Source organism: Nerophis ophidion, linkage group LG06, assembly GCF_033978795.1.
Source record: "Nerophis ophidion isolate RoL-2023_Sa linkage group LG06, RoL_Noph_v1.0, whole genome shotgun sequence".
NCBI lineage: Eukaryota > Metazoa > Chordata > Actinopteri > Syngnathiformes > Syngnathidae > Nerophis > Nerophis ophidion.
Window position 1 is genome coordinate 49,234,937 of NC_084616.1, and position 288,358 is coordinate 49,523,294.

Here is a 288,358-nt window from a genome sequence, read left to right on the forward strand (position 1 = left end):
TTTTTGTTAACGCGTTTTTTGGGGTTTTTTTTCTAGTCCGTCGCTATCATTATCTTCAAACACAAATCTTTCATCCTCGCTCAAATTAATGGGGAAATTGTCATTTTCTTGGTCTGAATAGCACTTTTTGTTGGAGGCTCCCATTAAAAACAATGTGAATATGTGAGGAGCTCTCAACATGTGACATCATCGTCTACGACTTCCGGTAAAGGCAGGGCTTTTCTCTTGGCACCGACAGTTGCAAACTTTATCACGGATGTTCTCTACTAAATCCTTTCAGCAAAAATATGGCAATATCGCGAAATGATCAGGTATGACACATAGAATGGACCTGCTATCCCCGTTTAAACAAGAAAATCTCATTTCAGTAGGCCTTTAATACATTAGTGTGCTCACACTCAGATTAGAGTTTCGTGTAAAAAATACGTAGTATTTGGTTTGAAATATTCTTATTTTAAAGTACCAGTAGAGTGGAAAAACAAGTTGCCTCAATATTGCAGCTATTATCATATATATCTGATAGATCCAATCCACTTTATTTATATAGCACATTTAAACAACAAAATGCTTCCAAAGTGCTGCACAACAATATTAAGAACAATATTCAAATATTATTCTGAGCTCCACCAATGTCTGAATAAAAACAAAAAGAAAAAAAAAACAATACATATAAAACCAATATAAAAACAATATAAAATAAATATGATTACAAACGATTTTAAAGGGTAAAATCAATTAAAACAGTAAATAGAAATAAAAATGTTAAAAACACAGAGGACAACAGAGGACCACACAACTCACGTAGTGTTAAAAGCCAGAGATATATGGCACCTAAAGGCCTCCAAAGTTTGCAACTAAATAGATATGATCAAAATAGTATAAATTTCACAGAGACTACCGAGCCATTTTGAGCGATAATGAGGAAGCCAGTCATATGATCGTGTGACGCAGAGGTAGGAACTGCAAATCATGCAGACTTTGTGAAAGCCAACAATTTTGATCCACAACCTTATATTATTGATCCTTAATATACGGAGTATGAGCTACAAGTTTCAGAAGTTTTGATAAACAGATCCAGATTAGTGAAACACTAAGCATCACATAGCGCTAAGGCTAAGTGCTTAACAAGAAATACAAACTACAAACATAATAAAATGATAACTTACTGTACAATTTCTGCTCTCACTGTGATGACGATTGATAGGATGTCCATATCTTCCTGTTTAGTTGAATAATTAATCATGATTACTGTTAATATGGAAAAGTCTTCCTGCAGACACTGTCTACAGTTGTGTGTGTTTGTCTTCATCTTCGGGTATGAATTTAATGTCATACTTTGGGAGCAGTGCGCAATTGCGAAAGCGTTCACCTAAGAGGGAACATTGGTGAGGAGTCTATGGATCAAGTCATTTTTAAGAAGGGGCCACCGCGGTTATTGAAATTATTAAAATGAGGATATTGTATGACTTGTGACTTTGTCTTAATTCAGATTCATTTTTATAAATACATGTTAGTTTAGAATAGAATAGAATAGAATAGAATAAAACAGAATGTACTTTATTGGTCCCTGGGGGAAATTCAGCACCACAGTTCGCTCACAATAAACAATGATAATAATAAATAATATAATATATATAATATACTATGTATATAATATATAATATATGAATAATATAAATATATTCTACATATATTCTACATTTAAGTGCAGTCAAGAAGGAACATATGCATTATACTATATATATACGTATATACATATTTAGTGTATGCATACTCATTTTGTCAGAGAGGCTACTGGGGTCTGTATGTGGGTCCTAGCAGTCAGTATTGCGCATGTGTCAACTGTTTAATCATATGTTTGTTCTGTGTCAATGAAGCAGGAACAACCATCCATCCATACACTCATCCATTCATCTTCGTTCGCTTGTCCGAGGTCAGGTTGCGGGGGCAGCAACCTAAGTAGAGAAGCGCAGCCACTTTGTCCAGCTTTTCCCGGGGGATCCCAAAGTGTTTCCAGGCCAGCTGGTAGACAGTGTCTCCCCGACCTGTCCTGGGTATTCCCTGTGGCCTCCTTCCGGTCAGACGTGCCCTAAACACCTCCCCATGTGCTGATTCTCAGAAAAAACATGCAAAAAAACAGCTCAAACAGCATAACCCTGTTTTAAATGGTACTTCACAGACTGTGAAAATAACTCATAACTCAAGGTAGGGCTAGTAGACATCATTAATAGTACGATCACCCCGTCCTTGGCCAAGTGGTTTCTTCTGAAACCCGATCCGTTATAAGTCCTCGGCACAAGCAAGATGCTTTCAGATCAGGTCATGTATGCACTGATATCTGCCACACTGCATAGGTGTGTTTTGAGGGCGCAGTGACCAGCTCCTCCTGTTGCTGGTATGTTAGGAACTAATAACAAACCCTCGAAATGGAAAAACCACCCAATGCTGACCTTTGCGCAGACCTTGACTATGACTAAGCAAAAATAAACTGGAAATTTTTGAAGTGACCATCTGAGGATTATGCTCCAATATTGGGGACCTCTCCAACCTCTGCTCAGAGAAGAAGCCATTGATTGTCATCTTGGTAGAGACATTCGTGGACTCCACCATTCCAGACGGGCCAGATGAGATACAGATGCCTGGCTACTCACTCAGTAGTCGCAGAGATCGCACAGGGTCGGCCGCAGGCGGTATAGCAGTTTACTGTCTAGAAGTTGTATCCATCTACCACAATCCATCCAAAGACCCTAAAGACTTCGAGCTTATGTAGTTCACTGTTGCTCTTAAGAGCAGAATGCTGCATATAAGTGCGGATTAGCGGCCCCCGAGCACCTCCATTGAAGTTTTGGACTGCCTCGACAGAAACACCTTCTCTTTGACGAACAGGTTCCTAGCCCAATTATTGGCGACTTCAATGTGTACCACAAAGAGTGGCTGGGGAGTAATGTCACGGATGCTGCTGGACAACGTGCCCTACAGTTTGCCAACTGCCTGAGACTGGAGCACATTGTCACCAAACCAACTAGACACAACAACATCCTAGATTTGGTTCTATCAGAAACTCCAGCAACTAAAAAGACCCTGGCAAATGTCAGCCCATCGAACCATAACCCTGTACATATACAGCTAAAACTACCAGTCTTCAGAGATAAGCCATACAAGTGCAAAGCCTCAAGATTTGACAAAGCTCAGTTCTGGGAAATGGTAGGGTACCTAACTTCAATATACTGGTCCCGCGTCTTCAAGGAAGAAGATCTTGAAACAATGTGCACAACTTTGTGCACGTCACTTGTACACACGTGACGACTGAAGTCAACTTCTCCATTGCCGAGAGCAGAAATTGGCGTTTTATCCAATTTTAGGTCGCAAATATATCAGACTATATTTAGGATACCTACAGTATGCTGGATACTTTTATGGACACTTTATGGAAAATTCTAAAGTGATCAAGGTGTCCTTGTTTGTTTAAAAAGACATATCACTGACCACTCGCAGGTGACTAGCTAGTCAGTCGCTTCTGCTAACCTCCAGCTCGCCTTGAACTTTAAACTTTGCTATATTCGGCACACTTTTATCAGCTCAATTAATTGCTTTTGACGTCGGTGAGTGAACAACTGTTGTTTTGTCGAAGCTTGGTATTTTAACAAAAGCATGTTTGAATACCGAGTTTTGGACAGTCACAGTTGCGATGACTAACAAAAAGAGTGACAAGAAGGAGGTGTCGGGTGGGGCTGTGTGTAAAGTCAAACAACCAGCAAGGAGACACCGATCCCAGCGAGGCTCGACCGATAGCGGAGGTGAGCCGGGCTGTAGCATGAAGGTGGACGCATCGGTATTGGAATCAATCAACGCGAGACTGAACAAGCCTGATATTCTGGATGCTCTAAAGCAGGACAGCCTGGAATTCAGTCAGAAGGATATCGAGGATATAAGAAAGCTTAATGCCTTTCTAAGAGGCGCGATGATTGACATGCAGAGATCTACGGACTTTGTCACCCCAGACAATAGGCACATTAAAGACACGCTGTTGGATATACAGTGCAGGGACATGAGAGGCAATCTCAACTTCCCGGGGATCCGAGAAGGCAACGCCGATCCGGAAAAAACTGTAAGAGAGTTCATGTCGGATAAGCTCAAACTCTCCCGTTAGGTGGCAAGAGACATAACTTTCTCCAGAGTGCACAGAATGGGCAGACCTGTGGACAATAAAGTTCGTCCCATAATAGCTCGTTTTGAGCATTCTAAGCACAAAGACTTGGTGAAAACCAGAGGAAAGGAGCTGAGAGGGAACTCTCTCTGGTTAAATGACCACTTTCCGGTAGAGATCAACAATAGGAGAAACTGTCACCGATCATGAGAGAGAACCGGGCCCAGAACAAGAGAGTGGCACTAACAGTCAATAGGCTGTACATAAATGGACAGCTGTATCGGGATCCAAAGGTTGCCCCCTGGCTCTTTTAGAATGGGAAAACGTGGGTGTTTTTAGCATCAGGTTTTGGCCTGTGTAATGACTACTTCCAGCACTGTTATGTCCTGCATTAAGCTGGGCCTTCATAGGGGCCAGGTGTTAGCCCACGTGAATGTATGCAGCCTGTATCAGGAAGTAGAGTGTATTATCAGAGATAATTTTATCATGTTTGTATAAACAGATAAATAAATTGACGTAGGTATTCGAAGCGCTTTATCATTATTGTCCCATGTATCCTCATTCCTCTGTATCTTGCTTAAATTCTCTACAATGCATTAAAGGTTGCGTTATAAAGGCTTTTAGATAATGTCTGTTGTGTAATAAAATTGACTCAATTAAACTTTGACAGACATGCAGGTCACAAGGTTGACTGAGGCTAAAACTCACAATCCTCAGATTGGGAGCAAGTCACTGTGCAGCCTGAGACAAAACAGTAGAGTTAAAAGTGCAGCATTACTAGCAGAACAAGTATGTCAGCAGCAGCCATGAATGTCCTGGTTTCACATCCGCTCTGAGTCTTAAATAAAACATAACAGAAACCATGAGATGCTGATGCGCCAAGTAAATTTATGTTTTCTAAATGATTTTATGTCTGAAGATGCATACCCAGAAATGAATGCCCAAATTTCTTGAAAGTTCGGTTGTTTATAAAAATAAAGCACAGTAGTTTATTTGGGTTTCATGAATATAAAATCCACACACGTATGTAATTTAAATGTACTTACTTATGCTGGGATACGAGTAGTCCATGCACATGACTAGAATTTATTTAGAAGCTACAGTGTGTGGAGCTCCTCTTTAACTTGCAGCTGAGGCACACTGGCCTAATCTGACCTCCCATAGATGAAAGAATCAAGGGAATTAATTGCTTTTGCGGGAGGGAACAGCCTCAAATGATAACAGACATACATTTAAGATTCAGCACAGAGAAGCTGCCTAGTACCTTCTGTTTTAATCTTTAATACAAATGTATTTTAATTGGTAGTTTTTGCTGTTGCTAAGGAAGGATTCAGGAATTCCCACCCCCGGTAACGTTTTAGAGCATCACTGTATAGCCTGCATGAGGCAGACAATGGATTTGAACATGCATCCATCCCATGGGGGCGTAGTTAAGAGGGGAGGAGTATATTTACAGCTAGAGTTCACCAAGTCAAGTATTTCATATATATATATATATATATATATATATATATATATATATATATATATGTGTGTATATATATATATATATTATATATATATATATATATATATATATATATGTATATATGTATATATATATATATATATACACACACACACACATATACATATATATATAAATAAATGATAAATGGGTTGTACTTGTATAGCGCTTTTCTACCTTCAAGGTACTCAAAGCGCTTTGACACTACTTCCACATTTACCCATTCACACACACATTCACACACTGATGGAGGGAGCTGCCATGCAAGGCGCCAACCAGAACCCATCAGGAGCAAGGGTGAAGTGTCTTGCTCAGGACACAACGGACGTGACGAGGTTGGTTCTAGGTGGGATTTGAACCAGTGACCCTCGGGTTGCGCACGGCCACTCTCCCACTGCGCCACGCCGTCCCTATATATATATATACATATATATATATATACATATATCCATCCATTTTCTACTGCTTATTCCCTTTAGGGTCGCGGGGGGTGCTGGTGCCTGTCTCAGTTACAATCGGGCGGAAGGCGGTGTACACCCTGGACAAGTCGCCACCTCATCGCAGGGTCAACACAGATAGATAGACAACATTCACACTCACATTCACACACTAGTGCCAATTTAGTGTTGCCATTCAACCTATCCCCAGAGGGAACCCACGCATTCACAGGGAGAACATGCAAACTCCACATAGAAAGATCCCGAGCCCGGGATTGAATCCCAGACTACTCAGGACCTTCGTATTGTGAGGCAGACGCACTAACCTCTCTGCCACCGTGAAGCCTGAAAATAAATATCTAGGTACAATGATTGATGATAAAATTAACTGGAAATCGCATTTTAAAAAAAATACATTATAAGGTGGCAAGAAACACGTCAATAATGAATAAAGCTAAACATGCATCGGACCAAAAATCACTCCATATTCTTTACTGCTCGCTAGTGTTACCATATCTGAGTTATTGGGCAGAAATATACAAAAGTACACTTCATTCATTAACGGTGTTGCAAAAAAGACCAGTTAGAATAATACATAATGTTGGATATAAAAAACATTCAAACTATTTATTCATTGAATCGAAAATACTGAACTTCCACAACATAGGGAATTTGCAAAAAGCTGAAATTATGCACAAAGCAAACTAATCTGCTACCCAAAAACATACAACAATTTTCCTCAATAAAAGAGGTAAAATATAATCAAATACAATGTAAAACATTTGTATGCACAACACTTAAGACCTTCAGTATATCAGTATGTGAAATTAAATTATTGAATCGATTAAGCAAAGAAATCAAACAATCTAATAATATGATCAAATTAAAAAAACTGTTCAAACTTAAAGTGTTTACAAAGTAGAAAGAAGAAGAACCATAATGAACAACCTGAATTTATTCCATCCATCTATTTTGTAGATAATGTTATTTATTTTTCCCCATATGAAATATTATTTACTTAACTAATTTTTATTTATTTAGTTTTTAATGTTATTACTTATGGAGTATATTGTGAATAAATTGAACTGGAAGTGAACAAAAGTGTTAGCAATTGCAATGTAAAGGAAAATGGGTAGGATTCAATAAGCTCTGCTTCTTCCTTCCCCTTTTTGAACATGTTGAATCGAGAAACTGGAAATTGTGATGTCTCATGTTGTATGAATGCATGTTAAAAAAACTCAAACTCAAACTCAAACTGTATTAGAATTACCCAACAAACACTGGAGAAATCCTAATGGTTGAAACTGGCCCCAGAAGAAAACTTTAGTCATCTTTGGTAAGCATGAGATGCTCCAAACACTTGAGAACAGTGTTGTTGCATGGAAAAGCTAACAGGCAAGTTGCAAACAGGGACACATTGTACAGATGGCAGCAGTGTAAATGAACTTGCAAAGCACTACAGAGTTGACATCAAAACAGAGGAGATTCCGGTGGAAAGAAACGTGTGGAACGGATTGGATTGGATAATAAAGACTGACAAAGGGTCTCCACCTTACATTGTGAACTGACGGGAAAACAAATGATTTATGATCATTTTTAATAGTGACTGTTTATATAACTTTTTATTTATATTACTGCATATTTATATTGACATTTTGTGCGTTTTTCTGTAAAAAAAATAAATAAAAAATGATCACGCCAAAATATTTAAGGTGGTTTCAGAGGGCAGAGGAAACATATTACCTGCAGATACCACAGGGGGACAGTGCTGCTTTGTCAGCTGTCAATGCTCAATATATTGTCAAAAGTCTTGAGACACACGAGCTAAATAAATATATTTTTAAAACGTTGATGTACTTCCAAATTCATCAGATACGTTTAGGGAAGGCCTTTACAGCATGACATGTGCACAAGGTCCATAAAGGGAGTGAATAAGGTCTGGTGAGGACAGAGCCGGCCCAAGGCATAAGCGAACTAAGCACTTGCTTAGGGCCCCGCGGCCACCAGGGGGCCCCCAGAAGCTCTGCGGATAGCCTGCCCTCTTCCTGTGACTTTTGCATCTGCAGAGCGGAGCTTTTCCAAGCTCAAATTAATAAAAAACTACTTGAGATCTTCCATGGCTCAAGAAAGACTGAGTGGACCGGTAGTGATTAGTATTAATAACAAAGTCTGCCATTAGATTTCTTACAATGATGTCATAAATGACTTTGCCTCCAGAAAAGCCAGGAAGCATACAGGTTTTAAGGAGTGGGTGGAGTGGTGTGGGTGGTGAAGAACAGAGGAACAAAACTGTGATGTGATGGTCAAATGTGTGAATTAAGGTAGTTTATTTAGAGTTCCCCCCCCCCCCCCCCCCCCAAATTTTTGCACATTTTTATGTACATTTACATAGTTTTCATATGTAGTAACTTTATATTTGTTTATAAACCGTTATGTTACCTTGTTTCTGGTAACTGTTCATTAATATTATTTAAGTATTTGCTTGATATTTATTTTAATTATGTTGGTTTTTGTACATTTGAATTATATTTAAGTGATTTTATTTTAGCATTTTATTGCTTTACTTGCACTACGAATTATTTTTGCACATTGCTGTTTCAGGTTTTTGTTACCAAAAATAATAAAGTGAATCAGAATCAGCTTTATTGTCCAGTTATGTTTAACACACATGGAATTTAACTTCAGTAGACTGCGCTCTCTTTGTACAAAGTAAACATTAAATATGAACAATTAACTAAAAAATATAAACTAGTAATTAAAGACTAATATATACAAGATTGATGAGACAAGATGACACTTTTACTGTAAATACAAAGCTTTATCACTTGGGCTGTTCAACATCAGGCCACTCTTGTAGCTGAATGTTTTCTACATTTTAAGACTAGGAACCATATGTGGCACTCTGGACATCATTCGTTCATTCATTGGTATTATTTATGTTCTTAGCTGGGCCAGCCCCATATCTTTATAAATGACATGTCATTTGTGAAGACATGCCAGGCTGACAATCGGATAATGTAAAAAACACTGCCAGAGCCGCAATGATTTTATAGTAAGTGTGTGAATGATCAACAATCGATATTATTGGCAGAAATAGAGGTACCCAAAATCAAATTTTGCTTTGGCCCCATGGAGGCTTGGTTCGGCGCTGGGTGAGGAAGAAAAAAACAAATATCTTGTGGAAAGGGGTCCATGAAATGGAAGCATATACAGCATAAACTCAAAAAGGACCAACAACTCCAAATTATCCATTTACCTGTGTCCTATTTATGTTATGTCCTTTTAATGTGCCTTGAATGTGAAGTTTAAGATTCATTTCAGTCAAATACATTTTATCTTTTAGAAATAAGAAAGCTGATGTATTTCTGAAACTACAGATGTCTGAATTACTACATAACGATGTTTGGAAAAAAAGAGATGTTGGTACAAAAGCTTTACAATAGTTGAGCAAAAGTATTTCTAAAGCGACCACAGTCATTGTGCAGATGCGGTTGTGTGTACGCGTGGGTTTGCCCAGATGTGTACACATGCCTTGAGCCTGACGACAGCAAACAAACTAACCCTCTTGGCTAATGTGTGAAGTGTGCCTTGACCTCTGTCTCACCAGGTGGCTTCCAAAAGGAGGTTTATTCAGGACAATATTTATCTGACCAAATTGAAAAGTTTAAATCTTTTATTCTTCCAAAATTGATGCCTATAAATGAGCATCAAGAGAGCATGAACACTATATACATTTACATGGAGTTCAACAAAAAACACCATTCTTGGAGGTCTGGCACAGGAAACCAAATCCAGATTTGTGAAGTGTTAAAACCAATTACCGTCGTTTGTTCTTTTACATGGCTGTGAACAGACAAGGGCGGATTTAGGCTACTGAAAACAAACAGTGTCAGAGGGTCAACAAGTACTTTCTAAAGTTACAAATTCGCAAGATAAGCACAGTATACACAGAAGGGGTGCCAGGTTTGAATCACGATTCTTATTTATTTTTTACGATTCTAAATTGATTTGAAAAAAATATTTTTTAGGCCATATAGGGTCTTACTCGCTGTGCGTATATGTCATACATTAGCGGCAAAGAGGAGCTTTTGTAACCTGTAACAAGTTTTGAAATGTTGAATGCATTCTACTATTTTGCCGCCACATAATGGAATGCACTAACAGACCTTAAAATTCGAACTTCCCAACTAAATTTTAAAACTGCCATAAAATCATGGCTCAGCTCAACTTCTACCTGACCTGAACCAAAATTGATACCCAGCAACTCTTCGAAGCATCAAACAGTTGTATATGTGGTTATAGTGTTTATATAATTTCTCATTCTGTTTTACACACTCTTGGAGTCAACATGTGCATAGTCATGTACATAGCGTCATGTACATAGTGTAGATACCCCCCACCCCCTTTTTAATATTGTTTTTCAAATCACCTGACATGTATACTGTGTACACGTACATCATTTTTAAACACATTTTTTTATATACATGTTACAGGATATGTATATTTTATTATTGAATGTATGAAATGTGATGAATATTTAATGGACCAGAATTAAAACAAGTCTTTTGTGCCATCCATTTGCCTTTTTAAAGCATTACATGGATTCAATTCTTTAAGATGTGAATAAACTTCTCAATCAATCAATCAATCAATCAATCAATCAATCAATCAATCAATCAAATGAAAATATTTAATTAAAATGCCATCCATCCATTCATTTACCACCGCTTGTTCCTAACGGGGTCGCGGCGGGTGCTGGAGATATACACCAAATAGTATACTGCGAGAATTGGTTTAAATCGAGAATCATGTTGAATCAAGATTCTAATTGAATCATGAGTTGTATGATTTACATCCCTAATGGATGGAGTTGAGTTTACTGTCGCCATAATTTATTTTTGCATCTAGTCGTAAAATGTGACCTTGCGTGATAGCTCAAATAAAATTTAATTATGCCAGGTTACTTCATATGGTGCCGTAAAAGTGATAGAATAGCACTCTGTAGCAATCCTGCTTTGAATGTGCACCAAATTGTGCAGATTTGTAGATACACCACCTGAATGCAGCCTATCTCAGCCGCATTCAGGTAGAAGGCGGCGTACACCCTGGACAAGTCGCCATCTCATTGCAGGAGAAACCAGAACACTCATGTCTTATTATTTTTTAGGATTTTAAAAATTATCTTAAAAAAACACTTGCAAGGTGTGGCTAATGGAAGTCACCATTGTAGCCTTCAAAACCTCTAAAACAACTTCAAAACCCACAATCAAAGTTTTGTATACAAGCTGCAAGTTTATATGTAATGTATTAACAGACACAATCCTAACAATATTTATAATATTTATCGTATTTAGGTCATTTTATACTCTGCGGAAACTAATTATTTGGCCCATTTGTTTTCGTTTCGTTTCAAAGTTTCGCACTTCCGACTTCCTAAAACAAATATGTTCCTAATTCCGAATACAAAACGCGAGTGTTTTTTCTAATCATGGCAGACTTGGAAAAGACAACAAAGACAATTATTTTTAGACAAATAAGGATTCACAACCTTATCTTTTTGAAACAAAATATACGATAGATGAACTGGTGTTTATAGAAGCAAGCACGAGGAAGAGTCTGAAACGTTGGAGCAGACGGAAGCAGAGACAGTGCGATATGGTCACGCTGCAAATTTGGAACTCTGAGCCAAGCTATGCCAAATTAATGGATTGCTTACGCAAATCAACTATAAACATCCCCGGCCAGCTGGCCCAAACAGACAACTGTCCATCGAGGGAGTCACTATACCATTGATTACGATACATGCAGCACATCCTCGTACACTACAGTGCATAAGAGGATGAAAACAAACAGAATCGCGATTCTTATTTATGGCTGTGTACAGACAAAACATGAAATGTGGGCTAATACTTTACAGATACTGCAATATGATTGTTCATGTTTTTCAATCAGTACAGATTGGTGTTCTATCGCCGTGTTGTGCATTACAAACTTAAACGCGTTTCACGCTGACGTAGAAGCTAGCTTATCTCTTTCCGTAGTTAGCTTTTACAGCTATTTCTGTGGCACGCCGATGTGTTACTACGTTACAAAAAGAGTTCCGCTTTGGTATTCCTTTTTTTTTTTTTAATTACATTTATTTTATTTTTTTTAATTATCTTTCTACCTATCATTATGTATACATATTGTTTCATTTGAACAACTGCATTGTTGATAATACAGGTAAACTTGTGGTTTTGTTCATGATCAATAGTGCTTTTTCTATTGGAATTTGTATTGCTCCAGTTTTAGTGTAAAAATGCTCATTGTCATTACTATATTATTATTTATTTCGCTAAGTGCTTATTTGCTATCACTTTTACGATCATATTTGTATATATTGTATGTGCTGGTATTGTTCTATTGTTGTTGTTGTTATTGTTGTATTTGCTGTTGTTGTTTTTGTCTCTCTGTCTAATCCCTCTCTTATCCCCACAATTTCCCCCTCTGTCTTCCTTTTTTTTCTCTTTCTATCCCCTCCTGCTCTGGCCCGGCTACACCAAATGATAATATAAATACATTTAATAAAGTCAAATTCAAATAAGGCAACGAGAGAAGTATCCTACACTTCTCTTTTGTAAAGTAAATCTGAACAGCCGATATGGGCATCTACATCAACTATATGATTTGCCTGAGAAGCTGGACAGGACAAAAAAAAAAAAAAAAAAGAGTTCCGCTGTAATCGCTCTTACAATAACAATGTTGTTACAGCTTGGTTATTATACAGGTTATGGAACAGAAATGAAGTATTGTTGATGGTTTTTGAATACATATTTAAAGTAATTTAGAGGTAAAATTGATTGCTTCCATTAACTGCATTGTACCATCTTAAAAGTCATTTATGTACGCTATAGCCTATAAATAGACCCCCTTTTAGATGAGTTGATCTGCCGTCTCTTTTCTGCTCTGCCCCCTCTCTTGTGTGGAGAGGTTATTAGGTGACCACAGATGAGGTGCTAGCCACCCACACTGGTTAAAATGTAGCTTACTTGTAGATAATGGGAGTCGCTATTTAAAGCGCTTTGATTCTCAAGAGAAAAAGCGCTATTTAAATATAATTTAATTCACAATTAATATCATCCGCTTCTTTTTTTTAGAACTGTCTTTCACCCTCACTTTCTTCCTTCTAACATTGGAAAACAAAGTTGTGTCCATCTTGAGCTATAAGCTAATGCTAGCAAGTAAGACCAGATGTTTAGGGTGACTTTTATGGGGTTCACTGTGACAATTGCTATGCCAACTAATGGCTGGGATGCTTGTAACTCAATTTTTTGCATGCAACTTAAAGCATAGCAATAAGCCAAGAGACAGCTCTTATCTCAAAACACTCTTATGTTGGAGGTACCAATGTAAAAGTAAAGGGCGAAGTCCGGCCCTTCGGTCCTTAACTTTCTGGAATTATGGCCCCCAGAACAATTTAGTTGAATAGTCCTGTATCAAATCATTCTTTTGTCTGTTAGACCTAAAATAAAAGGGCACAAGTATTATTTAAAAAAAAAACTAAAAACATTATCATTTCACATTTAAAAGGCTAACAAGTAAGATAAGTCATTTGTATGGATCATGCTCTACTGCCATCTACCTAATTTGCTATATCACCCAAGTTAAAAATATATGCACTGACACACATTGCGAGAACAAACCTCCTTGGGTTAAAAATAAAGTGATTTACAGACTGGCTCAGAACGTGAGCCATTAGTGTTACACTTAAATAGGCACAGAGAAAATCAGCCCATGTCGATACTTTTATATACTCAATGATTTTATTTAGCATGAACATTTGGTTGATTGTGTGTCCAGCACAAAGTCAGAGAAAAACGGAATCTCTGGATTCTCTCCCTTTTCGAGGTTGACCCAATGTGGCCTCATCCTGTTCACAATGTGACAGGGTCAACAGCAGCCTTTGTCTGACGCAAGAGGTTAAAGAGACATGTGGGCAAAAGGAGCTGGAAATGTGTGTTGCCATTCAGAGAGAACTCAGGGTGGGGTCAGGTAGAATAAAGTGGCACTTGTTTCACCCCACCGGAGCATCAGAACGTGGATGCTGAATCAATGCTGTATGTTTTGTATCACACACCGAGGGCTTGTTCACAAATGGAGAAGAAAAGGTGTGTCCTGGGAAAAAAGTAGTACCGGTACATACTAAAAATAGCCCCACACACTCTCGAGTATCTACAGAGAAGAGGGTGTTACCATGGTAAAAGGTAGGCCGTGACACAAACAGGATACAGGAAATTGGCTCAAAGTCATCAGTAAAAAATGACTGCACTTTTAGGTCCCATTTGAAGGCAAGAAGGCAAATAGTCTTACTAACAAAGTCTCTACATATTGCTATAAAAATGATAGAGTATTACAAGGACAAAGTTTATCTATAAAGCAAATTTTGAAGAAGCTGTACAAGTTAAGTAAAATTACAATGATCAAACAATAAATTGATTAAGAAGATAAAATAGATAAAAACATTTGACATGCCTAAAACAAATAAATAGTATAGATTAAGGGTGTCAAACTCGTTTTCATTGAGGGCTACATCGCAGTTGGGGTTGCTCTCAAAGGGCCGCTTTTAACAATGACTAATTGTTTCCATCCATATTGTTTTTACTTAGCACAAGAAAAAAAATGATTGTGTGTTTGATTCATTCTGAACACAAACATGCATATATAATACATTAATAATATTTTTTTTTTCATAAGCTGCAAAAAAATATTTAAATTTTACTTTAAAAATTGGCAGTTCAGTCACCAGAATTTTACAGTAAAAGCAGTGGGTTTTTTTACAGCATATAAAAAATTGAATAAATGGAATGGAATGGAAAAACAATACCACTGTTTTTAGCGGTAACATTCAAGCAACAGAGTTGCCTGTTTTTTTGCTGTAAAATTTTGTATTTTTTTGTTGTTGTTAGTTTTTAAATGTTTTAGTGTCTTACTGCATATGGGAAAAAAACAGTATCAAACTTGATTTTACAGTTAAAAAACAAACCCAGTCAGCGAAATTTAACAGTAAAATTTATTGTCAATTTTACAGTCTACAATTCAATTGATAATTTGTTTTGAAATCATAGGTCAAGCAAATATTTAAGTACAGTATTTATTTTTATTTTAACAAAAAACATTTTCAGGATACATAATATAATTTTCAGATTTTGATCATATTTATGTTTTATACAAAACTAAAAGCAAATGAAATTGAATAAAATATTTAAAATAGTATTACAAAAGTCTACCTTTGTTTGATTAAAAGCCAATGCACAAACATATGTTTTAGTTAAGACTGCAAAGATGTTATATCAGTTTTAATATGCAGAAGAAGAGAGGTCAATAGTTTCGGGCCCGCAACTGCAAATGCTCTTTCTCCTCTAGTTACTTTCCTAGTCCTAGAATAATACATGAGAGACTAGTTACATGATGTTATTGCTCTCCCAGAAGAGGACAAAGACGGTAATTCTGATAAATATGGGGAAGGCAGCCCATTGTAACATTTAAAACAAGCAATAAAAATCTTAAAATGGATACTAAAAGCATCCTGTAGACAGTGGAGTGAAGCAAGCACAGGGGTCATGTGATTGTAGCGCTTGTTGTCTGTGAACAAATAAGCATCTGCTTTTTGGACCAGTTGTAGATAGTGGACTGGTCCCTGCCAAAAATAAAGGGAATTGTACTTGTCTAATGAAAGGTGCAGGACACTTTGAAACTGGTTTCCGGAAAGATATGGCTAAATGTAGGCAATAATCCTAGGCTGGAAATAGCTTAATTTTGTCAATGAGCTCATTTGTTTATCAGATTTTAACAGACTATCAATAAAATTATCAAGGTTTTTAACATAAGGGAGGCAATAAGCTGATAGAGGGCCTGCAGCACTATTGACACCAGCGAGGTCCACTGTATGTCACAATCTATTATTATTATTATTTTTAATAAACAAAATTGATGCTCGTCCAGGGTGTACACGCCTTCCACCCGATTGTAGCTGAGATGGGCACCAGCGCCCCCCGTGACCCCAAAGGGAATAAGCAGTAGAAAACAGACGGACGGATAGCTCGTCCATTTATTACATCTTGGAGATAGTTTTACAGAGCTTTAAATTGATTTGGACGTCATCTGCAAAACAATTAAAATAAATATTGTACTTTCTAAATATGGACATACAGTACAAGGTATTCAAGACAGAACCAAAAATTTAACCTTTGGAAGACAACCAAGGAGGACTTGTATGGATGCAAATGGCCCAAGTTTGATAGAAAAAGACCGCTCTGTTAAGAGCGACTACAACCAATATTGAACAGCGCCTTCAAGCTCTACACTTGTCTACGGGATGGACACAAGTATTGTAGATGTGGTCCACAGTATCAGAAGCTGCATGCCATCAAATCTAAAAGCATAAGCATGGCAGAGCAACCAGTCTTCTATTTAGAGCAAATAATTTCTAAAAGTGTGGTTTCTGTCCTATGACAGTGTTCGAAACCAGTCTGGATTTATTCAGGAATATTGCTTGAGTTAAAATTTGATTTCAGTTGGGCATAAACCACATTTTCTAGGGACCTCAGAAAACAGTGGATGTTTTGAAATAGGCCTCGAGTTTGACAGGACAGAAGGGTCTCGGTTGTGTTATTTTAGGAAAAGCTGCAGAACAACATGTTTAATTGTACCTGGAACACAACCAGAAAAACAGACATTGATCCTTTTTTAATCTAAAGGCCTAGCGGTGTCAGACACATCTTGAAGGTGTCTTGCTGGAAGGTTTTTAACTAGTCAGTCAGTGGATTTTAAGCTTTGAGCCACCTTAGATCACCCAAAAAGCAATACCTCTTTAAAAGGGGACCTATTATGCAAGCCAAATTTTCTTACATATTAATACCCATTTTTTGTGTATATGGGATCTGCATAAGTCCCAAAAATTTGAAATCAGACCATGGAGGTATGGCGGAGATAATTATAAAAACAATCTTGCCTTGCTTCAAACTTGCTCCAAACGAGCCATTCGGAATTTGCCCAATTTGTGATGTTTTTCCCAGATGTGATGTCAGCGAATATGTCCATAAATGGTAGCGGTTTATCCGAGCAGCTTTGCACAAGTCGGCCATTGTAGTCCGACACTGTAGTCAATAAGGCAAGACTGGTTGGAACATGCACATGCATTCTCCGCTTTTGCCACTTCTAATACAAAGTTGCTTATAGTCCTAACTTATATCTGTCAGTGAACTCAATATGAAAGCGCTAAAAACTACAACATGGCTGACGCGGAGAAGACCCAGTACATGTTAGTAAGACCGCCCACAAAACGTCGCATCTTGGAGAGACAGTCAAAAAGCGTTATGAAGATGGTATGTAATTTATGCACAATTTTTACTAAATAGTTCCCTTTCAATTTTTCTCATTGTTCCCATTAGGTTGAGTTTTCTCTTGCCCTGATGTGGGATCAGAGCCGAGGATGTCATTGTGGTTTGTGCAGCCCCTTGAGGGATTTGTGAGTAAGGGTTATCTAAGTAAAGTTTGACTGATTGATTGAAAATGTGTTTAGATGGAGGTATACAAAAGTAATTATTTTATTTTGACACAAAATTTGAGTTGTGAATAGCAACATGTTGATGTTTTGACAAGAAAGCTATTTCGGTTTGTCTGAATTGAAATAAGCTATACAAATAAATGTTTCCAAAATGAGTAGCTCTCTGCCTTTTTAATTTTGTCTGTATGAACTATATGGTGATTACCAATGCCTTACACGATACTCCTTGACAGTTCAGAGATGATTTAAAAAGAGATGATAGCTCTCCATCTTTGCCCAAAATTTGGGATTGAGAAGTTTAGAAAGAGCAAAATAGTCACAAGCTTGGAGCCACGTCTCAGTTAAAAATATTAAATCCAAATCCTGGGACATAATTTAAAAAGGAAAACTAATTTGGCAACTTAGATCTCAAACTGCCGCATTTACAATATGTGGCGCAATGAGATGAAGTGGTGAGGGAACACTGTAAAAGAATACACAGTTAAAGTATAAACTTAAACACATTTAATTAGATTTTTTCTAAATTCAAACAATTACTCCCCTAAAGTTCAAACAACCATTGTGACTGTTTAAATAGATATTTGAGATTTAAGTACTTCAAACTAACCACATCAAATTGCTAGTCCGAAACTTTAAATTGGAAAATGTCATTGCTGGTTATCTTTCAATGTAGAGACTAGTGAAGTTATTTGACCGCACAAAGACTTGCCTTGTGTTGTGAAAGTGGCCTGGCACTCACAAGTGTGAATGTGCACTGAAGTGTTTGCAATTATTTGTTCTAGATTCTGGAGGTTTACTGTTAGGTTGAGGTTCGGACCCAGTCAATGTACTTGTGTCAAAGATTTCAAGATGTTCCGCGGCCTTGGAGAGCCAGTCTGGGGGTATTGAAACCTGCATTGGGACATTGAGACTTGTGGTAGAAGAAAAAACCCACTTAGTGCAATGTGTTGTGATGTGTACGTCATGCCATGAGACTTTACACCTCATCTATATTCGTGTGGCATACAAAACATTTTTTAAATACTAGGTGCATGTGTGCAAGGTAACGTTTTAACGGATTTGGCATTTTCACACTTGTTGAATTCAGGCTCGGTATCTTTCTGTGTGGAGTTTGCATGTTCTCCCCGTGAATGCGTGGGTTCCCTCCGGGTACTCCGGCTTCCTCCCACTTCCAAAGACATGCACCTGGGGATAGGTTGATTGGCAACACTAAATTGGCCCTAGTGTGTGAATGTGAGTGTGAATGTTGTCTGTCTATCTGTGTTGGCCCTGCGATGAGGTGGCGACTTGTCCAGGGTGTACCCCGCCTTACGCCCGATTGTAGCTGAGATAGGCGCCAGCGCCCCCCGCGACCCCAAAAGGGAATAAGCGGTAGAAAATGGATGGATGGATGGACACTTGTTGAAATTATCTACAGTATTTGTTTTTGTGGTTATAATACATATACAACAATAGATGTATCGAATCCCCCTCCTTCCAATTTTACAGTAGGTGTGCAAGAACATATTTAGAGGTTTCCATGAAAACTTTCTTTTCATTTTGGACTATTACTTACTCTGACAGACAACACCGGGATTTGTAAGGTCTGAAGATGCCTCTTTCCCTGCTCTCTGCTTTGTAATGATGCCAGCATTGAAATATATCAACATTAACGGTTACTTAACCATTCAACACAAATAAGACAAAAAAAAATCAGTTTGTAAAGTGACAGTTCACTCCTCTTCTTCAGCAGCACAATGGTGTCACATTGAGGAGGGTGTGGGGGAGGAGACATGTAAATAAGGCCTTTTAGGGACCTATTAGTGGCTCTCAAACTCACAGTGCACCGTTGTCCCTTTGACGGAGTCCAACACAGTCATTCCCTCAAACAAGGTTAGCACTCTGCTGAATAGCAAAGAGGGAGCTTTTGTAAGAGTATATTTTGTTACATTACAGTAAACGGAGGGTTGTTTTCTTTTTATAGAATGTTTTTGTATTGACTTGAAACACAGGTTTATTAATAGTTTATAATGGCAGCAAGTCTATTTGTAGCAATGATGCTCTATTTGTCAATGGGAGAGACAAAACCGTACAGATCAATCCATTATAGTGACTACACACCTGAAATGATTCAGCACCACGAGCATGGAAAACCGACCAGCAGGCACAAGTAAGCTTTGGTTCTCTCATCTCTCAAACTTGCATTGCTTCATTTCAATACAATAACTTTTTTTTGGCTTGACAAATTCTCCTCTTTGACAGGAATCACTGTGCGTATGTGATTGAAAGGACAGTGTCCTTCACTGTTCAAGACGGTGCAGCCCCATACGTTAAAGCTGAGTACAAGAAGTGTTCCTGGCATAAAAAATGTCCAACACTTTTGTGAGTGAAGTTACTTTAGTCTCATATTTATTGTCTATTTCTTATATGTATATATATATATATATATATATATATATATATATATATATATATAAAATGTCCAACTCTTTTGTGAGTGAAGTTACTTTAGTCTCGTGTCTATTGTCTATTTCTTATATATGTATATATATATATATATATATATATATATATATATATATATATATATATATATATATATATATAAAATACAAGAATATAAGAAAATACCCTAATATTTACATACAAATGCAATTTGGTGGTCAAAATGTCACACAAACGTTATTTCCAAAGTTTTACTGTACTGCAATTAACTAATTCATATATATTTATATAAATTTGTATATTTATAATTTATATTTTGAATGTTTCTGCAATAATATAGCAAACGAGGTACAGATGTACAGTATATTAATAGACAATGTAATGAAGACATCCATACACAACTTCACATAGTGCACCATTTACATCTGCATTTAGTCTTCCTTAGGTAAACCAGTTATTTAATCAAATGTAAGCATTTTTTTAATTTTGTTGGCGATGTTGGACCGGCTCTGACATGTTGCGCTATTATTGTAAAGCCCGAAGTGTGTGTGTGTGTGTGTGTGTGTGTGTGTGAATGTGTGTGAGAGAGAGAGAGAGAGAGAGAGAGAGAGAGAGAGAGAGAGAGAGAGAGAGAGAGAGAGAGAGAGAGAGAGAGAGAGAGAGAGAGAGATGTGCCTTGACGGGAAGCCGGTGTGTTGACAAGAGATGTGATCAGGGTTGTTTAAACAATGTGCCTCTCGAATCCCTGTCGTTTTTGCTGGCGTAATATTTTTTCAGATGACAGCACTGATCTCCCTTTTGTACAAACTACCTTTATTGTATGACGTTAGTTGGCGACATGAATGACATCTTGCAGCACTCGGTCTTTACAGTATTTAATGTCCTATGTGTGGGGGCTGTCCATTTTGAAAATGCGTTGTTAAATGTATCTGTGCTAAACGCAGATAAACTCAGCCAGCATAGTTTGCTATCCTCTGTTTGCTGTTCATAACTCATTACGTTAGCCATCTACACATTCATTTTCATTTTAAGATGTTATTTTAAACTCAATGTGCACCGATGATAAAAATGTTTGTCGCTGAAATGCTAACTAATTACCACAGTTTCATCTGAGTTTGGGCGCAGATTATGCCACACAAGCGTGTGACATAATCACTGCCCGTGCAATGCGTGCTGCCTTCCGCCGGTCAAAAATCACACATACTGTGATGTGATTAGTCTTCATTTAGAGTAACGCAATATTTTTTTTAATTAATCACGTTATTAACACTGACAGCTCTAATATATATATACATCAAGTATATACTGTATATATATATATATATATATATATATAAACACACACACCTATATATACACACACACATTTATATATATAAACATCTATATACAGCATATACACACATATATATATATATATATATATATATATATATATATATATATATATATATATATATATATATATATATATACAACGTATATACACACAGTGCACAGTCCGATATTAACAAAGTAACTTTGCGCACATTGTTTGTTCTTCTCAGGTATCGTCTGATCTACAAGCCAATCTATAAGGTGGCACATAAAACTGTCACAGAGCTTGAGTGGCGTTGTTGTCCTGGGTACTCTGGCTACAGCTGCATGGAGGGGCCCCCAGCTTACCAATATCCAATGAAAAGCATGCCCCCATTTAAAGGTCCACCATTCCAATACAAAGGTCCCATGTTCAAGGCTCCACCCATTAACCATCTTGTCAAAGCCAACCCATGGAATCAACCAAAAGGACCACCTACCAATGGTTATAACTCTTACTCAGTGCATCACTTTGGACCACCAAGGTCTTCCAACTATCGAGATACCTCTTTTCAGCCTTATCCAGATGCACCCGAACCAATGCCGGACCACAAAGAGGAACATCTTATAGAGCATGAACAAGAACATGAGATAAAACAGAGACCAGAGGAGAATATTACAACTCCAACTGATGACCAACCAGCTGAAGGTTACTCTTGAATCTAAAACCACTGATTCATTAATTCACTATGCATTTATGCTGGTTGCTATTTTATGTTGTGGATGACACTGTTATAATACTAAATATCTTCTTAAATTCTTTTAGGCCAGGCTCTAGACGGTGAGACGGAGGAACGCATATATCGAATGGAGGAAGATGTACGACGTCTAAACCAGGGTTTGGAAACTGTGAGGGGAACTGTGAATGGCCTGGAAGAGAGCCTTCGAGCCTCGCTGAGAGAGGATGCCAACATGATGCTGTCAGCTCTGCTGTCTGCTGCCCCTAGTACTCTCTCTGCCCCCCGTGAAGATTCTAGCCCCTCCACAATAGGCTTTGTAGAGATTCCTGGAGGGGATCCTGAGGCAGAAGGCTTTGATGGCAGACATGTTATTCCAGATATTACCAAACTAAATGAAAGAATAGAAGAACTCCGGACAGAGCTACAAGCAAAGACAGCTTTGCTTCAGGAGCTGAAAGCCACAGTATTGACACATGATGGGGTACTGAAAAAGATGTCAATCGGGGTGGTATCAGATTCTGCCCGTCTTGAGGGACAACACCAAAAATCTACAGAGCAGCTGCTGGATTCCAAATTGAGTGCTGCCAGGACAGACATTTTTGATGGGTTTGAAAAGCGTGTGGAGAGTGCAGAGGATCGATGTGAGGAGAAATCAGAAGATGTGTATCGTCAGTGTCAAAAGGAACAAGGTGAGAGGCAGGAAAAAATGGAAGATACCCTTGCAAAAAGTACAATTGATTTGAGTTTAGAGTTCAGAAAGCTCCAGGCACAGGTTCAACATTTAAACACAAAAGAAAGCTGCTGTGTTACGGTGAGGGAACTCAGTGCAAGGGTGTATTTAGTAGAAACATCAGTGAGAGGCCTCAATCAGTCCCAGAATCACCTAAGAGTGGAGTTAGGAGGCCATAAAGACCACATAGAGGGCATGCTGGAGGGGCGTCTAAAATATGTCGAGACTAAGCTCAACATGACTGGGAAACTTAAAAGTGCAGAGCCTGGAAAGAATAGAAGCATCTCAGACAAGGCTGAAACAGGACAATGCCTCGAGGCTATAATGCACGACAAGTTACAAGAACTGGAGGGACGTCTACTGATGGCTTTGGAGGAACTAGGTAATGCTACTGCCCCTGCACTGCTGGAGGGACATGCTGTTCCAACCCTGGAGACAGAGTTGGAGTCCCTCCGGGGAAGAGTAGAAATGGATGTGGACAGAGTGCAAAAACATCTGAGCAGCCTTGAAATGTTATGCTCTACCTCATGTTCCTTACCTAGAAAACCCACAGCCATCCAAGGGGACTCTGATTTTGTCACAGCAGAGGATCAGAATGCTGTGGGGTTACTAGAAAGACATGGTGAACATTTGAACATTCTCAACAGCACATTGCAAAACATCCTGAAGCGTCTAACTGACAAAGATCACCAAGAAAAAGACAAGGGTGAGCTCACAATCCTAAAGTTTACTGTTCACTCAGTCAATAGCACACTGAAAGGCTTTCAAGACTCTCTGGAAACTGTAGGCAACCAGGTGGGGAAAGTAAATAGCTCTTGGCATGAGAGAGAATCACGCCTGGCCCAACAGATAAAGGGTGTGGTACAATTGGTTGGACATCAGGCTTCAATGCTTGGTGCTGTGGAACGCAAACTCACACGGCTTAAGGGTGAGATGCAAGAGATGAAGAGGCGACTCGCTGAGGAGGTCCAAGAATGTCGGAGCACAGCCATGGTGGTGCAAAAAGAAGTACATGAGGTTTGCGGACGTGTGACTAATGTTGAGGACCAATGTAAAGGCCTTAATTATTTAGCAGAAAATCTGGACAACATCAGGGAAGAGTTCAAAAGACAATCAAGTGGGTTTCTCCTGAAATTCAATGGGACCCTCTCAAATCATTCCCATGAGTTGTCTGAGCTCAGAGACGAAATCAAAAACTGCACCACAGAGGTAGAGTCAGCACAACAGAGTTTAGAGTTTGAGTCCGAATCACAACGGGGGGACACTTTCACTTTAAAGTAGATCTGTTCACAAGTTGTTAAATTATGAGAGAGTGAGTAATCTGCTGGTGTAGTCAAATTCTATTTGTAGCCATTTTCTGTTTCCAAAAACAAAGGTGTTATACCTGCACTGACATTCAGTATTTATTACTGCATACTATTTAATACAGCAAACCCTGAATGCACTCTCACTATTGTGATACAACTTTACTTGACTCGTGGCGTTGCTAAGAACTGTCTGTTGTATTGTTGGCTACCATCTTTTTGAGCAACTAGTGACTGTGGTTGACATAAACCACAGCTAAGTGCATCTGTGTTACTGTGTTTGCATGGTCTGTATTGAAATGTTATTTAAAATGTTTACATGTGTCATAATGTTTTAATTTTGTACCTTATCTTCTTACCTACAAAAATATGTGATTATAATTTTTTTTTTTACTGGATGTATAACGTCCCTCAGTCTTTTTTCTTGTTCCCCTGTGTAATTGTACCTTAGGGTTGCTCAACATTAAAATAAATGTATTTTACTGTTTAACCTTTCTTTTATTTTTCTTTTCTTTTCTTTTCGTTTATTTCGAACATGACATACCTAAATTATTATACATCAGGCAATTTCATAATTTCACAATACACAATACATCATGTCCGAAAAGGAGTAGGAAGAAGCAAAGCTTATTTAATCCTACCTCTTTCCCATGCCAGAGCGCCCACAAATATATACAGTACATTCATTCACTGACCTTCTTTACAGCAAAATATCAAAATAGCAAAATGACATCCGTGAATGAGTAACACAACAGTTTTGTAATATGTACTTAATTACTTCAGTCATTATTAACATACTGAGATGAAGAATATCTTATTTTCAATAAGGTTGAAAGTGTTTTTCATAATTCTTCTTCTTTGCAGTTTGTAAGCACTATTAATTTAAACAGCCTCTTAAACTGGATCATATCAGTACAATGTTTAACTTCTTTACTTAATCCATTCCATAATTTAATTCCACATACTGATATGCTAAAGGTTTTAAGTGGTGTACGTGCATACACATGTTTTAAATTAGATTTTCCTCTAAGGTTATATTTCTCCTCTTCAGTTGAGAATAATTGTTGTACATTCTTTGGTAGTAGGTTATAATTTGCCTTGTACATCAATTTAGCTGTTTGCAATTTTACCAAATCACCGAACTTTAATATTTTTGACTTAATAAATAAAGGGTTTGTATGTTCTCTATATCCAACATTATGTATTATTCTAATTGATCTTTTTTGTTACACAGTTAACAAATGTAGCGCACATTTGTAGTTGTTTACCCATATTTCTGCACAGTAACTCAGATATGGTAACACTCGCGAGCAGTAGAGAATATAAAGTGATTTTTGGCCCAGGACGTATTTTGCTTTATTCATTATTGAAATGTTTTTGCCACCTTATGTTGTATGTTTTGTATATGAGATTTCCAGTTCATTTTATCATCTATTAATACTCCAAAAAACTTAGTTTCTTTTACCCTTTCAATATCTACTCCGTCTATTTGTATTCGTGTCTGATGCTCTTTTCTACTGTTACCAAATAGCAATTTTTTAGTTTTACTGAGATTCAAAGAGTCTGTTTTTATCAAACCGTTTTTTTAATTTGTTCATTTCTTCCGTTATTATTTGTATTATCTTCTGTGTGTTCTCTCCTGAACAGAAAGCAGTTGTGTCGTCTGCAACTTCAAGTCCTTTGTAACTTTACAAATGTCGTTTGTATAAAGATTGAACAATCTTGGTCCCAGTACTGATCCCTGGGGTACACCACAAGATATATCCAACCGTGTTGACATATTTTCACCCATCTTCACATATTGCTTCCTGTTGGTTAAATAGCTTTTTACCTCGTTCAATACCAAACCTCTGATGCCATATCGTTCTAGTTTTTGTATTAAAATATAATGATTCATTGTGTAAATGCTTTTGTTAAATTCATGAATACTGCGGCTGCACATTCTTTACCGTCTATTGCATTGGTAATTTCCTCTGTTATTTTGATTAATGCTATTAATGTTGAGATATTTGCTCTAAATCCGAATTGATTCTCCATGAGCGTTTTTCCATGATTTTGGAGAATTGTGGAAGTAATGAAACTGGTCTGTAGTTAGTGAACTGGTGTGTGTCTCCATTCTTATGAATAGGTACAACTTTTGCAATTTTAATTTTGTTAGGGAATTTGCCAGTTAGAAATGATACGTTACTGGTATATGTAAGAGATTCTGAAATGGTCTTCTGTAAACTTTTTTATCGTTACCATATCTATTCCATGACAGTCAGTTGAGGTCTTAGATTTACAATTTTTTACACCTTTGATTACTTCTTCTTTTGTTTCCTTCTTAAGAAACATGAAATTGGGATTTCTGTCTATGAGCTCACTCAAGTTCTCAACTGACCCGTCATCTGCATTTGGAATTCTTTGTTCCAGATTTTTTCCGATATTAACAAAGTAATCATTAAACCGTTCAACTATTTGGTTCATATTGTCATTTTTTGTATTACCGTCTAGAAAGTAATTGGGGTAATCTTTCGTAGCACCATTTTTGATGATGCTACACGTATTTAGGATGCCCCATTTTGCTCTCATGTTTTTTCTGTTCTTGTTTAATAATTGACTGTAGTATTACCTCTTAGATGTTCGTAGTATACCAGTTAGCTTGTTTTTATATTTCCTATACTTATTTTCTGCCTCTATAGATCTCTGTGTTATAAATATTCAATATAATGTGTGTTTTTTTTTTGTGACAAGCATTTCTCAGTCCTTTTATCATCCATGGCTGGTTGTTTTTCTTTTGCTTCTTACTAAGTTCTTTCCAAGGACAACGTTTATCAGAGTGTTAGAAAGGTGTTGAAAAAGTTCCCATATGCATCATCTACATCATCTTCATTGCATACATTGTCCCAAATGTGTTTCCTCAGATCCTCCTTGAAGGAAATTATTCTTTCCTTTGTGCATAGTCTTTGAAATGTCTTTTTGTCAATGTTCTTCTTCTTGTAATTCCCATCATGAATAATAAAAACTGGCATATGGTCGCTGATGTCGGTTGTTAACAGTCCACTTGTTGTATTATTATCAAAGACATTAGTGAATATATTATCAATAAGTGTAGCACTGTGACTTGCAATTTTGGTTGGCCTTGTAATTTGGGGATACAAACTCATACTATACATTGCATCTATGAAATCATTAATAGACGTTTGCTTATTGGGGTTCAAGAGATCTATATTGAAGTCTCCACATAAAAAAAGTACTTTATGACGGATTCCATTGAAGGTTCCCTTAATCCAGTCTTCAAATCCTTCAATACTTGAGTTGGGTGTTCTATATATACAACTGATCAATTCATTTCTACTTCTTTCATGACATATCTCAATAGTTATACACTCTAAAACATTGTCAATAGCTAGTGACATGTTTTTTACCACTCTGTAATGGAAGTCCTTCATCACATACACAGCAACTCCGCCTCTATTCTTATTTAATCTATTAATATAATTGAGTTCATATCCTTATAGTCCAAAGTCCATTCCTTTTTTGTATCCATCCATGTCTCTGATACAGCAATAATTTTGAAAGGTTCTTTAAATTGTTGCAAAAATGATTTCATATTGTTAAAATTGGCATACAAGCTTCTGCAGTTAATATGAATAATTGACAATTTGTTTTTGGAATTAATGTTGGTGTTGAGTTGTACTTCTGTATAATATAAACAATTATTGTCCATGTGAGAAAAAAAATGTGTATCTGGATCTATAGCACTGTCCAGTTCCGTCCCGTTATGATCAATGCTGGAAAAGGTTATAAATTCTCTTTCTGATTGATTATTGTTTGTTTGTGTCATGGTTGTGTTTAATTTATTTATCGTTATTGATATTTATCCAGCGCTGCTATTTTCCTTGTGAAAATTACTCTTGTTTCCTCTGGTGTACCATTTATTTTAATAAATATCTTGCAGTTTGCTGTCCATGTTTGTTGTATTTTGCCTTGTTTTCTTAGACTACGTGCTTTTCTGGCTATGTCTGCGTTTTTCTTTGTTAAATGTACATTTATGTACACATCTGTTCCTTTTAACTTCCTCCCTTGTTTTAGTAATGCAGTTTTATATTTCCTGTTGGCGAACCTCATTATTATTGCTGGTGCTGATCCATCCTTCTTCTTATGGAGTGGGTGGCAAGCTTCTACATTTGCAATGTCCATTAGTATACCCTTGGACTCCATGAACGTTGCTACCTGACTCTCTGTGGATATGTCCAAAATCCCGGGCTCCTCTCCACCATTGGCGGTCAACGCCCAAGCATATGAACGGGGCTTTATATTCAGCCCAGTCAGACTAACGTCGTTCATTCTTGTATATTGTTCTAGCTCGTCCACTCAGTCCGTTAATTGTTCTATTCGTAAATCTTTAGCGTCATTCTCGACGCGTAGAGTTTTTACCTCCTCCACCAGCTGCATTATTGTCTGTTGGTATTGCTTGAGAGCTGATACCTCTGCTGTCAAAAATTCAAGCTATCTCCTTATCTCCTCACCTTCATCAGGAGAGAGCACCTTCTTTGGTCCCATGTTGATTTTGGCCGCTGCCCGGTCCGGGTGGATGTCGTCTGGCGCCGCTGCTGGCCGCTAGCCGGGCCTCGCCGTCCCGATGGGGTCACTCTCCTCCGCGAGAAAGCTGTCGGTCCCGCCGCCGTGAGGTGGCGAGGTGGTGGTGGCGCCGCTGTTAGCTGCTAGCCGGGCCTCTCCCTTGCAGTCCCGCTGGCGTCACCCGGAGATAAGAGGGTGCACGGGAACAGTGGGCGTCTTCGGTAGCTCCTGGTGGTCGTCAAAGCCGGGTCCTCGTCCGCTTACAGGCGCCAATGCCGGAGACTCTCCCGCTTTCCGTGGCTCCTTCCCCAGTGTGTGCTGCAGGGGGACACGTTAGAAGCACTGGCTAACTAGCATCGCTCCGTGTGTCGGCTAGCATTAGCCGCTCCGGTCCAAGCAGTCCGTTACACCGCCGGATAACACGCCGTCACTCCAAACTCAAAGTCCTTTGGAGTTTCCGTCAATTCCTTTAAGCTCAAATTTAAAGGAATTGACGGAAGGGCACCACCAGGAGTGGAGCCGGCGGCTTAATTTGACTCAACACGGGGAACCTTACCTGGCCCGGACACGGAAAGGATTGACAGATTGATGGCTTTTTCTCTTTCTTTTTGAACGGATCTTTTACAAAAGATATAGAGCATGACACAATAAATGAATAATTGTTAAATAATCTAATTCCAATTAAAATAATAATCATTAAAAAGCTAAGAATGTGCTGCTAGATGTAAGGTAAACATTCCACAAGTCGGCGTCAAAGAGAAATTGATATAAATACTTATTTGGGGATCAAGGCAAAAGACAATCAAAAACATGGCTTCCAAAAATGATGTTAAGAAACCCTGTGTACCCCAATCAAATTTCAGGCTACTCTTATTATCAAGGGCATAACCAAGGAGAAATTTAGTACAATAACCATGTGTCCAGGATACGAATCCAGTATCCAGTGTCTAGAATGCACATCCAGTATGCAGTGTCCACAACACTGCATTACATTCAGCATTCCAAGAAGGAGTGTATGGTGACCTTGCCAAGGGTGGTTCCTTTCTTTTTCTTTCCTTGGCAGGCAAACAATGATCAAAATGACTGCTGCATAGGAGATGAGCTCACTCACTGCACTCATAATTATTCACATTGTAGCTTGAAAAAATTGAATGCCTCTGTGAAAATGAGAACAGAAAGAAAAACAGTCAAGCATATTCTTGCAAGAAGAGCTGAGTGACTGAAAGGAACTGAAATTAACAAAAATAAACGTTTTGCAATGATGCAGGTTGTCACATGCATTTGCACAAAATCACACTCGGGCATGCATGGAACATGAGATTACACGTTTTTTCACATATAAAGTGTTTTTTTCTTTCTCCATCTTCTTCCGCTTATCCGAGGTCGGGTCGCGGGGGAAACAGCCTAAGCAGGGAAACCCAGACTTTCCTTTCCCCAGCCACTTCGTCTAGCTCTTCCCAGGGGATCCCGAGGCGTTCCCAGGCCAGCCGAGAGACATAGTCTTCCCAACGTGTCCTGGGTCTTCCCCTTGGCCTCCTACCGGTTGGACGTGCCCTAAACACCTCCCTAGGGAGGCGTTCGGGTGGCATCCTGATCAGATGCCCGAACCACCTCATCTGGCCCCCATTCGATGTGGAGGAGCAGCGGCTTTACTTTGAGCTCCTCCCGGATGGCAGAGCTTCTCACCCTATCTCTAAGGGAGAGCCCCGCCACACGGCGGAGGAAACTCATTTCGGCCGCTTGTACCCGTGATCTTATCCTTTCGGTCATGACCAAAAGCTCATGACCATAGGTGAGGATGGGAACGTAGATCGACCGGTAAATTGAGAGCTTTGCCTTCCGGCTCAGCTCCTTCTTCACCACAACGGATCGGTACAACGTCCGCATTACTGAAGACGCCGCACCGATCCGCCTGTGGATCTCACGATCCACTCTTCCCCCAATCGTGAACAAAACTCCTAGGTACTTGAACTCCTCCACTTGGGGCAGGGGCTCCTCCTCAACCCGGAGATGGCACTCCACCCTTTTCCGGGCGAGAGCCATGGACTCGGACTTGGAGGTGCTGATTCTCATTCCGGTCGCTTCACACTCGGCTGCAAACCGAACCAGTGAGAGTTGAAGATCCCGGTCAGATGAAGCCATCAGGACCACATCATCTGCAAAATCAGAGACCTAATCCTGCGGTCACCAAACCGGAACCCCTCACCGCTTGACTGCGCCTAGAAATTCTGTCCATAAAAGTTATGAACAGAATCGGTGACAAAGGACAGCCTTGGCAAAGTCCAACCCTCACTGGAAATGTGTTCGACTTACTGCCGGCAATGCGGACCAAGCTCTGGCACTGATTGTACAGGGAGCGGACCGCCACAATAAGACAGTCCGATACCCCATACTCTCTGAGCACTCCCCACAGGACTTCCCGAGGGACACGGTCGAATGCCTTCTCCAAGTCCACGAAGCACATGTAGACTGGTTGGGCAAACTCCCATGCACCCTCAAGAACCCTGCCGAGAGTATAGAGCTGGTCCACAGTTCCACGACCAGGACGAAAACCACACTGTTCCTCCTGAATCCGCGGTTCGACCATCCGGCGTAGCCTCCTCTCCAGTACACCTGAATAAACCTTACCGGGAAGGCTGAGGAGTGTGATCCCACGATAGTTGGAACACACCCTCCGGTCCCCCTTCTTAAAGAGAGGAACCACCACCCCGGTCTGCCAATCCAGAGGTACCGCCCCCGATGTCCACACAATGCTGCAGAGTCTTATCAACCAAGACAGCCCCACAGCATCCAGAGCCTTAAGGAACTCCGGGCGGATCTCGTCCACCCCCGGGGCCTTGCCATCGAGGAGCTTTTTAACTATCTCAGCGACCTCAGCCCCAGAAATAGGAGAGTCCACCACAGATTCGCCAGGCACTGATTCCTCATAGGAAGACGTGTTGGTGGGATTGAGGAGGTCTACGAAGTATTCCTTCCACCTATCCACAACATCCGCAGTTGAGGTCAGCAGAACACCATCCGCACCATACACGGTGTTGATAGTGCACTGCTTCCCCTTCCTGAGGCGGCGGACGGTGGTCCAGAATCGCTTCGAAGCCGTCCGGAAGTCGTTTTCCATGGCTTCCCCGAAGTCCTCCCATGTCCGAGTTTTTGCCTCAGCGACCGCTGAAGCCGCACACCGCTTGGCCTGTTGGTACCTGTCCACTGCCTCCGGAGTCCTATGAGCCAAAAGGACCCGATAGGACTCCTTCTTCAGCTTGACGGCATCCCTCACCGCTGGTGTCCACCAAGGGGTTTTAGGATTGCCGCCCCGACAGGCACCAACTACCTTGTGACATGTTCGAAGTTCTTCCAGAGGTGGGAATTGAAACTTTCTCTGACAGGAGACTCTGCCAGACGTTCCCAATAGACCCTCACAATGCGTTTGGGCCTGCCAGGTCGGTCCGGCATCCTCCCCCACCATCGCAGCCAACTCACCACCAGGTGGTGATCGGTAGAAAGCTCCGCCCCTCTCCTCACTCGAGTGTCCAAAACATAAGGCCGCAAATCCGATGACACAACTACAAAGTCGATCATTGAACTGCGGCCTAGGGTGTCCTGGTGGCAAGTGCACATATGGACACCCTTATGTTTGAACATGGTGTTTGTAATGGACAAATTGTGACGAGCACAAAAGTCCAATAACAAAACACCACTCGGGTTCAGATCCGAGCGGCCATTCTTCCCAATCACGCCTCTCCAGGTTTCACTGGCGTTGCCAACATGAGCGTTGAAGTCCCCCAGTAGGACAAGGGAATCACCCGGGGGAGCACTTTCCAGTACTCCCTCGAGTGTACCCAAAAAGGGTGGGTACTCTGAACTGCTTTGGTGCATAAGCACAAACAACAGTCAGGACCCGTCCCCCACCTGAAGGCGGAGGGAGGCTACCTTTTCGTCCACTGGGTTGAACTCCAACGTGCAGGCTTTAAGCCGGGGGGCAACCAGAATTTCCACCCCAGCCCGTCGCCTCTCACTGTCGGCAACGCCAGAGTGGAAGAGGGTCCAGTCCCTCTCGAGAGAAGTGGTTCCAGAGCCCTTGCTGTGCGTCGAAGTAAGTCCGACTATATCCAGCCGGAACTTCTCCACTTCGCGCACTAGCTCAGGCTCTTTCCCCCCCAGTGAGGTGACGTTCCATGTCCCAAGAGCTAGCTTCTGTAGCCGAGGATCGGACCGCCTAGTGCCCTGCCTTCGGCTGCCACCCAGCTCTATGGCCCCCTGCTATGGGTGGTGAACCCATTGGGGTTTTTTTTTTTCTTTCTTTCTTTCATTTTTAAACCATCACGTAGACTGTCCAGTGTAACAGCAAGACAAATTAAAGACTAATCATTATGAGGGTTTTTCATTTGTCCCTATGCATTTATTCTACGGTTTCTTAAAGGTCTCACAGCACAAACCCAGACTACAACATAATAATCTTGTTTTCTAGGCACTCGGAAAGAGAGGACTGTCGGGGCTGGGGGAATTTGTCTTATCTGACTCAAAGTTTTCCATTGCTCACTCATGGATACAATTTTTTATACTCAGAGGCTGAGCACAACTGTCCCCGATGGAGCAGGGCATGTATACAGATTTGCAAACACAAACACAGACGTGGCAAAAAAGGACAGATAACATCCCAGCAAGCAGAGCCATTAAATTAGAGGTCACCAACGTGGTGCCCGCGGGCACCAGGTAGCCCGTAAGGACCAGATGAGTAGCCCGCTGGCCTGTTCTAAAAATAGCTCAAATAGCAGCACTTACCAGTGAGCTGCCTCTATCTTTTAAATTTTATTTATTTACTAGCAAACTGGTCTCGCTTTGCTCGACATTTTTAATTCTAAGAGAGCCAAAACTCAAATAGAATTTGAAAATCCAAGAAAATATTTTAAAGACTTGGTCTTCACTTTCTTAAATAAATTCATTAGTTTTTTTACTTTGCTTCTTATAGCTTTCAGAAAGACAATTTTAGAGAAAAAAAATACAACCTTAATAATGATTTTAGGATTTTTAAACACATATACCTTTTTACCTTTTCAATTCCTTCCTCTTCTTTCCTGATATTATAAATCAATGTTCAAGTAAAACATTTTTAATTGTAAAGAATAATGAATACATTTTAATTAAATTTTTCATTTTAGCTTCTGTTTTTTTCGACAAAGAATATTTGTGAAATATTTCATATTGTGATTAAAATAAAATAAAAATATTCTGGCAAATCTAGAAAATCTGTAGAATCAAATTTAAATCTTATTTCGAATAATTTTGAATTTCTTTTACATTTTTTGTTCTGGAAAATCTAGAAGAAATAATGATTTGTCTTTGTTAGAAATATAGCTTGGTCCAATTTGTTATATATTCTAACAAAGTGCAGATTGGATTTTAACCAATTAAAAACATGTAATCAAAATTCTAAAATCAACCTTAATCAGGAAAAATTACTAATGATGTTCCATAAATTATTTTTCTTAATTTTTTCAAAAAGATTTGAATTAGCTAGTTTTTCTCTTCATTTTTTTCGGTTGAATTTTGAATTTTAAAGAGTCGAAATTGAAGATAAACTATGTTTCAAAATGTATTTTAAATTGTTTTTTAAGTTTTCTCCTCTTTTAAACCGTTCAATTAAGTGTTTTTTTCATCATTTATTCTCCACAAAAAACCCTCCGTAAAAGGAAAAAAAATGTACGACGGAATGACGGACAGAAATACCCATTTGCATATATATATATATATATATATATATATATATATATATATATATATATATATATATATATATATATATATATATATATATATATATATATATATTAAAGTTAAATTGAGCAAATTGGCTATTTCTGGCAATTTATTTAAGTGTGTATCAAACTGGTAGCCGTTCGCATTAATCAGTACCCAAGAAGTAGATCTTGGTTTCTAAAAGGTTGGTGACCCCTGCATTAATTGTTTTCAAAAGGTGATTCATGTCGGGGAGATGAATCCAAAGTGTAACACGGGCCATTTCCTCTGTTTTATAGTAGCCATAAGCATAGGGTGAAGATAAAATGAATTCATTTTCATAAGATACCATATATTATAAATATAAATCCCAATCCCAATGCCCCAATGCAAGACAAGAACACATGTTTGACTTTTGTTATGTATTCTAATTTGTAATATACGGTAAGTCTGAGGTGGCTAACAATGCAGCTAATGGGAGTACTCTATTATTATAAAGCCCTTTAGAGAAACATTAAAAAAACCTGCCAAATATAGGGCTTGAAAGTCTGACGTGGAAACACATTGTGCTGTAGGTTTTGCTGGACTCTGATTAGCTTATTTACATGGCTGAATAAAATAAATTTTCTTTAACGAACTCAACAGATGGGCAGCACGGTGGACCAAGGGTTAGTGTGTGTGTGCCTCACAATAAGAAGGTCCTGGGCTCGATCCACAGACTCGAGGTCTTTCTGTGTGGAGTTTGCATGTTCTCCCTGTGACTGCGTAGGTTCCCTCCGGGTACTCCGGCTTCCTTCCACCACCAAAGACATGCACCTGGGTATAGGTTGATTGGCAACATTAAATTGGCCATAGGTGTGAATGTGAGTGTGAATGTTGTCTGAGTATCTGTGTTGGCCTTGTAATGAGGTGGCGACTTGAACCCCGCCTTCCGCCCGAATGCAAGTGATATAGGCTTTAACACCCCCTGCTAACCTGACAGGGCCAAGTGGTAGAAAATGTATCGATGGATGTCTCAAACCACTTATAGCCACCCTTAAGTACTTGTGAATTCGAGAGGGACCATAGCATCATTCGCTGCTCATTGAAAAGAGCGATATGTGCTTTTATGTGAGAGTCTCAAAGCCTCTTTACTAGATTTGTTGTTGGTCATTTTTTGATTAAAAAGAGGGGAATGACTGCTCAGCACAACAGATCACTTCTGATCCATTTTCTTATGCTGTGGCAGACCCGTGTGTATTAAATGTGTTAAGAAGTGGATTTTAGACGAACCGACTGCACATAGTTTTATAAACCAGCCATATATTCACAGACAGTCCCATTATTATGTGTTTAGGAGTGAGGACGGACACAGTGCTGTGTAAAATGCCATGGACAAATAAGTATGTATTTAGTAGACATCAGAGAAGGCAGGAGGGAATGAAATGAAACGAAAAGGAGTGACACAGGACACTGCAAGCAGGGATGGCGCTACATCGGGCTAAGGGGGTATTTTTGCCCTGTCAGAAATCGGTTCAGTCCCAGTTGGGGAAGTTGGGAGAACGTTTTTTGCGGACAAGGAATCTACATATATGAATATCAAATCTGTCAGGTATAGTGCATCCAAAATGTATTCCGTTTGAAGAGACAAAGATTGAACTATTTGGTGTGAATGCTAGGCATCATGTTTGGAGGAAACCAGGCACCACTCAATACCATCCCTACAGTGAAGAATAGTACAAACCCCGTTTCTATATGAGTTATCAAATTGTGTTAGATGTAAATATAAACGGAATACAATGATTTTCAAATCATTTTCAACCCATATTCAGTTGAATATGCTACAAAGACAACATACAATATTCGATGTTCAAACTGATAAACATTTGTTTTTTTTTTAAGTAATCAGTAACTTTAGAATTTGATGCCAGCAACACGTGACAAAGAAGTTGGGAAAGGTGGCAATAAATACTGATATAGTTGAGGAATGCTCATCAAACCCTTATTTGGAACATTACACAGGTGTACAGGCTAATTGGGAACAGGTGGGTGCCATGATTGGGTATAAAAACAGCTTCCCAAAAAATGCTCAGTCTTTCACAAGAAAAGATGGGGCGAGGTACACCCCTTTGTCCACAACTGCGTGAGCAAATAGTCAAACAGTTTAAGAACAACGTTTCTCAAAGTGCAATTGCAAACATTTTGGGAATTCAGCATTTAAGCTCCATAATATCGGCACTGTATCAAAAACCGACATCAATCTCTAAAGGATATCATCACCACATGGGCTTAGGAACACTTCAGAAAACCATTGTCACTAAATATAGTTTGTCGCTACATCTGTAAGTGCAAGTTAAAGCTCTACTATGCAAAGCGAAAGCCATTTATCAACAACATCCAGAAGCGCCGCCGGCTTCTCTGGCCCCGAGATCATCTAAGATGGACTGACGCCAAGTGGAAAAGTGTTCTGTGGTCTGACGAGTTCACATTTCAAATTTTTTGGGAAAATACTCGACATCGTGTCATCCGGACACAAGGGGAAGCAAACCATCCAGACAGTTTTCGACGCAAAGTTCAAAAGCCAGCATCTAGGATGGTATGGGGGTGCATTAGTGCCCAAGGCATGGGTAACTTACACACCTGTGAAGGCACCAGTAATGATGAAAGGTACATACAGGTTTTGGAACAACATATGCTGCCATATAAGCGCCATCTTTCTCATGGACTCCCCTGCTTATTTCAGCAAGATAATCCAAAGCCACGCTCAGCACGTGTTACAACAGCGTGGCTTCATAAAAAAAGAGTGCAGATACTTTCTTGGCCCGCCTGCAGTCCAGACCTGTCTCTCATTGAAAATGTGTGGCGCATTATGAAGCGTAAAATACGACTGTTGAACGACTGAAGCTCAACATAAAACAAGAATGGGAAATAATTCCACTTTCAAAGCTTCAACAATTAGTTTCCTCAGTTCCCAAACGTTTATTGAGTGTTGTTAAAAGAAAAGGTGATGTAACACAGTGGTGAACATGCCCTTTCCCAACTACTTTGGCATGTGTTGCAGCCATGAAATTCTAAGTTAATTATTATTTGCAAAATAAAATAAAGTTTATGAGTTTGAACATCAAATATCTTGTCTTTGTGGTGGATTCAACTGAATATGAGTTGAAAATGATTTGCAAATCATTGTATTCCGTTTATATTTACATCTAACACAATTTCCCAACTCATATGGAAACGGGGTTTGTAGTTGTGTATCGAAGTTGTTAAACATTGGGTTTTCATTCGTATGATAGTGAAATTAAACTTTGTGATAGTGACACCAAAGGGGTTTCCAACAGGTAATTGGTGATACAGTAGCTCCCCAAAGGCTCAAATAATATTTGCTCTAACTCTTACTATTTTATAAGTGTTCAGTTCAGACATTATGCTTTTATTTATTGACAAATTAGCACAATATAGCATAAATACAAGGACCCCACCATTTGAGTGGAAATATTTGCTTATTAAATAAAACATAATTGAAATATTGCCAATCATATTAATAAAATACATTTTATCTAACCTCTCCTTTTTTATGTCAAAGTAGTTCATGTACTGAAGAAAGTTGGAGACCATAAAGCTGGACACTGAATGTATACTGTTTCAAGCAAGACAGACCTCTGTAACAGAAATATGTTTACTCTGTTAATTTTGCACAAAAAATATTATTGAACAATGTGTTTCCTATGCATTCCCGTCACTGAAAGCCTGTGCATCTAATTAAATTCTGCTTAAGTCAAATCGTATACAAATATGTGTGTAGATTGTCATATAATACTCGAATGGATGCAACTCTAAAACACCTTTAATAAAGAAAAAGCGTATAGTTGCCTCCATTCAACTTTCATGGACAGTGAAAACTTATATCCTGACGTTACACTGTAACAAATGCAAAGCAGGACACGGCATGTATTTTTGTTCTTCGTAGAGATATAATCCCAAAGATTGTGATGAGCCAGTTCCTTTTAGACTCTTAAAGCGTTTTGCCTAATTGGCACGAATTTTGCACTTCTCACTGTGGTTTTTGTATATCATTAATTACATTTTTTCCGCACTGGGGTTGGAGCTTGTGCAAATTGCTTGTGTCACATCCTTGAGATATACTGTGGGAGCCAAGGTGATTGTTGTTTGAAATTATGCTCTCCAGATTTCGTAATTGGTCTTTTGTATCTGAGCTGTTATTGTGGTGACATGTGAGCGAGTGTGAGGGAGGCGTTCATGGTATAAGTACATATATATAGGTCTTTCTAATTAAAATTACTCTATTGTGAAGTTGCTTTTGGTTAATTAGAACTTTTTACAGTACAACTGAGATGGTTGCAAATAATGTACCGTATTTTTCGGAGTATAAATCGCACCCGCTGAAAATGCATAATAAAGAAGGAAAAAACATATATAAGTTACACTGGAGTACAAGTCGCATTTTTTGGGGAAATTTATTTGATAAAACCCAACACCAATAATAGACATTTGAAAGGCAATTTACAATGAATAAAGAATAGTGAACAACAGGCTGAATAAGTGTACGTTATATGACGCATAAATAACCAACGGAGAAGGTGCCTGGTATGTTAACGTAACATATTATGGTAAGAGTCATTCAAATAACTATAACATGTAGAACAGTGGTTCTCAAATGGGGGTACGTGTACCCCTGGGCATACTTGAAGGTATGCCAAGGGGTACGTGAGATTTTAAAAAATATTCTAAAAATAGCAACAATTCAAAATCCTTTAGGAATATATTTATTGAATAATACTTCAACAAGATATGAATGTAAGTTCATAAACTGTGAAAAAAATGCAACTCTGAAATGTTCAGTGTTGACAGCTAGATTTGTTGTGGACATGTTCCATAAATATTGATGTTAAAGATTTCTTTTTTTGTGAAGAAATGTTTAGAATTAAGTTTATGAATCCAGATGGATTTCTATTACAATCCCCAAAGAGGGCACTTTAAGTTGATGATTACTCTATGTGTAGAAATATTTATTTATGATTGAATTACTTGTTTATTTTTCAACAAGTTTTTAGTTATTTTTATATATTTTTTTCCAAATAGTTCAAGAAAGACCACAACAAATGAGCATTATTTTGCACTGCCATGCAATTTAATAAATCAGAAACTGATGACATAGTGCTGTATTTTACTTCTTTATCTCTTTTTTTCAACCAAAAATGCTTTGCTCTGATTAGAGGGTACTTGAATTAAAAACATTTTCAGGGGGGGTACATCACTGAAAAAAGGTTGAGAACCACTGATATAGAACATGCTATACGTTTACCAAACAATCCGTCACTCCTAATTGCTAAATCCCATGAAATCTTATACATCTAGTCTCTTACGTGAATGAGCTAAATAATATTATTTGATATTTTACGGTAATGTGTTAATAATTCCACACATAAGTCGCTCCTGAGTATAAGTCGACCCCCCGGCCAAACTATGAAAAAAAATGCGACTTATAGTCCGAAAAATACGGTAGTTGAAATTGTAACGATTGGGTCACATGGTGTTGCGGAGTCGTTTTCCCAATGATGCAGTCGGGCTTCGAACACAGCTTGAAGTAAGAAACAAATGATTTACTAAAAATAATTCATCCATCCATCCATCCATTTTCTACCGCTTATTCCCTTTCGGGGTCACGGGGGGCGCTGGCGCCTATCTCAGCTACAATCGGGCGGAAGGCGGGGTACACCCTGGACAAGTCGCCACCTCATCGCAGGGCCAACACAGATAGACAGACAACACTCACACTCACATTCACACACTAGGGCCAATTTTTTTAGTGTTGCCAATCAACCTATCCCCAGGTGCATGTTTTTGGAGGTGGGAGGAAGCCGGAGTACCCGGAGGGAACCCACGCATTCACGGGGAGAACATGCAAACTCCACACAGAAAGATCCCGAGCCTGGATTTGAACCCAGGACTGCAGGACCTTCGTATTGTGAGGCAGACGCACTAACCCCTCTGCCACCGTGAAGCCGTTATTACATCCAAATGTCAAAATATCATAAACAATTTTATAGGTTTTACTGGATGCACATAATTTATTTGAGCAAAACTTGCTAACAGTTTTATCTCAAATACTATCTGAGTTTAATTTGAAAGGGGAAATTAGCCAGCAAGCACACCAGTCGGAATCTCCCCGTTCATCTTTGCTCAATTCGAAGTTCCTGCAGTCCTGGGTTCAAATCCAGGCTCGGGATCTTTCTGTGTGGAGTTTGCATGTTCTCCCCGTGAATGCGTGGGTTCCCTCCGGGTACTCCGGCTTCCTCCCACTTCCAAAGACATGCACCTGGGGATAGGTTGATTGGCAACACTAAAAATTGGGCCTAGTGTGTGAATGTGAGTGTGAATGTTGTCTGTCTATCTGTGTTGGCCCTGCGATGAGGTGGCGACTTGTCCAGGGTGTAACCCGCCTTCCGCCCGATTGTAGCTGAGATAGGCGCCAGCGCTCCCCGCCACCCCAAAAAAGGGAATAAGCGGTAGAAAATGGATGGATGGATGGATGGATTGCATTTGTGTCCAAATATTATTTTGAATTATACTATTCTTTAAGTTAGTTAAATTATGCAAGTAAGCAGAGGTGGGTAGAGAAGCCAGAAATTGTACTCAAGTAAGAGTACTGTTACTTTAGAGATTTATTACTCAAGTAAAAGTAAGGAGTAGTCACCCAAATATTTACTTGAGTAAAAGTAAAAAGTATTTTGTGAAAAAACTACTCAAGTACTGCGTAACTGATGAGTAACCTGATTACGGCAACAAATAATGCACAAAAACATAAAAATAGCGATAAGCAAATTCAGAGCCAGGAATATCTCTTAAGCAACTAAAACAATAATATATATTAAATAATAGTACATTAAAATGAAATAAACAAAAGGCACATTGAGCCACAATAACTTAACAGCACCATAGCCTCAGTAGGCATTCATTGATTTGATTGATTGATTGATTAAAACTTGTATTAGTAGATTGTACAGTACAGTACATATTCCGTACAATTGACCACTAAATGGTAACACCCCAATAAGTTTTTCAACGTTTATCAATTACTTAGTAAATGACCAAGTCGAGGTGATCTACCTCATGTATACATATACATACACACACACACACACATATCATTTATACACACACATATCCACTTACACACACAAATCATATATATATATATATATATATATATATATATATATATATATATATATATATATATATATATATATATATATACAGAGGTGGGTAGTAAAGCGCTACATTTACTCCGTTACATTTACTTGAGTAACTTTTGGAATAAATTGTACTTCTACGAGTACTTTTTATGCAACATGCTGTTACTTTTACTTGAGTATATTTATAGAGAAGAAACGCTACTTTTACTCCGTTCCATTTATCTACATTCAGCTCGCTACTCGCTACTTTTTTTTTATCGATCTGTTAATGTTTGTTTTGGTTTATGACAGAGCTTCAAAGTAGAATCTACGCATGCCTGCGTTTCACCAATCAAATGCAGTCACTGGTGACGTTGGACCAATCAAACAGAGCCAGGCGGTCACATGACCCGACTTAAACAAGTTGAAAAACGTATTGGGGTGTTACCATTTAGTGGTCAATTGTACGGAATATGTACTGTACTGTGCATCTAATAATAAAAGTTTCAATCAATCAATCAAAAGTGTTAAGGAAAAAAGACACTTTTTATTTCAACCGTACTTCCCGTCAAAAGCCTAAAGACTGATCGCACAGTTCCTGTTTTCACAATAAAAGTGCCGCTACATCGCGCCCGCACTAACAAAATAAGAGTCCCCAAAAGCCCCGAAAGTTTTTTTCACAGTTTATGAACTTACATTCATATTTTGTGGAAGTATTATTCAATAAATATATATAAAGGATTTTTAAATTGTTTCCATTTTTAGAATATTTTTGAAAAATCTCACATACCCCTTGGCATACCTTCAAGTACCCCCAGGGGTATGCGTACCCCCATTTGAGAACCACTTGTCTAACAGAAAGCATTTGTTGGGAAACTGTCTATATGTGTCACAATTACAAAATTTTTGTAATACATTTTTTATCATGATTGGTGTTTACAGTGGTCACTCACCCGGTATTGTCAATATGCACGCTCAGGGAGCGCGTATATAACATACTAAAGTAGTCCAAGAGGACTAACGAACAAATTGCGGTCATGTTGTTGTTATGATAAAATATACATTCAATGACAGCTAACGCTAGCTATCCAAATTGCTATTACTAGCTAACAATAGTTTAAGCCAATGCGTGTTATGTACGTACGTAATTATGTCATAACGTACGACAAGCCATGAGAGGGCCTGATATCCTGTGTATACTAGATTGGGAAGTTGGAATGTTGCAAACAGCCCCTCTAATTATGATTATTCCAAATTCAAAAGGGTGATTGATCTGATTAGAAAAAATTATAATTTGACGGCACTATTTTGATCAATTTATTATTATTTATATTTTATTATCAAAACACACATGCATAATATCTATTTTTCACAGCAGCTCATATTTAGAAAACCATCTTTTATTCTAGCTTGTAATTAATTAAAGACATAATCTGAAAAAAATATGCAAAACATGTTTGCTTCATACAGTAGGAAGGGGATTCATATAAAGTTAAAGTTAAAGTACCAATGATTGTCACACACACACACTAGGTGTGGTGAAATTTGTCCTCTGCATTTGACCCATCCCCTTGATCACCCCCTGGGAAGTGAGGGGAGCAGTGGGCAGCAGCGGTGCCGCGCCCGGGAATTATTTATGGTGATTTAACCCCAATTCCAACCCTTGATGCTGAGTGCCAAGCAGGTAGGCAATGGGTCCCATTTTTTATAGTCTTTGGTATGACTCGGCCGGGGTTTGAACTCCCAACCTATCGATCTCAGGGCGTACACTCTATGCCACTGAGTAGGGCCTCCTTTTGTCGCGGTTTACCTGACACATGAAACGTGACAAACTGGGGGCGTGCGCTATCCACTTTAGCCGCCAGATGGCAGTAGAGTGTTGAATACAATGTGTTTTGTGGCAATTACAACTTTAACCATAGTGTCAGTTGCTATGTTAAGTGACGCTTTCCACCATTTTTAGCAGACTGCATTGCAAAATGACCCCCCCCCCTCCCCACCTTCCTCTTACGCGAGATCCACCGAGGAAGGGGGTCATATGAATCCCTTCTCTAGTGTAATATCACTCTTAAAACAATTAATATTCAAAGACATTTTTTAAATGACACCAATAAATACAATTGATACAAGTTCTGAAAGCAACAGACACAACTGGATAAAAGAATGCACACACCGTACAAACATACAACCAGCCCTGAAAGGGGAGTACACCCTTGGGCGGTATAGCTCGGTTGGTGGAGTGGCCGTGCCAGCAACTTGAGGGTTCCAGGTTCGATTCACGCTTCCGCTATCCTAGTCAGTGCTGTTGTGTCCTTGGGCAAGACACTTTACCCACCTGCTCCCATTCCCACCCACACTGGTTTAAATGTAACTTGGATATTGGGTTTCACTATGTAAAGCGCTTTGAGTCACTAGAGAAAAGCGCTATATAAATATAATTCACTTCACTTCACTTCACTTGATGTATCTCATATGATTCAGGCATCTTATAAGGGAAGAAACACAGTAGGTTGTGAGTATGCATGTAAGACATCACCTTGGTATGGATAAAATAAATCAGATGATGAATGGTACTTTGAGTCATCATCCCACACAACAATGATGTTGACAATGTGTTGTATGACAGCATCCACCTGGCTGGATGTGTGTGCGAGTGTGTGTCAGTGAAGAGGAAGAGAAGCATACCTTAACTGGACTCTTTTCTCCCTCTCCTCCTTTCCCACACTCTCTCCCTCTCTCTGTTATGCTCAGTCCTCCTCTCCATCTCCTCACTGGCTGTCCGAGCTCCTTTCAATTCATCCTAGCCACCAGGGCTCCATGCGTTTACCAGAAGATAAGCCATTCTTCCCTGGAAGGTAAGCATCAATGCCGAACACTTAGTTCGCTCTATAGCCTGCAGATCACAGTAGGAAATACATGTGTGTCTCTATACATTTTAATAACATTGTTTAAAAATATTTTATGGTTTCATTTTTCATCAAATCTACTGCAGCATTTATATATTGACTTGGGATTGATGTACAAATGCCAAGAGCAGATTCAGACGAGGAGATGTATATTTTTAGTCTCTCCGTACAAAAGGTCCACATAATCAGAAAGTAGCAAACATAGGTTGTGATGGCTATTATGTTGATGAGATGGATGCACAGACATCACAATGGCTGGATGAGCGATGAGATGACTGATCCTGCTTCTGTGCACCAATCAAGAGAAAACACCCTTTTATTTTTAGTTCAAAGTTATTATCCTTGTTTTATTGCCACCTTTGGGACAGGTTACTGCCATGATCTCACTATTTTTAGCGCGCACTGTCTAAATGCACGCGCCAGCTTTTGTTGTCGAGGTTCTGTGAGATGCGAGACGTGACTTGTATGCGGTAGCCTCACAACAAGAGAAGTAGGAAATCTAAATTGTGCGTGCCTTGAATAAAAAACTGCTTATGTGTATATATGGTAACACATTAGTATGAGGAACACAAAATTAATAAAACCATTAATTAGTTGCTTATTAACATGTACATTAGTAGCATATTGACTCTTAATTAGTCTTTATTAAGTACTTATTAATGCCTTATTTTGCATGGCTTTATCATACAACTAGTAAGCCATTAAGAGTCTCTCCTCAATAACCTCAGAATTATTGCTTATTAGTAACCCTAATCCTAACCCTTATATGTTCCCCTAGTGTCCAAATAACTCTAAATTAAGTATTTGTTACTTTAATAAGCAACTGATTAATGGTAAATATGTTTCCCATACTAAAGTGTTACCATATATATATATATACACACTGTATTTTTATACATAAATGTATACCGTATTTCCTTGAATTGCCGCCGGGGCGCTAATTAATTTAAAACCTCTTCTCACTACTGCCCTTACCAAAGGCATGCGGTAAAAGTAAGCATGCGCTAATTATTTTAAAACCTCTTCTTACTACGGCACTTACCAAAGGCATGCAGTAAAAATTTGAGTGTTATGTAAGCTTGGACCTTAAATCCTACTGAATAGCTCTTAATTTTCTTCCCTTTATGCGATTTCAAATTACTGGTATTGAAATCAGCCTCCTCCATTTTGAAAATGATGACAGGGGAAGTGTCACTCCTGACGTCACGAGTTTGACCAGGCGGTAATACTAAGCATGTGCTAATTATTTTGCGAAGCGAGTTTGACCCGGCAGTAATTCAAGGCAGGCGCATACTATATGCCCTGCGGCAATTCAAAGAAATACGGTATACGGTATATAAAAACATTGTTGTTTATTTTTCCTATTGTTGATCATGTTGGGTTTATGTAATTTGTTTGTGTGATGAAGTGGAGGTAGCTGTTGCAAGATGCTGATGGCATGCTAGTTTTTCAAAATGTCATTATTTGTTGCCTTTACCCTGTGGCATGAAGATTAGACATATTGGGAAAATCTGAATTTTGAAGTGCACTTAACAGTTTAGCTTAGACATTGAGAAGATTAAATAAGTTTAGATTAGATTAGATTAGATAGTACTTTATTTATTCCGTCAGGAGAGTTCCTTCAGGAAAATTAAAATTTTCAGCACAATCCCATTCAAGTTTAGACAAACATTACAGGGAGACAGAACAGGATCGCTAACGGGTCTGCCGGCTTCCAGCGCCCCTTACAAAAAAGATGAGATAAAGGTAAACAAAGGGGGGGAGAAAAAAATAGAAGATTAAAATAAAATTTAAAAAATCGGTCTTTGCCTGGGCCCTGGAGAGGAGGTGCAGACGGTATAGCTCGGTTGGTAGAGCGGCTGGGCCAGCAACTTGAGGGTTGCAGGTTCGATACCCGCTTCAGCCATCCTAGTCATTGCCGTTGTGTCCTTGGGCAAGACACTTTACCCACCTGCTCCCAGTGCCACCCACACTGGTTTAAATGTAAACATTAAATATTGGGTTTCACTATGTAAAGCGCTTTGAGTCACTAGAGAAAAAAGCGCTATATAAAATATAATTAAATTCAATTCAGTCTGAGGCCAAGGGAAAAAAAATAAAAATAAAAAATAAATACAAATAAATAAATAAATAAAAAAACAACTCATAACCATGGTACACATCCCTCTTCCATGTGTGTAAGAGGGAAACATCAAACATCAAAGAACACAGAGGACATTAAAGACATTAAAGCAGCAGATACAACCAGACACTTCTACATACAGCTATGAATAAAAAGTAAAAGAAACATCCACTGTGGTGGCCTCTGCGGTGTTCCACGCCATCGTCTGCTGGGGAGGAGGGAGCATGGTCAGAGACAGAAGCAGACCCAACAAAGCAACCAAGACAGCCGACTCCACTCTCGGCCAGTGTCCAGTCCGAATGGATGAGCGAGGATACGTCCAAGGTGACTGAGGTGTCCGACACCTGCTCACCCAGTCAAGACACCGCGAAGCCTCTCCGTCCCAGCGCTCAGTGCTAGCTCCGCAGCCCTGTCCCTTCATCCGCATCTCCTCCAGTACATCCAAACCGACTCCGATGTGGCAGACACCCAGCAGCTGGTCTCCATGGCCAAAAGGCTCCCGGGAGGCAGATCCAGAGGTCCACAAAAAAAGCACCGCAGAGGTCACGAAAGTGCCACCCCTTGTCACACAGTCCCAAAGGGTCCCGGACCAAAAGGCAAAAAAATATAATAAGACATGAAAACAAGAGGGAAACACAAAAGGATGACACAAGAGCACAGAGCTCCTGCCTACAGCAGCCACTACAGCAGCGCCATCTTGGAAAAAAAAAAAAAGTGAAGTGAAGTGAATTATATTTATATAGCGCTTTTTCCTCAAGTGACTCAAAGCGCTTTACATAGTGAAACCCAATATCTAAGTTACAGTTAAACCAGTGTGGGTGGCACCGGGAGCAGGTGGGTAAAGTGTCTTGCCCAAGGACACAACGGCATTGACCTAGATGGCGGAAGCGGGGATCAAACCTGCAACCCTCAAGTTGCTGGCACGGCCGCTCTACCAACTGAGCTGACAATCACACAACAATATTTTCAGCCCTTTGAGACACTTGTGATTTAGGTCCATATACATACAAATTGATTGATTGATTGATTGATTGATTGATTGATTGATTTTACTTCCATCATAGGGTTTAAAGAGACATTTTTTTTAAAACATTGATAAATACATTAGTAATATCTGTATTTTTCAAATGTATATGTCAGGAACTAAAGTAACTCCGGTCAGAGAAATAATGATGGTAAATGGGTTTTACTTGTATAGCGCTTTTCTACCTCTAAAGTACTCACAGCGCTTTGACACTATTTCCACATTCACCCATTCACACACACGATCACACACTGCTGGCGGGAGTTGCAATGCAAGGCGCTAACCACGACCCATCAGGAGCAAGGGTGAAGTGTCTTGCCAAAGGACACAATGGATGTGACTAGGTTGGTAGAAGGTGGGGATCGAACCAGGAACCCTTAGGTTGCTGGCACGGTCACTCTTCTAACCGCGCCACGCCATCCCCCGAAAACGCCTCAATAGGTCCAAACAAACAGGTAAATTACATGTGTAGTACCGCTAATGATCTGCATTGTATCCAGAGTCATTATATAAGATGTTTTACAACATTGTTTGAAAGAAAAGCCTCCAGCCACTTTGTGAAGCTGTGGTGTAAATACTCTACTATAGTGGCATTTGTTTGTTACTGTCAGTCACTTTGAGTAGAAGAGGCAGTTACAGACAGAGCAAGGGTGAAAACGGTGCATTAAATTGCACAAGGTCCTTGGATACGTGTTGCACTGCTCAGCGCTAAGGGAGTGAAATACAGCCCAACTGTGAGTGACCCAAATATCACACCTAAACTGGCCAAATGTTGAGTTAAAGTACATTTTTATTTGGAGAATATAGGTGGCTGGAGATGACGAGACTGTCGTTAGAGAAAAAGGGAGATAAAACATAATTCCATTTCAAAAATTTCTCTTTATTAAATTTCAATGGAAGCATGTTAAATGTTTTATATCTTAATGTGACGCTCGGGTCCCATGATGGCGATTCTGGTGTGTTCTTAGGATGCAGAAGACCGAGGAAGCAAAGTGCAGGTAAACGACAATTTAATGTAATGACAAAGACAAACTAAAGACGAGTACCGCTTAGAAGGGCACCGATGTATAGGGAAGGCTATACAAAAACAAAACTAAAACTGACAGGCTGCAAAACAACAAAACAGAATGCTGAAACACATCAAAAAAATCACGGTAGGAGGAAAGCGCGTCCACCGTAATGTCTATTTATTCTAACCAAACTCCCGACCAAGAAGGGTGGCTCAGAATTGACTTAGACCCAATTGCTAATAGAAAGCAGGTGTGGGTCAGTGCTCAGAGAAAGATGTAAAACGCTTACGGAAAAACACCAACACAACAGGAAGTGGTACCAAAATAATAGCGCAGGACAGGAACTAAAACACTAAACACAGGAGAACTAAAAATAAGGCATGGCCTGGTGTAACCAGCTGTGGCAGAATACCCCCCCCCCAACAAAATGTTATAGAATAAACATAAAAAGTTAAAAAGTCCAAAGTCACAGGAGGGAGGAAGGAGAACAAGGCGTGGGTCGCCAAGCTGTGTGTGTTCTCGCAACAATCAAAGTCAGATGGCGGGGACGAGTTGACCACCACTACAGCTCTCGGGGAGGGCGACCACGGAACGGCCACATTCTTGGCCGCTTGTGCGGCAGGGATGCTGGAGGTTGCAGAGGCGAAGCTGGAGGTGACTCCAGGACAGGAGGTTACGGCGGCGACGCTGGATGTGAGTGCAGGACAGGAAGTTACGGCGGCGGCGCTGAATGTGAATGTAGGACAGGTTGCGACGGCGATGTCGTAGCTGACGCCAGGACAGGACGCGGCGGCGATGCTGGAGCTGAATAACGCTTCAATGTGGCCATCAGTACCAAAATATTTTCAAGCTGGTGGGTCATATAAATCTATGCGGGGTCACTCACTCGTTGGATCTTTTCTGTCATTGGACCAGTCCCTAGCAGCATAGCCCATGCAGAAGGAAGCACCGGAAGTGGCAGCCTCGGTGGACGAAGCTGTGCCTCCCCAGCCTGGCATAGCCAAAAACTGTTGCGCCTCCACTCAGCAACACCTGAGCAAGATTCCAGCTCCTCCCTAAGTAGACTGGCACTTGGCCTTGAGCCAACCCATTTAGTGACGTCATGAATTTATACGGACAGAAAGAGTACAGTATTTGGCTCTAACAAGTAGATTGCACGTCAGTACATATTCCGTACAATTGACCACTAAATGGTAACACCCGAATAAGTTTTTCAACTGGTTTAAGTCGGGGTCCACGTTAATCAATTCATGGTGACTATGCTCGAGAGAGTTCCTCAGTGTTCGCTCTTACAATAACAATGTCGCTACAGTTTGGTTATTATTCAAGTTACAGAACTTTAATCAAATATTGGTGACGGTTTTTGAAGGCATTTTTAAAGTGATTTAGAGGTAGAATTGATTGTTCCCATGAGGTGCATTACTAACTACTTAACACGAGCCGATTTTTATGTTAGACTGCAAAAAAAAAAAGAAAACTTTTGTCTGCTTGTGTCTCGTAATGATTGTGAATGATAGGTAAGATTACAAAAAAAGTGCAGTTCCTTTTTAAGATATTTAACTGTGAATGCAGAATATGGTTATCTTAAAGAAAATGCAGCTGTCCAAAAATTGTATGGTAGATTTTTGATAACGATAAATATCAGAATGCAAAAAGTTCTCCACAAATACAAAACTAAGCTTGAGAAGCGAATTAAGTGGCCTTGCCAGATATGTTAATAAAAATCCACAACTTGACTTCCCACAACATCATCCAGAAGTTAGTGTCCCTTGTTCAAAAAGTGCAGTTAATCATGGCTGAATAAAAGAGTTATTATGCCTGGTTGACTTGCTAACAGCAGTATCACAGCTCAGCTCCTCAGTGTTAACATGAGTGGACCGCAGGCACATCTGTCTGCCTTTACGCCGGAGGTATTTTTCCCCATCACTTCTAAAGACATCAAGATGCATCATAGATTTCCTGTCATACATATAATTTAGATCATCTCTACATTTCTGGATCATGATGATGCACTTACTGAATGAATCTAAAATGCTGTCATGATAACCCATGCCCTTAAAACAGTTTAAATGAAAAAAAAATCATTTAAATGCTTATCAATACTGATATATTGGGGAAAAATGTAAAATCAATGTGATGATAAAAGATCTGACTCATAGTAGCACTCATTATGACATGACCGTGCACTGAACAGGTATAAAAACAAGCATTGACCTTTTTCACTCTTTTTTTGCCACTTGGACCCGTGTTCATGAACAATGAACCTTTCCTCTTTATCTCTTGTGATTGCCTAAGTCCTTGAGAGACAATGGTGCATCGGAATCATCTCTAATAGTACTCCAATTATTGCTACACGTGTCTCCTGCACCATCGTTTCCTCTGTGATTTCCAATTTATTGTCCATCCATTTATCATGCAGAGCGATATGATCAATACTGTTGCAATTGTCTCCTTTTTTGAGAACCGGCAATAGAAGACATTGATTACCTAGAATAAATGTCTGACTCAAAACAAGACAAACGTCATTGCTCGAATTGTTATAACAACCTATTAGGGATTATTTATTAACGCTGAAGCATGCTCTGGATTCTTGAGCATGCATTTATTCTGCATGCCATATGTTAATATTGCAGTGTCTGGTGCAATCATGTATGACTGCAAAGATGCATGTTTTCATAACTATGCTTCTTTGTTATGTTATGTCCTTTTCCCTCTGGGGGACAGATTTTATGAGACACCCTCTGAATAGAATCACTATTGAGTACTTGATAATATGTATTTATTTATCCGTACAACACCCTGCGTTAGTTACATTTTTTAATCATCTCATTATTAAAGTACAACAATCAAATTAGATGAGATAAAATCTGCAACAACTGAAAAAGATTTCCATGCTAAGGTTATTACCTGACAGTCTGTGATTCCTAATACAGTCGTCCTTTGCCCCATCGCACTTCAAATATTGTGGCGTTATAAAATAAAACAAAAGGTATTTACCAAACAGGGTTTTCATTTCTGGGTTAACGATGAACACTGCTGCTAACAACAACACGGCTAACAACAACACGGCAGCTATTCTTGGTGCTAATTTCATTGTGACAATCAAAGTGACCAAGTTTTGACGAAACAATGCTTTTATGCACTTCATTTTCAACTATTGCATTATCAATAGTGAAGTGGAGTGAATTAAATGTATATAGCACGTTTTTTTCTCTCGAGACTAAAAGCGCTTTACACAGTGACACCCATTATCTGCCTCTATAAGCTACATTTAAAACAGTGTGGGTCTCACTAGGAGCAGGTGGGCAAAGTGTTTTGCAGTGACGAAGATGGCGATAGTGGGAATTGAACTTGGAACCCTCTAATCTACCAACCAAGGCACGCCGCCCCAATTTCTTTTTCTCTTTGTGGCTGTACTGATTCGAGCGGCGAATATTCAAACTAAACTCTTTTGGATCTGCAGTTACATGAAAACATGAAAATTGGGTTGCAGTTCCTGAGTATCGAAATATAATCTTGCGGTTTATGTGATACGATGCTCGGGGGAGCAAACAAAAGGTACACAAAATGGCGGATCACAGTGGATGGAGTCAACACATCCTTGTAAGCAGTATTCACTGAGGTCAGTTGGTTTTATTCGCTTTTCAAATGTATGGCTGACCTAAAAAGGGACCTTAACGGGTCCTCACTTGATCTTTTTCTCGTCGCCATTGGCAGCCATGGATGCCCAGTAAGAGATGGCATGCAGGCCCCAGCAGCTCCAGCCCGCCGACCAGTTTCTGTTAGGCGACAAACACCCGCACCATGACCGCCAAATAGAGACTGAAGGCAGCCCATAGCCACAGATCAATTAAACACAGCACAATGAGAGCACTCCAGGACAGCAAGGAGCAGCTCCGACTTGTACGGCGGCACACAACGCTCTCACACTTGAAGCCCCGTGGTTGGCCGAAGTAAAAGTCTCACAGACGGACCTCCTGCTCCTTACACAAAGACTCAAAGTGTGCGTGGGAGGCAGGCAGTTCCGCCACAGGATAGCGGCGCGTGTAGAAGTGGATTTCGCGGGGGGAAAAGCCCAGTATGAGGTGATGTTTTGTCTGCGGGACGTTCTTGGGGTATGCCCCAGTGATGCTGTGGACGGTGTCCGGGTTGTTTCTTTTTCGTAGCTGCTCCATAATTAAAGTGAAACCGGTAGTGCGCGGATGCAGCACGTATTTCGTATTTCGGGAGGTTGTTCTGGAAGGTGTAATTATGGTTCCTCACTCTCGTATTTTCGGTGAGGCCGGTGCCCTTGGGAAAGAGAGGCAGTTGCACGGGCTCTTTCATGTCACAGAAATGGTTGAGCAGGTTCTCCATGTGCTCCTTGTCCTTCTCCAAACACTGATGGATGAAGACAAAGCAGGCCGCCTGTACAGCCCAGCCAAAGCCGGGCACAGCCTTGAGTGCCGTCTTGAGGCAGACACCACCAAAGAAATATCCAGTCCAGGCATGTGCAGTGGTTCCTCATAATGACGCTACACATCTCCTATCCTGGTCCTCAGACTGAGATTCAAGCTGGGAGAAACAGTCTAGTGAGAAAATAACAATTGGACCAAGTACTTGTTGGCCTCCTGGGTGGGAATCTAGCTTGTTTTGATGGAAACTGAAGGTTACCGCGCTGCTAGCATGACCTGCCAACTTGTTACATTACAGCTGACATTGCAGCCGGCTGTAAAAGTATAATAATAATAATAACAAATCTCAACATTGGTGAAAATTTGGGCTAAGACTTGTCAAAAACAAGATGTAGGACATACAAAGACTTGATGGGATTTTGCGCACCACTTGCTACCAATGCTAATAAGACTACTATCGACTACTGTATCAGCAGCTGCCAGAGCAATACTAAGTGGTAATGAACTCTGTTGATGCACTTCATCTTTGACATCATCAGCTGCACATGACATTGGTGAGCCTTTGGCATAAGTGATGTGGAATGACAACATGGGATACGTAAAACTAACAACACGGCTAATTATTGTAGCTGGGAATGTCAAGTTCACCAATTTACAGCACATGAAAGCCCAGTTTTAACTTGGAGGATTTACCCAGGATATCACAATGTATTTATTCCACATAGTGGTCATATTGCATTGATGCTTGGAGGGTCCTCTGTGTTACTGGTGAGTAATGCAATTTACAGTAGAACACACTTAAAGCTACTTTATTGGGTGAACCAAGTGTAAAGGTGACTACAGGTTTTATTTCATATTGAGAGGACTCTAATGAACAGTTGGTATGCTCTAACTATGAAAATATTTAACAGATAAAAAAAAAAATTCTAATTTGCGTAAATTGATTAACACTATTACAATGTTTACAGTTGTCAATTACTGTAATTTTAATGAGAGGGAGTAAGTAATGATAACATTGATTTCATTTGGTTAAAATTTAAGTTTACCACGATCAGGCTTGGATGTAATAAGCTGTGGTATATGCATACTTGCCAACCCTCCCAGATTTTCCTGGAGACTCCCGAAATTCAGCGCCTCTCCCGAAAACCTCCCGGGACAAATGTTCTCCCGAAAATCTCCCGAAATTCGGGCGGAGCTGGAGGCCACACCCCTTCCAACTCCATGCGGACCTGACTCAGCAATGTTGTGACCCTCTTAAACAGGAAAATACTGCCATCTACTGTACATAGAATATAATAGAATGTACTTTATTGATCCCTGGGGGAAATTCAGCACCACAGTTTGCTCACAATAAACAATGATAATTATAAATAATATAATGTAATATATATCCATCTTCTTCCGCTTATCCGAGGTCGGGTGGCGGGGGAAACAGCCTATGCAAGGAAACCCAGACTTCCCTTTCCCCTGCCACTTCGTCTAGCTCTTCCCAGGGGATCCCGAGGCGTTCCCAGGCCAGCCGGGAGACATAGTCTTCCCAACGTGTCCTGGGTCTTCCCCGTGGCCTCCTACCGGTTGGACGTGCCCTAAACACCTCCCTAAGGAGGCGTTCGGGTGGCATCCTGACCAGATGCCCGAACCACCTCATCTGGCTCCTCTCGATGTGAAGGAGCAGCGACTTTACTTTGAGTTCCTCCCGGATGGCAGAGCTTCTCACCCTATCTCTAAGGGAGAGCCCCGCCACACGGCGGAGAAAACTCATTTCGGCCGCTTGTACCCGTGATCTTATCTTTTCGGTCACGACCCAAAGCTCATGACCATAGGTGAGGATGGGAACGTAGATCGACTGGTAAAATCAGAGCTTTGCCTTCCGGCTCAGCTCCTTCTTCATCACAGCGGATCGGTAAAACGTCCGCATTACTGAAGACGCCGCACCGATCCGCCTGTCGAGCTCACGATCCACTCTTCCCTCACTCGTGAACAAGACTCCTAGGTACTTGAACTCCTCCACTTGGGCTAGGGTCCCCTCTCCAACCCTGAGATGGCATTCCACCCTTTTCCGGACGAGAACCATGGACTCGGACTTGGAGGTGCTGATTCTCATTCCGGTCGCATCACACTCGGCTGCAAACCGATCCAGTGAGAGCTGAAGATCCCGGTCAGATGAAGCCATCAGGACCACATCATCTGCAAAAAGCAGAGACCTAATCCTGCGGTCACCAAACCGGAACCCCTCAACGCCTTGACTGCGCCTAGAATTTATGTCCATAAAAGTTATGAACAGAATCTGTGACAAAGGACAGCCTTGGCGGAGAACAACCTTCACTGGAAATGTGTTCGACTTACTGCCGGCAATGCGGACCAAGCTCTGGTACTGATCGTACAGGGAGCGGACCGCCACAATAAGACAGTCCGAAACCTCATACTCTCTGAGCACTCCCCACAGGACTTCCCGAGGGACACGGTCGAATGCCTTTTTCAAGTCCACAAAGCACATGTAGACTGGTTGGGCAAACTCCAATGCACCCTCAAGAACCCTGCCGAGAGTATAGAGCTGGTCCACAGTTCCACGACCAGGACGAAAACCACACTGTTCCTCCTGAATCCGAGGTTCGACTATTCGGCGTAGCCTCCTCTCCAGTACACCTGAATAAACCTTACCGGGAAGGCTGAGGAGTGTGATCCCACGATAGTTGGAACACACCCTCCGGTCCCTCTTCTTAAAGAGGGGAACCACCACCCCGGTCTGCCAATCCATGCAGCAGAGTCTTGTCAACCAAGACAGCCCCACAGCATCCAGAGCCTTAAGGAACTCCGGGCGGGTCTCGTCCACCCCCGGGGCCTTGCCACAGAGGAGCTTTTTAACTACCTCAGCAACCTCAGCCCCAGAAATAGGAGAGTCCACCACAGATTCCCCAGGCACTGCTTCCTCATAGGAAGACGTGTTGGTGGGATTGAGGAGGTCTTCGAAGCATTCCTTCCACCTATCCACAACATCTGCAGTTGAGGTCAGCAGAACACCATCCGCACCATACACGGTGTTGATAGTGCACTGCTTCCCCTTCCTGAAGCGGCGGACGGTGGTCCAGAATCGCTTCTAAGCCGTCCGGAAGTCGTTTTCCATGGCTTCCCCGAACTCCTCCCATGTCCGAGTTTTTGCCTCAGCGACCGCTGAAGCCGCACACCGCTTGGCCTGTCGGTACCTGTCCACTGCCTCCGGAGTCCTATGAGCCAAAAGGACCCAATAGGACTCCTTCTTCAGCTTGACGGCATCCCTCACTCTGGTGTCCACCAAGGGGTTTTAGGATTGCCGCCCCGACAGGCACCAACTACCTTGCGGCCACAGCTCCGATCAGCCGCCTCGACAATAGAGGTGGGGAACATGGTCCACTCGGACTCAATGTCCAGCACCTCCCTCATGACATGTTCAAAGTTCTTCCGGAGGTGGGAATTGAAACTTTCTCTGACAGGAGACTCTGCCAGACGTTCCCAGCAGACCCTCACAATGCGTTTGGGCCTGCCAGGTCGGTCCGGCATCCTCCCCCACCATCGCAGCCAACTCACCACCAGGTGGTGATCGGTAGAAAGCTCCGCCCCTCTCTTCACCCGAGTGTCCAAAACATAAGGCCGCAAATCCTATGACACAACTACAAAGTCGATCATGGAACTGCGGCCTAGGGTCTCCTGGTGCCAAGTGCACATATGGACACCCTTATGTTTGAACATGGTGTTTGTAATGGACAAATTGTGACGAGCACAAAAGTCCAATAACAAAACACCACTCGGGTTCAGATCCGAGCGGCCATTCTTCCCAATCACGCCTCTCCAGGTTTCACTGTCGTTGCCAACATGAGCGTTGAAGTCCCCCAGTAGGACAAGGGAATCACCCGAGGGAGCACTTTCCAGTACTCCCTCGAGTGTACCCAAACAAGGGTGGGTACTCCGAACTGCTGTTTGGTGCATAAGCACAAACAACAGTCAGGACCCGTCGCCCCACCCGAAGGCGGATGGAGGCTACCCTTTCGTCCACTGGGTTGAACTCCAACGTGCAAGCTTTAAGCCGGGGGGCAACCAGAATTGCCACCCCAGCCCGTCGCCTCTCACTGTCGGCAACGCCAGAGTGGAAGAGGGTCCAGTCCCTCTCGAGAGAAGTGGTTCCAGAGCCCTTGCTGTGCGTCGAAGTGAGTCCGACTATATCCAGCCGGAACTTCTCCACTTCGTGCACTAGCTCAGGCTCTTTCCCCCCCAGTGAGGTGACGTTCCACGTCCCAAGAGCTAGCTTCTGTAGCCGAGGATTGGACCGCCAAGTGCCCTGCCTTCGGCTGCCGCCCAGATCACATTGCACCCGACCTCTATGGACCCTGCTATGGGTGGTGAGCCCATTGGAGGGGTGACCCACGTTGCCTCTTCGGGGTGTGCCCGGCCGGGCCCCATGGGAACAGGCCCGGCCACCAGGCGCTCGCCATCGTGCTCCACCTCCGGGCCTGGCTCCATAAGGGGGGCCCCGGTGACCCGCGTCCGGGCGAGGGAAATCTGGGTCCATGTTCTGTCTTCTTCATAGAGGTCTTCGAGCTGCTCTTTGTCTGATCCCTCACCTAGAACCTGTTTGCCTTGGGAGACCCTACCAGGGGGAGCCCCCGGACAACATAGCTCCTAGGATCATTGGGACACAAAAACTTCTCTACCACGATAAGGTGGCAGCTCAGAGAGGAGTATAATATATATAATATATCATATATATAATATATTATATATATTATATATATAATATATATAATATATTATATATATAATATATAATATATGAATAATATAAATATATTCTACATATATTCTACATTTAAGTGCAGTCAAGGAACATATGCATTAGGGAGTCTGTTCTGAAGCCCACAGTAAAGAGACGTAACTGCATTACGTCGCCTGGTTATTGACGCAAACCCAATATATTACACCGTCGACGAGCAAAATGAAGAAATACGCTTGCAAATTCCAAAACGAATGGAAACAAGAATTTCAGTTTATCCAGGAGAGTTTGAAGGGGAAGCGGTATGTTGCCTGTAAATTTTGTAGAACAGACTTCTCCATTGAACACGGAGGCCGAACGGATATACTCAGTCATGAACGGTCAGCGAAGCACAAAGCGTCCACAGCACAACCCAGTATTATGGGCCACCTCGCAAAATGGAGACCCGATCGTGTAACTTATGCTGAGAAAAAGATGGCTATGCTGATAGCTGGAAGCAACATCCCGTTCTCATTTGCGGATGTCTACAACAAATCTATGAAGGATATGTTCCCGGATTCGGAGATCGCTCGCCAGTACGCAAATGGCAGAACAAAGGTTACTCAAATAGTGAAAGGTAAGCGTTGTAGTTTTTTTTTTGTAACCAGCAAGCACAGTCCAGTTAGTAGAACAACTGTTTTTATTACTGTGTATTTGATAGGTGCCGTCGGAAGTTCAACTATTTATTTTATGTATATATATAATAAAATAAATATATATAACTAGAATTCACTGAAAGTCAAGTATTTCACATATATATATATATATATATATATATATATATATATATATATATATATATATATATATATATGAAATACTCGAGTTGGTGAATTATACTCCTCCCCTCTTAACCACGCCCCCCCCGCCCCAACCACACCCCCAACCCCACCTCTGCCCCACCCCCGACCACGACATCCACCTCCCGAAATCAGACGTCTCAAGGTTGGCAAGTATGGGTAAATGAGAAATGACCATACACATAAAAAGAGTACAAATGATTCACAGCATTTTCATGAACTTGAAACAATAACATTGAAAATGTTTTAAAACTATAACTATTGGTCACTTGTCAGCTGTATCATCATATTCCTTTTCAAAAAGAGCTATGTTTTTTTTTGCTTTGTTTATTTTGTGCAAAATTGTAAACAATATTGTAGCCTATCAGAAGGGATGGAAGTATATATTTGCATTTACTTTCCCTGAACATAAAGTCTATCCAGAAGACAATAAAAAACACTTTGAACCCAAACCCCCACATTTCATATGGTTTATTGTACATTCACTTGAGTATATTTTTAATGAAAAACGTAATATTGCTACTTTAAACTATTGCTCAATATTAAGATGGGATCTGTACTTTGTTATTACTGCAGCAACAGTAGAAAAACCCATCTCACAGAGATAGGATGTTGCAAAGAGGAGTAATATGGCATAAAACACACACCGTCTTTACGGTGTGTGTTTAAAAGCTATGTATGCTTTGTGGTACTTCAGGGTCTTATATTTCTGATTATCTAAAGTTGTTTGCCTTGTTGCTGACGAATCCTCATTTTTTATTTTCATTCCTGTCATAAACTTCTTATCTATCCACCCCAAGAGGTCTGTACACATGTGTTACGTACTACTTTTAGTGTGTAGAACAGGGAGACTGTTAATCAAATTAAGCACTGCTGCCACCAGGCTTCAGGCTGGTGCATTGTTCCAACATGAACACTATAGTGTAGATACGAATAATGAAAATCTTGATTGCAACACGTTACCCGCCAATGGGGCCTGACCCACTAAAATAGTTTTGCACTTTAGTACACAATCTTTTGTATCATATTCCTGGTGTAAATCCAAAGTGTTTTTTTTTCTTTTGTTCTATTATGCAATGTGGTGCACTCTTCATTATATTAGAGTATTAAGAATTGTCCTCATTTTCAAAAAAAGTTTCCAACTTTTTTGCATTCGATCAGACAAAACCCTTATACAGTTTACAGTGCAGAGCTTAAACATGAAGATGTATTTTTATACAGAGACCATACATAGTGACGAAATATTGCTACACGGTGTGCATGTGTTGTTTGAAATATTTTTTCTTCAAGCATATTCCAAAGGTATAAGTGAGCCAATGTCCACAACCTTCTAGATGGGAAATGCATCAAAAACAACTGCTGTGTTTGCCTCCACTATCTCCAAGGAGCATGATGTCATCATGGGCTCAATCTACATCTTATTTAGTGAGTTCACTCAAAAAGTAATGCCTGCTACCTTAATCTTTTGCTTAGGGTGAAAAATCCGAACGGGTGCCCATCTCTTTTTTTCTCCAGGTGTGCTGTCCCTTGTGGGCAATTGTATTTTGCTACTTGTTGCACATCACAAGCGCTCGACCTTGAAACCAGCAGAGTTCTTCATCATCAATCTCTCTATCAGTGACCTTGGGATGACACTCTCTTTATTCCCCTTGGCAATACCGTCAGCTTTTTCACACAGGTATCTCCTATCTCTTCCACTTACTGACTGACGCTTAAAAATGCTGAAATCCAAACTACATTCATCCTCCATGAAATCTGTATACAGGTGGCTGTTTGGAGAGATCGCCTGTCAGCTCTATGCGATGTGCGGAGTATTGTTTGGTCTCTGCAGTCTGACAAATCTGACTGCCCTTTCCTTTGTGTGCTGCCTTAAAGTTTGCTTTCCAAATCATGGTGAGTAGAAATAGTAGCATAGATGCTAACTCTGCTTAACAGCAAAACTCCTCACTGTGTCGCTTGTCTTTTTAGGCAACAAAATCTCTTCGTCACATGCTCGCCTCCTAGTGGCTGGAGTTTGGGGTTATGCATCAGTGTTTGCTGTAGGGCCCTTGGCACAGTGGGGTCGATACAGTTCTGAACCCTATGGCACAGCCTGTTGCATTGACTGGCACGCACCCAACTACGAGCTTTCAGCTTTGTCATACATTGTCTGCCTTTTTGTCTTTTGCTACGCCTTGCCTTGCACCATCATCTTTCTTTCCTACACATTCATCCTGCTGACAGTCCGTGCGTCCCGACAAGCTGTTCAGCAACATGTTTCACCACAAACCAAGACGACCAGTGCACACTCTCTTATTGTCAAGGTCAGTGCGAATGGCTAATTTTACATTACCAAGGACTCATGATTTGAGCAACTTATTTTTTACGCATCCAAAGTATGTTTGTCACTCTTGTTATGTTTTCTCCTGCATTTGATTGTGTTACCGGGAGGCCTGGGCCGATATTCAGTTAGTCCATTAACAGACGATAAATGAAAATTAAGTTGGTAAGTCCTCCAGTAGGGCTGCTACTAACAATTATTTTTGGTATATGATTAGTCAACTAATCGGATAATAAAGTGTACACATAGTCAGAGGTGGGTAGTAACGCGCTACATTTACTCCGTTACATCTACTTGAGTAACTTTTGGGATAAATTGTACTTCTAAGAGTAGTTTTTATGCAACATACTTTTACTTGAGTATATTTATAGAGAAGAAACGCTACTTTTACTCCGCTCCATTTATCTGCAATCAGGTCGCTACTCGCTATTTTTTTTTATCGATCTGTTAATGCACGCTTTGTTTGTTTTGATTTTGTCAGACACGCGTTCAAAGTAGGAACTACGCATGCCTGCGTTTCACCAATCACATGCAGTCACTAGTGACGTTGGACCAATCAAACAGAGCCGGTGGTCACGCGACCGTCAAACGTAAAACCCGGCAGGTTGAAAAACTTATTGGGGTGTTACTATTTAGTGGTCAACTGTACGGAATATGTAATGTACTGTGCAATCTACTAATAAAAGTTTCGCTCCATCAATGAATCAATCAAAAGTGTAAACGAAAAAAGACACTTTTTATTTCAACCGTACTTCCAACCCTAAGCCAAAAACTGATCGCACAGTTCCTGTCTTCGCAATAAAAGTGCCGCTCCATCGCGCCTGCGCTAACAAAATAAGAGTCTCCGAAAGCCATAGCAAACAAGATAGCAAACTACGGAGTTTGCCGCCAATGTATTTCTTGTAAAGTGTATAAAAACGAATATGGAAGCTGGACAAATAAGATTCCAAAAACCAACGACTTTCATGATGTATTAGACAGGAAGGAGGAACTCTTTTTCTCCTCCATTTGAAAACCGGGACGTTATCAGCACTACTGTCAGGTAATACACCAACTTATATTTTTGTCTTCATTAAAGATAGGAATCTATATGTTAAACATGCATGAATATTCATTAAAAAAACTTTAACATGTGAACAAAAACGGCAAAATAAATAAATATAAATTATATACTGTATATATAAAGGTATGTATATATATATGATATGTGTGTATGTATATGTATATATGAGGTAGATCACCTCGACTTGGTCATTTATTAAGTAATTGATAAACGTTGAAACTCTTATTGGGGTGTTACCATTTAGTGGTCAATTGTACGGAATATGTACTGTACTGCAATCTACTAATACAAGTTTCAATCAATCAATCAATGCCTACTGAGCCTATGGTGCTGTTAAGTTATTGTGGCTCAATTTGCCTTAATTTTTATTTTATTTTAATGTATTATTATTTAATATATAATATTGTTTTAGTTGCTCAAGAGATATTCCTGGCTGTGAATTTGCTCATTGCTATTTTTATGTTTTTGTGCATTATTTGTTGCCGTAATCATTAAACATACAGGTAACTCATCAGTTACTCAGTACTTGAGTAGTTTTTTCCCAACATACTTTTTACTTTTACTCAAGTAAATATTTGGGTGACTACTTCTTACTTTTACTTGAGTAATACATCTCTAAAGTAACAGTACTCTTACTTGAGTACAATTTCTGGCTACTCTACCCACCTCTGCACATAGTTAATCGCTCTAATTTTTGCATCAACTTTTAAATGCAGCTTGAGTTATTTTAGGTATGTGCTTGCGAATAAGAAAGATGACTAATTAATTAATACATATTTATTTATACTGTAACTGTGCTGATCATTTACCTGTTACAAAAATGTATATGACTATTAAAATGTTGTCGATTTATAAGAAAGGAAAGGCAAAGTGCTAAAAATGGACACAAATATCACAAAACTAAATGACACCGCACCAGTGTAAGAATATTTCAGTTCAAACCTCTGGAACAAGATGAGCTTATTAATCCATTTACTGTATACTGAATAACATACTGTATAAAAATAGACTTTGATTCAAAATTTTGCAAGGGTCTAAATAATTTGGGGCAGTATACACAAAAACAGGGGGGAAAAAACCTCCACCACTGATTAAAGTTAAGAGAACAGTGTTGGGTCTCCATAGTGTAGGGCCTGATTTACTAAAGGGTTGCGTATCCTAAAACACTTGTAAACCTGATAGCACACGCAAATTTGATTTACTAAAATAGTGACTTGCATCGGGTAAAGGGGAATTGCACTTTTTTTGTAATTTTGCCTATCGTTCACAATCATGAGAGACAAGAAGACCATTTTTTTTCAGTCTAACATGTAAAAATTGGCTCGTCTAGGTAGCGAGCAATGCAGCTAATAGGATCAATCAATTCGACCTCCAAATCCCTTTAAAAATGCATTTCAAAAACAGTTACCAATACTTAATTTACGTTCCGTAACCTGTATAATAACAAAACTGTAGCGACATTGTTATTGTAAAAGTGAACACTGAGGAAATCTTTTTCTAGGGTGGTAACACATCGGCATACTTCGGAATTAGCCATAAAAGCTAACTACTACGAGATATAAACTAGCTTCTACGACAAAACGAAACACTTTTGAGATTGTGATGCAAATGTGCAACACAATGCAATAAGACACCAATCTGTACTGACTGAAAAACATGAATAATCATATTACAATATCTGTTAAGTCTTAGCCCATAATTCATGTTCTGTTTGTAAACAGCGAGCCAAACAGCGTATGATATCTGTCAAGATACACTCATGACATGCTGCATGTATCATCAGAATCAGAAATATTTTCATAATCCCCGAAGGGAAATTAAAATGTTCAGCAAAATCCCATTCAAGATCAGACAAACATCACAGGGAGACAAAACAGGATCGCTGACGGGTCTGCCAACTTCCGGCGCCCCTGACAAAAAAAGTGAGAAACAGGTAAATGCTGGGAACAGGGGTGTTGAAAAAAAAAATTCTATCTAAACCTGGGCCCTTGGAGAGGGGGTCCAAATTGAGGCCAAGGAAGAAAAAAACTCACAGCCATAGCACACATAAACATGTGTGTAAGAGGGAAACATCAAAGAACATAAAGGGCATTAAATACATTAAAACCAACCAGCCACTTCTACACACAAAAGTAAAACAAACAAAAAATATATAAATATATACACTGTGATGGCCTCCGTGTGTTCCACAACAAAGACGACTATTTTTGGAAAAATGAGGATTCACAACCTTATATTTTCTTAAACTAAGGATGATAAATTGCAGTAAGAAGAGCCTGGAACTTTGGACCAGATGGAAGCCGAGAGAGTACGACATGGTCACGCTGCAAATCTGGAACTTTTGAGCCGAGCTATGTTGAATTAATGGATTTTCCAAATCAACTGGAAACATCCCCAGCCAGCTTGACCAAACGGATAACTGTCCATCGAAATAGTCACTATACTATTGATCATGATACATGCAGCACATCACCGTACACTACAATGTCGAGCTTGTTATGTACAAACAAAACGTGAATTGTGGGCTAAGATTTCACAGGTACTGTAATATGATTGTTCATGTTTTTTAGTCAGTACAGATTAGTGTCTTATTCTTTACAAACTCAAACACATTACGTGCTGGTGTAGAAGCTTAGCTTATCTCTCCCGTAGTTGGCTTTTACGGCTAATACGGTAAGTAGCACGCCGATGTGTTAGTACGCTACAAAAAGAGTTTAAAAAAAAAAAGAGTTCACTCTTACAATAACAATGTTGCTCGAGTTCGGTTTTTATGCAGGTTACAGAATGTAAATTAAGTATTGTTGACGGTTTTTGAATGCCTTTTTAAAGTGATTTAGATATAGAATTGAGGGACAAGAGGTAGAAAATGGATGGATGGATGGGTGGATGAATGGACGAATGGACGGATGGATTGATGGACGGATGGATGGACGGATGGATGGATGGATGGATGATGGATGGATGGATGGATGGTCCCATTAGCTGCATTGCTAGCGACCAAGAACGAGACAATCTTTATATTTTAGAATTAAAAAAACAAACAAACAAAAACTTTTGTCGTCTTGTCTCTTATAATGATTGTGAATAAATGCCAAAATTACAAAAAAGTGCAGTTACCTTTCAAGAGGTAAACTCAATTTATGTTTTTTAAACATTTTTGTATTGACGTTCGCTTTTTTCATATGGAAAATATATTGTTAAAATATTTATTTTTCGAAAAAAACTAAATGATGCATTTTTTTTGAGTCTTGAGCGGGGTAAATGCAGCCTCCCTCCAATGAGCGCACCTTTGACGGTAAAAAACAAAACAAAAAAAAAACAAGTCATTTCATTGAAGATGCACTTTGAAATGTGTCTTAAATGCCCATAAAAAGTGGTACGTGTCTCATGCATTTTTGAAAACATGGCAAATCGCCACAGTTCAAAGCATGATAACATGAATATGCAGTAAATGAGAGGTGTCTCTGTGGTGAAAGCCCTATATAGTACATACAACAACTTTAAATAATAGTAATTTATATAAGGCAGTCTGCACCACTTTACAATTGCACATGCAGTGTTAGTAAATCACACGCAACATGCCCACTAACAGTACACGCTATTTTATGAATTGCGCAAGCTGTTTTTACTGCATGGTATTTGGATCTTAGTAAATCAGGCCCTAAGTGTTAATGTAAAAAACTATATCACTGCATAAAGATATGATTTTGCATATTTGCATGGTATCATCTGCTTGTTTATATTCTTTTTCACAGCTGTCGGTAGCAGTGTGTATAGGCTTCCTTGGCGCTTGGACTCCCTATGCTGGTGTGGCCATGTGGTCATCTTTCAGTGATGCCACACAAGTCCCTTCTTCTGCATTTGCCATTGCCGCTGTATTTGCAAAATCCTCTACTGTCTACAACCCAATGGTCTACCTGTTGTGTAAACCCAACTTTCGCGAGTGTCTTTACAGAGACACTTCCATGTTGCGACAGAGGATCTACCTGTGTCGGTCAAGTACACAGTTGGATCAGAAGGATCGATTGGGTTCCACACCGCAACGCAAAAAAGACACCAGCATGTCCACACGCCTCTCAAACGGGCAACTTGAGATTGATGAGGCGTGTCTGAACTATAATGACAATCTAGCCAAGTGTCATGTGACGACACCCCAAAAAACCGCTTGCATACTGACTGGATCTGCTCACAGAGAGGTGACACTTAGACAGCTCTCGGCCAAACCTCAGGCTGACTTCCTTTAGTGGTGCTGCGTCTTCCTTTTATGACACAAACAAAACAGGACAGGCGCTCAGAATCACACTATGAGATCTCTAGGAATGGACAACACGGAGGAGGGTTTTGTGTACATTATGATGGAATGATGGGAATCATTCTACAATAAACAATCCCTTGATTGTGAAATGCCAGAAATTCTAAAGAGCTGATTAATTCATCTATTCAACCAAAATAATCGTAAGATTTTGATTACTGCTTGCTTCTACATTGTTTCAATAAACAGTAAATCAACTTGAGCGTTTAATTAAAAAGAAGGAACACTACTGGTTTCCACTTTAATAGGAATGACCCCAATGTGAGGTTAACAGAAAATGGTGGAATCATTGTTTTGTAACTAATGAAGGACAATAGTAAATTAAGTATGGAAAATGGTTTAATATGACCTCAGATAATACCTACGGTACCAGTTTGGCATACAATGTTATTTGGGTTTTTTTCTCTTAGGGAATATGTAAAAAATTGTACGTGTGTCTACATGCCTGGTAAATTGATACTGTATGCAAAATGATTAAATATTCTCATTCTGTAGGCTTAATGGTTTCTGCGGACATTCTGTCCTTGGAATTACATAGCCTAAATCCATTGCTCGACATTAAACCGAACTGACAGCTACTGGTCTTGTTACAGACAAAATCTAGCAACTCCTGACATTTGATGCAGAAAAGACACATTTAGGTGTTGCACTCTCATTAAGAGACGCCTAAACAGTGTTCTACTTCACAGCAATTACTAATGTGATGATTGTTTTATGCTACAAGGGCAACAGTATTGCAAACCCAGGAAACCTTTACGTTGTTTCTTGAAAACTGAAGGGTTTTTTGGTAGGGTGGTTTAATTTAGTTAATTATTTTAACTTAATTAATTTTTATACACCAGATGCCCTTCCTGACAAAATCCACCCATTTATCCAGGTTTGGGAATGGCATCTCGACATATCCAATGGCTGGTTGTTGGGGCCCTGCCTAGGATTCATGATCAGACTTTGTGCACAAAAGGCAACACCGTGCACTATTATACCACCAGATTGTCATCAAAACGGACAAAAACAGTGGAACAGAGTATCGGGGGAGTCATATTGAGAGGCATTTGGAATTTCTATTTATGATCATAGATTTTCTTTTGTATGATTATTTAAATTGTTGTGGGGCTCTCATTAACAATCTGTTCTGACCTTTCTTTTCAGTTTGTATATGGTGTATACAAGCTGATTTCACTTTGTGAAGAAAGCAAATACCTTAGTAAGATGAACGACATTCAGTGAAGTGCAGACACATGATGAAGCTTTCCTCAATCAGTTGTGCCGAACAAAAAAGCAGTCCAAGCTGCCACAATGGGTATTTTGTTTTATGTTTGCTACTGAGGCTTTCAGTCAACACAATTTGGCAATATGTGTTTCTCTTATTCTTAATCTCATGTCATTTTAGGCATCTGAAAAAAACGACATTAGTTCACAACCATCTCAATTTATGTGCTTATGTGGCAAAATACTACCTTTAATGTGAAACCGTGATATGCATTGTTGTATGCATAAGAAAATATTAATAAAACTTCATGAAAAATAAGTTGAGGCTCATGCCTTATAATGTGTGCAGTGTTCATTATCAAGGGGATGGAGGGTGGACATTGCATTACTGCCACAAAATCTTAAAAGTCATATTTTTTATGTACTAATATTAATCTCATCTACAAATGACAAAGATCCAAGATGGCAGCATGTCCTCTGTCTGCTCAGTGTCTCTCTACTGACTGATTCATTTTCATTTTAATGGTGTTTAGTTCTTTTGAAAAAAATGTATCGGTTCAAAAGTTGCAATTCAATGTTTTTATTGAAATTTCCCTCACAAGCTCCTGACCATTGTGGACTTTTAATGAGTTTAACTACGCTCGGAGCCTGGGCTAACAGACCGAACGAAGCCTGGCACATCCACTTCCACCTGGAGCTTGGGCTAAGAAGAGGCCAGAGCTTGGAAAATATTTGAGGCTGTGCAACTCAGAAACTATAGCATAACGCTTTCCGCTGATGTTTTTCAATATAAAGATGATGTCATTTTTTAAAGCTTTACAATGGACTAGCTCATAGACAAGCTAGCTCCAATTAGCATGGCCAATCGCAAGGCACAGGTAGACAATTTTTCACACTAATGTTCATATCTATGGACAATTTGCAGTCTGTAATGAAGCTAACATGTATATTTTTGAAATTTAGCAGGAAACTTTAGTGCCTGGAGAAAACCACGCATGGGGACAAATGCACACTCCACACAGAGACTTCGAAACGGAGGATCGAAGACACGTGTGGCGTAAAGTTAGACGTTATTGTCAGGAGTAATGTCAAAAGACTTAGGGTAGAAATGCAATAATTAGTTTAAAATACCTTTGTCTTCAACTTTCTCTCCTTACTATTGCCAGGTGTAAACTCGTTTAGGTGCGTGATGAGCTTACGTGGGCTTCAGATAGGCGATTTCGATGCAGGTTGTTTTTTTTGTTTTTATAAATAAAGCAACGTGGAACGTTATTTATGATATTTGAGCTGCTTTTCAAACTTATTATAGTCAATGGTACATAAATATAAGACTATATATGGTATATCCGTTCATACAATATATCACCTAAATATGTTTTAATGTTAAAAAAAAAAGTGTTTTCGTGTAAAAAACAAACAAACAAAAAAAATACTCATTTTGAAGGTGTGACGGAAGTAATCTTGGTGTGTTTTTGAGCCACAATCTTTTGCATGTTGTTGAAATCCTATAATGTGTGCAGCTTATAGGCGTGGTCAGAATTCAGGTGAAATCAACAGATGCAGATATTATCATAATTTCTGACACATGGCTATGAAAATCTAGTTCTAATGATGACATCAACATACTCGGATACAATGTTCATCATACGGACATGCCCAAGAAAAGTGGTGGCGTAGCTATTCATGTAAAATAAAAAGTATTTGTTGCAGTAATTGTTTTATCTGAATCGATTTGTAAGTAAAACTTTTTTGGGGGTTTGAATGTGGAAATAGTTAAGTCCCTCTCTGTAACTGTTGTGGGGTGCTACAGGTCTCCAGCTTCCCCCTTGGAAGCATTATTGTCTTTAGAGCATCTTTTATTCAAATTAAATGATAATCAACTTTTATTGGCTCGGGAATTAAACTGGGACTGGCTGAATGCAGTTTCTGGTGAATTTATATCTTTCTCTGAATGTAATCATCTTGCCAGTTGGTCAACCTACATACAAGGCCAAATGTAAAGAATCCTGATAAGTCTACTTTGATTGACTTAATCCTAACTAACATCCCTCATGAATTCTCATCAAGGGGTGTGTTCTGCAATTATTTAAACAATCATTGTGTTGTTGCTACCTGCAGGAACACTAAAATCCCTAAATGCAATCTGTATTATTTCTAAGAATTACATTTTAATGAACAAACTTATCATTATGATTTGTCTTTTGTTAATTGGAGGCAATAGAGTCTGTTGCCAGATGTCGAGATGGCTTGGACATATTTCAAAGAAAATTATATTAACATTGTAAATACACATGCTCCTAGCAGGCAGTTACGGGACAAGAGAACCCTTGGTTTTGTTTACAATTGTCAGAGTCCATCCATCACCGCAACGTGGCATGGGCCAAAGCCAGGAAAGACGATACTCCTTCTGATTGGTCTAATTTTAGACATTTAAGACATAAATGTACTTCTTTTATCAAGAAAGCTAGCTACATCAGAATATTACTTATCCTTACAGAAACCGTCAACGATCCACAGAAATTTTGAAAAGTGTATAGTCTCTATCTGTAAATAGAAGACTCAGGCTCTTCCAAAATATGTCTTGAAATATTATGTCCTGTCTATGATAGGACCGAGGTCCAAAATAGCTTTAACAAGTATTTTGTAGTTTCTGGCGCTTTGTTTGACTTCATACGAGCAGCCACTGTGACTCCCTGCACCGAACCTCCAATGTTTTCTGGAGAGCTTGTTAATAACTGTGTTACTTTTCCTGTGCAGGAAGTGCATAAATCCCAGAAAACATTAGATCACAGGAAACCCCCTGGACCTGACTTGATACAGCCCTACTTCTACCATGAATTGAATAATGTGGACACTCGGGTGAAGAGAGGGGCGGAGCTTTCTACCGATCACCACCTGGTGGTGAGTTGGCTGCGATGGTGGGGGAGGATGCCGGACAGACCTGGCAGGCCCAAACGCATTGTGAGGGTCTGCTGGGAACGTCTGGCAGAGTCTCCTGTCAGAAAAAGTTTCAATTCCCACCTCCGGAAGAACTTTGAACATGTCACGAGGGAGGTGCTGGACATTGAGTCCGAGTGGACCATGTTCCGCACCTCTATTGTCGAGGCGGCTGATCGGAGCTGTGGCCGCAAGGTAGTTGGTGCTTGTCGGGGCGGCAATCCTAAAACCCCTTGGTGGACACCAGCGGTGAGGGATGCCGTCAAGCTGAAGAAGGAGTCCTATCGGGTCCTTTTGGCTCATAGGACTCCGGAGGCAGTGGGCAGGTACCGACAGGCCAAGTGGTGTGCAGCTTCAGAGGTCGCTGAGGCAAAAACTCGGACATGGGAGGAGTTCGGGGAAGCCATGGAAAACGACTTCCGGACGGCTTCGAAGCGATTCTGGACCACCGTCCGCCGCCTCAGGAAGGGGAAGCAGTGCACTATCAACACCGTGTATGGTGCGGATGGTGTTCTGCTGACCTCGACTGCAGATGTTGTGGATAGGTGGAAGGATACTTCGAAGACCTCCTCAATCCCACCAACACGTCTTCCTATGAGGAAGCAGTGCCTGGGGAATCTGTGGTGGACTCTCCTATTTCTGGGGCTGAGGTCGCTGAGGTAGTTAAAAAGCTCCTCGGTGGCAAGGCCCCAGGGGTGGATGAGGTCCGCCTTAAGGCTCTGGATGCTGTGGGGCTGTCTTGGTTGACAAGACTCTGCAGCATCGCGTGGACATCGGGGGCAGTACCTCTGGATTGGCAGACCGGGGTGGTGGTTCCTCTCTTTAAGAAGAGGGACCGGAGGGTGTGTTCCAACTATCGTGGGATCACACTCCTCAGCCTTCCCGGTAAGGTTTATTCATGTGTACTGGAGAGGAGGCTACGCCGGATAGTCGAACCTCGGATTCAGGAGGAACAGTGTGGTTTTCGTCCTGGTCGTGGAACTGTGGACCAGCTCTATACTCTCCGCAGGGTTCTTGAGGGTGCATGGGAGTTTGCCCAACCAGTCTACATGTGCTTCGTGGACTTGGAGAAGGCATTCGACCGTGTCCCTCGGGAAGTCCTGTGGGGAGTGCTCAGAGAGTATGGGGTATCGGACTGTCTTATTGTGGCGGTCCGCTCCCTGTATGATCAGTGCCAGAGCTTGGTCCGCATTGCCGGCAGTAAGTCGAACACATTTCCAGTGAGGGTTGGACTCCGCCAAGCCTGCCCTTTGTCACCGATTCTGTTCATAACTTTTATGGACAGAATTTCTAGGCGCAGTCAGGGCGTTGAAGGGTTCCGGTTTGGTGACCGCAGGATTAGGTCTCTGCTTTTTGCAGATGATGTGGTCCTGATGGCTTCATCTGACCGGGATCTTCAGCTCTCACTGGATCGGTTGGCAGCCGAGTGTGAAGCGACCGGAATGAGAATCAGCACCTCCAAGTCCAAGTCCATGGTTCTCGCCCGGAAAAGGGTGGAATGCCTTGGGGAGGAGACCCTGCCCCAAGTGGAGGAGTTCAAGTACCTAGGAGTCTTGTTCACGAGTGGGGGAAGAGTGGATCGTGAGATCGACAGGCGGATCGGTGCGGCATCTTCAGTAATGCGGACGTTGTACCGATCCGTTGTGGTGAAGAAGGAGCTGAGCCGGAAGGCAAAGCTCTTAATTTACCGGTCGATCTACATTCCCATCCTCACCTATGGTCATGAGCTTTGGGTCATGACCGAAAAGATAAGATTACGGGTACAAAGGGTTTTTGTTCTTTTACATGGAACATGCTGCAAAAAGACTGGAAATTAACACTTTTGATTAAAAACACTTGAGATAATGTTTTTTGTTTTAATTGTAGCTGTTTTTCTTAATGTGTATAACATGTATTTTTATGTAAATATATTTTGCTGCCTCTTGGCCAGGACTCCCTTGAAAAATGTTTTTGAATCTCAATGGGACTTTTATGGTTAAATAAATAAAATAAAATGTAAAAGCCACCCTGAAAATTTCGGGCGTGACAGTTCTGAATTAAAATTCCCTGTTAATAGAATTTCTATGAAAAAGTGTGTGATTCCGTCCATGACGAGCACATGTTAATGTCGCTTTGACAGAGAAAATGATGCATCAAGTGTGCCATATGTCACATCGAAACAAGGCATCTTGTCATCTAGTCAAAAATGGGTAACATCAAACGCTGACATAACGAATTCACAGCTCAGCACATGTCATACATGTATTGCGTTGTGTGCCATTAAGTGACACTAACGCATTACACGTGTATTTTTGCAGTTGTAATTCCCAGTCTGATTTTCAGGGTATTTTCTTATGCTTATGAGAGAAGGAAACAGAAAGGATTATAAATAAAACGTGGGTTAATGGATCTCCTTTCTGCAGTGAAAATGATCCCCCTTTTCATCGTACATCATCTGGATTATTAGACATGCAATAGTTATTAGTGTGCATTTAAACAACTCTGTAACATGATGAGACAACTTTACCTTTTAATTGGAAATTATTCAAAACCACATCATCTTCCATCACAGGCCAGTGTCCTAATAATGTGGAAGAAAAGTCAAACAAATTATTATTTTGCATCATTGACCATGTAATCATATAAAGTAATTGCATCACTGTTTTTCCAGGATGCATCGAACTATGCATGGAAAACATGCATTGCCTACATACTTTGCATTGAGACAAACATTACAATTTGCCAACATGTCTTTAAGAATTTTCCAAATTAACATAATTGTGTTTTAACATAGGTTCCAGCCAGCCCCTGCTACCCAGGGACAAGAGGTGCAAGCGGTAGGAAATGGATGGATGCGCTTTTAACTGACATGTGGGAAAATACCAATATGACAGCTTGTGACATGGCGCTCTCTACTGTACAAAACGGGAAATAATGTGGCTGTATCATGAGTTGTACGATAGACAGATATACCGTAGTTGAGGTTTCATTGGTGCATCGCGGATGTACGCTTAAAAAATAAAAATATCATGACCAAACATATTGAGTTACAACAATTTGTTGATATCATCGAGCATATTTAAGTTCCTTTCGTCGCTGTAATTGACAGCCCTGTGTAAGAGGCAAAACAAAATGTCATGAGCCTGCAGTTGGAATTCCTGCGTATAATGTTCTAACTAGCTATCCGTTTGGGATATATAGATGTTGAGTGATTGCCTCATATAATTGTCGCTTACCTAAAAGTGTGACACCCATTGACATCTTAACCCAGTCCGACATCTTGTTGACCCGAAGTCACGTGTTCTTGTGTTGCTAAGTTACGGTCACGCGCTGTATGTCGAGAAGCGGGATTTACGAAAATCAAGTCAGCTGTTAGCTTGTTTGGTAAGCGGCGTAATTAACTACTCCCGATGTTGCCTACCTGTCTCTTTGAAGTGTGAGTGTATTCAATTCAAAACTTTCCTCCACTTTGACTCAACGCAGACTAAAACTTATTTAAACCACAAGCTATATGTTTGAAAAGACCATGCTAACGATGCTAGCTTGCATAAGTACTAGCGTTGACGTGACGTATGCTGTCACATCCGCATTTTGCGATTTTATACAGTAAAGAAATTAGTGTACATATAATTGTTGGTTATTTTACAGGTGACAACATTATATCAGGAGGATGTTCAACTTTTACTCGCACGCCCTAACGCCCATGCAGGGTTCTCTTACCAAAATCTGGTTAGCAGCACACTGGAAGCAGAAGATCACCAAGGACCATGTTTTTGAATGCAATTTAGAAAAAACAATTGGAGATATCATTTCTCCACAGGTGAATAATTGTCAAAAAGCACCAAACATTACCCATATACGTATTCAGAGTACATTATGTGATATATTTACAGATGCAAATTGGTTTGCGGACATCTGGATATTTGCTTCTTGGTGTGGTTCGGATCTTCTCCAGAAAAACTAAGTATCTTCTCGCAGACTGCACCCTTGCCCTGGTTAAAATTAAAGTGTCATTTCGACCAGGTAACATTTGTCACATATTGCAATAATTGTTTTTTTCAACTCCATTATTATTATTATTGTATTTAATCATCAGAATGAAATGAGTATTCAGAGCATGATGAATATACTGTAGTATCAATTTGCTGCGGGGTCTTGGTGTATTCATTATTGGGGCACACAGCGGTTTAATAAATGTGCAGTGAAACGATACCATAAAAATATGCTTGCTTCTCAAATATGTTTGACAATTTGCTTGATTGATTGTATAATTGTTCTGTAATTCTTAATCCCTGCAGATGAAACACAATTACCTGTTGAAGAGCTTCAGGCAACAGTCCAAAAAATCACCTTGACGGAAGATTTTACTTCCTTTAATGATCAGCTTCTTCACCCAAAGTAGCTTTGACTTTTTTACCACCTGCCTTCAATAAGATAAACACTCATACTAGTAAAATATAAATTACACATTTAATCATACACATAATTACCATAGTTTTTGAGTTGTAAAGACAGGTTCAACATTGAGTTCTTATGTGAATACAATATATTCTACCTACAGTAGTCTTCATTAGTTTTGTGTTTTGCCTTCTAGTGATGTTAATTTGGATTTGAATTACTTCTCACTTCACCAAAGTCGACCAGAGGAAATTACTCTCAAAGAGGATTTTGGAAATTCCTTTCTGAGCTTGGCAGACGTTGGTAAGAAACCATTTTCAGACTTAGAAACCTTTATTTAGAAACAGAATATTTAATTTCTGTAAAACCACATTTTTTTATAATACGGTGGTTTAGTTTAGACAGTTTGTTTTTATTTCAAAGGGTACCCATAATGCAAAACCAACTTTTCTTACCTCTTGGTACCTGTTGTTGTGTGTTTGGGATCTGCACAAGTCCCAAAACTTTGAAATCAAACCGTGGAGGCATTGCAGAGATATTTATAAGTCAATCTTCCCTCAGATACTTTCGCTCAACGATCCCTGAGGAATTTTCCCAATTGGTGACAGCAGATTTTCATGTCTGGTAAAGTTTTACCCGAAGAGCTTTGTACGTGTGCAGTATGACACTTCACCTGTAGCTCCTTCTTTTTCGCTAACATTTTGATGTGGGGAAGACGGGCTCGTACATGCAAATGCATCCTTTGCTGTTGCCATTTCTAATAGAAATTAGCTTATAATTTGAACTTTATAAGTAGACTCGCTTCGGAAGCCCTAAAAACTACAACCATGATGGTGGAGAGAAAACGCTGTCAAAGTGGAGTCACGCAAATAAGACCCCCACAAAACGGCGCATCCTGAAGAGACAGTGAGAAAGCAGCTTCAAGGGGTTTGTAAGACATCTCTGCAACATTTTGGCCAAACAACCACCATTACATGTTTATGTAGGCCAAAAGGAAGTGTTGTAATTTCGAGGGACAAAATAATAATATAATCCCTTTTAAAGTGTTCACTCGGTTCTCTTTAAAATACCACTAATGCCATTTTAAAGACCCACCAGTCTCACTTCATCTTAAAGTAGTCCCCGGGACGTCACATAATTAATTGTGTAACAACTACAACTAAAGTCCAAAACTCTAACTATCAAGTTCAAAGATGCAATATGTTACTTGTTTCGTATGTTTAGTAGTAGTAATAGTCATATGTTGTTCCTTGATGGGGATTACTGACAAGGAAAAGCTTTCTTTCTTTCTTTGTGATGGGCAGAAGATGAGTCCAAGTGTCGCCAGTATAGTCAAATTGATATCAGCTTCCAGAGTCTGGCTCAAAATAACGACTCATTTGGGGATGAGGGTACTGGAAGGGATTTACTCGGTAGGTATTGAACATTTGTAAGTATGTGCTTGTACAACCCCTGGAAAAAATTATGGAATTACTGCTCTTGGAGGATGTTTAATTTTTGGGAAAAATGCAGACAACAGACTTGACACAATAATATAGTTTTTTCAAATGCCAACTTTCTGGCTTTAAAAGACACTCAAACAAATCAAAAATATATATTGTGGTGGCCAGTTAAAGTTACATTTTTAGATAATGTAAAATGAAAAATATATGGAATCATGCAAAACAACACAACGGTAGTTCTTCTTTGCACCACCTATGGCTTTTTTAACAGCTTGCAGTCTCTGAGTCATGAACTTAACAAGTGACAAACATTATTCTTCATCAATCTTGTATCAACTCTCTAATTGTTATTGTCAGATCAGCTTTGCAGGTTGGAGTTTTGTCATGGACCATTTTCTTCAATTTACACCACATATTTTTAGTTTGATATCTGGACTATTTGCAGGCCACGTAGCATTGACCATCTTGAAAAATTATGTCATCATCCCCAAACATCCGTTTGATTAATGGAATAAGAAAAGTGTCCAAAATGTCAATGTAAACTTGTTCATTTATTGATGACAGCCATCTTCATTATGCTATTACCTGACATGCAGCCCTATATCATCAATGACTGTGGACGTCTGTTGCACGTTTTCTTCAGGCAGTCGTCTTCATGAATATCATTAGAACGTCACAAAACAAAAGTTTCAGCATCATCACTTTACTCCATGCATAGTTGCGATTCATCACTGAATATGACTTTCATCCGCTCATCCATAGTCTATGATTGCTTTTCCTTATTCCATTATAACTTTGTTTTTCTGTTTAGGTTTTAATGGCAGCTTTCATTTGGCTTTTTGTATTTAAATACAATTTCCTTTAGGCAGTGTTTTATCGTTGGAATACAAAAGGTGATACCAGTTGCCACCCATTTGTTCTTCATTTGTTTTGATGTAAATTTTCTGTTTTTAAGACATTTAGCGTGACATGTTCTGTTTTGATGGTTTCATGTTTTCCTTGGTCTACCAGTAAGTATGCTTTCCTTTTAAAACTTTCCCATGTTGTTTTTGATCCAGATTTTGGTCACAGCTGACCATTAACAATCAACATATTTTGCAACATAACTTCTACAAGAAGTTTGATAATCCGCTCCTTTGTTTCAATTGACATCTCTTGTGTTGGAGCCATGATTCATGTCAATCCACCTGGTGCAACAACTCTTCAAAGTGTGAAACTCCTTTGTAACTGCAGACTAATGAACATATTTAATCTGAAGCAGGTGTTAGCTTTGGAAATGAAAAAGTACATAGTGATTACATAATGTTTTCTCAGAATTGAGTGATTCCATAATTTGTTAACTAAGCTTGATCTAAAAAAATAAACGGTTACTGACTACAACAGTTTGTATTCTTGATATATTTAATTTTTTCTTAAAACCAGAATGTTGCTATTTGAAATGACTATAGTTTTGTGTCATGTCTGTTAGCAGCTTTTTTGTTTCCACATAATTAAACTGAATTACCGTCCTCCAAGTCCAGTGATTCCATATTTTTTGTGAGGGGTTGTATTAGATCATTTTGACAAATTCAACTTGATCTGTTACATTTATCATTTGTGTTTTATGTTCTTTAATTCCGCAGACTTTCTGACATGTGACAGTGATTATGGTCTGTTTACTGTCGTTAGCCCACAAGAGCTTTTTTTAAACAACAATTCAAACAACACTTTACTCAACAACCAGCATGGTAAAAACAGCATTCTGTATTGAGTGTTCAGTTGCACTGAAAACACTTTAAAAATATAAAGCTTCTTCATCAAGACAGTTTGTTTACATTTAACTTTAGGTGCATGCAGAGTCGATCCTGCAGAAGAAGAGTCCCTTAACCAGCTGAACAATGAGCAACTGACGTTTGCCCTTACGCCTGTGCTTGCCACTTGTAAGCACATTGTCGAACAATTTTAAGCCTCTCATTTTACTTGTATATAAATGTGTTGCTGTGTTTTTTGTCTTCAGCAAGCCCAAAGAAGAAGAGAAGGAGAAAGTGCAGGCTAATTGTGGACCAAATTACAATGCTAACCAATATAGCGATGCAGGAACAGCTCAGTGACTTCTCAGATCTGATTTCCCCCATTGACATGGCTCCTCCCACCAGAAATATCATGCTGTGGAAAGAAAGCGGTGCTGCAGACCAACTGCTGGCTCAGCCGTGCACCAATATTATAGCGCCACAGATTAAAAAGGTAGAACAAATGGTTATTTGGGTTATAAAGATACTTGACCTGAATTCTTCATTGTTTTCTATTTACTCTACAGAATTTTAAAAACATTGTTTACCTGTCTTTGCATGACAATGCATCACATGAGGTCATGCGGCTGGATGACGGTAGGAAGCTTTATTTAGGCACTCAATACATTTTGTAGTATTCTATATTCTTGCAAGCTCTACCTTCTGCGTCAGTTCACAGAAACACATTTAACACTGAAAGGCTTGTGGATTTATCCAGAGATCACAAAAAGCTCAAAGACGCCCTTTGTACGACCGACAACCAAGCGGATGTAGAGCTCACACAAGTAAACCAAGCTACTTCCGTCAAATAGAAACATGTAATTCTCATCCGCATTTATCATCTGTTCTGTGTGCCTGTCAGGATGAACACATATCAGACCTCCATTATGCAGAAATTCCGTCAGAAGACTCCCTGTTTGTCCATCCATCTCATGTGGAGCAGTACAGTCAGGCGCGATCCACAAACTCACATGCACAGGTGGCTTCAAATGTTGTCTGGTTTCATCATGTTTTGCCTGCTTTATTTTTAACTTTACAGCTAGCAAATTTTTACTGTAGCACAACAATCCTAATGTATAAAGTGCATCCGTAAAATAATCACAGTGCTTCATTTTTTTTCATGTTGTTGTCTTACAGCATTGTTCCAAAATGTAATAACTTCATTTTTGTCCTCAAAATTCTACATACAATGACCTATGACTGTAAAAAAAACTTTTTTAGAAATTGTTGCAAATGTATTAAAAACAAAAAAATAAGAAATCACATGTTCAGTACATACTGCAAGTATTCAAAGTCTTTGCCATTAAGCTCAAAGGTGAGATAAAAGCATCCTTTTTCAAGTGATCACCATTGAGATGTTCCTACATCTTAATTGTGTGGTAAACCTGCTAATTTACCACACCTGTGGTAAATTACGCTTGTTGGACGTGATATGGAAAGGCACACCCGTTTATATATAGTATAAGGCTGTAAATGCCAGGTGTCCAGTTTGGAGGAAACCAGGCACTGCTCATCACCAGGCCAATGCCATCCCCACAGTGAAGCATGGAGGTGGCAGCATCATGCTGTGGGGATGTTTTCAGTGGCAGGAACTAGGAGACTAGTCAGGATAGAGGAAAAGATGAATAGAGCAATGCACAGACACATCCTGGATGAAAACCTGCTCTAGAGTGCTCTTTAACTCAGACTGGGGTGATGGTTTATCTTTCAGCAGGACAATGACCCTAATCACAAAGCCAGGATAATGGCTTCAGGACAACTGTGTAAATGTCCTTGAGTGGTCCAGCCAGAGCGAAGACTTAAATCCGACCGAACATCTCTGGAAAGATCGGAACATGGCTGTGTACCGACCCTTCCCATCCAACCTGATAAAGCTTGAGTGGTGCCACAAAAACGAATGGGCGAAACTGCTGAAAGATAGGTGTGCCAAGCTTGTGGCATTGTTTTAAAAAAATAGTTGAGGATATAATTGCTGCCAAGGTGCATCAACAAGGTATTGAGCAAATGCTGTTTAATTAATTTGCACAAATTTTGATTAAAAAACACATAAAAAAAAACGTTTTTACATTGTCATTATGGGGCATTGTGTGTTGAACTTTGAGGACAAAAATTACTTATTCCATTTTGGAATAAGGCTGTAACATAAAAACATTTGGAAAAAGTGAAGCGCTGTAAATACTTTTCGAATGCACTGTAGATGTAATAGGCTCCACATCCTTAGACGAGGAAGCATTTTTGGCAAATATGAAAAGGTAAGAACTTGCTTTCAACAGGTAGAGTGCAGCTATCTCCCTTGACAGGTTGGGTCGGAAGAGAAATAAACAGAGGGCAGAGGGAAGTGTGGGTGGTATTAAAGAACAATCAACCTGTACATATTATAGCAGGGACTTATTAGTAGTAGCACATATGGATGGTGTTGGACCACTACTTCCATTTTTGTCAGTAAGAATGATTTTAAACTATATAATTTACAGGAAACATCTGCCGAGAAGGTGGTATAGTACAGGTGAAATCTGATTTGAGGTATTAATAATGGCTGGTTAACTGTAAGGATTGCTGAAACAGATGGTTTCAGTTGGCCTGTCACAGCGAGTGGAGGTTTAGCTGGCACTGACTGACGTGGTTCCTTTGTAATTTGCAGTCTTTGCTGGGCAGCCAAGACTTTGAGGCACAGAGGCTCAACAGACAAGCACAGACGCTTCTAAAATCATTACAGGTAATGATCTAAAAATAAAATACTTTATATAATGATAATTTAATTCAGCACAGAATTTGTACTTTACTCGTCCTTGATACTGTAGTTCCTCAAATAGTCAGCGCTCGAAGAGAGGAGGTCCTCTTGAAGCAATGCGCCACTTCTTTTTCCTCTCAAGAAAACATTAGCAGATGGCTGTACTTATCGTTGTTATCTCATAGAACACAACTGCACAACAGACATGGCATCTGCTAAAGCTAATGTTGAGTGGACTTAATAAGAATGTTCTGAATGTGAATTGCTAAACATTCCAACTTTGAGGCACAAAGAATTTGGGATTTTGGAAGGATGAATGTTCGGGGCAAAATGTTTTGGCAAGTACATAGCTATATATGTATTATGATTATGGCTGTCAAACGGTTATGTCTCATTTTCATAATTTTATATTACTTAAAGGGTCTGTTTTCAACTTGCTTACAGATACAATTTTGCAGAGCAAAAACTATAACAAGAGCATCTTATGTTACCATTAGTGGTTTAACAGTACTTATTTGTTTTAAAATTGTCTGTTTTTCACAATTACAAAGTTTATGTAATAAAATGTTTTGCCGGCTCAAAAAAAATTATTGGTGTTTAAGGCAATCACTCACCCTGTCCTGTCAACACAGGGTTTGCATGCACACAAACAAAAGTAGTCCAAGAGATGCAACAAATAATTTGCAATCATGTTGTTGTTATGATAGAATACTTTCAATGACAGCTAACTCGAACTATCTTAATTGCTAATATTTGCTAACAACACCCAAAGCTAATGCCTGTGTATATGTTGCGTACGTTTGTACTACAGTACATCATTACGTCCTACAAGCCATAAGAATGCGGGATATATTGTGTAAAATATTGGTAAGTCTGACACCCCTGGTCTAAATGATGCAAACAACCCCTTTAAAAAAGACTGTCAAACAGGAACATTTTAAAATTATTTACTTGAGTTTATTCATTTATTGATTCAAAACTGTAACAGCTTTATCCAAAGTCCAGTCAGGATGTATTTTAAAGTGAAATTTGCCAGCGAACACATCATTTTGAGTCTCTTGACTCATTTTTGCACTGCCTGATCACTGACTATTTAACAAGGTATCCATCTACAGTTATGGTAAAGGAGCATGTATGGTCAAAATAAATTGCATGATTAATCTACATAGATATGTTTAATGTGATATTTTCTTGTGATTAATCAAATGATTCAACTTGTCATTTTTGACAGCCCTAATTATAATACATATGCTTTTACCTAAACTTAAGAGTGAACAAACATAAATGTTTTGAGACAAGAGTTGTCTCTCTGCTAATTGTTATGCTTTAAGGCTCAATTCGGATTCTCCCCTCTCCCCTGTTTTACTTGACCCGCCTCCTTGGCTCGAGCATCTAGTGCCATGGCAAAGTATTACAAACACGGCCCTATGCATACAGACATCGCTCGAGTCTTGCTATGTCATTAATCCTCGCCGTTTGCCAGGAGTGACGTACAAGGGAGATGCAACAAACGTTTGTTTACTTTTAAGATGCCTTTGCATGTGATGTTCGGCTTGGCTTGTGCACTTCTAATTTTCATTTGCCTGTTTTATTAAGAAGAAGACCATTTGGAAGATAACATTTTGGCAAAAAAGGCAAGTGCTGGCCCATCAGCTTGCAGTATATAAAGTGTGTTTCAGTGTGTATTTGTGTTTGAAGCCAAAATTTACATGCAGTAGCAAAGGTTTGAAGTCTGACTAAAACGACAAGTGTCAAGTTTATGAAAATCATTAATTACGCTGATTACTTATTTGTACGCATCTCTGGGTTTCTGGTCTGCCATATTTCTCTTTGCACTCGGTAGTGTATCGAGGTCTGCGAGCTCACTTCGCTTCGAGGGAGATACCTGCCCTTCCCTCCTACCTAACAGATCATTCGAACGCCTCTTGATGTATGTGAACACGCAAAACCAAGGGGGAGAGCAAAAACAAGGGCGAAGAAGGGGTATTCGAATAGAGTCTATGTTGCAAGCAAACATTTCAGATACAAGCATCCCCACCATTCGTTTGCATAGCAATGCCCACAAAATCAGTCATAAACATCAGGTGTTAGTCACTAGCAATAGCTCACAGCTAGAGATTGACATAACTTGGTTTTCCAAACATTATTGGAACAAAGAAAGTGCATGTGAAGGACCGAATACTGAGAAAAAGAAGTGATGTTGATTTCAGATACCAGTGTTTTGAGTTATAAGCTCAGTCACAGAAGCAATTAAGATTGTTAATTCAGGTACTACTGTACTATATTATAAAAATATATTTTAGGCATTGTACTATTGAATATTATTATGAAAAATATATATTTTTGCAACTGAGCCTTAAGTCCTAACAAATGCATCAACTCTAATTGACTTCTACTCTTCAGGTGAGTAAACAATTCTGGCAAGGATATGAGGAAGTACAGTATATGACAGTTTGCAGTTTTTACAGTTACAATTTAGAGCAATTCATGACCATGAGATCCAGAAGAGATTAGGGATGTGTGTGTCTGTGTGGCAGCGCACCAGTGAAACTCAGTTCAGCCTGAAGGCCCTCTGTGCAGGAAGCAGCCGCTCCCAGGCAACCGCTACCTTCTATTCTCTGCTGGTCCTGCAGAAACAACAGTCTTTGAACCTGCAGCAGAGCGCACCTTACGAGGACATTCTAGTTACGCTGGAATCTGCATTTCTTTCTTAGGTGAAGGTGAAGGAAAAGTCAACTTATTCTTAAATGGGTTTTATTGGGTACAAGTAAGACCAGCAAGTTTGTGTTGCTGCACTTGTAGGGGAAATATTGTTTGTTAATTACATTTGCATGTTGTTTACTTTGATTTAAATCTACTGCCACAAAATAATTTGTTTTTATTGTTAAATTATACTGGAAAAATATCACCGAGATGTTAATTGTTCTGTTAGATTGTTGCAAATGTCGCTTTAAATAAGTGTGGCGTAAAAGCCGATTGATTTGTACAAATAATTAAGTTATTAGTCGTTAGAAGCCAAGGTGTTAAAATGTTTAAACCTGTAATGGTTCTGGCTGGATGTAAAAATCCCTTCATGTGTACTAAATATTAACCTTATTGATATAATGTTATTAAAAGAAATGGGGGAAAATGAAGACGCTTTTATGTAGGTTTTTGATGTTTGTGGGTCTTGCTTATACAATCTGTTGATGGTATTTAGGTCAGGGCACTCAAGATCTTCAACACCCAACTCACTTAAGCATATATTTTAATAATATGACAAATAATATTTGACTTACTTTTAAGACTTTAATCACTGAAACCCTTTCAGGTCCTCGGACATATAACGTTCAAAACATTGAAGGTCTCCCCAAGGGTTAAGGGGAACAATGCCTGATAATTATAAGTCTGTCAGTCTTTTGCAGCCTTTATGTAGGAGGGACTGAATGCCGTTCTTGCTTCATTCATCATCAGCAGAGAAAGCCGTGAAAAGTCAGTCAATGTGCGCGATTGTCCGGCGTCATTCCCTGCTGTCACTTTAAGAGGCATCGACGTCGCAGTTGGCTCACTTCATCTGTGCGCTTCATGGCTGCAGTGTGCACTCGGATCTGCATCAGCAACATATTCCCGTCCTGCTGCCAGCGACGCCAAAGCGGCAGCCATGGCAGCGACACTGAGCATCGTCCATGTAAACTGCATGCTTTTGTTTAAGGCTTCTGGCGGTCTAGAGAAGATTCCTGGAAGGCTCACAGTATGTATGTAGGACACATAACGTGACTTATTGTCATTGTTTTGTCCCTCACTTGTTTCCTTATGTGCGATGTACGTACATGCTGCTCTTTCTATAAATGATGTTGGATGTGAATATGTTGCTTAACCGTTGCTTTCGGGGGACTTTTGTGCCAGAAGCCCGCCTCCGCAGTACTCACGCGGACTTACGTAATATGATTACGTATTTCTCGCCAATAATGCTCTAGCCACCTGTTGGTGCTGATCATACAGGAGAAAAGAGGGGATATAATTTAATAATCGGAAACCGCGCGCGCGTGTGTGTGTGTGGGCCATGTTTATCCAAAATTAGTATGTGTTTCAAAAACCTCATCTAGAACAGGGGGTTTCAAAGTGTGAGGTGCAGGCGTGCAGCAGCTTAACACAAATAATGAAAAACACATTATGTATTCTAAGCTACTCTGTGACGAAACTAAATGTATTGTAGCCGACAGTGGCAAAACACTCTGAACACAGAAATGATCGATCCAAATACCAAAAAAGACAGAAACACATTAAAACAAAGGTAAAGAGGGAAATGCTGCAATCATGTAAATGTTGCTTGATCAAAGAACACTGGTGTCAAACTCAAAGCCCAGGGGCCAAATCCATATTACTATATGTATTTTTTCTTTTAATGTTGACAGAAAAAACTGTACTGGATGAAATTGCATATTTATAATTGAATGTAATGTAAGATATTCCAACCAAAATCTCTAAATATCTGCTTGTCAATTTGAGTTAGGATTTCAAAGTAAATTATCCATTAATTTGTTATTTAAAAATGCATAGGCTATTGTGTATCATTGTTTATCATGAAGCGATTATATCTACTGTTACAAGAGCAGCCATAACTGCGATGTGGCCCTCAATGAAAACAAATTTGTCACCCCGATTCAAACATTAACATCAGCAACGTGAACGCTTGCTCTGTATGATGTTTTTAAACTTGCAGTGTTCATGGGTTGCAGCATTTTTAGCTGTTTGCATTTGTTTTGTGGTGTTTTAGGATCTTATTTTTTTGTTTCCATAAAAATTATCATTAAGTAATAGAAAGCAATATGGTGTGAGCAGAAAAGGGCACATATGATCTGAGGCAGTGGTTCTCAAATGGGGGTACGCGTACCCCTGGGGGTACTTGAAGGTATGCCAAGGGGTACGTGAGATTTTTCAAAAATATTCTAAAAATAGTAACAATTCAAAAATCCTTTTTAAATATATTTATTGAATAATACTTCAACAAAATATGAATGTAAGTTCATAAACTGTGAAATTAAATGCAATATTCAGTGTTGACAGCTAGATTTGTTGTGGACATGTTCCATAAATATTGACGAGAAATATTTCTTTTTTTGTGAAGAAATGTTTGGAATTAAGTTCATGAATCCAGATGGATCTCTATTACAATCCCCAAAGAGGGCACTTGAAGTTGATGATTACTTCTATGTGTAGAAATTTTTATTTATAAACCCTGTTTCCATATGAGTTGGGAAATTGTGTTAGACGTAAATATAAACGTAATACAATGATTTGCAAATCGTTTTCAACACATATTCAGTTGAATATTGTACTAAGACAACATATTTGATGTTCAAACTGATAAACTTTTTTTTTGCAAATAATCATTAACTTTAGAATTTGATGCAAAAAAGTTGGGAAATGTGGCAATAAATACTGATAAAGTTGAGGAATGTTCATCAAACCCTTATATGGAACATCCCACAGGTGTGCAGGCTAATTGGGAACAGGTGGGTGCCATGAATGGGTATAAAAGCAGCTTCCATGAAATGCTAAGTAATTCACAAACAAGAATGGGGCAAGGGTCACCACTTTTAAAGCAAATTGTCGAACAGTTTTAGAACAACATTTTTTAACTAGCTCATGCAAGGAATTTAGGGATTTTACCATCTACGGTCTGTAAAATCATCAAAAGGTTCGGAGAATCTGTAAAAATCACTGCACGTATGCGATGATATAACGGACCTTTGATCCGTCAGGCGGTACTGCATCAAAAACCGACATCAGTGTGTAAAGGATATCACCACATGGGCTCAGGAACACCTCATAAAACCACTGTCAGTAACTACAGTTGGTCGCTACATCTGTAAGTGCAAGTTAAATCTCTACTATGCAAAGCCAAACCCATTTATCAACAACACCCTGAAATGCCGCCGGCTTCGCTGGGTCCGAGCTCATCTAAAATGGACTGATGCAAAGTGGAAAAGTGTTCTGTGGTCTGACGATTCCACATTTCAAATTTAATTTGGAAACAGAGGACGTGGTGTCCTCCAGAACAAAGAGGAAAATAACCATTCGGATTGTTCTCAGCACAAAGTTCAAAATCCAGCATCTGTGATTGTATGGGGGTGTATTAGTGCCCAAGGCATGGGTAACTTACACATCTGTGAAAGCACCATTAATGCTGAAAGGTCCATACAGGTTTTGGAACAACATATGTTGTCATCCAAGCAACGTTATCATGGACGCCCCTGCTTATTTCAGCAGGACAATGTCAAGGCACGTGTTACAACAGCGTGGCTTCATAGTAAAAGAGTGTGGGTACTTTCCTGGCCCGCCTGCAGTCCAGACTTGTCTCCCATCGAAAATGTGTGGCACATTATGAAGTGTAAAATACATTAGCGGAGACCCCGGACTGTTGAATGACTGAAGCTCTACATAAAACAAGAATGTGAAAGAATTCCACCTTCAAAGCTTCAACAATTAGTTTCCTCAGTTCCCAAACGTTTATTGAGTGTTGTTAAAAGAAAAGGTGATGTAACAGTGGTGAACATGCCCTTTCACAACTACTTTGGCATGTGTTGCAGCCATTATATTCAAAGTTATTTATTATTTGCAAAAAAAAAAATAAAGTTTGAGTTTGAACATCAAATATCTTTCCTTTGTAGTGCATTCAATTGAATATGGGTTGAAAAGGATTCGCAAATCATTGTATTCCGTTTATATTTACATCTAACACAATTTCCCAACTCATATGGAAACGGGATTTTTATAATTGAATCACTTGTTTATTTTTCAACAAGTTTTTAGTTATTTTTATATCTTTTTTCCAGATAGTTCAAGAAAGACCACTACAAATGAGCAATATTTTGCACTGTTATACAATTGAATAAATCAGAAACTGATGACATAGTGTTGTATTTTACTTCTTTGTCTCTTTTTTTCAACCAAAAATGCTTTGCTCTGATTAGGAAGTACTTGAATTAAAAAGGTGGAGAACCACTGATCTGAGGGATTGGGCCACAATTTAATAAGCTTTTACAGTGTTGTTCGCACTCATGACTTGTTGCTACAACTTGACTTATGATGCAACAAATGTCCCAGTTGCTGTTTGACCTTTGACCTGGGTAAAATGTCATGTTTATCTGCACACACAAACAGCTGGTGCACGGGCCTTCAATAGACTCTTTGTGTCTATAAAGATCCTTTATTAGCCACTGAGCCAGGCTGTTTTTTAGACTTATCATCTCTTTAATTTAAGAAGAATAAAACATTGAATTTGTGAATTCTGAACAAGACTTTCACCTTTTTTCTTTTAATGCTTATTTGTTTATGACTAAGAGTGCAGCAGTAAGTGCTCCTGGCCTTTCTCTCTAGAGGCAACATGTCAGTTTCTCTCACCCCAAGTAGGAAGCCTTCATCGGGTCAGCGCAGGTACTAGCACCTTCTCTCAGAAAGAATGCTTAGTTTTAGTAGCACCAGTAGTCTAATAAATGACTTGTTTGTGATGTTTGCCATGACAGGCGCTCAGCAGGAACAAGTGGCAGCAGTGCACGATGCAGCCACTCTGACACGTCCAGCAGCTACCAGCTCAAAGTCAAGGCGACCGAGGGCAGCCTCACACCAAGGACGCATCCCAGTACACCGAGGTACTAAAGCACCCATAAAAATATTTTTGTACAATACAGCTGCATTTAAAGCAGGAGTGTGCCAACTCGCTCTATTGTACATACAAACACAAGGTTTAAATAACACCACAATACTGAACAACATCCCTTTATATTCTGGATCCAGTGGGCTAGTGGTTAGAGTGTCCGCTCTGAGATTGGTAGGTTGTGAGTCCAAACCCCGGCCGAGTCATACCATAGACTATAAAAATGGGACCCATTACCTCTCTACTTGGCACTCAGCATCAAGAATTGCAATTGGGGGTTAAATCACCAAAAATTATTCCCGGGCCCAGCACCGCTACTGCCCACTGCTCCCCTCACCTCAACTCCCAGGGGTTTAACAAAGGGATGGGTTAAATGCAGAGGACAAATTTCCCCACATGTAGTGTGTGTGACAAGCATTGGTACGTTTTAACTTGAAAAAATAAATGATAACTACACAGCTTGTTACTTACTTGCAATTCAAAGGAAACTGCACTTTTTTTGTTAATTTTGCCTATCGTTCACAATGTCTGTGAATGTTCTCATTCATCCAGGTCATTGTCATCTCAGAGCATTTGATCAATCGCAACTGGACTGTTTGGTTTGTCTTAGAAGAGTAGGCTTCATTAGTTCATGCTCATAGGTGAAGGTGACCAGAATGCCCTTTGTGCCATTTGTTTACAAGTGAATTGACTATTTTGGAATGGTCGTTGTTGATCCACAGCGATCGTTCCACACAATACCTCAATGCTAACAAGGGGAAATTATACTTCAATGACTGTCGTTGGCTTTGACAGTTGTGATTGCTCGATTGCATCAAAACAGTTGTTTTTTTTCACTACAATAGGGCAAAACCATCTTTGCCTAGGCACACCCTCATGGTTCTTTAAAGTATAAATATTTGGGGTTTTGGCACCAGCCGCTAGACTAGATCTGACCAATCTAAGTCTATGAGCACGAACGTACGACGGTGTGGGGAGGCGGAGCCGGCGGGCCGACGGCGGGGTAGGGCACGCCCCCTGCCCAAGAGGACGGCAAGGAGGCGAAGGATGCGGCGGAGCGGAGAGGCGGGGCTTGCTGGGTGTGACTCCGCCACAATCTAAATCAGGTGTTTGGCACACACACCAGCACATAATTGATTCATCTCCTCCTGCTGTATAAAAGGGGAGAAGGAGGAGGGATAAATAGAGAAGGAGGTGGAGAACCAGCCGCAGAAGCAGACGAGCGCAAAAGACCGAGAGCGAGCCGAAGACAGCAGCAAGGACGCGGCCGACTCAGAGCAAGAGGAGCGAGCAGGAGAGAAGAGCAGCTGAAAAGCGATCCGACCAAAAGACAAAGCTTTATTGAAAAAATAAACGAGTCAAACCTGCTCAGCGATGTCCTTCCTGAACGGTCCATGGTACCCACACGATGACGGCTCGAGACTGTCACAGACGCCGTATACTCGGGTGACCGGGAAACGTCTTATTAGACAAACCAAACAGTCCAGTTGCAATCGATTTAATGCCCTGAGATCGTTCACAATCATTATGAAAGACACAACGTGTTTTTTTTAATGTATTGAAATATTAAAAAACAAAACAAAAGTCTGCTTACAAGGGAGCCAATGGGAGCTCCACTTTTCTGCCCAAAAAATCGGACAGATAACCATTCAACGAGCGCCATCAATACTCTGTTTACATTTCGTGACTTGAACATTAACCAAGTTTTAGTGAGATTGTTAAAATAAGCGCTAACACAGACAAACTATTTATAGCGGCGCCGTGATAACTACCTTCTTGCCGATGTTTACATCCTCCACTGATCAGCTGCTTCCACGTTTCCCTGCTCCCTGTAAGTTTATTGTAGAGCATTAATCATGCCTTGGGCTTCACGGTGGAAGAGGGGTTAGTGCGTCTGCCTCACAATACGAAGTTCCTGCAGTCCTGGGTTCAAATCCAGGCTCGGGATCTTTCTGTGTGGAGTTTGCATGTTCTCCCCGTGAATGCGTGGGTTCCCTCCGGGTACTCCGGCTTCCTCCCACTTCCAAAGACATGCACCTGGGCATAGGTTGATTGGCAACACTAAATGGTCCCTAGTGTGTGAATGTGAGTGTGAATGTTGTCTGTCTATCTGTGTTGGCCCTGCGATGAGGTGGCGACTTGTCCAGGGTGTACCCCGCCTTCCGCCCGATTGTAGCTGAGATAGGCGCCAGCGCCCCCCGCGACCCCGTAAGGGACAAGCGGTAGAAAATGGATGGATGGATGGATAATCATGCCTTTCACCTCAAAAGTAGACGGCTGAAGATATAATCTGACAAGTTGGGACACTTTGATAGCCATTTTGGATCTCCAAATGGCAAGATCGACACGAAAAGCATTTGTCCCTCCCAACCCCTGCCACACCTGGACCCATCCGTCAACTTGCGTTCAGCTGTAATGCCTGTGTAGCAACGTGGTGGTTTTCCTTCGTTGTTTTGTTTGGCCTGGTGGGACCGACTGTCATAATTGGCGATTTTGTTTTCATTAGTTTATGGATTAGTTTTCTTGCTTTTTGCTTGTTTGGGGTAGCGGTGTGGTAACAGCTCAACTGCTCTGTCTAGAGTTGGCTTGTTCAGCTCAATGTCGTTTGTTCCTTTTGGCCATTTCCTCAGATATTTTTCCATGTGTCACTTTGAAACGGGATAGTTTTTTTTTTCTTCTTCTTTTTGTATTAATTCATTCATTGAACTTTGTCTCAAGTGTCTATCTGGAATATTGACACTCTGGTCATAAAAACCCTGATCGGCCCACTGGAGAAAATCCCGGTACTTCCGATGGCTGGTCCTCTCGTAAATTAGAGTACGAATACTAGATCATTTCACTCCGGCGTGTTTACCGCTTCATGGCAGGTGCCTTCGTCACTCGTGGTGCAAAGTGGATATACAAATATTTATATTGCGAGGCGTCAGAACACAACATCCACAACTTGAACAGTAAAAACTACATGCAAAAAAAATTCCCAAAGGAATAAAAATGTTTTATATAATATAAACAGCATATTGGTACCTCTGTCTTTTCCTCAGGCGTCAGGTGAAGCACTCAGTGTGTAGTGACAACCATGGGATCAGGCCTCCAACCCCGGAGCAGTACCTCACACCCATGCAGCAGAAGGAGGTGTGTATTCGACATCTGCGAGCCCGGCTGAGGGAGAACGTGGAAAGATTACAACACAGGTGAATATCCGGCACTTTAAATTTTAAACAACGTTATTGATCTCATGGGAGGCAATAGATTAAAAGCAGTGGATGGCAATTGATTGAAAGCTGAGGATGGCAATGGGCGGAATCCGAGCCAAAAATTGGACCTCAGCCAATAATATTGAGGCTGGTTTTTGAAAAGAATCTTTGTAACATTTGTTGACGAAAGGGAGCATTTTGAGCACATGAATGTGTCGTGATGTCTTATGTACTATGGGGCATAACAACTACATTTGAAAACCCCGGCCTAAACCCAACATTTCCACTCCCTGTTAAAACACACACAGTGTACATTCACTAAAAAACTAATTATTGCAATAATTCATTTGAAACCAGCTTTTTAAAGCACACTCGACTATATATGGATGGGATTAACATATCTAGAACATATATATTGTAGAGCAACCCCACCCTAAATATTTTTTTCCTACAAAAATCCCAACAACTTTAACTTCAGAGAGTAAAAACACATAGGACTATCATATGTGGTTAAAAACACATAGGACTACCATATGTGGTTAATACGAATCATAACACATTGTTATGATTATATTAGTGCATCTGCGGGGGGTTAAACCTCCCCCTGTCTTTAACAACTAGTGACACCTCTGTTTCAACTATAATTGGAGGTCCTTGAAAGCACCACAGTTATGTGCAATGAGATGCAAAAGTGAAATGTATACATAACTTTCTACTATGCTGCCACAGGTAAATTTGTTAAATTTTTATTTTTCTTCTTTCACATAATCCATTTTCAAAACAGTTGGCGCTGCATGGTAATGCTCAAAGTTGCGCTTTGATGACATCCTGACATTTGTGTTTAGGGAAGTGTTCGATGCTGGGGTTTGCTGCTATCCAGGTGGAATAAACCATTTTGTATGTTTTATAGGGAGTTTAGTCTTATATATTCTTAATTTTGTTCAAGCAATCTTATCATTGAACTTCCACATGACATTTTCATGCCATCCTTTTGTATAACTGACGTTTAAATGACAGAAAATATTCTTTAAACTTACCAACATCCTCACTGAACTCTTTAGTTAGACGTCCCTAAGTATTATGGTTTAGCTCATTTAGCACTGTACATACCTTATGTAAGCAACATCACTATAGGAATAAAATGTATGAGGGCATTTATCTCTGAAGTTGAAGTTGTTATGTTGTAGCTAAGTGCTTCTAGATGGAGACGGTTCAATCTTATTTTGCTTCTTACCACAGAGACTGTGAAATAGACGACTTGAGGACTCAGCTGTACAAAATGCAAGAAGACTGGATAGAAGAGGAATGCCACCGTGTGGAAGCCCAGTTGGCACTAAAGGAAGCCCGCAAGGAAATCCAGCACCTTCAAGGAGTGGTAGAGTCAGTCAGGACCAACCTGAGTGTTCGAGAAGACCCCCTCAACCAAAAGCCATACTTACGGTCACAGGACACCAGGCCAGGAGGAAGGTCTCGCTCTTGTGGATGTTCTCCTGCCAGCACGTTGACCCGCAGTGCCCCTCGTACTCGCTTGAGCACCGAGGCCCTGCATCTGGAGCGTAGTCCAAACGCGCCTGAGTCAAGCAGAGCATCACGAGTGGCAGGGCAGGCCCACCTCCTCCTGGAAGCAGCACTTCTGTCCGAGCAGACGCCTCCACAGGGCGACATCAGAGGGATGGTGTCTCCTTCTTCCACCTATGAAAGAGTGTGCAGAGGGGGCGCTGTGCTGCCAATGTCCCACTCCTGCCATTCCCTTAGTGGCAGCTGCAGGTGCAGTGGTCATGCCTATTTCCCACATCATCACTTATACCTGCACTTACCTCAGGAGGAGCCTCCAGATACAGTTCCTGTGGCTCCTGCTGCTGACCCAGTCCCAACACCTACTGCTCCAATGCAGAGGAAACCAGAGTTGCGCTCAAGGGCCTGCAGCCCAACTATGACTTGGTTGTGTGAGGAAAGTGTCAAGGAGGAGCTGAGTGTCATTTCTACAACAACAATGGACCTGACTCCTTCAGAGCAACTTCTCTTTCCAACATCTGTGTCTTCTCGTCCACTTAGCGAGGAGCCAAATAAGTTTGTGTGCATAAAGACGCCTGAAGAGCCCCACGTGTGTCAGCCTCCCCCTGCAGCCCCACTTCCGCTCCCCGTGAGGCAGGAAGCCACCCTGCTGGACATAGAAGAGGACGCCAAGGAAGAGAATGAAGAGGGAAATGATTTGCACCAGAGGTGTCACTGGAGCCCGTACTTCCTTGTGGATCTGCTGGCTTTGGCAGTGCCAGTGGTTCCAACTATGGCATGGCTGTGTCGCGGGGCACAGCAGGACATCATGCCTGTGTATCATATCGGGTCTCTGCTGAGAGGCTGCTGTGCTGTGGCCCTCCACTCGCTCCGCAGGCAGGGTGCAGCACGCAGACGTGCCAGTCTGAATGGAACAATAACCTGACTTTGAACACTAATGCCGACAAAGTCTGCATGACAATTGGCCTTAGAGAACAAAAAATTTAACATTACTTCAATTTCTTTCTCTCCGCAGCTTAATTTTTGCATGTTGGAGTCCATCCAAAGCTGCTGTCAGATGTTTTCTACTCAAAAGACAGTTCACAACAGAACACAAGGTTATGATGAATTAATTTGTGTAAACTTCTGTTCTTGCTCAATTTCCCAAAGAATCGCATTGGCAGGTTGGCATTCCTTGGAGAAAAATAAGTGCTAAATTTGTACATGAATGAAGCTTCATAGAGAGCACTTAAAAGTGGGAAGCACTTTTTCACCATGGAACTACTTGATAAATCTGTGCAGGCATTTATGGAATGTTGTAATGGAAGCGCTTTAAAGATCAGATTGTGATAGTCAGTCAGATATATTTTGGAATGTTGTATTACAAGGAATAATTGGAGTCTCATCAAATCATTAGGATAACAAAGGATATGAATTTACTCACTACAGCTCACACGCACAACATTTAGGGATGATTGCTTTTAACGGGAAAAGAGACAGATGCCAACTGAGGTAAGCTGAAAGGCCCAAGGTCAAATGAATACACACTTCAATTAAGTGTTCCAGCAACCAAGTCATCAAATGATCAATAGTGCAGGTGTTTTGTGTTAGAAAAATAGATTAGGTGATGACAAAATACATGTGCTGAAATCAAATTGATCAGATAAGTTCACTTGACATGATCCACTACTATTTAAAGTTGTCCTGCTGCTGTGCTGCATTTTTATCATGGTCCTGGAAAATATTAAACCTGTAATAGCTTTAATGTTTTTACAAGTTCCAGCCTTATGCAAAAAAAAAATAATGTTTTGGTTTTCAGGGTCGAGCTCAATTCAACAGCAAACAGATCAACAGTCCGCATGGTTGGACCTGCACATTTGCACAGGAAATCTTTGGAGATGTTTTAGTTGGTTTAAAAAAAAAAAAAAACTTTTACCCTTAATATGTAATATACCAACAAAAGCAATGCAATTGCAAACAAGTAGTATGCACAACTCTGTAAAGTAGCTTTCTTTGAATAAGACAAAAAAAAGGCATCTTCAAAATAAAAACCATATAGTCAAAAAGTTTGTGGTAAAATTACTCTTTTATTGTGAAGAGTAAGGACCCAAATGCAACGTCCACAGCTTGTAACACACAACTCCTTGAAAAAAATGCAACCACAAACTGCAGGGTTTCAACAATCCCTGAGGGGGAAAGTCTTCATGCAAGTGTCAAAAGCTTTTGCCCCCAACAGTTTTTTGTCCCCCACAAAACCTTTTGGCAATAAACTCCCCACATTTTACAAGCAACCATCAAGACAACAACTGTCCAGTTGTGAGAGTCTGAGCAAAGATCGTTTCACTCTCATAAATAATTAATATGGCCATACAGACAGTCAATCTAACATTTGCAGAGACCTGTAGGCAGCTCATGGCAAATATGTGCTTGATTCGAAAATTCTAAATTATGCCGGAATCCTGTCCTAAGTAGTCCAATAACTAATCACCACAGACATTCATAGAAATCTCTCTGTCAAACAATGTATTTTCTTGAAGAAAATGCACTACCCACAATCTGGACTGTTATTGTGGAAAGGCCGCAAAGCCAAAGACCTGTTCAGTTTCTGTATAAAAACTGACATGTTTTGTAACTTCTCGAAAAGTCTTGAAACAAAAAAATAAACATGAAAATACAAAGTCATGGGATGACCTATGACTGAACAGAAAGTCAAATAAAAAAAGCAAGTGGAAAAAAACAAGTTGTATGTAAATGAGAAGGAGAGTGAATTAGTGAAGCTATAGACATAGGTCCTATGCAGGAATCATCTTGTAACGTTTTGCCTCCATGTTCCCGAGATAGGAGTTGACCTGCAGTGAACACAAGAAAGCAGATTACATGACATATTTGCACAAATACACACATGCAAATGTATTATTAGGGCAGATGGGGCAGCTCTACGACCAAGGCCTTTATTTAAGGTCAACTTTTTCTTAACTGCACAAGGCTGCTGATTCTTTAACAGAGGATTCATAACCACAGGGGAAACCTTCCGAACAAAAAAAAAGTTTTAAATAGTTCTGCAAATTACTACATTGAATGCAATGCAAAATGCCTATCAATTTAGCAAATAAAGGCATTTTTGTTACAAACAGTACACAGACATTTATTTTATTCTCATGTCACATTAAAGTCAAAGTTGGGCGCAGGCGACTACTTAAAAAAAGACAACGCATAAAAAGTACTATTAACTAACCTAGAGTAGGACTGCTGACAAACTCTTCCAGACCAGTGAGAATAATAAAGAGACAAGAGCAAAAATATCCCGAAATGTTGACAATAGATACTTTGAATATGCTTTTGTCACTTCCATCCTAATGTGCCAAAACATCACCAACACACACACCAAAGAACGCTATCATCTTCTCTCTGGAAGACAAAGCAGGCTCGTAACGATGGTGAGTCTGTTCATCTCGTCCATCATAGATTTGACAGAAACGAGCTGATCCATGGGCGGTTAGAGCGGTGGTCTTCAAAAATGTGGAAAAGGGTTTCCCTTATTTCCTGAAAAATGTATTTCCTGCAGCTGAAGTTTCCTTCTTTCGCTCACAATTACAATTACCGCTACATAGATTTTGATGAAACTGAGTTTAGCAGGTTTAAAAACATATTTTTCCTAAAGTTTTTGTGCATAACACTTTGGACTAACGCATGTGTCACACGTATAAGGATGTGAGCAACCTTTGAGGAAAAAACAGGAAAATTTAAGGAAAAATAAGAATAAAAAAAAAAACATTTCCTGCATTTGGGGGCATTTCTACACTATAATGTACCTTTAGATTTATTCTCATCTGCCAATCTTGTTTGGCTGGCTTTTTGACACGTACATGTCCCATGTAATATACTACAGAATGTTTAGGTTTTTGAAAACATAATTATCATTGCAAGTGTAATGTAGAAGTCTATAACATGCATGCAAAGACATCAAAAAACATTTCCTATTTGGCAACTCTAACCTGTAGCCACACTTCCTCAGGTAATATACTTTTGGTGTTGTGCCTTCTGTTTACAATCCGTGACACCAAAAATATACTTCTCGTTGGCAACTAATAAATACTCTTGAACTACAACTGGTTGAAAACTACTAGTGTTCGAATTGTAATCATCCGAATATGATAGGCAGCAAGTAGAAAGCGGTCATTGTTGTGGCTTGGAGAGCGAACGGAAGCCACACCAAGTATGATAGCTAGATGGTTAGCCAAATAGCGAGCTTGTTTTGGTGCTCCCGATAATCTCCCTGTCCTGCATCTCAGTGTGTCGTTTAGACACGAGCACAGCGAGTGCCCGCAGCTGAGGCGAACGCTCCACAATTTTTTTTTTTTAAATTCTAAAATTAGTTTTTTTTTTTTTTTTTCAACCGCTGAAGTGTAATTTTGACACGAGAACTAATGTTTAAAAAACTTACTGCGCTTTCTCTGTAATTTCTTATGCCTGCCATAAGTCACTAAGAAGGCACTACATAAGTAAAAGTTGTTTTTGACATGATTGTTGAAAACACAAAAAAAATTGGTTTTGTAAAGACATAAAAAAAGGCTTGTTGCAACTAAGGATGTGTCCCTTGGTCGATCACTGATCAGTATCGGACGATTTTCGTAAAAATGATGTGATCGGCCATTGCCGATTACAGAAGCTAATACTCTCTGGCTAATAATTTGGTCGCTTGGTTGACAGCAGCGGCTATCAGCTAAGTGAATCTTTTTACAAGACACGGGTAAGCTGAGCGTATCCCAGCGGACTTTGGGCAAGAGGCAAGGTGCACCCTAGACTGGTTTCCAGCCAATCGTAAGTATAAAACTCCATCCACTTAAATTAAAAGGCAATCTGGTCGACCAGCCCTTCCCTGTATTACATGTCCCAAGTAGTTGGCAACTTATCACTTTTCCTACCTACTGGTATTTGTTTTTGTAAATTTGGGATACAGATAAGTCTCGAAAATTTTAAATCAAACCGTGGAGGCATTGCGGGGATACAGGTGAAACTGAAAACATTGGAATGTTGTGCAAATTATATTTACAAAGTGAAACCAATATATTACACACGCTCATAACATGCTTAACATATTTCAATTTTTTTTTTTTATATCATCATTGTGATGATTATGGCTTTCAGTTTATCAAAATTCAAATTGCAAATTTCAGAAAAGTTGGGGTTTTCAAAAACTAAGCCATCCATCTATCCGTTTTCTATCGCTTGTCCCTTTTGACGACCATTTTCTACCGCTTATTCGCTTTGGAGTCGCGGGGGGTGCTGGAGCCTATCTCAGCTGCTTTCATGCAGAAGGCAGTGTACACCTTGGACAAGTCGCCACCTCATCACAGGGCCAACATAGATAGACAACATTCACACTCACATACACACACTAGGGCCAATTTAGTGTTGCCAATGATCAAAGCCATGATCATCAAAATGATAAGGAAAAACTTGACATATCTCACTTTGCACTTTGCAAACATGGCTGACCGGTAGTAGAAAAGAAGGCACATAAATAAAACCGCCCGCAAAAGGCGCATCCTGAAGAGACAGTCAGAAAGTGGCTTGAAGCAGTAGATAATACAAATGTTTTGCTCTGTTAGGTGTCTAGCAAATTGATCTATACATCGGTGGTACCAATACCTAGGTTAGTATCAATATATGATAAATACTAAGATTAGATCAATATTTTTATTTTAACTAAATTATTTGTTGTTTTAGTTAATGTTTACAAATTTAGGGAATAATTCTATGGACAGAGGAGGACTTTGTTTTGCTCAAACAATTCAACATCAGATTTAAATTTTAAATTGATCAAATTTGGATTTTGATTAGGTCCTCTCACAATCAAAAACATACAAAAAAACTAAATCAATCAATGAGTCACGCAACGTGTATGCAAAAACCTGAGCTTTTAACGGTGAAACGAATGAGTGAGCGTTTTAGTAGCAAAAAGTTAATGTCTACTAAAAGTCTGGAATCTCACCATGGTTGCTACTTTTGATTGACACAGTCCTAGTATGGCTTATCAATACTCAATAAATAGAGAAAATAATCCGTATTGTGAAAAAATGTACATCCGAAAACTCAACTTATTGTAATAGAAGTGATATGGAAACAATAAAAAGGTTATTGAAGAGATATCAGAGCCTTTAACATCAGTAGAAGTGGGAATCTTTAGGCACCTCATGATTCGATTATGATTACAATTCAGGAGCTGCGATTCGATTAAAAATCGGTTATTGACGCGTCTTTAATTTATGTATATTGATGCAGTTTTACATTTTTCGTTTTACTAAATAAGCGTTTGTCAGTTGCACCTTTAAAAAATATATATATTTGGAACAAGAAACAGTAAATTAATCCCCACATTTATTAATGAAAATGTGTGCCAAACTGGACAACTTTCAGTAGCTGCAGAAAGAGAAGTGAAATTCATCTTTGAGTGTATCTGATAGAAAATCAAATGTGTCTCACCCTGGCAAGTTCAGTGGAATTAAGCAAAGCAGTGCGAACATCTTAGGCCTCTAAACCAAGCAGCTCCACATCAAAGGTCAGAGTGGCGTTTGGAGGGATGATGCCCGGGTGGCCCTTGCTGCCATAAGCATAGTCAGGTGAGCAGATAAGCTTTGCACGCTGACCTACACTCATCTGTGGAGGTAGTGAAAGGTTACAACAAAAAACTTATGCTGAAATAATAATGTGTGAACACGTGGCAACCTGAAAACACTCCAAACACAGAAATGGTGCAAAACCAATCCCAAAATACCATTAACCCTTCTAAGCACAAAAATGACCCCACGCATAGTTTTTCTTCAAAATCTTCCAAATGAAAAGTTGTAATATATTCATATTTCAGGTATTCCTCATAAAACATGTTTGTGACATAAGACCATTTGCATTTTTATTTATTTTTTCATTAATTATTAGGAATTGCACTGTTTGTATCACTAACCCACTCTTCCACAAGTGGGGTCAAAAATGAAGTTACTATGGAATCTTAGATGAACCTGTAATCAAAGCAATTGAATGTCCCACTTACACATCTGATGCAACTTTGACAGTCAATACTGTCTGACGTACACATTTGATGTCAGCAGTCTCCCCACCAAGGAGGTCCTTTTTATAACATCCATCCACCCATTTGCGCTGGAGCCTATCTCAGCTGCATTCGGGCAGAAGGCAGGGTACACCCTGGACAAGTTGCCACCTAATCACAGGGCCAACACAGATAGACAGACAACATTCACACTCACATTCACAAACTAGGGCCAATTTAGTGTTTCCAATCAACCTATCCCTAGGTGCATGTCTTTGGAGGTGGGAGGAAGCTGGAGAATCATGAAACGCAACCTTACCCAAGCAAAAATTATGTATATGCCGGGAGAGTCTTGATACCAATTTCCTTGACACAGCCACACACAAATAAATTGATTTTCCAAGTTTCTATCTGTTTTGTCATGTAAAATGGCGTCTGGAGCAAAAATAGTTCAATATGTCTAGGAAGGCGACCAACTAGTATAACCCTTGATATCACTCAACAAATATTTTTGAGAATATAAAGTGTATGAATGTGAATGTTGTCTATCTGTGTTGGCCCTGTGATGAGGTGGTCACTTGTCCAGGGTATACACCGCCTTCTGCCCTAATGCAGCTGAGATAGGCTCCAGCACCCCCCGCGACCCAGAAAGGGACAAGCGGTAGAAAAATGGAGGGATGGATGGATAGATTTCTATTGCATAGTTTGCATTTTTGCTTGTATTTGATTTGTGCAGGAAGATTTCAACCTTTTTGTACTCTGCTTGCTGTGCAACAGCCATCTTAGCTGGTTTGACCACCACTGGTTTTCACTTTCAGGAAAAAGTCACATGTCGGAATACAGGCAATTGTCTTCTCAGATAATCAAGGACAAGAAAAACAATTAGATTTTCTGAACTTCCAAAATGTGTAGCTCCCTTAATTGAAGGCCTACTGAAATTAGATTTTCTTATTTAAACGGGGATAGCCGGTCCATTCTATTTCATACTTGATCATTTTGCGATATTGCCATATTTTTGCTGAAAGGATTTAGTAGAGAACATCGACGATAAAGTTTGCAACTTTTGGTCGCTAATAAAAAAGCCTTGCCTGTACCAGAAGTAGCAAACGATGTGCGCGTGACATCACCGGTGTGAGGGCTAATCACATCCTCACATTGTTTATAATGTGAACCACCAGCAGTAAGAGCAATTTGGACTGAGAAAGCGACTATTCCACCATTAATTTGAGCGAGGATGAAAGATTTGTGGATGAGGAAAGTTAGAGTGAAGAAAAAAAAAAAGGCGACGGATCCAGGCGGCAGCAGTGGGAGAGTTTCAGATGTAATTAGACACATTTACTAGGATATTTCTGGAAAATCCCTTATCTGCCTATTGTGTTAATGGTATTTTAGTGAGATGATAGTCATACCTGAAAGTCGGATGGCTGCGGTAAACGCCAGTGTCTCTGAGAGAATTCGAGGAGCCAAGATCACAGCTGCCTTTTTTAAGAGCAGGACGAGGTCGCGTAATCCACTCAAGTCTCTGGTAAGAGCAGACTTAATATCACAATTTCCCCATCCAAAAACTTGCTGGTTGATGTAGAGCAGGGGTCGGGAACCTTTTTGGCTGAGAGAGCCAAGAAGTCAAATATTTTAAAATGTATTTAAATATGAGCCATATAATATATTTTTAACACTGAACACAACTAAACGCGTGCATTTTTAAGTAAGACTAACCTTTCTAGAGTATAATAGGTATCTTATTCTTTGTAATAACATTGTTATTCTGAAGCTAACCGTGGAGGGGGCTGGACCTGCCGGCCTGCAGCAAAGCGGGTGTGCCAGGACCGGCCTCGAAATCAGCGACAGGTTCCCAGAGGGCCCACCTGGGCCTTGTTATCTAATCACCTGTCATTCTGTTATAAGCAGCAGCCAGGAGGAGAGACAGGGCTGGGGCTGGAGCCAAAGTGCGAGCGAGAACGAAAGAAAAATACATTTGCTGGAAAGCAACTAAGAGACTTATTGAAAATAAAACAATATTGTAACCCTGAAACAGGCTCTCATGTCGGAGCTTGGTGGTCTGAAGAACCCCCAGGAGGGCAAGCCCTACACTAACCAATATAAATAAATAACTTCTTACCATTAATGCAACTTCTTGAACATAAAAATGCATGAGAATATTTTATATTTTGAACGTTATTTTTCACGCTGTGATTACAAGTGGAATTCATTACTTATCGTGTTGAGCAAAGTCACCTAAGATTTATCTGAGAGCCAGATGCAGTCATCAGAAGAGCCACATCTGGCTCGCGAGCTATAGGTTCCCTACTCCTGATGTAGAGAAACATGTTCGCTTGACCGCTCTGTGTTAAAGCTTCACAACAAACAAAGAAACACCGGCTGTGTTTCGGTGCTAAAGGCAGCTGCAATCCACCGCTTTCCACCAACAGCATTCTTTTTTGACATCTCCATTATTCCATCCATCCATCCATTTCCTACCGCTTATTCCCTTTTGGGGTCGCTGGCGCCTATCTCAGCTACAATCGGGCGGAAGGCGGGGTACACCCTGGACAAGTCGCCACCTCATCGCAGGGCCAACACAGATAGACAGACAACATTCACACTCACATTCAAACCCTAGGGCCAATTTAGTGTTGCCAATCAACCTATCCCCAGGTGCATGTTTTTGGAAGTGGGAGGAAGCCGGAGTACCCGGAGGGAACCCACGCATTCACGGGGAGAACATGCAAACTCCACACAGAAAGATCCCGAGCCTGGATTTGAACCCAGGACTGCAGGAACTTCGTATTGTGAGTCAGACGCACTAACCCCTCTGCCACCGTGAAGCCCATTATCTCCATTATTAATTGAACAAATTGCAAAAGATTCAGCAACACAGGTGTCCAAAATACTGTGCAATTGCGCGATGAAAAGAGACTACTTTTAGCCGTAAGTGGTGCTGGGCTAATATGTCTCCTCCAACCAATAACGTCACAAACACGCGTCATCATTCCGCAACGTTTTCAACAGGAAACTTCGCGGGAAATTTAAAATTGTAATTTGGTAAACTGAACCGGCTGTATTGGCATGTGTTGCAATGTTAAGATTTCATCATTGATATATAAACTATCAGACTGCGTGGTCGGTAGTAGTGGGTTTTAGTACGCCTTTAATATTTGACCCATCACATGGGTTCAAGTACCATTGGAAAGCTTTTTCCTAAGTCTTTGAAATGGGATATTTTTTTTATAGGTAGAGTATTTGGCATTTTAAATAATTATGTATGTTGTTGTTGTTGTAAGCCCATCCATCATATTCCGCTTATCCGAGGTCGGGTCGCGGGGGCAGCAGCCCAAGCAGGGAAGCCCAGACTTCCCTCTCCCCAGCCACTTCGTCCAGCTCTTCCCGGGGGATCACGAGGCGTTCCCAGGCCAGCCGGGAGACATAGTCTTCCCAACGTGTCCTGGGTCTTCCCCGTGGCCTCCTACCGGTTGGACGTGCCCTAAACACCTCCCGAGGGAAGCGTTCGGGTGGCATCCTGACCAGATGCCCGAGCCACCTCATCTGGCTCCTCTCGATGTGGAGGAGCAGCGGCTTTACTTTGAGTTCCTCCCGGATGGCAGAGCTTCTCACCCCATCTCTAAGGGAGAGCCCCGCCACCCGGCGGAGGAAACTCATTTCGGCCGCTTGTACCCGTGATCTTATCCTTTCGGTCATGACCCAAAGCTCATGACCACAGGTGAAGATGGGAACGTAGATCGACCGGTAAATTGAGAGCTTTGCTTTCCGGCTCAGCTCCTTCTTCACCACAACGGATTGATACAACGTCCGCATTACTGAAGACGCCGCACTGAACATGCCAATGTGTTGTAAGCATTTCACCAATCTCGCGCACTTTGCAAATTATACGTCATTTCCATTGAGCGCAAGCAATTTGCATATCGCAAGACGAGATTTTGTGGATGGTTTAGTCAGTAACCCTACATTATTATATTTTATAAATAGTAAACCAAGTAGTGGTAGTAGTTTAGTCGTGGATGTACACTGTATAGTGGTTAGGGTTGTTATGATTTGAGGGCAATACTCAGTTATATTGTCCCGACTACAAATGAATAGATTTACATAAGTATTTATTAAATTATTTTGACATCAAAAACATGTATTTGCGCCCATTGATTTGCAAAACGTGCACCGCACATTATTCAAATATATAGCTGGAAGCAATTTAGCAATTGATTGCGCAATATACAAATTTGCAAAATAAGGTTGCGCATTTTGCAAATTGCTCACATTGGTATTGTGCCTACAACACCAAGATCACAGCTGCCTTTTTGAGCTGCAGGATGAGGTCGCGTAATCCACTCAGATCTCCGGTAAGAGTCGACTTAATATCACAATTTTACCATCCAAAAACTTGCTGGTTGACGTAGAGCAGGGGTAGGGAACCTATGGCTCGCGAGCCCGATGTGGCTCTCTTGATGACTGCATCTGGCTCTTGGATAAATCTGAGCTGACATTGCTTACCACGATAAGTAATGAATAATTCCACTTGTAATCACAGTGCTCATGCTTTTTTATATTGAAGAATTTGCGTTAATGATAAGAAGTAGTTTATTTATTATTGGTTAGTGGGGCTTGCCCTCCTAGGGGTTCTTCAGACAACCAAGCTCCGACATGAGAGCCTGTTTCAGGGTTACAATATTTTTCTATTTTTCAACAAGTCTCTCAGTTGCTTTCCAGCAATTGTGTTTTTGTCTTTCGTTCTCTTTTGCGCTCTGGCTCCAGCTCCAACCTTGTTTCTCCTCCTGGCTGCTGCTTACAAACAGAGCGACAGGTGGTTAGATAACAAGGCCCGGGTGGGCCGTCTGCGCACCTGTCGCTGATTTCAAGGCCGGTCCTGGCAACACCCTGCTTCGCTGCAGGCCACGCCCCCTCCACAGTTAGCTTCAGAACAACAATGATATTACAAAGAATAAGAGACCTATTATACTCCAGAAATGTTGGTCTTACGTAAAAATGCACGTGTTGAGTTGTGTTCAGTGTTAAAAAAATATTACATGGCTCTTAAGGAAATACATTTTAAAATATTTGGCTTTTTGGCTCTCTCAGCCAAAAAGGTTCCCGACCCCTGACGTAGAGAAACATGTTCACTTGACCGCTCTGTGTTAAAGCTTCACAACAAACAAACACCAGCTGTGTTTCAGTGCTACGGGCAGTTGCAATCTACCGCTTTCCACCAACAGCATTCTTATTTGACGTCTACATTATTAGTTGAACAAATTGCAAAAGATTCAGCAACACGGATGTCCAAAATACTGTGTAAATGCGCGATGAAAAGAGACGACTTTTAGCCGTAAGTTGTGCTGGGCTAATGTCCCCTCCAACCAATAACGTCACAAACACGCGTCATCATTCTGTGACGTTTTCAACAGGAAACTCCGCGGGAAATTTAAAATTGTAATTTAGTAAACTAAACCGGCCGTATTGGCATGTGTTGCAATGTTAAGATTTCATCATTGATATACAAACTATCAGACTGTGTGGTCGGTAGTAGTGGGTTTTAGTAAGCCTTTAATATTTGACCCATCACATGGGTTCAAGTACCATTGGAAAGCTTATTCCTAAGTCTTTGAAATGTGATATTTTTTATAGGTATTTGGCATTTTAAATGATTATGTATGTTGTTGTTGTAAGCATTTCATCAATCTCTCACACTTTGCAAATTATACATCATTTCCATTGTGTTCAAGCAATTTGCATATCGCAAGACGTGATTTAAGACGAAATTTTGTGGATGGTTTAGTCAGTAACCCTACATTATTATATTTTATAAATAGTAAACCAAGGAGTGGTAGTAGTTTAGTCAGTAGTTTAGTCGTGAATGTACACTGTATAGTGGTTAGGGTTAGGGTTGGAAAGATTTGAGGGCAATACTCAGTTATATTGTCCCAACTAAAAATGAATAGATTTACATAAGTATTTAATAAATAATTTTGACACCAAAAACATGTATTTGCGCCCATTGATTTGCAAAATGTGCACCACACATTATTCAAATATATAGCTGGAAGCAATTTGCAAAAAGATTGCGCATTATACAAATTTGTAAAATGCGGTTGCGCATTTTGCAAGTTGCTCACATTGGTATTGTGCCTACAACACCAAGATCACAGTTGCCATTTTGAGCTGCAGGATGAGGTCATGTAATCCACTCAACTCTCCGGTAAGAGTCGACTTAATATCACAATTTTACCATCCAAAAACTTGCTGGTTGACGTAGAGAAACATATTCACTTGACCGCTCTGTCTTAAAGCTTCACAACAAACAAACACCGGCTGTGTTTCGGTGCTAAAGGCAGCTGCAATCCACCGCTTTCCACCAACAGCATTTTTATTTGACGTCTCCATTATTGATTGTACAAATTGCAAAAGATTCAGCAACACAGGTGTCCAAAATACTGTGTAATTGCGCGATGAAAAGAGACGACTTTTAGCCGTAAGTGGTGCTGGGCTAATATGTCCCCTCCAACCAATAACGTCACAAACACCCGTCATTATTATGCGACGTTTTCAACAGGACACTTTGCGGGAAATTTAATATTGTAATTTAGTAAACTGAACCGTCTGTATTGGCATGTGTTGCAATGTTAAGATTTCATCATTGATATATAAACTATCAGACTGTGTGGTCGGTTGTAGTGGGTTTCAGTAGGCCTTTAAAGGCCTACTGAAATTACATTTTCTTATTTAATCGGGGATAGCAGGTCCATTATATGTGTCATACTTGATCATTTCGTGATATTGCCATATTTTTGCCAAAAGGATTTAGTAGAGAACATCGATGATAAAGTTCGCAACTTTTGGTCGCTAATAGAAAAGCCCTGCCTTTACCGGAAGTCGCAGACGATGACGTCACCCGTTGATGGCTCCTCACATCTTAAATGTGTTTTTAGACACATTTACTAGGATAATTCTGGGAAATCTCTTATCTTTCTATTATGTTGCTAATGTTTTAGTGAATTTAATAGTACCTGATAGTCGGAAGGGTGTATCCACGGGTGTCTTGAGGCCAGTGTCTGATGGAAGTCGACGGCAGCTGTACGGACGGCACAAGCTCAGCTGATCTCCGGTAAGTGGCGACTTTTTACCACAATTTTCTTACCGAAAACAGCTGGTTGACATTTGGTCGGGAACGATATTCGCTTGACCGCTCTGATCCATAGTAAAGCTTCACCTCCGAGAATTTTAAACAATGAATCACTGTGTGTTTGTGTGGCTAAAGCTTCCCAACTCCATCTTTCTACTTTGACTTCTCCATTAATAATTGAACAAATTGCAAAAGATTCAGCAACACAGATGTCCAAAATACTGTGTAATTATGCGGTTAAAGCAGACTACTTATAGCTGTGTGTGTGCGCAGCGCTAATATTTCCTAACAGTCCATGACGTCACGCGTACACGTCAGCATTCCGCGACGTTTTCAACAGGACACTTTGCGAGAAATTTAAAATTGCAATTTAGTAAACTAAAAAGGCCGTATTGGCATGTGTTGCAATGGTACTAATTCATCATTGATCTATAAACTATCAGACTGCGTGGTCGGTAGTAGTGGGTTTCAGTAGGCCTTTAATATTTGACCCATCACATGGATTTAAGTACCATTAGAAAGCTTTTTCCTAGGTCTTTGAAATGGTATTTTTTTATAGGTATTTGGCATTTTTAATGAATATGTGTGTTGTGAAAGCGCCTCCTTACCTGGGCGACGCCTTCTTCCCAGCCACGAATAACCTCCTGGTGCCCAATCTTGAATTTAAATGGCTTTCCTCGGTTCCTCGAAGAATCAAACACTTTCCCATCCGCCAAGGTTCCTGATATTAAAGGGAGTGATAGGTCTCTTCATCTAGGTGCACATTAAAGAAGATTATGTGCACTAAAGCACAAGTGACAGGCGGTAGCTCAAGTTAGCCGAATGGCTAAAATTAGCCAAAGTTAGCCGGCTAGCATGACGGGCCCCGGTGTATGTTCCGCTACCTCGTATGCTAGCCACTTAAACCTCAAAAATACCAACACAACTGTCTATTAAGACGTAAAAATGTTCATTAAATAAGTAATTCACAGCTTTGACATTAGCACAAGTACATCAATTTAAAGCCAAAACAACTTACTTCTTGGCACTAGCTGAAAGAAACCCTGCGACGTTAGCGCACACAGATCTTCAAGTTACATTCATTCCTTACCAAAATAGACATTTAGCTGCCAATAGTTGGCGCTCAAACAAAGAATAACAGCATTTAAAGTCCAAAGCTTGCATTAAATGAGTAAGTTTTACGCTATTGGTGGCAGTCAAGCAGCCCTCCTCACCGACATAGTGCACCACGACGCGCTGCCCCTTCTTTGGAAATGTCTGTCCTGCAAAAGCAGGAGAGAGCGATAGAGAGGCGACATCAGTGGAAGCAGACGCCAAGTCCACAGGAATACAGAATAATGCGCGTCTACCCACCATCTCCCGGCTTAATGGTTTCAATTTGTACTCCCATGTTCGCTATTCCACAGCCGTTCTGTCGACCACCGTGCAGACAGCGGAAGCAGGGGGAGGCGGAGTGGGCATGGATGCGGAAAACATTCACAGCAGGCGACACACTCACTCACTTCGTCTACGTTTTAACCCGCCATTATTATTCCCTTTTACTTGTGGATCTGTAGTATTTGAAATGTTTTTGGCATTATGACGGAAAACTTTATTTTAGGTGTCTGTAATCATGACGACGCTCTTCTTGCTGCGTGGCAACAACTAATTCAATGGCGGAGTGACATTTTGTCATATGCTTTATTCCACTCGCAAACTAAAAGTAAAAATGGACTCTGAATTCAGGATGAGGGTAAGTGGGCTTTACAGGTGTGCGTAAACCCCTTAAAGCAGGGGTATCAAACATAAGGCCTGCGGGCCGGATCAGGCCCTAGAACAGGTGTTATTCGGCCCACGGGATGAGTTTGCTAAGAATGAAAATAAGCCCAAATTTTTTAATCAATCAATGTTTATTTATATAGCCCTAAATCACAAATGTCTCAAAGGACTGTACAAACCACTACGACATCCTCAGAAGAACGCACATAAGGGCAAGGAAAACTCACACCCAGTGGGACTCCAGTGACAATGATGACAATGAGAACCTTGGAGAGGACTTCAAATGTGGGCGGAAGGCGGGGTACACCCTGGACAAGTCGCCCCTCATCGCAGGGCCAACACAGATAGACAGACAACATTCACACACTAGGGCCAATTTAGTGTTGCCAATCAACGTATCCCCAGGTGCATGTCTTTGGAAGTGGGAGGAAGCCGGAGTACCCGGAGGGAACCCACGCATTCACGGGGAAAACATGCAAACTCCACACAGAAAGATCCCGAGCCTGGGATTGAACCCAGGACTGCAGGACCTTCGTATTATGAGACAGATGCACTAACCCCTCTGCTACCGTGAAGCCATGTGTTAAAATGGAAAAAACAACAAAAAAAAAAACACATGTTAGGCTCCAGCACCGCCCCGCAAACCCGAAAGGGACACGCGGTAGGAAATGGATGGATGAATGGATGTGAGTACATCAATTGAAGAAAACGAACAAACAACATAAATAACATTGTGTAATTAGATTTTTTTTTAAAATCTTAATAGCTGGGAAATTAACACAAATAAGTTGACTGATGATTATTATCACATAATTTATTTGGAAAGTACAAATAACCACAAATAAAGATAGAAAACTATAAACCGCAACATGTAAGTGTAAAAAAAACTCCAACAACATTATGATTTGTACATTTTCAGATTGTGCTTGTTTTATTTTTAAACAAAAAAAACAATCTGAAGTTTCTTTATTTTTAAGTTATCGTGCCATGATTTTACCAGTCCGGCCTACTTGGCAGTAGATTTTTCTCCACGTGGCCCCCAATCTAAAATGAGTTTGACACCGCTGCCTTAAAGCCATGGTTCGAGCAACTTCCGGCTGGTTCAATAGAGAGAACCATTCGGCTTCCTTGTAGCACAACTGGGCGTAGCGTACATATTTGAGGTCATTCATTCACAGCAAGACTTCCCTCCATCCATTTTTTACCGCTTGTCCCGTTCGGGGTCGCTGGAGCCTATCTCAGCTGCATTCGGGCGGAAGGTCGTGTACACCCTGGACAACGCGCGTCCTCATCGCAGGGCCAACACAGATAGACGGACAACATTCACACTCATTCACACACAAGGGCCAGTTTAAAGGCCTACTGAAATGAGATTTTCTTATTTAAATGGGGATAGCAGGTCCATTCTACGTGTCATATTTCATCATTTTGTGATATTGCCATATTTTTGCTGAAAGGATTTAGTAGAGAACATCGACAATAAAGTTAGCAACTTTTGGTCACTAATAAAAAAGCCTTGCACTAATAAAAAAGCAGACGATGACGTCACCCGTGTGAGAGCTCCTCACATCCTCACATTGTTTATAATGGGAGCCTCCAACAAAAAGAGCTATTCGGACCGAGAAAACAACAATTTCCCCATTAATTTGAGCGATGATGAAAGATTCATGGGTGAGGATATTGACAGCGAAGGACTAGAAGAAAAAAAAAAATAAAGTAAAAAAAAAAAAGGCGATTGCATTTGTGAGCGGTTGAGATGTTTTTAGACACATTTACTAGGATAATTCTGGAAGATCCCTTATCTGCTTATTGTTTTAATAGTGTTTTAGAGAGATTTTAAAGATTGTAAAGACAGACCTCGAGGTCGGATGGCTGCGGTGAACATGCAGTGTCTCAGAGAGAAGCCGAGGAGCCAAGCTCACAGCTGCCTTTTTTGACATGACAGCTGCTGCAGGACGACGAATAATCCATTAGATAGATTAGATTAGATAGTACTTTATTTATTCCGTCAGGAGAGTTCCTTTAGGAAAATTACAATTTTCAGCACAATCCCATTCAAGATCACACAAACATTACAGGGAGACAGAACAGGATCGCTGACGGGTCTGCCGGCTTCCAGCGCCCCTTACAAAAAAGATGACATACAGGTAAACAGGGGGGGTATGGGAGAAAAGAATAGAAGATTAAAAAAAAAAAAAAAAAATCGGTTTTAGCCTGGGCCCTGGAGTGGGGGTGCAGACTGAGGCCAAGGGAAAAAAAAAAAAAAAAAACTCATAGCCATAGTACACATCCCTCTTACATGTGTGTAAGAGGGAAACATCAAACATCAAAGAACACAGAGGACATTAAAGACATTAAAGCAGCAGATACAAGCAGACACTTCTACATACAGCTATGAATAAAAAGTAAAATAAACATATACACTGTGGTGGCCTCTGCGGTGTTCCACGCCATTGTCCGCTGGGGAGGAGGGAGCATGGCCAGAGACAGGAGCAGACCCAACAAAGCAACCAAGACAGCCGACTCCACTCTCGGCCAGTGTCCAGTCCGCATGGATGAGCGAGGATACGTCCAAGGTGACTGAGGTGTCCGACACCTGCTCACCCAGTCGAGACACCGCGAAGCCTCTCCGTCCCGGCGCTCAGTGCTAGCTCCGCAGCCCTGTCCCCTCATCCGCATCTCCTCCAGTCCCTCCAAACAGACTCCGGTGTAGCAGAGTCCCAGCAGCTGGTCTCCATGGCCAAAAGGCTTCCGGGAGGCAGATCCAGAAGTCCACAAAAAAAGCACCACAGAGGTCACGAAAGTGCCACCCCTTGTCACACAGTCCCAAAGGGTCCCGGACCAAAATGCAAAAAAATATAATAACACATGAAAACAAGAGGGAAACACAAAAGGATGACACAAGAGCACAGAGCTCCTGCCTACAGCAGCCACTACAGCAGCGCCATTTTGGAAAAGACGTCTTTGACGTCATTGACGTCTCCGGTAAGATATATATCACAATTTCCCCGTCCAAAAACATGGTGGTTGACGTAGAGAAAACATGTTTGCTTGACCACTCCGCTTCACAACAAACAAAGAAACACCGGCTGTGTCTCGGTGCTAAAGACAGCCGCAATCCACCACTTTCCACCAACAGCATTGTTCTTTATAGTCTCCATTATTAAATGAACAAATTGCAAAAGATTCAGCAACACAGATGTCCAAAATACTGTGTAATCAGGCCATGAACAGAGACAACTTTTAGCCGTGTTTGGTGCAGCGCTTTTTCCTTACAGTCCGTGACGTCACGCATACGCGTCGTCATTCCGCAACGTTTTCAACAAGAAACTTGCGGGAATTTTTTTTTAAATTGCAATTTAGTAAACTAAAAAGGCCGTATTGGCATGTGTTGCAACGTTAATATTCCATCATTGATATATAAACTATCAGACAGCGTGGTGGGTAGTAGTGGGTTTCAGTAGGCCTTTAGTGTCGCCAATCAATTACTCCAAGTGCATGTTTTTGGCGGTGGGAGTACCCGGACGGAACCCACACTGTCACGGGTAGAACATGCAAACTCCACACAGAAAGGTCCCGAGCCCAGGATTGAACCCAGGACAACTCAGGACCTTCGTATTGTGAGGCACATGCACTAACCCATGTTCCACCGTGCTGCCCCACTGCAAGACTTAAATTCTAAAAAGTTCAGCAAAACGATTGGCACACATTACACTTTGTTTCCCTTTTTTTACATTTCTTAACAATGACTTAGCATCGTGATGCTCGTTCACCACGCATTGACTGCCATGTGATTGATATTGTTGCATATTATTGTTGCTTAGTGGCCTAGTGCCCTGAGATCGGTAGGTTGTGAGTTCAAACCCTAGCCGAGTCATACCAATGACTATAAAAATGGGACCCATTACCTCTCTGCTTGGCACTCAGCGTCATGGGTGGGGATTTGGGTTTAAATCACCAAAATGATTCTGGGGCGCAGTCACCGCTGTTGCTCACTGCTCCGCTCACCTCCCAAGGGGTGTACAAGGGGATGGGTCAAATGCAGAGGTTAATTTTACCATAGACCCCGACTTAAACAAGTTGAAAAACGTATTCAGGTGTTACCATTTAGGGGTCAATTGTACGGAATATGTACTGTACTGTGCAATCTACTAATAAAAGTTTCAATCAATCAAAACCACACCTAGTGTGTGTTTGACAATCATTGGTACTTTAAATTTTGCACAATGAAGGGATTATTTTTAATTTTTAATGGTAAATGGGTTATACTTGTATAGTGAAGGTACTCAAAGCGCTTTGACACTATTTCCACATCCACCCATTCACACACTGATGGCAGGAGCTGCCATGCAAAGCGCTAACCACGACCTATCAGGAGCAGGGGGAAGTGTCTTGCTCAAGGACACAACGGATGTGACAAGGTTGTTAGTAGGTGGGGATTGAACCAGGAACTCTCCCAATTTGTGTTATTGGATTTTATCTTTCAGTCCTATGGAGCATACGTTTCTGACATTACATGGCATAATGAAGGCGGCATAAATCCACACGACATTTCAGACAGCATTGTTACGAAAACAATACCACCAATGAAGCAGAATAATTGTAAAAAATATGTCAGGTCACATTATGAGGATTACATGATAAGTTCATGAAAACATTTACCATCAACACAAGAATAATGCCATTTTTAACATTACTATTAATACATACAACAGGATTTACCTGGTCGAGAGAACTTTTGACTGCCATTTATTTTCTGTTATGTAAGCTTGAAATCAGACTAATTCTAGATAGTGAAACATTTGCTACACCCAAGAGACTTTGGATCTCTTCTTTGACGATGTACAACTTGAGTCAATAAATATGGCAGATAATCTAACATGAGTATCTGGACGTGCATGTGATGAATTGGATGTGTGCAGCAGATGTGAAATTGTTGTCACACCAGCAAACTGCTCTGCGTTTTCCCTTTGCTGTAATGATGAAGATGGAGCTGTTAAACTGTGGGAAGAAACCAATACATAAACAAGCCATAATAATATTATTATGAACTCATTTGGAGAAGGCAGCATATACAGGCAACAACACTTTTTATTCTGATTGATTTGTGTTAGATCTGTCACTTTAAAGCAGGGGCATCCAAACGTTTTCCACAGAGGGCCAACAGTTAACAATCTAAGGATGTGGGGGTCCTAGGATATATGTTTTCAAAGCCAATACAAAACATAGATTTTTTCCGAATAAAAAAAGAGCCTGCATTTCAGCTTTGATTTTTAGTAGAAATCGGGCCGATATGAGGAATTATGATGTCATACCAATAACTCCGATTGTGCTACTCAACACATCTAACCTTATCAGCCAACTGGAACGGCAGCATCGTTACCATAGTGTTTTGAAACGAGCCACAAATAAATATGTGCACAAACTACTGTTAAATCTATATGTAAAAAAACTATAACAAAGAAGCAGGAGTTATCTGTATCAGTATCAGCTTGTGAAAGAACAACTTTTGCGGGCCATTACAAAAAATTCTACAGGCCGCAAGTGGCCCGCGGGCCGCACTTTGGACACCCCTGCCATAAAGGCATGTCAGTGTTCATGTCACACTTACTAGGAAGTAGCCGCTTCTTTGTTTGACGGACTTTGCCTCTCATTGATTGGATAGGAGTGAAAGAACATCATCCCTATCAACAGTAGAGCGATGGGAACAGGCGAAAACAGCACTGTTAGAGCTGTCACCACTCCGTGGCTATGGTGACACTCGCCGGCCTTGTATCCAACAAATCTGCAGCAGCCAATAAAAGAAAGGGGTGGTCCGGCATTGGTGCCCACAAACATACCAAGTGCGTGAAGTGGATGGAGGAGTGACTCACTGCAAAGTCATGGTGGAGAGTCCAATAGCGAGGCCTCCTGCCAGCTTATTGCAGAAGGCGTAGCAGGAGAAAAACAGCGGCTCCAGGTCTTTACAGGAGGGATGCGTTAAGGCAAAGTCCTCAACCACATCAGGGAGCATGGACCTCTCATAGACACACAAAAAGCTGACATTTAACACTTCAAAGAGGAGAGCACAGTTAGATTGATCTTCACTCTCTAGGATCTGTGGATGAGTCATGTCAGCGTGGAGTTCTGACTCAGGCAAACTGTGACAGCAGCCTTCTGGGGGACTTTGCGTTCCTGTGGAACACTGACTCACCATGGTAACAAAAATATCATCGCCACACTGAATCCCATCAGGACGCACATTATCATGAAAACAGGGAGGTGGCTGGGGACACAGGCGACTATGATTGATGCTAGGGATGAATAGCTGAGAGAAAAATAGGACGCACAGTTTAGGAAACTCAAAGTGTTCTTCGGTCTTTGGATCAGTGGTTCCAAACTGGTTTGTCTGCAGGACCCATCATGAACCCTTAGCGATAACCCAAATGAGTCATCCCTAACACAGAGTGTTTCAAGTATCAACTTCCAAAGGTCTAAGTAATTTTGAAGATTAAAGTTTACTGCTAATGAAAAAACACTAAATTCAGTATTTTGTCAAATGTGAAAATTTTTCAAGAACAAAAAAGTATTGAGAAATACAGTGGTAAACCTCAATTTACAGTAAGCGTAACTCCATTTAACATTGTTTTGACATGAGAGCAGTCTATTGGCTAGTTGTTATGGTTTAGGTTGCGAGCAAAAATTTGATTTACAAGAATAGGTGGCGACTTGTTCATGGTGTACCCCGCCTTCCGCACAAATGCAGCTGAGATTGGCTCCAGCACCCCCCGCTACCCTCAAAGGGACAAGTGGTAGAAAATGGATGAATGGAATCCCCACCATTACTTGACAGTGCGGCGGAGAAGCAGGTGATATTCATTAAATTAAAATTAGAAATTTTTGGCCACATAACACAGCGTGCAGCCAACTTGGTGAAGCAATTTGAGCAGATCATTGCTATTCTGCACCCTACTGAAGCACAATTACTCTAACGTCAGCTCAGAATGTTCAAATAATATCCAAACGACAGACATTTATCCATGAAAATATGGAGAAGGTGCTGATTTTTTGACAGACAAGCAGCTCGCAGGAGGTACCAAAGAAGTCCACTCTTAAAGGTAAATGTTGTACTTTATTATTACTTCATAAAACTACTGAGGTTGTTTGTCGTATGTTCTATTTTATTGTTTGTTTGTTTTTTTACAATATTTCTTATCTAAAAGTTAATTTTGTCTTTTTTAAAGGCATGCCTTTAAAAAAATTTGCCTTTTTAATTGATTTCAATTAATGTCATTAGGAGACAATGGTTAGAGATAAACATGTTTTGAGTTAAGAGCTCCATCACAGAACCAATTAAACTTGTAAATTTAGGTAGTAATGTACAGGGTTCACTATGGAAGTATTAATGAAGCAAATGCATATCTCAATCTTTGTGTGTGTAATCAAATCTGAGTTTGCGTGTTCTAACTTGTGTGTCTGTGTTCACATTTATCACACAGACACACAAGTTAGTTTTTTTTTTTACATACACAAATGATTTGTGTATGTGTAAAAAAAAAAAAAAAAAATCTGTGTCCATGTTAAACTTTGTAAGATGCAGGAACTTTTCAGCAGTGCAAATGTGTGATTTTAAACTAATAGCAACAGTCACTGTATGAGACATGTGTTGTTTAGGTTATTATGGATAGAATAATACATGTATAATATATAGAATAGAAGTAGGGTATGGCCTTGTCAACAGTTTCAAACAATGTTGTGGTTTTTGTCGTTATTTTGCACTACAGTAGTGACAAAATTATTTAATGATGTGAGTATTTAAAGTAAAAAGTATCAGTCTGGTGTCGACCATCAGTATCACCCACTATTCGAATCGGAAGATAACTTCAGCCTGGTTAACATCACTGGGTTCTAGGCACCGACTAGTAGTGGGCATAGGCAAAGCAAAGGTGAAGTTAGAGACACATCTTTTCTCCACGTACAGATGGCTGCATGCACAGATCTGCCACAGTAAAAGTGCAGCAAAAGTCAGGACAAAAAGAATTAACACGGGCACAGACACTTTTTTTTTTTACACACACAAATCACCCTCAGATTGAGATACACAATTTTGCCAATTGTTTTGCTACAATAATACTTCCATAGTTAACACTAAAAAAAACTTTCTGAGCCTTTAATCAATATCTGTCTTAAATGAACTCCTGAAATCAAATAACTTTATGATCAAATTGGAATTTATCACGATGGCCCAGCAGGAACAGCTCCCAAACAAACGACTTTGCAAACTATTTTTCATCATTCACTTTAAGGAGCCATATGTAATAATTTCATGTTAGGTCATCATTAAATGGCCCTGATGTGTCAAAAGGCATGAATACATCATGTTCTTTTCAAATACCTCTATAACTGATAACAGCAGTACAGCCGGGATATACTCATTTCAAAATTAGATTTACAGACCCGAAATCTTGTTATTGTTTTCATGTTGATGCCCTGCCCTCCACTGTTTGACCAACTAAAAGGTCTGTGAGTGTGTCACATCCAGGTTGCCAGTTACGCACCGCCACCTTTGTCGAGCTACTGCCACTGGTTACTAAACATGTCAGACATTAATAAATCTAAAAGACGTTGTTACAATTCTCAACTTATTCATGACTAAGCCTGGAACAAAACAAGGATTTGTATCAGGGATACCTTTGAAAAATGGCGTCTATTGAATGCGCAGTAGATTTTTTTCTTCTGACGCCTAACTTACTCATTTCCTCCTTGATAGGTAAGTAAGGAATTTATGTTTTCTTATTACATGTAATAAATGGAAATTGACATTTCGTATGTAAACTATATTGTTTAATACAGTCTATGACCTTATCTAACAAAGCTAGTATGTTGCTAGTATGCTTAGGAGCGAAATACCATCACACTAGTGTAGCTGAGCATGCTAGCCCGGTCAATGACACATCAACTTATAGGCTAACGGGGGAAATATATGCCCGTTAGCCTGTATGTCGATGTGTCATCCAACTGACAGGGCAAAATATATTTTCGACAAATAAAACCTATGTGAATATTGGTAGTGTCAGTGCCTATTTCTGTCTCAATTTGCCGATACGCTGAGGAAATGCATTCCAATATTAGCATGGCTAATTACGGTTTCTGGTACTGTATGTGCATCAGGCACATATAGAGTGGTATTTGCTTGGCACAATGTAATGCATTACATGTAAAGATTTTCTACTTTGTGTATTGACATGGTAGTAGCCTATATGATTTATGCATAACGTGGGTTGGCTCATAGAATCGCACTGAAAGCTTGTGATGTGTGTACATGGAAGAGAATGCAGTGCGTCAGGTTGGATGCAACATGGAGTTATGCAAAACAAAATGTGGCGGTAATTTTACTGTTGGCCTTGGCTTGCCATCAAAGTAGGCCTATGCGATATATAATATATTTTTATATATAATTATTTCGATGGTGGTCCGTGCGGTCAAACTAGACATTTTAGCAGGGTAATGCCAACAATCTGTCCCGACAAAAATATTGCTGCGTAACTTTACAATTACTTTTGGCTAATCGACATCAGTAGAATGTGGCAGAATTAGTGGCATAATAAATAATAATTCCCCGAGGGGAAAATTTTAATTTCCCCTCAGGGATTAATAAAGTTTTTCTGATTCTGATTCTGAATTACTTAGTATCTTGCAAGAAGCATAAACAAAAGAAACCTACAGCGTAGGACTAGTCGATTGCCATTTGAAGTTCCTTGGATTAAGATTTGGATTCCACTTCGTATCTGGCAACCTCAGTCATGGAGAGTGGGAGGGGATTACAGAATTTTGACCGTAATTGCAGAACAATTTATGGCCACATTATTACACATGGCACCTTTAAAAGAGTCGTACGAGCCGACTCTTCACATCTCTACCAGGCAGTGGGTTGCGACACACCAGTCAAGAAGCGCTGCTTTGGATGGCATTCCTTACTGAGAACCCGATGAAGACCGTGGCCTTTTTTCCAATTCTGAGGAGAACCAATTGCCATAGAGGAACTGCTACTGATGCAGAAATCTGCAAAATGTGTGTTTTAGGCGGTATCAATGGAATTTTGCCCATCATTTACAATTCTTGTGAGACAAGAACACATATATCTTTCCCTTTTCTTTGCGTTTTAAATCTAAATAAAGTAGGGTTTTTTAAATCTGAGGGTTGCCCTGAATTTAGCATCCCAAGAAAGATTTGACCATCCCATCAGTAGGCATCCCAGTGAGAGGACGTTGTATGTCACAATTTTATGTCCTTGAGTGCTACATGACAAGGCTCCAAGGCTCTCACGTAGTCTGCCAGTAGAGGTAGCAAACACACAACCTTTTGTTGCGCGTAACAACAAACTTTAAACGTTGCTATGAAATCAGCGCACCCAGAAAAGAAGTAACGGAAATGCTTAAAATGAGCAAAATACTGTAAATATTACATGTATCTGTATATATGTTTCTACATTATATAAATATTTCCAGCATGTATATGAAACAGTGTTGGATGGTTTTTAAGAAGTCTTTATGGGTAACATATATTGCATCCCCATTACTGGCATTGTTGGCCGCCTCTTAGGAGCAGTTTTTTTTTTGTAATTAAAATGCACAGAAAAGAGAAAAACATGTTTTCTGTTCTCACATAAGGATTGTAAATGCTGGGTAAAATTAAAGTTCTCCTGTGCAGTCAAATTAAATATGAATTATATCAAACTAGAAATACTCACCAGTAAAACCAGTAGTAGGTGTTGGAATTGATCTCCGAGATTCGCCGCATGACTGCAAAACAGGGCAAAATTTCCCAAGGATGTCTAAGAAAACAAACATGCAGAAGTCTGATGCTTGAATGAACAACAACATTTAGAAAAATGCAACAAAAATGCACAACAAAACCAGAGAATGAGGCAAAATATTTGCATGTTTCTTCGGAAAATAAGGTGGACCTGAAATGCAAAAGAGCTGAACACAAATCCGAGCACCAGACGTCGGTAAGCATTGATTGATTGATTGATTGATTGATACTTTTATTAGTAGATTGCACAGTACAGTACATATTCCGTACAATTGACCACTAAATGGTAATACCCAAATAAGTTTTTCAACTTGTTTAAGTCGGGGTCCACTTTAATCAATTCATGGTAAAGCAATGTGACAGATCAGCATCTTCAATGAGTTTGTAAAAGATGGCCGTACTTTGTCACTGGAGCTCACGGGGCCTGCAATGAAATATGACAAAAACACCATAAACCAAGTGCCCACCACCCTTTTTTGTTTGGCCTGCAACATATTAAAAAAGACAAAATTGAATTGGATCAGAACATTACATCAAAATGCAACATGTGTATACATTTCTCGCAAGAAATGGCTTAAGCCCTCAGCAAGGTTTTAGTATAAGTTATTTACTTAGAAGAATAACATTAATCAATAATAATAATTAGGGCAGCACGGTGGAACAGGGCTTAGTGCATGTGCCTCACAATACGAAGGTCCTGAGTAGTCCTGGGTTCGATCCTGCGCTCGAGATCTTTCTGCGTGGAGTTTGCATGTTCTCCCCGTGACTGCGTAGGTTCCCTCCGGGTACTTCGGCTTCCTCCCACTTCCAAAGACATGCACCTGGGGATAGCTTTATTGGTAACACTAAATTTGCCCTAGTGTGTGAATGTGAGTGTGAATGTTGTCTGTCTATCTGTGATGGCCCTGCGATGAAGTGGCAAATTGTCCAGGGTGTACGCCACCTTCTGCCCGAATGCAGCTGAGATAGGCTGCAGCACCCCCCGCGACCTCAAAAAAGGGACAAGCTGTATTAAATTAAATATATCCAATAATACTACTACTAATAATAATAAATGTAGATTATATGTTACACTAATTTTCTTTGTTACATTGTAAGACAAAGTCAGTAAATTTTACGCTAAAAATATGGCAGTTCAGTCGCTAGAATTTTACTCAAAAAATATAAGTGGTATTTTTTTCCCCCATTGACAGTAATGCAGTGTAAAAATAATGACCATAGATTTTGTGGGGATAAATGGCAGCTTAGAAGTCAGAATTTTTACACTGCTACTGTTTTTTTAATTTACAGTAATTCATAAATTCTATAAATGTTACGATAAAATTCCGTCAACTGAGCTGCCATTTTTTTTTTACTGTAAAATTGACCTTTTTATTTATGATATACCTGTAACACACCACTCAGATGTGGATGGTTTGTTTAGATCAGGGGTCACCAACGTGGGGCCCGCAGGCACCATGTAGCCCGTAAGGACCAGATGAGTAGCCCGCTGGCCTGTTCTAAAAATAGCTCAAATAGCAGCACTTACCAGTGAGCTGCCTCTATTTTTTTTAAATTGTATTTATTTACAAGCAAGCTGGTCTCGTTTTGCTCGACATTTTGAGTTCTAAGAGAGACAAAACTCAAATAGAATTTAAAAATCCCAAAAAATATTTTAAAGACTTGGTCTTCACTTGTTTAACTAAATTCATTTTTTTTTTACTTTGCTTCTTATAACTTTCAGAAAGACAATTTTAGAGAAAAAATTCAACCTTAAAAAGGATTTTAGGATTTTTAAAGACTTATACCTTTTTACCTTTTAAAATACTTCCTCTTCTTTCCTGACAATTTAAATCAATGTTCAAGTAACTTTATTTTTTGTATTGTAAAGAATAATAAATACATTTTTATTTAATTCTTCATTTTAGCTTCTGTTTTTTCAACGAAGAATATTTGTGAAATATTTCTTCAAACTTATTATGATTAAAATGAAAAACATATATTCTGGCAATTCTAGAAAATCTTTAGAATGAAATTGAAATCTTATTTCAAAGTCTTTTGAATTTCTTTTAAAATTTTTGTTTGGGAAAATCTAGAAGAAATAATGATTTGTCTCTGTTAGAAATGTAGCAGTGACGATCTGTCACTTCATTTCTGTTTGTTTCCTTGTTTTTGTATTCACTTCCTGTCAGTGCTCTTACGTTGTTGTTTTTTTCCGTGTGTTCCGCTGAGCATTGTTTTTTCCTCAACTGCCATTGATTGGCAGCCGGTCCACACCTGCTCCCAATCAACATGTATTCTATTTATACGTTGTCTCGAGCACTCCTCAGTGCTAAATGATAAAACCTACGTATGTTGGGAACATTTATGCAAGACTGCTTCGTGTTCTTTGTTTTTGATGAGAACTAAAGTTATCTTACTTGCTCTCAGCTCTCCTGGTTCTCGCATCACTGGGGTAACAAAACGGCAGCCATGCGGTTTCCTAACAGTAGCTTGGTCCAATTTGCTATATATTCTAACAAAATGCAGATTGGATTTAACCTATTTAAAACATGTCATAAAATTCTAAAATTAATCTTAATCAGGAAAAATTACTTATGATGTTCCATAATTTTTTTCTTTTTAATTTTTTTTAAAAGGATTCGAAATAGGTAGTTTTTCTCTTCTTTTTTTTGGTTGAATTTTGAATTTTAAAGAGTCGAAATTGCAGATGAACTATGTTTCAAAATTGTATTTTAATTTTTTTCCTGTTTTCTCCTCTTAAACCGTTCAATTAAGTGTTTTTTTCATCATTCATTCTCTACAAAAAACCTTCCGTAAAAGGAAAAAAAATGTACGACGGAATGACAGACAGAAATACCCATTTTTATATATATATATATATATATATATATATATTGGTTTATTTATTAAAGGTAAATTGAGCAAATTTGCTATTTCTGGCAATTTTTTTAAGTGTGTATCAAACTGGTAGCCCTTCGCATTAATCAGTACCCAAGAAGTAGCTCTTGGTTTCAAAAAGGTTGGTGACCCCTGGTTTAGATAGTTTAGCATATATTGAAAGACCTACAATATCAGGGCAACATCACAACTATGAAGGCCGCTCGTAAGAGTGCATTAATGATAGTCTTGTTATACAAGTTGCACAGGCAACTGTTTTTGATGATTATATTTTTACTAAGCCATTGACGGATATATTTCTTTTATATGGTAAGTCATTATGACAATCAGATATTGACGTATTTATTTGTGCTAAACAAAAATAAAATGCTTGGAACATCTTGTTGCATGATCAGGTAATTATAAAGTGTAGAACATACACATTGCATGCAGTACGACTTTCAAGTACAATTAGTCAGAAAATGCTTTATTTCCAGCCTTTCGCAGACCACAGTGTTTTTCAACCATTTTGGAGCCAAGGCACATTTTTTGCTTTGAAAAAATGCGGAGGCACACCACCAGCAGAAATCCTTAAAAAACAAAATTTAGTCGACAGTAAAAAGTCGTTGTCGCAATTGTTAGATATGACTTTAAAACATAACCAGGTATGCATCAATATAGCTCTTGTCTCAAAGTAGGTGTACTGTCACCACCTGTCACATCACACCCTGACTTATTTGGACTTTTTTGATGTTTTCCTGTGTTTAGTATTTTAGTTACTGTCTTGCGCTCCTATTTTGGTGCCTTTTCCTGTTTTTTGGTATTTTCCTGTAATAGTCTTCCTTTGAGCAATATTTCCCGTATCTACTTTGTTTTAGCAGTCAAACATTTTTCTGTTGTTTTTATCTTTCTTTGTGGGGACATTGTTGATTGTCATGTTCGGATGTACATTGTGGATGCCGTCTTTGCTCCACAGTAAGTCTTTACTGTCGTCCAGCAATCTGTTTTTGTTGACTTTGTAGCCAGTTCAGTTTTAGTGTTGTTCTGCATAGCCTTCCCTAATCTTCAATGCCTTTTCCTAGGGGCACTCACCTTTTGTTTATTTTCGGTTTAAGCATTAGACATCTTTTTACCTGAATGCTGCCTCCTGCTGTTTCCGACATCTACAAAGTTATTAGCTACCTGCTGCCACCTACTGATATGGAAGAGTATTACACGGTTACACTGCAGAGTTCTAGACAGTACAGACACTCAACAACAACACACCATTTGCAGACTATAATTACTGGTTTGTAAAAAATATTTGAAACCCAAATAGGTGAAACTAGATAATCTCCCACGGCACACCAGACTGTATCTCATGGCACACTAGTGTGCCGCGGCACAGTGGTTGAAAAACACTGATGTAGAAGACAAGATCTGGCCCCCGGGGCTTGAATTTGACACTTGTTACCTACATTGTATAGCTTTTAGTATCTTTAATGTACAACATGTATCAAAGTGTCCCTAGAATCCTTCAATTTATCTACACGACCCTTGCTATAAAACCCCCTGCCATGAATGCAGTAATTATAGCAGGGGAATGTATTTATCTAAACCCAAATGGGGTCAGGGTGTTAACTGGAAGCATGCGATAATTGGAGAGAAACTGTTATTTTGTAAATTTAAAACTGTATTATGTGCTATTTTTTTCTTTGACCATGTGGTCATTTACCAGGCAAGGATGTTGCATAACACAGCAGCAACAGAACCAATGATGAGTTCTTTGTAAATACCAATACAGCAAAGGTAACACGCATGCGTTTCACATCAACAGCTACTCACACTATTGCCTTTTTTTTGAGTTAGTAAAGAACTACATCACTAGGTTGCCTACAGCCACACCTGTAAGCCCTTTGTTTAGTGACCCCTTGCTAATTACTGGTTACTGTAGCCCACCGAACTGGAGACTATAGAAGACTTAGCAGTAAACCAAATAAATGTGTTCATTTGGAGTATTTATGAAAAAAGCTCATCTCGACAACACTTTCTCTTCATAGTGTGACATAATCCAATTACAAAATGTATTCTTTGTGTTGTAATTAGAATAATAGGTTGATAAGGGAACAACTCACCCTGGTGCTCTTTCACTCCCAAAAAGAGAACAAGGCTACAGATGAAAAACAGCCCTCCAATAACCACAGCAGAGGTCAGGAAAGCCTTTTGCTTTGGGAGATATAATACAATATGTAACTTTTACATGGGTACTCTACAGTATCAGTCAAATTATAGCATGCACTGTAAATACAAGTAGATAGCGGATTACAGTGTGCACAAAGGAGGTCCGTGCTCCATGTAAAAGGCACAACTTTGTCCAAAAGGGTCGACATTTGTCAAAACATGCACTCCACTGATATTACACCACAAAGTTGGACACCGTTAGTCGGATTGACTTGAAATTTCTCACTCATCACATTAGTACACGCAGGGGCAAGAGCACAACTTAACATTGGGGCATTTGTCAACTTTATTCTAGTTCATCCTAAAGTTGTTTCCAAGACCACGGTTTACGCACTGGGGCACATTAATACTGGGAAAACAAAAGAGTCTTCCCCAAGATGTTGCCACAAAATCATAAAGAATGTCTTGATATGCTGAATCATGTTTTGCATTTGTGGGTTTATTTTTCACAGTTATATGATTCCATCAACTTCATTTTGTGACTACTAAAGACAGGGTTACACCTCTCTAGAGATTGACTGAGAGATTTTTTTTGTTCGTTTATTTCTACTTATCAATTAAATAATCATTGCTAACAGATATAAAATGACATTTGAATGGGATTCATTCACATTTCCAAATATAATCTCTCTGTGGGAAATATTCTCTTGAATTATAATTTCATTTGGGTCATTTTCATTGGGAACCTTCCTTATAGCCATGCTTTGACATTATTATTTGGAATTGTTTCTCACCCAAGAAACTTTGTGGCTCAATAAAAACTATACAGGCGAGAAATAACCTCCATGCAGATCAACTCTTGTGGGAAATGTTCCACATTATATATACATTTTAAAAATATAGGGAAAAAACCCTACAAATATATCAATGCATCACAACATATTTAAAACAAAAATAAAAATGAACACAGTAAATTAATATGAATTCATAGTTGTGGTATGTGTACACCTAAACTAGGCTACTTAACAAATGCATGCCAAAAAACAAGTGCATCCAAATGTTGCTATTGTGGCATTGGCTCATTTTGTAGAGTTCTTTTTCGGTGACTCCAGTCCAATCAGGTGGCTTAAAAATGGCTCCCAAACAACTGCGACTCGGTTCCCGTCGCTCACTAGAAAGAGCCGTTTAAAAGACTCTACTAGTTGGGCAAATGTCACATTTCTAGTGAGTACACTACACACAATAACCACAATATGCTTAGGACCCTAAACTACAGGGTAACAAGATACCCTGTGTCTATTCCAATACAATGGCCACTGCTCAGATGGGAGTGTCCTCTAGTCCAGTGTTTTTCAACCTTTTCGGAGCAAAGGCACACAACCAGTTGCAATCTTAGAAAAATTAAACTCAGCAGCCGATATTGACAATTAAAAAGTTGTTCTCGCAATTGTTGGATATTAATTTAAACCATAACCAACCGTGCATCACTATAGCTCTTGTCTCAAAGTAGGTGTACTGTCATGACCTGTCACATCACGCCGTGACCAATTTAGACTTTTTTGAGTGTAGTGTTTTAGTTTTTGTCTTGCGCTCCTATTTTGGTGGCTTTTCCTCTTTTGTTGGTATTTTCCTGTAGCAGCTTCATGTCTACCTTGAACGCTATTTCCCGCACCTGCTTTGTTTTCGCAATCGAGACTATTTAAGTTGTGCGGACGCTATCCTTCTTTGTCGGACATTGTTGATTGTCATGTCATGTACGGATGTACTTTATGGACGTCGTCTGCTCCACATGCTGTAAGTCTTTGCTGTCGTCCAGCATTCTGTTTTTGTTTACTTTGCAACTAATTCAGTTGGGTATTTTATCAATGCCTTTTCTTAGTGGCACTCGCCTTTTGTTCATTTTTGGTTTAAGCGTTAGATACCTTTTTACCTACACACTGCCTCCCTCATATTGTGATCACGATCTACAAAGCAAATAGCCACCTATTGATGTGGAAGAGTATTACAAGGTTACTCTGCCGAGCTCGAGACAGTACAGATACCCAACTGTGGCACATTATTTGCAAATTCTAATTACTGATTTGTAAAAAATATTTTTAACCCAATTAGTTGAAAGTACATAATATCTCACGGCACACCAGACTGTATTTCACGGCACACTAGTGTGTGGTTGAAAAAGACTGCTATAGTCTACCGTCGCTTGAAGTGATGCAACATGCGGTGGAGACAAGCTTGGGGGTCCATCTTGTTCTAGCTGCTCACAGGCCTCCTGCTTTTCTGCATGGTACACCGCCAAGACCTGACCCTGGATGACGGATGCTAACAGCATCGCCGTCATCTCCACGCTCATCCCTGCAAGTAAAAGACAGAACGTGCATTGAAGCGTGCTTTGGATTCGGCTCAATATGTATGTGTTTGCAAGTTCTAAGTGGGTCTTACTGTAGGCGGTGGCAGAGTCTCTTTCTCTCTGGTCTCCTCCAAGGAACATACTCAAAGAGAGATAGGGGACATTGTAGCCCTGGAAAAAAAATGATAATGGGAAAGAAAACATGTCACACAAATTGTAGAGATGGTGTGAAATGGTATCCTTGGTGACACAGCTCAGTGTGGTGAGAGGGTGATGGAGGGTGGGCAGAGATCGATGACAAGGAGATGGCTGTCTCACACTCATGAGGGTCTCAAGCAGGCAGGCAGCTGCAACAAACCACGTCGTCTTAAGAGACGTCTTAACTTGGGGAACAAACCACAGCAGCACGTAAGACAGAACCCCAAATGGCGTGGAAAGAACGAGCCTGTGTAGGACAAACATGCATCTATCACTTCAACGCTCTTGTCATGCAACGATGGCGCTTGATCTGTGCCCACCTTGGAGTGAGTTTACCGATCGGTGTCCGCCTGCTGCGGCTCACCAGGTATCCGACCAGAGGGTCAGTCACTGCATCCCAGACCCGACTCACCAACAGAACCATGGAGGTGGAGAAGACCTCCAACTAGGAGAAGGCGACCACAAGAAGAACTGTGGGCTATTTCAGGTAGTCAGTTGTCGGTCAAGAAGCTCATATGTTTGGTTCGATGACCACTCTAAAATATCTGCGAATGTTATTGTTTGATGCTCATGTGACCAGTCAATTATGTAAAAGTAAAACGTACTGCAAAATAAGGGACTCATAAAAACCTCTGAGAAATTAATTGACATACAATTACACAATGCTAAAATAAATAATAATTGTAATATAAATACATTCTGACTAAAAGAATGATAATTAGTAGTATAATATGTTTCTCAAATAAACTGTCAATAACATCTAGGTGTATATGAAAATACGGCTTCACTACTTTATTCATAATTCTTGCGCTTATGAAGCTTCTCTATGACTTTAGCTCCAAATTTTTTCTTGGTAAATTTGTCATGGGCAGCATAGTGGAACAGGGGTTAGTGCATGTGCCTCACAATACAAGGTCCTGAGTTCAATCCAGGGCTGGAGATCTGTCTTTGTGGAGTTTGCATGTGTTCTCCCTGTGACTGCGTGGGTTCCCTCCGGGTACTCCGGCTTCCTCCCACCTCCAAAGACATGCACCTGGAGATAGGTTGATTGGCAATGCTAAATTGGCCCTAGTGTGTGAATGTGAGTGTTGTCTATGTGTGTTGGCCCTGTGTGGAGACTTGTCCAGGATGTACCCCGCCTACCGCCCGAATGCAGCTGAGATAGGCTGCAACAACCCCCGCTACTCTAAAAGGGACAAGCGGTTGAAAATGGATGGATGGATGAGTTTGTCATTACTGCCACTGGTGGTGAAAAAGTGTATTCCAACTTAGTACCGTTGCAACCCATACAGACGCAGCTGAGAAACATATATGTTTTGGTGAACCTGTAAGAGGCAATCGGGCCCCTATGGTTAAGAGACACTGCATTACAGCACACAATACAATACAATAACTGTATTAAAGCAGTTTTGTTTCACACTGTCCAATATGCAGTATATTAATTAGGGGTGTCCCGATCCGATATTGACATTGACCGATATCAGCAATGAATATCGAATATCGGCTTGCATCTAAAATCTCAGATACGCAGTTCTGCAGTGTGTTTGCTTGTGCAAAGTTGGACAGCCAGTTGACATCTAAATGTCCAATATGCACACAAAGTTGCTTTTTTCTTGTACGAACCCCGTTTCCATATGAGTTGGGAAATTGTGTTAGATGCAAATATAAACGGAATACAATGATATGCAAACCATTTTCTATCCATATTCAGTTGAATATGCTACAAAGACAACATAATTGATGTTTAAACTGATAAACCTTTTTTTTTGCAAATAATCATTAACTTTAGAATTTGATGCCAGCAACACGTGACAAAGAAGTTGGGAAAGATGGCAATAAATACTGATAAAGTTGAGGAATGCTCATCAAACACTTATTTGGAACATCCCACAGGTGTATAGGCTAATTGGGAACAGGTGGGTGCCATGATTGGGTATAAAAACAGCTTCTCAAAATATGCTCAGTCTTTCACAAGAAAGGATGGGGCGAGTTACACCCCTTTGTCCACAACCGGGAGAGCAAATAGTCAAACAGTTAAAGAACAACATTTCTCAAAGTTAAATTGCAAGAAATTTAGGGATTTCAACATCTACGGTCCATAATATCATCAAAAGGTTCCGAGAATCTGGAGAAATCACTCCACGTAAGCGACATGGACGGAAACCTACTTTAAATGATCGTGACCTTCGATCAAAAAGCGACATCAATCTCTAAAGGATATCACCACATGGGCTCAGGAACACTTCAGAAAACCACTGCCACTAAATACAGTTTGTCGCTACATCTGTACGTGCAAGTTAAAGATCTACTATGCAAAGTGAAAGCCATTTATCAACAACATCCAGAAATGCCGCCGGCTTCTCTGGGCCCGAGATCATACAAGATGGACTGATGCAAAGTGGAAAAGTGTTCTGGGGTCTGACGAGTCCACATTTCAAATTGTTTTTGGAAATATTCGACATCGTGTCATCCGGACCAAAGGGGAAGCAAACCATCCAGATTGTTATCGACGCAAAGTTGAAAAGACAGCATCTGTGATGGTATGGGGGTGCATTAGTGCCCAAGGCATGGGTAACTTACACATCTGTGAAGGCACCATTAATGCTGAAAAGTACATATAGGTTTTGGAACAACACATACTGCCATCTAAGCGCCGTCTTTTTCATGGACGCCCTTGCTTATTTCAGCAAGACAATGCCAAGCCACATTCAGCACGTGTTACAACAGCGTGGCTTCATAAAAAAAGAGTGCGGGTACTTTCCTGGCCCGCCTGCAGTCCAGACCTGTCTCCCATCGAAAATGTGTGGCTCATTATGAAGGGTAAAATACAACAGCAGAGACCTCGGACTGTTGAACGACTGAAGCTCTACATAAAACAAGAAAGGGAAAGAATTCCACTTTTAAAGGTTCAACAATTAGTTTCCTCAGTTCCCAAACGTTTATTGAGTGTTGTTAAAAGAAAAGGTGATGTAACACAGTGGTGAACATGCCCTTTCCCAACTACTTTGGCACGTGTTGCAGCCATGAAATTCTAAGTTAATTATTATTTGCGAAAATAAAATAAACTTTATGAGTTTGAACATCAAATATCTTGTCTTTGCAGGGCATTCAATTGAATATGGGTTATAAAGGATTTGCAAATCATTGTATTCTGCTTATATTTACATCTAACACAATTTCCCAACTCATATGGAAACGGGGTTTGTATTTTAGTAAAGTCATTTACAAAAACGTGGTAGGCTATAGGCTTCTAGGAGCTTGCATCTACACAACTAAGCACATAATAGTACACAAGCTAGACAAACGTAATAATAAGTGCTATCAATCAAACAATACTGCAGTCTGAAACATCACATTTGTCAATACAAACAAGTATCAAATAATTATACTGGCATATTACTTACATATACACTGTTTCCAAGTATTATAAAGTATCCATTAACAAACGTGTCTGCATCATTCAACTTACCATGAATAGATTAACGTGGACCCCGACTTAAACAAGTTGAAAAACTTATCCGGGTGTTACCATTTAGTGGTCAAGTGTACGGAATATGTACTGAACTGTTCAATCTACTAATAAAAGTTTCAATCAATCAATCAAAACTGCAACCGGAGCTTAACTTAATCACTGTGGCCACTGACTCTCGCCAAAACCAAATTACCACTCCACTTCAACTTAAAGACAACATAAGTCCATTACAGCTGGTTAATAATAAATAGGTTAATGTTTGTCATTGTTCTCTGATGAAGTAATTTCACTTGAACAAACCTTTTTTAACATTGCACACTACAAAATAAAAGTATGATTTGTGCTGAAAACGTATCTGATTGATACCCGTCAATACCCAGGGCTCCGATATCGGTATGGCATTGGAAGTGAAAGTTATATCGGGACACCACTATGATTTATATAACAGTATGTTAACTTTTGTAGTTGTAATTTCAATGTTGTTGTTTTTTTACCTGTGCAACCTCCAGTAGAAAGATCTGTAGTGAGACACTAATGGCCACAGGGGTGAGCTGATATGGGACACCTCCAGCAGCAAAACATAACTTCCTGGTCAGAGAAATCCCACCTGAAGACTTTCCAAAACATAGAGGTCAATAAAAATGGTTTGGTTAGACTTTCTGTAAAAATCATCCCCATGTTAGGTAACATACTTCCTGCCGCATGCCCGATGAGGTCCTTTCTGAAAGTTCTAAAAACGGATTCTTCAATTTTTGGATACATTTCATCATGGCTCCTCACACGTCAACCCAAACAGATGCACTCTCTTTTTCTCTCTGAGCTTCAGAATGGATGTTGTTTCACACCTGTGCTTGTTCTTAAGTCTTCAAATTAACACTTGGAATCTGGTTGAACAACTCTTTTAGGGAAACCCGGACCACCTCCTCCCTCGGTGAAACGATTAGATCAGTGGTGTCCTAAGTGAGGTACGGGGTCTATTTGGAGTATTGTTGGCCTGCAACATGTTGTCGTAAAAATGTAAGCAAGAAGATGTGGTATAATGGAAAAATAATTTACACTAACAACTAGAAGTTTCCAAACTTTGAGAAGTCACCATTTTGGTATTTTATTTTGTAGAAATAAAATTATATAGGTGACATCCATCAATCCATTGTCTACAGCTTCTCCCTTTTAGGGTCGCGGGGGTGCTGGAGCCTATCTCAGCAGCATTCGGGCGGAAGGGGGAGTACACTCTGGACAAGTCACCACCTCATCGTAGGGCCAACACACTAGGACCAATTTAGTGTTGCCTATCAACCTATCCCCAGGTGCATGTCTTTGGCGTTGGGAGGGAACCCACACGGTTACGGGTAGAACATGCAAACTCCACACAGGAAGATCCCGAGCCCGGGTTTGATCTCAGGACCTTCATATTGTGAGGTACATGCAATAACCCCTGGACCTCCGTGCTGCTCCTTATAAGTGACACACTATATTACTATCAGTGTTTTAACAATTCAAAATTTTTGTGATTACATCTTTTTTTTCCATGAATGTTGCAGGCCAACAAAACTCGAGCTGCAGACCACAAATGGCCCTCATAATAAAAGTACCGTGTGTGACTTACAACCCAAAGCTGACACTAAGTTTTGTATTTAACAATATGTAATGTAGCATTTATTTCTTCTTCTACAAAATAAATTAAAATATGAAAATAGCCTCAGCATAGTTTGGCTTTTGGTTATGCGGCCCATGGTGGAAAGTATCTAATCCCCAAATAAACATACAGTACATACATATACTCATGCATACATACACACGTATACAGATACACATCACCTAAAACACAACACACCACTTGGCTTTATTTATAACGTAACACTGTATTCTTTGGCTTTTTTTAATAATCCAATTAGTTATCTAATTCATATGTTACATTGGAAATGACAGCAATGTTGAAACTTATTACTATTAATATTATTCCAATTATAGTGTAACAATGTTCATTGTTATCATCTACTTGACTAAACGTTTTGGTTTTTTTAAGAATACTGGTATCATGTTTGCATACATTGGATCGAGTTCAAGCAGCACGGTGGAACAGGGCTTAATGCGTCTGCCTCACAATACGAAGGTCCTGAGTAGTCTTGGGTTCAATCCCAGGCTCGGGATCTTTCTGTGTGGAGTTTGCATGTCCTCTCCGTGACTGCGTGGGTTCCCTCCGGGTACTCAAGCTTCCTCCCACTTCCAAAGACATGCACCTGGGGATAGGTTGATTGGCCACACTAAAATTGACCCTAGTGTGTGAATGTGAAAGTGAAAGTTGTCTATCTGTGTTGGCCCTGTGATGAGGTGGCGACTTGTCCAGGGTGTACCCCACCTTTTGCCCGATTGTAGCTGAGATAGGCACCAGCAGCCCCCGCGACCCCAAAGGGAATAAGCGGTAGAAAATGGTCTTTCTGTTTTGGTTGTCGCTCTGTTTTTTGTCCCCACAATTTCCCCTTTTTGTTCCCCCCCCCCACAGCTCCAGTCTGTTTGCACCAAACATTAAAAAAAGTCAAAAACAAAAAATGCAACCAAAGAAGTATACCACACTTATCTGTTGTAAAGTAAATCTGTACAGCCGATATGGGTATCTAGATCAACAATATTAGTTGCCCATGTGGCTGGACAGGACAGGTAAATACATTTCAAAAAAGGAAGAAAAAAAAAGTTTTGAAACCCCAGTATTAAAATAAAAAAATAATTCAACTACCACCTGATCCTTAGAAAGCTTGCCTTTGCATTCAAAATTCTACTTTTTATTTTACAAGTTCACACTGTCAAATACTGTGTGTGCACATTTTGCCAGTTTAAATAATCAAAAAAGAATAAATCAAGAAAAAAATTGCATCAAATCATATTTCATTTACAGCCAAAGTGTGCAAGCACAAGTGTCACTTCATTGTCCAACTGAACAATCAGCTAAACATGACACATTTCTATGAATAGAAAACCATCACAGTTGCCATAATTAAGTTACATTATGACACTGCTAAAACACAAACATGACTTTTGACATCAGTTCAGCGATCCTCTTGGATTATCTATTCATCCATCCATCTTCTTCTGCTTAGATATTCAAAAATCTAAAGAGGTCGCTCCTAAGACATAACAATATTATTATGATAAGCCTCTTAAATGAGTTGAGAACACTGACCTACAGAAAGGTAAGAAAAAAGGTACAGATTTTACCTTTAACCTGTTTCGTCTACCATTATCCAAAGCTTCTTGGGTTTTTGTCCATTGGCAAATGCTTGCAACACAAACCACAAATTTAAAAAAACACTTTCTCCTATTTGCAACACAAATAAAAAAAAATATGTCATTATCTTGGCTGCCATTTGACCGTGAAAGAAGAAAAATTTTTCATTTCTAGCTCCACATCCTGCAAGTATGAGTGCTCACTTTGCCTGACAAACTCCATAAAGCCACTTGATCACTCTTGCGTTCCTTTCAATGACAGAAACACCATACGGCACGCGTTCTTGTTCCTGCTCATCGTCGTCGTCACCTTCATCCTGCCGGCCGGAGCCCGCACACTCGGACCCCGGAGCGCTGACGCTGCGAAAGCGAGCCATAGACACAATGTCGGAAGTGGATCCGGTCAAGTCCTGCAGGTCCGCCGGGTCCAAACCACACAGGTTGAAGAAGCGTTCCAACTCGGTTCCGGCTCGGGAAAAACGGTCGCTCATGTCTGATTTGGAGCGGGTCAGGGAGCAGCGTTTCCTGGCACTGGACGAGGATAGACGTGTAATGGCCGGCGATGGAGGAGGTAAAACGGGGATGCAGAGAGGAGATGAGGCAGGAGGCTTGTCTGGTGGAGGCGGAGCAGCAAAAGGTTTCAGAGGAGTGTTTGTTGTTCGAAGGTACTGGTGTGAAGTAGCCAAGCGGAGAGGAAACTGGGGGTGCAGACGAAGAGGTTGAAGCGGCTGGCGGATGAACAGCGGTGGCCTGCGAGGGGTGTGCACGGGCCTGGCCTGAGGTATGACGTCCACCCTGCGCACGGTCCTTGCAATCGGAGATGCAGCAGTTTCGGATGCTTTCAGTCTAACCTTGGCCGGACTCGAGTCGTCAGGACGAGACGGTGGATCCGGCCTCTCTTTTTTCTGCTGAGTCATCACGGTATCAACGGACTCTGCGGTAACGGCTGCACTGGGTCCATCGCTCACGTCACTGATCAGATTGCTCAGGTGTTCCAAGTCGAGCTGTGCGGCATCCTGCTTGATTTTTGGTTGTGTTTGTGTCTTTTTGGAGGGCTTCAGTGTGGCGGTGGGGCTCAGCAGAGGCTTGCGAACATCAGGAGGCATGACCGGCTGCTGCTTGGACAGCGCTACTGGACTCTTCACATATTTGGCTTTGTCCGCTTCCAGTCTCTCCACCGCACTCTGCTTCGGTCGGCCTGCTGCAGGCGGACTTTGCCGGTAGAAGTCAGGACCCACAAAGCCCTTGGGTCGCAGGCGAGGGGGCGTCGCAGCTACGGCAGTCTTCGCAGACGACCTCAGTGGATGCTGGATCGTCTCCACGGGCATTGCTTTAGGAAAACAACCGCCTGCTTTCTGACATGCGCTCGAGCGGACTCATGTGCCTTTTCTCTTTTTGTTGGACTGGGTCATTGTCAGCACTACTTGATGACCTGTGGAAGAGACTAAATGTAAGCATCTGATAAGTTGTTCCAAAGACAAACAGACATTAAAAGTGACAGTGACATGAGTGGATGCACTTAGAGCATGTGTGTGTGTGTGCTGTTTGGAAGAAAAACACAACAGATCTCACACACACTAACAGCTGCTACTGAAACAATAGCTGCTCTTCTTTACAAAAAGCAGCTGCCAGACTTCGGCTCGGGCTACTTCCTTAAGCCCGGGCCTTGCAGTGACATGGCTATTGCAAAAGCAAAATGAACACCAGGTGCTTTTCCTTTTGACTCGCTAGGCCAGTTCTATTCAACAGGCAGCCCGGGGGCCAAGTCTGGCCCAGGAATTACACCATACCAGCCTCCCAAGTACAATTTTTTTTTTTTTTTTTTTTTTACAAAGAATTCCTAAACACATTAGAGTTCGCCTGCTGTGTAGAGGAACCTGGATCACTGTAAACACATTAGAAGATCCTGGTATCAACAGTTCAACCTCCTAAAAGACCAGCGTCCACGACAGCAGACACTTGTATTTTGCATAACAGTGCTATTTTTGTTTTTAAAGAAATTTCTAAGTTATAAAAGAAATAAAATTAAAAACAAATGTCCACTCCAGAGAATGCAGGTTCTTAAAATAGGAAAAATATAAAAAAAATGGAAGTCCGACAGACCCGATCCTTAGATTTCTGGGAAATATGGGCCCTCGAACAATTGAGTTTATTATCCTTGCTGTACACTACTTATTTGGCTAATCAGGGTGGGTACACCAATCAATACTGATTAATTTAAATGCTGGCTACAAGAAGTATATTGAAAGTGTCATGCAGATTGCCAGCACAGGTTGCGAGCAAACATGGAACACCTGGACCTAACTTGTGATTGACATTACTGAGGCGTTCCTCAAGATCTACCTTCTGCTTCCAGCTTGTCTACTTCAGAGGCAGTCAATAGTCATTTGTTCATCTTATTTAGTTATACCCGTTGTGTTCTTCAAGGCTCCATTTTAAGTCCTCTCTTTTTCATCATTTTGCTATTCAACTGGTGGTGCGTGAGTTTAGATCGATAAACTTGTGAGAGGCTAACATTTTTGCAGCAGATTCTTAAAAACACTGTCATAGAGATCCTCATTGAATAGCTTTTTTAAGCAGAAGGTCCTTTAAAAAAGCAGAATGCTCCTGTAACTCCAACAAAATAACTTCACTAACATCAAATGTCCTCTGCAGAGGGCGGTGGTTGTAAGATTATACAAACCCCATTTCCATATGAGTTGGGAAATTGTGTTAGATGTAAATATAAACAGAATAAAATGATTTGAAAATCATTTTTAATCCATATTCAGTTGGATATGCTACAAAGACAACATATTTGATGTTCAAACTGATAAACACTTTTTTTTTTTTTTTGCAAATAATAATTAACTTTAGAATTTGATGCCAGCAACACGTGACAAAGAAGTTGGGAAAGTTGGCAATAAATACTGATAAAGATGAGGAATTCTCATCAAACACTTATTTGAAACATCCCACAGGTGTGCAGGCTAATTGGCAACAGGTGGGTGCCATGATTGGGTATAAAAGCAGATTCCGTGAAATCCTCAGTGATTCACAAACAAGGATTGGGAAACGGTCACCACTTTGTGAACAAATGCGTGAGCAAATTGTCAAACAGTTTAAGAACAACATTTCTCAACGGGCTATTACAAGAAATTTACGAATTTCACCATCCACGGTCCATAACACCATCAAAAGGTTCAGAGAATCTGGAGAAATCACTGCACGTAAGCAATGATATAACGGACCTTCGTTCCCTCAGCAATACTGCATCAAATAGCGACATCAGTGTGTAAAGGATATCACCACATGGGCTCAGGAACACTTCAGAAAAACACTGTCAGTAACTACAGTTTGTCGCTACATCTGTAAGTGCCAGTTAAAATTACTATGCAAAGCCAAAGCCATTTATCAACGACACCCAGAAATGCCGCCGGCTTCGCCGGGCCCGAGCTCAGCTAAGATGGACTGATGCAAAGTGGAAAAGTGTTTTGTGGTCTGACGAGTCCACATTTCAAATAGTTTTTTGGAAACGGTGAATGCCGTGTCTTCCGGATCAAAGAGGAAAAGAACCATCAGGACTGTTCTAGGTGCAAAGTTGAAAAGCCAGCATCTGTGATGGTTTGGGGGTGTATTAGTGCCCAAGGCATGGGTAACTTACACATCTGTGAAGGCACCATTAATGCTGAAAGGTACATACAGGTTTTGGAGCAACATATGTTGCCTCCAAGCAACGTTATCATGGACGTCCTTGCTTATTTCAGCCAGACAATGCCAAGTCATTTGTTACAACAGTGTGGCTTCATAGTAAAACAGTGCGGGTACTAGACGGGCTTGCCTGTAGTCCAGACCTGTCTTCCATTGAAAATGTGTGGCGCATTGTGAAGCCTAAAATACCCCAACAGTGATCCCAGACTGTTGAACAACTTAAGCTGTATATAAAACAAGAATGGGAAAGAATTCCACCTGAAAAGTTTCAAAAATGTTTCTCCTTCGTTCCCAAAGGTTTATTGAGTGTTATTAAAAGAAAAGGTGATGAAACAAAGTGGTGAACATGCCCTTACCCAACTACTTTGGCACATGTTGCAGCCATGAAATTTCCTAGTTAATTATTATTTGCAAAAAAAAACCCAAAGTTTATGAGTTAGAAAATCAAATATATTGTCTTTGTAGTGCATTCAATTGAATATGGGTTGAAAAGGATTTGCAAATCATTGTATTCCGTTTATATTTACATCTAACACAATTTCCCAACTCATATGGAAACGGGGTTTGTACATGAGGAGACTAACAGTAAAGGATAAAATCCGGCCCCTAGGTCCTTAGAACAATTTAATTGAATATCCCTGCTGTATGGGCTTCAGATATGCTACTTGAATGTTAGCATCTGCCAGTCACATTCTCTACATTGTTGCCATTCCAGTCAAAGCCAGATCAGACTCTCTGAGGAGCCGTTTGGCCTTTAGTTTCATTCTTCTTGTCACCTGTAGCAAACACTTGTTCACAGGTGTCAACAATGTTATCATCTGGGCGTGTGTCAGACTTCAGACTTCACACGCACACACACACACACACACACACACACACACACACACGTTTCTTCAGACCTCTGAAAAATGCCTACCTCTTCAGGACCACCCTTTCTATATATAAAAAGATTTGTAATTACAACATTATTAATATATATATATATATATATATATATATATATATATATATATACACACATATCAATCAATCAATCAATGTTTATTTATATAGCCCTAAATCACAAGTTTTTTTCTGTTGTTTTTTTTTCCAAGATGGCGCTGCTGTAGTGGCTGCTGTTGGCAGGAGCTCTGTGCTCTTGTGTCATCCTTTTGTGTTTCCCTCTTGTTTTCATGTCTTATTATATTTTTTTGCCTTTTGGTCCGGGACCCTTTGGGACTGTGTGACAAGGGCTGCCACTTTCGTGACCTCTGTGGTGCTTTTTTTGTGGACTTCTGGATCTGCCTCCTGGGAGCCTTTAGCCATGGAGACCAGCTGCTGGGTGTCTGCCACACCGGAGTCGGTTTGGAGGGACTGGCGGAGATGCGGATGAGGGGACAGGACTGCAGAGTTTGGTGCGGATGAGGGGACAGGGCTGCGGAGCTAGCACTGTGCGCTGGGACGGAGAAGCTTCGTGGTGTCTTGGCTGGGTGAGCAGGTGTCGGACACCTCAGTCACCTTGGACGTATCCTCGCTCATCCATGCGGACTGGACACTGGCCGAGAGTGGAGTCAGCTGTCTTGGTTGCTTTGTTGGGTCTGCTCCTGTCTCTGGCCATGCTCCCTCCACCCCAGCGGACGATGGCGTGGAACACCGCAGAGGCCACCACAGTGGATATGTTTCTTTTAGTTTTTATTCAAAAGCTGTATGTAGAAGTGTCTGCTTGTATCTGCTGCTTTAATGTCTTTAATGTCCTCTGTGTTCTTTGATGTTTCCCTCTTACACACATGGAAGAGGGCTGTGTACCATGGCTATGAGTTGTTGTTTTTTTTCCCTTGGCCTCAGTCTGCACCCCCTCTCCAGGGCCCAGACTAAGACCGATTTTTATTTTATTTTATTTTAATCTTCTATCCCCCCCCCCCCCTGTTTACCTGTATCTCATCTTTTTTGTAAGGGGCGCTGGAAGCCGGCAGACCCGTCAGCGATCCTGTTCTGTCTCTCTGTAATGTTTGTCTAAACTTGAATGGGATTGTGCTGAAAATGTTAATTTTCCCGAAGGAACTCTCCTGACGGAATAAATAAAGTACTATCTATCTATCTATCTAATCTAAACTACTACGACATCCTCGGAAGAACCCACATAAGGGCAAGGAGAACTCACACCCAGTGGGCAAGGAGAACTCACACCCAGTGGGACGTCGGTGACTATGAGAACCTTGGAGAGGACCCCCCCCCCCCCCCCCCTCTAGGGGACCGACAGCAATGGATGTCGACCGGGTCTAACATGATACTGTGAAAGTTCAATCCATATTGGATCCAACACAGCCGCGAGAGTTCAGTTCAAAGCGGATCCAAGACAGCAGCGAGAGTCCCGTCCACAGGAAACCATCCCAAGCGGAGTCGGATCAGCAGCGTAGGAGATGTCCCCAACAGATACACAGGCGAGCGGTCCATCCTGGGTCCCGACTCTGGACAGCCAGTACTTCATCCATGGCCATCGGACCGGACCCCCTCCACAAGGGAGGGGGGGACATAGGAGAAAAAGAAAAGAAGCAGCAGATCAACTGGTCTAAAAAGGGAGTCTATTTAAAGGCTAGAGTATACAAATTAGTTTTAAGGTGAGACTTAAATGCTTCTACTGAGGTAGCATCTCGAACTGTTACCGGGAGGGCATTCCAGAGTACAGGAGCCCGAATGGAAAACGCTCTATAGCCTGCAGACTTTCTTTGGGCTTTAGGAATCACTAATAAGCCGGAGTCCTTTGAACGCAGATTTTTTGCCGGGACATATGGTACAATACAAATCGGCAAGATAGGATGGAGCTAGACCGTGTAGTATTTTATACGTTAGTAGTAAAACCTTAAAGTCACATCTTAAGTGCACAGGAAGCCAGTGCAGGTGAGCCAGTATAGGCGTAATGTGATCAAACTTTCTTGTTCTTGTCAAAAGTTTAGCAGCCGCATTTTGTACCAACTGTAATCGTTTAATGCTAGACATGGGGAGACCCGAAAATACTACGTTACAGTAATCGAGACGAGACGTAACAAACGCATGGATAATGATCCCAGCGTCGTTAGTGGACAAAATGGAGCGAATTTTAGCGATATTACGGAGATGAAAGAAGGCCGTTTTAGTAACGCTTTTAATGTGTGACTCAAACGAGAGAGTTGGGTCGAAGATAATACCCAGATTCTTTACAGAGTCACCTTGTTGAATTTTTTGGTTGTCAAATGTTTAAGTTGTATTATTAGGACCGATAATCAGGATTTCCGTTTTTTTGGCGTTGAGTTGCAAAAAGTTAGCGGACATCCATTGTTTAATTTAATTAAGAAACGCCTCCAGCTGACTATAATCCGGCGTGTTGGTCAGCTTTAGGGGCATGTAGAGTTGGGTGTCATCAGCATAACAGTGAAAGCTAACACCCTATTTGCGTATGACGTCACCCAGCGGCATACTATGCAAATATAAAAAAAAGGTAAGCTTTAAGTCATTTTCTTTCCTGAATTTTTGGTTTGTAATTTTGTTTAATCTACATTATTTACTTCAATTTATAACAGTATGTCTCTGTATATACATTTATTTATTTTTATTATTTTTGGCCAAAAGGGACACATTTCAATTTCTTACACACACTTGTTATTACATATGTTGGCCAGAGAGGGAGCACTTCACATTTTTAAACACACTTGTTATTTCATATGTCGACCAGAGGGGGAGCACTTTTAAAACCGACACAGTCAATTTGGAAAATCCCTCCTTTTTGGGACCACCCTAATTTTGATGGATTTCACCACAAGGGGTGCAAATGAGACATTCTCTATAAAATGCAATGGTTTTCTGTATTGGGACCATGATTTCAGTCCTAACTTGTTCACTGGTCCTCATATGGAAGGTACTTTTCCTTGTTGTTGTCTCGAGAAAGGTAGATATACAAGAGCACACACACGCACACGCGCATTGCTAAAAAGGTGGTCCACAAAAAACCAGGGCCAATAATGAATAATGTTTCCAAGTCAAGAGCAAGCATGTTAAAGTAAACAAAGAACAGAAAGATAAGCAAGAAAAAATGTCCCCTATGTGTAGTGAAGACGCAGGGCCGGCACAGGCTTGTCGAAGCCGGCATATACATACCTATAATCCCTCCCTCCTTAACAACTCACTCACTCACTTCAAATAGTTTTATAAAATTCCGACCGATAACTTACCAATAAATAAAGCTGATCCCCTTAAAGGATACTTGGGTGTTGTTTTGGTCCGTGGAGCCGAGATAGCTGTCCTTCCGAGGACGACGAGTGGCAGGACGCCTGACACCATTAAGAGACAAACAAACCTGTCTGACAACTCAAGAAGACGCCACCAGACCCCGCCCCCTTCTTGCTGATTGGCCCATTCGAGCTCTGACCCGGAAGCGTACTGGCTGGTTTAACTTACCTGTTATGACTTTGGCAAAATACCACATTCAAAAAAATGAAATGGTCTCATCGAAAAAAATAAAAAACCTACGTAATTGTGATACCGAATGGAGAATTGTATTAATATTCAAGACATAACTTAAAAGGCATTTAATATCTGAGTATATAATACAATAAATAGTTTTTTTTCTCTTGTTATTTTTTGTGTATTGATCTGTTATTGCAGTGGTTCTCAACCTTTTTTCAGTGATGTACCCCCTGTGAACATTTTTTTTAATTCAAGTACCCCATAATCAGAGCAAAGCATTTTTGGTTGAAAAAAAGAGATAAAGAAGTAAAATACAGCACTATGTCATCAGTTTCTGATTTATTAAATTGTATAACAGTGCAAAATATTGATAATTTGTAGTGGTCTTTCTTGAACTATTTGGAAAAAAAGATATAAAAATAACTAGAAACGTGTTGAAAAAAAACAAGTGATTCAATTATAAATACAGATTTCTACGCAGAGAAGTAATAATCAACTTAAAGTGCCCTCTTTGGGGATTGTAATAGAGATCCATCTGGATTCATGAACTTAATTCTAAAAATTTCTTCACAAAAAAAAAATCTTTAACATCAATATTTATGGAACATGTCCACAAAAAATCCAGCTGTCAACACTGAATATTGCATTGTTGCATTTCTTTTCACAGTTTAAGAACTTACATTCATATTTTGTTGAAGTATTATTCAATAAATATAATTATAGAGGATTTTTGAATTGTTGCTATTTTTAGAATATTAAAAAAAAATCTCACGTACCCCTTGGCATACCTTCAAGTACCCCCAGGGGTACGCGTACCCCCATTTGAGAACCACTGTGTTATTGCATATGTTGGACCGCTTTTTTCCTGCTTGCCTAATAAACAATTTTTAGGAAAACAAATAACTTACCTGCTTAATACCAGAACACTAGCGAGATTTTTTTTAACAATATTTTTTTTATATAATTTTGGACTATTTTATTTTTCAAAATTGGGTTATGAAAAATGTATAAATCTACATAATGTTTGCGCACAGTAAAGTAAAGCTGTTAAATTACATTTTGAGATATTAAACCATTTTACCATGAACTGATTAACGCAGACCCCGACTTAAACAAGTTGAAAAACTTATATTCGGGTGTTACCATTCAGTGGTCAATTGTACGGAATATGTACTGTACTGTGCAATCTACTAATAAAAGTTTCAATCAAACATATTTAAAAATACAGATTTTTGTCTTCTAAATCAATGTCACACTGGAAATAATGCGTTTGTCAACCAGGACACATTTATTGCAACCATAAACTCATTCAACATTCATTAGAATCCCTTGAACAACCAAATACAATAATAAAACATTTTACAGTGCTTGGCCATTGCATTTATATACATTCAATATTTTTACTATTATTGAAATTGTTTTGAGTAACTACTACAGTTCAGGTTGCGGGGGGTGCTGGAGCCTATCTCAGCTATAATCTGGCGGGAGGCGGGGTACACCCTGGACAATTTACCATCTCCTCGCAGGGCCAACACAGATAGACATTCACACTCACATTCATACACTCGGGCCAATTTTTTGTGTTTCCAATCAACCTATCCCCAGGTGCATGTTATAAATGACATTATATCTAATCATTATGTAATATATTTAATGTCTCATTTATGAGGTCTCATTTATTGGTTGATACTTCCTCTACTTTAAATGTACATCTGTAACAAATTCAAAGGTGAAAGTAACATTTCCCTGCAGGGTCACTGATTCTTGTATGGAAAATAAATGACTGAAAAAACAACACCATCCATCCATCCATCCATCCATTTTCTACCGCTTGACCCGTTTGGGTTCACGAGGGGTGCTGGAGCCTATCTCAGCTGCATTCGGGCGGAAGGCGGTGTACACCCTGGACAAGTCGCCACCTTAAACAACAACACCAAACTTCTCAAAGTTCATACAGTACGTGTAGATGTCTGCTGGAAAAAAATCGTGATGATGACCCAAAGGACCTTCAAATCCGTCACATTAGCCTCAAAGTGTAGATCAGTCCAAAAATAGTATCTCATATCTTTCTCAACAGGTAAAAAATACATATTGTGAATGACAAATTTAAAAGTAGCAAAATGTAAGCCTACAACAATCCAATTATCATTCATAAAGTAAACCCATTGCCGAGTCATGCGCAGTAAATAATTGTGACAACTACAGCGTGAGGTTTTCCAGTGTTTATGTCAGGAGACAGTGCAGTTTTTATCTTTGTCCTTAGCACCAAGACTGTGAGCTCGTCTCCGCCTGATACTGTCCCTCAGTCCCAACTGAGCTTGTTCTCCTTCTTCTTTTGTGTCTTTATCCTCCTTGGCTTCATGTTTTCGAAGCTGTGGAGGGAGAGGAATGCGCTGTCCAAGGAAATAGCCCTCTTGCTCCGAGTCGGACGATGAGGAGCAGGTGGAACAAGAGTCTTCATGTTTGTGCCGGCCAGGCTGCAGGACCAGAGAGGAGACGTCGTTCCCTCCCTCGCCATGATCCAGAGTGTCCAGTGGAGGGCGGTCGGCCTGTGAATGCCGGAGGCTTCTGTCTGAGGTCAGGTGAAGGCTGGGGTCAGACGAAACGCGGCAACGACTCCAGCCGCGCCGCAGACTGCGTTGGTGGTATGAGGATCCATCTAGTTCAACAACAACAACAATAAACTTTCTTGATTCTATGTGAGGTGAAAACTTTTCTTCAGCCTTCACGCTGTTACACACATTAATATTTTCTAAATATAAAGTTATTTTTTAACTGTTACAGACTCTACACATAAAGACAAAAAATCAGGTATTGAGCGTTTTTTAAGTGTGTGGTGTGCTCAACACAACACATACATAACAACTCCGTTCTCCATTAAGCCGGACTAGCTTTCAAACCAAAAATCTCCTGTGAACAACCTTGATCAAATTGAGGTGGGCGAATCGATCTGAATATCGATACCATGGTGGATATTGACATTGGATCGATACTAGCGTGGTGGGATCGATACTTTAGTTGTAGTTTATCCTTTATGTCGATTTTCTTCAGAGTTCATGCAACTCTTTTAGTCTGTCAGTGCAATCAAATTTTGAAATTAACATTTTTGTTACTTTGTTATTTTTTTGTCATTTTGCAATAGTGACTTTTTCTAAAACAATTGTGTGTACAGTAGGACATCCATCTATTTTTCCACCTCGTGTCCCTTTTCAGGGTCGCTGGAGCCTATCTCAGCTGCATTCGGGCGGAAGGCGGGGTACAGTAGTACAACTGAAAATTGATTATTTATAGACTACTGCATTGTTTTAAATTGTTGTATTTAGTTATTAAAATATGTTTATTTGCAGAACACATTTCCTGTGTTTTCTATCAAAATCAACTATCTTGAGGCAAATTCACAAAATTATTCAATGATGATTACGTTACAAGTCAAAAAGTGTTGGTATCGGTACCAGTTTTGGTGATACTAGCCATGTACTTACTTGGTATCTGATCCATACCACCATTCAGTGTCACCCACATCTAGTGAGCTAACAAAATCCAAGAATAATTTTCAAAGCAACTAACCACTGTAGCGACGACCGGAACAACAGGCAATGTACAAAAGCACATATAGGAACGAAGGATGGTGATTTTAGGACTATTTTTGAAAGAAAAATCTCAAAATTAAAGACAAAAAAAAGACTGGAAAAAGTTGTGAAGACGGCGTGAACACACACTTTATAAACTAGTGAGCAAGCTGGAGGTACTAATCAACATAGTAGCTGTAATGCTTTTTTCAGCTTCCTGATAGCCTACTTTCTGTATGCAGCGGGATTTAATTCATGGAGTGATGACTCGGGCGGAGTCAGCATTCCACACAGACATGAAAAGGTTTGGACGGGAATATTGAACACATTTAATACCTACAATTGTTACTCGTAACATGTTTTGAAGGAAATTATCATCCCAAATTCACTTTTTTAAATCACTTTTACCTTTGAGGACTCTCGGAAAAGTGATTTATTGAATTCAATTGTGTTTATTTCCTTCTTTATCAAACTGCTGTCACTGGCAATTTTCTTTGGCCTCATCGTGGCTTATTTTGCAGTCGTACTCAATAAAAATAGCACAAAGAATTAGTCACCAATGTGTATTCTTTGGTAGAGCACTCGTTTCTGCAGGACAATACTATGAAAACGGACTGGTTTGTGTTGCGCAATGTTTGGTCGTACAATAGCAGACAAGGTAGAGGAAAAACGGGGCAAACATTTGACTTACATTTTTGTCAAAAAAAACTGATTCATACAGAGTGTTGGGTCCCACAGTTATCGTGTTACTTAAACAAGATGTCTATTGTTTCTATATACCATTATAAACTATGACCAAAACATTGTCACTGAGCATTATTAACTTTCAATGGACAAATTCACTCTTAACACACCTCAGATCACAAGACAGTCTTAGTAGGCATGTGATAATTGGGCCTTTCGGTCAGTGGTTAGAAGTGGTAAAATGAGGACAAAAATGCTTCATGCTTTATCCTTACCGAGCAGATCCATCTGAGGTGGGATGCCTTCCTGTAGATGCAAACTGCTTCCGAATCCTCCTTTGACTTTATCTTCGTTCTGAGGGTTTTCCTCATTATCTGGTGGCACTTCTTCATTCTCCTCTTTATCTTCTTCCTCATCGACAGAATAGCTGCTGCTGATTGGTTCTCTGAAACTGACCCGCGCTTTCCCACTACGAGACAGTGCGGGTGGAGAATGGGAGGGGCTCTGCTCTGACTGGGGGGTGTTCAGAGGGGATGAGTCCCGCGGTATCAGGTCTCGAGACTTTATTAGGAGAGGAGGCGGTTCAGGAGACATGTCGGTGTGTGATGTCGTGTTTGCCTGGAAAGCATCTGAAAAGGATGAATGTTTTAGCCAAAAATTAACATTAAATATTGATGTTTTTCAAAAATGGTCAGTAATACCTTTCATGACTTGATTAGTCTTTTCCACCCAGTTCCTACAGTCCGCACTAGTCGAGGTTCCTCTTGAACGAAGACTCGGTGCAGGATGCCCAGTATTTCCATTTAAAAGGCCGCTCCCAGGCACTTTGATTCCACAGCCCTCTGGCAATAAATTGTAATGTGGAATGTTGCAGGGCCAAGAGGGTTTGAGACCATTTCCTCGATGAATGTGAGGGAGAGGTGAAAAGGAGCTTCTAGGATGAAGTCCATTTTGAACAGGAGTCAAGCAGTTGACACCTTGCACGACAACAGACAAAATGGAAATATTATCTTCTTAATTTTTTTTAGGACAGTATTGAAGATGAACACACCTCTGTTTTCCAATAAAGTATAGATGCAATCTTTTACAGGACTTATAGGAGGTTTGACGCCCTCTATTGGTTGCAAAGGGGAACCACGCTGCATTTGCGGTGGTTCGCGAAGTGGCGTGCTCTGCAGTGTCGAGTCACAAGAGTCAGAGTTTCTGGGGTCTTCTCCAAGTGAACAAGACCTGGAGCAGAAGATGAGCCCCCTGCGAGGGAGGAAGGGGCGTCCCAGTAGAGGTAGTCGACATCGGGAACAGCAGAAACAAAACTCCACGGCATGCCAGTGCTGACCCTCATACGTCATCTGGCTCTGGTCGATGCCTACAAAATAAAATACAATTGTTAGCAGCAGCAAAACATGATAAAATACCACTGTATTTGTTTTTTCTCCTGATATTTCTAATTTATTTTCTTATTCTAAGTAATAAATCATGATAGAGAAAAGTTGCTTATTTTAGAATTTGTCAACATTTGGCCTGTCATTAAGACAACCAATCATAGGACTCAAACAACCTTGTGCTTTCCTGAATGTATAATAAAATATACTACCATGGGAAACTTTAATTAGATAAACCTGCAAAATTAGAAACATCAATTCTATGGTAAAAATAGCATCAGAATGTGATTAATTTAATATGGTCGTTATTGTTGTTGCATTTTACAACTACACTGTATGGTTATGACATACTTCAAATATGCATACAGTTACAAATCCCGACCCATTTCCATTTCATAGCAATTTGTTATACATTTTTTTGTTTGCTTCCTGTTCTCAATTTGTAACACAGAATAAATAAATCAATTAATAAATGATTAATAAAGTTCTCAAAAAGAGTCAAGATGGATAGCAAAATTGTTTTCTCATTATTCGTCTAGTTATCATTGTTTGACTTCTTTAGTGCATAATTTTAGGTGTTTGCAAATGCACCAAATTACTAAATTTCAATATTTATGATTTAATAAATAAAGGGTTTGAATGTTCTCCATATCCAACATTATGTATTATTCTAATTCACCTTTTTTGTAACATTGTTAGTTAATGAAGTGTACTTTTGTAATTATATCCCCATATTTCTGCGCAATAACTCAGATATGGTAACACGAGCGAGCAGTAGAGAATATGGAGTAGTCCAGAACATATTCTGCTTTGTTCAATAATCAATTTCTTGCAAAGCTATATTGTATATTTTTTAGATGAGATGTCCAGTTCCTTTTATCATCTTTTATTACACCTGAAATGTTATCTATTTTACTGTAAATGTCTACTCTGTCTATTTGTGTTTGTGTTTGAGTTTCTCTTCTACTGTTACCTAATAGCATTATTGCAGAGGATAGTCTTTGATAATTTTTCTCAAACCATCTCCTTAATTGGTTAATTTTTTTCGTTTGTATTACCATCATCTTCCGCTTATCCGAGGTCGGGTCGCGGGGGCAACAGCCTAAGCAGGGAAACCCAGACTTCCCTCTCCCCAGCCACTTTGTCTAGCTCTTCCCGGGGGATCGCGAGGCGTTCCCAGGCCAGCCGGGAGACATAGTCTTCCCAACGTGTCCTGGGTCTTCCCCGTGGCCTCCTACCGGTTGGACGTGCCCTAAACACCTCCCTCGGGAGGCGTTCGGGTGGCATCCTGACCAGATGCCCGAACCACCTCATCTGGCTCCTCTCGATGTGAAGGAGCAGCGGCTTTACTTTGAGTTTCTCCCGGATGGCAAAGCTTCTCACCCTATCTCTAAGGGAGAACCCCGCCACCCGGCGGAGGAAACTCATTTCGGCCGCTTGTACCCGTGATCTTATCCTTTCGGTCATGACCCAAAGCTCATGACCATAGGTGAGGATGGGAACGTAGATCGACCGGTAAATTGAGAGCTTTGCCTTCCGGCTCAGCTCCTTCTTCACCACAACGGATCGGTACAACGTCCGCATTACTGAAGACGCCGCACCGTTTGTATTACCTTCCAAGCAAAATGCAGTCTAATCATCTGCAAATTGTACTAACTTTAATCTATTTTTAACTTTACATACATCATTTATACAGAAATTATTGTGGAGATTAAACAAGTTTGAGCATTGATTCTTAGGGTACGCCACAACATATATTTATGTGTAAGCTGTTCTATTCTTATCAGGAATTTTTGAGGATGTGAAGAGAAATTTGACATACCAGATTGCACCTATGGAGCACCATGTCAAATGGAATAATTTCTTGCATTTGTCATCAATACGATAAATCAACGGTAACATGCACAGAAATGTATGCCATCTTTCTTCGTCTGCTAGCTGCTTTAGAAGCACAGTGAATATTGTTTCTTACCTATGTGTTTTCCACAGGTGTCACAATACTCTGCATACAGCGACTCATAACAGGAGCAGCAGTATGGCCGACACTCTCTCATGATGTAACGTTGACCGCCCAGTGGTGCCTCACACTCAAAACAGCAGAAGTGCTTCATGTGCCAAAACCTTCCTTCTGCTTCTGTGCATTCATCTGCAAAAATGATCTAAGATTGACAAGAGAACAGAACAAAGAGTGAATGTGACATAAACTGCAGTGGCGAACTGGTTGCAGATGTGCAATTTTCTCCAGTGGATTTGGGTTAATAAGATGCTGGCACCCTGCTCTTGCGGGCTTAACTATTCTCTGAGTGAGAATCTTGTAGGTCAGTCGTGTCAGATTTATTAGTAAAGCATAGGCTAATCTGTTAAGTCACTCAAAGGTCCTTTATAACAGGAAGAATGCTTCTCTGGAAGGTAGTCATCAATATGAATTTACAGTATGAAACAACTCCTTCTGTCAGTTTTAAATGTGTAACACTCATGCAATTGAAAATGAAATAAGAAAATGATGTTCCAAAAATCCGATGAATATTTCCTTATAGGTATGGGCAGAGGTTAAGATCAGTTACCGGTACTCACTGATAATACAACAACGTTAAAACAGCTTGCTGCTGTTGTTGTTGAGGATACACAAAGATGACAATTCACCTCATCACAAGCTTGACATCGGGGTTTGAGTCTCTCAGCGTGATGACGGCCACAGTAGATCTGTCCATCCTGGTAGAAGAAGATCAGATCGACCAGCAGCTCACCGCAGGAGGCACACTGGAAACACTGAGGGTGCCAACAATTTCCGTTTCCTGCCCGACTGGCAAACACTGCAATGTCTCCACCGGTTATCTTTCTGTCACACTGGAAACAAAGATTTACTAAGAGAGGGTGGCATGGAGAAGGACGGAAGCTCCAAGTCTCATGTTTTATGTACTGTATGCATAGACATAGAGTAAAATAAAGATGCCACTCTACCTGCTTGCAGACACCTCCAGACATAGTGACGGGGAAGAGTCTGACGGCGCCTCGCCCCACATTATCTTGTTTCCTCTGCTGGCTGAATAAACGTAACTCCTTCTTCTCCTCTTCCTTCAGAGCGTTGCAGTACTGTGGCTGAGGATGTACACAGAAATAAGTAAGTAAGTTATAAGAAATAAATCAGTGAAATGCATTAAAGGGGTCACATCATGTTTTTTTTCTACATTTAAAACAGTTCTTTGTGGTTTACATAACATGTAATGGTGGTGCTTTGATCCAAATGTTGTTTTATAGACCATCTTCAAGCTGAGTTCTAACGTCTTTTCAGAATGCGCTGTTTTGTGAGTGGTCTTATTTACATGCCGAAGCCCTCCTACAGGCCAAGCCCCTTTGACTGCGTCTTCACCCCGTCAGTCATGTTGTAGTTTTTAGGGCTTCTATTGTTAGGATTTTACTGACGTCACGTCAGGCTCACATCCCACCCAATAAGTATGCGTGGTGGTCATGCTCACTCTGTTTTCAATGGGTACTCTGCGCTAATTAGCCTTTCTCGTGGAAAAAAATTCCCTATGCTTGGGTTGTTTTCGGCTGTACAAATCGTTCAAATTGCAAAAAGGATAAACGTTCCTTCATAGTTTTTTTGAGAGGTAATTAAAAAGAGAGGAAGAGTGCAAGATTTTACGAAACAACGAGAAAAGCAGCTCACACTGCAGTCCAAGGGAGCAGAGTCGAAGAATACATGAGTTTGCAGTGATCACTTTTTTAAAGGTTTGCTTCTTCACTGTTTCATGCACTATTCCGCCTTTGATTTGATTCAGACATGACCGTGTCCTTGACTTTGCTAAATGGTTAATTGTATAAGTTATTTACAAATATACTACCTCACTGTCGTGGGCAGGAAGTTGGTGCAGCAACTGTCTGATTCGGTATCTTTCCCCTGCGCTGTTCACATAGGGCACCCTGTCCTCTGGCAAGCAACTGAAATACTGGTAAACCTGCAAAATTGGCAAAAGTGTTCATATGACAAACATAAGTAATATCCTGCAAAAATACTGATTTCAGTAAGTTTTTGAGCAATGAGGCCACCTGCTCAGGTTTGAGTCCGAACGGTACCCAGGCGTACTCCTCAGAGGCGCAGCCCGAGTCGTCATCGGAGATGGAGTGTCTCTGGAAATCAGACACCAACTTTGTCATCATCTTCTCCAGCTGATTTGGCATCGAGCGCACGGCATGATCCTCTCGCACACACTTGCAGTGCACACAGATCTTCCTGTGGACACAATAACACTTTGTCTTAATACAAGAAGTTATTTAAAGTTACTGATACAGTGAGAAGCTTCTTAATTGTTAGACAATCATGTCAAAAGGTCAAATTATTGTCATGAATGAAGCATGAGAAATTATCTAAGCAGATTGGTAAAACTACTAAAATCGAGATTAACAACTGTGAAACAAATGATTAAAAAAGTTGTCAGGACAGTGGTAGAACTTTTTCACAAATCTCAAATCATCTTATAGTGATGAATGCATCTCTGGTAAGAAATACATTTTGTGGCATTTAGGGATGCATGATTTTGTGAAAAAACCTAATTGTGATTTTTCTCTATAAAACGTCAATTGCAATTCAATTTGAGATGTTTATATGTTATACATATACATGTATAAAACTGCGAAACAAAAATATAGTGAGGGAAGACATGTTACGTTTAGACTGTCAACATATTGTCTCAGGGTGCCACACATTAAAACAATATGCAATTTTTTAATATTTATTATAAAATTTGGCCTTATGCAGACGGACTCAAAGCGTTTGTCTACATCATCCTCTTAAACTGAAGAAATAACCAATAAAAAATATTTAGTAAAGAAATGAGGTTTGGATTTGCTACAACAGGAGTAGTACAAGTGACAGCACGCTGCAAAGTCTGTTTAAAAAAGTCAGTAGCAATTTATTGCAGCATCTGAAAAAGAGGCATCCAGCCAAGTGGGGGGGAAAGCAACAAAAAGACGAAGAAGACCAAAACAACAAACAAAAAAATTCCTGCTAAAAAGCTGGGAAGCGCTTGTGAAGCATAAAGTGACGTAGGGCGGTATAGCTCGGTTAATAGAGCGGCCGTGCCAGCAACTTGACGGTTGCAGGTTCGATCCACGCTTCCGCCATCCTAGTCACTGCCGTTGTGTCCTTGGGCAAGACACTTTACTCACCTGCTCCTAGTGCCACCCACACTGGTTTAAATGTAAAAATTAGATATTGGGTTTAACAATGTAAAGCGCTTTGAGTCATTAGAGAAAAAGCGCTATATAAATGTAATTCACTTCACTTCACTTCACGTAAAGCTCTTAGCGTAACAATAAACATAACAGTCGCCAGTGGTGAACAATAATCCAGAGCAGAAAGCAGGGGGACACTGGCATTTTAAGCGTTTTGATTAGCGATCAGAAGCAGGTGAACTCACTAATGAGAGGCACTTGATGATATTAATCAGCGCTCCAAGCAACCTGAAAGTAAACAAAATAAACAAATAGAGTAAAGGAGTGCTAGGAACGGAACTAAACACTAAACATAGGGAAACCACAAACAAAGGCAAAACAAGACCAGGTCATGACAGTAAGTAGAAATACATTTGACATTATGTCAATTTAGTTCCGTTTAAAATCTCATTTGACAACGTATGGACTTTGGACAATTTACTCTGCTAATTTTCATCAGCCTGTCAATGAGCTGGTCCATTGTATGTTAGCATAAAGCTAGCAGCATTAATGGCAAACTTCATCCTGTATTAATTGCTCCTTTCAGTTTCTAACAAACGTTATTGTTAACATGTTTCCTACATGAATGTGCACTTCATATGTATATTAATGTACTTTCCTTTCCTTGCAGATCATTATCAAAGATAAAGGCTGTCCAACGGAATATTAGAGTGTTTGACCTTGTTTTTAGGCCAATCAGTGTTAAAGGGGAACATTATCACCAGACCTATGTAAGCGTCAATATATACCTTGATGTTGCAGAAAAAAGACGATATGTTTTTTTAACCGATTTCCGAACTCTAAAATGGTGAATTTGGCAATTTAAACGCCTTTCAATTGATAGCCTGTCGAGCGATGACCTTTCACCCGTGACGTCACAACATGAAGCAATCCGCCATTTTCTCAATCTTATTACACGCACCAAGTCAAATCAGCTCGGTTATTTTTCCGATATCCACACAGGACATCCTGCGACACTCAAAGCAGATGCATTTCCAACGATAAAGTCAACGAAATTTGCAATTTTGGAAAATAGACCACCACTGAATCTGCCCGAGTGCGAGCTATTCAGGGACGACGGCAGTCTCTTCCCGCAGACGAGCGAGGTAAAGACCCTGGATATGATTTATGCCACTTTTTTCTGTCTCATTTTGTCCACCAAACTTATAAGGTTGTGCATGAATGCACAAAGGTGAGTTTTGCTGATGTTATTGACTTATGTGGAGTGTGCTAATCAGCCATATTTGGTCACGGCATAACTGCAAGCTAATCGATGCTAACATGCTATTTAGGCTAGCTGTATGTACATATTGCATCATTATGCCTAATTTGTAGCTATATTTGCATCCAGCCTTTCCCTCCACCCACATTTAATGCCAAACAAACATATACCAATCGTTGGTTAGAAGGCGATCGCCGAATTCGTCCTCGCTTCCTCCCGTGCCGCTGTCTGTCATGATATGGCTCAATAGCTTCAGTTTCTGCTTCCATTTTAGTTTTGGCTACCTGCCTCCACACTCCAACCATCCGTTTAAATACATGCGTAATCTGTTGAATCGCTTACGGCGCTGAAATCCGAGTCTGAATCCGAGCTAATATAGTGGTTGGAGTGTCCGCCCTGAGATCGGTAGGTTGTGAGTTCAAACCCCGGCCGAGTCATACCAAAGACTATAAAAATGGGACGCATAGCCTCCCTGCTTGGCACTCAGCATCAAGGGTTGGAATTGGGGGTTAAATCACCATAAATGATTCCCGGGCGGGGCACCGCTGCTGCCCACTGCTCCCCTCACCAACAGGGTGATCAAGGGGATAGGTCAAATGCAGAGGACAAATTTCACCACACCTAGTGTGTGTGTGTGTGACAATCATTGGTACTTTAACTTTTAACTTGACTATACCTTTCTGTGCTATCCGCCATGTTTGTTTCTGTGTGATCAAGCTGTGACGTCACAGGATAACGGACGGGTGGATATAACGACGGTTAAAATCAGCCGTTTTTCGGGATATTGTGTGATGGGTAAAATTTTGAGAAAAACTTCGAAAAATAAAATACGCCACTGGGCACTGATTTTTATTGGTTTTAACCCTTCAGAAATTGTGATAATGTTCCCCTTTAAACAAAAGTAGTTAAAACAAGAACAACTTTCACATTTTTGGCAGGGACAAACACCTGCCAGGTCATGTTGTATGTTTGCCTTACCCCATATTTTTCAGCAGTTTATTGGGCAATTGCAAGAATAAAGATCCATCCATCCATCCATTTTCTACCGCTTATTCCCTTTCAGGGTCGCGGGGGGCGCTGGCGCCTATCTCAGCTACAATCGGGCGGAAGGCGGGGTACACCCTGGACAAGTCGCCACCTCATCGCAGGGCCAACACAGATAGACAGACAACATTCACACTCACATTCACACACTAGGGTCAATTTAGTGTTGCCAATCAACCTATCCCCAGGTGCATGTCTTGTCACAGTTAAATTAAAAAAACATTACACAGGTTGTAGAAAGGTATGGTGTAAAATAAATAATTCTGAAATCATTATTTTGACAACAGGCACGCGGCATCCAATCCTGTTAATGAAGGAGTGCAGAATCATGCCGGGTTTCTGTCAAGATGTTCTTTTCTGGGGGCATTCCCAAATTGCAAATAATACCACACTCCACCCTCTCCAGAATGATCATGAATAATATTTTGAAAATGTACATTGCTTAAATAAACATTTTGAAGTCATCATCGCAATTTTTCTTTTCCAGACAGGGCCGAAAATAAACTTTGTGAACGTTGTATAAATTTACTTGGTCCCAACATAAGGTACACCTGCACACTTTCCGAGTGATTTCGAGCTGCATAAAAAGCAGCTGCTTTTAGCAGTATTCGTCATTGCAGGCCGTGCATCTGTGTCTTTATGCGCTTGCCACAATTAGATGGAAATAATAAAACATCCTAATTTTTTTTTGTGTTTCCTCACAAACTTTTTTTGTTTACTTCCAGCCTGAGGAATTCCTCCCCCTCAGACTAAGATCTTTACGAATACGTACATCCACTTTGCTGTGATGACACAACGTGGCCAGACTGCAAAACCCCGCGAACAGAGGTATTCAACATGCGCGTACAAGCTCATAACAAAATGCAAGAATATTAAAATTAGATTATTTGGCATTGTTTAACACAAGTGTCCAACATTCTATAAGTCTGAAAAGACAAAATTCAGCATAAGTCCCCTTTAAGAAAATTTGAAAAACAATTGGAATCATTAAGATTTCTTTTTAACATTGATCAATTTGGGACGGCGTGGCACGGTTGGGAGAGTGGCCGTGCCAGCAACCTGAGAGTTCCTGGTTCAATCCCTACCTTCTACCAACCTAGTCACGTCCGTTCCCATAGCAAAAATTTGCTTGCTCATCTGTTGCTTAATCTCGTATCTTGAGAACATTTTGAGCTTCTCATATCTGTCTAATTCTGTGATCAATTGTTTCTCTTTTATTGCTCCTAAGGTACCCTTAGGAGCAATAAATAAGCTAAAAAGAGACAAGACATCACTGAGACAAAGGAGGTTGAGTTGAGAAAACCATTTGAGCAATATTTGAGAAACTGAGACCTCATGTATGTATGCCATTGATCTCAATTATGTCTCATTTATTTTGAAGGATAACAAAAAGAGAAATAAATGAGATGTATGAGCAATAAAAGAGATCTTATGTATGTCTTTTTCATGTCTTGATTATTTCTCTTAAATTTCTTATCATATCTCAAATTTGAGAATCATGAGAACAAATTGAAAGTGCAATTTAAATATTCATTTGACTTAATTAGAAATAACACTAAACAAATACTCAAATATTGAAAGGTGTATCAATTTATTTGGCTACACAAAAATACAAAATATAATATAAAAATAGATTAAATACAAAAATGTAAATGTAATTAATTAGTACATACATAATGTACATATTGACATTCACAATACTTAAAACAACATAGAAAACAATATACAAAAAATAAAACAAATACAAAAATAAATGAATTTGACCTTAAGTACTCACTTTGTTATAGTGAAAAAGTCAGGTGTAGTTTTTTTTTAACTCCTTGTTGGGCAAACCATGTACCTTACTTAAAAAAAACACTTGACTGGATGTAGTCGGACTCATTTCGACGCACAGCAAGGGCTCTGGAACCACTTCTCTTGAAAGGGGATGGACTCTCTTTCACTCTGGCGTGGCCTGCAGTGAGAGGCGACTGGCTGGGGTGGCAATTCTGGTTGCCCCCCGGCTTAAAGCCTGCACGTTGGAGTTCAACCCAGTGGACGAAAGGGTAGCCTCCCTCCGCCTTCGGGTGGGGGGACGGGTCCTGACTGTTGTTTGCGCTTACGCACCAAACAACAGTTCAGAGTACCCACCCTTTTTGGGTACACTCGAGGGAGTACTGGAGAGTGCTCCCCCGGGTGATTCCCTTGTTCTGCTGGGGGACTTACACGCTCATGTTGGTAACGACAGTGAAACCTGGAGAGGCGTGATTGGGAAGAATGGTCGCCCGGATCTGAACCCGAGTGGTGTTTTGTTATTGGACTTCTGTGCTCGTCACAGTTTGTCCATAACAAACACCATGTTCAAACATAAGGGTGTCCATATGTGCACTTGGCACCAGGACACCCTAGGCCGCAGTTCCATGATCGACTTTGTAGTTGTGTCATCGGATTTGCGGCCTCATGTTTTGGACACTCGGGTAAAGAGAGGGGCGGAGCTTTCTACCGATCACCACCTGGTGGTGAGTTGGCTGCGATGGTGGGGGAGGATGCCGGACAGACCTGGCAGGCCCAAACGCATTGTGAGGGTTTGCTGGGAACGTCTGGCAGAGTCTCCTGTCAGAGAAAGTTTCAATTCCCACCTCCGGAGGAACTTTGAACATGTCACGAGGGAGGTGCTGGACATTGAGTCCGAGTGGACCATGTTCCGCACCTCTATTGTCGAGGCGGCTGATCGGAGCTGTGGCCGCAAGGTAGTTGGTGCTTGTCGTGGCGGTAATCCTAGAACCCGCTGGTGGACACCAGCGGTGAGGGATGTCGTCAAGCTGAAGAAGGAGTCCTACCGGGTTCTTTTGGCTCATAGGACTCCAGAGGCAGTGGACAGGTACCGACAGGCCAAGCGGTGTGCAGCTTCGGCGGTCACAGAGGCAAAAACTCGGACATGGGAAGAGTTTGGGGAAGCCATGGAAAATGACTTCCGGATGGCTTCGAAGCGATTCTGGACCACCATCCGCCGCCTCAGGAAGGGGAAGCAGTGCACTGTCAACACCGTGTATGGTGCGGATGGTGTTCTGCTGACCTCAACTGCGGATGTTGTGGATAGGTGGAAGGAATACTTTGAAGACCTCCTCAATCCCACCAACACGTCTTCCTATGAGGAAGCAGTGCCTGGGGAATCTGTGGTGGACTCTCCTATTTCTGGGGCTGAGGTTGCTGAGGTAGTTAAAAAGCTCCTCGGTGGCAAGGCCCCAGGGGTGGAAGAGATCCGCCCGGAGTTCCTTAAGGCTCTGGATGCTGTGGGGCTGTCTTGGTTGGCAAGACTCTGCAGCATCGCGTGGACATCGGGGGCGGTACCTCTGGATTGGCAGACCGGAGGGTGTGTTCCAACTATCGTGGGATCACACTCCTCAGCCTTCCCGGTAAGGTTTATTCAGGTGTACTGGAGAGGAGACTACGCCGGATAGTCGAACCTCGGATTCAGGAGGAACAGTGTGGTTTTCGTCCTGGTCGTGGAACTGTGGACCAGCTCTATACTCTCGGCAGGGTTCTTGAGGGTGCATGGGAGTTTGCCCAACCAGTCTACATGTGCTTTGTGGACTTGGAGAAGGCATTCGACCGTGTCCCTCGGGAAGTCCTGTGGGGAGTGCTCAGAGAGTATGGGGTATCGGACTGTCTTATTATGGCAGTTTGATCCCTGTACGATCAGTGTCAGAGCTTGGTCCGCATTGCTGGCAGTAAGTCGGACACGTTTCCAGTGAGGGTTGGACTCCGCCAAGGTTGCCCTTTGTCACCGATTCTGTTCATAACTTTCATGGACAGAATTTCTAGGCGCAGTCAAGGCATTGAGGGGTTCCGGTTTGGTGGCCGCGGGATTAGGTCTCTGCTTTTTGCAGATGATGTGGTCCTGTTGGCTTCATCTGGCCGGGATCTTCAGCTCTCACTGGATCGGTTCGCAGCCGAGTGTGAAGCGGCCGGAATGAGAATCAGCACCTCCAAATCCGAGTCCATGGTTCTCTCCCGGAAAAGGGTGGAGTGCCATCTCTGGGTTGGGGAGGAGACCCTGCCCCAAGTGGAGGAGTTCAAGTATCTAGGAGTCTTGTTCACGAGTGGGGGAAGAGTGGATCGTGAGATCGACAGGCGGATCGGTGCGGCGTCTTCAGTAATGCGGACGTTGTACCGATCTGTTGTGGTGAAGAAGGAGCTGAGCCGGAAGGCAAAGCTTTCAATTTACCGGTCGATCTACGTTCCCATCCTCACCTATGGTCATGAGCTTTGGGTCATGACCGAAAGGATAAGATCACGGGTACAAGCGGCCGAAATGAGTTTCCTTCGCCGTGTGGCGGGGCTCTCCCTTAGAGATAGGGTGAGAAGCTCTGTCATCCGGGAGGAACTCAAAGTAAATCCGCTGCTCCTCCACATCGAGAGGAGCCAAATGAGGTGGTTCGAGCATCTGGTCAGGATGCCACCCGAACGCCTCCCGAGGGAGGTGTTTAGGGCACGTCCAACCGGTAGGAGGCCACGGGGAAGACCCAGGACACGTTGGGAAGACTATGTCTCCCGGCTGGCCTGGGAACGCCTCGGGATCCCCCGGGAAGAGCTAGACGAAGTGGCTGGGGAGAGGGAAGTCTGGGCTTCCCTGCTTAGGCTGCTGCCCCCGCGACCCGACCTCGGATAAGCGGAAGAAGATGGATGGATGGATGGACATAAATGATCATTGAAACATGTTGAAATTGGTTACAAAAGCTACTAATATACCTGATTATTTAAGCAGTAACATACTGCGTCATTTCCAGTTGCATTATTTTTTTTATTTGGAAACAACTTTGCACTGTGAACCTCACTAACAAGCCGCTAGCTTGTTAGTGAGGTTGCATCAGTGCCAAATTTGCTTGACACAGCACAGCTCAATATGCATTATCACAGTATAACGTGGTACTAAAAGCTACATCATAGGGCAATTTTTTGCAATATCTACTGCGCAAACCTAGACCAAAATATTTAACATGTTTACCAAGGAAACATCCTACCATAGAATGAATTTGACAGGTACAAGGACCTACTTAAAACCGTCTCTGGCCCAACATTTGTTTATCAAAGCTTTGTTGAGCTTGGCCTCATCAATATTGTCCCAATCAGGAAGGGTACGACATCGCAGGACATACGCTGCAAGGCAAGAACATAATAATCAGCCATTCGTAATTTTGCCACATCAGTTTCTACAGGTATCAAATCTATGCAATGCAATAACAATAATGCAAATCAAATGTAATGCCATTTTGTTGGTACTTAAAAAAATGTAATGCCCATGTGCGACTGCATGTATATATTTTTTTAATATATAATCAAAAGCTTACAATTATCTGTATACACACAGTTGCAAGCATTAGACAAGTAAATTAGTTGAAAATTTTACATTAACTGTTACTATCTCGTGTATTAGAATTGGATTACAAAGCTGTTTAATCGGAGAATGTATTTTTATTTATTTATTTTTGTGGAGTAGCATCTGGTGTTTTGACTGTGTGCATGGCCGTAAACAATCGCTAATTAAAAGGTTTCGACTATTAAAAATATTAAAGGAGAACTGCACTTAAACCCTCTAAAAAAAACATCCCATTCTGCATCAGATGATCAATATAATATACCCATTAGCCATTTATTTAGTTGTGTCTGTTTGAAACATGCTGTAAGTATATATATATATATATATTCTCTGAAATTATGACTTATAATAGCCACAAACTGGAGGATACCATTTTTAATCAGGATACAATTTGTTTTAAAATAGTTAAAAGGTTTTATGGAATAATAAATGAACATCATAGTAGGATTGCAAATTATGCATGTTTGGAAATGGATGATCGATTTAAACATTTTAGAAAAATACAGAACAATATTGGTAAAAATGCCAATGCATTTCGAAAAAGCTATGGCAATTAAACATATTGAATTTATTGTATTTTAAACCCTCTCTGTTCTTTAAAATGTTTACAGTAAATAGCAAGTATGTATCAAGTGTCCGGCAGCTGAAGAAACTTGTATTCATTTATTGTGGGAATGTCAGAGGATAAAAGAGTTGTGGTCTGCTGTGAAAATTGCCTCTTTTGTCCCTCCTAGGCTAGCGTAGATCACTTGAAGCACTTGCGTCACAACAGTTGCTAATGTTAGGCAAGTTAGCTCATAGGTGTTGAAGTGGAGATGATTGAAATAAACGACTCCGTGTCGGGTCAGCTTCTCCATTATCCTGACATGGTGTCACAGTTAAGGACAACACGCCTACAGTGACCAAAGAATGGAAAATTTTATGCCCTTAGAGCAGTTTCATTTTGCTTTATTAAAGCAGTGTTTTTGTCATGTTCCCACCTTACAATACCTCTTGTATGCAGTTTGACAGCCGCAGTTAAAAAAAGAAACACACAGACAGACTAACAATTTCGATGACTGTAACCTTCTTAAGTTAATTTTCATTTACCATTTGTCATATTGACTGTCCGCCATGTCATACAATTGTATTACATTTTTTAAATGCCTTTGGGCAATGCATTTAAAGCTTTTTTTATTACCGTTTAAAGCCTTCATTTACGCAAAATCATTAATACACACAACCACACTTCAAGTTGATGGACATAACACTATATTGCTCATCATAACGCTAGTTTTTAGTCTATCACAAATGTAATTATGTAACATTCAGTTATGCTTCCAGTGTGCTGTAATCGATAAGAGATCAACATTTCTCATATTGAACTTCTATTTAATTATTGTTACCCAAATTTGGCCTGAAAACACCCTCTGTTTGGGAAAACTTACTTCGGATTCTTTCAACTTTTTTCCGGTCAAGGATGCGCTTTCGTGTTCCTGCAGGTTTGTTTCCAGGGCGACCAAAAGGGACAGCATTTTGACACTCCTCTACTGTAAAAAAATCAATCAATCAATCAATGTTTATTTATATAGCCCCAAATCAAAAATGTCTCAAAGGACTGCACAAATCATTACGACTACAACATCCTCGGAAGAACCCACAAAAGGGCAAGGAAAACTCACACCCAGTGGGCAGGGAGAATTCACATCCATTAGGTACTTACCTATTTTCAAGAGGACTTCTTCAATTAGTTATTTTTCTCGTCACATTTTTTCGAACTCCTCCCTACATCCATCACATGGCGTCCATGATTTTTCTGGCTGTGGTTGATAACAGATAGTGTCCTCAACAGATGGGTTGCCTGCGTCTCTCCTGTCTGGTGCCAGGAAAGCTGCGTTTTTATTCTCAGGTGGATTCACCCGGCTAGGTGGCAAGCGATTGTGTACGCCGGGTGAAGGACCAGAGGTGTGGACATTTGGTGATGGGCCAGCGGTGTTGAAGTCGTGTTGATCACTCCATAGAGTGATCAACCTTTGGTGGTGAGGCCATTGGTTGATGGGCAGGATGCATGGTCTTCGTAGGGAAATGGACCTTTGATGTTGAGACCATATGGCAGGGGTGTCCAAACTTTTTCCACTGAGGGCCGCACACTGAAAAATCAAAGCAAGCGGGGGCCATTTTCATATTTTTTATTTTAAAAACCAAGACAATATATGTATAAAAAATATACATTTAGGGCTCCACTCAGTTATGATCCCGGGGACCCCATAGGGTTTTGCTCAAAAAAATATATTAAAAATGTGTCATTATTCAGTTTTATTATTATTTTCATTATTATTCATGTTTTAAATCTCTAGATCAACATTAGGAAAAAAAAAAAGGAAAAAACACAAAATATGCAATATTTTCATCCAATAACTTTTTTTAGGTGGAATCTTTAAGATTATATAACAATTGGAGCCTTAATTTGGGATTTTGATTCATTATTATTTTTTGAGCAATGACACTTAAAAACAAATCACACTAAAATAATTGGGGATCCAAAAGTGTCCTTCTCATAAAGTGTTAAAAAATAAATAATACATTTACTGTTTACTTTTAGCAGAATAATCGAGATTAACTTCAGTTATATCCGTCAATTTTAAATTTTATTGCGGTTTATGTTTTTTGTTTGTTTGTTTTAGGCCCTTCTTTTAAAAAAACAGCTCAGTTTTTTTTATAGCAAAACACAAAATATGCAACATTTTCCCCAAAAAATATCTTAAAAGTGGAATATTTAATGTGACGTAATTGAAGCCTTGAATAGGTCAATAATTCAAAATGACATTGATTTTGATTCATTATTTTTTAAAGAAAGAAACAGTCTGCATGGCAGCTTTGTGTTATTAAAGCATTGCAACATTTTCTTGTTACAATTCACCTGTTTTTGCTTTTATACCTTTTTTTTTTTTTTCCAATCGTATTTTTAAAATGTGCCGTTAAAGAATGACCTGCGCCCCCCGGCCGCACTTTGGACACCGCTGCCATATGGTGATAAGCTAGATATATGGCCTCCGTAAGGAAATTGACAATTGATGTGGAGGCCATACGGTGATGGGATGGCTGTATTGCTGCTGTAGGGTGATGGACCAATAGTTCCCTCTCTGGTAAACCTATCATGAAATTTCATTGAACCATAGATTACAATTTTTAAAAACCCAATTTGTCCATGTATGTAGATACATCAAAAGAGATGAGAAATACTGAACTACAAAAAAATTACTGAAATGACCTACAGTATATTTTAACCTGCAGCGGCCAAAGTGGACCTTAGTCTCTGTGCAGTGAGGAGAACAAGTATTTAATTGACTGGCGGTTCTGTAAAATCTAAAACAAAACAAAAAATTACATTGCATTATTTTCAGGTAACTTGCATTTTTTTTTCTCCATGGAATTGATCACCTAGTAACCTCTACTTCTCTGAAGTATAAAATATGGATTTCATGCAAAAAGATGCAAATTAATTACTTTTAAAAAATTCATACAATGTGATTTTATGGATTTGGGTTTTGGATTCTATCACTTACAATTGAAGTGTGCCTATAACATTCCAGACCCCGAACTACAAAATCAGCATTGTATAAATGATTTGTTCTCCTCACTCTATGATGGACGGTACCAATAATGAAAATAAATGTACCATGACCAAAATTGACTATATCTATAATCGTTCTGTACAGTACTCCTTAACAAAAACATTTCACATCAAAGACAAAGGAACTGGTCCAGTACTGAAGATTAAATCATCTTGACTGCAAGGAAATATACAACTCACTTAGTCAACAATAACAAATAACAGATTTTTTAATATAAGTTATACATAACATTGACTATCACAAAAAAGTTATTACTTTATATATTTCAATATTATTTATGAAAATGTACAATTAAGTATAAACTGTCAAACCAGTACTTATATTTGGTTTAAATATGTTTTTTTTTAAACTATTGCTTTTTTTTTATTTCCTCCCTACCTCCTTTCTCCACAAAGGAAGCACAGGCATGTGAGCACCCTTTGACAAAAGAGGAGGAAAATTCACAAAAAAGAGGAACATTTCTATCCGCATGTAGAGCTCTGACAAAAGCCCCAAAAATATTTTTTAAGAATCAATACTACATAGCACTGGGCCAATAAAGCAATAACTATACATCGCGATAGACACATAATCATATCAACATTAAATGCTTTCGATAAAATATTCGAGCCAGCATGATTTGCTGCATAAGGTCACTCGCGCTTTGGGAACCCAGTAAACAGAAAACAGGAAGTGTCACTGAGCAATGGAAGTGACATGCTACAACAGACAATCAGTTAACAGTATTTACTGAGCAATGGAAGGGACATGCCAACAGCTAATCATGTAACAGTATCAACAACAAGTAAGCTAGCTCGATGATGATAATTATGCTAACTAGCAAGCTTGTTTTGGTTTCCCTGTCCTGAAATTCAGTGCGGTTTAGGCAAGAGCAACAGCAAGTACCTGCGGCCAAGGAGAGCGTTCCAAAAATTTTGTTTGATCCTATTTTTTTGATATTGTTTACTTAATTCATCCATGGAATTTTTGTTAGTGTTGAAAGCTCCGGTCGGACAGGTTTTTACTGGACACATTTCCGATGAGTGTTGCTCTGAGAACCTACAAGTGTTTAGTTAATATTTGATTGCTGATAAGAAATTAGCTCCGTTTTTTGACACTCATCCTTGAACTCCCATCCTTACACTAGTTTTATTTATATTTTTCATATTCTTATTTATGTTTAATTGAAAAAAAAAACGGAATTTATATTTTGACGTGAAACTGAATGTTTAAAAACTGTTAAGAAAGTATATGTTGTGTAAATTTTTCTCAATGAAACTTGTTTATAAGATTTCAGTGTGTGTTCAAGTACTTCTTGAGCACATTCATCAATACTGTGATAACAATTGTAACCATGACATGAAATGTTCATTTTGTTACTCCCTAGTTTTGACACATTAGACTGTAGAGTGGATATTTACACCCTATGAACGTTTTGACCATAACTAAAAAGTAATAAAATGATGGCAAAAAATAGTTTTCAGGGTCCACAAGTTCAGAACTTTTAATCCTGAAATCAGAGTGGATACAGATGTTGGGTTTTGGGCAATTTAATACATCAAATATTTGTATTTGTCATTAACATACTATTTACTGAAGCAATGATTTGATGGCAAATAAAATAATGTTTAAATTAATGCTGTTTTTTTGGTTTGGAAATTCACTAAATTTGCTAAAGATTAAACACTTTGAACTTGTAGACCCATAGGCATGAGGTAATAAATGTCAAGCTTACCCATAGGCAGTGTTGCCGCCTGTTAGAAGTCCCCCGTCACTTGATAGATTCAGCGCTGTAATATTATCATGTTCAGACAGTGGGTTCTGATCTACTGTAATGGTGTCAAGACCCTGATGTTGAGTGTGATGGCTCACTGGCTTCCAACATATTTAAAAATGACCCGTGGAGTTTGGCAGCCTTTTGGTGACTGAGTCTGATCTTTTCCTAAAATATATTCAACAGTTGCCCTATAAAATTTACCATCTGACCACTTTGCTAAAACAGAATCTCCTGTTTTAAGAGCTAAGATCTGCACAGGAGCTTCATCTCTTGACAAAATGTCTGCTCCTGTAAAGATTTTGCCGGTATAACCGTCCTCCCATCTGACGAATGCCAAACAATCTGAAAGACAAAGTGCAAAAGAGAAAGTGTTTAAAATTGTTTATTTGAGAATAAAAAATTGGACTGGTATTTGTCATCTCATTTGGACAACAATGTTGGGATTTTTCCCTATTTGCATTTTAAAGCAGATGCATTAGGATGAGCTTGCCCATCGCTGTCTTAGAGGTGTGTGGCCTCATTACAATTAGGGTACTGTTACCTAACTTCCTTGGGGCAACTTTCCCAAGGTGGGATTCTCAGCTGTTTTTTTAAATACTACACAAACTAATAAAGTCCTTTTTCCAGTTTGTTAGCTACATGTACTGCAATTTGGCTAAACCGTAGTCCGCTTTGCCACACATACATAGAGACTTACCAGATTGCTCATTTGGGGGAGGAGAATTATGCAGGTCCTTCATTTTCTTTGTGGGAACTCTTAACCTCTTTCTTGTAGTCATTTCCTTTTTGTCCATCCTGTAAGTGAAAAAATAAATTTTCTGATCACAAACTGAAGATAGGTTGATTGGGAACACTAAATTGACACGTGTTTGAATGTTGTCTGTCGATGTAAGTTGACTTGTCCATGGTGTAACCCGCCTTTCGCCCGAGCGGAACTGGGATAGTCCCCAGCACCCCCACGACACGAAAGGGAAAAGCAGTAGAAAATATATGGATGGAACTATAATATAAATGGAAACTATTTACATATATGGCGTCACTCCCTATGGATGTTTACTTTTTGGGTGAATCATATTTAACTTCTGTTAAAAACAAGTAAACAAAATGATTGTTTATGATCGTTCGGCTATAGTAAAAAAAAATCTTAACCCAGACAGTTTAATTCTTATTTTAATTCGTACCTATTTTGAGGTCCGGTGGGCTCGATGGTACCTTTTTACAATGGGGTACATATTAATAAAGTTATAGTATTTTTAACAAAAAGGTCATGAATATAATCTCGAGCCCCAATGACTTTGTATTGAAGAGGTTGACCATAAATTTGTGCATTTTGACCAGGTTAAAACAATCATAAGTTTTAAAAATGTATCACAGGAAAACTATTCTTATATCATGTTGCTAGTCTTAACAAGACCTGTCTGATGATACCCGTTTCATTTAAATTAATTAATGTTTAACATTTCATACACATACATACTTTATTTTCCTAAATATATGCAGTTTATACAATCGATAGCATGATACAAAACATACTCGGCCACTGCCAGTGAGTAAGCAAATGTACTTCTGCTTTCAAAATGGCGGGACAAATTGGTTAACCACTGAATACTTTTGGATGTCATTTCTTATTCATTGCAAATCGCCAGCCTTACCAATAAAATGGAGCCCGGACCTTCTTTGTCGATTGTCACTTTACCTACAACAGTATTATAAAACATTTTTAAGTTAAGCCCCCGAAATTAATATGCACTGTGGAATCCAATTGTGAAGGTCATTATGTATGCTTACATTACTTGTTGGGCAGACGCCATTAGCGTTACCGCAGCCTGCTAAAGGACCACCCCGTTGTCACAACAGTTAAATATTTTCATTTCACAACATTACATGGTTGACCAACTAAATAAATATTAGCATACTTACTTCTCCAAGTCTCATGTCGCAAGCGTTGTGGTGTCCTTTCCCGCTTCTTCTTCTCTTTCTTCTTCTTCCTCGTTTTAGTTTAAGGTAGGCGCACAGACCACGTTCAAATGTTACGCCACCTACTGTTTCCCCGCCTCCTCTTCTTCTGACGTTAACTGGTGGCAAACAACGCGTCATTTCCGCCCACCATCTGATAGAAAGCGTAAATGTTCTAAATTGCCTTCCTTTGAAAGTTACTCATAGCCAAAAATTGCTATTTACAGATGGAAAAATAAGGAGAAAATCAACTTTATCTAAATCCTGAGATCGCGAGATCTGGCACAGCACCCCATGAATCTGTCCAATCATATTTGCTTTTCCTGGAAAACACGCATGCGCATTTAGTGGGCGGATGTAACCTGATTTCGATTGGAAGAAACAATATTCAGCATCGAAGGAATAACAACTGAAAGTAAGTAATCCATTTTATTGTTTTTGTTTTGGTATTTAAATTACTTTAACCCACACAAGTTAGTTTTTTAAACTACTGTTACGTCACTGAGTTACGGAAATAGAGCTATAAATGCCGCATTCAACGGCGCAACCACCTTGCTAGACGCTATGATAGTTGCCTCCACCGAGGTAAGTATAATAACAATAAGTGAAATAACAATGATAGAAATAAATGTTCATAGAACATTTGAATTGGAACAATATACATTACTATACATACACTGGTTCAACATAATATATAGTTTTACATTTACAAGAAGTTCCACGTATATTCCAGCAACATTTGTCTGTATTTACATAGTATTGGAGTGTCAAAATGACAAAACGAAAATCTGGAAAACGATGGAGAAGAACTGGTAAAGAAGTCTACTCAAATAAAAGATCAAGAAGGACTGTAAAGTTGGTGAGTAGACTGGCATAGTGGTGGTGCATTAAACTGGCAGCAGATATAATATGTGATACTTTATTTTTCTTCCTGCAGTCATCCCGTCCTGCAGCATGCACCTATGTGAATGTGGAGACTGATGAGCAATGGCTAAGTAAGTTACATGTATATGCGTTTTCTTTGTTTAAGTGAATTTGATCTGATTGAGATTTACAGACCAGATAAATGGATAAAAAGCTGTCCACAGTTTGTCAGGAACAAACATGGAAATATTGCTAATCTTTTACCCTGATTACAGTAGCACATATGAAGAATGAAACATAAAATATGAGTTATCTCAGCATGTGTAATTAATGTTTTTTTAACCTTTCACTTTCAAGTTAAGGCTGGTAGGTAACATCAGGTCATGACTAAGGATGTAACAATATCAACATTTCATGGTATGATATCGTCACAGTGTTAAAGCCAGGGTAAGATATTGTTACAAAAATGTCAAAGTGTGTTAAATGATGTGGGAGTAATGTTTAGGATAAACACACTTACTGTAATTGAACACAAACATAATGTTCATATGTTGTAATCATATTTATCAATATAAACATGTATTTTAGGTTCAAAGGAATGGTGCAGAATTCCAGAATTTCAATTAACACACAAAGACAAACAAAAACCAAAACTTTCAAATAAGTGTCTTTAAACTGACATAAACAGTAAACATCCAGTGTAACTAATGTAGAACAATAATGTTTCTTTTGCCAAGAAACTATACTGTGTGTCCGGTATGTTTTTTTTTTCAATGCAACTTGGTATTGTTGTGGGTTTGATTACCTTTTTAGCACATTCAACAATACTGCGATTATAATGCAAACAGTGATCATTTTGGTCACAGTAATGGTGATATGACATTTTGATATTGTTACATCACTGCTGTTTAGTTCAGTGTTTTTAAACGTTTAACTTCCTAATAAACTGCCCTTTGCAGTCAAAATTGTATTATTAGTTTGTAGAATACTGATTCTTAAGAGGTAACTAATAATTTGACTTATAATCATGTAAATATCTTACAAATGGATATTTTCCCTTGCTGACGTCTTGGTTTCACATCAACGATATTTTCCAAATAACGGTTCTAACATATAACTCATTCTAATATATTAATCCTGTTCCCTAACTTATTGTAAACATTGTGGTGTGTAGTGTCAGCAAATTTCTTATTTTGTGCATGTCCACATTTCCTCTGGTGAGCTGCAACGGCTCTGGGTCGACTTGGAAATGGTCTGGATGAACGTGGCATGCTTTACCTTGCAGTATGCAGACTTTGTTTAAGGTTAAACTAACACGACAGTTATAGGCACAGAAATATTTCACAGCAACAATTCCTCGGATAACCTAAGCACAAACGTTCCCATCACTCCTGCACACTTCCACTTTTTCGCCCCTCTATAACGTCCCCTGTTTGAACGTTGTTGTCCCACACTGTGCGGGTTATCATGGGAGATCGAGTTTACATCTCAGATGAGCCCACTTAATATTGTCAGAAAAAAACACACCGACTGGTGTTCTCGTTTGATAGCGTCACACATCACGGCATTATTGTGACAATTTTGAAATCAAAATAACGTTTTATTTACAATAATGTTGCATCCCTCGTCAAGATCCTTTCTCATAGGTTTGGTTTGCTGTTGTGTATTTACTAATGATTGGCATTAGCATCCACAACTTTCTTTTTATAGTGTGTGTTGTATTGTGATGAGTTACATTTAACACTGTGGATTATGTGTTACCACAAACACAGAAGATATGTAAACATGAACTACAATGCGCTCAAGATGTGGGGAAAAAGTAAATGCATTCAATTAGCTGAATTTGTAGAATGTGTTGAATTTATGTCAACTTCCTTCTTGTTTTGCATGTTTGTGTCTTTTTTTTTTTAAATTATTTTAATCTTTTGAGTTTTTTGGTTCCTCTTTGTGTCAGGGGGTAGCAGCAGGGTAACACTGCAGGAGGCGGTGCCCCCTGAAGGAGCTCAAAACACTGCTCTTCAAATGGAACACATCCAACCTTCAGGTGTCCATGCAGGATGTACCACTCTGGAACATCAAGCCTCTCCCTACCTGCCAGGTACACCCACCGTCTTCTGTGTCTGAATAATGTTTTGTTGTGAGTTTTGTCACGAAGCAAATCCTGCTAAAATATGACAAACTTTTGAGTGTAAGAATGTGAGCGATATGCTAAGATGTTATACGTTTTGCCTTGTGACAAAATGTTATAAAAAACCTTTAGTGATTTGTATTCTATTTTAATTTCAGCACATGAAAATATTTCTACTTCTGACCATCGAAGACAATGGCAAACCATTTTCCAGATCAGCCCTCATAGATCCCCCCGATGGCCTAACAACTAAACTACATGTCGATGCTGAGTATGATCCATTTCAATCATTTGAGGAAGCTCTCCCTGATATAGGGGATTGGATGTACAATGACGGACATACTTTTAATGAAGGATTTGAAGATGGTTTGAGTGAGGAGTGTGCAGAAGAGTCAAATTTCAAGGACACAACAGACACATCAATACATGACAATGCATCAGAAACCATGGCAGAGTGCCTTCTGATCATCATGGGTTATGTAAACTGTCATAAAGTCACTGATAAGGCCCTAAGCGATATGCTCAAAATGTTAAAGTTGCTTTATCCCGATAGTCGAACACAGACTGCTTAAACAGTGTGCAGAAGTTCAAAAACTTTTTTATCCCACTCTGCATCATCCCCTACTATATTACATAAATCGTCCAGTAATTGTTTTGGGCCAATAGAAAGTAAACAAATAAAATGCCTGTTTTGTGGGACCAGTGTGTCAGAAGAAAGATTCTCATCCTTTTTTTAAAGTATGTACAGATTGATTTCTTGTTTACCATAACACATTCATGTGCCAAATGGGCCCTCGTTCGTGAATTTAAACATGCAGGTTTTTCTTTGCTGCAAGATAGTGTAACATATGAGACATGCAGTCATGTTATTCCCCTATTGGAAACCTCTGCCATTGCAGTAGTATCCTTGGATGACATGTTGGGTAAAGTTGTTTTCCTTGACTTCACATCTATGCCTGGCATTGTGTTTGCAGTTCATTTCCCCAACACACTTGAAAAGTTTTAAATAATTAAGAACTGATCTGGCCTAAGAAGCCACAAATCAAATCTTGGATCATTGTTATAAATGTTCTGAAAATACACACTGATGTGATGTTGCCGTGGATTCTGTAAAAGTCTGTAAATATGTACTGTATATGGAGTATCATTGTTGATTATGTTTTTGCATTGTGTGTAATATTACAGTGGCAAATATATTAAATTTACTTGTTTAATAAAGCCACTGTCTTTTTTTAATGAATACATAAGCCTACTATGCTACTGTATTTTAATATTAGTCCTTATGATGGTGGTTGGAGAGCCAAATATCTTCTGAAGTGGTACTTTGTTAAAAGAGTTTGAGAACCACTGCTCTAGAAAGTTCACAAATGTTAAAAGCTCTTAAAAAGTGTCTTGTAATCATATCAGTATTGTTTGGGTTCAGTTTTAAATCTCACAATTGTAGTCACTGAGTTACTGTACATGGCCTTTGGATAAGAAATCAACAAATTAAGTCAAACATTATTTAAATAAACCATTTAGATTACAGACCATAAATCCATATTGTCTGAATTAATTATTTTCTCCAAATGTTGGCACGAGATAAAGTGGAATATGATTGAGGTATAATTAAATTGTGCCAATTAAAATTTATTTTTTTAAATTATTTTTTCTAAGACAGAAAATGGGTATATCTAACAACTCAAATAGTGAGCAGTGAGAGACAAAACCAAGTATATCTCTCACTGAGACATCATTGAGACGTATTGAAACCAATACTCAAAAGGGAATAAGCGGTAGGAAATGGATGGATGTCTTTTTGCCGAAATAGCAAAGAGACATCTGAGAACTCAAACAGTGAGTAGTGAGAAACAAAGCCATGTGTATCTCTCACTTAGTCATAATTGAGACATATTGGAGACCAGCTCATTCATCTCTCATTTTGGTCTTAGTTGAAATTGGGAAAAGAGATAACTGTTAGACAACTTTGAGATTTCTCACAGTGCTCACTGCGAGCCTTATTTCTCAGGAGCTACATTTGAGAAGAATGAGAAAACTACTTTGGTCTTGATTTGTGCTCTTTTATGTCTAGGAGATATATATAAGACATACATGAGATCTCATCTTCAATTTTGCTTTGCTATGGGTTGTGTCCTTGAGCAAAACACTTCACCCTTGCTCCTGATGGGTCGTGGTTAGGGCCTTGCATGGCAGCTCCCGCCATAAGTGTGTGAATGTGTGTGTTAATGGGTGAATTTGGAAATAGTGTCAAAGCGCTTTAAGTACCTTGAAGGTAGAAAAGCGTTATACAAGTATGTATAACCCTTTAAAAAAATAAAAATAAAATATAAATATTTATTTTATCATTACTCTCACTTTCTTAATAATGACCTCCCCTGCCTCCCCTGACCGCACGTCAAGGACATCACAGTTTCTTTAATGTAGGCATTCCATTTTGAAGTGTGAAATAAACACTGGTCACATTCTGTGACTCCCAATACCAGCAGTCAATCACATTGAGATTAGGGACAACAAAGAAACATCTTTGAAATATATGTTGAAAAAGGTCTCAACAGATAAAGTGCTAAGTTTTCCACCATTCACACTCGACGCGACTAAATCTGATTTTAATCCCATCAGTGACAAAACTGAGGCACAGAGATCACGACTTGTTGTTATTGCACACATTCTACCAACATCCCATTTCCGTTAAGGGCGGCAAGCCCCCTCATTTGTGTCCCAAACAGGCGGTAAATGAGGTCACTGGCTTAAGGCAGAGGAGGGAGAAGATGGGAGCGGTAATCTCCCTCAGCCTGACATCAAACCCCCTCTCGTCCTTGGACTCCACATCTGTCATCGGGTAGGCACGTTTGTAGGAGCGGCTGATGGTGGGCCCATCGTGGACGACAGAGGGGTGTCATGTTCGTTTGCAGGACGGCGGCCATGTGGCAAAGTATTGCACGTATATCTCTGTTGCATAAGAGGCTGCCAGCTGGTACGAGTGGCTCAAGTTGGCACAAAGCTGATTTATTAAAGCACACAACCGTCACACACTGACATCCACTACAGACACACACACAAAAGTGGATGTACACAGCATGGCAACTACTATCCATCCATCCATCCATCTTCTTCCGCTTATCCGTGGTCGGGTACAATTCTGCCTAAATTTGGGATACTGTGTATCCAATCATGTTACTACTAAAGTAAATGTTTTAATTTTAGCATTTTTAATGCACAAAGTGTATCCAAATAACACCCGCATCCCTAAATGTTCATGTCTAAATAGAGGAAATCAGGATGAGTGTAAGGAAACAGCTGGCAACATGGCAGGGTTGCACCCTCAACCCACTGTCCACAATGTGATGGAAAAAACATTTCAAAGCTACGTAATTGACACAAATAAGACTCCTAAAAGTTCTAACATCAGTCAAATTGGCATAAAAAAAAGCATATAATCTAAAGTCACGTCTCAATTTGGAGGATTGTGCCATTAAGTGAAAAAAGAACGATTATTAACCTAATTTATTTCCAACACAATGATAATAAGACATTTTGAAGTGAGTCTATACATTAACCACTAATACTTTTCTTAGGACCCCAAACTAAGCTGAGGTGTACCAGGATCATGCACTCACAGTTGCAACAGCACTCTCGTGCAGTTTAATAAGATCCAATATAGGCTTGCAGAAAATAAGTTCTAAGTTTACCAATAGTTTTGAGGTTGCAGGTTTAGGCCGGGCATCAAACATAGATGGAAACCGGGACTAACATTACGATTCTCCCTGTATCGGTAAAATGTTTTCATTTGAAATGAAAACATTCCCAACTGGAAGTAACAGTTGCTGAACAATGGAGAAGAAATAGCCGCCGCCAACGAGAAAGGAGCAATATGCTTAGTGACAACAGAGGACAGTGTTCAGGGCCTCTCAAAAGTTTGCCTTAATTTTGTAAAACAAAATGACTGATCAGTGCCGTGCAACATATGCAAGGCTGTTATATTGCGCAAAGGAGGGTGCACAACAAATATGATTAAACACCTCCCAATTCCTGGTGTGGAAATTAAAGAGTGCCCCATTTTTTAGAAGTGCCCCATTTTACTTACCGAATTCTGAAAGGTTAGACTAAGAAAGTCTAACCTTTCAGAATCCGGTAAGTAAAACGATAAATTAAGTTTTTCTTTAACGCCAACATTGAGCAGCAAGGGAATATACTAGTGCTACTGCTAATAGAGTGGGTCCACTCAAATGTCCAGCAACCTAATGTTTTTCCCATGAGGTTCGCACATAAAATTGCAATATCAAACACCAAAACATCCCAGGGAAAAAGAGGTTAGTTTGTACATATATAAAAAAGGAGAGTATATTGTTCAAAATAATTAAGCTAAAGCAAAAGCAATTCTTGTTAATGGATCTCCTTAAGACTGTGCAAGTGTACCTAATAATGTGCCTAAAAATAAAACAAAATCTAAATTCAAGACACCAAACAACCAGTCAAGCAAAGGTTCACCAGAAGATACTACACTCAGCCCACCTCAACCACAGTCACTTTAAAACTCAAGGTAAAACTCTCTTCTTTACCTTCAATCATGACAAACCAGCCAAACGCAGATGTCCCATCCAACATGGTGCTGCTCCATAAATCAACCTTTGCTCATTTCTCCGTTTGCGCGGCTCTTTTCAATGCCACTGCCACCCGCTCACTCCCACCCTCCTCCTATGCTGACAGTGTGCTCAAACAAAAGTCTTGGCAGCACCGAACATAAACTAGGGAGTAACTACAGTAATACACACAGTTCTCAGATGACATGCACATGACCTGGGAATTTACTCCAAAAGCTCAAAAATCAGCACCCGCTGTCGTATAACATGTATCTCTTAGTCAGCTTGCCTTTGAAGATATCATGCATCAAGTCTCTATACTGTTGCATCTGTTTTACACCAGATGGGCAATTGAAGCTGTTAATGCAGTTATTTATTATATACATGTGAGACACAAAGTGCAGTATATATCATTGTGTTCAAGGAAGATGGGAGTACACTGGAACACAGTGTCTCTAGTGAAATGTCAAACTAACTTTTAGCCTTCACTGAAGTCACAACATTGTGTACCAATCTGTACTATATCTTGGCTGTGTAAACTTTATAAAACATAATGTATACAAATTCTATAAGAACAACTGAATATTGACGGATTGACTGACAAAATTAGTGAGGTATTCTTTACTTTTAAAAAACAACAATAAAAAAAAAAACACTTGGGGAGTTTTACTTTCTAATGTTGAGGAAAAAAACAAGAGACCAAATGTATTGCTTCAAACCCATAAACTACTGCGAAAAAACAAAATTGTGCATGTGGTCATTAAGTTGTGTCTGGCTTTTTATATGGTATTACTAAAATGATGAAGACTAGGACTGACTACAATGGTCCAAGTCAAACCTTACAAGGATCCGGTGCAAAGACAGAACAGATGGACATTGTCCAAAAGCGTCTTCCGCCAATTAGTGACAGAGTAATTACTGCATGACCACCAGACTAATAGTGATGACGACTGTGAAGACTTCTAACGCACGACAGAAACCTTTGGGTCTCAAGTAACTCAATTGGCTCTCTGCTAGCCAGTGGGAGCACCATCTGCCTCGCTGAGTGAGAAAGATGGATCACTTTTCTTTTCGGAGCCTCAGCCTCTGAGCTTATGCTTACTTGGATGATCTTCTCCGTCACATTCTAAAGTGGTTATTGAGTGACATACTGCACAAAGGCACACGTCTTTGAGGTCTTAGTGACTGACCCCCATCCATCTCAATCATTTAATCACGCTTATTTTTGTTGGACCTTTCCATCAAACAAAAGAAATGGTAAAAATGTCATGATGTGACCTACTGTATCTTCCTGCTTTCCAAACTAACCTCTCTAAAATGATAAACAATACTTACAGCATTCGGAAGAGAGTACATCAGGAGGTACTGTAGTGGGGTATGGGTGTTTTGATCTAGATTTTTTGCTGCCGATTCCGATTATCCATGAGAGAGATCGGTCAATACCAACACGATCACATGTATCAACTGTAATTTTTTACATTAATTTATGGTGAGTACCATTGAGAGTGTGACAATATCAACACAATATTTAAACTGGTTCCTAGTTTCCTTATATTACTTAAAATATTTTGACTAAAACAACATCAATAGTGCACAGTAAATAAAGAAAAGCAAAACACTACAATGTACTTCTTATTTAAATAATTTTTGCCCTCAAAGAATTATTCCTTGAATTATTAAAAATAAAATAAAAAACTACAAAAAAATTATTTTCTGAAAATATAAATATTGATCTTATTACTCCAGTATCAATTATATCCTGACACAAGCCTTGGTATCGGCTAGTGACGATTGGTCCAAGACTGCAAGGGAAGCTCATCTGTTGGGTAACACATGCTCGCTGTTAGTGTTGTTTTTTTGGTTTTAAAAGTGAAATCTTGAGCCAATGACATGCAGCACCTTTAATTTCCTGTTCATAGCTGTTTACTGTCTGCCTTAACTCAGTTCAACAGGCTTTCTTAAAGTTTACAAAGCACGTATTTCTTTTGTTGTCTCAAACTGTTTTAGTGACTAGTTTGGTGATTAGCATGCCTACTTGTCTGCTTCAGTTTGCTCTTACTCGGTATGTTTTTAGTGATAATGATACTTGTAAGAAATGGACAAACCCCGTTTCCATAAGAGTTGGGAAATTGTGTTAGATGTCAATATAAACGGGATACAATAATTTACAAATCATTTTCAACGCATATTCAGTTGAATATGCTACAAAGACAACATAGTTGATGTTCAAACTGATGATGTATGGACATACAGTCATACAAAGTTAGCTGCCAGTTGCATTTGTCAGCTAATAAATAAAGTACCAGCCAGAGGGGGTCTGCTTTTGTGTTCGGCCTTAAAGCATTGATCAACAATGGCCGATCAAAAACCTTTTCACGGAAGTCGTTGGCTTGACGATCTCTCTATTAGTAGGGGGCTTACGTATTAAAATAGATTACATTCTAACTGCAAAGTTTTTTTTACTATTTGAATGAATAGATTATTACTCAACTGATAAAAGAAGAAATATATAATTACAGCCCTTTTATTGAGTACAAATTACTGCACTATTCCTGCAGCACCACAAAGCTTTGTTTGTGTCAAAATCTACCAAAACAGGTAGTCCCATCCATCCATTTTTTACCGCTTGTCCCTCAGTCGGGAGGTGCCGGAGCTTATCTCAGCTGCATTCGGGCGGAAGGCGGGGTACACCCTGGAGAAGTAGTCACCTCAGCGCAGGACCAACACAGATAGACGGACATCTTTCCCACTCACATTCACACAATAGGGGCAATTTAGTGTTGCCACTCCACCTATCCCCAGGTGCATGTCTTTGGAGGTGGGAGGAAACCGGAGTACCCGGGGGGAACCCACGCAGTCACGGGGAGAACATGCAAACTCCTTAAAGAAAGACCCCGAGCGAGGCTCGAATCCAGGACCTTTATATCGTGAGACACATGCACTAACCCCGGTAACACCGTGCTGCCCATGTAGTCTCATTTCAAAGTACAGTTTTTGTACTTTATTTGTAGCATTAAACATCAGGTCAACTTCCACAGAATGTTGGGAGAGCATATTAGGGAAATAATGTCCTTTCCATTCAGTGGAACAGTTCTGAAGACTTGTGTCACTGATGTTCGATGTATATAAGTTTTAAATCATCACAAATGTCTATGATGGGCTTGAGGTCAGGGTTTTCAAGTTTTCAGGTTCTTCCCAACCAAACTCACCCAAGCATGCCTCCAGTGACCTTTTTTTGTCCACTGTGGCACAGTCATGCTTTGACAGTAAAGCATATTTTCCAAACTGTTCCCACAAAGATGGAAGGATAGATGTGTCTGTAATAAACTGGTTGTGACACATAATTAAGAAGTAAAGGCATTGCAAGAGGTTTTCTGCTACACGTTACCGAATGACAGACAGTAATCTCGGTTCGCTGTGGTACTACTAGGATAATTGCAGTGGCAAAGGCCATTAGTGGAACTTCTGATGGCCAAGATTAGGACCAGAGCTGTGGATAGGTCACATTTGCTGTCTCCTAGCGTATATCTGCTCTTATTGTGCACACAGATCATTGTTAAGCTGATTTCCCTTTGACAGCATACTAACACAATGTTACACAAACAACATAAAATACAGTAATACGACAGTGTAAGAAATATACATTTGCAGTATATTTCAGGATGATTTGGTTTCACTTCTATAGGTATGTAGAACTCACTGATGGCACATGTTGGTAATTATCTCTTAAAGTAATAAGTGTTCTACAATTGGTTGACAGAATTCAAGCAATTTCAAAGGTCTTGTTGGGAAGCACTGCAAAGTGGGGGAAACAACAACAACATAATATTGAAACAAGAAAGGAAAAAGTAAAGAGGAGTTGTTTTTTTTAGCATCGTGTAAGCTTTAAATTGCACATACATGAGAACATAGTAATATTAATAATATTAATAGTAATAAAGTTACAAATTCGAAGGTTTACTGTAAGTGGCTTGTAAAGCAAAAATAATAGTACATCTAAAAAATGTAAATACAATGCCTCTCTCTATCTGATAATTGTAGCTATCGTAACTTGTGAGCACCAAACAGGTCAGAAAAGGAACTGTGGCCTCCAAAGTTCATGAGACAATGTGAGAAAAAAAACATTTCCTGCCAGGGCGATATGGAAGTAGCCCAATCAGCGTTGGAGTCTACTTGACTTCATACCTCCAGCCGTGAACACGGAAGCCTGGGCACTGGTCTCCACAGCGCATGCAGGGCTGCCCCCTGTCTGGATCGTCTTCCTCCTGCTGGAAACAAAACACCTTTATTCACATCATTTCCGATGAGAAGTCGACAAGCAGAGTTCAGGGTGAGAGGTTCTCACATACAATGCTTGCTCGGCAAGCTTGCAGGAACAGTAGCATTGTGTAAAAAAAAAAAAGCACAAACTGACTGCATTGTAATGGGAAATGGGCTATCTATAGATTGCATGTGGGTTATTTGATGGCGTGGATTAATCTCCTATAATATTATGCATCAGCATAATACTACATGTGAACTTGCAGGGATATGAGCCCTGAGCCTAACACCAGAAAACAACATAATCACGTTGATGTGCATTCATATAATCAGCAGGATGCATTCACGTCAGCTATCGATCATTACAGTCATCTATCAATTACCCTGGTATGTTTGATTAATCGAGTAATCGGATACAACAGAATTAATAGACGCAATCCATATTTTAGGGAACATTTTTAAATCAGCAAAATGTTTTCCAATTGTCTTAACCTTCCTTATTTTATCCTAATAAATGCACATCAAAAACATTATAATTGCACTATTAACAATTACATGTAATTAAAGTTAAAACATGTTTAAAACTCTCCGCTGTAAGGTGCTGAGTCTGAAATAAACCCCGTATCTGATTGTGTGTCTGTCTGTATTGAGTCCAGGTTGCCTCATTTGAAAGCTGGGCGGAAGGAAGCAGGCACAGGATGAGAGCTGCACCCTTTCCCTTAACTTTCTTTTCCTCTGATTCTACTTTAACAACAGTATATCTAGTGTGGAGACTTTACTGGATCAATAACTTGGTTTGAAGTACAATAACTACAGAATCCTGTTACCGGTATTAGCATTTTTCCAATTGGAAACTGTGCTCAACCACAAGAAGACAGAATTTGCACGGAAACACATCAAACATCTCCCTAAAACACACTGGCACGCTGTAATTGCAGATGCATGGCACAGACAGTTTAATGGGAAAAGCTATAAAACATAAAGGCACATGATTTAAACAGGATACATGTACTTACTTGCTCGGTTTAAGCTCCCCTTTCTAACTATACACACCTTACTTGAATGACTGCAGCCTTGTTTTGGTACATTGTTTCTTTGCAATAACTTAGTTTGTAAACTGTCCTTTGGACATGTATGTTGAGTGTGCTGACAACACAAGTTTAATGTACAAAAACATCAGTATTCACATGGAGCTGTCAAAACGTCTGATGTCACTGATATTTTACTACCCTGACAAAACTTCCACTTTGAGAATGATTTTCAAAGGGTTTCAGTAGTTAAAACGGAATTTTAATGTTAACCAGCAACCAAAGCTGTTTTTACAACTGGGTTAACAAATGTGTGTTACATACTACAACATGTTTGACTATATGGAGTAGGGTTGGCCAATTACTAGATAAATAATCAAAACCAACATATAGCGCTTAAAAAAACAAACGCTATGTCGATTATTTAGATTTTCTCTTGGGCTGTTCCAATTCGCATGCATGTAAGCACCCTTTGGGAAAAAAACAAGAGGAACATTTCCATCGACACTAAGTGCTTCTACGCAAGCCCCGAAAAAACCCTGAAACTATTTGATTGATTTTGGTTGGGATTCTTTATAAGTGCAATAGTTTGCTTACAAAGTACTGTAGATTTTATTTGTATTATTTTTTTACTTATTTAACTTAGTATTTAAAAGTTTATATTTCAATTACAATGTTAATACATACGAGAAATATAAGTTAATTGCATTTGAAAGGGATTACATCTATTATTATTATGTATTGTCATTTCATCTGTGCTTCATTTGATCTCAAAAAAATAATGGCAATAATATCGTTTATTGGGAATAATTTGTAGGTCAAAATATCGTCGAGCAAAATTTGGCCCAGGCCTACTGCAGTATACACCTTGGACTAGTTGTCTCCTCAGAAACTGTCATCCAGAAAATATATTTGAAGCTTGCAAAGCCAAACGCTAGTTTGTGAGGTATATAGATGATTAAAATACAAACTGTTAGTTACATTTTCTGGTAAGACTTTTCTGATAAGTTGACTGATATGAACACGTCAACTGGGGAGGACACTTCTTTTTAGAAAGTAAAAGTTGAAACACATGGTGAACATAATTGTTTCACACTGGATGTTTACATTGTCACATTAAAGACACTCATTTGGAGATGTTTTTAATAGTTGATTAAAACTGTAAATGTCCCTGCACAATTCTTTGTACTTAAAAAAATATTTTTAGTGGTTATAAATATGATTAGAATATTTTAGTATTATGTTTTTGTTCCATTACAGTAAGTGTGTTTATTCTACATATTCCTGTCACTTAATTTGACACATTATAACATTTTAAATAATTTTTGGGGACTTATATCACAATAATATTGTACCGTGAAATTTGATACCGTTAAATCCCTATTCAAATATGATTAGCATGAAAGTAGAAAGGTGCCAACGATGTGGCTCGGAGAGCGAACGCAAGCGACAACAAGTAAACTAGCTAGATGACGCCAATCTATGCTAACTAGTGAGCTTGTTTCGGCGCCTCTGATATGCGATACCTGTACTGCAAATTAGTGCGGCTGAGGCCTGCGTTCAACAAATTCTATTTACATCCAATTTTTTGGTTATTGTAGTAGGTTTAAATAATTCAAACATGGAACTTTTGTTGATGAAGAAAGTTCCCGCCGGACAGCTTTTCACGGGACATATTTTTGGTATTGTGTGTCGTTGCGCTGAAAACTACGGACAAAAAGATACAGCTCAATTGCTGATAAGAAAACAGAGTCTGAATGTCATTAAAACAATTAGCTCCATTTTTTGACAATCCTTCTTCTACTCCCGTCCTTACGCGCTACAACACTTAATTAAAAATAAAAAACAAGGAAGGGATATTTTGACTGAATGAATGTTTAAAAAACGCGTCTTTGCAAATATTTCACATGCCTGAATCAGGGATTTATTCTGCAGATTCCGATTATCTATGAGGGAGATGGCTGATAATAATCACATGTACTGTACTAACTGTAAAGGTTTCTTTTTTTATGCCGTGTACTATTGACAGTTTAAAAATATCAGTACAATATTTAAACTGGTTCCTTAGTCTCTTTTACTACATACAATTGTTTGAGCAAAACAATAGTACACTAACTAAAATAAAACAAAACCTACCATCTATTACTCTTTGAAATCCTTATTTTTTCGCCCTCAAAATTGTCCTGTCTCCAAGGAATTATTTCCCGAACAAAACCAACAAAAAAAAATTTTGAAGAAAAAGAAAATATCGACCTAATCACTATTGTACTGACCATATTCTGATATTACCCTTGGTGTTGACACCACCAATTTATGGATTGACACACCATTCTTGTATGTTGTGCACTTCTGGGTGTGACAATGCTGACATATCAACAGTTACCAGCTGTAACATTATCCTCTCTCTAACTTTAATATACTTGTATTTTTTTGTTAATAACTGCTTACTTTCTGCTGTAACATAGTTCCATCTACACCTCTTCAACTTTACTAAGCACTTATCTCTTCTGTTACTTCAAGCTAGCTTATCTGCTAGCTAGAAAGCAATTAGCTGGTAGCTAGTTAACCAGGAGACTAAACATAAAGATAGTATCAGCATTTGTGCTCGTATTTAAAAAGGCATTAACCGACAATCCTATTTTTTTTATATACTGTATATATTGTAGTAAGTTTACATAATTCCCACATGGAACTTTGGTTGTTGTTGAGAGTTCCGGTCGGACGGGTTTTAACGGGACCCATTTTTGGTGTTGTGTGTTGTTGCGCTGAGAAGCTACGGATGTACCTTTTATGAAAATCGGCACATACCAATTGGTGGCCAATCGATTAACACATCCCGAATTTCCACGTTTTAATTTTCTCTGTACTATTACATTATTTCCTTAATATACTTAGACTTAAGACTTAGACTTCCTTTATTGTCATTCAAATTTGAACTTTACAGTTCAGATAATAACAACATTTTGTTGCATTAGGTCATTGCAGTGCAGGACAAAAGAGCAATAAGGTGCAGATATAAATATAAATACAGTACCGATTGTGTAGTTTCATTAGATGAAGCCAGGTGTCGCTAAGAGTGAAAGCTGCCAGAAACCCAGCAGAAGAAGAAGTAGCAACCAAGTAACACTGTAACAATTCAGTCCGTTACACAAAAGCATCAAAGAGTAAAACTCAAACACCGATCCAACAATACAAAGTAAGATGCTCTTACCAAAAAGAAATTTGGTGTTAATGGTTTGGACACACGCTGGTTATGATAAGGATGACGTCCACCAAACCTTAAGAGTATTAGTTGAGAGTGGAATAATCGTGCATTAACCGAAATTGAGGTAACTGGTTCAATTAATCAGGATTTATATTCTTGCTATAAATGCCCACCCTTAATATTACTGACAATAAAAACCCTATGTTTGCATATGTTGTTAAACATAAGTCTCTTACAAAAATAAAAGTGCATTTATATTTGTATATCAACACCAATAATTGGTCACAGTACAACATCAAAGCATACAATCCTAACACACTTTGTCACGATAGTCAAACATGACAGCAAACGTTCCTTTCAAACTTTGCTCTACATTTTACAATGTATGCTGTACTTCATCCTGTTACAATATATGTTGAACATCTACAGTAGGTACAACCAGTGGCAAGAGCCTTAAGCTGTTATTTTCCAGACATTGACATGCCAACTGAGACTTGGAGGCACGCAAGACAAATTACCTGTACATTCATCACTAAATGATCGTCAGGATGACCAAGAATGAGAGTTAACATAGCCGCAGGATCCAAAACACCTTTGGAAACTGTAGTAGACCTGTGTTGATTACAGGACACTGCAGGGTGTTTTGCTGACATACCATTCAGAGAATGGACAGATAAAATGACACTATATGACCATGTTTGCATTGTCATTTTCGCAGTTGAGAGCTCAGTAGCCGGAATGCATTCATAGTTTGGTTACTTAAAATATTAAAGCCAGCCTTTTTGTATACGGTAAATAGATCAGTCCATCAAAATATAATTATGATCAATTGCAAAAATAGAACACTACAAAACAAATAGCAGTAACATTACAGCGGTTCATTCAGGGATACTTGAATCACAGCACTTACTGTGACATACTGAAGCAGAGCAACATTCCACATAGGGAAATTTGCTCCACATGGCAATTTAGTTTTTTGTTTTAGCTTATTTTTCTTGTGCTCTCTGCCAAGCAGTGGTGTGCCGTCAGTGCCAGCAAGGCCTTCTCTGCTGGCCTAACACCGGCGACTGAAAGGCGAGCCGAGACGAGCAGCACAGGAGGTCGCGCTGGAAATCTGCGCGACTGACTGGGACACAAGAATGTTTATTGAAACAATAAACAAGAGTCAAACCTGCTACAATGCGCCTTGCATCGATGGTCCATGTAACCCGCAAGATGACGGCTGGAGACCTGTCACAGTATTCATAATCTCTTCATGTCATATTATGCTCTTTGCAGCGTTGTTGTTTTTAGGTTAGAGTTTGTATCCAATCAGAATTCAGCTAGTTTATGTTGCCATGCTGTTCGAAATCTGCCCGGGGCCTTCAGAATCAACAATACAGGCGTCTATGAACTGTAAGTGAACGGACACAAACAGTTGATAGACAATTGAGATAGCCAATCAGATCATGAGTTGTCAGTAAGGCCTTTTAGCTGCCCGAAGGTTGAACGTGACATTCACGCGTCCTGTATTTGGATACTCACCGGGACCGCTAGCGTATGAATTTGAGTACACACACAGTTGATAGACAGTTGCGATTGCGAGTCAGATCACAAGTTGTTGACAGTAGCCTCTCTAGGTAGCCTGATGTTAACAAGACTGTGATTGTATATTCTCTTGTCTTTCCAAAGTAAGTATCCAATCACAATTTCGCAGGAAGTGGGAGGTGTTGACCCACAAATAAAGAGAACAAAGCGTTGATTAGGTGGCAGAAATACATTTGCAAGGCCATTTTCAAGGATACATAAAGAAAAACAAAATATTCTGAGACGATGTCAGCGATGAAATGGGGAAATGCCCGCCATTTCCACTCGAATCAACAGACTACGAGAGGCTATACGACGTCGAATGGGTTCTACAAATTCTGAGTTCAAATATTTTATTTCCTTATTTTTTCACGTTTACTATGTTTTTTTGAAATTAAAATGTTGACAGTACCACATAAGATATGTTTTAATTGCTAATGCAAGTTTATTGATCTTTAAATGCGCCAGAAAATAACCCATTTTGTACACTGTTGGTGGTGATTCAATACACAGTGGTGCGTAAATGTGTTTCTGTATAGTATTTCTCCAGTAATGGTCATGTGGGGACATCAATTCTGGTATTTTGAGAGGTAATCATTGAAGTCGGACATCACTGAAGGCCTAGGTGGGAAACGCAAGGCCCGCCACTGCTGCCAAGTAAAGTTGCAAATTGTTATATAAATGTTATATGATGCATATAATGAAAAGGAGCAACCTGATGTGATTGGGAAGCGCATGCAAGTAACAAATGCAGCGTTAATGCAGCCCTCCACTTAAACTCAAGGCCGAGAGAAGGGTAAACATTAACAAAACAGGTTGGAGGTGAGACCCTTTGCTGCTTTGGCATGTTGAGTGACTATAGCTCTGCTGGATGGGCAGGTTGGAACAGACCTCATTCATTCATGCCAGGGGCCTCCGAGATACCACACTACAGCTAGCACTTGGATGTGTGTGCATCACTGCTTTAAGCCTATCTAGGCTTAAGAAAATGAAGTACTTCACACCCCTTTTCCATATGAGTTGGAAAATTGTGTTAGATGTAAATATAAACGGAATAAAATGATTTGCAACTCATTTTTAACCCATATTCAATTGAATGCACTACAAAGACAAGATATTTGATGGTCAAACTCATAAACTTTCTTTTTTTTGCAAATAATAATTAACTCAGAATTTCATGGCTGCAACACGTGCCAAAGTAGTTGGGAAAGGGCATGTTCACCACTGTGTTACATCACCTTTTATTTTAACAACACTCAATAAACGTTTGGGAACTGAGGAAACTAATTGTTGAAGCTTTGAAAGTGGAATTCTTTACCATTCTTGGTGGATGTACATCTTAAGTTGTTCAACAGTCCGGGGTCTTGTTGTCGTATTTTACGCTTTATAATGGTCCACACATTTTCGATGGGAGACATGTCTGAACTGCAGGCAGGCCAGGAAAGTAAGCGCACTCTTTTACTACGAAGCCACGCTGTTGTAACACGTGGCTCGGCATTGTTTTGCTGAAATAAGCAGGGGCGTCCATGTTAACGTCACTTGGATGACAACATATGTTGCTCCAAAACCTGTATGGACCATTCAGTATTAATGGTGCCTTCACAGATGTGTAAGTTACCTATGCATTGGCCACTAATACACCACCATACCATCACACATGCTGGCTTTTGAACTTTGCGCCTATAACAATCCGGATGGTTATTTTCCTCTTTCTTCCGGAGGACACCACGTCCACAGTTTCCAAATATAATTTAAAATGTGGACTCGTCAGACCACAGAACCCTTTTCCACTTTGCCTCAGTCCATCTTAGATGAGCTCGGGCCCAGCATTCCTCTGTGTTGTTGATAAATGGCTTTCGCTTTGCATAGTAGAGTTTTAACTAGTACTTACAGATGTAGCGACCAACTGTTGTTACTGATAGTGGTTTTATGAACTGTTCCTGAGCCCATGTGGTGATATCCTTTACACACTGATGTCGGTTTTTGATGCAGTACCGCCTGAGGGATCAAAGGTCCGTAATATCATCGCTTATGTGCAGCGATTTCTCCAGATTCTCTGAACCTTTTGAAGATTTTTACGGACCGTAAATGGTAAAATCCCTAAATTCCTTTAAAAAAGCTCGTGGAGAAATAGTGTTCTAAAACTGTTCGACAATTTGCTTACAAAATGGTGACCCTCACCCCATCCTTGTTTGTGAGGTACTTATCATTTCATGGAAGCTGCTTTTATACCCAATCATGGCACCCACCTGTTCCCAATTAGCCTGCACACCTGTGGGATGTTCCAAATAAGTGTTTGATGAGGATTCCTCAACTTCATCAGTATTTATCACCCACTTTCCCAACTTCTTTGTCACCTGTTGCTGGCATCAAATTCTAAAGTTAATGATTATTTGCAAAAAAAATGTTTATCAGTTCGAACATCAAATATGTTGTCTTTGTAGCATTTTCAACTGAATAGGAGTTGATAATGATTTGCAAATCATTGTATTGCGTTTATATTTACATCTAATACAATTTCCCAACCCATATGGAAACGGGGTTTGTACTTTAAAAATCATACGTATGTATTAAGTACAACAAACATAAACACTATCTCTTTTTAAATGGTTCAAGTGAACTGAGTAAAACAAACACGGGCATGAAGACCTGTCCCGCCCTGAAATCGGTAGGTTGTGAGTTCAAACCCCGGCCGAGTCATACCAAAGACTATAAAAATGGGACCCATTACCTTGAGGGTTTAATCACTAAAATCATTCCTGAACGCAACCACCGCTGCTGCTCACTGCTCCCCTCACCTTCCAGGGGGTGGAACAAGGGGATGAGTCAAATGCAGAGGGTAATTTCATCACACCTAGTGTGTGTGTGACTAGCAGTGGTATGTTAACAACATATTCATTTTCAATCAATCTTTATAAGTTACAGTAAATTCAGGAGGTACTTGGTCTGAGTAAAAGTTCCAATCCTACAAAGGCATTGGCAATGTAAGTCAAGTCAACTTGTAGTGTATGCCGGAATTTATACCTAAACTAACAACTAAGTCACCCACACTGTGGAAAGCATAATCAAATACAGTAATTCAAAATTAAAGACAATAATTAAATGAAACTGCAAAGAAAATATGGACAACTTTTTCCTCATATCCCTATGGTTGGTCTTAACACTAGATTGTACGCTGCAAGGGAATGAGAAACAGGCTTAATGAAAGGAGATAGTCTCAATAATGAGACCACTATGCTGTTTAGTGATTATCATTGTCCATTTTATAGGAGCAGATCCGTTCACATGTTCAAAGATACCATCTTTATCCACTATGATGGCTGCAACACTAAAGCGGGTCGGATTAGACATGTTGATTGGCCTTACACTTTTTGAGTTTGATTTAATTTCACGTTTCTATGGCACGCTGCCACCATAAGAGTCAGCCTCAAGCTTGGGAGATACAATTTGAGGGAGAAGATTAACTAAAATGAACAGATCTGTCGTTGTTAGAGCTGCAGCTTTTGAATATTTTAGTCATTGAATATTCAACTGAAAAGACCTTTGATTAATTGAGTAATTAGATAAGACATATTTTTGCTTGGTAAACAATTATAAATACACATGACAAAAAACACATAACTTAATAACAAACTACCAATTGGCTTACTTTTGAAATGACTATGTTCTATGAGTTGTTCTCTAGAAATGACCAGCTACTCATGAGTGGAATTCATTTTCTTCCATTCCTTTAATTCATCACAAGTGTTGTGACATCATCATATAAGTTGTAATAAAATAAAACAAAAACAAGGATAAAGGTGAAACATATTTTAGACACATCTTTGTGTTTTTATATATCACTATCAACACTTCAGCTTGTATCATTACATCACTGCCCTTTTAATCTATTTTTCCATTTTAAATTAATATTTTTTATTAATTGTCTGCTGGAAATAACAAGCTACTGATTGAGCCAAAATGTTTTTAAGTTCATCTCTTTAACTCACACTGCTGTTGTAACATCATCATATGATTTGTAATACAATAAGATAAATAAAAAGGATTAAGGTTTAACATATTTTTAGACAAATCTGTGTGTTTTTATTTGTTATTTTTCCTTTTTTTTCCTATTATTTTTATCTTTCCCTAAAGCCACGTTCTTCAAATGGCTTGTGGGCTACACTTTGAACACCACTGCTTCATGTACAAGTGTTAGTGTTAGAAGAGTGTCTTTATTTATCATTTATATACCATTAATTTATGAGTTGACCTTTTCCAAGCAACGTTTCACGCTTTTGGAGGTTTATTGCATGCAATCCATAGAGATGCACACTCTCTGGACTTGTGGAGGCGGATCTACTTGCTCGCATGGCAATTACTTTGTCTTTTGTAACCGCTTGTATATGACTACTGAACACATGGATAACAAAAGACACACTATTTTTTTTTTTTTACTTTAAATGTGTGCTTATACTTGCTAAACATAGTGACAAAGTTGGTAAATTGGAAGCACAGATCTCTTTGACAAAGCAGGAGTGGCAGAGGTGTGTTGTAAAAGCTTAGTTTCGATGAATGCCATTACAGGCACAATTTCATTGAAATCTGTTAATGAGCGAGGTTTAACTGGCAAATACGCATTTGTGGTTTGTAGGAGTTTCCAAATCCAACATTAATATCAGATATTGGTCCGTATTAGCAAGAATACAACTCTCGGGTGATATTGTCTTCATCTAAACTCTCCGATATAGGCTCCAATAGAAGCAGTAATGGCAGCGCTTTTACTCGTGCAAAGCAGGACAGCCAGTTAACATTTAAATGTCTTCCAAAGCCCACAGATTGGTCTTTTCTTGTATTTTATTGCTTTTCTTGTATTTTATTGAAGTTGTTTATAAAAGGCAAACATGGTAGGCTATAGGCTACTTGGAGCTAGCAGAAAGATACACAACAGCTAAGCACACAAGATTTACATATTTAAAAACTGCCAAAATCAAACAATATTACAGTCTAAAACATCACACTTCTCAATATAAACAAGTATAAAATAATTAGAGTTGCATATTACTTACACATACAAATCCTCCACGGCAGAAGCATATTAGAAAGTGTCCACCATCAACCTTATCTGGATCATTCAATTTACAGCGTTGCTAGCTTAATTTTAATGAATTGTTGTGAACTAATTACCAATCCACGTCAATTTAAAGAAGGCATAAATCTGTTATCATGTAACGACAGACAATTTCATATCACGGTCATCATTATTATCGAAATTGTACACACACATACTGAAATATTTTGAAGTTATATATATTTTTAAATAACTAAATTAAATGTACACACTGTTATAAAACCCACTATTTTGTATGTGTTGTGTTTCTTATGCCTCACGTATAGTGTTTTAGTGTTGATATTGTATCTGTTGTAATGGCTAATATTTGATTGTTTTTAATATTGTTTGGGACTGTAGCACTTAAAGATGAATTCAAATGAAAAGTGCGTGAAAAGTAGAATACTTTACTAATATTTATTATTTCTATCTGGCGCTGTGGCATCCTACATGTTCAGCGGTCCTTAAACGTACCGTACTAAAAACTTCTCTATCTTGTATATAAACAATCACTCAGTGCTGAGAGAGCACAGCTTGTAGGTTCAATGTGCACACTTGAACGGCTTAGCTGCTCAGCCAGCAATGTATTCACATACGTTTACATTGCAGTATGTTGTTTCTTAACGGGGTGAGACGTTAATGTCTCTTGTTTTCATGATAGCATTTAAGCTAGTGAGGTTGCAACAGTCAGTCCATGAGTTTATCATAGTGCAGTTATCAATCACGGTTTTTCAATAATTTGAATTCAAAACTGTAATACTAACAGTCAAGAGTCTTACCACGGTTATCATTATTACCGTTTATCATTAAATCCCTAGTCACATGGTTAGTGTTTTTGATAAACTATTTTGTTCTCAGAGTAATTTCTATCCATTCATCCATTTTCTACCGCTTATTCCCTTTCGGGGTCGCGGGGGGCGCTGGCGCCTATCTCAGCAATATTATTAATATATTTAGTTTCAGGTCGATCGCTGTGAGCATATATTAACTTGGTCAAACATGGCGGGATAGCCATGACATCGGAGTCAACTTTATACTGTTCCACTTCCAGTTACGTAGAAGTAAACAGAATCATAGATATAAAGAGAATGACCAAACTTGGAGCTAAATGCGCTGTTGGAGGCAGCAAAATAGATGTCAGCCATAGTTATCTATGGCCCTGTGATTTACGCGTCATTGGAATCAAGGAACTGTTCGCTAAAGACAAAATCTTCTATTACATGCAGAAAGTCGTGGAAATTGGCGTAATGTAACTGAGATGCTGTCATTGCGACACAAAGGGGAAATCGTGTATTCGGGTACCGTGCACTTGACAAACACCCAACTCTGTGGAACCTCGCCAGACAAGGGCCAGCACTCTAGCCGGTGTTCTGTCGATGTCTGCTACCCAGCGTTACTGAGCATACTGAGCATGCGCGCGAACACAAATACTTGCCTCTGACAAAATACTAATCGAAAGCAGCTGATTTGTTTGCCTTGAGTACAAGTAAGTAGTGGTTTTAGTTTATGTTTCATTCATTGTACGGTACCTCCTGACCAGCAAGTGTGAAGAGTTTGTAGACAATTACAGCGTGACAAGGTTCACATTCTATTTAACGGTCAGTAAGCATGTAGACAAATACAGCCTGAGGAAGTTCACATTGACGCAAACAATTGTCCAACTTACATTTTCCTTCTCATCACAGTTGTATTCTGCTAGTAGCTTTTTTCAAGGAATCAGCGAAATTTGACAGAACACCGGCAGCCATCTCTGTGTTTGCCTATTGGATACACGTCTCCCTCACACTATGTAACCAACTCCAAAATATAGAGGCAAACAGTTCCCAAATGACTTCTACGTGTCAAGCGACATGTTTCTTTTGCAAATTTGATGACTACTTGTCCAAAACTGTGTGAAAAACACTGTGCTACTACTGCCAGTGCTAGAAAGTTGTGTACGCGACCACTGATCTTCATTGGTATGTTAATAGAATAGAATAAAAATAATGATAACTTAACAGCTTCTAATCAATCAATCAATCAATCAATGTTTACTTATATAGCCCTAAATCAATAGTGTCTCAAAGGGGCTGCACAAACCACAACACAAACCACTACGACATCCTCGGTAGGCCCACATAAGGGCAAGGAAAACTCACACCCAGTAGGACGTCGGTGACAATGATGACCCAGTGGGACGTCGGTGACAATGATGACTATGAGAACCTTGGAGAGGACGAAAGCAAAGGATGTCGAGCGGGTCTAACATGATACTGTGAAAGTTCAATCCATAACGGATCCAACACAGCCGCGAGAGTCCAGTCCAAAGCGGATCCAACACAGCAGCGAGAGTCCCGTTCACAGCGGAGCCAGCAGGAAACCATCCCAAGCGGAGGCGGATCAGCAGCGCAGAGATGTCCCCAGCCGATACACAGGCAAGCAGTACATGGCCACCGGATCGGACCGGACCCCCTCCACAAGGGAGAGTGGGACATAGGAGAAAAAGAAAAGAAACGGCAGATCAACTGATCTAAAAAGGGAGTCTATTTAAAGGCTAGAGTATACAAATGAGTTTTAAGGTGAGACTTAAATGCTTCTAATGAGGTGGCATCTCGAACTGTTACCGGGAGGGCATTCCAGAGTACTGGAGCCCGAAATGAAAACGCTCTATAGCCCTCAGACTTTTTTTGGGCTTTGGGAATCACTAATAAACCGGAGTCCTTTGAACGCAGATTTCTTGCCGGGACATATGGTACAATACAATCGGCAAGATAGGATGGAGCTAGACCGTGTAGTATCTTATACGTAAGTAGTAAAACCTTAAAGTCACATCTTAAGTGCACAGGAAGCCAGTGCAGGTGAGCCAGTACAGGCGTGATGTGATCAAACTTTCTTGTTCTTGTCAAAAGTCTAGTAGCCGCATTTTGTACCAACTGTAATCTTTTAATGCTAGACATGGGGAGACACGAAAATAATGCGTTACAGTAATCGAGGCGAGACGTAACAAACGCATGGATAATGATCTCAGCGTCTTTAGTGGACAGAATGGAGCGAATTTTTGCGATATTACGGAGATGAAAGAAGGCAGTTTTAGTAACGCTAATACTGTGGTTTGACCACCAGTGTTGAAATAATAACTGATGCATCCTAAGGTGTGCTTTCTTTTTACTTAAAAACATGTAAACTCAAATTTATTGGTGCATTTTTGTGCTTTTTCTTATTTCATTTATTTTTTTAATTCACTCAGAATGTAAATAAAGTGTTGAACTAATGCCTAGTTTATTTGATATTTAGTAAAGATGTTTTAAAACTGGCAGGTTGAACAAAAAACTTTTTTTTTGTTGTCTCTCATAATGGTTGTGAATGATAAGCAAAATTCCAAAAAAGCACAGCTCAACTGAAAAGAAACAATTGTATCAGGTAGGTAAAATTACTTGATCATGTTTTGAAAATGACTTACTCGAGGAATCGTTTTAGCTATAGATGTACAGTATAGCAACGCTCGACTACAAATCATTCCGCCACATGCATGTTGCTAAGTCAATTTTGTTTTTGTCCAGTATTACAAGTTTGTGGGAGGTTCACTGTCCCATGAAAAATACATTTATTTCTAGTTAGAGACTCTCAAAAACCAACATTGCACAACTAGTCTTTAAAGAATTGATGCACAAACGTCAATAACAGCAGCTTCCAGTTCTAGGAAGATAATGTCATACTTTTTTCCCTAGTGCGGATGTTAGTGTTGCATTAAATATTCATGAAGTTCATTAATACTTTAATATGGTGACTGTACCTAGAACAGGTGTCCAGACTGCTTAAACACTACTAATTGAAGTATTTACACAAAGTGATATGTAATTTGATCTGGCCTTATGTTATGCGGGCAGCACGGTGGCAACTAGTTAGCCTTGCGGACATGCAATAAATTATTGTATGAACTTGAAAGAGGTCAATGTGAATATGTAATCAATTTGGGAAACCAACATTTAGTGGGCCAAAAAAAATGGCTTGGCGGGCCAAATTTGGACCCTGGGTACCACCATGGGCACCACTGGGTTACAGTTAGTATCACTATAGACTGATACAATGACATATATCCAGAACTATCATTTATTTTTAATATAACATTTCAATAATCAATTATGTGAATTTGACAAAAGACAGTGTGGTGTAATTGATGGGGACATTCTGGAAATACAAACCCTGTTTCCATGTGAGTGGGTAAATTGTGTTAGATGTAAATATAAACGGAATACAATGATTTGCAAATCATTTTCAACCCATATTCAGTTGAATGCACTACAAAGACAAGATATTTGATGTTCAAACTCATAAACTTTTTTTTTTGCAAATAATAATTAACTTAGAATTTCATGGCTGCAACACGTGCCAAAGTAGTTGGGAAAGGGCATGTTCACCACCGTGTTACATCACCTTTTCTTTTAACAACACTCAATAAATGTTTGGGAACTGAGGAAACTAATTATTGAAGCTTTGAAAGTGGAATTTTATTCCCATTCTTGTTTTATGTAAAGCTTCAGTCGTTCAACAGTCCGGGGTCTTCGCTGTTGTATTTTACGCTTCATAATGCGCCACACATTTTTGATGGGAGACAGGTCTGGACTGCAGGCGGACCAGGAAAGTACCCGCACTCTTTTACTTCGAAACCATGCTGTTGTAACACGTGGCTTGGCATTGTCTTGCTGAAATAAGCAGGGACGTCCATGATAACGTTGCTTGGATGACAACATATGTTGCTCCAAAACCTGTATGGACCATTCAGCATTAATGGTGCCTTCACAGATGTGTAAATTCCCCATGCCTTGGGCACTAATACACTCCCATACCATCACAGATGCTGGCTTGTGAACTTTGCTCCTATAACAATCCGGATGGTTATTTGCCTCTTTGTTCCGGAGGACACCACGTCCACAGTTTCCAAATATAATTTGAAATGTGGACTTGTCAGACCACAGAACACCTTTCCACTTCGCATCAGTCCATCTTAGATGAGCTCGGGCCCAGCGAAGCCAGCGGCGTTCTTGGTGATGTTGATAAATGGGTTTTGGTTTGCATAGCAGAGTTTTAACTTGCAATTACAGATGTAGCAACCAACTGTAATTACTGACAGTGGTTTTATGAAGTGTTCCTGAGCCCATGTGGTGATAGCTTTTACACACTGATGTCTGTTTTGGATGCAGTACAGCCTGAGTGATCAACGGTCCATAATATCATCGCTTTCGTGAATTGATTTCTCCAGATTCTCTGAACCTTTTGATGATTTTACGGACCGTAGATGGTAAAATCCCTAAACTCCTTGCAATAGCTTCTTGAGAAAATTTTGTTCTAAAACTATTCGACAATTTGCTTACAAATTGGTGATCCTCGCCCCATCCTTGTTTGTGAATTACTTAGCATTTCGTGGAAGCTGCTTTTATACCCAATCATGGCACCCACCTGTTCCCGATTAGCCTGCACACTTGTGGGATGTTTGATGAGCATTCCTCAACTTTATCAGTATTTATTGACACCTTTCCCAACTTCTTTGTCACGTGTTGCTGGCATCAAATTCTAAAGTTAATGATTATTTGCACACACACACAATGTTTATCAGTTTGAACATCAAATATGTTGTCTTTGTAGCATATTCAACTGAATATGGGTTGAAAATGATTTGCAAATAATTGTATTCCGTATGTATTTACATCTAACACAATTTCCCAACTCATATGGAAACGGGGTTTGTATTCCAAGTGTGCTGCGTTGCCAGATGTCTCATGATGGCTGCACAGCTGCCACAACACATCTGCTCATCACACACATTTACTTCAACATACCTTCAAATTGTAACACCACAATTATCAAATGTTGCCAAGGTGACTACAAAAGGACTGTGACAAGTTGCAGTATGTTTTACAGTTCCCTGCCTCATGCCAGCCTGCTTAGGTAAGCGGCTGTGACGTCACTGCCCCCTGACTCACCTGGGACTGGAGTAATGTCTAAAGTAACAAAGAATGTCGATCTCTGAGAGAAATTATAGGAAATCAAAATGTGTTTCTTAAAATGTAGCCGGGTGCTCTTTAAAAACAAACAATAGGCTTGCACAAAAGACAGGTGAGGGTGGGAGAAAGTTCAGTCAGATCAGAGAAAGTTTCAAATGACAATGAACACAAAAGTCTTAAAAAAAAAACAACTATGAAAATAATCGTGATGTCTGAAAGAAGATGTTTGATTAAATGTCCGAAATCAACAGTGAATAAATAAGTGTATAAAATGAACACTTACCGAGCGGCTCGACCGTCGCTTTTTAGACCCGCGTAGAAACATGGAGGACGTGTTTGTTTACAAGTAGTGTATAATAATCAAATGAACATAAATAAGTAAGAAGGTGTAGTGTTGGTCAGTAGACAGTTCGCAATAAACTACATGTTGCCTCAAACTAGGAAGCACCGCCTTTAGCTAACTACTTTGGTAACAAACAAGATACCGTAACTGAGGGATATCAAGTTCCGGTTTAGCCTTTCAGTGTTAAATACATGGCAGCATTACTGTTAAAAGTATTCAAGTAAAACACCAAAACAAATGAATACAAAAATATTTTTAATTAATTATATTTCAATTTTAAAGACGCCATGAATGATATAAATGTGCTTATTTGCCATGATACTGGCGTTTATCTTGAAGGCGTGACGGTGGCGAAATTGTTCTAACGTGACTTCCCTTCAACTTTACCTGTCGTCAGATGTGTACCAACTGTGCAGATTGGCCTGCACTTTCACTATGGACACTATAGGAATTGCTTCTATACACACTTTACTCCTTTTACTCACTCACACAGCATGGAACATTTGGCACATACACTTACAATGTACACCGCTGATTATGCACTGCACATTTCTTCCAAATATTTTTTTAAGCAATAGAACGATAGCGTACATGGAGAAAGTACTCAGTTTGGATACATATAAGTATATAGTGCAATTGTCATATTCATCATATACATTTTTCTGGGACAAAACTCTAGAGCCAGTGATTACGTCAAGCAGTATGCTTCCATCTCGTGGCGATTAAGTAGAAGGCAAATGTTACAAATCCTATAGCAGCAATGCGCTTAAATTTGCATTAGGATATTTTACAAATACATAGTTTATAATCGATCCTATTTTTCATGAATTTATGAGTGTGCTTTTAAACAAATACAGTTGATTTGTACATGGTTTTAAATTTCAAGAGATATAATTCAAATTGCCATGAGTTTGAGTTTATTTGGAACATGCAGGCATACAACATGATACATCACAATTTCCAGTTTCTCCATTCAACATGTTCGAAAAGGAGTAGGAAAACGCACATATTTAATCCTACCCCTTTTCCTTCACATAGCAGTTGCTAAAACTATTGTTCACTTCCTGTTCTCAATTTCTTCACAATATACTCCATAAGTAATAATAAAAATAAATAATAAATAATTGGTGAAGTAAGTTATATTTCATATGGTGAGCTGAGTAAGATTACCTTGAAAATGAATGGATGGATGAAACAAATTCAGAATGTTTATCATGGTCCCTCTTTTTTGTACTATGTAAACACTTACATTTGAAGAGTTTCTTGAAGTGGATCATATTAGTAGGTTTGATTTCTTTACTTAATCCATTCCATAATGTAATTCCAAATACCTATGTACTGAAGGTCTTATGTGTTGCACGTGCGTACAAATGTTTTAAATTACATTTTTATCTAAGATTATATTTCTCCTCTTTTGTTAAGAAGAATTGTATATTCTTGGGTAGCAGATTAGTTTGCTTTGTGTATAATTTTAGCTGTTTGCAAATTCACTAAGTCGTGGAATGTCAGTATTTTGGATTCAATGAATAAAGGGTTTGAATGTTCTCTTTATCCAACAAATATGTATTATTCTAATTGATCTTTTTTGTAACATTGTTAATGAATTAACAGCACAAAACAATCACATTAGTGATCACAATATATCTTTTTGTATCTCATTACAGCTTCACCACCCTGTGAAAAACAACTGACAAATTAGTTTTCCTTTGTTGCAACAATGGCTTTTATTTCCCATAACAACTGCTTTGACTTGTGATATTACATTGTGATTGAGCACTCTTGTAAGGCATGTTAAAAAGCACAAACAGGCGATATTTTCTGAAACAAAACACCAACCAGGAAGTTGAGGTAACAGTTACACATTTCCAAATCTTATTATTTAAATCCAATCATTATACTAGGAGATACAATTTGCACGTATTGATTATCTTCATGTGTCCTGTCACGACGCAGGGAAAGGGAATAGAAGCCTGAAAAAACTGCAGGGTACAGCTGGACAATGCAAATAAACAGAAATGTTTATTGCACTATATGACTGTGCTGGCAACAGAACCATAAAATTAGGTGGACATAGAGAACCTCACGGTAAAATTATGACACATTTAAATTCAATACAGTATTAGTTAATGGCGAGTGGACGCCAGCAGTTTGATCTGAGGCAGTTTAATATTTCTAAATGAAAGCAGGTACTTGACTTCAAGTAATTAGGATTGTGAATGAAGCTGAGATAGGCTCCAGCACCCCCCGCGACCCTAAAAGGGACAAACGGTAGAAAATGGATGGATGGAAGTTTAGAATGACTATGTTGAAATATGTTAAATTGGACGAGAATAAGAAAAACACTTGAGCCCACAGAGAAGGTAATTGGTTAAAACCTGCTGAAAGAAGCCTTAAAAAAAGAGAAGCCTCATGAAAATACATCACATTCATTTTGTGTGCAAGTATGATGTTAAAGAACCCTTAAGTCGTCAATACACATGTTGAAATGATAGTTACTACCAACTATAGTAGTCCATTTTAAGTAGAAATTCATATGAGACAAGCTGCTGGACGACATCAAGCAAAGTTTTACATTGCCTCTATCACTTACAGGTTTCCCTTTTTAGAAAGGTTAACACATTGAGTTTTAGTGGCACGATGAGGTTTGCGAGGGGCCTTCCTCAAATAGACTGACATGCAAGCACAGATGTGTGGTGCCCATACCGTCATCCTTCTCTTAAGGCGCGGCTCATAAAGAATTGTGACCTGTTATTTTTACTGTCCTTTGTCCCCTCCCCTCTTCTGCACAAAGGTCCTCTTGTTGTTACGCTGCATACTCAGAGGGACACTCATTTTAGCGTTTAAACTCTGTCATCTAAAAAAGTAAACACAAGGAAATACGTTAGTGTTTTTTGTTTTCAAGGTATAGTTTACAATCAGCCTTGTCCCCTCTCACCAGTGGCGGCTGCTGTGTGCTGCCTGGTGCTCTTGATTTGTAAGAAGATGGTGTAGGTGTCGTAGGCAAACAGTATAGCGGCGATCAAACCAAATACCTGAGGAATAATAACACAGGAATTTATCAAATAAACACACATAACTTTGTTTTATTGGGTTTTTTGCATGCACAATGCCAGTAGAAGACTCAACAAATGTGGATTTCTTAATTCTTTTTAGCATTTTATGTCAAGAGAATAATATTGAGCATTCAGAAAGAGTTGGTACAGTCCTTGTCTACACTAAACAGTCATGACATTTGATACATGCACATTACTCATCACATTCCGATAATAGTCTTTACCACCCTTCACTTATTGAGCTGTGGGTATAACTTGGATGTGACCCAGCTACTAAGAAGCTACTGTACAGTTGTGAGAGTGTAGCAGATCCGTGTTGTGTTTTTGATGTTCCCTTACTGCCAACGCTCCGAGCAGGGTGCGAACCCACGTCACCCGGTTAAAAGGTAAGTGTGCTAACCCCTAGGCTAAAAACCCAAACTGCTGACCTAACGGCCAGTACACTCTTTGAAGTTGTTAGGGTGGAACATTTACCAACATACATATGGCCCAGCCACCCTGGCTGGCCTCCATTACTAGAGCTTTACTGCTTTGTTAAAGCAGACACCTGGGTTGACAGTAAGCCGTAAATAACTTCCCAACACTCAGCAGTTACACCCATTGCAACGCCCTGACAAGCGTCATAACAAAAGTGTACTGACTTGGTTAACTTGACACCAGTATTGCCATCTGCCATTAGCTGCTAGAAATGTCATTGTGTTTGTGTGTCAAAACTGTAGAAATCATGTAACAGGTACAGGTAACAAAAGGGACTATAGTGAGAATAGGTGCAATAATTCATGTAAATAGTTGCTGTGCTTACAAAAGGTTAGTAGTGGAGCAACAAACTGTTTTACACATTTAAACTCTTTGTACCACATGCTGCCTTTCAAACAAGTTCCCTGAGCTCGGCTCAGCGAACTTCAAGTATATGGCGAGAGTCAGATTACAAATGATCATCCTCTAATTTATTTTATTTAATTATCAAATGTATTCATAATGGCTGGTGTAGGAGCCTAAATACTGTTTAAGTTAATTTACATTTTTAAATACTAATACTATTTAATTTAATTCACATTTTAAAATACTAAATACTGTTTAAGTTAATTTACATTTTATGGAAGGTGCTTTATGTTTATTGAGCTAAAAGGGGACTATTTACTTATTTGCATGATAAGAAAATTGATATATTGAATGCTTAGAGTAATTATATAAAGCTCCCTTTAATTGTAATTATTACATTTGTCAAAATGAAATTACCTCAAGTGAAGGGATTTTTGCAGCGTTTTTAGGTGAGAATAAAAAAGGGATTGGATTAACTACAGATTAAAATTAATTAATCGCTAAATTTTTTATAATATATTGACAGCAGTAGTAGTAATAGCGAAACAGTTATTAATAATTAACTATTGTTTGAGTGTTTATATTTGGTCCATTTCTTAATATATTTATATTAAGGAATGGACATTATTCCTGGAAGAAGAAAAAAAATGTTGAGATGACAATGCTGCAATGCATTGTGGTTATGAGAGTATGAGCATCAGCTTCACTGACCCCGCCTGCAATGCGAGCGCCGTCCCCAGATCCTCCAATCACACACACGAGCGAAGTGATGAGGTAAAGGATTGCACCAATGCCGGCTCTGAAGAGATCCTGGAAAAAAGCAGAAGGTGAGGTTTTTGCACAAGTGTGTCAATGTGCATGTATGGCAGTTACACTTACACTCCAAACCCAGTTGACTACTTGAATCTGCTTGTCCAGCTCCATCATAAAGATGCCAAAAAAGACCATGGCGAAGACCATCTCGCAGATGGCGACAGCCGAGTAACCTCCATAGTGGGATACGGCATAGCAGATGATGATGATTAAACTGATGAGCTGTGAGGGTGTATGAAGGAGGGGAAGGGTCATTGACAATTTAACACACTATAAGAGTTCCCACAACGATGAAAACATTCCAGCATACTCTGCTGACGTGTGTGTTCAATCGAGCTGTTTCCATATGAGGGAAAAAGGCCTGCGTTCTTGTCGATCCCTTCCACTAAAGTCATGCCAGTTTGGAAAAAAAATAAATCATACATGACAGCTGCCTGTAATCAGCCCACTTTCAGTTGCACTATTGTCAAAGTGCGTGGGCACATGCATTCACACAACATAGACAAAAGGCTTTTCAAAAACCCAGAGGCATTTTAAAGCATGGACTTGAAAATAATGCTGCATTGTATCAATTTTCATTTTCATCACAATACATATTAAACATATCTATTTACAAACAGCCCTGTGATGAGTAGGCAAATTGTCCAGGGTGTATCCTGCCTTCAGCCCGTATGCAGCTGAGATAGGCCAAACCTCTGTGACCCAGAGAGGGACAAGTGGTAGGCAATGGATGGATAGATATTTACAAACAAAAATAGGCAAACATTAAACGGAATCAAACAAGAAACGCGTGCACATGTTTATGGGAGGCGGGGCGTGGTCACGCACCGCCTGCTGGCAATGGCATGCACAGGAGCCGGCTGGAAGCAAGATGGCAGGTGAGTGGATACCTCAGCTGGAACGAGTTATCTAATCACCTGTCTCTATTTAGCAGCGCTGGTGACTGCAGAGCGGGGCTGAAAAGCCAGAAGGACCCAGGAGGTGCTGAGGACGCCAGAAGGGTTGTGGGAGGACTGAGCGAGTTAAAAACTTTGTGAGTGAACGAACTAAGACTGAAAAGACTTGGGGAGTGAACAAAGAAGATGAACTGTTGTGAAAATTAAAAATGAAAAGAAAATCCTTTTGGGAACAAACAAAAGAAGAAATATTGTGTGTAAAAAGATTAAAAAATGTCAACTTGAACTCCTGCTGTGATCCTTCGGTCCTGAAGACCCCACGACACAAACCTGTCACAATGTTATTTTATGGTTCCTATGACATTTATTTGCATGTAACATCTTTATAAGGCCGCCGCACACACGCACGCACACCCCCCCACACACTTTTGAGAACAATGTGACATTTAACATGTACAATTCAGTTGCTAGTTAAAAAAAAAAAAATAATAATAATTTAGTTGTGTAAGTGTGCAGCTCCCTAAAACTTTTATTCTTCAATAGCAGCATTCAGAATGGCACATCGTGAATCGTGATGTGACGATATTTTTCTACTTTTCAAACCCGCTATACTACCTACTAAATGTAGGAATCGCAGCATCACTACAAAATATATATTTTATTCTACAATAAGGCTGGGCAATATGGCTTTTTTTTTAATATCTCGATATTTTTAGGCAATATCGCGATACACGATATATATCTCGATATTTTGCCCTAGCCTTGAATTAACATTCTTGTTCATTCTGCATTAATATATGCTCATTTTAAACTTTCATGCAGAGAGGGAAATCACAACTAAGTCAATTGACCAAAACTGTATTTATTAAACAGTTCTTAAGCAGTGGCACAAACATTCATGTAATTTCAAAACAGAAAGTGCAAGATTGTCAGAGACATTTTAAAATAAGCTATCAGTGCACTTTTGTGCATGATGTCACTAAGATGACATATAAATGATGAATGGGTTGTACTTGTATAGCGCTTTTCTACCTTTAAGGTACTCAAAGCGCTTTGACACTACTTCCACATTTACCCATTCACACACACATTCACACACTGATGGAGGGAGCTGCTATGCAAGGCGCTAACCAGCACCCATCAGGAGCAAGGGTGAAGTGTCTTGCTCAGGACACAACGGACGTGACGAGGTTGGTACTAGGTGGAGATTGAACCAGGGACCCTCGGGTTGCGCACGGCCACTCTTCCACTGCGACACGCTGTCCTTCTAGCAAAACAACACTAAATTAAAGTTCACTTTTTGTACAGAACGCCAGTACAATAGTTTAAAACAAGTAAAGTGCACTTTTTTGAATGATGTCACAAGATATTTCAATAAGTGTCAAATAAAAATGAGCTGCATAATGGGAAATCAAATAGTGTTCGTTCTTTGCTATTAATAGGTTACTGCAGACATTATCTCCTTTTGTTGTTGACTTTTTTTTTCATACGGTGTTGATCTGGAAATGTTTGCCTCGGCATTTTGTTGGCACCGAATGGAGATGTTGACTTTTCAAATGATGCTACATATTGGCAGTAATGCTACTTTTGGTAGCAACGCTTTTGCCCCACACTTGTGACGTGTGTAAGAAGGTGCGCTTGCTGTCTGTGAGAAGGAGCAACAATACAGAGTGCAAAGAGCATGCAGTGTAATGCCAGCAGCCAAAAGCAACTGCGTAAGAAAATATACTCGAATATCACAAGAGTCAGTTTCCATATCGCACAGAGACAACAGATGTATTAATATACTCGATATATCGCCCAGCTCTTTTATACAATTAATAAATATGTCGACTGGCTGATTGGATTTTCTGTAAGATAACTATCAATTGGTGTATGTTGGAACTTGTGACAGTTTACTGGCAGATCTTTAAAGAGAACGAGTAATAATTGCTGTTATCTACAGAGGCTGTTTGCAACTTGTTCACAGTCAAATTTTTTCAAACTGAAAAAATATAACAAGCCATGTTATGTTATTGTTAGTATATCAGGGCATTCAATCCATCGTAACTTGACTGTTTGGTTTATCTTGGAAGACGTTTCCCCGCTCATCCGTAGAGGCTTCATCAGTTTGGGCTCATATATTTAGATTGGTCAGATCTAGTCTAGCAGCTAGTGCCAAAACTCCAGGTTCCAAGACCCACCAAGCAGTCGAGTTGCGATCGATTGAATACCCTGAGATGACAATGACCTGGATGAATGAGAACCTTCATTAAACACGTTGTTATTGGTAGCAGTTTAACAGAACATATATTGTATTCATTTTTCACAATGACGTATTATATTAAACAAAAAATGGTCGTCAGTAAGAGGGTTTTATTTAAGTGTCTATATTTTTCCACAATGACTAAAAATGGTCCTTGGTACCTGGAATTTGTTTGGCGATTGAGGAACAAGAAAGAAAAATTAAGAGTCGAAAAGCACCGGCATTTAGCTACTCACCCTAAGCCAAACATCCTAATCCTAATTGCTACCATCATTTGCTCTGACAGTCCTAATTTTTTTATTGCAATATTTAAAAATAAGATCATTACAATTAACTGCTGCCCGGTTAAGTCTTTCTCATATGCGAATAAGACATTAACATGCAATTACAGTTCCAGTCCAAGACATTAGATGACATAAATGTATAGTTTATGGTGTTTTTTGTTTGTTGTTGCACCCCAAAATGAGTACGATCATGGTGATCAGCGGTTAGCATTTTTATCTTGAGCAAACATTGGTGAAACTGTCTGTTAGAAGATACCACAGTAGTAAAAAGTAGAGGTGGATGCATCGCATTTCGGACCGGGGCAATTGTAGAATCGATTCGTAAACGTCAATATTTGATAATCGATATATTTATTGTAAATAAATTAATGCAGACAGTTCTAAAATGTGTCTGACTGCAGCCAGCCACCTCACCAAGATATCCGATCAGCTCCTTTACTATAGCAAAGCCAATGTATATTAGCATCAAGCAAGCGCATTTTTGGAAAAGTGGAGCCTTATTTTAGTCATGGTTAGAGTGTGTTTTTGAGTCCACTTCTTTGTTGACATTGAAAATTGCAACATTACCTTGCGGTAGTTAGGCTCAGTTCGCATTCTGTGGTGCTGGAGTGATTGCTAAGTGCTGAAGTGCAAAGAGTCGGCCGAGTTGGCAACGGGTCCTGACGTCATGAGCAACACGGTATCGTTAAGTTTACGTGAATAGGTGACCGAGAGGACCGGCAAGATTCGGTTGGTGCCAAAAAAGTACCAAATTCTGTATCCACCCCATACCAAGATTGTAATGCCAGTCCAGGCTGATGGACACACTCATTCACGGACACTGCCAAACAAACACGCTCCCTGCACCCATCCTATGCCGTCCCACACTGCATGGTTTCTGGCAGCGGTTGGCTGCTTGTGCTGCAATCACCCCCTATTGCAAGTCTTGAGTTGTATGTCGTAATGTGTGATTACACTTATACGTTTGCTGAGGTTTTTTTTTTTTTAACTCGTCCCACACTGCGCCCCTTACAGGAGCATAGTTTGGGAGTGGCTTTTTCCCCCTCCTTGGGTTTTCCTTTTTTTTGTTTTTCAGTCACATTCTAAAAGAGTCCCCTACTCACATAAGGGATTGGCATAATGAATAAGGAATTGTTGATTCTTTAGAAATATGTAGACTTGGTTGAAGCAATGCATGCAAAATTAAGTTAAGTACTAAGCTACCACCAGCAGAGGCACTGCTGCCTCTGTTGCAACATTTTTTTGTTGAAAAAGTTATTACATTTTTAATAATTTGTGGGGGAAAAAATACACTTTCTTTGCTTAAAAATCAATACAAAATGTATACGGATACAAAACTGATGGATGAATGGATTTTTACTGCAGTTGATCAGGTAAATTTAGTCAAATTCCTACCTCATATCTTATGCAAGTATGGCATAGTCATTCACATGTCCCGTCTGCTACATATGCTTTATTCTTAGCGCTCATCTAAAAAAGCATGTGTTGCACATAGCTATGTTTTATTCTAAGAGCCAGACCAGTGTCAAGTCCCCGCAGCCTATATGATCCACACATGAGGTAACACACTCGACACCAGGCCTGCATCCGTCACTACTGCTTGCCCTCACCATGCACACAACTGTTACGCAAGCACGCCGCCCGCCTAGCCAGCCGCCACACTTGTTCACGTGTTCTCAGCCTGGCACAGGCTGCCTCAGTAGAGGGACAGGGAGTACTTGAGGTCCGACGCGAGCCTACACAAAGAGCCTTTATTCCGATCAGAGCCGGCAGCTGTGTCCATCCCACATAGAAAACACCCACTACACAAGAATCCCAGAACAAGAGCGCCTCTGAGATGCTGCCGACACCTTTATGTTGTCAAAACACCGGCACATCTGTTGGCATGGAGCCGATAAAATTTCACAGCAGCCATGTGCGTCATCAGCATAATGAGCTTAAAAAGTGACTGGAGGGGAGCTGTTGCAAATGGTTGGCTAATTATAGCGAGCAGATACATGAGAGTCAAGGGCTGGTCCACTGCTCGGAAAACTCCCCAAACAGCAACAGTTGCTAGGGAAGTAATATATTGGGGCGATCCCTCCCACCCCCCTTTCTCCAACAATTACCGTAGCACAGTAAAGAGAGTAACATGTGTTCACCACAAAATGGAAAGTTCCGTTTTGTTATCTTCCCTCTACTTCTCATTGAAAAAAAAATCTTCCACCGAGTGTCTTACTGGGTGTACGAGAATGTCATGCATTGACAACTTTATTGGCTCACTGTATGATTGGTAATTTAAACCACCTGATATAGGAAAGGTTTGCAACAGTGTATGTATGTATGTATGGTCCTGCTTCTGACAGGGAGGCCAAATTAACATATTACTGGCGCTGCTGTGCAACTTACTGACAGCAAAGTCAGCATATAAGCATGTGTTTGAGGTTTTGTGGGGATTGCGGGGTGTTTTATTCTTTTTCTGACTAGAATGTACATTACAGGCAGTTTGTTTTTCTGTTCTTCAATCCACTCCCTGTAAAGCAAACAATTGAAGATACCTTCCTTAAGTGTTTATCAGGCTGTAAAATTTGGGTGAAGGACAGAGGAGAAAAAACTAAAGTGGTGTGACTCTTCACTCTAGAAAAGCAATTCTTTGTTCCCAGGCCCAAACTTCACACCCACCTTGAAATGTTTGACTTTAACTTTTATTAATACTAATATAGGTTAGGGAATTATTTTCTAATAATTTACTTAAACTGTTTCTATTTGTTGCACTTATCAGGCAGCTGTAAGAATGCTAATAATAGTACTGCAGGGTTTCTGGTGCCGCGCTGATTAAACTCAAAAGCGGTTGTGGAGCCTTAAAAAAGCAAAATGAACACTGTCGATAAAAGGTAAATAAATAAATGATAAATGGGTTGTACTTGTATAGCGCTTTTCTACCTTCAAGGTACTCAAAGCGCTTTGATACTACTTCCACATTTACCCATTCACACACACATTCACACACTGATGGAGGGAGCTGCCATGCAAGGCGCCAACCAGCACCCATCAGGAGCAAGGGTGAAGTGTCTTGCTCAGGACACAACGGACGTGACGAGGTTGGTACTAGGTGGGATTTGAACCAGGGCCCCTCGGGTTGCGCACGGCCACTCTCCCACTGCGCCACACCGTCCCTTAAGGTGTTAAATCTCTTAATAGGGGAACTGCATTTTTCTATTTTGCCTTTCATTCACAATTATTGAGAAACAAAAACGCAAAGGTTTTTTTTTTTTTTTCCCAGCCTAAAACATGCAAGATTCTGCTTGTTCTAGGTGGCTAGCAAAGCAGCTAATGGGAGCCATCAAATCTACCCCTATATCACTTTAAAAATGAATTCAGAAACCGTCAACAATGCTTCATTTATGTTCCGTAATCTGTATAATAACCAGGCTCTAGCGACATTGTTATGGTAAGAGTAAATGAACATGGAGGAGCGCTTTTTTCAGGGGAGTAACACATCCCCATGCTTCCGTATTAGCCGTAAAAGCTAACTACGACAAGAGATAAGTTAGCTTCTACTTCAGCACTCGAATCACGTTTCAGTTTGTATTAATGCACAACACAATGCGATAGGACAGGGGTAGGGAACCCATGGCTCTAGAGCCATATGTGGCTCTTTTGATGACTGCATCTGGCTCTCGGATAAATCAGAGCTGACATCGCTTAACACGATAAGTAATGAATAATTCCGCTGGTAATCATTATCAAAAATAACGTTCAAAATATAAAACATTCTCATGCTTTTTTATGTTCAAGAAGTTGCGTTAATGGTAAGAAGTAATTTTTTTATTATTGGTTAGTGTGGGGCTTGCCCTCCTGGGGGTGGTTCTTCAGACCACCAAGAGCCTGTTTTAGGGTTACAATATTGTTTTGTTTTATTTTTCTCTCAGTTGCTTTCCAGCAATTGTCTTTTTCTCTTTCGTCCTCACTCGCGCTCTGGCTCCAGCCCCGACTCCGTCTCTCCTCCTGGCTGCTGCTTATAACAGAGCGACAGGTGATTAGATAACAAGGCGCAGATGGGCCATCTACGCACCTGTCGCTGATTTCGAGGCCGGTTCTGGCAACATCCTGCTTTGCTGCAGGCCCGCAGGCCACGCCCCCTCCACAGTTAGCTTCAGAATAACAATGTTATTACAAAGAATAAGAGACCTATTATACTCTGGAAATGTTGGTCTTACTTAAAAATGCACGCGTTTAGTTGTGTTCAGTGTAAAAAAATATATATTATATGGCTCTTAGGGAAATACATTTTAAAATATTTGGCTTCTTGGCTCTCTCAGCCAAAAAGGTTCCTGACCCCTGCGATAGGACAACAATCTCTATTGACTGAAAAAAACTATAACAATCATTTTACAATATTTGTAATGTATTGGCACTAGGGGTGTAACGGTACACAAACATTTCGGTTCGGTACGTACCTCAGTTCAGAGGTCACGGTTCGGCTGATTTTCGGTACAGTAAGAAAACAACAAATGTAAATTTTTTGATTATGTATTTAACAAATTTGCTAAATCTTCCACCAAAAATATTTTTCTTAGTGCAATATTTGAAGTGAAGTAATCGGGAACTTGGATAGGTCAATAATTCATGATAACATTGATTTTGATTCAATATTATGTTTTGAGCAATGACAGTTTGAAAGAAAAAAAAACACCTTTGTTTTATTAGTCAATGTTGCAACGTTTTATAAACTACATTTAGCCTTTAAGCTTTTTTATTTCACTTTTGTTTACTTTAATAGTATTTTTAGAATGTGGCCTCCGGGGCACATTTTCGACACACTTGCTATAGATAACAAGAAATAAAATCTGATAAATCTATGGGTAAAAAGCAGAGCCTGGCGACGCATGCGCGTTTATCATAACTCTCTCGCTCTCTCTGTCTATGCCCCTCCCTCACGAATGTTGCTGCGAGCAGCACTTTTTTTTTTGTTTTTAACTCCTTCTTAACCCTGAACGTACATTGAAAATACACGCAACCATAACTTAAAATGCCGGACATTCGAGGCATTTAAGAAACTCCACCTGGACAGCCCCGCAAAGAGGAAATATCCGGGGAAAAGAGGAGGTATGGTCAGTCTATCATAGCCCAGTCGTTGCTAGCATACCGTGTGTTGTTTTTTTCGATTGATTTAAACTTTTATTAGCAGATTACACAGTACAGTACATATTCCGTACAATTGACCACTAAATGGTAACACCCCAATAAGTTTTTCAACTTGTTTAAGTCGGGGTCCACGTAAATCAATTCATGGTGCCTCGGTGTGCATTGTTTACACAACGTGCGGTGCTACTTAATATGTCTGTGCCGTTCGGTACACCTCCGAACCTAACTGAAACCCCCGTACCGAAACGGTTCAATACAAATACACGTACTGCTACACCCCTAATTAGCACTATATTTCGGTCTAAATAGCTTCGCTCTAAGTTTCACATTTACACTCTAAGGTCACGTCGACCTCACTCCCTCAACTTTTTTATGCTCCAACATTTTACCCCTCTTTTTCGTGCTGTCTTCTAGAAGCAGTACTTCCTTTATTCAGCTTCAAAAAGATAACGTTGTTAAATCCTCATTGTCCAAAAAAAAGTCATATTTGTTGTCTGTTGCCTAGTCTGCCATGATTATGAGATTAGATTGGATCGGAATTAGAGTTATTGGTTACCGTTGGGGAAATTAATTTTCACTGCTGTACATTTAAACAAAATAACAAAAAGACATCATACATGACCAATATATTTATTTACAGGCTTGTCAGACAGGTTGACCGGGCCAGCTGTTTAGGGCGGCTATCACTGCAGGGATAAGACGTTTACAACATGCCGGAAGTCGGAAGTGCGCTGCTATGGAAACAAAAATAAATTTGCTTAGGAAATCAATCAAATCAATGCTTAAAAGGGCCAAAATAAGGTAAATATTGTACATTTGTTATGAACGTGCCTGTTACGACAAACGGAGGCCTTGAAGTAGTTTTAGAAGGCTTTGAAGGCTACAGCAGTGAGTCCCATTAGCCACATCTTCAAATAGTTTATTATCTTTGAAATTCTAAAGAGATAAAAAAAGAAAAAAAAGACGTGTGTTCTTGGCTTTCATAATGATTGTGAAAAGTGCAGTTCCCCTTTAAGAGTTAAGATGGTCATAATGGTTCACATTTAGTGGGGATTAGTATAAAACCTTTTTACACTGGGCTGAGTGGTGACCCTCCATGTGTCATAAATGCTCAGCATTTGGCCCTTTGGTGCCAAATGAGAAAAACAGAGGCACGCAAGTGACAGGTGGAAACCCTTAACCCCCAGAACACATGCTTGTCATTCCAAGCTTACCAGACTGCAAAAAAAAAAAAAAAAAAAAACTGTACAATTTTGTACCGGTAAATGAAACCTAAACAAAAGGCGGAGGTCTTATTTATTACATCAACAATGGTGTTTGGTGTTAATGAACCCCACACTAAATTTCTTTTTGAAAAAAAATATATGTATTGGCTTCCAGTCCAACAAAACTAAATTTACTGCATTATGCACTCTCTGTGGTAAAATTAACCCAGGTGATGATGTAAATTCAGTTGTCCCATGAGGCTCGGCCGGGCACTGCCCGAAGAGGCAACGTGAGTCCTCACTTCTATGGGCTCACCACCCATAGAAGGGGGCGTAGAGGTCAGGTGCAGTGTGAGCTGGGCGGCAGCTGAAGGTAGTGCGGTTCGATCCTCGCTACATAAACTAGCTCTTGGGATGTGGAACGTCACCTCACTTGGGGTAAGGAGCCTGAGCTGAGCCTGACGCACAAGGGCTCTGAAACCAGTTCTCTCGAGAGGGGCTGGATTCTCTTCCACTCTGGCGTTGCAAGCAGTGAAGAGGTGACGGGCTGGGGTGGAAATTCTTGTTCCCCCCCGGCTTGAAGCCTGCACGTTGGAGTTTAACCCAATAGACGAGAGGGTAGCTTCCCTCTGCCTTCGGGTGTTGAGGACGGGTCCTGACTGTTGTTTGTGCTTACGCATCAAACAGCAGCTCAGAGTACCCACCCCCTGAGGGAGTACTGGAAAGTGCTCTCTCAGGTGATTCACTTGTTCTGCTGGGTGACTTCAACGCTCATATTGGCAGCGAGAGTGAAACCTGGAGAGGCGTCATAGGCAGGAATGATCGCCCAGATCTGAACCCGAGGGGTGGTTTGTTATTCGACTTTTGTGCTCGTCAGATTGTCCATATCAAACACAATGTTGAAACATAAAGGTGTCCATATGTGCACTTGGCACCATGACACTCTTGACCAGGGGTGCCCATTACGTCGACCGCGAGCTACCGGTTGATCGTGGAGGGTCTGCCAGTCGATGGCAACGAAGCATTAAAAAAATAAACCTAAACATTTGTGATCATCAATCTTTACTACGACTTCACTTTCGTAACTTGATTGACATTCACGGCACCCGAGGGTCTTCTGAGATTACGCTGGCTGCTGCGAGATCATTATTAAGAAAACATGACCGAGAGGAGGGCGAGAAACACCTTTTATTTTAACAGACTATCGCGCCGTACCTGCTATCAAAACCCTACAGACAGACGTCACAGTTGTTGTCTTCACAGTAACAGCCCTGCTTCATCCTGCCTGCGCTAACAAAATAAGAGTCTCAGAAAGCTAGCGTGCACAAGATAGCAAGCTACGGAGTTTGCAGTCAATGTATTTCTTGCAAAATGTATAAAAACAAGTACGGAAGCTGGACAAATAAGATGTCAAAAACTAACCACTTTCATGTGGTATTGAACAAAAAGGAGGACTTTTTTTCCCCTCCATTTAAAAATGTAGACGTTATAAGCAATACTGTCTGATTCCAATCAATGCAAGTCATCAGAATCAGGTAATACACCAACTTGTATTCTTGTCTTCATGAAACAAAGGAATCTACAGTATATGTGTTTAAACATGATTGTGTTATCATTTAACACCTTTAACATTTTAACCAAAATGTCTCTTTCATAAATAATTATATATAAATTATATATATGAATGAGGTAGATTTTTTCGACTTGGTCAATTGAAAAGTAGCTCTCCTGCAGAAAAAGTTTGGGCACGCCTGCTCTAAACCGCTTTTCCATGATTAACTTTGTAGTTGTGTCATCGGATTTTGGACACTCGGGTGAAGAGAGAGGCGGAGCTTTCTACCGATCACCAACTGGTGGAGAGTTGCTCCGATGATGGGGGAGAATGCCAGACAGACCTGGCAGGCCCAAACGCATTGTAAGGGTCTACTGCGAACATCTAGCAGAGTCTCCTGTCAGAGAGTTTCCATTCCCACCTCCTTAAGAACTTTCAACATGTGACGAGGGAGACGCTGGATATCGAGTCCGAGTGGACCATGTTCTGTACTCCTATTGTCAAAGCAGCCGATTGGAGCTGTGGTTGCAAGGTGGTTGGTGCCTGTTGTGGTGGTAATCCTAGAACCGCTGGTAGCGGAGAAGTATGCCGTCAGACTGAAGAAAAAGTTCTATCGGGTCCTTTTGGCTCACGGGACTCCGGAGGCAGCGAACAGCTTCGGCGTTCGCGAAGGCAAAAACTCGGACATGAGTAGTTCGGGGAAGCCATGGAAAACGACTTTGAAGCGATTTTAGACCACCATCCACTGCCTCAGGAAGGGGAAGCAGTACACTGTCAACATCATGTATGGTGGGGAGGGATCCAGCTGACCTCGACTGCGGATGTTGTGGATCGGTAGAGGGAATAATTCGAAGTAGGGCTGGGCGATATATTAATATACTTGATATATCGCGGGGTAGGCTTTGTGCAATATAGAAAATGACTATATTGTGATATCCGAGTATACGTTCACACGCAGTTGCTTTTAGCTGCGAGCATTACACTACCGGTTTTTATCACTCTTTCTTGTCTCTCCTTCTCACAGACAGCAAGCGCACCTTCTTACATAAGTCACAAACTGTCACGTCATACATCACATACTATGTACAGTATAAGCCCTTGCGGAGCAGAGAGGTAGCAGCACGGGTAACGTTAGCTGTGATGCTAGCGGAGCCATGTGAATGGTAATAGGAGAGAAAGAAGGTGCGAATATGGTAACAAATGAAGGAATAATTAATTTCCAAGAAAAACAGCCGGGGCTCCATCGTCTGCCGGTGGTTTGACTCCAAGTAGGAATATGTCGAACAGACAACTGTAATTTGTCAAAGGTGGTGCTAAAGCCTTGCTACAAAAAGTAGCATTACTGCTAATATGTAGCATCATTTGAAAATTCACCTGCTAGAGAATGAAGAGTGCATACTCTGCACATCAACATCTGCATTCGGTGCCACACGGCCACAAAATCATGCACAAAAGTGCACTTTATTTGTTTTAAACTATTGTAGTGGCGTTATGTACAAAAAGTGCACTTTAGTGTTGTTTTGATATGTCATCTTAGTGACATCATGCACAAAAGTGCACTCATAGCTTCTTTTTAAAATGTCTCTGACAATCTTGCACTTTCTGTATAATTGTAGCTCGGAAGAGTTAGGGCTTCATGGAATTCTGGGTATTTGTTCTGTTGTGTTAATGTTGTGTTATGGTGCGGATGTTCTCACAAAATGTGTTTGGCATTCTTGTTTGGTGTGGGTTCACAGTGTGGCATATATCTGTAACAGTGTTAGAGTTGTTTATACAGCCCCCCTCAGTGCGACCTGTATGGCTGTTGATCAACTATGTCTTGCAGTTGCTTACTGAGTCTACAGAAGCCAAATACAACATTTGCCTGCGCTGGCACGCTGTTTGTACAGGTCGTAGAGGACGTTGAGGGCAAAACCCCAAGGTGCCCCCTCAATTTTGTTGTTCGAGTGTAATTCGGGAGAATGACTACCCCTGGAAGGGCACTAAAAATTGTGAGTCTCCCGAAAAAAATCGAGCGTATACAAGTATGACGCTGTAAAGCGCCATTCATATAAAATTTGCGGGCCGCACCAACATTAAATTTTCATATTAAGGAGCGGGCCGCAAAATAATGTCTCGCGGGCCAATTGCGGCCTGCGGGCCAATTGCGGCCGCGTGTTTGAGACCCCTGCCCTAAAGTTTGAATGTGAATGTTGTCTGTCTATCTGTTTTGGCCCTGCAATGAGGTGGCGACTTGTCCAGGGTGTACACCACCTTCCGTCCGAATGCAGTTGAGATAGGTTCTAGCACCCCCCGCGACCCAAAAGGGACAAGCAGTAGAAAAAAGGATGGATGGATGCTTCGATTACTTGTTTACCGAGTGTAACTAATATAAATTGATCAAATCCGGACCACATGGATTGCAGGAACTTTAAACAAGCGGACACAGTTTCCACAAAGCCGATACACTCACCAGAGCGCTCATGTGTGTGTGTGTGTGTGTGTGTGTGTGTGTGTGTGTGTGTGTGTGTGTGGAGGGCCGTGATTTCTGTGACAGTGAACAATTGTTGTTTTTATTAAAACAGACATGGTGAAAGTGCAATTTCAAAGTTGAAGATATGCATTTATTAGAAAAAAAGAATAAAAGTTATGGCAAGCAGAAAAATGATTGATTATTTCAACTACCGGTATGCTACCTAAAATGCTAATTGAGGCAATAAAGTCTGTCGTATTTAATAACTTAAAAAATGATACATGAATTAGTGTAGTGCAACTTTGTATTCACTATTTTGTTTACATTCTAATTCTTTTTATATCTTTATTTGCATGCATGTATAAACATTATAATTATAATATTGTTACTGTATTTTTAAAATTGTCTATATGTGGACAGTTTTACATCCATCCATTTTCTACTGCTTGTCCCTTTCGGGGTAGCAGTGGTTGCTGGCGCCTATCTCAGCTACATTCAAGCGGAAGGCGGTGTACACCCTGGACAAGTCTCCATCTCATCACAGGGCCAACACAAATAGACAGACAACATTCACACTCACACTCACACACTAGAGCCAATTTTAGTGTTGCAAATCAACCTATCCCCAGGTGCATGTCTTTGGAGGTGGGAGGAAGCCGAAGTACTCGGAGGGAACCCATGTAGTCACTCAGTAAAGTTGTATTGAATGGACGTTTTTTGAAGCATGCTTGCAGTAGTTTCTATTTTTCACATGAGAGAAAATTCAACATTGTGTTATATGCTATCACTGTCAAAGCATGGGAATAAGGTACTACCATATAAAACAGTGATTCTCAAACTGTGGTACAGGCTTTATCTAGAGCAGTGTTGTTCAACCACTGTGCCGCAGCACACTAGCATGTCATGAGATACAGTCTGGTGTGCCGTGGGAGATGATGTAATTTCACCTAATTGGGTTAAAAGTAATTTTTGCAAACCAGCAATTGTTGAGTGTCTGTGCTGTCTAGAGCTCGGCAGAGTAACCGTGTAATACTCTTCCATAGCAGTAGGTGGCAGCAGGTAGATAATTGCTTTGAAGATGTCGGGAGCATGGTTTGCGTGATCACAATATGTGGGAGGCAACGTGTCGGTAAAAATGTTTCTAACACTTAAACCAAAAACAATTAAAAGATGAGTGCCGCTAAGAAAAAGCATTGAAGCTTAACGATGGCTTTGCAAAACGAAACTAAAACTGAACTGGCTAAAATGTAAACACAAACGGAATGCTGGACGACAGCAAAGACTTACAGCGTGTGGAGCAGACGCCGTCCACAACATACATCCGTACATGACATAAAAATCAACAATATTTCCACAAAGGACAGCGTCCGCACAACTTAAATAATCTCGATTGCGAAAGAAAAGCTGGTGTGGTGAATAGCTTCAAAGGAAGACATAAAGCTGCTACATGAAAATACCAACAAAAGAGGAAAAGCCACCAAAATAAGAGCACAAGACAATAACTAAAAAACTACACTTCAAATAAGTCACAGCGTGATGTGACAGTACACCTATTTTGAGACAAGAGCTATAGTGATGCATGCTTGGTTATGGATTGAATACATAAACAATTTCGAGACTGACTTTTTATTGTCAATATCGGCTACGGAGTTTCATTTTTCAATGATTTCTGGTGGTTATGTGCCTCGGGATTTTTTCATTGAAAAAAAATGTGCCTTGGCTCAGAAAAGGTTGAAAAACACTGATCTAGAGCAGTGGTTCTCAACCTTTTTTCAGTGATGTACCCCCTGTGAACATTTTTAATTCAAGTACTCCCTAATCAGAGCAAAGCATTTTTGGTTGAAAAAAAGACATAAAGAAGTAAAATACAGCACTAGGTCATCAGTTTGTGATTTAATAAATAGTATAACAGTACAAAAATATTGCTCATTTTTAGTGGTCTTTCTTAAACTATTTGGAAAATAAAGATATAAAAAGAACTAAAAACTTGATGAAAAATAAACAAGTGATTAAATAAAGATTTCTACACATAGAAGTATTCATCAACATAAAGTGCCCTCTTTGGGGATTGTAATAAAGATCCATCTGGATTCATGAACTTAATTCTAAACTTTTCTTCACAAAAAAACAAACCTTTAACATCAATATTTATGGAACATGTCCACAAAAAAATCTAGCTATCAACACTGAATTTTCACATATAGGAACTTACATTCATATTTTGTTGAAGTATTGTTCAATAAATATATTTATAAAGGATTTTTAAAGAAATATATTTTTAGAATTTTTTTTTTTTTTTTTAGATCTCACTTACCCCTTGGCATACCTTCAAGTACCCCCAGGGCTACGCGTACCCCCATTTGAGAACCACTGATCTAGAGGTAAGCTAAAGAATCACTTGATTAAATATTTTATTTTCCTGTATTCAAACAAGGAAGACCTGAGAAAGATGGGAGTCAGCTGGCATGGAGCAAGAAGAGACAAATGGAGGGGGACTCGTCGCCCAATGTTCCAACAGGAACGGGAGAAACTAAGTCTAAGTAAGTCAAACAGTGTTACCATATTCAAACAGTGTTACTGTTCAAACTGTGAGTATTGTTACAGTGGACAAAAACATTAAATATACAAAATAAAACCTCTGCTTTGTTTTTAATGAACACTAAGGTTTGATTGATACTTTTATTAGTAGATTGCACAGTTCAGTACATATTCCGTACAATTGACCACTAAATGGTAACACCCAAAATAAGTTTTTCAACTTGTTTAAGTCGGGGTCCACGTTAATCAATTCATGGTGTACTGTGCATACTTGCCAACACTCCTGATTTTTCCAGGAGACTCACGGATTTTAGTGCCCCTTCCGAAAATCTTCCGGGGCAACCATTCTCACGAATTTTTCCCGATTTCCACCCGGACAACAATATTGGGGGTGTGCCTTAAAGGCACTGCCTTTAGTGTCCTCTACAACCTGTCGTCACGTCCGCTTTTCCTCCATACAAACAGTGTGCCGCCCAGTCACATAATATATGCGGCTTTCACATAAGTGAATGCCAAGCATACTTGGTCAACAGCCATACAGGTCACACTGAGGGTGGCTGTATAAACCAGTGGTTCTCAACCTTTTTTCAGTGAAGTACCCCCTGTGAACTATTTTTTAATTAGAGTACCCCCTAATCAGAGCAAAGCCTTTTGGGTTGAAAAAAAGAGATAAAGAAGTAAAATACAGCACTATGCCATCAGTTTCTGATTGATTAAATTGTATAACAGTGCAAAATATTGATCATTTGTAGTGGTCTTTTTTTTTAACTATTTGGAAAAAAAGATATAAAAATAACTAAAAACTTGTTGAAAAATAAACGAGCACTATGTCATCAGTTTCTGATTTATTAAATTGTATAACAGTGCAAAAATATTGCTAATTTGTAGTGGTCTTTCTTGAACCATTTGGAAAAAAAGATATAAAAATAAACAAGTGATTCAATTATAAATAAATATTTCTACACATTGAAGTAATCATCAACTTAATCTTTTGGGATTGCAATATAGATCCATCTGGATTAATGAACTTAATTCTAAACATTTATACACAGAAAAAGAAATCTTTAACATCAATATTTATGGAACATGTCCACAAAAAATCTGGCTGTCAACACTGAATATTGCATTGTTGCATTTTTTTTTCACAGTTTATGAACTTACATTCATATTTTGTTGAAGTATTATTCAATAAATATATTTATAAAGGCTTTTTAAATCGTTGCTATTTTTAGAATATTTAAAAAAAAATCTCACGTACCCCTTGGCATACCTTCAAGTATGCCCCCAGGGGTACGCGTACCCCTTGGCATACCTTCAAGTATGCCCCCAGGGGTATAAACAACTTTAAGACTGTTACAAATATGCGCCACACTGTGAACCCACACCTAACAAGAATGACAAACACATTTTGGTAGAACAGCCTTACCGTAACAAAACAAACACAACAGAAAAATAAACCCTTGCAGCACTTACTCTTCCGGGACGCTACAATATACACCCCTGCTACCACCAAACCCTTTCTCATCTCCCAAATTCGGAGGTCTCAAGGTTGGCAAGTATGGTACTGGACAACTTTTTATTTTTTTAAACGTTGGTCATTATGGTGGTACTTGGAGGGCCACTTTTTTTTTTGAAGTGGTACTTGGTGAAACATTTTTTAGAACTACTGGGTAAAATAGAAGCACTAGTCAAATGAAATTACGACCAATTCCCGGGATGTGTACATTTGAATTAATCTGATCCAAATCAAATTTTTATAACTACTATCAGTGATTGTTTCTTTAAACATCAAAACACAATTCTTTGAAAGGAACAAATCTCTTCAACAAAAGGAGGCCAACCCTTTTAAAAAGTTATCGAGCTCGGACGCGTACATTAAAGTAAACTGGAATGAAGTTAGATACAAGTTAACCGGAGTCAGTTATAAGTTAACCGGTGTGAGTCAAATACGAAATTAACTGGAGTAAATTGCATCATTTAATCTAAACAAACAAAAACATCACCATTATATTTATATAGAAGAGAATAATCAAAACAAACTCCTTAATGTCGACCAACTTACTATTTCTGCTGCGATGATAAAACCTTTTTGGGTCTTCACGTAACTCTTCAGCTTATCCAGGCAGCTGGCACCAGAATTGGACGCAGAAGTATCCGCCATTCTGCTTCTGTAGGGTTTGGACCGCCGCGTTCAAGTCCGAGACACACCGACAAGTGTTGTGTTGACTGGAGGCAGAAGTTTGACCGTCCCAGGGTGCAACACTACTGTCGCTCAAAAGCTACTAGCTCGTCTTGCTAGCAGGCAGACTAAGGTCCTCGCCACACACAAACACACTGAGAGAAAACACAGACTCGGCTTGGAGAAGTCAGTCACGACCACAGTAGCGCCAGTCTCCACAAGCTGGGCTCGCTACTTGAGGCGGGAAGAAGGCAGGGCAGAAGAACTGTCAGTAGGGCGTTGGCTTTCACTTTTCTCCACGGGGAACTATGCTGCTTTCAGGGTCATCTGGGAACTTTAGCAATCACAATCTTTTTAAATTCAAAAGACACGTTTTTAGTCCCCCTCCTCAGTTGTTCAACAAGTACAGCAGTAGATAAATGCGACATAAAGAATTATAAGGGCAGCAAAAACTAATTCCAAAGGTAAATTTTGACGATAACATTTGCTTTAAACTATGACAGTACAGTGGTAAAAAGCGTTTACTACATGTGCCTCACAATACGAAGGTAACATGTTCAAACCCGGGTTCGGGGTCTTTCTTTTTTGTTCTGTGTGGAGTTTACATGTTCTCCCCGTGACTGTGTGGGTTCCCTCCGGGTACTCCGGCTTCCTCCCACCTCCAAAGACATGCACCTGGGGATAGGTTGATTGGCAACACTAAATTGGCCCTAGTGTGTGAATGTGAGTGTAAATGTTGTCTATCTGTTTTGGCCCTGTGATGAGGTGGCGACTTGTCCAGGGTGTACCCCGCCTATCGCCTGAATGCAGTTGAAATAGGATCCAGCACACCCCGCGACCCTGAAAGGGACGTCGTACGAGTGGTAGAAAAATGGATGGACGGGCTTCAAACTACAGTAAAGTCAATCGTTTGCAAATTTCCTACTTAGGTGAATGCAGCTGGTCTGTACACTATTGCACTCTTGCAAGAGTTGCTTCAAATGTTCCTCATACAAGTCCAAATTTAAGTAAAACATACTTTGGAGAGTTCCTGTTCTTTGTAAACGTTTTAATCCTTTGATCAACATTTTATCAATAACTTCTTATTCATCGTGATACATTCAGCTCTTGAACTTTGATTTTAATTTCAGAGAAGCTGCATTTCCCATAGCCTTGAAGGCAGCATATTATATTTGAAATGTGTGCTTTTTTTGGAAGTTGTAATTCATTGCTTCTAACGGAGTTGGCCAAACTTTTTCCACTAAGGGTATCTCGAAAAATGAAAGCATACGGGAAACACTTTTCACCCCAACTTAAGAGTGTTTTGAGATACGATCTGTCTCTGCCTTTTTTGTTTTACCTAAAGTTGCGCAAACACATGTGCGTTACTTAGGAGCCTACCCACCGCTAGATGGCGTAGCAAATAGGTGAACCCTATTAGATTCAGCCAAAACATCTCGTATTAATAGCTGGCATTAACTTAAGCCAGGGGTCGGCAACCCAAAACGTTGAAAGAGCCATATTGGATCAAAAAAACAAAAAAACCAATCTGTCTGGAGCTGCATAAAATGAAAAGCCTTATATAAGTGTTATGGCTCTGCTCTCGCTGCTGTGTTGGATCCGCTTTGGACTGGACTCTCGCGACTGTGTTGGATCCATTATGGATTGAACTTTCACAGTATCATGTTAGACCCGCTCGACATCCATTGCTTTCCTCCTCTCCAAGGTTCTCGTAGTCATCATTGTCACCGCCGTCCCACTGGGTAGTTATGGTCACCGATGTCCCACTGGGTGTGAGTTTTCCTTGCCCTTATGTGGGCCTACCGAGGATGTCGTAGTGGTTTGTGCAGCCCTTTGAGACACTAGTGATTTAGGGCTATATAAGTAAACATTGATTGATTGATTGATAGTGAAGGCAACATGTGACGTTAAGTGTCAATGTTAGCCTACTATTAAAATGTCTATGTGTCACAGGCTAAAGCAAATCTTCATTGACAGAAATGGTGAAATTTAATATTTATTCTACACATTTTTACAACATTAGAAACAATTAGTCAATCAGAGGCTACACAGAAGGTAAGATGACTCCTGGAATTGACTGGCTTTGATTGGCCATAGGTATAGATGTGTGTGTCCAAGTTAAAATAAACAACCAACTGTCTTATTTTAATAGATTTATTACAATCTATGGCAAGCTAGGTAATCTTTACTGTGGTCTGGAACAACATGGCACACAAACAGCTATCGAAAATGCAGCCAAAATTACATACAGATAATGTGTCATGAGACATGCAAAACTAAATTATATACAAAGAGGATAAAAGTAAAGGATTTTAAATGAGGTGAAGTACATACAGCTAGCCTAAATAGCATGTTAGCATTGATTAGCTTGCAGTCGTGCACTGACCAAATGTGCCTGATTAGCACTCCAACAAGTCAATAACATCAACAAAGCGCACCTTTGTGCATTCACGCACAGCATAAAAGTTTTGGTGGACAAAATGAGACAAAGAAGGAGTGGAAGATTTTACATGTAAACAAACTGTTGCGTCACAGTCCACACTATGGTGAGTTCAAGGACTGCCAAAATTAGTAGGACAAAACGATGTTCACCAAATACTCTCATCAGTGAAGCATACACACAAACATAGTAAACAGTGGGCTTCCTAACAACTGGGAAGGTTTGTCTTCAAACAAAAAACATACTAAAATAAAAAAATATTTTCCCACCATATTTTTCCATTTTCAATCCTTTTTTAAAAATGCTCCAGGGAGCCACTAGGGCGACACTAAAGAGCCGCGGGTAAGCTGTAGATCGAAATAACTTTGTTTTCCAATCATGGTTAGGAAGAAAGTGAGTGTGAGGGATAGTGCTGAGAAAAAAAGCTGTTAATAATCATTGAATTAGAGAAAGAAATCATCAAAAACATGACAGACCGTATTGCCGACTTGTCGAAGCACTTGCATTGATCACTGCTGACCTGCACCATATTGAAGCAGAATAAGTCTGATGCCAGCCAAAAATGTTAAAATAATATCTCAACTGTAGACATGTATTTGTATCCATGACAATATGGAAAAGGTGCTGACGTTTTGTTTGACTGTGAAGCAAATGGAACGAATTACAGTTGGGGTCCACTCTCCAACTGTGCTGTACATTATCATTACATTACTTCATAAAACTAATGTACTTCTATTGTATTAAATTTATTTACTTATTTTTCAATGGGAAAGATTAATTTGAGATACAAGTGTTTTGACTTACGAGCTCTGTTAGAACCACTAACTGCTTTTAAGTTGAGACACTTCTAAATTTTAAGAAAAAAAAAAACATCACACATATCAACTTTGGGTTCAGTGTGACAAAAAATAGTCTTTTATTAGACAAACATTATTTAAGACTCCCTTTTTTTTTAAATGTGATAGCTCGATGATAATTTACATTGGCTTTTCCATATACTGTAAATTGTACTGATTAGCATTAGGGATTTTACATTGCAATTTCAACACCTCCAAATGTATTAATGCAAACTACAACAGAGATATATGTCAAAGTCAAATAGCTGGTGTGTAATAAGTGCAATACATACAGGATCAACACTTTGTAGGATGTAACACAAGACTAGACGGACGATCAGCTTTATAGCAAAGATTATGTCACGTAAGGGTCTCATGATGATGCGGGATTTTTGTTCTCCCAGGATGCAAACGACGAAAACAGGACAGGACTTGCAGGTAGACAATACTGGTACAAAAACAGAAAACAAACCGACTGGATGAGGTGCCGAGCGCACCGGAAGCTCAGGCTAACACTTAGTACAGAATGTGATACAAGAATAAACTTACTTGGCAGTCGCGTGATGCAAAAACAAAGAAGCCAGACCGACTAACTGGCAAAGGCAGGCTTGAATAAGAATGTTAGTGATTATACACAGGTGTGCGTCAGGAACACAAGCGGCAGGTGAAAGTAATAAGTTGCTATGGTAACAAACTCAGAGGTGCATGAACAGGAACGAAACGGAGTCCAACACTTACAGAAAAACACAATTGACCCGAAAAACCCAAACAGAATATTATCGGCGCAGCGGATCATAACAGTACCCCTCCCTTAAGGGAAATATTCCAGATGTCCCCTGGAAAAACTAAAAACCCATCAACTACAAAACAGTTCAAGAGTCAAGGGAGGGCGGAGGGAGGCCTTGATGTTGGGTCGCCAGGCCAAGTGTCCCCGAATCCACCGGGGACAAGTCAGGTGGTGGGGGCAAACGGAACGCCGCTGCCACAATTGTTGAGGTGGGCGACCTCAAAACGGTCACATCCGTGGCCGCAGAGAAGGTGGGCGTGAGTGGCGCCAGAAGTTCAGCAGCCGGAGAGTTGTACGACAACGTTTTGGCCGTTGTTGCGTTTTGCGCCACTGGCGTCCATTGACTGACCTTTGAGAGATCTGCATGCGGGCCTTTGATTGCTGCTTGCGCAACCAGCCAGCTCGGGGTCACTGAGACGACAATGAGGACGAGGAAGGAGCAGATGTCGTCGTGGTAGCAGGAGGCGGAGCCATCGTCGTCGTGGAAGCAGGAGGCGGCGCCGTCGTCGTCATAGAAGCAGGAGAAGTCGTCGCTGTGGAAGCAGGAGGCGTCGTCGTTGCCGTGGAAGCAGGTGCTGGTGCGGAAAGTAGTCTTGGGGCAGGTGTTGGTGCGGAAACAAGTCTTGGGGAAGGTGCTGGTGCGGAAACCAGTCTTGGGGAAGGTGCTGGTGCGGAAACCAGTCTGAGGGCAGGTGCTGGTGCTGAAACCAGTCTGGGGGAAGGTGCTGGTGCTGAAACCAGTCTGGGGGGCAGGTGCTGGTGCGGAAACCAGTCTGGGGACAGGTGCTGGTGCTGAAACCAGTCTGGGGGAAGGTGCTGGTGCTGAAACCAGTCTGGGGGGCAGGTGCTGGTGCGGAAACCAGTCTGGGGACAGGTGCTGGACGTAACTTAGGCGGAGGTGGCCGGGGGTTGCGGCTTGACTGGGCGCAGCTGTGCTACGTCCGTAGCACAATGCCCCCCCCCCCCCCCCAGGGTAACACTTAGCACAGAACGTGATACTTAGCAGGGGCTAGAAGACAAGAATAAACTTACGTGGTAGTCACGTGATGCAAAAACAAAGCCGCCAGACCGACTAACTGGCAAAGGCAGGCTCAAATAATAATGTCAGTGATGACAAACAGGTGTGCGTCAGGGACACAAGCGGCAGGTGAAAGTAATAAGTTGTTGTGCTTTTCAGCAATTGTCCTTTTCTTTTATCTATCGCGAGTGCTCCAACTCCGACGCCTTCTGCTTCCCGACTGCTGCTTTTAAGAGCGACAGGTGATTAGACAAACACTTCCAGCTGTGTCATCCACTCACCTGTCGCCAATCTCACAGCAGGTCCTGCCACACCCCGCTTCGCTGCAGGTGCGCAGGCCACACCCACCACAGTTGCTATGGTAACAAACTCAAAGGTGCATAAACAGGAACTAAACGGAGTCCAACACTAACAGAAAAACACAAGTGACACGAAAAACCCAAACAGAATATGATCCGCGCAGTGTGTGTGTGCGTGTGTGTGTGTATATATATATATATATATATATATATATATATATATATAGCATCTGCCTCACAATACAAAGGTCCTGCAGTCCTGGGTTCAAATCCGGGCTCGGGATCTTTCTGTGTGGAGTTTGCATGTTCTCCCCGTGAACGCGTGGGTTCCCTCAGGGTACTCCGGCTTCCTCCCACCTCCAAAGACATGCACCTGGGGATAGGTTGATTGGCAACACTAAATTGGCCCTAGTGTGTGAATGTGAGTGTGAATGTTGTCTGTCTATCTGTGTTGGCCCTACGATGAGGTGGCGACTTGTCCAGGGTGTACCCCGCCTTCCGCCTGATTGTAGCTGAGATAGGCGCCAGCGCCCCCCGCGACCCCGTAAGGGAGAAAGCGGTAGAAAATGGATGGATGGATGGATGGATATATATATATTCATAGAGATATATATGCAAACAACATCAAAACAGGAGATCACGCACCCCTTTGAACAGAAGCACACATTTTAACCTTCAACAGAATAATTTCAAGTTTATTTCATTTTTGTTTCACATGGAATCCATACAGTAAGAATACAGCAGAATTCTGGAGAGTCTCGGATATTTTTCTTCTCAGACTTATCATTATCATAAATACTAATATGTATACATCATACACAATAAACACAGCACTATCCAAAGGTGTAGAGAGTATCACAAGACATCATTCACCACAAACAACAGAGTATATTTCATTTGAGCATATTTATAAGAGCTACAGAGAGACTAAAAGTGTGTATGGGGGATGGGAATAAAAGATGAAAAAGAGTGAATCCAAGGCTGGGCATTGGACCAAAATACTGGAAATGGACAACAGATGAGGTCTGTGGAAGCATAACTACAAATGATAACATATCTCTGACCATTTCAAACACAATTTTCCGGAGTGGTGCATTATCTCGAGTATTTATTGCCAGAACTGTGCTTTGGATGGATCTAACATGCCGTTGTGTTATTGTGGAGTCTGTCACCATCCCGCAGCTTCTTTAAGGGATATTTTAGGACAAGAGGAAGAAGATGCATGCAGTAATTTCAGTTGCCATTCGAAAGAGAAGCAATAAATAAAGATTAAAGATGCAGCAGAAATATCTCTGGCATTTTGTTCAGACTGCTTGAAAAAGTTTACCAGGGCAAGATCTTAAACATGTACTATAAGTTGTTTTCATGTACCCACAGTTCAAGTTCATGTAAGGGAGGAGGAAACTATTGGACTGTCTTACAACTTTCTGAACCACACAAACAAGACAAGATTTACCGACAAAACCTGGCCGATACCCACAAATAAACACGCACTTCTAAAACGGGACACTCACCCCCCTGATTAATAATGTTCAAAGCGCACAACAGCAGTTTGTGAAACAGCACAGGAAATATAGTCAAACTCACTAAAGTCATCTTCGGGTCAGGAATATTTTGCACATCCTCTTGACAGTGATGGAAAAAAAAGGAAAACAAAATCACTTACAAGGACAAATAAAGTTTAAACAACCTACTTCATACCACTGCTATTGCTATACATCACCTTTTATACACATATATTCTCTTTCATATTCCTTTTAATATGTTTACAATGTTCCCAATCCTGACGCTAATTCTGATCACATAAAAAATAACAGTAGGAACTGAAAAGATGGACTGTAATGGATTAAAAAAAAAATCACATTTGGGAGAAGAGTTTGAGGGCAAAGGCCAAACTATGCGCTCCTAAACCGAGCCAAAGTAAATCCAATTGAATAACTCTGTGCTTAACATTTGTCGTATAACAACTTATGGAGTGCAAAATTATTCAACTGAGTACATAGAATCATACGGTATATATTAGCATGTCGATATTTACACAAAACAGACAATACATTCTCTCAAGTTAAATATTACTACAATGTTTTTTCCCCTCCCCATAAATGCAAGTCTTTTCTATGACAAGATTTCTCTTAAATGTTCGTAAATGAATGTTTTGGTATTTGTATTCAAGTTTTTCTCGTATAATCAGACTATCCTCTGTTGTCTTCTACAGTTAAATACATCACGAGAATAAACATCATGTTACAGCAAACAACCCCCCCGCCCCCATGTCCAACACCCCCCGCCCACCCGAACCCTCCCCACCATCTCCTGCTCCCTACAGGTGTTCACAACCCACTTTTGGCCTACCCACCCTTCCCCGTACACCGTGTACCCCCACACCTTCCCTCCCGCCACTTGCCAAACTCACAAGTACACAAACAGACTAACAGACGAGTGCAGAAATGCAGGCTGTGGTTGAGTGCCGGAATCACAAGTTCACCCTGTGAAGAGGACGAAAGGAAGTCAAGTATGAAAGAACACACATGCATTCAATACACGTTGCATATAAAGACATGATAAAAATGCAGATGGGACCGCATTCATGATCACAAGCTGTAAATTGCAAACAACCATTAAGTATTTTATAACCTATCATAAAATAGAGCTGTGTATTGTTTTATTTGACAGGGCTGTCCAAATCAACACAGTGATGCGGATTAATCAATCACGTTTTTTTTATTTTCTTGTTTTACACCTCACACCTCACAATTACTTTTACATGTTTTGCTTTATTCCAATTAAAGTTAATGTATATTATTTATCGTGTTTGTCCCTGTTAAGGTTTTAAGTGATTGATTGATTTTGGGGAATGGTTAAACTGAAGGGCCAGTCCAAGCAGTGTGAGACAGTTACATTATTAGTAACTGGGGGAAAACATTACCTCAGCAGAAACAAAGTACACTTTTCCTCAAGAGTGACAAATAGATGACACATTAAAATGATCTGCATTTTTTTTCAGCTACACTTTTGGCACAGGATAGCTACATTGTTTATTTTCAACATGGATACTATTTATTGTCTACAAGGTCAGGTGTAGTTTACTATTGTACAGTGCTGTTATTGAAAAAATGGATAGATTTAGAGCCATATACAGTAATTGATTTAATTAACTAGAAAATGCTAGTTTTAGAATAAAAAACTATATGTAATTTATCTAGCTCATGATAATATGTTGATTCTTACTGTGCTCTTTTTTGTTTTGCATCACACAGAGGTTACACTAGTTTTACTTTATGGAGGGTTGGTGGTGGCCATGCATGTATCAGCATTTTTACTGTGCTGTTTTTGGTCAAGAAAATTATTGGTTGTGGTAGGGAGCTGGAGTAAACCCACCCAAATACGGGAGAACACTCAAACTCCTCACAAAGAGGCCAAGAAGAGTTTTGAACCCGCTAACTGACTGCGAGGCTACTCCTAGGCCGCCGTGCGCCCCTCTTATCAATGCAAAATAATATGTAACGGATCACAACATATTGTTGAATTGAGAAAATCAAAAGTTGAGTATTAATATCTTTGTAAAAGCAGAATTTTAAACACGATTGGAATGTCAATGGGCAATATATCCTAAAATATATATAGCAATATATCCTGCAGCCTTGTGGGGTAATTATATATATATCGCAAAATCAAATTTGGTAGGCAAAAGAACCATTTCAAAATGGGTTACAAAGGTTCTAAATTTAGCAGCTAACGTATGTGATAACATGTTTCGTAATTTCCTGATGTATCAAATAATCAAAACTATTATTAATCTACTTGCTAGTTTATTGTTAATAGTTGGTTACTTTCTGCTATATTGCTTTTTTGTATCCTCTAGGGGTGTGTAGTGCAGCATTTTTAGCTATTCCTTGTCCTATAATTCTCCAGTGATAATGTTGAATGTCAAAAACATAGTTTATTTGCTGCCATGGAGACGAGGATTAGTGATTTAAAGCTGTACCAAGGAGGGACGTTGCCTCTAGCTAGCTAGTGAAGACTCTACTTTGCGTTGTTCGCTTGTCGCTGTCAAATTTCAATCAATCACCAATCAAAATGTTTTTATATAGCCCTAAATCACAAGTGCCTCAAAGGGATTCACAAACCACAACGACATCCCCGGATCTATACCCACATCCGGGAAGGGAGAAACTCAACCCAATGGGGTGACCGGGTGCAATAGATGTCAAGAGAGACACAGCAAGAATGTGTCATCAACATGCATTATCCCAATATGGCGATCGTGTTAAAAGCTCTATTCTTGGCCAAAATGGTATAATTCATATTCATTATTGTTTATACCGTGCTACTTAGTTTTGAATTAATACTGAATATTGTGGCCGGTGAGAGTTGAGAATATCCATCCCAGTACATGAACAATGAAGTGATCCTTTGTGTCGTCACTCACCCTCCTGCAGTTGTGTTGTCACCGCACAGGCTCACATTTGATTGGAGTAGGAGGTGGGCTGCTGTTCGAAGCCCTGACTGTAGCCTCCGTCCTCATTGTAGCCTCCCTGCTGGCCGTATTCGGGCTGGTAGCCTCCTTGGGAGCCAGCGTATGGGTCCTGCTGACCATAGCCACCCTGGGCAAAGGTATCAGGAGCGGGCTGCTTTTCCTGCGATGGCATGTATGTACCAGAAAAGGCAGCCATCCAGCCAGTCTCCTTAAAGACGAACCACAGGTTTCCTATCCACAGGATCAGGTTGCAGAACCCAAAAGCCTGCGAAGGAGTGGCGATAGGTGACTGCTCTGGTGGTAAATTAGTTGCTCTTTTTACTTATGATTTCCCCTCGCAACCCTAAAGCGTTAACAGCAGAAGTACATATGACACACAAACGGACCAAAAAAATTACTGTTCTCTTGCACAGTTGGGCAAAGCAAAATAAAACCTACCACAGAGGTGTTGAGGCCCGAGACTTTGGGGTCGTAGACCTCACGGCAGCGATTTTCTCGCTCGTCACAGGCTGTGATGAGAGTGATGACTCTCTCCGGATCAGTGGCAGTCTTCACATCTGACAGACCTTTGGCCCACGCACACGATGACACCAGCCACATGAAGGCAAACACTGCTGTCACTACAAAGTCCTGCCATTGACAAAGATCATGTTTAGGATTAGACCACTCCCTTTTAAGGAATCACTCAGAAATAAACACTAAGTGGTCGACTAGGTGCAGCTACATGATTATGGCGACCGCTCAGTTCAGTACGTGTTTCGTTGATGGAATGAATTTCTTCATGGATGCAATGATACTTTGTTTCTGCTAAACTTTTATTCAGCGATGAGTGAAGATGTCTTTTGAAAAAGTCTTTAGTTTGGTTAAGCAGCATCAGGCCCACGTCCATTCAAAAGCATATAGAGATAATTTCTAATTTAGAATTACTTTGAACACTGTCATCGTGACAGATTTACGGCTCTATTACTAAAACGAAAGTACTATTTAAGTTTATATTGTTGCTGAACCTTTTCTCTAAATATGATCTACTAAGATCAAAATAGCATGTGTTAAATACTGTGTGCAAACTATGAAATTGTGTGTACTATTAGTGGGTGTGTTGCGTGTGTTCTACTAAGACAACATGTACAATTGAAAACAACTGCAGAAGTGGTTCAGACAACCTTATTTAAATGAGGATTTTGCGTGTACCAAATACGTTATGTGGTCATGGAAACACTCATTTACTTCCACATTCATGTTATCATGCTCTCCAACCTGTGCTGTTTTGCAATATTTTACAACAACTCATGCTGGCTTTTAACCCAACATGAGACTTTAAACTGTTTTTAACTTTTAACTTCAACTGTTTTTAATTTTTTAACTGTTTTTTATCTAACAAATTGTTCTTAGGGTAATTTGTATTTGCTTTTTCAATGTGTATTTTACTTCTCTGCGATGAGATGGCGAGATAGGCACCAGCGCCCCCCGCGACCCAAAAGGGAATAAGCGGAAGAAAATGGATGGATGGATGGATGGATATTTTACTTCGGTTTTAAATATTATTTTTTAGTCTGTCCTTTGCCTCTATTTTCTCTGTGGTGTACAGCCCTTTTAAAAGGCTTTATAAATAAAGTTGGTATGGCATGGTATGATATGGCACAAATCTATAATATGTACCACCTTTGTCTGCATAAAGGAATCACACGCTTTAGACAACAGAAACTATTTTTAGCACGTGACAGCACATTTCTGCAGGAAGGCAGTGGACCGTCACAACACCACAGTGCATTTATGCGCCTGGAAAGATCCAAACACAAGAAAAGGCATATTGCAATAACTTTTTTCAGATATATTATTATTAGGGCTGCAAATTTTGGGTGTCCTACGATTCGATTTAATATCGATTCTTGGGGTCACGATTCGATTCAAAATAAAAAAAAATTCTTCAATTCAACACGATTCTCGATTCAAAAACAATTTTTTCCCGATTTAAAAGGATTCTCTATTCATTCAATACTCTGCTGACATGCAAGCAGAGTAATAGATTTTTGTAAAAAGATTTTATAATTGTAAAGGACAATGTTTTATCAACTGATTGCAATAATGTCGAACCAAAAGTATGACTTATTTTATCTTTGTGAAAAATTTGGACACAGTGTGTTATCAAGCTTATGAGATGCGATGCAAGTGTAAGCCACTGTGACACTATTGTTCTTTTTTACATTTTTTATACATGTCTAATGATAATGTCAATGAGGGATTTTTAATCACTGCTATGTTGAAATTATAACTAATATTGATACTGTTGTTGATAATATTTATTTTTGTTTCACGACTTTTGGTTTGTTCTGTGTCGTGTTTGTGTCTCCTCAATTACTCTGTTTATTGCAATTCTGAGTGTTGCTGGGTCAGGTTTGGTTTTGGAATAGGATTGCATTGCTATGGTATTGCTTTGTATTGTTTTGTTGGATTAATCAAAAAAAAAAATACAATATATATATATATATATATATATATATATATATATATATATATATATATATATATACGTACAGTATATATATATATAAATATATATATATATATAAAAAAAATTGATTTTTTAAAATGAGAATCGATTCTGAATCGCACAACGTGAGAATGACGATTCAATTCGAATCGATTTTTTTCCCACACCCCTAATTATTATAATTATTATATCTTCTCTAGTGAGCTGCCACCTTATCAGAGGGTGTGCTTCAACTATCGTGGGATCACACTACCCAGCCTTCCAGGTGGAGAGGAGGTTGTCGTTCTCGTCGTGGAACTGTGGACCAACTCTATACTCTTGGCAGGATCCTCGCGGTTGCATGGGAGTTCGCCCAACTAGTCTAAAAGTGCTTTGTGTACTTGGATAAGGCCTTCGATCGTGTCCCTCAGGGAAGTCTTGTGGGGAGTGCTAAGAGAGTATGGGGTATAGGACTGTCTGATTGTGGAGGTCCACTCCCTGTATGATCAGTGTCAGAGCTTGGTCCGCATTGCCAACAGTAAGTTGGACCCGTTTCAAGATTCCACCAGGAATGCCTTACATCACAGCGTCGCTCTCATCAGCGTCACAGGTTGATTTAGATGTGAGTGGTTGAAGTAGCATGTCATTTAAGATAATGGACAAGTGGTTTATCCAATCACATACAATGATTTTTTTTAAAAGGCCCCGCCTTCTGAAATACATCTCCTATTGAGAACACCCAGATCAATGTGTGGAGCTCAGCCAACTACAAGGTTCTGGCAAGAGTCAGGTTGGTTGAACCCGGGAAACGACGTTGGATAAGCGGAAGAAGATGGATGGATGGATGGATTGTAGTTGTCAATGTGGACTTTTTGTTTATTGTTCACACACAATTATTTATAGTACCGTATTTTTTGGACTATAAGTCGCAGTTTTTTTCATCGTTTGGCCAGGGGTGCGACTTATACCCAGGAGCGACTTATGTGTGAAATTATTAACACATTACCGTAAAATATCAAATAATATTATTTAGCTCATTCACTTAAGAGACTAGACGTATAAGATTTTATGGGATTTAGTGATTAGGGGTTACAGATTGTTTGGTAAACGTATAGCATGTTCTATATGTTATAGTTATTTGAAAGACTCTTACCATAATATGTTACGTTAACATACCAGGCACCTTACCTTCTCAGTTGGTTATTTATGCGTCATATAACGTACACTTATTCAGCCTGTTGTTCACTATTCTTTATTTATTTCAAATTGCCTTTCAAATGTCTATTCTTGGTGTTGGGTTTTATCAAATAAATTTCCCCAAAAATGTGACTTATACTCCAGTGCGACATATATATTTTTTTCCTTCTTTATTTTAAATTTTCGGCAGGTGCAACTTATACTTTGGAGCGACTTATACTACGAAAAATGCGGTAAACACAAATATTTACATAACTTGCAAGATTTTGATAAGGCTCCCATAACCAAAGCTACTTAGGTCGCTAAGAGTAATACATTAAAACCTCGTTTACCGCTGTTATTTGGTTCTAGGCTTGACTGTGGCAAAATAATTTCCACTAGCGAGGATTATTAATTAAATGTTTTATATTTTTAGGGCTACAGCATAAAAATGATCTATGACCTTCTAAAATTTCCCCTCTGGGATTATTCAAGTATTTCTGATTCTGATTATAAATACAGTTTTTAATATTAAAAACGCTCTCTAGACATGAAATTACACTCACATAGTCATCTTCAAACTCCAAAGCGTGCTGTGGCGAGGGACATCTGTATTAAAATACTCACTAGGCTGCAGTCAGCCTTATAGCCCCTAGAGCAGGGGTCCCCAAACTTTTTGACTCAGGGGCCGCATTGAGTTAAAAAAAATTGGTCGAGAGCCGGGCTATATACAGTATATACATACATATATATATATATATATATATGTATATATATATATATGTATATATATATATACATACATATATATATATATATATATATATATATATATATATATATTCCTCGCGCATTAATTGACTGAAATAGCGTGCACTTGCTGCGGCGCGAGCGCCGTGATGTCACGTTACCGATGGCAAAATCAATTTTTACACAATATGATTTGCCTGCGCGGCTAGGAGACACCGAGAGTAAGAAGCGGTAGAAAATAGATTAGAAAGGACAGATTTTTCAAAATAATAATTTGAAAAAATTATATTACTTTTAAAAAAAATGTTTCACTTGGAACTTCCCGTGGGCCGGATTTTGCACGCTGGCGGGCTGTAGTTTGGGGACCTCTGCCCCATAGTGTTACATCAGTAATATAAAAGAATGAAATTGGGCCACATACATAATCTTGTTTAGGGTCACAAAAAGCCTAGTCTTGGCTGTAGGACTCACAATCTGGGGGCCCTTGTTGTTTTCACGGTACTTCTCCAGGACGAAACAGTACACAGATAGGGCCGCCATGGAGTAGAGGAAGGCAAAGACACCGATGGTGACAAAGAACTCCGCCGAAGAGGAGTAGTCGCCGACCAGGAATAGACGCTCGGGGTACCCTCCCTTACAAGTGGGGGCATCAAAGTAAACCTGATGGAGCCTGGGAAAGGACACAAATAGCAAGTTGCGTAACATTGTGCTCAAACGCCACCCAAATTATCTCCGTTTGCCAAGAAAATATAGCACATTGTTTGAAAAATATGGAAAATATGAATATTAACATCCAACAGCATTGGTCTACACTGGAGACACAAAGAAACCGATTACTTCTGTGGGTAAAGTAAACAAAATAAACCTTCAGAAAACTGCAAGGGTGAGGGCGTTGAAGGAGTTTTCAGGAGCAAACACGAGTATTGCATTCGTAATAGCGTCTGCTACGCCATACCCCATTTCCTTGAGGCAGTTCCTTACAGTTTTCTACAAAAACAAACTAAATAAACATTCTCCAAGTCTGGTGATTCCATAATTTGTTGCAGGGGTTGTATTTAATTAACAAAATGGGACTTTCTGGACATAATAAACTCCCATGCAGTCCTCATTATGTTCCATCATTCTATTATGAATTAAAAATGTAACATGTTACTCGTACATTATAAGATATGAGGAACATGATTCACATGCTGTATGTGTGTTTACAACATTGTGATAAACCACACCGTACCTGAATGGATATTCAAATTCTACTTCAATGCCAAGGTCGCTCTCTGTCCGGTTTTTACACTCCACGCTCATCTTGAACATGCCGGAGTAACTGCCGCAGGTCGAGAAAGCAAAGATCCCAAAGATCTGCAAGAGAAAAGCGTGGAAAAAATGACATGAAGATTTAAAAAGATTTGGACTATTTTTTTAACCTCTGTCATTCAAACTGGGGAAAAACAAACACATTATATCAGGTTATTCTAGAATACATGGAGCAGACCAAAGCTTCACCAACTATGGCAAGCTGCTAAAAAATGCGGCGCTATCATTACTTTGCACGACGGTTGTCATGGTTACTGTTACATTCGACTGTTTTTTTTAGTCATTTAGGTGCATACAAATTAGCTTTGTCATAAAGAGACATGCGTGAAGATTTCGTTCACACTCTCTCTTTCGAGCGCATGCGCGCGCACACACACGCACACACGCACGCACGCACGCACGCACGCACGCACACACTAACACAAGAGATTAGATGAGGCTGACTATTTTTACCACAGCCTCTCTGCATCGCAAGCCAGATCCGATAGAATGGAAAATCCAGCTATTAATCTGACTGAGGTGCTCTACCATTTGTCACTAAATACTCAGTTGTAAAGCTACCTACAACACACACGTGCACACACACTTGAGCACACACAACAATGTCCAGTTATCACAACCTCTTTCCTTCCCAGCTCACACCTCTCTTTCCGCTGTTGTTGATAAAGGCCTAAGTAGGAGGATTTGATCATGAATACAAATGTCTTAAAAGCACAAAAGGGTTTGATACATCCATCCATTCTCTACCGCTTGTCCCATTCGGGATTGCGGGGGGTGCTGGAGCCTATTTCAGCTGCATTCGGGCGGAAGGCCTAGACAAGTCGCCACCTCATCGCAGGACCAACACAGATAGACAGACAACATTCACCCTCACATTCACCCACTAGGGCCAATTTAGTGTTGCCAATCAACCTATCCCCAGGTGCATGTCTTTGGAAGTGGGAGGAAGCCGGAGTACCCAGAGGGAACCCACGCAGTCACGGGGAGAACATGCAAACTCCACACAGAAAGATCCCGAGCCCGGTACAGCTCAGATAAAAACACTTAAATTTGTACAGTGGAGCCTCAGATTCAAAGTTGTAAAAAAACAATAAATTTAAAAAATGGGGCCCTAAGTAAAATTTTATTTGGAGCTTCCCATCTCATTAGATATTTTTTATCACAAGTTTATATTTATGTGAAATAATTGTTCTTAATTTTTAATTCAAATTACAATTTAATTTGATGCATGTTTTGTACTAAAACAAATTCATGGCAAATATTTTGTTGTGCAAAATAAAAAATAAAATTATATACCCTGAGTCTACAACCCGTTACCTTTTGTTTTTTTAAGGCAAGCAGTATTGCACTGCGCCACAAGAGCCACTGAGACAAAGTCAGGAAAATTTGCTATTATATTATACTAACAATGACAGAGCAGGAAGTGACTAGGAATAAGTTTATTGTCAAATTTAATATGAAGCGATCTGCCATTCGTTAATTGGATGCCAAACGGGGCCCCATCATATTGCTAGGTGCTTGCTCTGCATTTAGAGGGGCCCTGGTTTTTGCCCCAAAGCCGAGGAAGATGGTGTAAAGTTGTAGCTGAAAAATTATGCATTTGTCCTCCATCTCATTTTGGATAACAGTCATATCCCCGGCATATGTTTCTTATGTTCTTAGTATGAATAATAGCCAGAGGTTCCAAGAGGTTCGAAACACACCAACATTTTGGTGCACCAGCTGCACTTAGAAACTGAAAGAACCTAAAAACTCATTCAATAACAAAGGCTGAGGTTTACCGTTTAGAGATTATGATTGCCGCCTGTAATACTTTCAATCATTATGGCGTGTTGTGATGTTACGCACGGGTGGACTGGATCACCATCAAGCAATATCACATTGAGCAGTTTAGCCATGATACTGTAATGGTGATGGTCATTGAAAAGTACATGTCCAAGGTGGCGGTGGTGTGAGTTGAGTGTAAATGGCAGTTTTCCAAGAGCTAAACAGTTATGGTAATGAATGAGCGCAAAGAGGAGTGATGCAGGAAGATGCCAGCATGAGGAAAGCAATGGTGTTTGGTGCCATGGTAACGCTATTGGCTGCATCACAGAGTGAGGAGGCTGGTTTCTATCCATTCTGGCATGCTGGATGGGTGTCAGCTCTACTGTGGAGAGACAACACACAGTAGTCCCCCCGCTCACCAAGACACAAACACAAACCATCTGCCTGCTACTGCTTTTCTCACACTTTGGCTTCCATTTTCATTTCTCTTTGTAAAAAAATGGAAGTCAATCGCACAACAAAATCAATGATAGAGTTCAGTGTTTTGAGACTATTTATGAAAATATTTTAACACAAATGTCTTTATTTCTCTATTCAAGAATCCCAATCCCGATCAGAAGCTGCCATGTTTGGCATTTATCTAAATGCAACCTTGAGCTAAAACCATGTTTGTATACTTATTTTATACAATTTAGTTTATTTCACCTTTTAAAACTCAATTAAAAACAACACACATTATTGTAGTAATTATTACAATTTTTTTTTTTTACATTTTATGGTTTCCTACACATTCATTTATTACTGGTGTCCTGCCACTGTGAATTTTAGGGCAGAGTAATTAGCGCTATCATTTATATAATAATATTTTATTTTACATTTTAAAACTCAATTAAAACCAAACGCATCATTGTAGTAGTTATGTATGTGACAGGGATTTGTATATTTTTTTTTTTTGTGGTGTCCTGCCACAATAAATTTGGGGAAGCCATAAAAGCATTTAGTGTTTTTTTTTCATTCATATTAGTATTTTTTATTTTACCTTTTAAAGCTTAATTAAAAGAAAACACATTGTTGTAGTAACTATTGTGAATTAATACATTTCAGGATGTCATGTGCATTCATTTATTCAGCAAGGTGACCACAGCTTGAAGTGACCAGCGAGGTGACCACACGTCATATCTACTTAATATCATTCTAGACACGAGATAATGGTTGGCGGCAGACAGAGATGAAAAAATAAACACTGAATTTTGCAAAAAACACAATTAATAATCATAATTAGCAATGTGCACGTAACTGATTATGACTGTGTAACAAAGCAAAACGATTGATTTGTTGCTTTTTTTCTAAATCAATTTAATTAAAGGTTACCAACATCCTTTTTGTGTCCAGTGATTTATCAAGCAGAATTATGTTGCTCATAGCTGACATGGTGATGTTTTTCTTCACATCACAAACTAGTTGAGGGCGAACAAACAGCGCCTCTGCGGGTTGTGGACAAGAAGTGCATTTGCTTTTGGCTCAATTACTTTAAGATATGTTTAATCAACAATAGATTCCACACAGTAGAGAGCACTCTTAACAATCAAATGATCAATTAATATGCCTAATTATAAGAATATTTTGCACCATATGTATGATTGTTACATTGTGGATTATTTGATTAGAACGTATGCCAGGAGGTTGGGAAATTATCAAGGTTTGTCAGTTAGGTAATTAGCAACATATCAAGAAAAGTGATGTGCAGATTTGGATACAACTTTAATGAAACTTCAGAAACGGGATAAGGGACAACTGATTAGATAGCCGAGAGAGAGTGGAAACTAGGCCTGGGCCGCGTACATATTTTGTGGGACGATAAATTGTCCAACAAGTTATTGCCAATAAACGATAATACTTTCAGCATTGTTTTGAGAACACTTTTTTGGGGAATTTTTCCTATCGTTTACAATCATTATGAAAGACGTCTTTTTTGTTAAACGATTTTAAAGAAGATAAATATCACTTGGAAGATGCGGAAATGGAAAACGGGAGTGTGTGTGTATATATATATATATATATATATATATATATATATATATATATATATATATATATATATATGTATATATATATGTGGTAACAGACACGTTCATTTATATTCACCATATTTTGATCATTTTAATAATTTCCGGGACTGATTTGTTCGTCACATCGATTTTTGTTTCCATAGCAACGCACTTCCGATTTCTGGCAGCAAATGTGTGTTCCTAGCTCCGCAATAACGAGTGTTTTTTCTAATTATGGCAGAATTGGTAATACACAACGAAGACAACTATTTTTGGACAAATGAGAATTTCAACTTTACACTTTTAAAAGCTAAATACACTGCTGCTTATAGAAGCAAGCACGAAGGGAGAGCGAGACGTTGGTGCAGACGAAAGTCGGGAGAGTGAGGTGAAAGAGATTTTGACGCTATAAATATTGAACTTGGAGCCAAACTATTTCGATATAAATGGATTGCTTACCTAAAATCAACAGGAAATGTCCCTGGCCAGCTGGACCAGACTAACAACTGTCCATCGAGTGAGTCACTTTCATGCTGATCATGGTACATGCAGCATGTCACACGTACAACTACAGTACATTCTGTAAAATGATTGTTCAGTCAGTACAGATTGGTGTTCTATCGCAGTGGTGTGCGTTACAAACGCAAACATGTTTTGTGCTGATGTAGAAGCTTGCTTATCTCTTGCCGTAGTTAGCTTTTACGGCTAATACCGAAACACGCCGATATGTTAGTACGCTAAAAAAAGATTTCATCAGTGTTCACTCTTACAATAACTATGTTGCCACAGTTTGGTTATCATACAGGTTACGGAGCGTAAATTAAGTATTGTTGACGGTTTTTGAATGCATTTTTAAAGTGATTTAGAGGTAGAATTGATTATTCTCATTAGCTGCATTGCTAGCCCCCAAGAACCAGCTGATTTTTAGATGTTAGAAAGCAAAAAACAAAACAAAAGCCTTTTGTCTTCCTGTCTCGTAATGATTGTGAACAATAGGCAAAATTCCCCCAAAAAGTGCAGTTACCCTTTAACATTTACATTAAAAGCCACGTTGACAATGTAACGACATTTGATGTCACTCGCCTGTTTGCAGCCGCACCCTTTAAGCACTAATGTATTGACAATATGTAATATATAGCAAGTGACCCTTTCAAACGCACTAAACTTTTACTCCTAATTAGTTTTCACCATTGAAATTGGAAGGTCAATAACTTCTTATAATCTTAAAAAAGTAAACAGACACAATAGAATGAACTCTCAATGTCAGTTAGCAAAAATGCTACTTGAATAAATACTGAACATTTTGAAGTAAGGTTTTTTTTTGTTTAGTTGTTTTTTGTGGCCATCAGTTTCTAACAATCTTAGCATACTGGCTCCTTTGTCCGTGTAGGTGGGCTCATCTTTCTCATTCAATTAAAGCCAAAATATTTTCACACCAGAACATTTGGCTTTGTAATCATCTTTTCCTCCAAAATGTTGTCACCTCGCGGTCGACAAGCAGCACTCCGTCCGTGCATGTGTCTGTGAGATAGTGGTCTCGCCCTGCCCACTGAGACAAAGGTTGTAGATGACTGACAATAGAGTGAACTTCTCCCTGTTCATTTAATTCTACTATCGAATAAAACAAGCTCAGGTGCTGAGAGAGACGCACAGCGTGAACCCTCTTGCACCATGATTGGAAGCGACAGAAGAAGACAACAAACACACAAGAACATGGCAATTAATGGAGGCCGGCAAATTTGATTTATCGTTCGATTAATTGATTTATTGACGGCTCAGCTCTAGAGGAACTTGACAAGAGTGTTCTCTCTGTTTCTTTTATTTCACTATAGATAGCTGAAGATGTTACAGTTGGATTATCATTAAAATTTTAGGAAGTGTCAGAAACGGAATAAGAAACAATTCATGTTTGTGTGTGTGTGTGTGTGTGTGTGTGCTAGCTGCACCACAGAGACAAAGAGAGTGAAGACTGACAAAAGGGTTCAGGTTGTCTTTTTTATTCTGCTACATATAATTTACAAAGTTAAGGGCACATTTTGATTAAATTTTCAGGAATAAGAAACAAGTTTGGGGTATTTCCGGCAAACTGTTTGGATTTGTACGACTGGGAGGTTAGGCCTGATGCAGGAGCTTTTGTAGTTTCATGAGGTTAAGGGTGCCGCAAAAGCAGCATTGGAAAGTTTTAATAGATGGACTATTACACGGCTAGGAAAACTTAGTTAAATTAAATAAATCCTCATGAACCAGAGATGTATTTAAAAATGTGCCAGATCCAAGTAAAACAAGTGTTGCAACCCAGCAAAGAACGGTGGAGAGGCTCTAGTTGTTTACCAAGTGTGCGCTGTTGAGCTGCACGTCAGCTTAATTTTGGGAACTCAACAGCTTCTTACATCCGTCAAATCACTGCTTTGTCAGCACAGTACTCCCCACCCCACCCCCAAGACAGGAAGAGGGTGGGTAGGTGTGCATTGCCACATGAGTCACACAAACAGGATGCTGTTGCACAGAATTGTACGTGCACATGAGTAGTTTCGCGCTTTAGGGTCGACAACCTACGCCTACGTACTTCAATACATTTCAACTAAAACTGTTTTATATGTATTTTACATCAAACCATATAGCAGTCGCCACTAAAATGTACCTTCCTATTATAATACAGCTGTCTTTTGTTCACCTCTCCTCCTGTTGCTGCTTATGCATGCCCATATTAATCCAGAAAGAGCAGCAGTTCCTCCTCTGGTCTGACACATGATTCATGGGTCCTGGCTCCTGAGCGAGGCTGCTGATTGGTGGTTGGCTCTCAGTAACCTAGAGAGGAAGCACCGGGCTGCTGGCCCACTCGCACAGCTCCAGGGAAGGACTTCAGAGTCATGCAGTGCACTCATGCCTAATGCAGTGTGGGCCTCTGTCACAACTACATTTTATGCTTACGTGCACATAGTTAATCATCAATTGTCATTTAGATTTCCATTTGGGTTCATCCGTCCATCCATCCATTTTCTACCGCTTATTCCCTTTGGGGTCGCGGGGGGGCGAGAGTGCCTATCTCAGCTACAATCGGGCGGAAGGCGGGGTACACCCTGGACAAGTCGCCACCTCATCGCAGCATTTGGGTTCATACAAACCTTTTTTTTTAGTGTAGATGGGTTTAACTACTGTCTCTTGGCATTTAAATTTTATTTTAGTCTGTTAAACAGTACTTTGCCGCCACACAATAAAGTCTATCTATTAGAGGTATAACGAATACTGTGTAGCGGTTTACCACATGGTACACATTTTAAGTGAAGAACAGAAAAGCGTACATTCGGCGTTGTAATGCACCTCTAAAAGCAGGGCTGTAATTATCGGTTATCTTAGCAATCGAGTAAACTATCAAATATTGTGCTTGATTAATCGAGTCATTGGATTAGGGTTGTGCGGTATACCGGTATTAGTATAGTACCGCGATACTAATGAATCCTATTCGGTAATATACCGCCTCTGAAAAGTACCGGTCCATTGGTGGATCTACACCTAACATCCACAGTAGTGATATCAAGTACAGTGGCGTATGTAGTCGATACTACTATGAGTATGTCGATATTTTTTGCCATCACAAAATCTTTGTTTTTTGTTTTTAATTCATAGTATGTTTATGAACTCAGTAAATACGTTCTTGGACACATGAGGACTTTGAATATGACCAATGTATGATCCTGTAACGACTTAGTATTAGATTGATACCTAAATGTGTGGAATCATCCAAAACTAATGGAAAGTATCAAACAACAGAAGAATAAGTGATTATTACATTTTAACAGAAGTGTGGATAGATGTGTGGAATCATCCAAAACTAATGGAAAGTATCAAACAACAGAAGAATAAGTGATTATTACATTTTAACAAAAGTGTCGATAAAACAGGTAAAAAGAGAAAGTATGCAGATATTAAAAGTAAATCAACAAGTAGATTAATAATACACTTTGTACAACTTGTCCTTAATAATTTTGACAAAATAATAGAATGATAAATGACACAATATGTTACTGGATACGTAAGCAGCTAAATTAGGAGCCTTTGTTTGCTTACTTACTACTAAAAGACAAGTTGTCTAGTATGTTCACTATTTTATTTAAGGACAAACTTGCAATAAGAAACATATGTTTAATGTACCCTAAGATTTTTTGTTCAAATAACGGCAATAATGCAATGTTTTGTGTTCCTTTTTATTTGGGAAAGTACTGAAAAGTACCGAAAAGTATCAAAATAATTTGGTACCAGTACCAAAATATTAGTATCGGGACAACACTAAGTTGGATATAGCACACTTTATTGCCTCAATGTGTCTTTAAGGGAAACTTGCTGAAATACACATGTTTTTATACAATTGTTCTGCTTGCCTTAACCTTGTTTCTGTCTTTCTAACAAATGCACATCATCAAAAACTACTAGCATGAGAGCTAGAAGGAAATCAAATGCATAGCGCGAAAGCTAGCGAGTAGAAACATTGAATTGCAGTCGTCACTTGTTGCGTGTAGGCAAATTAAGATGCGAGGAGGAATGAACAAAAGGGGCAGGCTTAAATAAGGCAGTAATCAAGAGTAACAGGTGTGCGTAAACAGTGAGTAGCAGGTGGAACTAACATGAAACCATGGTGACAGAACAAACAGGAACTAAGGAAGTCAAACATAAACAGAATATGACACAAAAACGGAACAAAACTAGAATATGGTATGATCCGGGCAGCGGATCATAACAAAATGTATGTATTTGTAGTAATAAATCTGATTAAATTCGAGCGTTATGTTTGTGTTCTATTACAGTAAGTGTGTTTATTTTAAATATTCCTAGCCCTTAATTTGACCCATTCTCGCATTTTTAAGTATTTTGTTTTTGGACATGTACCACAATATTATTGTACCACGGCCTTATACAGTGATAATATCGTACCGTGAGATTTTAATACTGTTAAAGTTAAAGTGCCACTGATAGTCACACACACACCAGATGTGGTGAAATTGTCCTCTGCATTTGACCCATCCCCTTGTTCCACCTCCTGGGAGGTGAAGGGAGCACAGCCACACTCGGAAATCATTTTGGTGATTTAACCCCCAATTCCAACCCTTGATGCTGAGTGCCAAGCAGGGAAGTAATGGGTCCAATTTTTATAGTCTTTGGGATGACCTACGATACCTACCAATCTCAGGGCCGACACACTAACCACAAGGCCACCGAGCAGTTACATCCCTATACCGAACTATTACAATAATGTCAGCATTTAAAATAGCTTAAATTAATTGGATAATTACTTGCCAGGAGACTACAAATGCATTTTCATGTTTAATTTTAAAAATCATTGAACACAAAAGCTAAGCAGTTTTATGTTTTGCATGTTTTTCCTGTCATGTACCAAAAATAGCACTTTTCATGCACAAACAACTTGCAACACCAAGTGCTATACAGGTGTAAAAAAAACCACTATTGATTATTGACAATAACAAAACGTGGCAGAGAGGACTGAGGAAAAAGAACCACCTTTGAGGCATGCACACTGGAAAATAACTTTTTATAATAACAAACTGTTTATTATCATTAAATTAACATAATTTAAAGAATATATAAAACATTTGACAATAAATGTAAAAATAACATATAAATAATCAAAGAATAAAACTTGAGATAGTGAGAACAATAGTATTAATAATAGCAATAAATACAAATGAGAAACCTAAGAAGAAATTTAACAAATTTGAAAAAAGCCTGACTAAAACATTTTTAAAAACAAGCTATTCTAATGCATCTCACTGATTTAATTTCAAACATCAGATAGAAACATCTTCTATGCTACGCGTTCTGTGTGATGCCCCAGTTGTAACAAAACATCCACTTTTAACCCTGAAGGCTCTTCGGTGCTCATGATGCTGCTGTTCAGTCAACAAACAGTCGACACAACGCATCCAGAGAGGGAAACACAACCTTTGACATGTGGATATCACCAACACCTTCACAATGATGCTGGCAACCACAGATGGGCTTGTTAATTGTCTCCCTGAAGAATAAAAATGGCTAACCCTCCCCCCCTACATACTGTACATGTAATGTCCTCTGAGAAGCACGCGCTGATAACTAACTGCATACTGTAGTTTACTAGCTCCATCATGTGGTGAGAGGGCAGTGCACGCCAAACTCAGGAAATGAAATGAAGTACACTACAGAGGTCATGTCCTCTGAGAAGACAAGAGTCAAAGCGCTTTGAGTACTTTGAAGGTAGAAAAGCGCAGTAAACCCATTTACTACACTAAATAGTTTATTCCTCATTGGACCGGTGAAGGACCAGGGAGAAGCACCGTCATCACACTAAGTAATTACTTTTAAAAAGATGTAATAATAATTCTGAAAACAGAAACATATTCCCATAAGAGGGATTTGAACTGTAAACCCTTTTTAAGGGCATAGATTAATCTGTGCTTTGCAGCTTTATGGCCTCTATGAGATAGAAGATCATAAATCTGCCATAAAGGTGTAAGGTGCTTAATCCTTGCCAATATTCTCTACGTTGCTATTATCATTATTATAAATTGAGTTGAAATTCTTACATGTGGCGACTAGGGATGGACTACATTTCCCTCAATAAATCAATTAGTTATTATTTTAAATATACGGTAAATGGGATGGGAGAAAGACTCCCTGAATGTTCTGAACTCCTGTTTTCATACCAGCATTGTATTGTTCTGAATAATCAATACTTAAAGGGCTTGTCCAGCCTGCAGCTATTACAGTAGGTTGTTATTTTGTTTTTATTTTATAGCGGGTCAAAACCAACGTTATTGAGTACATAACCAACGTTATTGAGTACATAACGCCACCTACTGTACTGGAGTGTGTAAATTGTATAACAGTGCAAAATATGGCTCATTTGTAGTGGCCTTTCTTGAACTATTTGGAAAAAAAGATATAAAAATAACTAAAATCTTGGTGAAAAATAAACAAGTGATTCATTATAAATAAAGATTTCTACACATAGAAGTAATCATCAACTTAAAGTGCCCTCTTTGGGGATTGTAATAGAGATCCATCTGGATTCATGAACTTAATTCTAAACATTTCTTCACAAAAAAAGAAATCTTTGACATCAATATTTATGGAACATGTCCACAAAAAATCTAGCTGTCAACACCACTGATTTGGAGGGCCACGGTAAATGATGTGGCAGGCAACATCAAATTAATTATTAATGATTTGGTGGGTTACCTTAAATTATTTGTACGGGCCACTTTAAATGCTTTGGCAGACTACACTAAATGATTTGGTAGACCATTTAAAATGAGATACCGAAAATGATTTAATAAGTTAAATTATTTGGCATCCATTCATCCATTTCCTACCGCTTATCCTTTTTGGGGTCGTGGGGCTGCTGGAGACTATCTCAGCTGCACATGGACGGAAGGCTGTGTACACCATGGACAAGTTGCCACCCCATCATTTATTTGGCAGACCTGATTAAATGATTTAGCGGGCCACAGAAAACAATTTGGCAGGACACTAAAATTATTTGGCAGACTATATAAAATGTTTAGGCAGGCATCTTTAAAGATTTGGCGGAACACATTAGATTATTTGGCGGACCACATAAAATTAATTTACCTGCTGGCAGGCCAGTCAAAAATATTTGGTGCACTACATTGAATGAATTGGCGGGCGACATTTAAGGATTTGGAAGTCCACATAAAATAATTTGGCAATTCCCATGAAACAATTTTGGCAGTTCACATAAAATTAATGTGCGGGCCACATTAAATAATTTGGCGAACAACATAAAATGTATTGGGGGTCATATTAACTGATTTTGTGAATACACCCTCTCTCTCCTACACCTTCCTTTATATTCCTCACATTTAATTGAGTGTTGGTGAATGTGAGTGTGAATGTTGTCTATCTGTGTTGGCCCTAAGATGAGATGGCGACTTGTCCAGGGTGTACACCGCCTTCCGTCCTAGTGCAGCTTTTTTACCACACGGTAAAATTATGACATTTAAATTCAATACAGAATTGGTTAATGGCGAATGGACGCCAGAAGTTTGCTCTGAGGCTGTTTAATATTTCTGAATATTGGGTCGGTATAGCTCGGTTGGTAGAGTGGCCGTGCCAGCAACTTGAGGGTTCCAGGTTCGATCATCACTTCCGCCCTCCTAGTCTCTACCGTTGTGTCCTTGGGCAAGATACTTTACCCACCTGCTCCCAGTGTCACCCACACTGGTTTAAATATAACTTAAATATTGGGTTTCACTATGTAAAGCCCTTTGAGTCACTAGAGAAAAAGCGCTATATAAATATAACTCAATTCACTTCACTAAATGAAAGCAGGTACTTAACTTCAAGTAATCAGGATTGGGAATGCAGCTGAGATAGGCTCCAGCATCCCCCGCGGCCCCGAACGGGACAAGCGGAAGAAAATGGAGGGATCGTTGGATGTTAAAGGCCTACTGAAACCCATTACTACCCACCACGCAGTCTGATAGTTTATATATCAATAATGAAATATTAACATTGCAACACATGCCAATACGGCCTTTATAGTTTACTAAATTGCAATTTTAAATTTCCCCGGAGTTTTTTCTTGAAAACGTCGCGTAATGATGACGTGTACGCTTGACGTCACGGGCTGTTAGGAAATATGAGCGCTGCGCACACACACAGCTAAAAGTCGTCTGCTTTAATGGCATTATTTTGGAGATCTGTGTTGCTGAATCCTTTGCAATTTGTTCAATTAATATTGGAGAAGTCAAAGTAGAAAGATGGAGTTGGGAAGCTTTAGCCTTTAGCCACACAAACACACAGTGATTCCTTGTTTAAAATTCACGGAGGTGAAACTTTACTATGGATCACAGCGAACATGGATCCCAACCGAATGTCAACCAGCAGGTGTCGATGAGAAAATTGTGGTAAAAAGTCGCTTCTTACCGGAGATCAGCTGAGCTTGTGCCGCCCATAAAGCTGCCGTCGATTTCCCTGAGACACTGCGCGTCAACACACCCGTGGATACACACCTCCGACAATCAGGTACTGTTAAACTCACTAAAACAATAGCAACACAATAGAAAGAAAAGGGATTTCCCAAAATGATCCTAGTAAATGTGTCTAAAAACATCTTAATCCGTCCCAATGCAATCGTGTTTTTTCCTAGTCCGTCGCTATCAATATCCTCAAACACGAATCTTTCATCCTCGCTCAAATTAATGGGGAAATTGTCGTTTTCTCGGTCCGAATAGCTGTTTTTGTTGGAGGCTCCCATTAAAAACAACGTGAATATGTGAAAATCCATTAACATGTGACGTCATCGCTTGCGACTTCCGGTAGAGGCAGGGCTTTTCTGTTAGCAAGCAAAACTTGCGAACTTTATCGTGGATGTTCTCTACTAAATCCTTTCAGCAAATTTATGGCACTATCGCGAAATGATAAAGTACACTGAAAAAAGTGACTTTTTGGTGCTGTAAACTCTATTAGAGTAACTGTCATAATTTATACCTAGTATTTTTAACATTCAGTGAGAACTAGAGTTTCTTAAGTAAAATTAAACATTTTATTAACGTAATACATGAATTATGGGGGAAGAGTATGTTTTACTTATGTTTCCTCATACTATTTAAATGTTTAATAGTTGTATGTACATAAACATAAAAATATTACATAACCTTTACTCTGAAGAAAATCTAGTGTTTTGAAACGCATGCACAACGACGCATGCGCACAGCACAGCAGGCTCTGGCCGACTGGCTCTGCTCCGGCCTTTAGAATCACTTCACAGAGCACTGCAAGGTGGCATTGTGGGTAATTGTTATCTTGCGTTTATAATGTGTTACAGAGTCAATGTTCTCCAGAAATGTGTTTGGTGTGGGTTCACAGAGTGTGGCGCATATTAGTAAGAATGTTAAAGTGAAGTGAAGTGTGAAGTGAATTATATTTATATAGCGCTTTTCTCTAGTGACTCAAAGCGCTTTACATAGTGAAACCCAATATCTAAGTTACATTTAAACCAGTGTGGGTGGCACTCGGAGCAGGTGGGTAAAGTGTCTTGCCCAAGGACACACCGGCATTGACTAGGATGGCGAAAGCGGGAATCGAACCTGCAACCCTCAAGTTGCTGGCACAGCCGCTCTACCAACCGAGCTAAACCGCCCCAGTTGTTTATATCACAACCGTCAGTGTAAAAGGTATGGCTTTTGACTAAGTATGCAGTGCAATCTTATGTTATAAGGAGCAAAATGCATGCATCTTTCCGACACGCACACAACATGGTGTAAAGGCGGTTGCGGTATCTTGCTACAGAGCAGTGGTAGCCAACCACCTGGCCGCAGCTGCTGAATAAATTTGTATTAAAGTTTTTCTCATCACACTCAGTTTTATACTACATGTCATTAATAAGCGCATGGGTGAGAAGAGGTTTAAAAATTATTAGCGCCCCGGCGGCTTTTCAAGGAAATACGGTATATAAAATTTACTTAAAGTTTTGAGTAAAAATGATGTTCCTGCTGATGAAAAACAAGTAGACTTTACCCTAGTTTGTTCAAATAAATATAACTTAAAACTTGGATGTAATTAAGTAACAGTTACTTAATATCTTCACAACTGTTATGTTATATGGTAAGTAGAATTAACTTGATACTGGCAAGTGAGTGTTACTTGATATTACAGCATTAAATTTTACTTAAATCATTTGCGTGCAAATACTTACAATAATTTTTTCAAGTAAATTTTATGAGTTATTTTTTTCAGTGTATGACACATAGAATGGACCTGCTATCCCCGTTTAAATAAGAATATCTCATTTCAGTAGGCCTTTAAATAAGTGTCATTCTCCTTCTTTTTCTTCTTTGTCTTCAAGCATGTTGCAAATGAACCAACAGCGCCTCTGCTGGACGCAGCCAAATAACGCACCCCATTTATCTCAGGGAAAAGGTAGAGAGAGGACTCACCCATTGGAGGATTTTTATAAATCCCAATGGCTGCTTGATGATTGTGAACTGTCCTTGGGCCACCAACTGTCAAAAACACAAACACAAAAAAACAACAGGAACACTTGAATTTCTCCCATTTGACAGGTCAAACGTCAAAATAAGAGCCATGCAGTGATAACAAAATTGTGCCATGAGTTGAGGTGTGCTAATATCATGTTTACTTGGCAAACACGTTTGTGTGAGAGACAGCCAGCAATTAGACACAAAGCTGATTAACTGGTCACAGCTGCCATTTGTAGCCTGTTTACAAGCAAGCAGTAAAATACACCACGCAATATATATTTCATATACATGAATATATGTCCGGTTTGAAGGCAAGCGGCGTATTTGTTGCATTTATGCGCAGGTGAATGCGACACCGCAGAGTAGGCGCAGCGTCAATAAATGGCCGCACATAGAAGAAGCGGCGCCTATACGCTTCTCTGCGAGGCTGATGGGGGGGCCACACCATGGCGGGCATCCAGGCGGCACAACATAGTAAGAATCGTCACGGATGCCCGCCACCTCTCAGGAAGTCCTCTCTAATAATAAAGCAGCCGTCATGATCGGGCCTACTGCGGCTGTACAGTATATATATGCACCAGCATCAATCTCACGCAAGGGCCTCGGCGGAAAACGAATCGCGTTGTCCTGGCAACAGCAGGCTAATTTAGGACGGGAGGAATCTCCAACGTTTTGGCACAAATCACATCCTGGAGCTAAATGTCATGGCTGCGGTTAATCTGTGGGCATCCTTCACACGTTTAGGCCGCTCCTCCATCATGTCCTCGCCGCAGCACGAGATGCCAAAATCATTGCATTTCAATCCAGTCTTCCCCGATATTTTATTTATTTATCGTTTATTTTTACAAAAAACCCGCACCGATGCTGCATCAAACATTTTCGACGCCGTATTGAGAAGCCGTGTACGACAATATCACCGTGTATCGGATTGATTTAAATAATCTACATTTAAAAAAAAAGGAGCGTTAAAGGAAATAGATACACTAATGTAAAAATAAAGCAAAATGGATCATTCGGTGTCAAAGCTTTACCTGGTTTACGACATCCATCTTGGCCGCTTACTCGCTGATAAGAGGATCAGAGAGGCAGAAAGAGGGGGGGGGGGCGTCTCATCTGGAACAGCCCAGGGGAGGTGGTCGCCTCGGAGGAAGAGCAGGGATAGCGTCACGAGCGTAGCTACGTCACGTAACTCGTCAGAGACGTCGGACCAATCACGACGCGGCTTTATTCTAAGGGCGCAGAGCGATTCTCTCCCTGCCCCCCACCACGCCTCCCTCCCTCTCCCTCGGGCTGGAATGAAGAGAGGCGAGCATGGAGACTGTCAACGCTTTAGTAGTCACAAGTCATCTTATTTCATATTCATATTAAGACCTGAGGGTCATCTTCCAGTTGAAGATGATAAAGGCGTTAACGCAAAGGTGGAGATTCGGGAGACATGGAAGCCAGACCTTCTCCAGCTCTTGTTACTATAATGAAACATTACATAATTCATCCATCCATCCATTTTCTGCCGCTTATTCCCTTCGTGGTCTCAGCTACAATCGGGCGGAAGGCGGCGTACACCCTGGACAAGTTAACCCCTCATCGCAGGGCCAACACAGATAGACAACATTCACGCTCACATTCACACTCTAGGGCCAATTTAGTGTTGCCAATCAACCTATCCCCAGGTGCATGTCTTTGGAAGTGGGAGAAAGCCGAAGTACCCGGAGGGAACCCACGCATTCACGGGGAGGACATGCAAACTCCACACAGAAAGATCCCGAGCCCGGGATTGAACCCAGGACTACTCAGGACCTTCGTACTGTGAGGCAGACGCACTAACCCCTCTTCCACCGTGAAGCCTATTACATAATACAATCTTTTTGTATTAAGCTACCGCATTAAAATAAACTGCGAAAAGTCCCTTCTTTATTTCACCATACTGGCCACAAAAAGCCCCAGTTTGCACGCACAAACGCAATAATTTGCTAATGCTCCTACTGGAAGTGGAGTGTGATGTCATCATTCTTTGTCCTAAGCAACAAAACAGATTAGCAACAATATGACGATTTAAAACGGAACTGCAATTTTTGGGGATTTTTGCCCATCATTCACAATCATTATGAAAGACATGACAATGGATGTATTTTCTTTTAATGCATTCTAACTTACAACGGAAGCAATAAGAGCTTTGACTTCATTGTGGCTATTTCCAACATAAAATCCAATAAAAAAAACAATCACAAAATTTCCAACAATACTCCATATATAGGTTGATCGGCAACACTAAAATGGACCCTAATGTGTGAATGTTGTCTGTCCATTTGTGTTGGCCCTGCGATGAGATGGCGACTTGTCCAGGGTGTACCCCGCCTTCCGCTCGATTGTCGCTGAGATAGGCTCCAGCGACCCCCCGCGTACCCGGAAAGACACAAGCGGTAGAAAATGGATGGATGGATACTCCATGTACATTTCCTGACCTGAATATTAACCATGTATTAGCGATATTGTTATTATAAACGCTAACATTAAGAACCTATCTCTCAGTGGCACATTGTTTGGAGAGAGGCAACTTCCTTATGCAGCTGTAGTGACATCAGCTGCTTTCCCGCATCGGAGCTCGTACAAGTTAAATCTATATTATGAATTATGCCCCTCACCTTAAAAGTAAAATGACGTGGACATAAACTGAGAAGTTGGTACACGTTGACAGCCATTGTTGGCCTGGATATGACAAGAAAGACATGCAAAAAACGCTGGTTTGCACCCACCATTTTTTAACCCTTCACAAAGATTACAAGTCATTCTTCCTCAAGGAATATAACATGTCATCAGTCAGTATCTCAGTGAGAGCAGACATTGTAAAGTAAGAGATGTTTTATTATGTCTGTTGGCTCCCATGAAGTCTGCATGAGTTGTACACGTTGTTGTAGTTCAAGGAAAACGGGAACATTGTGATGCTTCTATAAAACGAATGTGCTTAAAATGAGCAAAATACATAAATATTACATGTTATTATGAATGTGCCTGTTACTTTGTTACATACTTACATTGTGTATATAAAACATGGATGGAGGTGTATGGATGTATTTTTAAGGGCTTTATAGGCAGCGACTTCTATTGTAGGCAGATTTCTGCTCACATTTATTTACTATAGTTAAAATGCATTAAAAAACTAAGAAAAACATTGGTGTGCTTGTCTTACATAAGGACTATGAATGACAGAATATATTCACCCCAAAAAGTGCAGTTTCCTTTTAAATTGCACATAACGGTGTGGAAAGTGGCCATTCAAGTACAGTACAAAATGAGCGTCCATTGCAAAAAGGTGCACAGTCATTATAATAAAATAAAAACACAGCATAATATGCATAAAAGTCTTTGTTGGGTTCACACATGTAAATCCCTGAATGTTCATGGCAACAGCCAATAGACAAAAAAATTAATGTATGTCTCATATTTTCGCATGTATTCCAGTTTTTCCAAGTGTCAGTAAGAAATCACACAGTTCATTTCGTCGGCCAGCTCGTCCTCAAAATGAGACATCGACTGTCCGGCTCCCCGAGCGATCAGGTCCGCGGCGGCGCTCTCTATCTCGTCCAAGCTCATATGACAAGCGTCGGCGATTTCCCGCTTTGCAAAATTCACAAACTTTGGGTCCTTGGCGTAGATTCCCAGACCCTCAGAAATCAGGATCTGACATTAGGAAGGAAAAGAGGCAGTAGAAAAGTGACTTAGAGCAAGCTTTTATAGTTACATACAGTTTTCTTTCTAATATATATAAATATATATTATAATCAGTGCTGAGTAGTGATATAAACATAATATATGTGTGTCATAATCTTTACAGCTCATTTCCAGACAGCTCTCTGTTCAAGGGCACAGCATCATCAGTCCTTAGTTTGCAATTCAAACAGTCTGGTGGGCATGGCTGACATAGTGTAATTGTTTTTAATTGGCTTAGGCCAGATGAAGTCTGCCTAGCAACAAGTGGCCTTGAAATCATGAGACCTGACCAGGAAAAATAATTGCATATGCTAACCAATGTCGTTGCGTCTTCTACAGTATAAAGGGCGTAGCACCAAATTCTTTTTTTTTTTACATTAAAAAAGCCAAAAAATTGCATGTAAAGTGGCAAAAATATTAATTCCAATAATCATATAACCTTTCATTCTTCACTTAAATATGATCATAAAAATGTCAAGTTTCCCTTTACGTCAGAGCGTAAAGTAGAGATTATCTGATTCATGTGCAGGAACATCATCGGTGGATAATCCATCCATCCATTTTCTATAATGTGAATTATAAAAAAATATATTTCTGGTTTATCCTATTAGTGCATCTTCTAGGAGTTAACTTTTCCCCTGTCTTTAAAAACTAGTGACGCGCCTGTTTCAAACTGTAATTGAGGGTCTTTGCATGCACCACAGTTATGGACAATGCATGCAAAAGTGAAACTTTTTTAATAACTTTCTCTTATGCTGCCACAAATTTATTTCTTCTATCAGTTCTCCTTGTTCCAAAATGTTGGTGCTGTGTGTGAATGCTTAACGGTGAACTTTGATGACGTTCTGACCTCTATGTTAATTGAAGTCAATTATTTGAGTTTACTGTTATCCGGTGGAACAAACCATTTTAGATTTTTGATAGGGGGTGTACGGAGAGGTAAATATTCTTAATTTGGTTGAAGAAACTTTATTATTGAACTTTTACAGCTATGATAATTTTATATCAACATTTACGACTTAAAATCTTTTTATTAATTACATATTCAAATGGAAGAAAAAAATTCCCCTCTTGAACGCCGCTTATTTTTATAAAGGTTAAAATTATATTTTAGTTGTAAAGTTATATGAATAATTAAATTAATCACACACACTTTTTTACATTAAAAACAGTAAATAAGAGTTTGAACCTACCTAAGAGGTGGTCGGTGGCCTTCTAGTTTTTTCCCCCACATAAACCCTGAATCCACCTGTGCTATTAATTGACACTCACCGACTCCACCAGACTGTCAGCACTGCCTTTGTTCACAAAGCCCTGGTTGGCCGGTGGAACCCTCAAGCTGGCGGTCCTGTTCTGACCAGAGTACCAGCCGGGATGGCTTCCCGCAGGAAGACTGGCCGAGCCATCGCTCCACAGCGGCTGGCTGGTCTTTGTGGCCTCATCCACCAGGATCATAGGCGTGTAGATCAGCTTGCCCCTGCGTGCTGAGGGGGTGATCAATCCAGGACCTGGTGTGTTGCCGGCTGCCCTTGTGTTTGCCCAAGAGACGGACGACACTGAGGACACACTGCTGGGCCTGGAGTCCAAGTTGTGGTGAGTCTAATAAAGCAGACAGGAACCAATGAAACAAGGCAGTGAGGGAGTCTGATAGGGAATTTTTTTTTACCTGGAGGCGAGATCTGGATGGGGATGTGTTGCCTTGATAGTTTCCTGGGATGGGAATGTCATCCCCACTGCTTTGTGGCCTCAGACACTGGAAGTTAAAGGTGGGCTTGCGACCTAAATGAGTAAGTAGGAGTATGACTTGAGAAAACACGGTTGTGGGGTAAATCAGCATTTCTAAATCCTTTTAAAATCGGGGGCCATCTTTTCCACTACATAGGGGCCCAGTGCCCACACGAATATTAACACTGATTTTACCCTTGATTTTCGTCCTATTCAATAATTATATCTAACCTACTTACAGCTTACACCATTGTCAAATGATACGACGCCATGTGTTAATCAAGGATGATAATTTATTTAACATATCTTAATTCTCATCAGGTTGATTTGAAACAGAAGTACAAACCAAATATACTCCATAAGAAGAGACTTAAAGGAAATTATGAGCAGAACATTTACATATAATTATGTTGTGCTAAAATAAATGAACTTAATTTATAATGAATGTGTTTCTTAACTAAATGGTTTATAAAATTTAGTTCAAATTAAACTAAAGCTTCACCACTTTAGGCATATTTTTTGCGCTTAAGACGTCTCTATGACTGAGCATCAGAAATTTTGCAAAGGGATGTTTTCCACAATTTTTTCTTTTAATATTTTTGTAAATCGTATTGCATCATGTAAAAACACGATGCAATACGATTGCAAAATTTTGAGAAAAGGATATAAATATAAAATATATACACTGTCTCTTAAAACCCCTTTCAGCACCATTGACTCCCATTACAACTGCTATTTTTTTTACTAGAAAACCAAATTAATCTCATCCTTGTCAATTGAAAAACAAGAAAATATTGTTTGGAAGTAATTGCACCCCTTAACAACTAGATGGCACACAAAAACCCATGAGCATAATTCTCATAGATTTGATGAGGGTAAATTAAGTTAAACTGCCATTAAAATTAAATTAAACCTGATCTTTGGCAGTTACTGTACACTTAACATAAAATAATGGTGTGAACTCAAACAACACAACCAAGTCCTGCCTGCTTTTTTCATTCAACCTCAGTAGGAACCTTAAAAATAATATTTTTCTGTCTACTTATCAAAAGTATCAAAATCATTGTTGTCATGAATCGTTGACCTATTCACGACTATAATTGCCTGTCTTGGAATATTCCACTTTGCAACTTAAAAAAAAAAAAAAAATGTTGCATATTTTGCATTTTCCGATTATAAAAAAAATACAAAAAGGCCATAAAACATTAGATAAAATTGAAAATAATACAAAATTCACATTAATAAATATATATCTGAAGTTTTAAAAATATTTCAAGCATTGAAAGTAAAAGAAAAATGATTGCTGACACTTTCATGAGCGGATCTGTTTTGGATCTAAAGCTCCCTTAAAAATAATTTTGTGTGATTTTTTTTTACAAAAAAGTGCAGACAAATTCAACATAAATATGCAGGAACATGAGTTGAAAAAAATAATAACATAACCTGTCATTATTCACTATTATCATTAGGCTTCCTTAGGTAAAGACCATGCACGTTCCCTCTAAGGTGCACTTCTGCACATTTCCGCACTGCTCATGCATCTTCTGTGCACAGCAAATCTATGCCGCGCAAAAAAATTCACCCAATCCGAACTCTAAACAAAATAAACACATAACAATCTATTCTGTAGGATTTTGCAATGCAGCTTTGAGTGACAGGTGACAATATGCGGCCAACAGATAAAACAATGCTGGTCAACACTTTTCATTTGTCAAGATACGCTTTAAAGGGGAACATTATAACCAGACCTATGTAAGCGTCAATATATACCTTGATGTTGCCGAAAAAAGACCATATATTTTTTTAACCGATTTCTGAACTCTAAATGGGTGAATTTTGGCGAATTAAACGCCTTTCTATTTTATCGCTCTCGGAGCGATGACGTCAGAACGTGACGTCACCTAGGTAATAAAGCCGCCATTTTCTCAAACACATTACAAACACCGCGTCTCAGCTCTGTTATTTTCTGTTTTTTTGACTATTTTCTGGAACCTTGGAGACATCATGCCTCGTCGGTGTGTTGTCGGAGGGTGTAACAACACTAACAGGGAGGGATTCAAGTTGCACCACTTGCCCAAATTTGCGAAAGTGGCAAGAAATTGGACGAAATTTGTTCAAAATACGAGGGTGAGGGGAAAGCCGACGAAATGGTCAGTCGTTTGTTCCGCACACTTCACCAATGAAAGCTATTCTTCTACAGAGATGGCAAGATTGTGTGGATATCCTGCGACACTCAAAGCAGATGCATTTCCAACCATAAAGTCAAAAAAATCTGCCGCCAGACCCCCATCGAATGTGCAGGGGTGTCTGCACATTTTACCGGCGGTGCTAAGGCACACATGGCACAGAGATGTATGGATAACCGGCAGATGCAGTTCCAACGATAAAGTCAACTAAATCACAAAGGTGAGTTTTGTTGATGTTGTTGACTTATGTGCTAATCAGACATATTTGGTCGCGGCATGACTGCCAGCTAATCGATACTAACATGCTATTTAGGCTAGCTGTATGTACATTTGAAACTATATTTTCATCCAGCGTTTCCCTCCACCCACAGTTAATGCCAAACAAACACTTACCCATCGATGCGAAACTTCTGATCGTTGGTCTGCACATTTTACCGGCGATGCTAAGGCAAACATGGCCGAATAGCGTCAATAGCTATTCGCTCAATAGCTTCAGTTTCTTCTTTAATTTCGTTTTCGCTATCTGCCTCCATACTCCAACCATCCGTTTCAATACATGCGTAATCTGTTGAATCGCTTAAGCCGCTGAAATCCGAGTCTGAATCCGAGCTAATGTCGCTATATCTTGCTGTGCTATTCGTATTGACATCACTGGATGACGTCTCAGGAAAATGGACGATGGCTTCACAGATAGCGAAAATCAGGCACTTTAAAGCTTTTTTTAGGGATATTCCGGGATGGGTAAGATTTTGAAAAAAACTTCCAAAAATAAAATAAGCCACTGGGAACTGATTTTTATTGGTTTTAACTCTTCTGAAATTGTGATAATGTTCCCCTTTAAGGAGAACAGGAGGTCCATGGATCACTTTATTGAGCAAAATGGTTTATTGTCAGTCGTAACCACACCAAAAACATTGGTAAAAAAAAAACTTATTTTTAGCAAAACTGGTCATTGTCTGCCGTACAAACCAGGTCCAAAACAACTTTGTCATCTGTCATATCAACAGCAGCCGCCGCTCTCTCACTTGCGCCAACACACACACACACACACACACACACACACACACACACGCACACACACACACACACACACACACACACACACACACACACACACACACACACACTCATTGCACTGAGCCACTGATGCATTTAAGGCCAGACAAAAACTCGGACGATTGGACAATTTCAACACCAAGTATAAACTAAAAGTGGGCCAAATCACTTATACTAGAAAATACTCTCATAAAAATGCTGCTATTTGATTGTAATAATAAGACATTTCAATTGTTAAGATGTCATGTTTGAGACAGGTGTGATGCTAGTATGGTCACAGTGTGCATGTCAGATGTTGCTCACATATGCTCCACTAAATGCTCGGGGAGTTTTTGTGTTTGTTCAGACCAGAACCTCCTTTGATTTCAGGTAATCCCAGTTTGGAAGTTGCCTGCTAGCTTTTCAATGCAACAACACTGTCCTAATGTGTTTGGGCCATATCCTACTAACCAAAAGATGACTAAAACTTTTTTAGACTTACACGTTCAACCATTTAGATGCATTCAGTGTTTGTTGTGTAATAATAATATAGTGCCAATAAAGAAAAGATTTTGCAAGTGCAAATTTTTTTGCTCGCATCCTGAATATCTCCTATGTTTTTAAAAACCTGATAATGATGTACATACTGTATAATGTTGTCATGACATGCAGTAATACTACCACACTAAAGTAGAAAATACATTTTTTAAATTTTATTTTAATCTTCTATTTTTTTCTTCCATTCCCTTCCCCCTTTGTTTACCTGTATCTCATATTTTTTGTAAGGGGCGCTGGAAGCCGGCAGACCCAGCAGCGATCCTGTTCTGTCTCCCTGTAATGTTTGTCTAATCTTGAAGGGGATTGTGCTGAAAATTGTAATTTTCCTGAAGGAACTCTCCTGACGGAATAAATAAAGTACTATCTAATCTAATCTAATCTAATAATGATTTACCTTTCGGTATGGAAGGAAGGAGCCTCCTCCTAACAAACTGTGCACCGCTGCTCTCGTTTCCATTGTAGCCATTTCCTGTGGAACCTCTACTCACAACACGATCGTTGCCATTTGTGCTCATGACGCTCCCGTTTTCATGGTATGCCGAGTATCCGTTGCCATTGTATTCGTTTGTCGGGTAGGGGCTCCCAGCAACACTTCCTCCACTTGTGGTAGTGGTTCCATTATAACCATTACCGAAGCCATTGACATTGTGAGGTACACATGACATTCCACCGTTGATGTTGGCTTGTTCAAGGTTCTGGCTGTTGTAGTCAGGCTCAGGTGGTAAAGGAGAGGTGGCCTCAGGATACGCATACCTACAAGAAAACAATATGCATTAATTAGTGTGTCAAAGGATAATTTGTTTTAAATCAGATTAATCACACTTTTGAATTTAGATTATTCATCTATCCATCCATCTTCTGTTTATCCTAGGTCGGGTAGCGGGGGCAGCAGCCTAAGCAGAGAAGCCCAGACTTCCCTCATCAAGTCTATATTCTCTATATGTTCTGATTGATAGTCTCTAACTGTAGATTGTTTAGCGAGCGGAATATTGCATTGTATTAATAAATAGAAAAGGTTAAAAAAATGTATTTCTATACTTTGATACTTTTCAAAATGAGGGTGACCGCAGAAAAAGTCATATTGGCTTAATGTTAACACACACGTTTCCTATTGCCTCAAAGAACATTTTTTAAGAGGTTAAAATTAAAATTAAAAGGCATTACACAAATTGGGTTTTTCTCATTACACCGAAAGAACAATTTACAAGTGTATAAATTACTTATAGTCTACCATAGTCTAGGATTAGGTTAGAATAGAATAGAAATCTTTATTGACATTATATTAAATGTTTCATGATTCATGTTTGCCACTCTTGGTCTAAAATCATTAGTAAATGCCAAAATGGAATGATTTCCCTTGGGGATCAATAAAGTTTGTCTAAGTCTTAAAAGGATACTAAGGCTAAAAGTACACACATAAGACATAGATCAGGTAAAACACATTCTTAAAAATAAAACAAAAAATTGTAGAAACTTGTTACAAAATTCAGTTATTCCTCTCCATACGGTTTCTTCTTGTTTGCGCTCTCGGTTCTGTCTGTGTGTGCGTATTGACACATCATGCACCTCGGTTCTGTACGTCACCGCCGCACGGCAGCATGCAAATGAAAAAAAAAGTACCAGTATTTTTCCAAGGCAGTTCAGTATCGTTTTTAATTCATCAGTACCATGCTACTTTAGTTACCGGTATACTGTACAACCCTAATGCCGAAATATGAATACCATTAACTTTACAACAAGTAAAATAACGGTCAAATTTTTTGCAGAAGATCCTTAAAAATAGCAGAGTGCACCTGTAACTCTGTTGAATAGATAAACACATTGACTAAAATGTAATGTCTACAGTAAAGGTCGCTGGTTCTTTGGAATATACAAAATAAGAATAATAGTGAATGGAGAAGTTTGGCCTTTATAAGTCCTTAAGTTTCTGGAAATGTGGCTCCCAAAACAATTTGGTTAAATATCTGTCATGATCTGTCACAACAGATCATGTCTGTTTATGTTTTGTGTTATTCAATGTGTTGCCAATGCTGATAAGCCTCCCTTGGTTACGTTTCCTGTTGCTAGGAGCATTGAGCGTTATTCACACCTGTTTGAGTTTTATGATTTTTGGTCCCACCTGCTGCAGCCTTATTCATGGCTCCTTTTTAGACCCATAGCACTGTGCACTCGGCGTGACAATTTACTTTGTGGTAAGTTAGTTCTTTGTTCTGTTTGCGGTTTAGCAATTTGCTAAACAATGCCCTGGTTAGCCTTGAACTTTTCATTCCGCTTGGGATGGTTTCCTGCTGGCTCCACTCTGGACAGGATTCTCGCTACTATATTGGATCCACTTTGCTCTGGATTCTCCCGGCTATGTTAGATCCACTATGGATTGGACTTTCACAATATCATGTTAGACCCGCTTGACATCCATTGCTTTCGGTCACCTGGGGGGGTGCCCACATATACGGTCCTCTCCAAGGTTTCTCATAGTCATCATTGTCGACGTCACACTGGGGTGAGTTTTTCCTTGCCCTTATGTGGGCTCTACCGAGGATGTCGTTGTGGTTTGTGCAGCCCTTTGAGACACTTGTGATTTAGGGCTATATAAATAAACATTGATTGATCGATTGATTGATGTGCTCCCAGCAGTCCATTTATTTTTTGACTTCTCGGAGGATTAAAGACTGCTCTTACATGCACACTGTTTTCCTGCCTGTCCTTCCACATCCTGGGGAGCACAAACCCTTGGGTCGACTCGACCCGATTGTGACAATATTCCCGATTTAAACGCTTCTTGTTCCTTACCGGTCTACTGATGCAGGTCTTTCAGCATCTCCCTCATTGCTATAAAAATGCTCAGCCACTCTCAGTGTAGTTGCCTCAGGGGCTGTGAACTCAGATCCGACTGGAGTGTCCGGAGGAGGAGGGGGAGGTAGGTTGCTGATGGAATCCGCCCTGTTAACAAGTATATACGCATGAGTTATTCTACATGTTAGCAGCATGTGTAAATGAGAAAAGAGAAAGAACCAAACCTGTTGAGCGGGGCTCTTGATCGCACTGGCTGCTCTGTGATAACGCTCACTCCTGCCAGCTCTGATCCAGGTCTCTGGGCATCCTGTAGACCTGTCACCTGCTCAGTGATTACCCTCTCTTTGGCGTCTGGTTCAACAACTACAGCGGTTTGCTGTATCAGCACTTCTATTGGCGGCATGGGTGTGCTTGCAGGCGTGGTGGTGGCCGAGGCTGTTTGCTCACTGTAGAATATCTCATCGCCTGTCATCTCTCCATCCACACCTTCCTCTTCTTCCAGGTCGCACGTCATAGCCAGGCGCATCTCCGGAGCCAGATCCTGCAGTGTCCTCAGCCCTTGCTAAGACCACAGATGTATATTAACAATAGTTTAAGACACATCTTATCAAAGCATAGAAAGAAGAAAATACATGCAGGGAATAAACACTATCAGGAGGGAGTACACTTCATTAGGTCCATTCTAACAAGCGGGTACTCAAACAAATAACTGACGAGCAAGATGGTCAAAAATTGCAACTTTCCTGAGAACTAGCGTCTTATGTAGTGGACATTTGTAATTTGCATAACAAGACCATTTTTCAGAATGTGTAACTCTGACAAAATAAATATTTTGGAAGTATTTCTTTAAAGGGGTCACATTATGTTTTTTCCTACATTTAAAACACATCTTTGTAGTCTACATAACAAGTAATGGTGGTTATTTGGTCAAAATGTGGTATAGATTATGTTTTACAGACTAACCTCAAGCCCCTTTCTGAATGTCTCTTCTGAATGTGCCGTTTTGTGGGCAGTCTTATTTACATGCCTCGACTTTTACTGTTTCTTCTCCCTGTTAGCCATGTTGTAGTTTTTAGCGCTTCCATATGGAGTCTCTTGACAGATATAAGTTAAAACTATGCGCTCTCAGCAGAGGATGCATGTGCATGTACGAGCCAGTCTGCCCCACAACAAGAGTATAGAAAAAAACAAGGAACTTATTGACTACAATGTCGGACTTGCACAAAGATCTTTGGGTAAACCGCTATCATATATGGAGGTATCCACTGATGTCACAAATTGGACAAATTCCAAACGGCTTGTTTGGAGGAAGTATGAAGGTAGGCAAGATTGTTTTATAAATATCTCCGCCATCTCACTATGGTTTGATTTCAAATTTTCGGGACCTATGCAGATCCCAAATACACAAAAACAAGTATCAGTAAGTAACAAAAGTTGGTTGTTGAGACACAGATTATTGTCTTCTAATCGCTATGTATGTCAAGCATATGGATATCTATAACAAGAGGCTTTGTCTTAAAAAGTATTTTATTCAATTTTAATTATATTCAAAGCTTATCAGGACATAAAAGTAAGTACGTTTTTGAAATGCATGAAAAATTTTGGATTCTTTTTTTTTTTTTTTTTTTTGCTTAAAATTTATCAATACAAAATATTATTTCTATAATTATTTGAAACTTTTGATCAGATGTCACACATTTAAATGACTAAAATAACAAATTTTATGCTAATTTAAATTGACTACTGTGACATCAGTTGATGAATAAGCATTCTTAAGTTTAAAATTAAACAAAAAACATTACACGTTTGGTATTTTTATTTTTGGCTGAAGTTGATTGAGATATTCGACAAAAGTAAGTTAAAATAAATGATAAACCAAACTGTTTTTATGCCCTTTAAATGATGGACTTTTAAATTCTTTGGGGTTTTGTGGATTTAACTGCTACACCTGTAAATTATTTGGACACTGGAATTATGAAATTAAACATGAAAAAACTCTCTAGTAAACTCTTTAGTAAAAATAAAGTAATGACAAAAATGATGGCCAAAATTAAGGTAAAAGGTTGGTCCCCTGAGGGTTGGATAAAAATGTCCTCTATTAATATTATTCAAAGTGTTTCCACATTTGTTGACACCTTGTGTAAATTGTGGAAACACGCAAGGACAAAACTGCATAAAAATACAAATAATGAAAGTAAAATAAGCAAGTTGCTGTGAAAACTCCACTGCATGCGTGCTGACAAAGACCAGAGGGTGGAAGCACATTACACCAGTTTTAAAGTCGCTGCATTGGCTCCCCGTCCACTTCAGGGCCGATTTTAAAGTTATATTATTCGTTTTCAAATGTCTTAATGACCTTGCGCCTTCTTAGCTATCTGACCTGCTTTTACCGTATCAACACCCACGGATCCTGAGGTCTTCTAGCACCGGCCTTTCAGATTTAACAAATACAAGGACAAAGACCCATGCACACGTTGTAGCGTTTTTTAGCCACTGTAGCCCCCACCTGTGGAACAGCCTGCTAGAGACCCTCAGCACTGCAGAGAACGTTGCTTTTATTTTTAAAGGCTAACGACACACCTTTTTAAACAGGCTTTTTACTGATCATCTGTTTTTAATTATTTTATTGTGCTGTTTTCTATATTAATCAATAATCTTTTTACTAACATGCTCTCAATGTTCTGTTTTTATTAACCTATTAAAGTAATATTTATATTTAAATTTTTACATATACTTTATCATAGTTTCTATACTATATATTTTTAAAGACATTAATTTTAGTTATTCTCCAGTGTAGATGCCTCTAAGGTGGTGTTTTTCCTCAAATTCTCAGTGCCATGCCATGTTTTGTTTTTCTTTTGTTATTGTCAATAGTGCTATGTGTGTGTGTGTGTTTGTGTGTGTGAGTGAGTTTTATTCTTTTCTTATATTACAATTATTTTTGTTGTTTGCTTTGCTTTGTTTTATTTTGTACAGCACTTTGTTTTTGCTACTTGCCTGTGTAGGAAAAGTGCTATATAAATAAAGTTTGATTAGATTTGATTTCATCCACTGTCTAAAGCAGGGGTGTCAAACGTACGGCCCGGGGGCCGTATCAGGCCCGTGAACAAGTTTAATCCGGCCCACTGCCCGCAAAAAAAGTTAAAGTATAACATGAGCTGCAATTTTATAATGAAAGTGTGGAGGACTCTCTCTCCTCCGGGTTCCTCCGACCACCAATCACTGACTTGACAGCTGCGTGCATGAATTGGAACAATGATTTATTTTTAAATAATGTTCTTCTTTCATGCTTTTCAGTCATCTTTTTCTCACGTCAGTCTTGCTCTCGCTCTCGCTCGCCCTCCAACTGGCCCCTCCTTCCTGGCAGCTGCCTTTAACAGAGCGACAGGTGATTAGATAAACACTCCCAGGTGGGTCATCTATGCACCTGTCGCTGATCTTGAAGCCGGTTCTGGCACACCCTGCTTCGCTGCAGGTTCACAGGTCACCAGAGAATTTAAGGGGATACCTTTAGTCAAAAAGTGATTTATGACCCCTCATAAATCAATGATTTATGACCCCTCATAAATCAAAGGCCAATGATTTATGAGGGGTCAAGTTCAAAGGTAAATGATTTATGAGGGGTCAAGGTTAAAGGTCAAAGTCAAAGGTCAAAGTCAAAGGTCAGGGTCAAGTGGGTGTGGCTTACCCGGAAGAGGGTGGAGTTAAGACCTGCGGTGGGAGTGGTTAAACCAGGAAGAGGGTGGAGTTTTAAACAGAAAGAGGGCAGAGTTAAGACCTGCGGTGGGAGTGGTTAAACCAGGAAGAGGGTGGAGTTAAGACCTGACGAGGGAACAAAGGAGGGTTCAGTTTTTTAAGAAAGCAATGTCATCTGAGCAGCATGTGACCAGCCATTTGACAGTTTAAATGTTTACGATCGTTTGAAACAACTTCCAGATTTCGATGTATTGATGGCTGGGAATGTTACGTGTGGAGATGTGGACACGCACGCACTTCACACACGCACACACACACACACACACACGCACGCACGCACACACACACACACACACACACACACACACACACACACACACACACACACACACACACACACACACACACACGCAGAGGAGGGGTACAAAATGGCGGTGTAAGGCTTAGTCATTATTTGGAGCTTTATACGTTAGCGTAAAGACTTTGTTCGATTCGGTCATGATTAGTGAAACGCCTGTGTCGATTTATAAAAATAATAAAACTTACATTGACGCTCCGCAAAAAAGTCGAGTGTTTCTAAATCGTATTCAGATGCCGCCGACCGAGTCTTTGCGTGAGAAATGGGACTTGGAAGCGTACGGGATGGAGGGATCTTTTGGATTTGTATTCAGATACGAAATGGGTGATATCTGCTTATTTCAGCTAAAAGAAAGAAGAGACGGAAGCCCTTTCTCGATATTTTCATCGTTATCTACCGTGGATTGGGAAGTTTTTGTTACGTGTGGAGATGTGGACACGCACGCACTTCACACACACACGCACGCACACACACACACACACACACACACACACACACACACACACACACACACACACACGCAGAGGAGGGGTACAAAAGGGCGGTGTAAGGCTTAGTCATTATTTGGAGCTTTATACGTTAGCGTAAAGACTTTGTTCGATTCGGTCATGATTAGTGAAACGCCTGTGTCGATTTATAAAAATAATAAAACTTACATTGACGCTCCGCAAAAAAGTCGAGTGTTTCTAAATCGTATTCAGATGCCGCCGACCGAGTCTTTGCGTGAGAAATGGGACTTGGAAGCGTACGGGATGGAGGGATCTTTTGGATTTGTATTCAGATACGAAATGGGTGATATCTGCTTATTTCAGCTAAAAGAAAGAAGAGACGGAAGCCCTTTCTCGATATTTTCATCGTTATCTACCGTGGATTGGGAAGTTTTTGTTACGTGTGGAGATGTGGACACGCACGCACTTCACACACACACACGCACACACGCACACACGCACACACGCACACACGCACACACGCACACACACACACACACACACACACACACACACACACACACACACACACACATTCGTACGCACACATCGTTAAGACCAGAAGAGGGGACAAAGGAGGGTTCAGTTTTTACTGACCAGCCATTTGACAGTTTAAATGTTTACGATCGTTTGAAACAACTTCCATACCTCACGAAAACATATTTAAACAGATGGAGAAACTATCGCAGAACACAGTACTATGGCCAGCCATTTGACAGTTTAAATGTTTACGATCGTTCGAAACAACAGGTCAGTTTGGGGACAAAGGAGGGTTCAGTTTTTACTGACCAGCCATTTGACAGTTTAAATGTTTACGATCGTTTGAAACAACAGGACACGCACGCACGCACACACACACACACGCACACACACACACACACACACACACACCCCATTACCTCTGCTATACCACGTTATTAGACAATGGTTTAACTCCGTTTAAGCATTTAAACGTTAAAAGCATTGCACGTGTACGACGTTGTAATACTATTTTTTTTTACCAGCCGATGACGACGAAGTGAAAGACGAAGAACTTTGTTTAAACGATCTTACAAAGTTGGAAGATGATTATCGAGGTGTGTTTAAACCTTCAAATTATTTAATATTATGTGTATTCATTATTTTGTTTCATAGAGGAATTGCCGTAAGATCCTAACGCGATCGTTTTAACACAATCGCAGTCTGGTGAGTCAAATGATTCTCATTTTACAAGAAAAAAACATGCGGTATACAATACATATATACATATATTTACTTACAGATTTTCCGTTTACATCTCCGGCTCGCTCGTCTCCCTTAACGCTGGCGGGTCCGTCAACGGCCGTTCCAGGCAGAGGAGAAGGCTTGATTGCGCCAAAGACTCCAGACATCGAATCCTTGCTCCGAGGGGAAATCATCGAAAACGACGGTGAATGTCCGACAGGCACCCGCTGTAAGTTTTTCTCGTTTTCTGTAAGCTTTTTAAGATTCTCAGGAGCTTTAAAGAGCTCCTCTCACTCTAATGTCTTTCGCTCAAATGAATTTCGCGCCTAAGGGGAATGGGCGGGGACTGATTCCGGAGGTGGGCGGTTGTTTCCGCCAAGCAACCTTCTGGTTGAAATGGAGTGTGGACCAAGATGGATCCCTACTCTATATTCTTTTATTTAACCCAATGTTTTTTAAATACGTGTATAATGCTTTATATCCTATGTGTTGTGAATTCCATCCTACAATATCTTCCAAGGAACCCAAAGAAATGTTACCACACCTCCCGCTTTATTTATTCTATAGATTGCCTGAACTATTTCATAAACTAAATCTTGTCTTGTTTCTGATGCTATGTTTTTTTAATGCTCATCAATGCACTGTTGGACTGCGAGCACACAACTACTTTCCTTGCTTTGTTTTCCTCTATCCAGTTAACTGCCATATAAATTGCTACCAATTCCCCCGTAAAAAACAGATAGTTTATCACTGATTATTTTATTTAATACTATGTTTCCTTGTGGGATAACTGCTACAGCTCTTACCTTTATTTTATTTTTTTTTTATAGTTTTTGATGCATCCGTATATATCATATCTCAATCCATTTTTCTATCCGGTAACTATTTAAATTTCTATTCTTTAGTAATTGCATGTTTTCTTTTGGGTTATCAAACATCCACGGCGGTATTGCAGGCATTGGTACTGTAGGACTAACTTTAATATTGTCGATTTTAACTTTATTACATATGTCTCCTATAATCCACCCAAAACTATTCTTTTTTGTTTTCTCTTTTTCTTGGCAGTTTGGTAGCACTGGACAAGTCGGATATCCTTGCTTGGATCCTTTTAAAGTTGCCCGATAAACTGCTGAGAGTTGATCTCTCCTCTTGTCCAAAGGTTTTTCGTTCATTTTTACTTGTAATACTGGCACTAGGGTTGATGTAGTAGCTCCACAACATAACCTTAAAGCCTGTGACTGGATCCGGTCTATTTTCCCAAGTCATGTTTTTGAAGCAGATTGGTAAATAATGCATCCGTAATCAATAACAGATGGAATTAAAGTTATAAATATATACATGTATTGTTTTCAACGTTAACCTATCAGCCCCCCAATCATTACCCCTCAAAGCCCTCATTATATTTAACACCTTTTTTACTTTTTCCCCTTTTTTTTTATTTTCCGGAAGGAACACTCCTGAAGGAATAAATAAAGTACTATCTAATCTAATCCAATCAAATCTATTTTGCTGATGCGGGTTGACTAGTTCATATTTTTATCAAACCATATTCCTAAATATTTAAATACTTGTACCTCTTCTATATTTTCACCTTAGAGTTTTTATTTGGAGCTTGTTTTGTACTTTTGTCTTTGTAAAATGTATGACTTTTGTCTTTCCAACAGAAAATCTTAAACCTCAAGCCGTTCCCCAGTCTTGAACATTATTTACCACTTTGTTAGTTTTTTGATTATTTCTTTTGACTCTAAATAATATACTAGTCTTTCATTAATCTTTTTTTTTTTTTTCCATTACTTTCCCCAAATTTATAATTTCCTGCCTCTTCCGGGTCTTACCCTGACTTGCATATTGGAATTGTTACCGCTAATTTTCCCCTCTGCCGGTCATTCTCCTTCTTCATATATCCTGTCATATCATTTCAAGACCACTTCTTTGACGATGCTACCTAAGTTTTTGATCATTTGATAACCCGCTAGGTCTTTCCCCGGTGACGTATTTTTAACCTTTTTCAAAATTCGAACCATTTCATTCAAAGAAAATGTCATATCCATAGTGTTGGTAAAGCTATTATCGTTGTCTTCCATCATTTCCCCAATATTTAAACTCATTGTTTTTCTCTCTTTTGTTTTTCCACATTTCTCAAATTATCATTACTGTGCACTTTAACAAATGTTTTTGCTAAAGGTTCTGCTGTTTCTTTACCCGTGACTACATCTTCTTTAATAAATGTGGCACATCAGCCTCTTTACCCTTCATTCCTATCTTTACGAATCGTTATATATCCTTTTATTATAAAGTTTAATTTTGGCTTCAGCCCTGTTTCTTGAATACAAATTATATGTGGTTTAGTTTTCATATTTTTAATATATCCCTTTAATTCATGTTCGGTTGCTATCAAACTTCTGGCATTCCACCGGACAATTAACAGGGTGTTGGAATGTGGTAACATGACTCCGTCACGTCTACTCTCCGTAGTACAGCTTGCACCCGGTCCCAAGATAGTTCTTTCAACAACTTTGCTGCTGCTTTGACAATCATTTTGATCTTCTCAGTCTTATTTTTTACTTTCATTTTGTATCAAAGCTGAGTTGTGCTGTCTGGTTTATTTTGCAAATGAACCGACAGAACATGATCATGTACAAGACTCGCCTACCCACAATGCACTGCAGCCCAACGCTCCAGGTCGGATGTTTTTTCGGGGTTCATGGAGAGATGCGGTAAAGAGTGGTAGCCAAGACACACGGTCACACACGGTCACACACGGTCACACACGGTCACACTCGGCAATTATTTTGACCTGGGGAGCAGATTTAGAGGAAAAAATGTGTCTGGGGGGCCGGGATATCTGATTTTCAGGTACAAAAAACTTCACAATGACACAAAATAAACACAACAGTTAAACCTCACACTAAAAACAAGACATTGACTTGTACGTTCAAAAGACAGAATAGAACAAGTCAAGACATGCAATGCCATCTACAAAATGTTATGTAAATGTTAGTCATTACACACGCGGCTATGGTTTTGATGTATTTGTTACAGACATGTTTACGTCAAGTAACATCACATGGTTCCATTTGCACCTTTCAACAAATCTGAAAAGGAATATTAAGAAGTAAAACTTATATTTAATCCTACCTCTTCTCCGAGCACACGGTGACTGTACATACGGGTCGAAAAATGTTGACCTAATTCAGCATTTCTCAAAGTGTGGGGAATAGAGACATGACAGGTGGGGCGCGAGGAAAGGGAGGAAATTTCACTTTAATTTTTATTTTTTTTTACTATGCTTTCATTTTCTATACACACTGTAAATCACTTTGTGATTCTGTCTGTGAAATCCGCCGTATAAATAAATGTAAATTACTTATTTTTCCTGTAGGCTTTAAATTTCTCGGCAGGAGCGAAAGTTTGACAGACATAGCAACAGTAACTTTTGCAGGCGGGGCTAAGAGGAACAAACTTTCGCGCGGATGGGTAGCAGGCTAATGTGCGGACCACAATTACACAAAATGGATAAATTTGCAACTCGCACCTCAAAGGTCTGCGGAGAAACAAAAATATGACGGGTCTAATCAACCAAAAAGTCAACCTAAAAGAAAATATGGCGAAGGGTATCTTGCTCTTGGATTCACGGCAGCGGAGGTGGGGGCAGAGGAGAGACCCCTGTGTGTTCTTTGTCTAAAACGGCTAGCAGCAGACAGCATGAGACCCAACAAAGTAAAGAGACAACTCGAGACCTCACATGATGTCCAATAAATTGTTTTGTTGGGGCGATGGGGGTAGGTGGGCCTTGAAAACTAACCCCTTAGTCTAAAGTGGGGATGGCAGAAAAAAAAAAAAAAAAAAAAAAAAAAGTTTGAGAAGCCCTGACCTAATTGTACGGATCTCACTTTAAATGGCAAACCGGTCATTTAAATGTTTTCACTTTGAATATGAAACGAGGAGTAAAATGTACAATTTACAATATTATCAATTATTTCACAAGGACATGTTTTAAGGATATTGTACAGTATAATTAAATCTAAAATGATCCTGAAAAAAAAATCACATTCAGTTTAGATTTAATTATACTGTACAATATCCTTAAAACATGTCCTTGTGAAATAATTTATAATATTGTAAATTGTACATTTTACTCCTCGTTTCATATTCAAAGTGAAAACATTTAAATGACCGGTTTGCCATTTAAAGTGAGATCCGTACAATTAGGTCAGGGCTTCTCAAACTTTTTTTTTTTTTTTTTTTTTTTTCTGCCATCCCCACTTTAGACTAAGGGGTTAGTTTTCAAGGCCCACCTACCCCCATCGCACCAACAAAACAATTTATTGGACATCATGTGAGGTCTCGAGTTGTCTCTTTACTTTGTTGGGTCTCATGCTGTCTGCTGCTAGCCGTTTTAGACAAAGAACACACAGGGGTCTCTCCTCTGCCCCCACCTCCGCTGCCGTGAATCCAAGAGCAAGATACCCTTCGCCATATTTTCTTTTAGGTTGACTTTTTGGTTGATTAGACCCGTCATATTTTTGTTTCTCCGCAGACCTTTGAGGTGCGAGTTGCAAATTTATCCATTTTGTGTAATTGTGGTCAGCACATTAGCCTGCTACCCATCCGCGCGAAAGTTTGTTCCTCTTAGCCCCGCCTGCAAAAGTTACTGTTGCTATGTCTGTCAAACTTTCGCTCCTGCCGAGAAATTTAAAGCCTACAGGAAAAATAAGTAATTTACATTTATTTATACGGCGGATTTCACAGACAGAATCACAAAGTGATTTACAGTGTGTATAGAAAATGAAAGCATAGTAAAAAAAAATAAAAATTAAAGTGAAATTTCCTCCCTTTCCTCGCGCCCCACCTGTCATGTCTCTATTCCCCACACTTTGAGAAATGCTGAATTAGGTCAACATTTTTCGACCCGTATGTACAGTCACCGTGTGCTCGGAGAAGAGGTAGGATTAAATATAAGTTTTACTTCTTAATATTCCTTTTCAGATTTGTTGAAAGGTGCAAATGGAACCATGTGATGTTACTTGACGTAAACATGTCTGTAACAAATACATCAAAACCATAGCCGCGTGTGTAATGACTAACATTTACATAACATTTTGTAGATGGCATTGCATGTCTTGACTTGTTCTATTCTGTCTTTTGAACGTACAAGTCAATGTCTTGTTTTTAGTGTGAGGTTTAACTGTTGTGTTTATTTTGTGTCATTGTGAAGTTTTTTGTACCTGAAAATCAGATATCCCGGCCCCCCAGACACATTTTTTCCTCTAAATCTGCTCCCCAGGTCAAAATAATTGCCGAGTGTGACCGTGTGTGACCGTGTGTGACCGTGTGTGACCGTGTGTGACCGTGTGTCTTGGCTACCACTCTTTACCGCATCTCTCCATGAACCCCGAAAAAACATCCGACCTGGAGCGTTGGGCTGCAGTGCATTGTGGGTAGGCGAGTCTTGTACATGATCATGTTCTGTCGGTTCATTTGCAAAATAAACCAGACAGCACAACTCAGCTTTGATACAAAATGAAAGTAAAAAATAAGACTGAGAAGATCAAAATGATTGTCAAAGCAGCAGCAAAGTTGTTGAAAGAACTATCTTGGGACCGGGTGCAAGCTGTACTACGGAGAGTAGACGTGACGGAGTCATGTTACCACATTCCAACACCCTGTTAATTGTCCGGTGGAATGCCAGAAGTTTGATAGCAACCGAACATGAATTAAAGGGATATATTAAAAATATGAAAACTAAACCACATATAATTTGTATTCAAGAAACAGGGCTGAAGCCAAAATTAAACTTTATAATAAAAGGATATATAACGATTCGTAAAGATAGGAATGAAGGGTAAAGAGGCTGATGTGCCACATTTATTAAAGAAGATGTAGTCACGGGTAAAGAAACAGCAGAACCTTTAGCAAAAACATTTGTTAAAGTGCACAGTAATGATAATTTGAGAAATGTGGAAAAACAAAAGAGAGAAAAACAATGAGTTTAAATATTGGGGAAATGATGGAAGACAACGATAATAGCTTTACCAACACTATGGATATGACATTTTCTTTGAATGAAATGGTTCGAATTTTGAAAAAGGTTAAAAATACGTCACCGGGGAAAGACCTAGCGGGTTATCAAATGATCAAAAACTTAGGTAGCATCGTCAAAGAAGTGGTCTTGAAATGATATGACAGGATATATGAAGAAGGAGAATGACCGGCAGAGGGGAAAATTAGCGGTAACAATTCCAATATGCAAGTCAGGGTAAGACCCGGAAGAGGCAGGAAATTATAAATTTGGGGAAAGTAATGGAAAAAAAAAAAAGATTAATGAAAGACTAGTATATTATTTAGAGTCAAAAGAAATAATCAAAAAACTAACAAAGTGGTAAATAATGTTCAAGACTGGGGAACGGCTTGAGGTTTAAGATTCTCTGTTGGAAAGACAAAAGTCATACATTTTACAAAGACAAAAGTACAAAACAAGCTCCAAATAAAAACTCTAAGGTGAAAATATAGAAGAGGTACAAGTATTTAAATATTTAGGAATATGGTTTGATAAAAATATGAACTAGTCAACCCGCATCAGCAAAATAGATTTGATTGGATTAGATTAGATAGTACTTTATTTATTCCTTCAGGAGTGTTCCTTCCGGAAAATAAAAAAAAAGGGGAAAAAGTAAAAAAGGTGTTAAATATAATGAGGGCTTTGAGGGGTAATGATTGGGGGGCTGATAGGTTAACGTTGAAAACAATACATGTATATATTTATAACTTTAATTCCATCTGTTATTGATTACGGATGCATTATTTACCAATCTGCTTCAAAAACATGACTTGGGAAAATAGACCGGATCCAGTCACAGGCTTTAAGGTTATGTTGTGGAGCTACTACATCAACCCTAGTGCCAGTATTACAAGTAAAAATGAACGAAAAACCTTTGGACAAGAGGAGAGATCAACTCTCAGCAGTTTATCGGGCAACTTTAAAAGGATCCAAGCAAGGATATCCGACTTGTCCAGTGCTACCAAACTGCCAAGAAAAAGAGAAAACAAAAAAGAATAGTTTTGGGTGGATTATAGGAGACATATGTAATAAAGTTAAAATCGACAATATTAAAGTTAGTCCTACAGTACCAATGCCTGCAATACCGCCGTGGATGTTTGATAACCCAAAAGAAAACATGCAATTACTAAAGAATAGAAATTTAAATAGTTACCGGATAGAAAAATGGATTGAGATATGATATATACGGATGCATCAAAAACTATAAAAAAAAAATAAAATAAAGGTAAGAGCTGTAGCAGTTATCCCACAAGGAAACATAGTATTAAATAAAATAATCAGTGATAAACTATCTGTTTTTTACGGGGGAATTGGTAGCAATTTATATGGCAGTTAACTGGATAGAGGAAAACAAAGCAAGGAAAGCAGTTGTGTGCTCGCAGTCCAACAGTGCATTGATGAGCATTAAAAAAACATAGCATCAGAAACAAGACAAGATTTAGTTTATGAAATAGTTCAGGCAATCTATAGAATAAATAAAGCGGGAGGTGTGGTAACATTTCTTTGGGTTCCTTGGAAGATATTGTAGGATGGAATTCACAACACATAGGATATAAAGCATTATACACGTATTTAAAAAACATTGGGTTAAATAAAAGAATATAGAGTAGGGATCCATCTTGGTCCACACTCCATTTCAACCAGAAGGTTGCTTGGCGGAAACAACCGCCCACCTCCGGAATCAGTCCCCGCCCATTCCCCTTAGGCGCGAAATTCATTTGAGCGAAAGACATTAGAGTGAGAGGAGCTCTTTAAAGCTCCTGAGAATCTTAAAAAGCTTACAGAAAACGAGAAAAACTTACAGCGGGTGCCTGTCGGACATTCACCGTCGTTTTCGATGATTTCCCCTCGGAGCAAGGATTCGATGTCTGGAGTCTTTGGCGCAATCAAGCCTTCTCCTCTGCCTGGAACGGCCGTTGACGGACCCGCCAGCGTTAAGGGAGACGAGCGAGCCGGAGATGTAAACGGAAAATCTGTAAGTAAATATATGTATATATGTATTGTATACCGCATGTTTTTTTCTTGTAAAATGAGAATCATTTGACTCACCAGACTGCGATTGTGTTAAAACGATCGCGTTAGGATCTTACGGCAATTCCTCTATGAAACAAAATAATGAATACACATAATATTAAATAATTTGAAGGTTTAAACACACCTCGATAATCATCTTCCAACTTTGTAAGATCGTTTAAACAAAGTTCTTCGTCTTTCACTTCGTCGTCATCGGCTGGTAAAAAAAAATAGTATTACAACGTCGTACACGTGCAATGCTTTTAACGTTTAAATGCTTAAACGGAGTTAAACCATTGTCTAATAACGTGGTATAGCAGAGGTAATGGGGTGTGTGTGTGTGTGTGTGTGTGCGTGTGTGCGTGCGTGCGTGTCCTGTTGTTTCAAACGATCGTAAACATTTAAACTGTCAAATGGCTGGTCAGTAAAAACTGAACCCTCCTTTGTCCCCAAACTGACCTGTTGTTTCGAACGATCGTAAACATTTAAACTGTCAAATGGCTGGCCATAGTACTATGTTCTGCGATAGTTTCTCCATCTGTTTAAATATGTTTTCGTGAGGTATGGAAGTTGTTTCAAACGATCGTAAACATTTAAACTGTCAAATGGCTGGTCAGTAAAAACTGAAACCTCCTTTGTCCCCTCTTCTGGTCTTAACGATGTGTGCGTACGAATGTGTGTGTGTGTGTGTGTGTGTGTGTGCGTGCGTGCGTGCGTGCGTGCGTGCGTGCGTGCGTGCGTGCGTGCGTGCGTGCGTGCGTGTGTGTGTGTGTGTGTGAAGTGCGTGCGTGTCCACATCTCCACACGTAACAAAAACTTCCCAATCCACGGTAGATAACGATGAAAATATCGAGAAAGGGCTTCCGTCTCTTCTTTCTTTTAGCTGAAATAAGCAGATATCACCCATTTCGCATCTGAATACAAATCCAAAAGATCCCTCCATCCCGTACGCTTCCAAGTCCCATTTCTCACGCAAAGACTCGGTCGGCGGCATCTGAATACGATTTAGAAACACTCGACTTTTTTGCGGAGCGTCAATGTAAGTTTTATTATTTTTATAAATCGACACAGGCGTTTCACTAATCATGACCGAATCGAACAAAGTCTTTACGCTAACGTATAAAGCTCCAAATAATGACTAAGCCTTACACCGCCCTTTTGTACCCCTCCTCTGCGTGTGTGTGTGTGTGTGTGTGTGTGTGTGTGTGTGTGTGTGTGTGTGTGTGTGTGTGTGTGTGTGTGTGTGTGTGTGTGCGTGTGTGTGTGAAGTGCGTGCGTGTCCACATCTCCACACGTAACAAAAACTTCCCAATCCACGGTAGATAACGATGAAAATATCGAGAAAGGGCTTCCGTCTCTTCTTTCTTTTAGCTGAAATAAGCAGATATCACCCATTTCGTATCTGAATACAAATCCAAAAGATCCCTCCATCCCGTACGCTTCCAAGTCCCATTTCTCACGCAAAGACTCGGTCGGCGGCATCTGAATACGATTTAGAAACACTCGACTTTTTTGCGGAGCGTCAATGTAAGTTTTATTATTTTTATAAATCGACACAGGCGTTTCACTAATCATGACCGAATCGAACAAAGTCTTTACGCTAACGTATAAAGCTCCAAATAATGACTAAGCCTTACACCGCCCTTTTGTACCCCTCCTCTGCGTGTGTGTGTGTGTGTGTGTGTGTGTGTGTGTGTGCGTGTGTGTGTGCGTGTGTGTGTGTGTGTGTGTGCGTGTGTGAAGTGCGTGCGTGTCCACATCTCCACACGTAACATTCCCAGCCATCAATACATCGAAATCTGGAAGTTGTTTCAAACGATCGTAAACATTTAAACTGTCAAATGGCTGGTCACATGCTGCTCAGATGACATTGCTTTCTTAAAAAACTGAACCCTCCTTTGTTCCCTCGTCAGGTCTTAACTCCACCCTCTTCCTGGTTTAACCACTCCCACCGCAGGTCTTAACTCTGCCCTCTTTCTGTTTAAAACTCCACCCTCTTCCTGGTTTAACCACTCCCACCGCAGGTCTTAACTCCACCCTCTTCCGGGTAAGCCACACCCACTTGACCTTGACATTTGACCCTGACCTTTGACTTTGACCTTTGACTTTGACCTTTAACCTTCACCCCTCATAAATCATTTACCTTTGAACTTGACCCCTCATAAATCATTGGCCTTTGATTTATGAGGGGTCATACATCATTGATTTATGAGGGGTCATAAATCACTTTTTGACTAAAGGTATCCCCTTAAATTCTCTGTCACCCCCCCACAGAAAGAAACTGCTGTTCTAAATGTGTCCACTCGATGTCGCAATAGTAATTCAAGTGTAACCCACGTCACACATGACACTGTTTAAAGATAACGTGTCAGCTGATTTTAATTGCCATTTGGATTGACTGCTGCTACTCCCATCAGCGTAGATTGTGGCCGGCAACAGACTAATGCTGTAGCAACGCTCAGTACCTTTTTCATGGTAAATTATCCACTCAACAGATAAAAATAACAAAACAGTAAAATGCAAAGTCAACATGACCATCATCTCTGTAGTTAGATTTCTTTGCTGCGCTCGCAGTTTGTTGACGGCACGATATGCACCCTGAACTCCATTGTAAAAATGTGTGTTTCTAAAATTGTTGGATGTTCTATTTTATTCTATGATTAAATCTACCATGTTCACATTGGTTACGTTTTTAGTTATCCATTTCTCCATCCATTTTCTACCGCTTGTACCTATTGGAGAAACGGGGGGGGGGGGGGGGGGGGGTGTACACCCTGGACAAGTCGCCACCTCATCACAGGGCCAACACAGACAGACAGACAACCTTCACACTCACACTAGGGTGAATTTAGTGTTGCCAATCAACTTATCCCCAAGTGCATGTCTTTGGAGGTGGGAGGACGCCGGAGTCACAGAGAGAACATGGAAACTCCAAATCGAAAGATGGAACTCAGGACTGTGTTACCTTTAGGTTGTTATGGTGTCTTCTTGATCATTGTTTTCATTATATTATAATTTTAATATTGAATGATGGTAAATGAGTGTATTTGTTCTATTCTTGGCCAAGGAAAACAATTTTGAAGTTGTCTTTATTTTGGAGTTATCACACCATAATTGTACCAATCTGGCCCGCGTGGGAATAGATTTTTTCTCCATGTGGCACCTGGGATAAAATGAGTTTGACACCCCTGGTATAAAGCTACAGTAAATATAGCGGCAATTTTAAGCTATTCCTTAAAGTGACAAATGTGTCTTCACAAGTTTTTTTTTATGTACAACAACCTTTTTCATTAATAGATTTCAGTTTATGGCTGGTAATTGGAAAATCTGATTTTTTTTTACATTGTAACAGGTTGGTTACCTGAAGAGAAGCAGCTTTGTCCTTCCTTTTAGACTTTCTTTCTCTCTCTTTTCTCTTGCGGTATTTTTTGAAATAGTCCTGAATCAAGAAGCTGGCATAAAACTTGCCGCAGGTCACCTCATCCCCTAGAAAAGCAAGAGAGTTGGAATAGCATGAGAAGAAATGTAATTCAATCATGGTCCTGCAATACTTTAGTATACCTCTAGGGGGAGGAATGATTTCATCTATGAGTTTAGGCTTGGTCCGCTTCCACAGTTTCTTGATGATGAGCTTCAATTCTTCATTCTGCTGATCGATGGGCCCTAAAAAAAAACAAAAAAGCAAATATATCCAATTCTTGTGCATAAAGTTTGAATAAGTACATGTGTGAGTGGTGAGAAAAAAATACAACCTTCAGTCTTGATCTTTAGGGAAGTTCGCACTAGCGCAAACAAGGTAGCGCTGAAGGTGACCGTCCCATCAGGGTGCAGAGGAACATTCATAGAAACCAACCTCTGAGATGAAGTGTGCACAGAAAGGATATATAAATCTTTTCCAAAGCCAAATATGAAGAATACTATCTGTTAGGTACAAGAACTTACTTTGCAAGCAACACGGTGAGGACACAGTTTCCCAAAACCAAGAGGTGGCTGAATTCTCCGCAGCATAGTGATAACATCGATGTGCTTAATGCGGCCCCTGCCAGAGAACAAAACACACACGGCGAGAAAAGTAATGGCATCTTGACAGTACAGGACATGTGAAGAAAAATAGTTATTACGTGGCTTCTGGATCATAATCCGACCAAACTCTTTTAAACTCGTCCAGGTGGTGAGTACCAAGTACAGTCCAGTCCCTTGTTAGGTACTCAAAGTTGTCCATGATGACAGCAATAAATAGATTGATAATCTGAACAGAAGGAAAAGCATAGATATGTTGCAAAAAAGAGAGAAACAAACATGAAAATACATTTAAAACTGTGTGCCAAAAAGGCCAGCCCCCGGCATACACACAGAGTCAACATGTCCATTGTAATAGTTTTAATTTGTTTCAGTAGCATCTACCACATCCCATACAGCTCATAAAAGTCATTTCCAATTTAGCAGTCATCATTACAGATTTTTGGCTGAGTTCCTAAAACAACTGTATTAATTAAGTTTATGTTGTCGCCAAACATTTTACCCAAAGAGAGAATATCTAAAGAAGGTTTCATAGTTTTTGCCCATTACTTTATGTTTTTTTCGATTTCAATAAATGCCGGAGCGAAATAAAGCCGTTCTGAATTGGCTTCACGGGAGAAGATACTAAACACTTTTCTATTACCTTAGACCATCCCATCCATTTTCTACCGCTTATTGACTTTTGGGGTCGCTACAATGGGGCGGAAGGAGGAGTACACCCTGGACAAGTCGCCACCTCATCACAGGGCCAACACAGATAGACAGACAACATTTACACTCACATTCACACACTAGGGCCAATGTAGTGTTGCCAATCAACCTATCCCCAGGTGCATGTCTTTGGAAGTGGGAGGAAGCCGGAGTACCCAGAGGGAACCCACGCATTCACGGGGAGAACATGCAAACTCTACACATCCATCCATCCATTTTCTACCACTTGTCCCTTTTGGGTCGCTGGAGCGTATCTCAGCATATTGAACTAAATTGTAGTTGTCAATGTAGTCTTTTTGTTTATTGTTCATACGTGATTACAACCCCTGGCAAATATTATGGTGTCACCTACAGACTTGAAGGGTGTTTATACAATTATTTCATTTTCTAGAAAAACAGGCAACAGCCATGACACAAAACTATAATCATTAGAAATGGCAACATTCTGGCTTTAAGAAACATTAAAAGAAATCGAGAATATAAATTGTGTTAGTCAGTAAAAATGTAACTTTTAGGTCAAGGAGAGTGCAAAAAAAAAATTGAATCACTCATTTCTGAGGAAATAATTTAAAAAAAATTCCCCTTGTAAATTTTGTATGTCTAAGAATAACACCAGTTTCAGATTAAATCCATTCATAAATCTTTGGTTACAAAGGAGTGTTCACACCTTGGAGAGCTGTGCACTCGGTGGATTGACATGAATCATGGCTCCAACACAAGATATACCAATTGAAATAAAGGAGAAGATTATCAAAGAAGGTAAATCATCACGCAATGTTGCAAAAAATGTTGATGGTTCATAGTTAGCTGTGTCTAAAATCTGGATAAAGTACAAACAACATGGGAAGGTTGTTAAATGCAAGCATACTGGTAGACCAAGGAAAAAGCAAGGCATCAAGACAGAAAACTTAAAAAGGGGAACTACACTTTTTGGGGAATTTTGCAAATTTATGAGAGACAAGAACAGGTCTTTTTTATTAGGATTAAAATGATAAAAAAACGCTTGGAAGATGCGGCTAATGGGAGTCACCACTCTAGCCTTCAAAGCCTTCTAAGACAACTTCAAAGCCCTCCATCAACATTTTGTGTACACACTGCAAGTCTATATATAATGTAGTAACAGACATGTTCATAACAATATGGAATATGTTCAATATTTACTGTATTTTGATCTTTTAATCATTTCCGGGAGTGACTTCTTTCGCACAATGATTTCTGTTTCCACAGCAGCGCACGTCCAACTTCCAGTGTTTTCTTACTTCCGGATACAAAGCGCTTGTGTGTCTACTAATCATGGCAGACTTGGTAATAAACAACCAAGATTACTTTTTTTGGACAAATGAGGAGTCACAACCTTATCTTTTTGAAGCTGAATGAACTAGGGATTAACTGCTGCTTCTAGAAGCCAGCACAAAGAACAGGGTAAAACGTTGGCGCAGACAGAAGCAGATAAGAGTGATGTAAAATCGACTCGAAGCTGCAAATGTGGAACTTGAAGCCAAGCTCTTTCGACATAAATGGAGTGCTTACCTATAATTAATTGGAAAAAACGTCGCTGGCCAGCTGGACCAAACTGACAACTATCCATCGGGTGAGTCACACTTTATATTGATTATGATACACGCAGCACGTCATGCGTGTTATTACAACTACAGTACATACGTCGTCTGGTTAACTGTGTACAAAAAAATATAAAATTTGGGCTAACACTTTACAGATACTGTAATATGATTGTTCATGTTTTTCAGTCAGTATAGATTGGTGTTCGTACGCGAGAAAGAGAGTTCCTCACTGTTCGCTCTTACAATAATGATGTTGCTACAGTGTGGTTATTACCGTATTTCCTTGAATTGCCGCCGGGGCGCTAATTAATTTAAAACCTCCTCTCACTCCTGCGCTTATCAAGGTATGCAGTAAAAATTTGAGTGTGATATAAGCTTGGACCTTAAATCCTACTGAATAGCTCTTAATCTTCTTCCCTTTATGCGATTTCAAATTACTGGTATTGAAATCAGCCGTCTCCATTTTGAAAATGATGAGAGGGAAAGTGTCATTTGTGACGTCACGAGTTTGACCAGGTGGTAATACTAAGCATGCGCTAATTTTTTTGGGAAGCGAGTTTGACCCGGCAATAATTCAAGGCAGGCGCATACTATATGCCCTGCGGCAATTCAAGGAAATACGGTATACGGGTTACGGAACGTAAATGGAGTATTGTTGATTTTTAAAGTGATTTAGCAGTATAATTTATTGCTCCCATTAGCTGCATTGCTAGCTATGTAGAACGAGCAGAGTTTTACATATTGGAATGCCAAATTAAAAAAAAACTTTTGTCTTCTTCTCCCCCTAATGATTGTGATCGATAGGCAAAATTCCAAAAAAGTGCACTTCCCTTTTAAGTAACATGTCTTGAAAACAGAAAATTCACAGCAAAACAAATAGGAAAACAAATGGACGGAAACTGGAGTCACCATCTGTGACAGAACTGTAAGAAACCGCCAAAAGGATATGGGATTTTAACACAGAATAGCCAAATTAAAGCCGTCATTAAAACAAGGTTATAATGGGCTAAGGAAAACCAATGGTGGACTATGGATGACTGGATGAAAGTCATATTCAGTGAAAAATCTGCATTGGGCAAGGCGATGATGCTGAAACTTTTGTTTGGTCCCGTTCTAATGACATTTATGAAATCGACTGCCTGAAGAAAACATGCAAATTTCCACAGTCATTGATGATATGGGGCTGCATGTCAGGTAATAGTATAATTGAGATGGCTATCATTACATCTCCAATTAATGTACAAGTTTACATTGACATTTTGAACACTTCTCCTATTCCATCAGTCGAAGCGATGTTTGGGGATAATTTTTCAAGATGACATTGTAATGCATCTTGCCATAGAGCAAACACTGTAAAAAATTCTTTGGAGAAAGAATGAACAACTGAATGAACATCTTCCAATGCTAGTGATTCCATAATTATTGCAAGGGTGGTATTTATTGTCAATACAAATATTTACTTAATTTGTACAATAATAATAGCACATTATTTCTTAACATTTAATTATAAACATACTTAAAATACATTTTTGTTGTTTGTGTCTTTTTTGCACAAACTCTGGCTTGAATGAAATCCTCGCTTATTGCTGTTAATTGTTTTTGGGACTGACTGTGGTGAATTAATTTCTGCACAACTAATTACAAATGAAGTATTTTTATTGCTAGAAAAAAAAAAACTGGTAACAGCTTTCTAAATAGGTTTATTTAGCATTAAGAAAGCCCTCTAGACATGAAATAATACCCACACAGTCACATTTACGAGCAAGATTGAAACTTGGAAGCGCGGTGTGGCAAGGGACGCCTATAATACAATGTTTACTAGGCGGCAGTCAGCCCTATAGCCCCTAACGTGTCACAGCAATAATATTAACGACCGAAATGGGGCTATTAACGTTTAACTGTATTATATCATATTAGAGTCCAACTGCAAATAATTTTTGGTGATTTCATTCTTTGTGTGTTGAATAAAATTACAGGCGCTGCACTGGGAATCAAAATGCAAAAGCTTTAAACAAAAAGCCATAGTGATTCATGGAACAAAATGTAGACCTCAAGACATCATGCTTGACCTTACTCACCAAGTAAGCGCACAGCATGAAGAAGCTGATAAAGTAGATGTAAGACAAGTTGCTGCCGCAGGAGAACTCTTCACCAGGCTCCGTGTCTGACTCTGGGTCGCAGCGTCTTCCGGGCAATGCCGCCAACATGATTTCCTGCCACTGCTCTCCAGTGGCACACCTATGAGGAGAAAATGGCAGTTTTTTCAATGTAACAATTAGAGGAGAAATGTAGGCGTGTAACTGAAAACAGGTACAATTAATAGGCATGCAGAAAGGTTAACACACGTAAAAACAAATGAAGCGTCACCTGAATAGCACCAGAACAGCCATGAAGAAAGTCTGAAAGTTGCAGTTTCTGTTGATATGTGTGTCATCATCAATGGCCACTTTCCCAAATGTCTACCAGGAAGCAAGCAGAGTGAACATCAGTTGTTGTTCCAGGTTAAATGTGTTCTCATTGGATCAAATTATTGCAGGGACTCACCTGCATGCCTATCACAGCATAGATGAAAAAGATCATTGCAATGAGCAAACCAACGTATGGTAAAGCCTATGCCAAAACATGTCACAATTAGAAGAAAGTACATTAATTTCCAAATATTCCATTCTATGTTCTACTGACCTGGAGCGACTTGACAAAAGTCCACAAGAGAGTTCGAATGCCTTCTCCTTTACTGAGCAGTTTGACCAATCGCAGCACTCGAAACAAACGGAAAAATGTGATGGAAACTTTGCCACTTTCACCTTTTCCCTGAAGTCAAGATAAATCAAGAAAAATACTTTTTAAACAACAACGCTTGAACATCTACACGTCCAGAAGCAGAAACAGAGTCTATGGCCATCTCACCTCACCGTGACCTCCTCCTCCCTGGGTAAACATCCACATGGATTGACAAAGTGAAAAGGGAGACATTGATAAGGATCAGTGAACAAAAAACAGAACCAAAGAACAAAATTGAACTCTTTACATGCAATAAACTATGTTTGGGAGTCTTTCAGCAAACCACTCCCACCTCGGTCCAAAGTATAGCTGTGCCATTTGGGTTAATTTTTTGTCTGAATACAGGTTAAATGCTAAAAAATGCTATCCAATTAATGTCCCAGTGGAAAGACTGGAAATTGTTTCATGGTCAAAATGCAGATACATGAAGACATTAGGTAGTCACTGGGTCAATCATCATTGTTAATAAGCTTGCAAGTTCCATGTTGTCTACTTTGAACCAATATATGCCATTAAAACATCACATATTAAATTAGATGAATTAATCGATTCTTAAAAAACAGGTTGTCTTTTTCTTAGACAATTTGAATTATGCAGAGCTCTATTACCAAGCAACCCCAATAAAGAAACTTCTGCCATTTTTTGCAACCACATTTTATCACAGGAAGCTCGGGGCTCTATTGTCCCACTTACCCTGAAGTGTTCTTTTACGTGAGCTTATAACTAATGAGGTGGACTTTATTGTGACGCCTATTCATTGACTGTGTGAAATCAATAGAACATGGAGTTTTAATAACATTGTTGAATGTCATTGAAATCCAAGAAAAAGATAACATTTCGAATTTGAAATAGTCGTATCAATCCTGTCAATGCTTGTCACGTGTACTTGTGTTGTCATGTGATGCAGTGTGTGTAGATAATTTGGTCTGGTACCACGGATTGCCTGCGATGAGGTGGCGACTTGTCCAGGGTGTACTCCGCCTTCCGCCCGATTGTAGCTGAGATAGGCGCCAGCGCCCCCCGCGACCCCAAAAGGGAATAAGCGGTAGAAAATGGATGGACCACGGTTTGTGAAGCTGTGGTGCGTCAGGAAGTTTGTGTGTGTGAACGTTTTTATGTGCTTGTGCTTACGAGGGGAGCGTGACAGCTGAGAGTTTAAATACTAATGCTGTGTGTTGTCTCTGTAGGATGTTCAAACATGACTGCCCCGCATTATGTCGTAGTCGCATTTGCCTTGTCATCCACTCATGCACAGACACAGAAGGTAGACGATGTGCAATTTGGTTTTCGACAGTCAATTCAGAGAAGCATTATGGTGTTTTTATCCTCAGCTAAATTAATGTAACCAAGTGTTTCAAATTGAAGCGATCAAAATAGATTTGACAGCTCCCTGGAAGTTTCTTATATCATTTTATTATGTGTGATGTGCACTACACCCAAACTTCGAGTGCAATATCATGTTTCACCTTTCTGGGATTTATTCCAGTGTCAGAAGCGCATAAGAGCAAAAGTACTGAGGTCGATAAGAAAATACACGGTAGGCGAGATTTGACTGGGAACAGCCACAATTAACCCAGAGTGCGCATCTTGGGTGGAAGCATGCGTTGACATTTGAGTTGAGGGGGAGAATGTACAGCTTTTTTCATGCAAGCACATGGCAGAATAGGGCCTTAAACGAGAAAGACCTAACATTTTGCAAGAATTGCAGTTATGTTCAAGTAATCCAACTGGATAGTATTTCCTAGAATATTTTTTAACAGCCACTCTCGGAAAAGTGAATTAACTTACACTGAACTCTGAGACTGCAATGTCCAACACGCTTCCCACAACAATCAAAGCATCAAAAGAATTCCATGGATCAATAAAATAGTGCTACAAAGGGAAAGAAAAGCTCTGTGAGTGTCAGAAACTCTTTAGTTTCATTGGTCAACAGATGACAGCCCACATGCACACGAAGAGCCAGTAACTTGATGACCATCTCAATGGTGAAAACCACAGTGAAGATCATGTTGAGGATGTCCATGACAGAAGTGAAGTATTTGGACTGCTCATAATGCTAAAAATGATATAAAACCTTATTTTAGAATAATGGAATGATTGTATTTGGTGAATATGTCTGGACAAGAGTACCTGTATTGCCAAGGTGAGCGTGTTGCCCAGAATCAGCACAAACATGACGTACTCAAACTGGCTGGAGTTTATTATCCTCCAGAATTTGAGCTGAGAGGGATTTTTGGGAATGTAAATTTTTATCGGTTGAGCTTTCAAAGCATAGTAGACACACTGGCGCTGTGAAAAAAAAACAAACAGGTTGACGTTCAAACAAATCTAATGTATTTTAAATTGAAAACAATATGACTGGTCAACTGACCTGGTTTTTGTTGAGTTCGCAGTTTTTGAATTCAGCCTCTCCTTGTTCTCGGAAGGTAATGATGACAAAACCTACAAAAATGTTCATCATGAAGAAGGCGATGATGATGATATAGATGATGAAAAAGATGGAGATTTCCACTCGGTAGTTGTAAATAGGGCCGTGGTTTATGGCATTGGCATCCACTGCCCGGTACAGGAGCCTTTACACAAAGTAGAAGACCAGAATGTAAAGAATGAACAGAACACCAGCTTGAGATTCTGACTTACTGTGGCCATCCTTCAAACGTGGACACTGTGAACAAAGCCAGCATGCCCATCAGCACATTGTCAAAGTTGAAGTCGCTGTTTTCCCAAATCCTCTCCCTCACCATTGGATGGTTCATATCCCCATCTTTATAGACCACAAACGTTCCCCTAAAAATGATGCATTGTTATCATTAGTAATAGTTCTAGAATAATTCTTGAAATGGTGAAAGGAAAA

General features: G+C 39.8%; 11 protein-coding genes, 1 long non-coding RNA gene and 1 pseudogene across 24 annotated transcripts in view; 4 read left to right on the top strand and 9 right to left on the bottom strand.

Annotated features, from left to right (window-relative positions):
- Positions 1-19,468: 19,468 nt before the first annotated feature.
- On the top strand, positions 19,469-24,629 carry emilin3a (elastin microfibril interfacer 3a). The gene is made up of 4 exons (XM_061904072.1): positions 19,469-19,785; positions 19,878-19,997; positions 21,608-22,065; positions 22,183-24,629. The coding sequence occupies exons 1-4, from the start codon at positions 19,646-19,648 to the stop codon at positions 24,105-24,107; spliced, it is 2,643 nt and encodes an 880-aa protein (XP_061760056.1). The 5' UTR covers positions 19,469-19,645; the 3' UTR covers positions 24,108-24,629.
- A 19,702-nt stretch (positions 24,630-44,331) lies between these two features.
- LOC133554857 (uncharacterized) lies at positions 44,332-73,777 on the bottom strand. The gene is made up of 3 exons (XR_009807232.1): positions 73,697-73,777; positions 72,988-73,041; positions 44,332-44,449 (listed from the first exon to the last, which is right to left on the bottom strand). It is a non-coding gene; the product is annotated as an uncharacterized LOC133554857 (long non-coding RNA).
- On the top strand, positions 44,357-67,846 carry LOC133554855 (opsin-5-like). The gene is made up of 6 exons (XM_061904080.1): positions 44,357-44,456; positions 59,975-60,065; positions 60,156-60,318; positions 60,406-60,533; positions 60,609-60,943; positions 65,779-67,846. Exons 2-6 carry the CDS (start codon positions 59,975-59,977, stop codon positions 66,265-66,267), a joined length of 1,206 nt encoding a protein of 401 aa, XP_061760064.1. The 5' UTR covers positions 44,357-44,456; the 3' UTR covers positions 66,268-67,846.
- On the bottom strand, positions 52,349-54,143 carry LOC133553939 (lysocardiolipin acyltransferase 1-like; annotated as a pseudogene).
- On the top strand, positions 73,255-84,149 carry rad21l1 (RAD21 cohesin complex component like 1). 4 transcript variants are annotated; one of them, XM_061904076.1, is made up of 14 exons: positions 73,255-73,297; positions 74,109-74,280; positions 74,354-74,483; positions 74,759-74,858; positions 75,055-75,161; positions 76,163-76,270; positions 77,923-78,027; positions 78,127-78,219; positions 78,297-78,523; positions 78,597-78,666; positions 78,742-78,854; positions 78,932-79,048; positions 80,711-80,785; positions 83,338-84,149. In XM_061904076.1, exons 2-14 carry the CDS (start codon positions 74,131-74,133, stop codon positions 83,512-83,514), a joined length of 1,572 nt encoding a protein of 523 aa, XP_061760060.1. In that variant the 5' UTR covers positions 73,255-73,297; positions 74,109-74,130; the 3' UTR covers positions 83,515-84,149. The 4 variants fall into 4 exon arrangements, with proteins under 4 accessions (XP_061760060.1, XP_061760057.1, XP_061760061.1 ...); XM_061904073.1 differs by lacking the exon at positions 73,255-73,297 and adding an exon at positions 73,363-73,896; XM_061904077.1 differs by lacking the exon at positions 73,255-73,297 and adding an exon at positions 73,363-73,896 and having other exon boundaries at positions 76,166-76,270.
- A 192-nt stretch (positions 84,150-84,341) lies between these two features.
- On the top strand, positions 84,342-95,770 carry LOC133554854 (syntaphilin). 2 transcript variants are annotated; one of them, XM_061904079.1, is made up of 5 exons: positions 84,342-84,534; positions 88,127-88,219; positions 88,309-88,434; positions 91,481-91,630; positions 92,873-95,770. In XM_061904079.1, exons 2-5 carry the CDS (start codon positions 88,170-88,172, stop codon positions 94,071-94,073), a joined length of 1,527 nt encoding a protein of 508 aa, XP_061760063.1. In that variant the 5' UTR covers positions 84,342-84,534; positions 88,127-88,169; the 3' UTR covers positions 94,074-95,770. The 2 variants fall into 2 exon arrangements, with proteins under 2 accessions (XP_061760063.1, XP_061760062.1); XM_061904078.1 differs by having other exon boundaries at positions 84,343-84,530.
- Positions 95,195-108,787, bottom strand: LOC133554856 (peptidyl-prolyl cis-trans isomerase FKBP1A-like). Its single transcript, XM_061904081.1, has 5 exons — positions 108,655-108,787; positions 108,516-108,563; positions 107,910-108,022; positions 99,614-99,787; positions 95,195-95,976 (listed from the first exon to the last, which is right to left on the bottom strand). The coding sequence occupies exons 1-4, from the start codon at positions 108,689-108,691 to the stop codon at positions 99,656-99,658; spliced, it is 330 nt and encodes a 109-aa protein (XP_061760065.1). The 5' UTR covers positions 108,692-108,787; the 3' UTR covers positions 95,195-95,976; positions 99,614-99,655.
- A 5,004-nt stretch (positions 108,788-113,791) lies between these two features.
- LOC133554859 (sodium-dependent lysophosphatidylcholine symporter 1-like) lies at positions 113,792-132,565 on the bottom strand. Its single transcript, XM_061904084.1, is given in 16 exon segments — positions 113,792-114,060; positions 114,671-114,844; positions 114,933-115,076; positions 115,253-115,344; positions 115,346-115,366; positions 119,017-119,100; positions 119,789-119,872; positions 120,005-120,049; positions 120,201-120,277; positions 124,827-124,917; positions 127,067-127,224; positions 127,312-127,390; positions 127,538-127,664; positions 127,738-127,862; positions 131,384-131,503; positions 131,582-132,565. Coding segments are annotated over 16 exon segments (1,695 nt in total). The 5' UTR covers positions 131,660-132,565; the 3' UTR covers positions 113,792-113,864.
- A 1,082-nt stretch (positions 132,566-133,647) lies between these two features.
- Positions 133,648-142,143, bottom strand: LOC133554858 (protein FAM110A-like). The gene is made up of 2 exons (XM_061904082.1): positions 141,986-142,143; positions 133,648-135,543 (listed from the first exon to the last, which is right to left on the bottom strand). The coding sequence occupies exon 2, from the start codon at positions 135,437-135,439 to the stop codon at positions 134,312-134,314; it is 1,128 nt and encodes a 375-aa protein (XP_061760066.1). The 5' UTR covers positions 135,440-135,543; positions 141,986-142,143; the 3' UTR covers positions 133,648-134,311.
- A 1,342-nt stretch (positions 142,144-143,485) lies between these two features.
- prickle3 (prickle homolog 3) lies at positions 143,486-197,211 on the bottom strand. Of its 9 annotated transcripts, none has more exons than XM_061904088.1 (16): positions 179,778-179,797; positions 166,762-168,139; positions 166,023-166,406; positions 162,397-162,823; positions 162,122-162,223; positions 160,372-160,474; positions 153,276-153,318; positions 151,906-152,089; positions 151,701-151,814; positions 150,817-150,954; positions 150,499-150,702; positions 149,828-150,014; positions 147,525-147,839; positions 147,175-147,450; positions 146,749-147,102; positions 143,486-144,879 (listed from the first exon to the last, which is right to left on the bottom strand). In XM_061904088.1, exons 8-16 carry the CDS (start codon positions 152,035-152,037, stop codon positions 144,449-144,451), a joined length of 2,151 nt encoding a protein of 716 aa, XP_061760072.1. In that variant the 5' UTR covers positions 152,038-152,089; positions 153,276-153,318; positions 160,372-160,474; positions 162,122-162,223; positions 162,397-162,823; positions 166,023-166,406; positions 166,762-168,139; positions 179,778-179,797; the 3' UTR covers positions 143,486-144,448. The 9 variants fall into 9 exon arrangements, with proteins under 9 accessions (XP_061760072.1, XP_061760074.1, XP_061760075.1 ...); XM_061904090.1 differs by lacking the exon at positions 179,778-179,797 and having other exon boundaries at positions 166,762-166,859; positions 167,717-168,151; XM_061904091.1 differs by lacking the exon at positions 179,778-179,797 and having other exon boundaries at positions 166,762-166,859; positions 167,985-168,150.
- A 1,552-nt stretch (positions 197,212-198,763) lies between these two features.
- On the bottom strand, positions 198,764-220,528 carry plp2b (proteolipid protein 2b). Its single transcript, XM_061904095.1, has 5 exons — positions 220,114-220,528; positions 201,819-201,974; positions 201,651-201,749; positions 200,000-200,096; positions 198,764-199,918 (listed from the first exon to the last, which is right to left on the bottom strand). Exons 1-5 carry the CDS (start codon positions 220,210-220,212, stop codon positions 199,905-199,907), a joined length of 465 nt encoding a protein of 154 aa, XP_061760079.1. The 5' UTR covers positions 220,213-220,528; the 3' UTR covers positions 198,764-199,904.
- Positions 220,529-227,943: 7,415 nt separating this feature from the next.
- On the bottom strand, positions 227,944-251,723 carry sypb (synaptophysin b). The gene is made up of 7 exons (XM_061904096.1): positions 251,638-251,723; positions 250,562-250,627; positions 235,715-235,839; positions 234,955-235,153; positions 230,526-230,717; positions 230,040-230,352; positions 227,944-228,096 (listed from the first exon to the last, which is right to left on the bottom strand). The coding sequence occupies exons 1-6, from the start codon at positions 251,653-251,655 to the stop codon at positions 230,071-230,073; spliced, it is 882 nt and encodes a 293-aa protein (XP_061760080.1). The 5' UTR covers positions 251,656-251,723; the 3' UTR covers positions 227,944-228,096; positions 230,040-230,070.
- A 562-nt stretch (positions 251,724-252,285) lies between these two features.
- The window catches only part of cacna1fa (calcium channel, voltage-dependent, L type, alpha 1F subunit a), a 59,196-nt gene continuing 23,123 nt past the window's right edge, over positions 252,286-288,358 (bottom strand). Inside the window, exons 28-48 of the mRNA XM_061904097.1 lie at positions 288,145-288,291; positions 287,876-288,077; positions 287,635-287,793; positions 287,450-287,560; positions 287,293-287,376; positions 285,631-285,651; positions 285,406-285,534; positions 285,268-285,333; positions 285,091-285,182; positions 284,802-284,961; positions 280,552-280,679; positions 280,373-280,469; positions 280,183-280,285; positions 279,992-280,093; positions 279,792-279,916; positions 262,836-263,173; positions 262,609-262,758; positions 260,213-260,571; positions 255,981-256,093; positions 255,587-255,913; positions 252,286-254,284 (exon numbers count right to left, since the gene is read on the bottom strand). Of these exons, the coding sequence (XP_061760081.1) occupies positions 254,078-254,284; positions 255,587-255,913; positions 255,981-256,093; positions 260,213-260,571; positions 262,609-262,758; positions 262,836-263,173; positions 279,792-279,916; positions 279,992-280,093; positions 280,183-280,285; positions 280,373-280,469; positions 280,552-280,679; positions 284,802-284,961; positions 285,091-285,182; positions 285,268-285,333; positions 285,406-285,534; positions 285,631-285,651; positions 287,293-287,376; positions 287,450-287,560; positions 287,635-287,793; positions 287,876-288,077; positions 288,145-288,291 (3,220 nt within the window). The 3' untranslated portion in view covers positions 252,286-254,077. The remainder of the gene's footprint in view (positions 254,285-255,586; positions 255,914-255,980; positions 256,094-260,212; positions 260,572-262,608; positions 262,759-262,835; positions 263,174-279,791; positions 279,917-279,991; positions 280,094-280,182; positions 280,286-280,372; positions 280,470-280,551; positions 280,680-284,801; positions 284,962-285,090; positions 285,183-285,267; positions 285,334-285,405; positions 285,535-285,630; positions 285,652-287,292; positions 287,377-287,449; positions 287,561-287,634; positions 287,794-287,875; positions 288,078-288,144; positions 288,292-288,358) is intronic.

Coding starts and splice junctions, on each gene's coding strand:
- emilin3a (XM_061904072.1), top strand. CDS start 19,646: ATGGCAGCAAGTCTATTTGTAGCAATGATGCTCTATTTGTCAATGGGA. Junction 19,786..19,877: donor AAACCGACCAGCAGGCACAA/GTAAGCTTTGGT, acceptor CCTCTTTGACAG/GAATCACTGTGCGTATGTGA. Junction 22,066..22,182: donor TGATGACCAACCAGCTGAAG/GTTACTCTTGAA, acceptor AAATTCTTTTAG/GCCAGGCTCTAGACGGTGAG.
- LOC133554855 (XM_061904080.1), top strand. CDS start 59,975: ATGGGAAATGCATCAAAAACAACTGCTGTGTTTGCCTCCACTATCTCC. Junction 60,066..60,155: donor CTCAATCTACATCTTATTTA/GTGAGTTCACTC, acceptor TTTTTTCTCCAG/GTGTGCTGTCCCTTGTGGGC. Junction 60,534..60,608: donor AGTTTGCTTTCCAAATCATG/GTGAGTAGAAAT, acceptor TTGTCTTTTTAG/GCAACAAAATCTCTTCGTCA.
- rad21l1 (XM_061904076.1), top strand. CDS start 74,131: ATGTTCAACTTTTACTCGCACGCCCTAACGCCCATGCAGGGTTCTCTT. Junction 76,271..77,922: donor TACTGGAAGGGATTTACTCG/GTAGGTATTGAA, acceptor TTAATTCCGCAG/ACTTTCTGACATGTGACAGT. Junction 78,220..78,296: donor TACGCCTGTGCTTGCCACTT/GTAAGCACATTG, acceptor TTTTGTCTTCAG/CAAGCCCAAAGAAGAAGAGA.
- LOC133554854 (XM_061904079.1), top strand. CDS start 88,170: ATGTCAGTTTCTCTCACCCCAAGTAGGAAGCCTTCATCGGGTCAGCGC. Junction 88,220..88,308: donor CCTTCATCGGGTCAGCGCAG/GTACTAGCACCT, acceptor TTGCCATGACAG/GCGCTCAGCAGGAACAAGTG. Junction 91,631..92,872: donor GTGGAAAGATTACAACACAG/GTGAATATCCGG, acceptor TTCTTACCACAG/AGACTGTGAAATAGACGACT.
- LOC133554856 (XM_061904081.1), bottom strand. CDS start 108,691: ATGGGAGTACAAATTGAAACCATTAAGCCGGGAGATG. Junction 108,564..108,654: donor AACCATTAAGCCGGGAGATG/GTGGGTAGACGC, acceptor CTGCTTTTGCAG/GACAGACATTTCCAAAGAAG. Junction 108,023..108,515: donor CGTCGTGGTGCACTATGTCG/GTGAGGAGGGCT, acceptor CTTTAATATCAG/GAACCTTGGCGGATGGGAAA.
- LOC133554858 (XM_061904082.1), bottom strand. CDS start 135,439: ATGCCCGTGGAGACGATCCAGCATCCACTGAGGTCGTCTGCGAAGACT.
- prickle3 (XM_061904085.1), bottom strand. CDS start 197,046: ATGTTTCTACGCGGGTCTAAAAAGCGACGGTCGAGCCGCTCG. Junction 150,015..150,498: donor GATGTCAAGCTTGTGATGAG/GTGAATTGTCAT, acceptor TGTCAATCTTAG/ATCATTTTTGCAGATGAATG. Junction 147,840..149,827: donor CACCTGTGGAAAACACATAG/GTAAGAAACAAT, acceptor TTTATTTTGTAG/GCATCGACCAGAGCCAGATG.
- plp2b (XM_061904095.1), bottom strand. CDS start 220,212: ATGGCGGATACTTCTGCGTCCAATTCTGGTGCCAGCTGCCTGGATAAG. Junction 201,975..220,113: donor TTATCATCGCAGCAGAAATA/GTAAGTTGGTCG, acceptor ACACCCTCACAG/CTCATCAGTTTAATCATCAT. Junction 201,750..201,818: donor TAGTCAACTGGGTTTGGAGT/GTAAGTGTAACT, acceptor GCTTTTTTCCAG/GATCTCTTCAGAGCCGGCAT.
- sypb (XM_061904096.1), bottom strand. Junction 235,154..235,714: donor GAATTTGAATATCCATTCAG/GTACGGTGTGGT, acceptor GTCCTTTCCCAG/GCTCCATCAGGTTTACTTTG. Junction 230,718..234,954: donor ACAACAAGGGCCCCCAGATT/GTGAGTCCTACA, acceptor TGTCAATGGCAG/GACTTTGTAGTGACAGCAGT.